Raw genomic sequence first — 220,001 nt, 5'->3', positions numbered from 1 at the left:
AATTTTAAACTCATGAATGAACACCCTGTATAACGCTGCGGCGCTTCAGCGTGCTACGCTGTTGCTGCGACAAATCCCGTGTTCATTGGCTTAAAAACGCACGCGCGGTCTTGCAAGCTTTCGCTAGCACATCTACAAAAAATGCGCCGTCACGCCGCACACAACCGAGTACATAGCGATGTATGTTGTTAAACAGTATGCGGTAGCAATGATTAAAAAAACAAAGAAAGGAAAACGAAAAAAAGAAAGGCGCAAGTAAGATCACTGCATAGTGGTCGAGAGGTGGCTCAGCGCGCCAACGCAACACATGCAGTCAACAGAGTATGACAGTGCAAGAGTTTTGCGTTTTCGCCGTGACGCGGAAGCTTGAACCCACGCCGACAAAAATAAGCCAGTGTCGCCTGCTGTTGACGATAGTTGCCGACTTAGAACATCTTTGCCCCGCCTCTCGGTTGTTAGCTCTCAACATACATTGTGTCCCCAAATCGGAGTGCGGATGCGGGCACATGCGAACCGCTCGAGCTCACTAATCAGAAAATTACCTAATAAGAAAACAAACGTAATAACAAAATCCTGGCTCGGGCCAAAATTTTGCTGGTCGCCAGCACGCAAACGCTGCGACCGCACTGTTGCATGTTGCCAGTCGCTGGTTATCTGTTTTGCCAGCCAGAGGGCGCATGCGTACGGAACCGTTGAACAGCAGGCGAGAGCCGGCGGCAATACGGCGGTTCCACAACTCTACAGCGAGGTAGTGCGGCAGGCTTCGGGTGGGAAGGGACGAACGGCAGGGAGCACATCGTCACGTGTCAGTGGCGCACGGCGGGTGGAGAACCAGCTAGCGCGAACTGGAGGACGACAATCGCAGGCGGGAGGCAAACGTGTAGAGCGAAGGGTCCTAGTGGTGGGGGACTCCAACGTAGCTAGGGTTAAGGAGGGCTTCCTTACAACAGTGAAGGCAGACGGGCGGGTGAGGGTGGATGCCCAGTCAGGGAAGTGCATGGTTGACGCAATGGCAAAAGGTCAGAAGGTGGTATCGGACAACCTGGAGCATGAACATCTGGTCGTTATCCATGCTGGTCTCAACGATGTGCTGAAGGGAAGGAGCCAGAACCTAAACGGACAGTTAGAGGTTGGGTTGCGTAAACTCAGAGAAACCTCTGCGAATGTGCATGTGACCATATGCACAATCCCAAAGGTCCGGGGCCAGGCTAGCGGGAGGGAACTGAGTGTGCTTGAGGCTAACCGGGTCATTAGGGGTCTGAGCCGACCACTTGGGTACGGCATAATGGAGGTAAACCGGGAAGTGTACGAGTCTGGCTCCCACCCTTTTGCACAGGATGGCATTCACTACAGTGGTGCCACGGGCGGGAGGGTAGGTAGTAGGATAGGGCGCCAAGCTACGGCTTTTTTGGGGGGCACCCAGAGCCCTAAGACCACCAGTGTAGACGAAGATGGACCCAGAGAGGCCCCAAGATTCAAGAAATGTAGAATCGGTAGGAGAAGAAATAGACGTAAGCACCAGGGGCAAGGTCAATCTGACATAGGGTACATTAACATGCAAGGTGGCAGGAATAGGCTGAAGTGGGAGGAGATAGACGAGCAACTAAGGCAGGAAAAGCTGATGGTATACGGGTTTGTGGAGACACATATTAGGGACATGGAGCAACCTCCCTGTAATCCTGACTATGCATGGGAATATTGCAATAGAACAGAGGGCAGCAGAAAAGGGGGTGGAATTGGTGCATTCATTCATAAAGTATGAATTGGCAAAGAGTCAAACAGGAATGCAAGGAGCATTTATGGCTAAAAGGGAAAGTTGCAGGAGAGTAGACACTCCTTGGCTTTGTATACCTGTGGACAGGAGCAAATGCCAAAGAGGAAAACAAAAAAATGCTGGAATGCATATCAAGTAACATTAATGAGCTAGGAGAAGGGTGCGAGATTATTATACTAGGAGATATGAACGCACACATAGAAGACATGGACGGGTATACAGACTCAACAGGCAACATGATGCTGGATATGTGTGAAAGGCATGACTTAGTCGTATGCATCAGTACTGAGAAGTGTCAAGGGCACATAACATGGGAGGTAGGGAGCCTGCAGTCGACGATAGACTATGCACTAATGTCACATAGGATGCACGATAGGCTAAATGTAATGAGCATAGATGAATATGGCTCCAGAAGTCTAGGTAGTGATCACAAACGTATTAAGGTGAGTTTTAGAAGGGAAATGAAAGTAGGTAGGAGGCAAGATGAACAACCAGGTGGGATATTTTACTCTGAAAAGCAGCTTGAAATAGCAACCCAGCAAATTGAGGAAGAGAGAGAGATACAACTTTAATGGTGCCAGCAATTCACGAGGGCGGACGCAGCCTCCCTCCGCCTAGCAGACGGCCGAGATCCCCTGGGTCTCAGCGGCTGCCTCGGCTAGCTGGACGGCCCAGACCTGGTCTTGCTGGTCTGAGCTGAGCAGCAGGGTCTCCCACTGCTGCCGGTTTTGAATTTTGCGGCCCTCGAAAGGAGCCGCCTTCGATCATGCCCATAGAATATGTGGCAGATCCGCCCTACATTTACATAATTTGCATTGATCGTTGTATTGCCATGGATAGAATCTGCTGCAGGCCAGTAATTTCAGAGGATACAAAAACAGAGTGGACATATGCAAATTTAACAGGGCTATTTGAGCTAGAGCTTACTAAGGTACGAGTCGGGACAAAAGGGAAAAGAAGACGTAAACCCAAGAGCTTGTGGGATGAGGAGGTTAGGAAGGCCATAGATAAACGTCAGGAAGCATCCAGGGAACACAGATATTCAAAGCAGAGGGGTGAAGGAGAAGCTGATGTAGGCAGAAAATGGAATAACTTTTTAAACTGTAGAAGGGAAGCATCCCATTTGATCAATGAGAAGATCAAAAGAAAGGGGAGCCAATGGTTGTCAGAAGTAAACAAAAAGGATATAAAAGCAGCGAAGAAATTTTGGAAACATCTCAACTCCTTGAGTAATAAGACTAGCCTAGAGCAGAGGTTTATAGTTACAGCTCAAGGTGTTCGACTAGAGGGAGATGACGCAATGGAACATATAAGAACAATGATAACAGAAAAATTTAAAGAACGAAACATAGCATGTGCTCAATCAGGTGAGGATACACTAGTCAGTGCAGTGGCTCCACTGGCACAAAGCGAGTGGGAAAGGGCAGAGAAGAGGGTTCCTAGTAGCACGTCGACAGGTCCTGATGGCATCCCAATTATGTTGATAAAGACATTGGGCCCAAAATCTAAGAAAGCATTAAGAGAGGCAGTGAGCAAAATGATAATGGACGGTAAAGTCCCCGATGGGTGGAGACTGAGCAGGATGAGCATGATATATAAGGGAAAGGGGGACAAAGCCGACATAAACAACTACCGTCCCATAACAGTGACGTCAGTGGTTTACAGGGTGGTGATGCAGATTATAAAGGACAGACTGCAGGCATGGGTGGAGAGCGAGGAGGTGCTGGGGGAACTACAAAATGGGTTCCGAAAACAAAGAAGGTTAGAAGATAATCTGTTCTCATTGACACAGCGTATTGAAATAGCAGAAAAGGAACACAGGCCCCTATGGCTTGCCTTTATGGATATCAAGGGAGCCTATGACAGTGTAATCCAAAAGGATTTGTGGGACATACTGGGCACTCTAGAGGTGGAACATGGAGTAAGAAATCTTTTAAAAGATATCTATAAAAGTAACAAGGTGCTTATAAAATGGGAAAACAAGGTATCTGGGCCTATAGAGATACAGCAGGGGCTTACGCAGGGGTGCCCTCTGTCACCTCTGTTGTTCATGCTGTATTTACAAGGATTAGAGAAAAAATGAGAGAGGAGCGGACTTGGCTTCAACCTTTCCTATTTCAAGCAAGGAGAATGGATTAAACAGTCATTACCAGGACTGATGTATGCGGATGACATTGTACTTATGGCTGACAGCAAGGAAGACTTGCAGAGATTAATGGACATCTGTGGTAAAGAGGGAGATAGCTTAGGTTTGAAGTTTAGTAAAGAAAAATCGGCAGTCATGACTTTTAATAATAATCAGGGCAGCGAGCATAGGATACAGGAACCACGAACCTCTCTTCAACGTCTATAATTGATCCAAACGTCAACGTCTTGAGGTGACGTACATATTACGTCTCGAGTACGTACTTTTTTATAAGGAAATGCATGGATGTCTAGATGTACTATCTACATGAATGTTAGACTACCACATAACGTACTATGGATGTACATAGGATATCATTCAGTCACCATAAAATCAATTGGTACACATAGCACTTGAACCATACCTCCTACGTTTCGTAGGCGTGCAGGATGTATGTATGTATGTATGAATTAATGTATGTATGTATGTATGTATGTATGCACTTATGTGGTGTGTACTGTTATTGTTTTATTGCGATAGCAATTATATGGACACTTCAACCGGATTTCTGCCGTCGGCGTCGCTGTCGCCGTGAGGTTCCGTATAGATAAAATCTTCGCCGGGCGCCGTATGCCCCAGTGGAAGCGTGCGGGGACGCGCGCTATCACGGAGAGCGAACGCACTCAATCTCCCGCGCCCAAGCAAGGAAGCGGAAAGCCAGCGCTGGAGGGAGCAGGGGGAGGGGGCACTTCTCTGCCAACAACCGCGCTCGTCGCTTGTCCGCACAGTCTCTTATCTCTCCCACGCGCAAGCAAGGAAGCGGGAAGCCAGCGCCGGAGGGAGCGGGGGGGGGGGCGCACTTCCACTCTGCCAACAACCGCGCTCGTCGCTCGACCGCACCGTCTCTTATCTCCACACGGCTCTGACATTTATGCACTGTGCATTCGCCGCTCAGTTTTATTGCGATAGCAATTATATGGACACTTCAACCGGATTTCTGCCGTCGTCGTCGCCGTCGCCGTGAGGTTCCCTATAGATAAAATCTTCGCCGCGCGCCGTTTGCCCGAGCGGAAGCGTGCGGGGACGCGCGCTATCACGGAGAGCGAACGCACTCAATCTCCCACGCGCCAGCAAGGAAGCGGGAAGCCAACGCCGGAGGGAGCGGGGGGGGGGGGGGGGCGCACTTCTACTCTGCCAACAACCGCGCTCGTCGCTCGCTCGCCCGTACCGTCTCTTATCTCCACACGGCTCTGACCTTTATGCGCCGTGCATTCGCCGCTCAGTTTTCGTTGAAGCGATATACCGCACGTACCTTCGCCCGCTGCGGCGTATGGGCTTGCTGCGAGTGTTTTGACAGTCGTTGTCTGCAGTCATTCAGTGTGATCTATTCATGTTTGTTTGTGCGCGCTCACACCACGCTTGTTCATTCAGTTAGTACTAGTCGGGCCACATTTTCCAACGCACGCTACACATGCAATGCTGCCCGGGTCGGCAGTGCAGCGCTACAGGTGTGTCCCTTCGCACGCGCTGCCCACGGGAAGCGCTTCTCATCAACACCACCGTTTCACACGCGCCTTCTCGTGGTCATCGAGTCTCTCTTCATATCGGTCTACTTACGGCGCAGCACACCTGCTTACTTAATCAGCTCATATTTACTACAATTCATATTGCTACCAAAGCCGCTCACCTTACTTCGTATGACATTGCTGTGTTGCTATCGCATTCATTGCTTCGCCCTTAGGGCGAAACTGTGACATTTTTTTATTGGGTTTTATGTTATTGTTTTTATTGCTGTTCGTCTCAGCCTTGCCTTTAAAAGCCCGGACTGATTCCTAACCTTGTGCAGTTGGCGGCAATTCTTTGCCCCAGTCTGACGCTTGTCTCTGTCCAGGGGAATGCGGTCAAGGAGCATGCGTCGTCCAGCCCGGCTCGTTCAGCGATCATCTGTCAGCGTTCAAGAGCGATAACCGCAGGACTTCGACACGGTGGTATCAAGCCCGCACAAGCAAGACAACCTCCCCATCGACTAGCCAGGGCACCAGAGGGCTGCTGTTCGTCTCAGCCTTGCCTTTAAAAGCCCGGACTGATTCCTAACCTTCTGCAGTTGGCAGGCAATTCTTTGCCACAGTCTGACACTTGTCTCTGTCCAGGTGAGCTAAGGCTCTTGATTGCACTGTTTGCTTTCTACGTGCCGCCGACTGCCATAGAGGGTTTTGTATTTTGTATATTAGGGTTGTGTATGTTCTTGTTTCTGCGCAATGCCATCGTTATCCTGTGCAGATTGCTCTGATCATATTCCTGATGACGGCCGTTTCATGTGTTGCAAAGAATGTAAAAAAAAAACATTTCATTTGGGCTCATCCTGTTCTGGAATTTCGGAATCAACGTTTATCTCGATGGGTGCGACTAAACGTGACGTATGGAAATGTCGTCATTGTCGACAAGGAAAAAGCCGGTCCGCGGCTCCAGACTCATCTGCTACAGATGAACTTGAAGCTCTGCAAAGCCAGATAGGAGCTATAAATCAAAAACTGGACAGTCTTCCCTTAGACTTGATCTAAATTCTCTGCTACCGCTTCCCGCTAAAATCGATCAACTTTTGGGATTGACGCAAACTGTCGACAAGCTCCAGTCTTCCGTGAGCGAGATACAGAATTCTATTGCATTCATGTCATCTAAATATGACGAATTTCTCGTTAGGATAGAAGCAAGTGAAAAAGAAATCAAACAGAGCAACTCGGAGGTTTTGTCTCTCACGCACAAAGTGCAGGAGCAGGAGACTGAGATCCGAGCTTTGAAGGCTGAAATGAACAAACAAGAGCAGTACAGTCGCCGTCCAAACTTAGAAATTCATGGCCTTCCTGCTACACGTGATGAGAACTTGCGCGCCTTTGCGGCAAATCTTGCCACAATGTTGAGCATCAAAGACTTCGACAGCTCAGACATTCTTGCTATCCATCGATTGCCGAGCAAAAGAGACAAAATTCCAGTCATTCTGGTTAAGTTTGCCTCTGCGTCCGTGAAGGAAACTTGGATGTCTAGTCGTCATGAACTGAAGAACTTATGCAAATCAGATAAAGATCCGCGGCTTTTTTTTTTCAACGATAACCTCACAGCGGCAAACAGGGAACTGTTTTGGCTTGCCAGGAAGAAGGGAAAGGAAAAGAATTATAAATATGTTTGGACCAAGGATGGAAACGTGTTTGCAAAGAAGGAGGAAGGTGCTTCTTTGATCCGTGTGAACCATGTGAATGATCTTGTGCGCTTAACCTAACCGTTCATAACGCCGTATCATCCAGTGCCGATATCAGTTTTCAAGGCTATCTCATGGCCCTGTGCGAAAGTTTGGTTGACTTTCAAGCATTTGATCGTCATTTTTCCTTTCAATCGGCAGTTACCATTGTTCATGTCAATATCCGCAGTTTGCGAAAGCATTGGGACACCTTTTGTTCCTACGTTGACAGCGTTTTACACAAAGTTGACGTCTTTGTTCTAACCGAAATAAGTATATCCTCAGCTGAGACTGACTTGTTCACCCTTCCGGGATTCGTTTCCTTTTGGTTCACTCGGTATGATCAGAGAGGCGGGGGGATTGCTATTTTCGTACAAGATATTTGGAGCGTCGAGCAGATAGCGACTACCTTTTCTAGCGCGGAATCTTTGGGACTGAAGATTTCAAACCAGCATAGCCATATTTCACTCTTGGCAATATATAGGCCTCCTTCAAGTAACCTGACCTCGTTTCTTAATGAGCTGGATGCTCAATTACAGAGGACGACATTAGATTCTAACATATGTTTAGAAGGTGATTTTAATATAGATATACTTAATCCCACAGTAGCCTCGGCATGTGAGTATTTGGATATCATTGCAAAATATGGCCTTGAAAGTATTATTGACATTCTTACTAGGGAAGAATTACTTCTTTATAATTTAGTTAAATCTTGCATTGATCACTTCAACATCCGTACGGACGTTGCTTCAGTTCACGGTGCTGTGTTACAGCAAAAAGTTGCTGACCATTACTTTATAGCTTGTCAGTTGCGCTTTCCTTTTCGGTCACCGTCCCATTCTAGACCGAACACTTGTCATTCTGTTATTGATAGTGCTATTTTTGATAAACTGGTCGCCTTGTTCGACTGGTCATGTCTGCTTGAAACTACCGACAGATCCGAACTATGCACGCAATTTTCGCGTTCGATGGACATTAATTACAAATCCAGTGAAAGGAAAGTTTGCGTTCGCCAACGCCGCTCGATCAGCCCTGGATGAATGGTGCGATATTATCCGCCATCAAAGAAAAAGGCCTACTATGGCAACGCTGCAGACATACACCCAGTGACAGCGTTCTACGTTCACAATTCAAAACTTCTCGAAATAAAGTAAACGCCCTCATTCGTGCGGCCAAACGTTCGCACAACCGGAACCGCTTTTATCAGTCTCGTAATAATACTAAGAAAACGTGGTCTCTGATAAATGAATTGCGGGGTTCATCTTCAAATCCGGCTAATGATATTCAGAATCAGTTTAGGTTCAGATTTACCAACAGTCGTTAACAACTTTAACCAATTTTTCGCTCAGTTTTCTGCTGTGTCTAAGCAATCGTGTCACACTGCTAGCACCACTACTTCGGTAATCGAGTCCGCTTTCTTTCCCACTATTACGGAAGAGCTTTATTCTTTACTAGGCAGCTTCGGCCGGCATCAATCACCAGGAATTGATAAAATTCGCATGTTTGATCTTTTTAGGAACTTTGGTGTTCTGAAGCATATCCTGTTAGAAATCCTAAACGAGATAATTACAAGCGGAAGCATTCCCACGCTGTTAAAAACAGCCGTAGTTCGACCCCTTCTTAATGGTGGTGATGCTGAATGTGTGCATAATTATCGCCCTATTTCCATCTTGCCTAGTTTAGCAAAAGTTCTAGAAAAACATATATTCTTAGTCATGAACAGTTTTATTTGCAAATCAGGCGGGTTTTCTGAATGTCAATACGGTTTTATTGAAAAAAGGGGCACTTAGGCTTTATTAGAAGAAATAAGTGACCATTTATTTTCTTCACTTGAAAGAAATCTTGTATCCTGTGCACTTTTTTTAGATGTCGCAAAAGCGTTCGACACGGTATGCCATGCTATATTGTTAGATAAACTCTACAATTTAGGTTTTCGTCGTCCTTTTTTTTCGGTTGCTTGGACAACTTTCTTACAGATCGTTCGCAGCTGGTTTCCATTTCAAACATTTACAGCTCCCGCGTTTTTCTGAGGACCGGTGTGCCACAAGGTTCCATATTGTCTCCCTTACTTTTTAATGTGTACGTTAAGGACATGTCCAATGTGCTATCTACTTGCAAATTATTCCAATATGCAGATGATACTGCAATTGTCGCCACACACGTGAATTTTTCAAGTGCATTCTCAATGCTTCATGACGTTGAAAAATGAATTGACTGGTTTGATATCAATGTGATTACCATTAACCATTCTAAGTCAAGGTTGGTTTGCTTCCATAGCCCTCTCAAGAGTGTCTCACTCTCTAATTCACTTTATTTGCACACGTCTCGATGTGTCAATTGTTCTTGCCCCCCAATAAATTTTTCTGATTCAGTAAAGTATTTGGGCATATGGTTTGATTCCGGTCTTCTTTTTTCTATTCTCTTATCTTACATATGCAGCAAACTCCGTAAAATCGTCTGTTTATTGTATCGTATCAGAGTGTTTTCACCTCTGTCTGTCAGGAAACTTTTGGTTCACTCGTTAGCCTACAGTGTGCTCAGATATGGAATTACAACATTTGTTCATTGTTCTCGTATTTGGCATCAACGTGTAAACAGGCTATTAAAATGTATGTTAAAAAGTGTTACTTATGACGTATGCAGCCCACAAGATGTGAACCTTTTTCAGATGCTAAAATTACCGAACCTACGATCACTTTTTGTACAGACAGTGGTACTCAAACATTTTTGGACGGATACATTTAAAGTCCCCACTGCGTATTGCCGTCCTTTACGCTATACACCGACTTTTCAGTTCCTCTCACACGTACCAGATTTGGTAGATATACTCGAGCATGTTATGTTCCGGATATATTTAATGCTCTTCCCTCTGAAATTACGTCCTGTGGATCTGTACGCGATCTTCGCAAAAACCTAAAGGAATTATACGTGGAATGATTATACGCGTCATATCTTTTATCTACGTAATTACGAAATGTGTCATCGGTTACTGCCTGTCTTTTTGACTTGTATATTATCGTCCGCAAGTATCCAAGATTTCAGTGTCGCTCTTATTTTTTTTTCTTTTTTCTCTCTTTTTTTCTAAAATAGTCAGTTTTTGTGGCTGAGTTTTGTTGCTGACTGTCGGGTTTCGCGTGACAAGCCACTGCGATGGCTTAGGCGAACCTGATTTCTCTCATTGTATTTCAAAGATTTGTTAATAAAATCATTATTATTATTATTATTATTATTATTATTATTATTATTATTATTATTATTATTATTATTATTTAACTCGCCCGAAGTTAGGGACATGAAGTTACCGATAGATTTACTCCGACGTTAGGAAGTGCTATAATATATTTTAATGCCTGAGATGTTCGAGTAATTAAGAACTATATTGAAATCTCGGGCAGGAAAAAAATGGAGGACGCTTAAGCTTGGCCGTTAAGAGTGGAAAGCGATGGAGTTATCGGGCCCCGTTCGCATCGCATTTTTCTTTATGACTAGGCTTCACTGCAACACAGAATGTGGGAAATCCAGCTTAAAAGCCCAAACCTACACCAATCCCCTTAAGGTGGGCTTCACTTTTAAACAGAAATGGATTGCTGGGAAGACGTTGTTACAGGGGCAATATAAGTCGTCTTATATTAAGATGTGAACGTCCTTGGACCTTTTTAATTATTTTATTAATTGTTTGCTATTGCCCCGACGCGCGCGCGTGTCCAAAATGCAGGCTAAATCCCAATTTGACCTTGTCGAGGATGCGAGCGACATCTGGATAGGATTTTCGCAAGTAAACTACCCGAGTGCGCCACTGTTGGTATGGTACAAATGCTGGAAAAGTAGTTTGTGTTTGCGTTTCCTCGTAACAGAATTGTTTTCTCGAACATTCAAATTACAATGCGATGCCACCATGGCTGTAGGTTGTGGTTGAGTCGTACTTTACCATTTTCTGACGGAATTTTACTGTGAGTAATTCAATTTTTGTTCACTAACACCTTGCGCCACACGGAGGACCTGCGCGGTCGGGGTGGTTCGGGATTATTTTCTCCGCCACGGACGCCGGCGCTTACGCCGACACCAACGCCACATTTTCTGCGACACGGGGCCCTTAACGCTGTCGCGTTAATTTATATGATTGACCTTCAAGGCTCATCTGCAATCCACTCCACAATGTAAGTATATTCCCCGCCCAGCCTCGTAATATTGCACACGACATTGTGTCTAAATCTCTATTATATAATTGCTGTGCTATCTTACTTTATTATTTTAATATCTCATGCACTATTTAATATGATTGTGTTGTTTATTTTGTTGCTTTTGTATAGTTTAAATAATCTCAAGAAGTGACAGTTCCCTGAAATATAAACAATATTACATAATTGCTATCTTTTTGTTTCGACGCGCTATAAATGATTGCGTCCAAAGTTCGCCTTTATCTCTTGCCTACCCCAATTCGATAATTTTTGGTTGGTGCACGTGTAGGTATAGCAATCGGTATTAGTATTGTGCTAATTGCTTATTTATTCGAAATAACTTTTTCTAGCAAATGAACGTAAAATTTCAAATTTCGCGCCTAACTCCTGAAAATTGTCCTTAACAAAATGGCGCCCACAATAATCAACAGCCTTTGGTTTATGGTAAGGGCGTGTTTTTGGGCTAGTTGGTTCTTCATCATCAAGTAATAGACAGCGCCAGAATATACACTGGACCAAACGACGAGTAACGAGACAGACACAGGGCGCACTTTAGGGCATACTTTAAAAATAAAACCTTGTGAAAGTTGCATTTTTGTATAATTATTATTACATGTTATTACATTTAATATTATAATATAATAAAGTAAATATAGTAGCAATTTTAAAGAACAATTGGCAAGAAGCAGTCTGGCGCAACGTCTCGCGTTTTCCTTCTGCCTGCTTTGGCGGCGTATTTGCGTTGCGATTGCATCATTCTTCTCGAAACCGGAGTGAAGTCGCGTGTTATTAGTTTTTTGAAGTGCTGTTTGGGCTGGGGCTGCGTGATCGTCACTGGCGTCCTCCAGAGTGCCCACCAATCAGAAAGTCGTACGAACCGCAAGCTTTGAACGTCTGTTTATCGCACCATCGATTAAGGCGGCGGCACAGAAGGCGCGATGTGAGCTCCGGTGGGAACAGCAGCCCTTTGTCTCGTAACGGTAAGTAAACTTTTGTTAGCGTAGCCAGCATGCTTTTGTGTATTGATTATGAACACTATGTTGAGAGATGTCAAGAGCAAAGTACGCCGCGAGCTTGCCGAATTGTTTGAAGCGCTTGGCCAGCCTGTCGAGGCAGGCGACAGCCTTGCGCACTGGCAGCTCAGTAAGCGTTCGCGACGGGCTAGCAGTAGCGTGCCCAAAAGTGAACCGCAAGCGAGCTACTCCGAAAGCGAGTATCCTAGCTTCAGTGCAGTAAGCGCAACGCCTGTTAGCAGTAGCGCGGCTACAGGCTATTGTTCAGGACTGATATTTTGTGGCGATGCCTTTCCGATGCTAATGCCTCTTCGCGCTTTTCTCGCTTGTTCAGTGGTCAGAGCGACGGTCCGCTCACGTTATCAACGGGATCAGCCGGCCATGAGTGGTGGATAAGACTAGTAAATAAAGCATAAGGTATCGCTACAAAATACCGGCCCAGGTTGCACAGAAAGCAGCTCAGATTGTTCAGATCGTAATGCGGAGGTTTTCGACGACTGGTGTCTCTCCGAAGCCGGTGAGGATTCAGAAGAACGGTTTTCCGATGTATTTAACGCTTACGTGCAGGAAACCGCAGAACGGGCAGGAAGCCAAAGCACTAGCAGCTAAAATTTCGCAGCTTCGCTTGCAAAGGGGGCTCTGCAATGTAACATTACCCACAGGTCCCGACACCGCTTCTCCCACTTCTAAGAGCACACGGGTGTTTCCGGAATCTTCCAAAAGATGCTAGAACTTTTCTGAAGACCTCCCGTGGGGCTGTCGAGGTATGTGTATGCGTAGCCTTAAACTAGCTTAAATTTAGTTGATAAATTTGAAGAAAATTAGAGCACGCTTCCAGTTCAAATGCACCTGCTACGTGTTTTGCATCTGCTGTTTGATAATGACAAGAGCATATGTAGGTGGAACGTGGTTGGAGTGGCAGCATGCGCATTTTGCACATTGTATACATCAGAGCAATTGGAGCACCGCCAAATTTTTTGGTGATCTTTTTTTATTGGCGGAGTTGTTGACGTGATAAAATAGTTTTGCTGTGAGAAAGTTCGAGATGTAGTAATTTGCTTACTGTGTCAATAAATAAATATGTTTGATTTTTAATGCTTTTTTCATATAATGACAAAATCTTTATTTGACATAGGTGCCGTCCAGACGGGCCATTAGACCAGTGAATTTGCTGTAGAAACAGCCATCTGGGAGTGGCTGCGTCACGCTCCTGCCAGGCACAGAACTGCCATTGCCAAGGTAATGTGTCTTCATATGTGTCGCAATTGTTTAAACATTTTTCTCATTTAAAACCAGCTATGAAAGGCACTCCTAGGATACGAAAGCAGATATGAAAAAAAACCTTTCTGCATGTTCACTGCAGCAGCAATGAGGTATTTTTTTCTAACTGAGCAACATAGCATGAGTGAGGCTCACACTCAAGCTCTCCGGTATTGAAGAGGAAGCAACTGTCATACAATTGGGTAGGTAGGTATGTAGTAAACTTCATTGATACAACGAAATATTCTGCAGTCATCTTGGCAAACTGAAATATAACGTACCTTGGCATATACACTGAAGCGATCTTTCTATGCCATCACACTAAACTCGTCTATTCCACAGCTTACTGCACGATCCTTAGCCCCCTTTAAATTGTTCCCTACGCTTCAAGTTTACGTGGAAATAATATAGTAGAAAATATAATGAGTGCAAATCTTAGCCTAAAGTATCAATATTTTTAACACATACGTAATATTAACAATGATATATGATTTTTTTTCTAAACGAAGTCTGTGTTAAAAGTTATTAGCTCTCGGCGTTTTATGTTAAACTCTGACCTTGCGTGACCATGCTTTCTGCAGGACTGTGCCACTGAACAGCCAGGACATGTGTGACATGGTCCCCTAGGCCTGCTGTACTTTCACCTATCACCCGTGGCGTCTAGCTCCAGTGTGCCGAGTTGTCCAATACTGTCAAGTGCTTTACGATGTCACCAATGTGCCAAATGCTCTAGTACTGTTATGTGCTCCGTCACTCTGCCACGCGCTCTCCATGTCTCCAGTATATAAAGTGTCCCATCGCGTCTCCATTGGCGAAGTGCATTACCAAGTCCCCAAGTGCTCCAGTACTGTGTTATGTGCTCCGCCGCTGTGCCGAGTGCTCTCCGTTTCTGCAGTATACCAAGTGCCCCATTGCGTCTCCATTTTACCAAGTGCTCCAATATTGTCAAATGCTTGACCACGTCTGGAATGTGCCATGTGCTCCACTGCTATGCCTTTGTAAATGAAATACATGTCTTAAGTTTAACCAATAGCTCTACTGCATAACTTATCCATACAGTTGGTGTTCACATAGACTTCTATGTCAGTATGTACACATATTGTAGAGCTGTGTTACTGTTCCTGTAGAGTAGATGTGGATCAACAAGTTTTTTTTTTTCGTAGAAGGCTACAGCGCGGAACCAACAAAGACAAGGAACACAGACACAGTGCTGACTTTCAACAAGAATCAGCTTTTTGAATGTCAGTGCTGTGTCTGTTCTTCGTGTGCCTCTCCTGTCTTCGTCGGTTCCGTGCCATGGCCTTCTACGATGTTCAACCAACAAGCCCAACTGGTTACTCTGCTCAAATGTTTTATTGCGATAGCAATTATATGGACACTTGAACCGGATTTCTGCCGTCGGCGTCGTCGTCGCCGTCGTCGTCGCCGTCGCCGTCGCCGTCGCCGTGGGGTTCCCTATAGATAAAATCTTCGCCTCGCGCCGTATGCCCGAGAGGAAGCGTGCGGAGACGCGCGCACGGAGAGCGAACGCACTCAATCTCCCACGCGCAAGCAAGGAAGCAGGAAGCCAGCGCCGGAGGGAGCAAGGGGGGGGCAAAGGGGGGGGGGGGGGGCGCACTTCTCTGCCAACAACCGCGCTCGTCGCTCGCTCGCACCGTCTCTTATCTCCACACGGCTCTGACCTTTAAGTGCATTCGCCGCTCAGTTTCCGTTGAAGCGATAGACCGCACGTACCTTCGCCCGCTGCGGCGTATGCTTGCTGCCAGCGTTTTGACAGTCGTTGTCTGCTGTCATTCAGTGTGACCTCTTCGTGTTTGTGCGCGCTCACACCACGCTTGTTCATTCAGTTCGTAATTGTCGGGCCACATTTTCCAACGCACGCTACACACGCAATGCTGCCCGGATCGGCAGTGCAGCGCTACAGGTGTGTCCCTTCGCACGCGCTACCCACGGGAAGCGCTTCTCATCATCACCACCGTTTCACACGCGCCTTCTCGTGGTCATCGAGTCTCTCTTCATGTCGGTCTACTTACGCCGCAGCACACCTGCTTACTTAATCAGCTCATGTTTACTACAATTCATATTGCTACCAAAGCCGCTCACCTTACTTCGTATGACATTGCTGTGTTGCTATCGCATTCATTGCTTCGCCCTTAGGGCGAAACTGTGACATTTTTTAGTCATCGATCGTGCCATCATATGCGTCAACCCCTGACATGGCGACGAGGATTCGTTAAGTATACCAACGCGGACAAGGAACTGGAAAACTTGCAAGATTCAACGCGAGCGAACAACGACGGAAATGGCAAGTGACATGGCGGCACAAACGAGCACGCAGCACTGCTGAAGCAACGACGGTGTGAGGACAAAGCTGAACGAGGTCAACGACGCGGGACCAAAGCGAATCGGAACGTCCCTGGCCTCCACGGTGTCGGCGAACGACGTCCCATTACCGAAACGAAGCACAGCGTGCAACGACCGAACAACCACCATGGCGGATCGAGACGGCGAAGCGAAGCACTCAACACTCAACGATGAGTACGGGAGTGACGAGCCACGCGGAGAGGCGCAACGAAGCAGATTTTTCCCCGAAACGCCCACGACAGCACGAAGTGTAAACGCGAACAGCACAACGGAGCTCACGATGCTCGCGACGACGATGCAAATGATGGCGCGACTGTTGGAACGACAAATGGAATCGCAAGGCAACCCAGCAAACACGGTAAACGGCAACGACGCTACACGACAGGCCAACGAAAATGCTTCAATCCAGATCACTACAATGCCCGACCTCACAGCAACTCTCCCAACGTTCTCCGGAACAGACAACGAGAGCGTAGGCGAATGGATCACTTCAGTGGAGAGCATGCGTGAGAGATGTTCGTGGAACGACATGGCTATGCTAAACGCCGGAATATCCAGACTTCGTGGACGCGTAGCAGCTTGGCATCGCACAGACGGCGTAAGCCTCAAGAGTTGGACGACTTGGGTAGCGGCACTACGAAAGGAGTTTGACAAGCAACCACTGTTTTGCGAATGGGTGGAGAACGTGAACGCACGGCGACAGAAGGAAGACGAAACCATCACCGACTACATGTATTGCCGACTGCAACGCATAAAACGCGGCAAGTACGCACGAAGTGACGACGACATCGTGGACTGGTTAATTCAGGGCGTGCGCTTGGAAAGTGCAAGGCCCGTGCTCGCGGCTTTCCACGACCTGAGGAAAGGGAGCGTGTCGGAATTCATCAACTACGCACGACAATTCGACAGGCGCATGGCTTCGACGAGAAGCGACGGCAGACACGGGAAGACATCCCCACGGAACGAGCCACAAAAAAAAAAGATACGAGAGATGATTACCAGCAAGGCAAGCCCACGAGACTTCCCGCGGACATTAGCGCTCGCTGCCTGCAACGGGGCCACCGCGCGAAGGATTGCCCGAGACCCGACACACGAACTGAGGAGGAGAAGGTAGCCGCCGCGCGACGAAAGGAAGAGCGAGCAGCACGAGAGCAGCGCACCAACCGCATCGTGACGGCGCGCTCGGAGGACAACGTAATCCTCGTACCCACGTAGAGACGCTAGCGCTATGGGACACGGGATCAACAGCGACTCTAATATCGTCAGCGTTTGCAGAACAGCATAACTTCGATGTTGTGCCAGACACGGAGTGCATACTCAAGGGACCATTCGGAGACTCAAGAGCAACACAAGGGCACATCGCCATCGAGAACGCAAGTGCAACCGTAGATGTAAAAGTGGTCAACGACTTGCCACACGATGCCGTCATAGGTACTGACTGGCGACAGTGCATCACATTTGATTACATTGAGCGATACACGAACGGAACACATACGCTTGAGTGGATAGCGAAAAACGGCTCACAAGAAGCGCCAGAAATGCAACGCGAGAAAAACGACATCCCACAACAACCGCTGCTTAAAAATCAAAACGAAGAAGATGTTACAGCAGTGTGCGGAACAGTCACCGCGAACAGTTGGCACAAGCAAGGGAGTCCCAAGCTTCCTTCACCGGAGGAAGTGCGACGTGCGATTTCACAAGTGCAACCGGCAGACTTCACCACGGATGAAACAGAAAGGATGAGGTCAGTGCTGAATGCAAACATAAATGTTTTTACAAATCCCGGCAACGAACTAGGTCTATGCACGCATGCCGAGCACACGATTGACCTCAACGACGAGAAACCAGTTCGTATGCAACCATATACGACGAGTGATGTGAACAGGAAGTTCATAAGGGAAGAAATCGAGGACTGGCTGAAAAAGGGCATCATCCGCAAGTCGAGGTCAGCATGCGCCTCACCTGTGATTGTTGTGGACCAGCCACACCATGAATCGACACCGAAAAGAATGTGCGTCGACTACCGTTTTCTGAATGCGAAAACTGTGAAACGGGCCTACCCAATGCCAAGAATCGACACACTACTCCCCAAAGTGTCAGGATCGCGACTTTTCTCGGAACTTGACGTGAAGAAAGCATTTCTCAATGTCCCAATACGCGAAAGCGACATCGAGAAAGCAGCATTTGTGACCGAAGACGGACACTATGAGCCGACACGCATGATTTTCGGCTTGTGCACAGCACCGTCAACCATGCAGAGCATCATGAACGAAGGCCTGCAACCGCTCATCGACAGCGGACACGTCATTGTGTATATGGACGATATATGCACCTTTACCAACGACACTGAGCAACACATCCGAACTGTGAACGATGTTGTGAAGACTCTGACAGACCTTAACCTACGAGTGGACTTTAGGAAGTGCACTTTTGCTGCTGACTCTATCAGCTTCCTTGGATACATAATTTCAAGAGATGGAGTTGCCACAGACCCACGACGTACGAGTGCCATAAAGAACTCCGGGCAACCACGCTCGAAAACAGAAGTGCGATCATTCTTAGGGCTGACGTCTCACTACAGGAAGTACATCAAAGATTACGCGAAGATCGTTCAGCCACTGACGAAGCTTACGAAGAAGGGTGCACTACTAACATGGACTGCCGAATGCCAAACAGCTATGGACACGCTGAAAGAGCGACTCACAGAAGCACCAATACTCGCAAACTTCGACCCAGCACTTCCGACACAAGTTCACGTCGATGCATCATATACCGCGTTTGGTGCTGTCCTTTCGCAGAAACACGCGGACGAAACGCGCATTGTGGAATACGCAAGCAAAAAGGTGCCTGACTCAGATACGCACAAGCACTCAACAGATTTGGAGGTGATTGCGGTAAACTGCGTCGTCACAGACAGATTTCACCAGTACCTCCAAGGACTGAAGCACTTCGAAATATACACTGACAACTGGGCGGTGGCGCACATCATGTCAAAGAAGAATCCGCAGAGGCGATTCGCCCGCATAGTGCTCGACCTAATGTCATACAACTTCTCGATTCGCCACACGTCAGGCAAGACAAATGTCATCGCAGATGCGCTATCACGAGTCCCAGAGAAGACGCAGAACGTCTTCGTATTGAAGGCAGAAGACAACCGACTTAACAGAGCGCAAAGAGATGATCCTACGCTTCCTCCGATCATCGATAAAGCTCTAGCAGAAACGGGGGCAACACCGTACAGGATCGTACAAGACAGACTTGTACACGTGACCACCGACGGAGAACGAGAAAAACACCGCATCGTGGTACCCGAAGGCCTAAAACAGTCTGTTCTGACGTCTTACCACGACGAGGACGGTGACGGCGATGCTTCTCGGACACTCCAAAAAATCCAGCAACGCTACTTCTGGGGTAACATGAATCGTGATGTTCAACAATACGTACGAGGCTGCCAAACGTGTCAAAGGTACAACGCTCAGACAGGAACACAAGCCGGTTCGTTAAACCCGCGCATGCCAAGGCAGGCACCGTTCAACACAATTACCATGGACCACGTCTGGCCAATTCATACCGAGGACACCAACAAGTAATTCATAACTGCAGTTGATGTCACCACGAGGTTCATCATTACGCGGGCTGTACCAGACAAGTCAGCGGAACACGTACTACGCTTCCTCGATGACGACATTTTATTCACATTCGGGACGCCGAAGACTGTGATAACGGACAATGACAGAGTGTTCACTTCACGAGCTTCAACACGTTACTTCACAGAGTGACTCCACCACAGACTGACTCTACCTTACGCACCCGAAACGAACGGTCTTGTCGAGCGCGCAAATGCAAAAATCCTCTCAGCACTCAGAAAGAACCTAAATGGCAACATGGACCACTGGAGCGAATACCTAAAGGAAACAACGTTCCAGGTGAGAACCAACCGCACGTTGGTCTGCACATGTCACCGTTTCAACTGCTGTACAATTACGTGCCCCGTCGAACCATCGACAACGAGCTGTCAGCACCTACTGAACTACAAGACCAAACAGAAGATAAACGCGAAGAAGCACGAAGTACGTTAACCGACTACTTGCACGAGCTCAAGCGAAAGTACGACGCCAAACACAAACCACCATCTTTCAACGTGGGTGATGAAGTTTGGTATCACAAAGGCACAAGACCAACAAAACTAGGGCCAATGTACGACGGACCCTACGCTATCACATCGGTGGAGAAAGAAACGTACACCATATCCAAGAAGGGGACAGAAGAAACGAGGCTCGCTACAGCCAGACAGCTAAAGCATCTCCACACGCAACCCGATTTCAACGCGACACATTCGCAAGTCACGTGCGAAAAAAATACCACGGACTCCGACGAGCCTGGTCAAGTACAAGCGCGAAGTGATACGTGCGGCAAACCACCGCTAAACTAAGGTGAACAGATGCCGTTCCGAACAGCTGACGATCATCCACGTCGAAAGAAACCGCCGCGATGGCTGGAAGACTACGTCACAGAGTATTGCGAGGACGCAATAGAGATGAAGACCCGGCCGTGTTAGCTTAAAACCCCTTGATCTTGAAAGTAGCGACACTCTCCTCCGCGCGCGCGCTTTCCTCCTCAATTCTCCTCGCCCGCCGGCTGCGCGCACTGCGCACGGCACGCTATTCCGCCTGGGCTCCCGCGGACGGGCCGCAGAATTCGATGGAGGCGCATTATTTTGGGCCAGTTGCGCGCCCCAGTGGCGTAGAATATTTTGAAAAATGGTGATAACAGCATGGAGAATGCTGAAAGCAACGTTTATGATGAGGTTGGTTTCATCTTAAAGCCGTATGAATGACACACACTGATGTAAAAGGAGCTTTGAGGCGAGTTCTATACTCCAGTTATTTTTTCTGCCACATGATACGCTGCTTGACTTTGTGCATCTGATCTAGTATTGCTTGTGGCAAATCGCTCTGTGTTTGGCAGTATATTCTTGCATGTGCGCGCATGTGCACCGCAGGTATTATATCCAGCTTGCCTTCTTATAATGAATTACTGGCGAGTGCATCGTCGATCCATGTGTTTGTCTCAATGTCAAAGTAGCTCTTGCGCTGTGGTTTCTGCATTGAATAGGACGGTTGCGCAATTTCTGTGCGATGAAGCGATGCCGGCAACCACTCATCGCCCACAATAACAGTAGCTGAGGAAAGGTATTTACAGATTATTCTTTAGGCGTCGGTCTCAATGAAGCTTAAAAAATACTCGGTATACCTATGCGAAAAGGCATTCTATATTTTTAGGCAAAAGAAACGCCTCTGGACAAGGTATTTTGATAGTTCACATTGACATACCGTTAAATTATGTAGTAGGATAGTTAAAATTGTGATTTTGATTAGCGGGGTGCCCTATTGCCGACGCATTGTATATAGATTGCGGGCAAGCATGCGGTGGCGACAGGATCTGCATAAAGTATCGTAGTTTCGTTGGCTGCGTCATTAAGCCACCGAGATCATTATTGCTGAAGTTATTAGAGGCGGGACAAGGAGCAAGCAGTAGCAATCACTTACTACTGTCAGTTCGAGATTCATGCCGCTGTCGAGGGGGCTTCCTGTGCTTCACGTCAGGTCGGTGGGAGAAAATTGTTGGAACTGCGTCAGGCTTTAGCTTTTTTTCCAAGTTCTTGTAATATGCGTGGCTCAAATTGGTCTTCAGTGCAATGTAGCTAGAACATTTATCGAAGAGTTAATCACTCAGACAGGATGAATAAAACGCCCTTTATACAAGTACAAGTGCCTAATACACTGCAGTGGTAACCATTATTGCCTATATAATATTTCCTGCATTGCTACATCATAATCATTTATTGCTCAACTTCGTAATCAAAGCGCATTGATACAATGACATCGGCTCGAGTTACATGGATGGAAAAGGTTTGCCCACAGAACAAAACCGAAGAAAGGTGATTTAACGCATTCGCTATTAAAGCAAAAATTCCCGGCCCCCGCCTAGAAGTCGATATCAACAGCAAGGGTGCGCGATCATGTGAACACCTCCTGCAAATTGCCTGTATCCGTGAGACAACCACATAATAATCCTCACCCACTCACGCATGCATGGCAGCCCAGTTCAAAGCAAATTCAAGAACTGAAAAAGATCACCAGTTGTCCTTAGCTATCGCCTAAGAGACTCGAATGCGAGTCTTGTAAAATCTACTGTAATTCACCTTAATCCACCTTCACGCACCTTATTCGACCTTAACCCACTCTAACCCTCCTTAATACACCTTGATAGAACTTCATCCACCTCAATGCACCCTAATCGTCCTTAATCCACATTATTCAGCCTTAAACCACCCTAATCCTCATTAATACACTTTAATCGATCTTAATCCATCTTAATCTTCCTTCATGCACGTTAATCGACGTTAATCCACCCTAATCCTCCTTATTATATTTTGGTCCACCCTAAACCACCCTAATCCAGCTTAATCCTTGTTAATCAACCCTATCCCTACTTATTTAACCTTAATCCCCCTTAATCAACTTTAAACACCTTAATACAATCGTTAATCAGTCATGAATTTACTTTGCTAATCATTAATAATTTATTATATACGGCTGGACATGATTTGACTCGCTTCTGGCCTTCATTAGGTCACGTTACTTTCTGTACCTCAAACGCTCACCTTCAAACATATCCAACTAAGGGTCTCGCCTTAAAATGTGGACTAGCTGGCGCTCATCACCTGCAATACCACGGGTATACTTGCCACTATTTTTTGGGGCCCTGCATTGATTGTATTTGTGGCTGACACACACATCGAAGTAAGCTGTAAATAGCTCCTCTACAAGCTGCTATTTCGATTTTAAGTAAAACAGGCTACGGATCCTAACAATCACGAAAAGTGCGATCGAGAGGCTGTATCTTCGGGTATATCTGTTCAGTGGAAAGCAGAATCTATAGTGCTCCATTTCCGATTGAATAAGAGTTGACGACGTGCGAAGTGATGGAGTCCCAGCAGAATATTCAGCATTCTGAGGAGAACCCCATTTTTATGCAACGTACAAATTGCCGCAGCAAAAACGCGAATGAGCAGGCCGGAAGAATTGAAAAAATGCAGCATTAGGGGTTGCTTTGATACGAGCAATAAGAAAGGCGCCTTACCTCGCAAACAACACTGTTCCTTGTCGGGACAAAGTTCTTCCGGCCAATGTTGTGCAGCCACTGCTTCTTGCGCTTGCCTTGCGGTATCGTAAAAACTGCATAGCCATCATCACGCTTCTTGCTGCAGTTATATGCGCAGCAGCACGGCATAGCGCCTGCTGACAGTGCTCGAAACAGCGTGCAATGTTAGCGCGCGACGTTCTCTATACGCCGAGCCAGCCGAGCTGAGGCGCAAAATAGCGCGAACGGAAAAGCAAAACACAAGCAAAACGCAAGCTCGCTCTCTATACGCCGAGCCAGCCGAGCTGAGGCGCAAAATAGCGCAAACGGAAAAGCAAAACGCAAGCTCGGCTCGTTTCCAAGCGCAACGGCAGGGAGACCAATCATCGTGCAGGAAAACGCGCCCAAGGCCGTCTGTCGCGGGAGCGACTAAATCCCCACCAGAACACACCAGTGTTGCCAGATCTCGTCTTGTGCGGTTCCCTAGATTTGCGAGGCGGAGATGTCCCTAGTGAAGTCACGCGACTGCGTGCCGCGCCAATGCCTCCTTTTAGGGGCGAAGCTCCTTATAGCGGCACCCGTTCGTCCCCGTCGTAGTAGGTAGCCACGTCTAGTTTTATGAATTGCTCAATAGATGGCGTTGTGTGTCCGTATATGTATGTATACCCATATATACATATATATGTATACGTATAGTATAACCGGAAGCCGACGTCCGCTTCCGGTTCCACTTCCGGTTCCGCTTCCGTTTCCACTTTTGGTTCCGCTTCCGGTTCCGGTTCCGGAAGCCAGCTTCCGGCTTCCGGAGAACGCTTCCGGCGTTTTATGAAAAAAAAATTCCGAAAATTGTGTCCGTATCGCGGAATCGAACCAGGGACCCCTCGCTTCTGAACGCGCGGCGCTAACCACTACGCCTCTTTTTTTTTTCCTTTATTGTCTCATGTGCAAAATTCACTCATTTATCAACAGCCCAGTTCAACGAAGTAGCACGTGAAAATCATATGTAACATTTACCAACCAGCATTATTACAATCACATCAAAATTCTCTTAATGTTGCCAAAGGTTCTAACCTTGACAACCACTCCGGGGCGCATTCATGCGCTTTCTGCACCTCCAGAAAGGCATTTATACTCTCTCGGAAGTACATTCGCGCAGGTCGTGCTAACCACTACGCCACGAAGCGCACATAGACACACGCACCACGATGGCAATAAATACCCAACATTAACGAAAGGCCGCGTTTCTAGCGCGTTTCTAACGCGTTTGTGCTAGCGCGTTACGGCCCGTGTAAGAAGCTGGTGTAAGACGCTGTGGCCTCTCCGCCTTACCTTCAACGCGTTTCGAACGCGCTGCCCAAGGCGGTGGCAAGTCAAGTTCAAGTCGAGGAGCGTTTATGAATACGGGGGGGGGGGGGGGGGTATACTCTCTCAGCAGTCATGGGATGGCTTAGTTTGTCCCCCGCAGAGAAAATAACCGAAAAAGAAAGTGGGGGAAAGCCCGCACCACCCGAAGGTATAACGGGCATAAAAACCAATAAAACATAAATGAAATGGGGTTGACGTTACCGGCAACCCAAAATAACTTTATAGAAAGCCAATTAGGAGAAAAAAAAACGGAGGCCAAGCCCACAAGGTAAAATAGGGATAATGGTGTTCTAAAGAAAAATAGACCTGACAATGAAGGAAGTCGTCTGCGGAAAGTTAGGCATACCAAGGCTCCATGAAAAGGTTAGATGCTTACGGCAGTGATCTGAGGTGTCGCAGACTTTATTAAAGACAAGAAAAAAAATGTCACAGTTTCGCCCTAAGGGCGAAGCAATGAATGCGATAGCAACACAGCAATGTCATACGAAGTAAGGTGAGCGGCTTTGGTAACAGTATGAATTGTAGTAAACATGAGCTGATTAAGTAAGCAGGTGTGCTGCGGCGTAAGTAGACCGACATGAAGAGAGACTCGATGACCACGAGAAGGCGCGTGTGAAACGATGGTGTTGATGAGAAGCGCTTCCCGTGGGCAGCGCGCGTGCGAAGGGACACACCTGTAGCGCTGCACTGCCGATCCGGGCAGCATTACATGTGTAGCGTGCGTTGGAAAATGTGACCCGACTATTACTAACTGAATGAACAAGCGTGGTGTGAGCGCGCACAAACAAACATGAAGAGATCACACTGAATGACTGCAGACAACGACTGTCAAAACGCTGGCAGCAAGCATACGCCGCTGCGGGCGAAGGTACGTGCGGTCTATCGCTTCAACAGGAACTGAGCCGCGAATGCACGGCTCATAAAGGTCAGAGCCGTGTGGAGATAAGAGACGGTGCGGCGAGCGACGAGCGCGGTTGTTGGCAGAAAAAAAGTGCGCCCCCCCCCCCCCCCCCCCGCTTCCTCCGGCGCTGGCTTCCCGCTTCCTTGCTTGCGCGCGGGAGAGATAAGAGACCGTGCGGCCGAGCGACGAGCGCGGTTGTTGGCACAGTAGAAGTGCCCCCCCCCCCCCGCTCCCTCCGGCGCTGGCTTCCCGCTTCGTTGCTTGCGCGTGGGGGATTGAGTGCGTTCGCTCTCCGTGATAGCGTGCGTCCCAGCACGCTTGCGCTCGGGCATACGGCGCGCGGTGAAGATTTTATCTATACGGAACCTCACGGCGACGGCGACGGCGACGGCTACGGCGACGGCGACGCCGACGGCAGAAATCCGGTTGAAGTGTCCATATAATTGCGCAATAAAACGAAAGAAAGAATGTGTTCGTAGTTGTAGCGATGGCTGGTGGCCGGCACACTGCAGGACTCCAAGGCACTGCAAGGACGCTGAGCCCAGAGACAAGCGCCCGACACGTGTCTAGCCGGCCTGTAGGGAAAAGCTGAATGCGGGACAATTATGCAGGGCAAACAATACATGAAAAAGCAAAGAAACGGGAGGATGAGAGGGATGAGGCATGTAGTTAGGGCCATGTAGCACGGGGAAGACCCCGCCTTGGACGGCAAACTGTGCAGATGACACATAACACACATGCAAAAATATCGTGAGAATAATGAGAGAGGCAAAGCAGATAAGGGAGGCTGTACTGAGAAGGAGAGCTTTAATGCGCATCCGGGAGGGGGTCAAGTCGGGGGGCTAGTGGAACAGACTCGACTATGGCATGTGCCAGCTGCAGGAGCAGGGCTCTGGCGCGCCGCGAGTCCAATAGCTTGGGATAGACTGCGGGAGTCACTGCAGCAACCCCGCAAATCGCCCCCAACCGGGCCGCAATGTGCGCAGTGCGCGGGCACGAAGTGAGGTAATGAGCTACCCCCTCGCATACCGCACCACATGCGCACAGGTTAGAGTCAAGCAAGTGAAAGCGGTGCAAATAAAATGGGTAATGGCCATGGCCGCTGAACAGGCGCACGAGATGCCGGCCGGGAGGAAACCAGGGCGGGATCGCGTGCACACTATTTACCCAGTGATATAGGCTTGTACCCTCCCCTTCGCGTTGCCAGTAGCCATGCCACAGGTTCTGTGAGATGGCATAAAGGCGCCCGCGAATTGTTGGTATAGACGCGGCACACGGCCGCAGCATGCCACGGGAACGCGCCGACGACGCGGCTCCGTCAGCCAGCTCATTCCCCACCACACCCCGGTGTCCCGGAACATGGTGAAGGAACACCCGCCGCCCGCCAACCTCGAGGGCCTGAAGGGCACGTTTTATGAGACGCACGCGTGCGTCTGTACCCCGCAAGCTTGCTAGAGAAGACAGAAGCGATAAGCAGTCACTGTATACATGGACTGGAGCGGCGCCACGCAAAGTCGCCGCATAATTCATGGCCTCCGAAACGGCACACGCCTCCGCAGCGTACGCACCGGTGGCGTTCAGAAGGCAAAAGCGTCGAACCTGATGAAGACGACCGGACGGGTCAAACACCACGAATGCAGCTCCGGCCGCACCGTTAGCAAATGACCCGTCCGTATAAATATGATATGCCTGTTCACGCGATAGGGACTCCGCCTGTGCGGGGGACAGGCGCGTGAATGCAGACCGGAGGCGGTCCCGTGGATGGTCCAACCAGGGGTCGCAAGGGTACTCGATTTGAGTCGGAAAAAAGGAGCTGGGGCCAAAGTAGGTCACCTGACGCAGGGTAAAGAGGGAGAATTCAGCGGCCAGGCGGTCAAGCTCCACCGTGAGAGGGGGGCAATTTGCGAGAATATGGAGCGCTGACGTGCGGGTAGTGTGGTAGGCACCCGTAATGGCAATAAGAAGTGATCTCTGTGCAGAGAGCACGCGGTTGGTGAGGTGGACACTGGGAAAAGCGGGCCACCAGACGGGCGAAGCGTATGCAACTGCAGGCAGCAGAACCTGTCTGTACAGCCGGCGAATAATGGCTGAATTTAACGTATGATGTAAGCGGAGGAAATTTAGTAAGCGGGCTGCCAATATCTCGGCTTTAGTTTTAATGTAGTCTACATGGGCAAAGAAATTAAGTTTTTCGTCAAAGACCACGCCGAGCAATTTAATTTGGTCTTTGTGCTGTAGGAAGGCCCCGTTCAAGCGGATGGACGGGCGCCTTTTTGATGTGCCAATGTGCCCGTTGTTAAAGAAGACGAAGTAAGATTTTGAAGAATTAATTTGGACCTTGTTCTGTGTTGCCCAATTACAGACCAAGGTGAGGACACCTTCTGCCACAGCCTGCAGCTGCAGTCGCGACTCGCCGGTGACTAGTATGACGGTGTCGTCCGCATATGCTTGTGCATGAACCCCGTCAGGGAAGGGGAGCTCCAGTAAAGAGGAAATTATAATATTCCAAAGTAGGGGGCTAATAGGCGAGCCCTGAGGGCTGCCTATTGTGGGTCGAGCCGACACCTCCCCCGCACAGGAGCGAAAAACAACACTACGGCCCGTAAGGAAGGACTGGAGGAGAAAGTAGACATTGGAGGGGCACTGATGTTTCCTCAAGAAGAAGAGAACGGCATCATGCCATACGCTGTCAAACGCCCCGGTAAAATCTAGAGAGATTAGCACCGCGGGGGTCCTGTTCCCCTTGAGGGCGAACAACCGTTGTCGCAAGGCGTACAGGGCCAGAGGGGCACTCCGCGCATGTGTAAAGCCGAATTGTCGGGGATGAATAAGTTTTCGAGAGTGTAAAAAGTACAAGCGGGAATTTAGAAGGCGCTCGAGAATTTTGCCGAATAAAGAATTCATAACAATCGGACGGTATGCGGAAGGTTGGTTAGGCGGACGACCGGGTTTTGGGATGAATATAATTTTGCCCGCTTTCCATCGAGAAGGGAAATGACCCAATTTCAGCGCGGCATTGAAAATTGAAAAGAAGAAATGGGGATGAAGACGGAAGAGATTTCGTATGAACATGGCGGTGAGCCCGTCCAGCCCCGGCGCAGCCCGAGGGTTGCCCAAGAACACCGCGTGCTCTATCTCAGTTGGCGTGAAAGGCAGATCGTCAGGGGCACGGGGATACGCAGCCCCGACCACGCGTCGGATACACCGGTGAAGATCGCTGTCACCAGCCGGATTATCCGTGGCGACGTGCGTTCGCAACAGCAGCGCCGCAGAACCGAGCACGGAAGAGGTGGCAGTGCCATCCACACCCTCCAGTGGCGGGAGATGCGTCGCCGGCCGCAGTTTATCAAAAGCAAGCTTGAAAGGTTGGCCAAAGAGGTGTTTGCGCGTGAGCTCGTCACAGAGTGTTTTGTCGAACGACGCCTTGGCACTTCGGATGTTGCGTTTATAAATAGCCGAGGCGCGAGCATATTGTTGCCGGAACACACCGCGAAGATCAGGGTCCCGCGTGCCCTGCATCCGTCGTCGCAAGGCACGCACCCTCGAACGTTCGACAGCCAGTTCCGGCGTCCACCAGGCATTCGCACGGGGGCCACGCGCCTTCACCGTGCGCAAGTTAGCCCTATGGAGAGCGTCGTACAAGTTGTAAAACTTGTTTACGATCATATCAAGCACTAGACCCGATGAAAATTCGCAGTGCGCGATATGAGCAAACCATACAGAACGCCGCAGGGACTCGAGGATTTGACATCGCGCAAAGTTGGTGAGGCGCTTAGTCGGTGCGCATGTCGTGCCCGAAAACGAAAAGACGAGGTACCTATGATCAGATAGCGTGTCCGCATCCGACACCGACCACATGTACCCGTTCCTCGTCAAAGGGACGGAGGCAAGCGTGACGTCTATCCACGAGTGTGCATAAGGCGTCTCAAACGTTGGGGGGGAGTCAGGGGAGTTGAGAATGCAAAGGTCGTTGGCGCACGCAAACTGAACGAGCTGTACGCCACGCGGATCGCCCGGAGGAGGTCCCCAGAGCGCATGCTTCGCGTTAAAATCGCCGGCTAGGATGACGTTGCTCGACGAGTAGCGCGAGAAGCATTGATTAAGCTCGTCCAGGATGGGGTCGATCGGCCGATGAGGCGGCGCATAAGTTGCGATGACGATAAAGGCCTGTCCCGCGCTCTCGCAGCCGACGGCCACAACGTGCTGCGACACGTAAAGCGGGAAAAGGTCGAAACCGGGAGCCCGGGCCAACAGCACCACGCGCGGGGCAACCGGGGCGTGAAAGGTGGTCAGCGAATGTGGCACGTGAGGGATACTGTCATCGCGCGTATATGGATCGGACACAATCGCGAAGGCAAAGCCCTCGCGTGTCATGTAGTCGACCAGTAGCTTGGTAGCGTCGCGAGTGTGATCCATATTCGCCTGGAGAAACTTAATGTTAGGCGCACTAGCCATGACGAAAGGATGCGCCAAGACAGTGAGAAGGCCAACGAGGAAATGGAAGCCACTCGCGACGCGACGCGCTCCATAAAGGCCCCCCCCCCCCCCCCCCCGGGCCAGTGGAGGAAACCCCCGTGTCAAACAAACCATTAAAAAGGGAGCAAACGTGCCCCGTCCGCGCGAGCCGACAGAGCGGTACGCTAATGTTAATGAACAGCACGGCACGGAACAAAGATGAAAGCACGGGCATGTTGAAGACAGCAAAAAACAGAACCAACAGTAGAAGGCAGTAGAAGGCAGGCTGGAGAGACGCGCACGGCGACCCCAGGCGCTTACGCAAAAGCGGCGAATGGATGACCCGCCTCGTTTTACCACGAGGCGCGCCCGCCGCCACGAGCGCACCGGGGTCGCCGCGCGGCCCCTCAGGGTGATTACTAGAGAGGCTATGATGATGATGATGATGATGATGATGATGATTTATTGGCATCCCCTTTGAAACGGGGTGGCGACAAATAGTCACCTAGCCTGCTTGATTTAATCAGGTATACTACACATGTTCTTTATCTAGCAATTGCCTGAAATAAACTTCAACTTCTTCTTCAACTTCTTGTATACCTTTTTCAAAAATTTAGCTTGTACCGCTGCCTATGATTTTAAGAGATCAGGTCGTACCCATCTTTTCCCTGCTTTTTTTCCACCAGTACTCTAATCGTCTCTTGCTGATCTCTACGGCTGATCCGTTTATGTTTCCTTCCACTTTAAACCCAAGCGCTTCTGGGAGTTGCACGTTACCTACGGTTCTCGCTGGGTGGATCCCGTCGCATTCCATTAGGATGTGCTGGATTCCATTAGGATGTGCATTAGGATATCCATAATCCGTACGCGCCCTCAAGCGGGCGATACGAGTAGCAAGCAGGGGGCACGATTTGTCCCCCGTCGGGTGCGGCAAACGCGGTGCACGTTCCGGCATGTGTAAATGGCTGCGTAAGACGCTGTGGCCGCTCCCCCTTACTAGAGAGCACTGCACGTTTCTAACGCGTTTGTGCTAGCGTCCCCTTAAGCGGGAGATCCGATGATTCCCTCCGGAGCTTCGCCCACTTATCATCATTCACCCCGTGGATATGCTGTGATTTTTTTTTAGGAGGCATTGGCCGCGCTCGCCTTCTTATCGCCTCCCACTCCTCGTACGTGCGTGCGCCAGATTTCAACGTGTGTGCACGCCGGAGATGAACGTGGGCGCAAGGTTTACACTTGCAGCTTATTCTGAAGAGAAATGAAACTATGTTGCATTTATTTATGAGAAATCTAAGTTAGCACGTGTTACGACAGGGTAGGTGAGCCTCAGCTAGGCGACTGGCCACGGCCGTCTGGTGTTGAGCGATCGAGCAGTGACGAGACGCTCTCTCGACTCGTTCTTGACGCCTTTTATGCGGTCCCCCCTCCCATTCTTAAAACTATTTTCTGTTACTTAGTCACTGTCGCACTCTTCAACATTCACCTGATTTTTGAACGGCGTGGCGGCGCCTAGCATTCCTATATTTGTTTCTGCGTAGACTTCAAAGCCATTCACCTACCTGCCCTCCCACCTGTTTGTTGTGGCGGTTTCTTAGCTTTCCTGGCCCAGCCCACCCGTCCTTGACATATCTTGCCGTGCCTAAATCAGCGTTCTGTAGGTCGGTCGATCTTGTCGATGCTCAACACATTTAGCAAATGTAATGCTATCTATTCCGCAAGGCCGTTGCTAAGCTTATGGTGGTGCAGTTTATTTCGCAATCAGCATGTCATCAGCACTGCATGGTTCCAGCTAGCAGGCTGACCTGAACCGATTATTGTAAAAATTTTGCACGTCTGAGAAAACTCGATCTCGGTTCCATTTTTGCCTTTGCATATTCTGCATCTCATAGCAGCACACACTGCGCGACTTATCGATTCACAAGTTCAAATAAAGTCAGCCTATAACCTGCGTTGACAAACGCGCTGACGATCTACAGGTGCATTGCAACAGTCGCCTAACTTTTTCGACCTGCCACGCGGACTTCCCGTAGCTCTAACCGGCAACAGCTTACTGGTTCAAGAAAACGGAAAGATAATGTTTCTAACGTGACTTTTTGGAATCATGAGGTTAGTGGGCGCACAGACGTGAACAGATTGCGCAATTTGAGAACATGGAAAGAGTCTGAAGCTTTACCGCGGAGCGAACTAAATTTCTGGTCAAATAAACACACACACAGGTTAATGCGACTAACCGATTCCTTATTTCGCACAATCGACCACTTACATACACAAAAAGGGTCAACAATCGTCGCCACCAAGACGATTCATCCAAATGATCGCACATGCCACACAAGACATAAGGCATCGCCGAAGATGAAGTTGTTGACAGTCTTAACAATCTACCCATGAATTCATGTGAGCGCTCGCGAAATAACGCAATCCTGCCTAAAACAAACAAACACAGAAAATATTATAAACAGAACAATGCGCATAGGCGGGTCCATCATTAATCATATGGGCAGCAGCGAAAAAATATGCACAGCGAGTTTCACTTCGCCTGTTCAACTGGTCGACTTGACTAGGGAATTTCGGCCTCCATTCTGGGTACATAAAACAGCTAGTTTTGGTGAGCAGCCCATGGTTGCCAGCATGATGTTTTCTATACCGCTAACCATGGGCGATGTTGCGGTCGGTATTTAGTCTCGCGCGTCTGTCGCGGAGGGGACTCGCAAGGGGCGAGGAGGAGGCGAGGAGGTCGCGCGCCGGCGGCAAAGTACAAAGAGTGGCGGTACTTTCCTACATCAAGGGACTTTATGTTAGCTGAGGGACTAGCGGCACCTATCGGCAAGCGGGAGAAATACCTCGTGCAACTGCCGAGCGAGGCGGAAAGGAAGAGATCACGTGACGACAAGCGTTCGAGGCGTGAAGACGCGGCCGCCGAGATGCTGATCATGTAATCTGAATGCATCGTTAATAAATCAAGTTGTTTTTAGTCATCGATCGTGCCATCATATGCGTCAACCCCTGACACCTCGCAATGACCCCGACTTTTGGCCTGCTCAAAACGCCGGAATTCTTCAATAATTGCGTCAACGATCGCACAATTTCGACACATTAATAAGTTGAACGCATCGTCTGCGATTCCCTTTAGTACGTGATCAACCTTGTCCGACTCCGTCATGTCCACGTCCATCGATATACCATAGAATGTAGGATATCTATGGTTCAGTGGACGACTGAGCACGGATGGGTAGCTCTTGCGTTGCGGTCGCCTTTCGACCCATGGGCTTCCCGAACAAGGCACTAAGTATTGTTTTAAAAGTGTCCCAACTTCCAATCTCTGCCTCATGGTTATTGAACCACACCTTTGCCGTTCCTTTGAGGTAAAACAGCACGTTCGCCAGCATCATCGTCGGGTCCCAACGATTGACCTCACTGATGCGTTCGTAATTGGCAATCCAATCTTCGACGTCGACTTCATCCGTACCGCAGAACGTTCCCGGGTCTTTAGGAAGCGTAGCGACGATCGTTGACGTTGTGATCGGCGCGGGTGCAGGCGTCGCACTGGCCGGCGCAGGCGGCGTGGTCTCGTCTGTCATAATGATGACCCTGACTCGACGACCACTGCGGAGCTCCGTTGTATAGCGCTTCTTCTGGTACCCCGCACCTCCCCCAAGTTCTCACGGGGATTCACAATTACACGGGAGAGAGAATATTTACAGGCTGCTGCTACCAGAGAATGGCTGAAAGCATCGCACGAGGCATGCCCCGTCTTCCGCTTCGCGTAGCACAGCGGTCCTTTAATGGCAGGCTCATACGCAATGCCTCGTAACATCATACACACACACACACATGGTTCGCTTTACGTATAGATGTCAACTGGAGTTGAGTATGCCCGTTTTCAAAGCGTCTCCTACTAACCGCGGCTGGCACCTGCTGCTGCTGCTGCTGCTGCTGCTACTGCTCGTGCGTTCTCGCCGAATATCTCGCACTCCGCTGCTAAACCCCTTGATCTTGAAAGTAGCGACACTCTCCTCCACGCGCGCGCTTTCCTCCTCAATTCTCCTCGCATTTCTTCCCTCCCCGGGCCAGCGCGGTGCGCACGGCACGCTGAACCCTCCATTGGCTCGCTGCAGCCGCATTAGAATCAATGCGCGCGCTTGTTTACTCGGCCATTTGAATCGTTATATGGAAATTTATCCCTTGTGAAACTGTCGTGACAAAAGAATGCTTCCGATAGAACGGCGCGACAATTCTTTTTGAAGACGCTTCGATAAAAACTAGCGGAAGCGCTCCGAAAAAAATGAGTACCAAGCAGTGGCTGAGCGGTTTGCCTCTCCGTCACCACTTGGGCTGTTCGTAACGCGTAGGTGTATTGAGCGCATATAATGTAAGCAGCATAGAATATACACGAGAACTTGTTTCATAATCGTTGCTCTTAAAGAGCTCAAAGAAAGTAACCAGGAAGACATGTGATAGTTTATTTAAAGCGAATTCGCGTGGGCCAAAAGCCTTTGTACCAATGTCACTGTGCAAAACACGAGCTGTGTTTGCGAAATACGCAATATCGAACTTAATGCACGCGCCTGTATTCCGTAACGACGAAACGAGAAATTGTATTCCATCACCCCTGAGACTATCCTAAGCCTCTAAAAAAAGATAAAAAAGAGGCTGATTGCTCACAGGGAAACTTCTAAGACTATGGTAATTGATAATCAACTTACAGCATTCAAGATGTAAAAGTTTATCAGAGTTTAGGGAAATTATGAAAAACGTGTGACTTGTACGTTATTAGCATCCGCAAATAACACATGCCTGTCATGCCAGATACGTTTAACTTCGCTAAATTTCTTGCGTCCGGCTATTTACTTCCCGACGGCTGCCAAAATATCATTGAGCGGTTGTTAATTGACTAAACTTTACTTTCGCTTAATCAACTCACGTTCATAAGCCTATATGCAGGAAAGAGGATAATTGTTTGGTTTATTTCAACTAAATAATTCTTATTCGCGCTTTTTGGCGCGATGAAAATCGCTACCAGTGTTTCATAACTAGAGACCGGATTTTAGGCAAATGCCTTTTTTGTTCCTTGTGTTCATTGCCCTACTTTGATATATGAGCATGAATTAGAGGTTAAAGGGTCCCTGAAACGGTTCGGACAAATTTCGTAGACGCGTAGGGAGCAGCTACAGTAAAACATTCGCGTCACAATTTAGGTGAAGCGTCTCATAGTAAGAGAGCTACGGACGATTACAAGTTACCCTCCTCCCTAGCCATGCATTTAGTCCTCAACTCGCTCGCCGAGTGATCGGGGCTAAGCTCCGCCTGCGCTGGCTCTACGTCATGTTGTGACGTACGTTGTCGCCTATTTCCGGTTGTCTTGGAGCCAGCGTGCGAAGGCTCGCCAACCTCTCCACTAGCCGCCCGGCCGTCGATCCCCAGCGAGAGCGATCAAGCAGCGTGCGTTGCGAGCGTTCTGTCGCAGCGCCGAGCGTGTCCAGTATTCCGGCAACCACAGGCGAGCTGGGTGTTTTGACGGATAGCCAGAGGCGTAATCTATTTGGCAGCGTCTCCTGTGCCGCAGTGCACTCTAGACGAGTCCACACAGACACGGCTCCAGCAAGGCACGGAAGTGACGTCACTTTAATAAATTAAACTAAAAACAAACGAAATATATAAAATCTTGTTGAACTTACATCGATATGAAAGAAAGTTGTCTTACACGTTAATTAATATACACATTTTGATTAAGGACATCATCGCAAAATGTTTTCAACCATACTAGTCATGGGTTCCTGTATAATAATAGTTAGCGTTCAGTATTACAAGACAGCAAAATATTATATTAGCTATTAGGTGCCTGCAGAGAAAGAAATCAATTTTATTGACCATCTTGCGCGTTGTATTCCCCGCGCGGCACCCGAGAGCCCTAGGGAACAGGCACGCTTCTCCCCCGTTTCCTCTCAGGCGCAAGTCACTTGGCGAGCGTGTGTGCAGCAGACGACAACAAGCGCTGCAAGCGTACACTACATGTCGACGTTTACACAGCCACATTCTGTGTTTACAGCACTCACCGAATGCCGCAATATAGACTTACATACAGTGTGACGGATACGTGAAACTGCAGCCCTTGCACTGTCACTCGAATGTTACCTCAAAGGGTCGGGTCCATATTGGCTAGCTGTCTACCTTAGGAAAGGCTGTCACCGCGAGTCGTTTGCGAGATCGAAGCAACCAGTGAAGCTATTCTTGTGTAGTATGATCATCCACTGGCCTCTTGACACCACGTTTGCTGCAGCGCTGTGCGTCTTATTGCCATCATAGCTGCGCAAACATTACTGACTCGGACCGGGGAGAAACCGATGCGGCAGCCACCATTGCGCACGCACTGCACCACAGCTCAGAAGCTTTATTTTCCCGCGTCCCCGGGATTAGCCGCGTCCTCGTGCGTATCGTTCAGTAAAATGAGCCGATTCTCGATAGAGTAATAGTAAACTGGGCCGATCCCGGAGATCTTGAAAAGGCATTCAAAACTGTACTGAAAGGTGACTCAGTCGTACGTGGGTCTTGTTTGGTGGTCTTGAAAGGCTAAAACGAAAACGAAGCCGCGCTTTGCCATTGGCAAATTATCAATTAAGGGAACACATTATGAGGCCAGGCAAAGAATTCACCTGGGAGGGTGGGAGCTGCAAATTTTGAACATGTTTCCTAGTAACGCACATTATAAGATTCTTTTATATGAAATGGCTGAACAAAAACAACTCAACTGCAAGTATGTTCCACAATGCCATTATCATTCTGAGCTTAAAGCTTCCTTAAATTTCTGTAATAAGTCTGCCCCTGGATCGAACTTGATCGATTATAAATACACGAGACATTAAAACACTTGCACCCTGAAACACTATAATGATCCTTTAAATTATAACAAAATCTGTCATTGCGGGCATCTTCGTACTGCATAAAAAAAATCCATTGTAATTCCTCTTCTCAAGGAAGCAAGGGATCCATCTTCGGCAGCTAGCTACATGGCTGTGGTACTTATAGCTGTCTATGCATTTCTATAAATTAAGCTACTTAATCCTTAATGAATGTGGCTTTAGGGAGGGCAAGTTGACGATCAACCACAATTGGTATACACTGAGCCCATCAGATTCTCTCTATCTACATTCCGAGATATGGAAAAAGCTTGTACGTGACACAACTTTGCGCTGTGGCATCTTGAGAGAATTACCAGAAATGGGCATCTGTGACATGCCGAGCATAGCAAAACTATGTGAGCCCATCTCACCCCGATATTATATTTTCCATCATGCACAAGGCTGAAACGCCCAACTCACTACTATTTGAATTGCAAACCTCACACGATGCCATCAAATCCATCAGTACAGCACCCAACATCACAATAGTGCAAATCATTCCTTGATCACTTACGACAAAAGACTCAATGGGCACATTAAGTTAGCACGCTCCGAACTCCAAAGGAGCACGCTCGAGTGCGCTCGAGTGCAACGCCTTCGAAGCTTAACTTAACGTCATTTTTCCGGAAGCCGTGCAGGCACGCTCTCTCGCGCACCGTTTCCAGGGTGGAGCGTGTACAGCGCACTCCGTAATTACGCACCGGAAGTCGCTTTTTAGCTGTTAAGTTTAAAAGAGCGCACTCTGCTTGCTAGAGCGCGCTCGAGCGCCTTAACTTAACGTGCCCAATTACTCACTGCAGTGAAGCACCTCAAATAAGTTACAATTAAAAATGCTACAAATCTGTCAATAAATCTACAGACCCTACAACTCCTCACATCTCATTATTGAGGTGCACTAAGTACAAGGGCATAGATGGAATTGGTTCAACCGCTTGGGCAGACCAATTGGCTCAATCACCTGCCTCATATGTGACACCTAGCTGTATTCCTTCCATTTGATCGCCATGCTCTCCACTATGCACTGAAATCTAACCTCTGACAGTACACATATATATGCGCCTTACTTCCTCGGTATGTCTGCTTCGTGCCCTGTGATCTTACATGGGCATAGGAAGTATCTCTGGCCTGGAGTGACCCTTACACCATCCATCCACTGGCCTTAGGGATCACCTAAAGTTGACTAAGAAATGTGCCCCAAGTGCTCGGCTCCTGTAGCAAAGTCAGTTGCATATAGCCAGGGGGGGGGGTCACAATGGACGCGTCCCCTCCCCGAAATGTCTGTGTATGTTTGTGGTTGGCAAAGCCCCACTCCACCCCTCCCCCACCTCCCAGTCCCCAGTCAAGTGCGTCACTTAGTAGACTAATGTTATAGTTCACTCAGATCCTTGAGGCATTTATACAATGGACCACTGTCGGAGGACCTCTTGCTGGGCGCATGGCCACAGAGTTGGCAGACGATAGAGACAATGCGTGCTATTTCACGTTTCTTAGGCGACATGGGCCTGGACTCACGCTTGTGACAACATTTATGCAATGTGTCCTTTCACCTCGTTCCTCCCATTGTCATCCCCCATTGTGACCCTCTTTCTTCCCCTCTTCCCCTTCCCTTACGTAGAGTAGCAGGCCAGATGTTCCATTTTCCGGCCAACCTCTCTACATTTTCAAATCATTAAACTACTTCTTCTTCACTCAGATCCTGAACACCGCTGCCACACTGTAGTAGAGGATATGTCGAATACTCTGATCTGTTTACATGGCCGACATGCAGACTGCCATTCACGATGCATGTTAGGACCATTGCTGACAGATCTTAGACATATCGATCCTTAAAAATAGTTTAATGACCCCTGCTAAACATTTGCCACCTTGACAGTGGCAGTGCAAAGAGTGTGACACCTCATTTCTTAAACTTCCAAGCATATGCTAGGTTTGCATTTATACGACTGCACTATCTAGAACTGAAATATAAGTATGCATGCTCAGAGTTTTTCACTGACGCCTCAAACTCACAAGCAAGAGCGTTGTTTGCAGCACTGGGACTTTCTTTTATTTCATGTGAGTCTGCTAATCTACAAACAAGCATTCTTACAACTAAAGCACTATCAGTTACTTTTGCCATAAAATCTATTATAGGCACAAGCATTCATAAAGCTCTATTACTACACACTGACTGCTTTAGCACAGTGAAAGTAGTGGAAACATACAAAAACCACAAAAACATGGTACTAAGCTAGTTGCACAAGTATCTGTGCATGGCTTAATTGTGTTTGGTGCCTGCTCGCCGAAGCTTACAATGAAATGAGCTTGCGGCACTGGCAGATTCTGAGCCCTGGAGGCCCAGGCATTCCCTTAGAATGTAGGAATTTTAGCGCTCATAGTATGCAGTGAGGTCTCCCCTTCTCTTCTGCATATTTTGATGAGGGCCCCCTTCCCCATGAAGGCTGCCCAGGTTCCACCTCTGGCCTGCGGATCAGGAAGTGGCATCCATCACCAGTAGCGCACCCAGGATCTCTGCCAGGGGGGGTTAAATTCTTGTGCTGGGGGGAGGAGGGGGGGAAGCAAGCACTTTGCATAATATGCAATTTCCTTGCTTTAGCGAGAGGAATCCAACAACAAATAAAATGCCTAATAATTATAATAATATAATGACACCAAGGATGATGACGATGTCTATTTATTCAGCGTTTTACTCAAATTAATTTAAGAGTGAATGAATAAATACAAGACAGTGATAGAGTGTCTTTGTTAATCAGGAAAATTCGACCTTAAGCCACCTCCTGAATTGTAATGACAATGTGAACAGAGCACTGAAGGTACATGTTGGACTGGTGGGGCTGGACCCGGGGGGGGGGTTACAACACCCGACCCCCCTCCCCCCGGCGGTGCACCACTGTCGATCACTTATAGAGGCCATGAAAGTGGAGCTCCTGTTTCATTCCTGGACCTAAAGCTATTCTTGTGTAGTATGATCAGAAGCTATTGGCAAGATACATGGAATATGTGAGCGGGCGAGTGGGCATGTGAGCAGCAATCGGTGCACAATGCCTCATGCGCAACTTTTCTTCGCTCCACAGATTTTGCTGATGCTGGCCCTTGCTTCACCTTCTGCGCCCATCCATATGTGCCCTACCGTAGGCGGCTGCGTTGATGCTGCCCGAGATCGGCAAGAGTTCGTCACCCCCATGTGTGGTCTGCATAACTTTCCGTCCTTCCTGGATGTGCCGCTAGACGGACACCTCATCGCTTCCAGAACGACAGCATCGGCTGATTTACCGCCCTTTCCCAGCCCCTTCAAAAGCAGCTTGCTGATGAGCGTCTCCTTCAATGGGCATGTGAGCAGCAATGGGTGCACAATGCCTCATGCGCAACTTTTCTTCGCTCCACAGGTGCGTAACATTTTGGCTCTGTATGCTAAACGGAGTGACAATCGCTCCCTTTTGCTGCTCCCATGCCCACTTGTCATACATGCTACTGTGTGTGATTGCCTCGATGTGGTGCTGTTGTTGTTGCAATGCGGTGATGTCGAGGAAAACCCGGGGCCTCCAAAGGTGCAGAAGTCACCTGAGGATGCCCCTGCCTCGTGTAGTGTTTCCGAACCCCAGTCTAATCAGATGAGCACCGTCTTATCCATGCTTAAAGACATAAAGAAGACGACAGCTGAGCTTGCTAAAGGTCAGTCCGAGTTGAAATCGGATATGAAGGTTGAGAAAACTAGCCAAAACGCAATTGAAAGCAAGCTAACCGATATTTTCCGCCGCCTTGAATCGCTTGAAAGTAAATCTGATGCACTAGACATTGTTTGCAATGATTTCGCCATAATTCAAGAGAGCGCCGAGCGGTTGGAAAAGCAGCAGGACACAATAGTCTCGCGCTTGGATGACTTGGAGGACAGATCAAGGCGTAATAACTTCATCTTTCACGGCATACCCGATTCCCGTGAATCATGGCTGCAAACTGAACAGAAAGCCCTAGATGCTCTATCGTCTGTGATGGGAAGTGCCTTACCACCAAACTCAGTTGAACGGGCGCATCGAATTGGGACTTTGTCGAACACGAAGTGTCGCCCTGTTATAATGAAACTATCGAACTTTAAAATTAAGGAGAGCTTGCTTTCGTCGCGCAGCAAGCTGAAAGGTATCAACATTTCAGTATCTGAGGACTACTCGCCTGCGACAAGACTCGCTAGGAAAAAGCTTCTCGAATTTGGTAAAAACCAGCCTGATTCCCCCTCATTTAAACTACGTTTTAACAAGCTTTTCATTGATAGGAAATGTTTCATGTATGATCCAACAAGCGACAGCGTTAAGCAGGTTAAAAGTGTTGTTCCAGATCACGCACACGTACCTGACAATCTGCGTCATCAGCCTGCTACGTAAGAACGTGCGAGGGGCAACGGTATATTTTTAACAGCACAAGCCTGAGTGCTCGTTGCTAACGCCAGAAGTGTTATTAGCAAGCGCGAAGCACTTGACTCGCTCGTCGATAGCTGTGATGCTGGTATTATTGCATTAACAGAAACGTGGCTACAACCTCAAGTGCAAGATTGTGAAATATTTGACCTGTCTCGTTTCCGTATCTTCCATTGCGATCGCACTGCTCGCCAAGGCGGAGGCGTACTACTCGCTATTTCAAAGTCCTTGCTGTGTCATCAAGTCCACATTCACTGTAACCTTGAAGTTGTGTGTGCTTGCGTTGATATTGGTCATCGTAAAATTACGATAGTTGTTTGCTACCGCTCTCCCTCCTACCCACCCACTTTTACCGCTGAGGTTCACGATGTGCTAACACACTTACTTTGCGGCATCCTTCAAACCCCATTATATTACTGGGGGATTTCAACTTCCCCAACATATGCTGGACTACTGATCCTCCGCGCTGTTCTTCATTTTCTTCACAAAGTAATTACTTTCTTGATCTCTGCTCTTTATTTTCCCTATCGCAATTAGTACTGGAACCAACAAGGATCTCCACCAGCGCTGCTAACATCCTTGACTTAATCTTATGCTCTCATCCTGACATGGTTACCAATGTTTCATGCTTACCGGGCTTAAGCTGCAATGCTGCAGTACACATGGAGCACTGGCTTCCAGACCCTTGTGTGTAAGGGCTATGGCAAGGCCCAGAGTGCTTGGTAAAAGACCACACCAGTTCAAATGTTTTTTCCCATCTCCTCATGCATTTTAGTAAACACAAACATCACTTATAGGATTGTAATTTTGTCAGTATATATCTTTTAGGCTCCTATACAGCTAGTAATTTTAGGCCTGTATACAGCCAATATTTATTATTCACAGCAATCCATATTTAATTATTGTATGTATCATGAAACATTCATGGCACTCTTTTGTCATTCCAGGCCCTTGTACTATTAAACATCAGAAATAATAACCCTGATTTATTCACAACTCTTCAAAGCTGTGAAGTTCCATGGCTAGTTGTGTGACAGCCGAAAGGTCTTTACTGAAACCATTATGTTGAATAAAGTAGAAGGAATGTTGTCAGTCAAAAGCTATGGAGAAGTATGTGAACGTAACCTAATGTTTGAATAGTTCACTAGAAGAATACGCAAGAGATTTTTGGTGATTATTAAGGCAGCCCTGAGTTTCCTTTCTTTAGTGCTCAGGTACCACACGTGCCACCTGGCACATGGAGCTGAAATCTTAGTTTTCATATTAAGTAGCATGGAGATGTTGGACAATGACAATTTTAACTTCATCAGTACATGAGACAGGTTTGTGACCAAGATTTTCAAAGAAAGAAAAAAAAATTGTCTGCATTCCGGCATGCTGAGCTGCAAACAACGTCTAAAAGTGTAAGCGTGGTACTGCCATATCAGTTTACAGCACAGATGTTAGTGATGGCTGAGGCTTTACTATTAAAATAAAGCTTTACATGTTGCCTTAGATATCATATGCACCTTATAAGTATGCAGCACTTCCCTGTGAAAATTGTTTTAAGAAAGCAAGATACCTTCCGCCCATCAATTGAAGCAAAATAAGTAGCCTCAAGGCAGCTATTGTATGCTAAAATAGCTTCACTGATCAGGGAACACACTGGTGTACCCGCACAGGTACTAATGCAGCCTATACTTTCTAATAAAGCACACCCCATAGCAGCTGACAACCCTTGCCTAACTTCTTTCTTCTCTCATCACACTGACATCACATATGAACCTAGAATATTCTTACAGTAAGAAATGAGAGCCCAAAAGTACACGCCAGCCTGCCCATAGTTTCATTGTCTTAATTTTTCTTCTTTTCTGTGCTGTTTAGAATATTTGCCAACTTTCCTAGGTAATTTAGTGTGGCAGGATCTCACAGTCTGCATAATTAGTGTCTCTCAGTTTTGCATTATGCCTTTTCTTTGTGTCAAATGGACGGGTGTGCGCAGAAAAAGGAAAAATAATTTTTAAGTTCCATATTTGTGTTAAGCTGGGCATGCAATTTAAGTATCTGGATTGAGATAAGGCAGGATTCAGTCCATTATTGCCCTCACTTCTCGGATGGTGACTTCCAGTCTAGCCCATTGCTGAGCACACAGTCACTGAAACTGTGCTTGATAGGCGATACATATGGCCAAATGACAAAAGTTGTGATTTGGTGTGTCACCTCAATGCGAGCTCCACCACTATTTGGCTCAATTCTGCATACTAAGTGCAGAATCAAGGCCGATGACGTCAAGACTGGCTTAGGCCAGTTCTAGCCTGAACCTGAATGATGTATTTCAAGGCTAAAGAGAGGTAACTTTTTTTTGTTTTTATTATGAATGACGGGTTGATTCCTAGCTCAAAGTCAATTTCAAAGACTGACCTTAGTTTGCCCTGTCTTAATTGTTAGTAACATGAATTTAGCAGGACTTTCCTATTGATAGTTGGGAACCAACAGTGTGTACATATTCAGTGAGTACAACAAGAGCATTTTGTAGCTGTTTACATTGCATATCAAGATTCTCATACGTTGGTCAGATTGTCATTGTCATCAGCTTAGATCAAAAACTCGGTGCTTGTGATGTAGCGTCCATGCAGGACGGATGATGAACAGCAAGGGGGCAAGAACAGAGCCATGAGGCACACTGTGGTTTAAAGTACAGTTAGGATCCAATATGAAAACAATCCACATGTGCAGAAATTGTTAACTCTCAGACACAAAAATATGTGTACCATTTTTGTCGCCTGCTGGGGTAGACAAAAGTCTTCCATGTTTCAAAAATTACCTAGATTATGTTCTGCATTATTGTATGCATTAGTTTTATCAATTGCTACCACCGTCCACAACTAGTAGCTGTGAGGGAAGACAAGCAGGGCACCATCTGGCTTGACAGACAGGCCATCCTCTGTGCCTAAGCACAAAGGAAAACACACTTGTCTAGAACACACTCCTGAGGGCCAAAGCAGCTACCAAAGGATAAGCTGACCGCCCGGTGGAGAGAAATCAATGGAAGCTGTAAATTTAGTCACGTAACCTCACATATACAGCCAATCTTAGATTTCATAATAGGAGTGTGCGAATATTCAAAATTTCGATTATGGATCAAATAGTCTTTGTTATTAAATTTGTATTCGATTCGAGAATTCAACATTTGAAGTTGTCGAATAGTGTATTTGTTTTCTTGAAATACTATAAGGGATAACAACAGTTCTTGAAGGAGAAGGACTGATATAAATGGAGACTCGTTGAATGATTCTGGCGCAGGAGAACGGTGGTTGTTGTGCAGATGATCCAGTTTGTGAACAAAGATATGAAGGAGGTCATTTGTGCTATATAGTTGTGTAAGCATGTCTTGCCTTGGGTAGACTTTGCATTTGATGTGTCTAATTATACAAACAATTTATTGTTTGGTCAATCTCACCATATGTTTGGATTCCTTCAAAATGATATGTGGGACTGCAGTATTGTCCTTAGCTCCTTCAATGAGCTATATACTCTACTATAGTCTACTACATGTGTTTGGGACATGCTGTTAATTTTTTTATTAGTGTCACCGTGCACCTGATATGATCGTACTTTCCCTTGTTTCTCATTTACAAGCTTATCAGTTGACCTGACATCTAGTTGTTAACGGCATTACACGCATCCAATAATGCTACCAAGCTTTTTGTTGCCGAACAGACTCTACTGCATTTTTCATTTCACAATTTTAGAAATAGGGAATATTCACTATTTGATTCGATATTCAGAGCTAAATTTTCTTGAATATTTGTATCAATTTGATAGAAAATTTCACTATTCAAGCCTGTATATTTAATATTGAAACTGCAACAGTGAAAAGCTAAGGTTTCAGTGCATGAGTGCACTGTCACTTAATATCATTGAATGCATGGGGCTTATGAACTATGTGCATAATTCATGGCCTTGCAGACGCGACGAAGGGAAAAAAGGAACCCCCGCTCTAGGTCAGCAACACCAAAACATCTCGTCCCCTTTCCCCCCCCCCCCCACCCCTCGTCAACGCATTCCCAACATCGGACAACCCAGCTGACCAGTGACGCCGAAGCCCCCCCCCCCCCCCGCCCCTTTCGTCTGTCAAGAACAGGCGCCCCGTCAAGTGTCTCCCCACCTGACGCTCTCTCCCCCTTCCTCTCCTTTCTTACTATGGATCTTTTAAAGCGGCACACCGCCACCTCCGAAGAATACCCCCTGAAGAAGGAGCCGAATTGGTTCCGAAACGTCGGGCTAGTAAATTTCCTTATGTGGTTGGAGTCAATCTCGAAGTCTTAATCAATTTTCCTAACCAGACAGGTAATTCTGTCGAAATGTATAGCTTCATAACTTCTCTGCTTATATTATAAGCAAAAAATGTGCAGTAGGACTGCTTGGAGGCAGGGAGCAGTTGGAGAGGTGGAGCTTGCTTGACATCAGCATTGGGGGCACCCAGATGATGGTGATTTGTGACATCAAGCTTGGGTATAAAACTGTTTGTGTCTTATTTTTTTCTCCGCAATGGCTCCGGCGAAGTGACAGAGGGGCGTTGCGCCAAGAAGGCTGCAGCAGAGAGAGCTCGCAGTGCTTTGCATACTTGGGAACAAAGGGAGTGACAGACCGTAAGGAATTGAGGGATATGTCTTAATTTTGACAGCTGTCTTTAGCATACATGCTATTATCTGCAAGTTGCATATATCTACTAGAGGCTCCTTGAAATTTCCCGTTTTTTTTTTGTGCAGTGCTGTGAGTTGTGTGCAGTAAGGCATAGAATATTTTCATTCGTCTCATGAATAAAATAATTTTTTATCGATTCACTATTTCTTTTTGTATTTTAACTATAGCACACTGGCTTTAGAACCCTTCAGTGCTGCAGTGAAGTGTGTAAATGTTGATATACGTAATATCGCACTGCTCAGCAATTCTTTCGTTCCAAACAGCTATGCACAGACTTTTGTGCAAAGAGAGAATGAATGTTTGCCTTCACGAACTGTGCTTGGGGTGCTGCCGATGTTTTTATTAAATTTACTAACACCTTAGCTACTTCTGCTGCAAGATTTATGGCAACGCTTGCGTAGTGTTGTGAAGCTTGACGGAGTTGTAACGACATCACATGGTCTGCCCGAAAAAGACACGTTGAAGTTGAAGTTTGAAGTTGAAGTTTATTTCTTTGTTACAGAAGGAGGAACAAGAGGTAAAGGCCATGTGGCCTGACAGAGGCTCACAAGCGCGTTCGGCAAACATATTCAAAGCAAATACAGCACAAAAAATGAGTGAGTACAATGTAGAAAATACAAAATAAACGAGATAGATTTATACAATTATTACATGAATATACATTCTATGCTTGAAAAAAAATTATTGGTATGTACTTTCACATTACAGTGCAGGTAGAAACATACATATACAGTGCATAACAAAATGTTAGTGCAATAGCATTTTATTTATAATGAATTTGAGAATGTAAGAGAAAGGTTTTTATACATTCTTTAAAATGGGCTGCAAAAATCAATTCTTTGTTCAATGATGTTTAGTAGCTTAGGTATTTGATAGTTCAGATCCTGACGTCCATAGTTTGTATGCGTAAATGGTGTACTGATTTTATTGTTTAATGGGTATAGAGGAGGAGAAATGGGTAGGCTGACAACATGGAGTCTGTTTTTTTATATGTAAGAGTAATCTATAATAGAAAACTTGATTTGCTTGGATCAATAAATGTTTGTTAAAAATATTCAGTGTGGGTAAGTCTCGCAGCTCACCATGGTAGTTTTCAAAAATTCGGACTACTCATTTTTGCAAGTTTAGTAACTTCTCATACTTTTTTGCTGTCGTTCCCCATATCAAGGTACAATAAGTTTGCTTCGAGTAACAAAGGGCATAATACATTGCTTTCTTTAGCCATAATGGTATTATATCACCAATTTTATACATACAGCCTACTACTTTACTAAGATTGTTGCTCAGCTTGTTGACATGATTGCCCCAGGCGAAATTCTCCTGAAACCATACCCCCAAAAACTTTTGCGTTGTTACTTGTTCAAGCCTCTTTGCTTGAAATATAACATTGATATTAACAGGCAATGGCTTATTTATTGGTTTAAATATGATATATATTTAGTTTTGTTGACATTCAAGTGAAGTTTGTTTATGTACAGCCATTCAGATAATAAATTCAACTAATCATTCATTTCTTTTTCTATGCATTGCAGGGAATAATTTGCAAAGAAACGATTGGGGTCATCCGCATACATTATGATATTAGGTGAGGAAGAAATGCTTGGAAGGTCATTAGAATAAAGGTTAAATAATGCAGGACCAAGTATGGATCCCTGTGGTACGCCAGTCTGTATTTTGAGAAGTGAGGAAGTCGCCTGATTAATTGAAACACACTGATAATAATGAATGAATGAATGAATGAATGAATGAATGGTTTTTATTTCTTTTCACATTGAAAAAGAGGAGACAGGACTAAAAGCTGAGGTACAGCTTGACGAGGGTCCCGCCCCCTTATACGTTTGACAGCAGAGCACTGCAGAAACATTACGAAAAATGCAACACTTGCAACAAAGTAATATTGGAAACAAAATGCACTTTCAACAAAAATAAAATCTAGTATAAAATTACACAAAGACATATATACTTATATACACATAAAATTTCGCATTTATACCTATATACACGCATGCAGATACAGACCATATGCACAAGCAATGCACACAGATCTATATACACGTATGTACAGGTGTGCTATCACGCACTCATGACTGCAATATATAAACAAAACTTTTATGACATACTAGTCTATTTGGCATAACTGACTGAATAGTCTTATTTTGTTATTGGAATTGCATAAAGAATCAAAGTCTTCCTGTGCGAGTTGATTAAGTAGAATGGGTACTGTAAGTGGTAATGATTGTTTATCGTAATTGGTCCAAGGTGTGCGGACGTGCCATTCCTCTTTATGCCTAGTATCATGGATGCTACGGTTTGCTTTTAAATCGGCCAGAAAAAACACAATAAATTTATTAGGCTTCAAATATGACCTGTAGCTCAAAAGTAAAGGATAGTTGTATAAAAGAATGCAGGCAAGATTTCAAATTTTGAGAACAGATTTGTCGTATAAAATAAACGAGGGACATTGGCAATGTATCGCACTGCTCTTTTCTGTAGCAAATGCAATTTCATAAGGTTTACCTTGCTAGTAGTGCCCCAAACGAGGTTACAGTATTGCAGAACTGACAATACTAAAGTATTATAAAGTAAAATTTTAATTTTAACAGGAAGAAAGGATTTCAATCGACCTATTGTGCCTACAGCAGATGATAGCTTTTACTTACATGTTCTACGTGATCATTCCAACTTAAATCTTTAGCGAATGTTACCCCTAAGACAGAGACCGTGTTAACAATTTCTAATTGATCCGTACCTATTTTCATGTTTATTGAACTTCATAATTTTTTGCCTCTTTTCATATAGACAACAACTTTTGTCTTGCTGGCATTTATTCGCAGACAGTTTGCATCAGCCCAATCTTTAAATTCTCTTAACGCTCTGTTCCCCTGAAGCTGTAGTTCAGTCTCTGACAGTTCAGTCTCTGACGTAGCAGTAATAAACATTGCTGTATCATCAGCATAAGAAATAAATTTTGCCCGTACTGAACTTGCTGGCATATCATTTACGAACATTATGAACAGGAGTGGTCCAAGGATGCTTCCCTGCGGAACTCCAACTCTTACAGCCCGAAGACTGGACTTTTCTCTTTCCAACTCGACATATTGTGCTCGATGCGGTAAATAAGATTCAAAGGGCTCCAAGGCGATACCACGGATACCGTAAGCTAGCAGCTTAGCGAGTAAAATTTTATGATTTACAAGATCGAATGCTTTAGAAAAATCTATGTATATTCCCATAAGTAATATTTTATCGGTGAATGCCTGTAGAATTGTTTCTTTATGAATTAAAAGAGCTGTTTCGGTGGAAAGATGCTTCCTAAAGCCATGTTGGAAATCGCCTAACAAATTATTTTTGTCAAGATACGATACTATTCTAGCGTGAATGATTTTTTCATTGCCTTTTGAAAATACTGGTAGGATCGAAATTGGACGATAATTACCCAGCAAGTTTTTGTCACCTTTTTTAAACACAGGCTGCACTCGAGCAATTTGCATGTCTTTCGGAAATTGACCAGATGATAGAATCAAGTTGTAAATGTGCATGAGTAAGGACAGGACAAATGATGTCAAGGACATGCTTTACAGGTCCAATTTGAATACCATCTGTGTCCTGGGATTTACTACTTTTAACAGAGCTTATAAAAGAGAAAACCTCAGTTAAGGAACTCCTCATCAGATCTAATGCCATACCACGTATACTGTAGTCATAAAGTTTGGACAGAAGCACAACATGATTTACACTGTCAACTCCTTACGCAGGTCCAGAAATAAACCTACCGCATATAAACGTTTTTCAATATTTTGCAGTATTTCATGTTTTATGTTTAGAAGCGCATACTCACATGATTTCTTTGAAATCCATATTTTGCCGTACTGATAATACCATATTTCCTTAAGAAACCCTCCAGCCATGAATTTAGAACAGTTTCCAAAAGTCTCGACAGAAGAGGTAGTATTGATATAGGTCGGAAATTGTTTACACTATGGTCGGCGCCACCTTTATGAATCGGGCAAACTCTGACTATTTTAAGTTTGCTAGGGAAAATTCCGGATTCAAGTATTTTATTGATAATGTGAGCGAAGACATTAGAGATGATACACATATTTTATAGGAGATGCTATGATACAGTCGACACCTGCAGCAGTGTTGCGCGTGAGTACATGAAATCATTGAGATGCATATTAGTGCAGCGCGGCAGAGAATGTTTTCACTTCACATCACGCGCAAGAGCGCTGCCTGTGCATTCATGTGATTTCATGCAGCCCTACTTTTGCCGCGGGCTTTACCGTAATGCTTGGGCAGTGCGGTGAAGTTTGACAAAATTTTAATGATGTCGCACCATATCACCGAATTTCACGCTTTGAGATTTAACCTTGAGCGGAGCGGTAGCAAATGCTTACATTTAACTTAAGCACAAGCGCACTGTGCATGCATTCGTTTCATTTCGCGATGTGTTACTTCTGTCAAGGGCTTTACCGCATTGCTTGGGTAGTGCGGTGAAGTGTGACAAATTTTTAATGATGTCGCGCGATATGACCGAATTTCATGCTTTGAGACTTAAACTTGAGCGGAGAGGTAGCAAATTGTTCCCTTCACCTTAAGAACAGGCGCACTGTGCATGCATTCATATGATTTCATGATGCCTTACTCCTGTCGAGGGCTTTACTGCAATGCTTGTGTAGGGCTGTGAAGCTTCATGAAGTTGTAATAAGATCACATGGTCTGATAGAATTTCATGCACTAAAGCGTTTATTTTGTGCAGAGAGGCAATGAAACTTCATACTGAGCTCGCAGTTTCACAGGCATATGTGATTTTCTGAGGTCAATAATAAAACTGTGCATGTTTCTTTTGATGGCAGCCTTTACAGCATGATTGGTAGTCATGCTGTGAAGCGTGCAGTGGCAGTCATCAGCCATAGCCGGCGCCTTTTCGGATGTTTTATTATGCTTCTGTAAACTGAGCCTGTACGTTCGCGTTTACGCTTCACACAAGAGTCTGGTGTGATTATCTCACAGGAAAAGCGCTTAGCAGGAATTTGCGTTGAAGAGCTGTGAACGATGACTGACCCAGAGGGAACGTTATGTACGATGGGCGATGGCACGGCGCCGCGCAGGTTGATGACCGAGCATTGGATATGCAACGTCGGCAGCGCGTTCTCAGAACTTTCGCTTCGACACTGCTTCTTGCAGAACCGGCGCGTAGTAATAAACAAATCAAATATACTAAATACAGCGGTAAAGCTGCACATAGAGCATCGCTTCTTTATGCTTCTAATGCCGAGAAAACCTGCACGACAAATAGTTATTGTTGCTCGCAAACAACGAGTGCATGGCGCTGCCACCGCAAAGTAACGACCGCAATTTACGCGCGTTGGGTGTTCGCACTGAAATTTATGCCGATGCGTGGTGTAAGTGATTTCCCTGTACTCAGTTTAGTAGGGAAACTCTATGCCCTTGCTGGCGGTTTTGCTCTTCCATAGTATGCGGCGTACCGACCCAGATCAAGCCACTGCCTCCTGCCCGCAGTGACGCCATTTCCTACAAGCTGATGCGGCAGCTTTTTTGTCTATTCTGCTTGCACAAAGTGCCCTGTCATGTAATTCCCAGTGAAAGCTGCATTAATTCACGCACTAGGCATGCTTGAGCTAGGTTTTAGCTCTAATGAAACTTCGCTTGGGCAAAGTGGCATCGTGACAGCACTACTACCATTCTTCCACTCGCGCCCTTCTATCCATTGTGAAAGTGTGACACCTGATTTAGTTCGAACACATTTTGATGAAGGAGTTTTTAATACATTGATGAATTAAGAATACCTTGCTCCACCAAGCTTGAGCAGGCTAAGATTGGTGTGCAAGTAGAGTGAGCTTATCTCATAATGCCAACATACATGACCGGTAAACGGTTATGCAGACAGGCTGGAACTAAAGAACATGGTAGTGTCACTTCTAGGTGCTTGACACATTAAGAGATAGCATGACATACTTACAGGTAGAACATTAGCATGACGTATTATGAGCATGACATGTTAACACATAACAGCTGCAAGGACCCACTAATCTTATTGGGCTGATGTTAGTTTATTACTTTGAATGCGACAGCATTATAGGTGAACTTCAACCACTTTGAAAGATCTAGCAGAAAAAGTGGCCTGATCGCAAAGACAGTGCAGTTTAGCGCAGAATCTCAAAATACTAGCTGTCAAGAGGGAAGAATGAAAGAACTGGCACGTTTTGCACGTGCCAGATGTTTCCAAGAGTATAGGCATAGCTACCGGGGGGCACTTGCCTCACTACTGTCAAAAGTGGGGGGTTTGAAGTATGCCATTTGCCCCCCCCCCCCACACACACACACACTTTTGAAAGTGGGCACTTTCGGCTGCATGCTGGAAAGTTCAACAAAACTACAGCTGAAGCTAAATTTTATTTTGCAATAGACTGGCCATGTAGATAATGCTTTTATTTGCTATATGTATACCCTGATTAGGCAGCGAGGATTGTCTTTTGTGCTTCCTTGTGATGCGCTGTAGCGGGCGAAACACGGGATTCGCCATACGCGCTCACATTGTGAAGGCCTGGAGCTGGACTGTTCTAGCCGTAACAAATTTCCGCTTGTGCTACTCGCATCATGCCGTTTTTTGAGACCACTTAACCGTATTTGAAAACACAATCCGCTTGCCATATATAATCCACGGGCGAGGGGAGAAGTCCTGATAAAGATTTATAATCAGCCGCTCGACCATACAGGACCAATGTGCCCTGGTGGACGGAGACCGGGCTGCCGCAATAGCCGCAGGGGTCCCGGAATAGGAAGCCCTCCTAGAAGTTGTACGGGGCGGGTCCTTCTGGCTGGTCCCAAACGTTCTCTTTGTACATAGCCACAATAAATGTTTTTTACTCACTCACCCCCAACGATTGGTGTACCTTGCGGCATGAAATCCTTGGTGTGCCTTATGGCAGAAAATTTTCGAAGCACAACTTCCAATTTTGTCGACTTTATTTTCAGGTCCTTTGTAAATAAGAGCTACACTATTACTTGTTTCCTGGCAGGAGCAAGAGCAGCATATATTTGATGTTCTGAAGAAATGGCCACTTTTTGGTGATGTGTACCGAAAACTTGAACCGTGGAGATTGCTTATGTGCTCGAAAAACAGTTACGGAATACTCTCTTTCCCCAATTTTTTATGCGTTATACACGTCATTTAACAGCACGGTGTTTATATTTATTCGAAGTACGAAGCATTGTTCTGAGTGACAAGCGATATATGTTCATTCTATTTAGGTTCATTACAGCCTTTGTAGAAAGTTACTCGTTGAAGTGTTTCAGGGTGTCATAGTGCCGCTAGTCTAATAGTTTCCCAGACTTCTAAAACAACTGCACAAGATACGGACTTGAAATTCCGTGAAAATAGAATTCTGAGAGCAATGAGTAGCGAAACTTTCCCTTTCTTGCTTTAAATGCAAGTGTTCCAGATAATTATTAAACCCTCAATTTTTCATGAGTTTTTGTGCATCATACGAGGGGCGTAGTTTGTTTCTCTGTTGTCCTCGGTGAGCTAACCATGCCATCTTGTTTATAGCTGGGGAAAATTAGGGGCATGTTATAGGCAATATATTGGCAATGTGTATGATGAGTGGGTTAAATTCGCCTTTTTCGATAGAATAGACTGCTACACTGTCATAATTACAACTACAAATGAGGTAAAATTGTGCAAACATAGGGGGAATAATACGCCAAGTTTATGTGCAATGGTAAATGCATGTTGATCAAGTACAGCTTTAAAAAATTGTCTGTAAGCAAGTATTAGGAAATATCACGCTGTTGTTAGGTTTCACAATGTCCTCAAGAGAATTCTGCATTTCCGATATTTTATACTTTTATGGAATAGGCAACATTTTAACTACAATGTCTCGCGGAGTTTTAACATTTCTGGCTTATTTAGAAGCGTTACGAATAGTTATTTAACCCTCATTTTTTGCCTTTAACTTTTTCATTCGTGATATACAGGGTTCGCATGGTGTCCTCATTGAACTAAAGGAGGTAGCTTCTTTCAGTTTTGTGACTTTGAAGACCAGGTAACGTTTGATCTGGAGGTAAAGTTCACAATAGATGGGTAATTGGGACTGTTGCAATGAATTACGTATGCAAGCACTCTAGAGTGCTTGTAGCAATGGCCTCTAGAGCCTATCTAACGAGTGGGGCAGAATTGAGCCCACTGCCCTGACAGAACTGTAAACGCCACCAAGACCAAATTTAGTGAAAATTGGTGGTAGGCTATGAAAACTCTCTGTGCGAGTTAAATTGGGTTGGGTCAAACAGTCTTCATAAAAAAATCTTATTCAAGCATTAGAGCATATAATATGACCGCTTTCAGCTGTTCTTCCCAATGTCCTGACGTAGCTGTTGGTTACAACAAAATTATATTTCGTGGAAAGGGGAGGGGGTTAAGGTAAGTGCTATGTGTGACAAAATTTTTACGGTCATGGTCTAGTTGCAAATAATTACTGAGCCGTCATTTTTCCGCACTATTTTTTATGCATCCTAAAACGTTCATAGTTGGTTTCAGCGATGTCCTCGGTGAACTAAACAAGACACATTGTTTATATTTGGAGAAAATAAAGAGCGCAGTATGGGCATTATGTCAGTACACTTCAGACAGGGGACTAATTATGATAGTTGCAGTAAAATACGCAAGCAAGTGATCTGGAGCTTTCTGAAGGTGTTTTACGAACAAAGAATTTATCCCGTTGACCTCGGAGGACTGTGAACTCAACTGATATCAAATCTACAGAAATTTGAGAGGGCAGGGGGCGGGGGAATGAGTAGGGAGGTAGTACACTATGATAAACGTTATGACAAAGTAATGTGTTAAGTGAATTAATGGTTTTTTAAATTTCCAAAAAGAAGTACTCCAAAGCATTACATGCAAGCCAGATATCCAACAGAAAAGTCATATACAGGCAACTTTTTAACAGTGTGATATAATTACAGGAAACTGAAATTTTCATTTCAACTGTTCGAAAGAAACAGCTTTGCTGGAAATTTGGTTGTAATTCTCCAAGGTCGCACACATCTGCTGTCCTTTCTTGTGTGAATATTGAGAGTCATTCATGTTGATTGTACTTCATTGTGTATAACCTCGATAATACTACTACCTTAACTAGCGATACATTTGTGCTATAGACCTAAACAGCAAGTACAATTTCTTGTTTAATTAGTAAAATGGTCTGTAACAAATGGGGATTTTCTTTACATGCCCTGCGGTGCTACTGGGTGGGATCAGGAACCTCTGGATGCTCACTGCCTTTTGTACCTGCATCATCTTGAGACTTTATATAGTTGCAAGAAATAAATCGAAATTTAAATATTTCAAGCTGGCCATGGTTCACCATGTATGATTTATAGATATATCTATGTCTGGTGAATCTAAAAATAACTGACAGATACATTTCCAGGCTTTTTCACTTATTGTAATAGTAATTCCAAATATATATATATAATGACAGAGAGAGAGACAGAGAGTTGCGAGATCATTTGCAGTTTGCCCCCCCCCCACCCCCCACCCCCCCACCCCCCACTCAAGAAATAATTGGTACGCCACTGTCCAAGAGTGACTTTGGCATGAGAGAAGTACGCGTGCAATTGTGGATTAATGGTTAGAACATTGGGCCACTGTGCTGGAAGACAGATTCGATCCCACCAACAGTCACACACTGCTTTATAGCATTATGGGCAGACTTCACCCACTTTAGAACTGGGTTGAGTGTACACGAGTGTGTCACAGTTTGCACGAAATCGCAAGCTTGTGAGAGGTACGAGGTATAGGAACGTCACTTTGATAAACGAGAGTGTGCAAGGTCGCACGTGCTTGCAGGTGTCGAGATGTCACAATCATCACAACCTATTGCATACTTAGACAGTTAGCAGTGCTATGTTCTAGCCTAGTTTTCTTAATTTACTGAAGCTGAATATCTGGAGAAACATTAGCACATGCAAAGAATTCTCAATACACAATTATGGGACACTCTGCAGATGACCTATTTATTGATGTGAGCTACTTGCAGTTAGGCGCAGGGGAAAAGGGATGGGTCAACTGTATAGCTTCACCACAGCATGGTAGGATGTTAAGTGGTGCAGTCAGCGGATAACTTCTTGCTCTACGTGTATGTTTAGTGTGCTTTACCAATTCTGAAACCCTAGAGAAAGAAGTGTTCAATAGCTTTCGCATGAATATTTATGAGCCTGTTCGTATTTCTTTCTTGGCGCAGAGAAAAAGCATTTCAAGCCATACGGGTTCACTTTTTGGAGGAAGCATTAAAGTACCTAGAGCAGCTACTTGTGGCCTGAAGCATCCAAACAACAGGGCGATATGAATTTCAATGTGGCAAAGTATGCTGTCAAATCCTTAGTTTTTATTGGTTACCTTAGCCTGCAGCAAAATAATAAAAAGCCATAAATTCCTAGTAGCTGAATCATGAAATGCTTAAGTTGTGCATGTTTACATGTTTTCTCCACACCACACATAATTTTTAACTTTTCCTCTAGATGTCTAATAAAACGAATGAGCTTTCACATTACTACTTATTTAATTGAAATTTTTTGCATGCTCAACAGTGTTTGTAGTGATAGTATGTAAATAAGGCGTGGAAAAGTTTATTTAGGTGCTTTGAGTGAGTGCTCAACAGCAAGTTTTAACAACTGTAGTGAAATTACCTTGGTATTATTTTTATCCCTCAAATATGTCACACCTTTTCACACCCATTTCATGTATTAAAGCAGGCTACCTTTATATAGCTGTTTTATTGAGCATACAAATTACTCTGCTACATTAAAGTAACATTTAGGTGGGCTACACTGTCATACACCATAAAAATGTGCTGTATTCTTTCACTCAAACAAAATATGAATAACTTTGAATTAATATTGAGGCCATTTTCAGGTAACATTTCAATGCCCTTTTCTAGATGTTCACTGAACATCTGCGTAAAATGCACAAGTCTTGCAACACAATGTCTCTGGGATACTCAGAATACGTTCTAGAAAAATAAAGAAACAAGTATAGTGCATACAAAAATGTGATCTGGATCATTGAAACGTGTTATAATTCTTTAACTATGCTCAGCGTAGGTACAGGAGCCCAATACTTGATCACCCACACAAGAGTAAAAGCATATGTGAAAGACAGTCCAACAATAAATGTGTGTTGTGCATTTAACACGAGTTCATTGCAAAAGAGCATAATCTGGACTTGAGCGTTGAATTCGAGTGCTGCCCTTTAGCATGAATTTTTTTATGCTGTTGTCTCTGTCTACTTGTGTTAATGGCCAATAAAAATTGTAGGCAAAGCTATACCTTGCCTCAAATATGATAGTGATAAGCACCCGATCAAAGAGTAGTAGTATATAAAAAGGCTAACCGAGGACCTAGCACATAACTCAGTTAGGGCAAAAAACAAACAGTTATGTGGAGGCTAGTTGGTTATGGAACACAGAGGCCAAGTTGTGCTGCATAGCTGATACAAAATACTCCCAAGTAAAAACGCTAAAGCACACAAGATGGTGCATAATCATCTTGTGTGTTTCGTATGAACTATGCAGTGCAACTTGGCTTCCATGCAAAAGACACACAGTACAAAAAAAAAAAAAGTCCAGTGTATATCTTTTTGTTGTGCTGTGTGCTTTTCGTGTATTCTTTTGCACTCACTATATCAAAGGGAAGCAATGCTCCCAATTTCATAGCAGGTAAATATCGTGCACCTGCAAAAAAAAATGTAGAAAAAAGCTATATATAAGTAATATGCTGCATTGGCCTGTCACATATACAATGCCAGCTTTGCAGGAAAAGTAAACATTTATAACCAAACTTTTATTGGCAGAACCATTACAGCAAACTATACAAGTTTGATTTTTCATCTTAGACAAAATAGCGTACAATTCACATAGAGGTACACGCGTTCCTGATGACTTGATGGTAGTGAATGCATGCAGGTGGTACATCTAGGGGACCTGTACAAAAGAGGAAAAAAAGCACAAGTGAAGTACAAAGGATTAAAAAGAATCTGCAAATTGCACTCAAATATGAATATGTCACTGTGACAATCTGCTGTGTAGCATTTTTTTTAGCCTGTGGGTCCGCGGGCACACGTGCCTGTCTTGCATGAAGCTGCTTAGCACGGCTTCACGACATGACTTTTCTCTATCCGCCACCCGAGAATGCGCTCTGTAGCGGTCAGGCTCCGCCGAGAGACTTGTGGCAACAGGAAGGTAATGTGGGCAATGCAAGTGCAGATTTTGTTTGCTAAAGCTGTATCAGACCAATGGAAAGCAAATTTTGTAACATACTTGAATATCCAAAATACTTGTGGCTACTTAGAAGCAGAATAATCAGGTTTTCAAATTCAATAATACAAAGTGAACCTGCCCACATAAACAAGTTCCACAATAAACAAGTTCCCGAGGGATTGTCGACGCGAGCTGGCGGTGTCAAGAACAATGAGACACTGGGGGTGACGCTCTTTAGATGCTGAAGTCTGCCCATGCCAAATCAAATAACCGATCAAAAATATGTTGGGAACTTGTTCCTTGCAGTTGAGCCGTAACAATCCTGATGCCGCAGGCAACCATAAAACAGTTAAACAACTACTAATGGAACTATATTAGTGCATTGTTAATGAACAAATAACCCTCTTAACAGCATTGAAGTGTACAAATAAATTGTAAATTGCCACCGGGGTTAGGTTATATTAGGTTAGTTTGGGTAGAGTTGACTAGAACTAGTTCTGGCTGCCTTCTCGATGAAATGGTGCCCTTCTTTGAAAGTAGAGTAGAATAGAACTCGCTCTGCTTCCTTCACAATGAATGTGGCAATTCTTGGCCAGAAACAAGTTGACTAGAACTAGCTCTGCTACCTTCACATGAAATGTTGCCCTTCTTTGCCAGTAGAGTTGACTAGAATGACTAGAATTTAAAACTGAATAGAACAATAAAAAAAAAATTTCACATCACTTTGTTGTGCCAGTGTTTACTGGTAGCTTGTGGATTCACTGAAACCTGATTAGAACAAGCAGGCCTATGCACTAAAAATAGTTCACTGTATTAGGTAACTCTTTAAATCCAACCCATCTCTAACAAAATGAAAAACTTTTGTATTGTGTTCGTTCTACACGAATTTTTCGTCTTCAGTGAAAAAATTAAGCCAAAGATATCTGCTTTTTTGTAAACGGAACTACGCATAGTAGACAGCAATTTTTACTTGTGCCTTGAACAGCTTGCCAGTCGCTAAAAATTGCGACTCAATTGGATCTTGCTTATAGTACACTGCTGGAATGCTTCTGAGTATTCTTGCATTTAGGCTAAAAAAAAAAGCCCCTTTTATGAGCAAGTATCTGACATGAGTATCAGTCAGCAAGTTATGCGTGTGTGATATAGAGGAGAATTCAGTTTATGCTGGTCTGGTTTGTTATGTTCGGGTTTCACTGTACCAAGAGAAGAATGCTATGTACTATGAGTATGGATCTTTTCCTTGGCAGTAGCCAAACATGACTTAGAGCACACAATTACTTTGTTATCCCATTTATCCGCTAAAGGGCCAAGGCATGCTCTGTGAAATCCTCTTCAACAATATGCACATAAAATGTCCAGTACTACTCCAGCATATAGCGGTTGCCTGCACACACAATGCAACTTGTAAATGCAATCTTTTGGCCGCACACGAACAGTGAGAGAGCTTGTGAGTGGAAAATCTTCCATGTTGCCTTTTTTTATGCATTTCAGCAAATGTCTGCGCAGCATACTCTGATTAAGGTTTAAATTTTCTGGACGCCTATCTGATGCTACATAATACATATTTGCAATTGCAAACAAGCCACAGTCACGTGTGTTGCGCTGGTTTTGTGCCCCTTTAGTGCGAATGGTCAGCGTTGGAGACTGCAATTTTAGCATATGACAGATTTGCCTGACGGCATCGGAAGGAGTATCTTGGTCAATCGAGTCAGATACAAACACTGTGTTTTCATTAGTGTCAACATTGCTTACTGTAAGCCAGTGATCGGGGTTTCGGGCATGCAAGATTTGAATAAAAGGGCTTTTTACTTGAGCACATTGTAAACGCTGACCAAGAAGCACATCTTGAAAGCCATCCCAATGAGGAAATTTTTCATGAATAGTACTGATCCCATGGACGGTACTGATTCTGCCCCCGAGGAAGAATGGCAGAAAAAGCTACATGCACCATGGAATTCCTTTCAATAATCCCCTGAGCGAGCTGGCGATACTTGTCGATGCACACGCTGACACTGTTATCAGTGTTGTTAGTGCCAACGTGCACGATGCCAATATCAAAACCAGCTAGCTTGTCAGCAATCATTGACAGCAAGTACTCAATCTTTATTCCTCTATGCGCGGCAACACTGACTGACAAACGACGATCCGCGATAGGAAATACTGGTCCAAGTATTTCACCATCGAGTCGCCGGCAACCAAACACGTGTCATTTCGCAAGCAGTACAATCTAAAATAACACCGAGAAAAAGAAAAGAAGATGAAACTGCGAGAAAATAAATCTGAGCTTTTTTCACACACGAAAGAAGGCTACCTTCAAGGCAGCAGTATATATATTGCCAAATCCGAGAAATCCGCGCTAGGGATGAACGAAGCAAGCGGTCGCGAACAAGAGCAGCAAGATCGGTAGATACGCGACAAATACAATCAAAATACTTATTAGAAAAGATTAATATAACGCTAGCAAATATAAAATAACGCTGCAATGCGGCTTTAGCACACATAAAACAAAGCAAGCGGTCGCGAACAGCAGCAACAAGAACGGCAGATACGAGACAAAAATAATCAAAATACAAACAAAATACTTATTAGAAAAGATTAATATAACGCCAGTAAATATAAAATAACGCTCAAATGCAGCTTTCGCGCATATAAAAGGATGATGTTAAAGGCTTGCGAGGATGCAGCAGAACCAGGCCTTGGGACCAGCACCAGTGGCAGCAGAAAAGCACGACCCGCAAGCGCAGCTGACGGGATGCGTACTGAATCAACTGAATGCCACGTGCGAATAACATAAAATCAAACTACGCGCCCTCAAAAAACCGGAAATACGCGTGCGTGTGACGTTGTATTTTAGTGACGTCACTTCCGTGCGTTGCTGGAGCCGTGTCTGTGTGGATTCGTCTAGAGTGCACTGCGGCACAGCAGTCACTGGCAATTTTGTTTCGCATGGTAGGCACTCCGCCGCCGAGCCGCCGCCCGTGTCACGCCTACCACAGCAGCCGCTGGGTTTCGCGGGTGGTTGTGCGGTTCCATGTGTGAGGTCTTTATTCTATGATCTTACAACGAAGGAAATGCAGTAGGTCGCCGTGCTGAGTTGCGTCGAAATACGCAAGAGGCTAAAGTTTTCATAGGTTTCCTGTTGATGAAAACCGTTGCAAGCAATGGGCCGCCACTGTAAAAAGCGAAAGTTGGATTCTCATACCAGATCATCCATTGCGCTAAACATTTCGTAACCGTTAAGCTTCTCTTTTATTTTGAGTGGCGTGCATGAGCCAACCGATGATCTTAGGATCGTTATTAGCGTGTTATTACAATTTCTTGCTGCACTGTGGGAAAGATAGATTAGGATTAGCCTCGAATGTAGATCGAGCTAGCGAGCAGATGCCCCACAAAGCACGTCACATTCAAATTTATTTTCATCTCAAAGAATTGTGCCACTTGCAGTGTAGATATCCTATCACACGTTCACATACGCAGGCAGCACAGTCATAGATGCGTTATAATTGCAGTGTGAATGTCATAAACGCGCCTAAACGTGTCAATTAAATTTCAAGCGCAAAATAACATGTACAGGGTTAGTGCAGAGTTGGAGGGATCGGACGGCCGTGGCCTACAGCTCAGACTGCGCGGTCTTACACAGCCGGCGTCGCTGTCGGTACCAACGTTACTAGGTTGAGACGGTACCTCGTCAGTCCCATCACCGAGGCGATCGCTTCTGGCGCCGCTCACGGTGACGTAGAAATCGGCTACTGCTTGTCTTTAACATGAAATAGTTCTTAATAAAACAAAACTATCTCGAACTTGCGCGTGTTTCGTAAAGCAGTGCCCAGTACTAAACCACTGGTGCGATCGAGATCAACGATCCGACGGCATTTCGTCTCGCGGACGGAAACCTAAGCACCGGCCGTCTCGGCAAGGCGGCACGACTGGCTTGCAAGTATACTACGTTTCGTTTGCTAATCGCACCAAAGACACCGTTTGCCATTCGCACCAATTCATTTAAGCCCACGTTAATCGTGTTGTGAAACACTATGATGAGCTGCAGGCCAGATCGCAAGCGCTGTCGTCCGTCACTGCGGCGGTCAGCGACCTAGGCCTACCGTCTCGTTCGGCCGTATTCCGATGGAGGCAAAATGCAAGAACGTTTCCCTGGGTGCACGTTAAAGAAACTCACGTAGTCGAAATTGATCCGGCGCCCCCACTACCGTTTGCTTCATAATGAAATCGTGGTTTTAGCACCGTCTCCACCCCCATCCGATTCAAAAAAAAAAAAAAAAAAAAAAGCGCCATCCTCGCGTGCAAGCGGGGGCGGCGGACGTGGGCGGAGCCTACGCAACGTGGCTATAGGGGTTAAAATATATCGACGGTGCCTACCACTGTTTACAAACATGGTGTGGTCTATAAGCGATACGTGTATACTACATGGAGTGCTATGGGAAAATTAACGGGAGTCTGAAGAGACCACACTATATCCGGTCCTGCACTATAAGCGGTTACGTTATAAGTGGTCTATACTGTAGTAGTGTAGATGACTATCATCTGTATGTCTGTGCATGACCCTCCATCCCAAAATGAGAATGCAAGTCATTAAAGGGCCCCTAAACCACCTCAGATATTTTTTGAACATTGCAAGTAAACAGGCGCATCGAGTTCAGAATGCCGTCACGATCAACGATGCCAAACGCTGCAGTGCTACGCGCCATGGGCGCGCCACAAAACCAAAAAAACAATGCCGTCCTCCTCCCCTCGCCTTTCCGGTAACCCCAGCGGTCGTCATGATGTCAGCAGGGGGAATCTGGTGATGTCAACGGCGGAAACGATGTCCATTGGTCGAACAAGAACGTATGACTTCCGGTTTGTCTGCTCGCAGGTACGCGCGCTCCCTGCTCGTCCTCGCCGTGTTGCTCGTTTGTGCGCTTGCGCATAGGCAATTACGGCCCGCAACGCAAGTGCCAAATCGCTCGTTTTCCAACACAGTCATGCGTAGTGGTCTCATTAGCTGCGCGAACAGAGTGCGACAGTGTTGGCCTTTCCAGACGTGCGCGCAACACAGGGCACGCCGTTTGCCATTCGCGGGCCACCGTTCGACAGCGGTTTTGCTCGCGAGCGACGAGATTTCCTTGCCGTACGTAGAGAGGATGAGACCGGGACTCATTTGTGCGGCAGCCTCACCGCCGCTGATCGCTCGACGGCGCCGATATCGTCGCTAGGCCTTTTCCGGTTCCCTTAAAGCTAAAGCGGACGGCGCTTCGAAATGAATTACCGACGCTCACAAGCCGTAATATTTTACGATGCGAGCACAGCCGAGCCAGTCGTCACCCGTCGGTAGCCGTGCACTCAGCTGCAGCCGATGTTTTCGTTGCCGGTGGCAGAGGCGCGCAGCTTCGCCATCGTCAATTGGCCCGTTGATTGTGCAGCGGGCGGGGCGCCGGCTGAACTGTCGTCTACTTTGGACACCTCTCGCGCGGCAGACTGGAGGCTTTATCGTCGTCCGCATATGTGCCGCTAGCATGGCTAGCGTGGACGTGCCTTAAGCGGAAGTAGGCAGTGTTTTCAGAGGCGCGTTGGCGATGACGTATGTCACGTGACATTTGGAGCAGCAATCGGTGAGGAGGAGAGACCAGCCGTAGCGAAGGAAAGAGCGAAATGAGCGAGGGCCGTTTTTTGATCATCAAACGCGTGTAACTCCGCTATTACGGCACCATTTCAAAAAATTCTCGCGGCTACGTGTTCGTTGTAGACTCGTGCACAACTGCAACACCACAACTAAATTTAGACCTCTGGGTGGTTTAGGGGCCCTTTAAGATCAATTTACTATAACAGAACGCTTATTAAACATACAGGCAGAATTTTACATTCCTCATTTCGACTAAGGCCGATCGAACAAGCAAGATATTGCGGGCGGTAAATGCTGAGGCTATCACAGTTGTCTCATAAGCGGGACCGAGCGAGATTTCCGCTTCTTACAAAACAATGAACACCAGCACGTACATCAACCAACGTTACATGGACAATTAGAAGGCCAACAAAAAACAGAGGAGAGAAAAACCAGGCCGCAGTGGGCAAATTGCAGCTGTTAGTATTTACAGTTTCGAACAGACTGTTTAGACCCACATAGTCGGAAAAATCATACAAGCAACACAGCGAATTGGGCGAGTTAGTAGGCTAACATGGTTAACATTCTTGGCGTATATGCGCAGCGCGACACCGACATGTTCTTCATTCTTTGTCCCACATCTGTGTTGTGCAGCACATATAGGCCAGAATCTTACAAGTGAACAACCTCTCATGTCAGGCGTGCGCATTTCAGCGTTAACAGGGGTGTGCCTCGATATAAATGCTGCTTTATGAGTAAACAAGACGAACTCACCTCGCATATCCTGGTCTCTTTGGGAGCCGTTCGGTCTCAGTCCATACGTAGTAACCATATCAGCCGCCGGTGCACGTCTGTCTGTCCGCACGGCACTGCATAAAAAGCTTTGCCGCCTTCCGTGCGGTTTGTGCAGTTGGGTGCGCTGCACCCCATCATACTGGAATCATCATCATCAGCCTACATTTTATGTCCACTGCAGGACGAAGGCCTCTCCCTGCGATCTCCAATTACCCCTGTCTTGCGATAGCATATTTCAACTTGCGCCTGCAAATTTCCTAACTTATCACCCCATCTGGTTTTCTGCCGACCTCAACTGCGCTTCCCTTCACTTGGTATTCATTCTGTAACCCTAATGGTCCATCTGTTATCCATCCTACGCATTACATGGCCTGCCCAGCTCCATTTCTTCTGCTTAATGCGAACTAGAATATCGGCTATCCCCGTTTGTTCTGTGATCCACACCACTCTCTTCCTGTCTCCTAACGTTAGTCCGAAGATATTTTGTTCCATTGCTCTTTGTGCGGTCCTTAACTTGTTCTCGAGCTTCTTTGTTAACCTCAAAGTTTCTGCCCCATATGTTAGCACCGGTACAATGCAATGATTGTATACTTTTCTTTTCAACGACAGTGGTAAGCTCCCAGTCAGGATTTGGCAATGCCTGCCGTATGCACTCAGACCCAATTTTATTCTTCTGTGAATTTCTTTCTCATGATCAGGGTCCCCTGTGAGTAATTGACCTAGATAAACGTACTCCTTTACAGATTCTAGAGGCTGACTGGCGATCCTGAATTCTTGTTCCCTTACCAGGCTATTGAACATTATCTTTGTCTTCTGCATATGCACCTTCAACCCAATTCTTACACTTTCTCGATTAAGGTCCTCAATCATTTGCTGTAATTCGTCTCCATTGTTGTTGAATAGGACAACGTCATCTGCAAACCAAAGGTTGCTGAGATATTCGCCTAATTGTCGGAGTCATGAGGGAGGTAGTGGCCGAATACTGCACCAGGGAGGCCAATTCCTGTTCTGGTGAGGGAGTGACTTTGATGAAGCTTAGTGGGCCTTCCTAGTTTGGTTGCACCTGAACCAGTATAGCCCCACTAGCTGTCGGCAATATATTTTTTCTTGCCGGTGTCAGGCACCACTCCATGCCTGAAAATGTGGTGGACTGGAGTAGGATTCGAACTTACGGCCTGCAGATTTAAAGCCGGGTATTCGACCTCTGCTCCAAACCACCACCTTGTACTTGAATACAAGTGCCAATATAATGTGTTTCGTAGCACTTCACCAAGGTCCTTGACTTAATATCGTCGAATACCGTACGTACCTCAACCAGAGTCGCGGAATGAAATGCACGCCGCACGCTCGATGATCCCTTGATTGCAATGACGATGGCACCGACGGAAACACGTCGAGTCGCCGTCGTGCCCATAAAGTTGGCTACGCAGGGGCGCAGTTGAACATTTGACGTCATTTTGCGCCACGTGATGGCGCTCAGCGAATAGCGGTTCGAGCAGTGCCGGAAAAGTCATGCGCAACTCTGCTCCCATAGGGAGCATATATAGTAAGTCTACATTGCATTCGCAAGCACCGCCATTACGTGGCTCCGTATTCAAGGTGACATCGGCATCAAGCGCCCGGCGCCGCTGCGCCCACTACCCCTATTCTAGTACACTGTACCTTTGGGCCCTTAAGGAGAAATGAAATTTACTGATGGCATCACCGGGTCAGGCGCCGCCGAAAACACTTGGTTCACCTTCCGAACCCTGCACTCAACGTAGGAAATGACGCTGCACTTCATCATGGCCCTCTCCTGGACCCGACTGGTTGTTCACGAGAGTGGAGACCGTGGCTGTTCCTATCGTAATACTTGCCACGCTGAAAGACACTTAAACCACAAACGATGTTAACGAGGCGGCACAGGAATGAGATGAGCCCACAGTGCGTGTGAAAGGGGCGTTTATTGTCGTCAGGTTGTGAGTGCAGCCATGAGGTGCTCCATCTTGGAAAGGAACGAGCGTCCCTGCATGCGTGCCAGGCAGACTTCGCGGAAGGCACCACTCAGGTTGTGCCACTTGCGGTCGCGCACCAACGTCGACGGATAGAAGTCTTGCTGCTGGGGTGAGCATGACACGCACACCTCGGCACCGGACTGGGGACCGCACCGCACGGATATCATCCTGCAAATCAGCATCGCTTTCTCTGTAGTGTGAAACATGCTTTTTTTATTCTGGGGTTTTACATGCCGAAGCCACGATTTTGAAGTAGATCGTATAGTGGCCAATTCGGTATTAATTTCAACCACATTGGGTGCTTTAATGCGCACCGAATGCACGGTACACGGGCGTTCTTCTATTTCTCCGACATAGAAATGCGGCCGCCGTGGACAGTATTTGTACAAAACATGTTAACCTGCTCAGTAGGACCAAACACGGAGTGCCCAGGATGACGCTGGGGCATCAAGTGGTTAATTCCTAACAACCCAGGTCGCATGACTGAATTGACGGTGAAGTACGGGAACACATCACTCATGATACCTTCCAAGCTGGTTTTGTGGCACACGCGCCATAATTTTTCGAATGTAATGAAAAAAACCTGTGTATTGACCTGTCTGTAATAGGAGCAAATATTATGCGTGCTTTGTAATTTAAAAATGCTTTAAAGTTTAAATTTATTTTGGAGTTCGCAATAGCGGTTAATGAAGTTCAGTGCGAGGAGACATGGCCGACGTTCAAAGCTGTTCGCGGCTGGTCATTCAGCGCTGTGTGCTGTGCCCTTTCTGTCCGTGTCATTCTGTCGGCGCTAAAAAAAAATTAGAAGATGGCCTAGCAACAAGCCCATACCCATAGCTACCCGCATTGCATATGCAGTGTTCGGAATTCGGTTGCAGCAAAGTCGTCGTGTTGGAGCAGTGAGGTCCTCGCGCTACCTGTGCTTAGCGTCAGCTCCTGAAGAAACGATGTGTGTATATTGCTCGTAATTGCCCATAAGCGGTGCCTGCTAATAGCATACTTTGGAACCAAATGCAGCAGCAAGCACCAACTCGAAAGCTCACGTCTGCCCCTGAAGGAAGCCACAAGTTATCTGTGTGTGATCACTGAACCTGGAATGGTATTTGGGTTGTGAACCTCAATGTTAGCACCAACCTGGTTCGTCCATCGTGGCACGTATGCTGTAATTAAGTGTTGACGATTGGTCAAGTTCATTCTCAGACTGGTACAGCGCAACAAGAAGCCAGCCAAAAGAAGGGACAGAGCGCTGCTTTTTTTATACTTGTCCCATGACTATCCATGCCTGCTAACAGTGATCTGATGTCGCGTAGAAGTAGCTTGACTGGAATGCAGTACGTGAGAGAACGCGCACGACACACGTTGAAGGCTATTAAGTTAACAATTAAAGATACATTTCTAGAAGAAGGTAGGAGGGAGCCCGATGTACAAGAAATGAAGTCCGCTAGTGTTCAGGATTAGGTGAGTTGGTATTTCATTCTCAAACTGGTACAGTGCAACAATAAAAGAAAGAAACAGCCAAGCCGGCCCAAACAGAAGGAACAGGCTCTGTTCCTTCTTTTGGCCGGCTCGGCTGTTTCTTCGTTTTCTTGTTGCGCTGTACCAGTTTGAGTAGGTATAGAAGTCCTCTCTGAACATTCTGAAAGTCGTAAAACCCGACACCACAATTTTTAGGAGCTGCAGTCACTTGTGTACGTAGCATCATAGCATTCTAACAGACACGGGCGTCGTCTACTTTCTGATCCTGTGTCTCGTGCTGTTAGGATACTGTGAATCTGTACCTAGAAGCTTAATGCTGTAGTACATAGTGCGGCGGCGTATCACCATGACAAGCATTAAATATACTGTTAGGAGTACATGGAGTTTTTTAATAGCTAAATAAAGTGCTGGAATTTTTGTACTCATAGTGGCAAGCGTAAAGAAGGAAGCTATCGGCCAATCTCGCTGACCGGCGTGTGCTTCTACCTGCTGCGGCTCATTATCTTAAAGTGAGGATGAAAACCCCAGATTACCAATAACCTATGCTAAAACAAGTTCCTTCACTAGAAATTAAAGAAAGCATCCCAATTTGTTAAGTTAGTCATGTACTTAACCTGCATTAGATCAATGTCTGTGCATGCTGAAAGGAGCCGTTTCAAACTAAATTAATCGAACAAAGTAAGCAAGTGCAAGGAAAGCCTTAAGGTACCAGCTAATTTGGTATTCCTGAACAGACTGCATTGACCCAATGCTCAAAACAGGGGAGACTGATTCCTTTTCTTGCTGTTGAAAGGCTGCTTGAATGTCAACAGCATACTACATATTGTTCTGAGGGAAAGTGTTAAGCATCGATATCTCTAAGCTTTCATATATCATAAGAAGCCAACAAACAATAACACCAAGGACAACATAGGGGAAATTACTTGTACTTATTAATTGAATTAAAGAAATGATAAATAATGGAAATGAAAATGGATGAAAAAAACAACTATCTGCAGGTGGGGAACGAACCCACGTCTTCGCATTACACGTGCGATGCTCTCACCATTGAGCTACCGCGGAGCTGTTTTCCCATCCACTTTCTGGGGTATTTATGTTTTACAACTACAGTAAAAGCTCGATGATACGATCACGGCTAATACGAATTTCAGGATGATACAAATATTTCTGTGGTCCCGGCCTAGCCCCATTACTTTGCATCGTGCTAGAGAACGGTTGTTACGAATCGATTTTCAGCCTGTGTCGGTTGATACAAATAAACGCCGCCCCACCGACGGCCGCGAAAGAGAACAGCGCGCAGTCACGCGCTTTCTCTCCTCTTTTGGTGCGGAGGCGCGGCGCCGGACAGCGCGGACTCCGCGACTGGGCGCGAAGAGTTTGAAGCGGTGGCGCTTCAAGCTTTTTACGTACATGTGCCTGAGTGAGTTCACCTCTGACTCTTTAATTTAGCTACAGTCGAATCTCGTTAATTCGAACACGCTTATTTCGAACATACCGCGCACCAACAATGCTCTTAGCAGCGCGCCAAATAACGCGGCGGCGCCTCCGACCGGCATTGCTCCGACACCGCCGTAGAGCAAAAGCTCAGGAGACCCCTCAATGCCGCGCGCGAAGGAACGGGGGAAAAAAAAAGAACCCGCGGCGGAAATTTCCCCCTCTCTCAAATTGCAAGGTCGCCGTTTCTGCATCGCGCCGGAACAAGCGTGTACGTGCCGACTAGAGTGTTCTAGACAACCGTATTCTAGCACACACTAGTGCCGACGTCTCAGCCACGCGGATAAAATGGCAGTGAACCCTTCTCCTCTATTTACTAGTCACACGTTGACCTTGGACGCTGCGGCAGCAACGCAAAGGGAAGCAGCGGCGAAGGCACAGTTGGGCCAACGAAACTGCCACGCCCGCAAACGCTCGCTTCCCGATAACGGCAGAAAACGAAACTTCAGGGGGCGGCTAAAATAAGCTGGCGCCAGCACGGCGGCGGGCGCGCACATCTCCGTGCGCACGGAGTCGAAGGTGAGAGAGCTACGAGGGAGTTGAGAGGGAGGGCGAGGGGAGCCACCGAAGCGGCAGAGTTGACGCGGCCAAATCCGCTTCCCTGGCGCGCCCTCCTCCCTCACCTTCGACGGTCTCCGCGCGCACCCGTGTGCCGGCGCCGCCCGCTCGCTCCCTGAAGCTTCGTTTTCTGTCGTTATCGGGAAGCGACCGTTAGCCCGCGTGGGCAGTTTCGTGGCCCGCGCTTGCTATGCGCTTGCGTGCCGCGATATTTCACGACTCGCACCGTTCATGCATCGTGCTATGGTGCACGAATACTTCAAAAATACGTCCTTTTAATTCGAACAAATTTTCGGGCCCCTTCGAGTTCGAATTATCGAGATTCGACAGTAGTTTTAATTGTGTTTCGATGATACAAATTTCGGCTAATACGAATAATTTTCGTGACCCCGTGAGATTCGTATCATCGAGCTTTTACTGTATAACTAACCCTGGGAGTGTTAGCCAGCGCCACCACTCCTAATGGCTCCGTGATGCTCTCACCATTGAGCTACGCGGAGCCATTCTGAGTGCTGGCTAACACTCGCAGGGTTAGTTATAGTTTTAAAACATAAATACCCCAGAAAGTGGATGGGAAAACGGCTTCACGGTAGCTGAATGGTGAGAGCATCGCACGTGTAATGCGAAGACATGGGTTCGTTCCCCACCTGCGGACAGTTGTTTTTTTATCCATTTTCATTTCCATTATTTATCATTTCTTTAATTCAATTATTAAGTACAAATAATTTCCCCTATGTTGTCCTTGGTGTTATTGTTTGTTGGCTTCTTATGATATGCTTATTAAAAATCGGACCCCTCGGTTCCCTTTCTTCTCGTAAGCTTTCATATGTGTTTTCTTCACGAACAATGGAATAAAACTGTGTACCTTTACTAATTTCATAATCCAAATATCGTTAATTTTTTAGGACCCCACATTAAAACTTTAACAAACAGACAATGAAGGTGTGGCTAAGTACAAGTACACACTGAACACGCTTGAGCGGTTGAGTGGCCGGCTGCGGAATGCGACAGCATCTGTAGCTGCTACCTCGCGGTAACTGCTAGGTTCCACGTATGTTTCTCCTATAGCCCATGGACCCGGCAAGTGGCATGATCATGCTTGGTCTCATGGCAGTGTTGGCCTGTGCTTTCTTTTTTTCTTCTTTTTTTTGCAATAGATCGCAGCCAAGTGGGCCAAAGTGTGATTCCGTCTGTACATGTATTTAGCATTCGTTCTTCTTCTTGCTGGAGTTTTATGTGCCACAACCAATTATGATTATGAGGCACACCGTAGTGGAGGGCTCCGGATTAATTTTTGACCACCTGGGGTTCTTTAACATGCACTACAACGCAAACACACAGCCGTTTTTGCATTTCGATGGAGGCAAAATGCGGCTGCCGCGGCCGGGATTCGATCCCGCGATCTCGTGCTCTGCAGCGCAACGCCTTAGCTGATTGAGCCACTGTGGCGGGTATTTAGCATTCGTGTGCATCTTATTATACGCGCGAGTTTGTATCATGTTCTGAATGTTGTACTTGCAGTGATGTAAGCGTTCTTATATATATATATATATATATATATATTGTGAGCATTATATTACCCCTTCATCTTCTTCATCTGTATATACTCATCATCATGGCCAGCGCCATTCGCTTCAGCGCGCGGCCTGCTTAATAAACCGTCGAGGTTGAACAGCTGTCTCGCAAGTGGTGGAGAGTGCTCTCGATCCCTTGGTCCTCTCCGACTTCGAGTTTCCCTGGAGCTTCGTTCCGGTCGCCGCTTGCCCCGCCTTTCCGCCACCATGCCCCAAGAGGATCCACCAGGAGCCCCCAGCTGGACTGGCTGGACAATTATGACCGAGTGAGTGAGTCTAACCGGTGGGATGATTCTCACAAGCTTCGGAGCGTCGCATTCTACCTCACTGACGTTGCCAGGACTTGGTTTCTTAACCATGAGCGCTCCTTCCCTGACTGGGCGGCTTTCAGACACCAGCTTCGGCAAATTTTCGGCGCCCCCAACGTCCGCTCTGAGGTAGCCAAGAAAAAGCTTGATGCACGCATGCAACTTCCCGGGGAAACATACACCTCTTATATCGAGGACGTCCTCGCCCTTTGTCGCCGGGTTGACGCAGCCATGACTGAATCAGATCGTGTTCGTCATATCCTCAAGGGCATTGCCCACGTCGCGTTCAACGCACTGGCCATCAAGAATCCAAATACCGTTAACGATGTTATCGCCACTTGCCAGCATCTGGACGCCCTGCAGGCCATCCGTTTACAACCTGTCGCCTGTGACACGCCTCCTTCCTCCGATGCGGACCTGCGTGTCCTGATTCGGACTCTCATACGCGAGGAGCTCCAAGTGTACGGCCTGCGCAGTCCTCCCGCTCTTCAGCCGCAACCTTCGGTTCCTGGCCTGCGCGACATCATCAACGAGGAGCTGTCCTCCATGACCTGCACTGTGGGCTGTGTCCCTCCTTCGCCGGCGCCCTCGTATGCTCAGGTTGCGGCTATGCCACCAGCGTTCGTTCAGACAACGCCTCCTGCTCCTGCTACTCCCAACCATCTGGCGACTCTGGCACCTCGTGCACCTGCCACAGCATATTACCCTACCCGCCCTTCGCCCCGCCCCATTTGTTATTACTGCGGTATTCGCGGGCACATATCGCGCTTTTGTCGCAGACGACAACAGGACGAACGCCGTGGTTACGATGTTTACGAGCGAGACCCATTGCTTCTCCCAAGTGCCTACCAGCGCCGGCTTTCCCAACGCTCACTTACTCCGCCTCCAAATCCCGAAGAGCCTCGCAACTACCGTCAAGGGCGCCGCCGCTCGCCTTCCCCTCTCCGACGCTCGACATCACCTCTGCTACCGGCCTCCCGCACTCCTGACTACCGATCGGAAAACTAGATGGTGCAGTTTTTGGAGGGAAAGCTGCATGGCCCGCACAGACTACAATTCCTCCAGTGTGCCCGGCCAATACTTTATTAGTGTGTGTAGAAGGTGTACCCGTTCCTGCATTGATTGATACGGGCGCAGCTATTTCTGTTATTCACGCTGACTTGTGCTCTCGTCTACGCAAGGTTACTACACCTTACAATGGAGCTATTCTACATGGCGCAAATAATGTTGTGATTCGGCCATCGGCGCAATGCACAGTTCGAGTTTCGATTGACGGGATTCGCCACCATATTCAGTTCGCAGTGTTGACTTCCTGTGCTCACATGCTTATACTAGGGTGGGACTTTCTCTCTTCCGCGTCCGCTTTTATTTCGTGCCGTCAACGCCTCGTTAACTTGACCGAGACCGACAATTCCGACGACGTGCCCGACCCGCGCCTTCGCTTACGAACTGCTGACGATTGTATGGTGCCTCCTGGCCGCGAACAACTTCTTGTAGTTAACTCTGACATCGCCGATGGTGACGTTTTAGTTGTACCATCAGCTCGTTGCCTATCCAAAGGGATTGCTCTGGCACCTAGCCTTGTTCGCTTCACCAACGGTACGGCCACTTTGGCTGTACTCAACACAACCCCTGAGCCAGTACTTCTTCCTAAAGGCGCTGTTGTCATTTGCGTCTTGGACACTCAGCCTGTCTGTGTACTTACCTCGACTACTGCTGTTTCACGGGCACCTACCGCTATAGAGCCAGCCCCTGCTTCTGTTCTCGCTAGTGCAATCAGCACTGATCTAACGCCACAGCAGACGGAAGAGTTACTGGCGTTGTTATTCAAGCATAAAGACTCCTTCGACGTGCACTCTCCTCTTCTGGGACAGACTTCTGCAACGGCTCATCGCATACACACGGATGGAACTTCCATCGTGCGCCGGCGGCCATATCGTGTTTCTTCCGCCGAACGCCAGATCATCGATACCCAGGTTGCCGACATGCTGAAACGAAGCATCATCCGCCCTTCCTCAAGCCCTTGGTCGTCACCTGTCGTTTTGGTGCGTAAGAAAGACGGCTCAGTGCGATTTTGCGTAGACTACCGTGCCTTGAACAAAATCACCCGCAAAGATGTATATCCACTTCCCCGAATCGATGATGCGTTAGATTCATTACAAGGCGCGGAGTATTTCACCAGCCTTGATCTACGCTCCGGATACTGGCAGATCCCCATGCACGAAGAAGACAAGGAAAAAACTGCCTTTGCCACTCCCGATGGACTTTACGAATTTAACGTAATGCCTTTCGGCCTGTGTAATGCTCCCGCCACATTTGAGCGGCTGATTGACACCGTACTACGGGGCCTAAAGTGGAAGACTTGCTTATGCTACCTTGACGACATCGTCATATTTTCGTCGACCTTCCATCAGCACTTGCAGCGCCTCGACGAAGTCTTGACATGCCTCTCTGCTGCTGGCCTTCAGCTGAATACAAAAAAAGTGCCACTTCGCCAGCAAAACCATTAAAGTACTCGGACACCTTGTCAGCAAGGAGGGCATTCGACCTGACCCCGATAAGATTACCGCTGTCCTGCGCTTCCCCAGGCCTCAACGCGCCAAAGACTTGCGTAGCTTCCTTGGCCTAGCCTCGTATTTCCGGCGCTTCATACGTAACTTTGCCACCATTGCGGCGCCGCTCCATCAACTACTTCCTTCTGGAGCTCCCTATGTATGGTCGGACGAGTGCCAAACTGCTTTTGACGCCCTCAAGCGTGCCCTCACGTCCGAACCTGTGCTTTGTCATTTTGACAACACCGCACCCACTCTTCTACATACTGACGCCAGCGGCCATGGTATCGGCGCTGTTCTTCTGCAACGTCAGCAAACTTCCGAAGAACGTGTGGTCGCATACGCAAGTCGCACGCTAACACCTGCAGAGAAAAATTATACGATTACCGAGCAAGAGTGTCTTGCCGTTGTTTGGTCCGTCCAAAAATTCCGGCCTTATCTGCACGGCCGCCACTTTACGGTCGTTACTGATCACCACGCCTTGTGCTGGTTGGCGACGGTAAAAAATTTAACGGGCCGTCTCGGCCGTTGGATACTTCGTTTACAAGAATACGACTTCGACGTCACCTACAAGTCTGGAAAGAAACACCAGGATGCCGATGCTCTCTCTCGTTGTCCCCTACCACCGTCTTCAAACACTGCCTGCTTACCACCTTCCGTGAGCAACCCGCCGGACGTCTCTCCTGCATTTCCTTCACTCGCAGCTCTCGACCGGCTCCCACCTAGCCATTCTCATACGTTTGCAACTTGCCAACGTAGTGACCCCTACTGCCACTCCGTTATGGAACGTATTCGGGGATCCTCTCGCACACCTAACGCTCGACTCCGTCGGCAGTTGAAGAACCACAAGATTCAAAATTCGGTGCTATACCGGTACGTGTTTCATCCCGAAGGACACCGTTGGGTCCCTGTAGTTCCCCGATCACTTCGGACCCAGATACTGGAGACCTTTCATGACGATCCCACTGCCGGTCACTTTGGTTTTCATAAAACCTATGAGCGAATTCGCAGCCGCTTCTCTTGGCCTGGACTTGCAACAAGCGTAGCAAAATACGTGGCTTCCTGTTCGATCTGCCAACACCGCAAACGACTGACCTCACCTCCGGCTGGACTGCTACAACCTGTCCCGTGTCCTGAAGCTCCTTTCGCAGTAGTTGGTATCGACTTGTATGGTCCACTACCCTTATCGGCTGGCGGTAAACGATGGATTGTCACAGCTGTAGACCACTTGACACGGTACGCTGAAACAGCCGCACTACCTTCCGGTTCCGCAGCGGAGGTTGCATCCTTTTCTTGGAAACCATCTTTTTACGACACGGAGCCCCACGTATTCTTTTGAGTGACCGCGGCAGGACCTTTCTGTCTAAACTTCTCGACGATGTTCTCCGTGCGTCCAATACCATCCATAAAACGACTTCCAGCTACCACCCTCAAACTAATGGCCTCACAGAGCGCTTTCATCGTACGCTGTCCGACATGATTTCAATGTACATCAACCCTGATCACACCAATTGGGATGTTATTCTCCCATTCGTCACCTTCGCTTACAACACGGCCGTCCAACGCACAACGGGGTACTCGCCCTTTTTCCTTGTGTATGGTCGTCAACCAATCACTGTCCTCGACGTCTCTTTCTTTGACGTCCCCGTGCCATCGTACAATTCAACGTGTGAGCAATTTGTTTCGCGAATTACCCAGTGTCGCCAACACGCCCGCCTCAACACCGACGCCAGTCAACAAGACCGCAAAACTCGCTATGATGCATCCCACCGTGTCGTTTCCTTCCAGCCTGGAGACGAAGTGTTGCTGTGGACTCCAGTTCGCGTTCCTGGTTTATGCGAGAAATTTCAGTCCCGTTTTGTCGGGCCTTACAGAGTTCAGGAACAGACTTCGCCAGTTAACTATCGTGTCGCGCCCGTTGTTACGCCTTCGGACGGCCGCTGCCGTACCACAGAGATTGTGCATGTTTCACGTTTAAAGCCTTTCATGCGGCGTTCGCCGCCATAGCCAGCGGCCAGGTTGGCCGCTTCCATGCGCGGGGGTAATTGTGTGAGCATTATATTACCCCTTCATCTTCTTCATCTGTATATACTCATCATCATGGCCAGCGCCATTCGCTTCAGCGCGCGGCCTGCTTAATAAACCGTCGAGGTTGAACAGCTGTCTCGCAATATATATATATATATATATTAAAAGTATGCTTTTAAGGGTAAATGCACTCGTCGTTTATATGAATGCGCAGAAACAGGCAACGGCCAAACAGGGCGAAGGCGAGCACCACCAACAACAAACATCTTCTTCGTCTTCTGCTAGCGTCCGTATTTGTCACTACAATCACTCCCAGGCAAAAAAGGAGCCATCCTGGCGACCTATGGAACAGGCAGCACAGGTGGGTCATAGTGCGGCTTCAGTCGGTCGATATGAACAGTTTTGCGTCCGCGACACCATTGGTTCGAAGATGGGTGAATAGGCTCAATGACGTAGTTGACCGGGAACGTCTGTTGTAGAAGCCGGTAAGGGCCATGATACTTTGAGCTCAACTTTGTGAAAAGGCCAGGAGTAGAGGAAGGAATGCGGAGCCATACTAGCGTTCCAGGTGAATATGAAGGAAAAGACAAGCTTGCGTCATGATTATGTTTCTGCCTGGCCTGATCTTGCGCGGTGAGTGAGTGGGTGAGCTGACGACATTCTTCGGCATAAATGGCGGCTTCGCATAGAGTAGTAGATTTTGAAGCATTGGGGCGATACAAAATAATCGTGTCTATAAATGAGGAAGGTTCACGACCATAAAGAAGAAAGAAGGGAGAGAATCCCGTGGTAGACTGAGTGGCGCTATTGCAAGCATACGTAACAAAGGGAAGGATGTGGTCCCAGTTAGTGTGGTCAGCGGAAACGTACATGGCGAGCATGTCGCCGAGAGTACGATTAAAGCGCTCAGTCATACCATTAGCTTGCAGATGATATGCGCTTGTAGTTTTATAGACAATGTTGCATTCGTGGAGGAGGGCTTCTACAGCTTCGGATAGGAATGAATGACCACGGTTACTCAGTAGCTCGCAAGGCGTACCGTGTCGAAGAACAAGGTTGCGAAGGATGACCAAGCCAGCTTCCCGTGCTGTGGCCACCGGAAGCGCTGAAGTTTTGGCGTAGCCCGTGAGATGGTCCACGACGACAATAACCCAGCGGTTGTCATCTGGGGTGTACGGTAGAGGGCAATGCCGATACGGTCGAAAGGCCGGGAGGGATAAGGCAATGGTTGGAGCGGCCCTGTAATCTTGTGAAGTGGGCTCTTGCTGCGTTGGCACTTGGAGCACAAGTGAACGTACTGCCGAACGAAGCGGTACATTCGCGCCAGTAGTATCGAAGCCGGAGGTGTGTATACGTCTTTAGTACACCGACATGGGCGAATTGCGGATCCACATGAAAAGAGGCACAGATGTCGGAATGTAAATGGCAAGGAATCACTAGCAACCATTTACGGCCATCAAATAGGTAGTTGCGGCGGTACAGAAGCCCATCGCGAATGGCAAAGTGACGAGCAGTGCGCCGAAGCGAGCGGTCGTAGGTGCGTGGCGACAGCTGAGATAAATGCTCCAGCAGAGAGGCTATCCAAGGATCCCGGTGTTGCTCAGCTGGCATGTCTACGTATGTAAGAGACGAAGAATCGTAACTGGAGACAGACGCAGCACCATACTCATCGGGCAGTGGTGAGCGCGAAAGAGCGTCGGCATCCGAATGCTTACGGCCTGACCGGTAGACAACACGGATGCCATAGTACTGTAGACGAAGCGCCCAAGGCGACCAGAGGGGTCCTTTAACGACGACAACCAGCACAGGGCATGGTGATCAGTAACGATGTCAAATGGACGGCCATATAGGTAAGGTTGAAATTTAGCGATTTCCCAAATGATTGCAAGGCATTCTTTCTCGGTGACTGAATAGTTAGTTTCTGCTTTGGTGAAAGTGCGGCTGGTGTAAGAGATGATGTACTCTTCGAAGCCAGACTTACGCTGGGCAAGAATAACGCCGAGGCCTACTCCACTAGCGTCCGTGTGGATTTCTGTGGGAGCGTCCGGGTCAAAGTGGCATAAAATAGGTGGTGATATCAAAAGATGGCGTAATGTGGCGAACACGTGTTCGCAAGCAGTAGATCACGCCGAGATGCCTTGGCTGTTGGCAAGCAGCTGCGTTAAAGGGTCCCTGAAACGGTCCAGACAAATTTTGTAGACGCGTAGGGTGCAGCTACAGTAAAACATTCGCATCACAATTTAAGTGAAGCGTCTCATATTAAGAGAGCTACGGACAATTACAAGTTACCCTCCTCCCTAGCCATGCATTTCCTCCTCAACTCGCTCGCCGAGTGATCGGGGATAAGCTCCACCTGCGCTGGCTCTACGTCATGTTGTGACGTACGTTGTCGTCTATTTCCGGTTGTCTTGGAGCCAGCGCGCGAAGGCTCGCCAAACCTCCATGCTCGTCAACCTCTCCGCTAGCCGCCCGGCCGTTGATCCCCAGCGAGAGCGATCAAGCAGCGTGCGTTGTGAGCGTCCTGTCGCAGCGCCGAGCGTGTCCGGTATTCCGGTAACCACAGGAGGGCTGGGTGTTTTGTCGGATATCCAGATGCGTAAACTAAAGGCTCGCCATACCGCTGTGATGAAGGAGCTTCGTAGACGTACGTGAGCAGCCTGATTGGCATGCACGGTCCAGCCATCTGGTGGCGCAGAGCTCAAACAGCCAAATACAGATCTAATATTCCTGTAACCAAGTGTAAAACAATTGAAACATATAAAAAGACGTGTTTAAGATTACGCTCCTGCCAAAAATTTTAGCCAGCAGCAAAGTAGAAAAAACTTGGTTACTGCCATATTAGCTGTGTGTTTGGTTGAGCTTTGTGCCGCCAGGTGGCTGCACTGTGCAAGCAGTTCACGTTTGCCCCTCCGTTCATCACGTAAAACGTGGTAAAACGGCCAGTACACTTGCGCTTGCGTTCACCTGAATACCGGACAAGCTAAATTCTATTGTGGCAATGCTTCGACGTGATGTGACGGCCGCAGACGCGTAGATGCTGGAGCCGTTTCGATACTGTCAGTCCGATGCGCTGTAGCCACTGCGCTCGTCTGCTGCCTTGCAGCGGGGCATGATGTTGCAGCTTGACATGTCGCCGATCGCTTTGCAGCCCACAACGCAAGGGCGAACCATGGTGCTTACGAAAAGAAAGAACAAGACCAACACTGACCGCGCAGCTCTCGTCAACACGGAGCACGTTGTAACACAAGCAGACGACACTTGCTGTGGGCCGGAAGTGCTTTTTGTGTAGTGATACATGTCCTTGTGCATTCTCTTTCTGTTACTTTCTTTTTATAGAAACAAATTAACTAACATCTAAACTATTACAAACAACATTTGTTCACCATAATGTTGGAAAAATTATCGATGACGTGCCCTGGGCAGCCAATCGGATAGCTGGACCAGTGACGTATTCTGGGCAAAACACGTCACCTGGGCAAAAAATCAGCCGCTTGGCGTGCTGCAATCGGCAGTGATGTACATTTTTAAAACCTTATAATAAATTACACGCTTTACGTGGAGTGCTTAGATGCGTCAATTAATGATCAGAAGGACCTACTCTAACGACTCAGTACATTTGTACACAATCGTCAAAATCGTTTCAGGGTCTTTTTAAGGGGCCGATTATGGACGCGAAATTATGCACAAATCGGCAAAAGTAAGAACACATGCCGATAAAGCTACGGAGTTCTTTCAGCTAGACGGCCTGGGGAACTCGGCGACGGCGCAAAGCTTTGCAATCCAGCGTCTGAAAGGCAAGTCAGGACGCTTGAGAGGCGCTTCAAATGGGAGGCGAAGTCCTTCAAAAAGACTACGATGTCGTCCAGGTAACAAAGACACATGTGCCATTTGAGGTCTCTAAGAATGTTGTCCATGAGACGTTCAAAGGCGGCAGGTGCATTACAAAGGCCGAACGGCATCACGTTAAACTCGTATAAACCGTCTGGGGTTACAAACGCAGTCTTGGGACGGTCAGTTTCATTCATAGGGACCTGCCAGTACCCAGATCGAAGGTCCAAAGAGGAGAAGAACTCTGCTCCTTGCAAGCAGTCAAGAGCGTTGTCGATTCTGGGCAGCGGATAAACATCTTTTCATGTTATCTTGTTAAGACGCCTATAATCAACGCAAAATCTAACACTACCGTCCTTTTTCTTCACCAGCACAACTGGGGAGGCCCAAGGGCTGTGTGAGGGCTGTATTATGCCACGATGAAGCATGTCGTTGACTTGTTCGTGAGAAACTCGGTATGGACGCTGGCACAGAGGTGCATGGGTACCAGTGTCAATGTGGTGAACGATGGCGGATGTGCGGCCCAAGGAAGATTGCATATGATCGAACGACATCCAAAAGGGGGCGAGCAGATCCAAGAGTTGGGTACCCTGCGCAGGCGGGAGATTGCAATCAACTGAAGGAAGGAATGCCTCTAAGGAGGATGAATCGGCGGTGGTAGCAGGAGTAATGTTGTCGACGGGAAGACCTATCGTGTTGTCAGGCAGTTGAGTAGAGTATGCGGAATCAATATTCTCAAGCAGACCTATACATTCACCACGGAATAACGTGGCTGTGGAAGAACAGATTCGTCACATAAATGGACGCTGCAAGAGTTTTCGACTGTGAGAACAGCAAAAGGGAGGAGGAAGTTTTTTCGAGAGCTGAAGGCTTCGGAGGGCGCAAACAGGGCGGTGGAAGAGGGAGCATAGCCGCAAGAAAGCGGTACAAAAACAGAAGACAATTGAGGGATGTCAGTGTCCGCGGCGAGGACCACTCGAGAAGGAGGTGGCTCTTCAGGTGCGGGGTCACACATTGGCGACAACTCAAGTTCGGCACGCGCACAGTCAACAATGGCATGGTTAGTAGCGAGAAAGTCCCAACCCAAAATAACGTTGTGAGAACATGGTGAAAAAACTTCGACTACATACAAAATGTCCTGGATCACAAGCGAGCTGTGCATGCCACTGAAGGTTGAATGTGGTGCATGGTTGCGGTACGCAGGGGGACATTGGAAAGCGATATTGTTATCTTTTTTTAAACTTGCAGCACAGTTCTCCACTAAGAACAGACACAGCGGCTCCAGTATCGAGGAGTGCTTGCACAGAACACCTATTCACGGTTATTTCGTTCGCAGGTAGAAATCGAGGCCTTGAAGTTGTCGACACGAGCGCAGTTCTTGCCTCTGGAACTGCGATGTCTAGTTTTCCATTTGGACTGGTGGGGGGCGACGGACCATTGGGGAAAGTGAACGGCGACGTGGTGAGGGCGACCGATGTGTGTCGTAGCCACATCGATTCGGTGAGTAGGTGTCCATCGTTGAGTGGGAGGAGATCGGGTGCAGTGGCTCAGAACGAAAGTAGCCTTGATTGTCTTTGCCCGCACTAGGATGGAAGTCACAATGACAGCAGAAAAGTGCGACATGGCCAGGTAGACAACAGAAGTAGCAAATAGGTCTGTTGTCCAGGGTGCGCCAAGGATTAGAGGACGGCGGTGCAGGACGGCGAAAAGGTGGCGGGTTCGGGTGGACAAGCGCACGCGTAGCGTAGAAGGCATTTGCTGGTCGACCAGGATCCGGGCTGAGTGGCATTGCTGGTGACTGTCTGTGTGCGACTTCAGCGTAGGTCAGAGGAGCGGAAACAGGCGGATGCTGGAAGGTGGTTGGTAGCGTCTCAGAAATTTGCTCCTCTATGGCCTGTCGTAGCGTCGGAGCAAGCCTCTGCACTGAGGCCGGGACACAAGGAACAAGGGACAATTGCCATGCCACTTCTTCTCGAACAAACTGCTGGACCTGCTGCATTAACATTGTGGTGTCAGTAAAAACGGCGCCTACAGTTAAATGCCGAGGCCGAGTCAGAGCTTGGGAGTCATGTAGAAATGCGCTGTTTCCGCAACTCGTCGTAGCTCTGACAGTGCTGAGCCACATCTGTGACAGTTAGGGGATTTTTGGCAATGAGCATTTGGAAAGTGTCGTTCTTGATCCCCTTCATGATGTGTCTGATTTTATCAGCTGCGAACATAGCAGGGTTGATGCGACGGCAGAGGTCTACAATATCCTCAATGTAGGATGTGAAGTTCTCGCCGGATTGTTGTAAGTGTAGTTGAAATTAAGTGTAGTTGAAATTGGAATGTAGAAAATAATGAAGAAAAGGGAAATGAAAGTGGACGAAAAGATAACTTGTCGCCGGCGGGAGCCTAACCAGCAACCTCCGCATTATGCGTTCGTTGCACTACCAATTGTGCTATGGCGCTTAATTTTCCCGATGCTTTCCTTGGCTTCGTTGTCTGTTGGCTTTATGTGGTTATGACTAATAAAATCGAGCCCCTCGGTTCCCATTCTTTTTTCGTATTTTATTACGAGGGTCTCGAATCTGGCAGTCTTGATGTCATTAGGTAGCATGCGAGGGTTTATTAGCCACGTGCCTGCTCTACCAAGGTCACGTGTATCGTGACACCATCGGGCTAAAAAGGATGTTCATCCGCCCACCATGGTTCTGAGTGGCGTTGGCTAACACTCCTAGGGCTAGATCTAGTAAACATAAATACCCAAGCTAGTGGACAAGTTGATGGCCGTTGCCGTAGCACAATTGGTAATGCAACACACGCGTAATGCGGAGGTTGCGGGTTCGGCTCCCGCCGGCGACAAGTTATCTTTTCGTCCACTTTCATTTCCCTTTTCTTCATTATTTTCTACATTCCAATTTCAACTATACTTAATTTTCCCAATGCTTTCCTTGGCTTCGTTGTCTGTTGGCTTTATGTGGTATATCTTTGTGTATATCTGTATATTTGTATCTGTATATCTGTATCTGTATATTTATTTGGTATATCTTGTGGTATATCTTTATGTGGTATATCTTTGTATATCTTAGAAGTCATGTGATACTTATTTTATATATGCAGTAATAACAAGATATGGTTATGAGTTTATCCAGTTTTACATGTAAATGCAATCTCATTAGCAACTTTGTCGCTGTCTATTGATATGTATACACACTTTATTAGCTGTAGACATGCAAGAACCATCCACCCTAGTAAGGATGCCATCTTATGCAGGAAGGGATGCAACCAGCTCACTTCACTGCACGATTTCAATTTGCTTTTGTTAAATGTGTTATGTGCTTTTAAAAAAAAAAACGTGTTTGTCTGTTTTCCACATTGTTGCATGTGTTTGACAGAAGGTAGAGAGAGAAAAGCAAGGAAAGTAAGGAATGCTTACACCGAAGTAGTTTTTTAGAATATGGCCTGTCATGTTACTAGCAGCAAAACAAAAATTCAATCCACTGAAGTAAGTGCAATATACAATTACCTTTCAAAGTGAGAGTTACTACAGGTGTAGTAAGGACACAAAGTCTGCAACACACTGAAGGTTTATTGGTTTCCGTGCAAGAAAAATTATACATCAGGAAAAAGAGATATAACTGTTTAAATGATATTTATCGAGCATTAAGGCCTCAAAGTAAAATTGACGATGCTGTTTATTCCTAGTGAACGTGTTAAACATGCTACTGTAGAAAATTCAATATGATATATAGTTTACAGGTACGCTTTGCATGCTTGACAAGCAATCGCCTCTCGCAGCAGAAGTAATAGAACCTAGAAATGAGATAATTCACGGGGAAAATGCGTGTGAAAGCCGACATGAACAGACTGCAATTAAACAGTCGCGTGTATAGCGCGACGTTGAAATGTCGGATACTAGTCCTATCATGTCATATCCCCTCGCCACAGCATTTGAGGTATAGTCACATATTCATTAAATTGTTCTATCCGTAAAAGCATACCACGATATAACTGTGCCGTTTTTGTATATTGAGAGTAGCTTGTACGGAACAAACCAGAAAATTGAGATGACATCCAAAGGCTGTGTGTTTTCATGAGAGGACACTTCGTAGTATTTACAACTAGCAGAGCAGGGAAATAACCGAAAGACATGCAAAGTGTGTACTATCAGCACGCGAAGCCAACGTAAAATGAAAACGTCGCTTGATAAGTTACGTAGTGCGTAAAAAAAACGAATAGAAATCACAGAACCGAATCTGACCTACGAGGTTTTATCTGTCTTGTTCGCGTGTCGGCCCTGATGGTACGTAATGCTTGCGCAATCCACGGCTCCACTCAATTACTGTACAGGGCTTGTTGAGCGACAGATGCAATTTCCCAAAACAGACCGTGAAATAACTCTCGCAGCTCTTGGCGCAATTTCGACGAAAAATTGCTGCAATCGGTGTGACTTGTGACCGGTTGGTTGCCGTCGCAGATGGGGGGGGGGTCGACGCCTGCGACGGAGATTGCACTTCCGGTGTGATGAAAATTGCATTATGTGAAACAGGTGTACGTCGTAAACTCTAGTTAGGCCTAGCGCCGCAAATTTTACAGCGGTGGGCAACGCTCTTGGATATGCTGCGGTTTCACAGTTCCCTATGTGCGCCCGTTGGTCGAGCAGCCGCCATTGCTGAGACTAAGCGCGGAGCTGCTGACGCGTTTTATAGCGCAACTCTTAAGTGCCCGTTTCTGCATAAGCGTCGTAACCGAGCAAACGAGCACAGTAAACGATGAAAGCAAATGGGGAGCGAAGTGGGGGTTGAAAGATGCAAGGAAGAAAGTGGGGAGGAGGCTATGGCAAAAGCGTGAGAAGAAAAGCATAGTACAGCAATGATGGCTATGAGATGGCACCAGAGTAGTGCACGTTGTCTGGGAAGTCTGTCGACGGTGGCTGCTGTGAATCGCGCCCACGAGTCACCCACGCGCTGGCTCTCGCAATCTCCAGATTAATGAGGCAGTCGCGCCACACATGCCCCGTTTGCACATGTCGCACGAGACAGACTATCCGCGCCAGCCAATATACCGCGAAATGAAAACATGTCTAGAGCTGCGCTCAAATTTCGCATTAGGGAGTATCGTAATCGTCGGTGAATTTTTCTTCGAAATCTATCTTTACAGTACGTGCCACCTGGCCTTTCTCTGCTGTCGTTACGCTAAATCAGCATAGACGCCAACGGAAGCTGCACTTCTGCAAACCTCTATATTGGCGCACTTCCCTTTGACATCTTCAGCATACATGTTCCTTCTCCCTATGTTTTACCACAACCTGACACAGAGGGTGCCAGTGCGAGAGGGGGTTAGGTAGATGTGGTTTTAGCAGCCAATGAATAAAGACACATTCTTTTATGTACTGTTATATTACCACGTTGATTTACTGTAAATATCTATTTGGAGGTTATGCTCAAGCTCATGTTTATGACTGGGCGAAGCATATGCAGATCGGGCCTAGGTGGCAAGTACTGTAAAGATCACCTTCCTTTTAATGCAAAAGCATTATATATGCCCCATTTCGCGATAATCCGGCGGCGGAGGCCGCCTCCATGCGATTGTACCAAAAATTGCCGACGTACCAAAAATTGTGGACGGCGCAAGGAATAAAGACGTGTCAAAAATGCTCGGATTGACGTCAAAATTCTCAGAGAGGTTCTTTTAAACAAAGTAAATCAATGGCTTTGAAAAGAAAATCTGGTAAATTTCTGTCTGGGTGGGAAACGAACCCGGGCCTCTGGGATGCGAGCCGAGTACGCTTCCCCGGCGCCATGGCGGCTCCACGGTTCTGGATGACTAAAGATGTGTCTAGTGCACGCGTCATTGGGAACGTGACGGCCCAGCCAATGGGGAGGAGGTGGCGCCGCTGAGCGGTCCTTGCAAATTGCACCTCTTGCAACAAGGGAGCAGACGTGCCTTGTGGAAGTGCCTTCTCAGCGCAACACGAGCAGCGTGCCAAAGCGTAAAGTTCTTTTAATGCTGTCTCGTTAAACTCCCACGTCGCAGAAATTGTGGCGTCGCCATCGTTGTACGTTACAGAAAAATCATCCTGAACCACACAGGCCCTTCGGGTGGTGCAAAGGCATTACTGAACTAATTGAATTCCTCAAAGTAAAATGCATCAGAAAATTCGTAAAGAACGACTTATGCACAACCAAAGATATGATTGCGTCCCATTGTAATGTCAATATACCAGAAAACATAATCCTGTTAGGCAGAAACTCAAACACAAACCTCTCTTCCGGCTGCCGTTTGAAGTCTGTCTTAGAGGGAGGGGCACGCCCTGCTCGGTTCCTGCTTGGGAAACAGTCAGGGATGTAATTAAGGAAAATTCAGCAGTGGGCTAGTTCGTACGACAGGGTACATCAGTCCTGGGACCTTCTGTTACACCATTTGTCCATTACCAATGTAGGATAAATCAAACCCCAATTGCTGTTTTCCAGTAATCTTTCTATGCCTTTTACATAAAGCATGAACAACAATGGAGACAGAGGACATCCTTGCTTCAATCCTTGGCGAATTCCCACCATGTCATTACCTTTTTCACCTTCCCATACAACTTGTACTCGGTGATAATAGGGTAGGCGGAGGCGAGCAAGTCCAGATTAGCGCGCTTCTGGGGAAACCGATTAAGGAAGTGATAGTGAAAGCCAAGCAACACAGGGGGTGATGATTTATTGCCATCCCCTTTGAAACGAGGCAGTGACAATTTGTCACCTAGGCTGCTTGAGTTACTCAAGAGAAATGCTATGTGCTTTTCTTCTAGCATTCTTGTATACATCTCTTTAATCTTCTCCATCTACCTTGTACCGCTGCCTATGCCTCTTATGGATCCGGTCGTATCGATCTCTTCCCTGCTTTTTTCCACGAATACTCTAAACGTCTTTGCTTATCTCAACGGCTGACCCAGTTTATACTTAAGTCTACTTTAAATCCAAGCGCTTCTGGAAGTTGCACGTTACGTACTGTTCTCGCTGTGCGAATCCCTTCGCATTCCATTGGGATGTGCTGAGTGGTCTGCGGATTTTGCTGTAGCATACACATGCCTCATCTGATTGCGAATATTTGCTCCGGTATTTTCTGGTCCTTAGGCAACCAGCTCGAGCTTCAAATAGCAAGGCACTTCCCTTCGTGTTATCTTAGATTTTCCATCTTAAATTTCTTTCTTCTTATTCTTGTAAATCTCCATTGTGCTTTTTGTTTCCATTCTCTGCATCCAATTCACGGTCTATATTTCTCTCACTTTTTTTCTGATGACTCCCTGGTTGTCTACTTACAGTTTCGATTATCCTGTACTTGGTTGCCAACTTCCTTGACCTCTTCCTCCATTCTGTGTCCACGCTTTTCATGTAGAGATACTTGCGCACTTTAGCCGCCCATGTATTTTCATCCATGTTCCCGAGTCTTTCTTCAAAACTAATTTTGCTGTGCACTTCTCCGACTTCAAAATACTTCTTAGCCAAGAATCAGCCAGCGAACACCCCGCGGAGGCCACGGTACTATATACGTTACGTAGCAGACCGCAGCTACATGCAGCTATAGTGCGTATGCGCAGCATTTAATTTGCGAACGGCAGGGCTTGCGTGTGTGCTCTCGCCCATATGCGCCAGTCTGGCCATACTACGTGGTGCCGACCGGCTTTGTCCTGCACCAGCTTGACCGATGAACAGTAGCCACATCCAACTCGCGCATTTTGCAGTACTATCAGTAGTTGAATACGAAGCAAAGTCTGCCAAGGCAGGAGCGGCCAAGAGTGAGCGGGCATCGGCAACGTGTATGCGGTCTGACCTTAAAGGACAACTGCAACGAAATTTCACTTGTGCTAAATTGCCTATAAATGCTTAGCAAATACTATCAATGTATCTTGGCAATGCTGCGGGGCTGGTAATTGTCTTATTTTATTATTAACAGCCTTTAGAAAACGCCCTAAGCAGACAACGCGTGCACCTAGCGGCAAAGCGGGTAGCAATGCGGAAATGGCAAACGTTGAAGAACCGTAAATGACTGCTGATCTCTCAGTTGTGCCTAGTCGGACAAGGCATGTAGCTCGCTCAACATGCGCAAGTTGATGGGTGTCTCTCTTGGCGTGCTTTCTCATTGCGGACGTGATTTGAACTGTTGCAAGAACGCCGACGGGTTGCATGGCCGTCGAGTGCTCGAACACAAGTGATGGCTGTGCAGTATGCAACGCTGAGTCTAGAGGGAGACCCGAATACATCTTTCCTGTCCCAGCTTTCAGAGTGCAAGCGCGCACTGCAGCGCAAGTGCGATGTGGACCAGCCAACATGCGCAAAGCATGTAAACTGCAGTTGACAAAGCTGCACAAGCTACATTTCAACAGCACATTCACATCCCCATGCAAGATTTGCTAGGCAAACGCTTTCTTGGGATGACTATAAGTATTATAATCTGCAATGGCACACAAAAACCAAAGGTAACTTAAGTTGTATTTAGGGTTATATTATCGAGCGATCATTTCTGGTAGTGCATCATCTTTGAGACATTTCGTGCGTCTACATCAAACGCGTCGAAGTAGACGAATGGAAGCCCTCCTGATGCAGCGCTAGAAGCGCTGTCAGCAGGAACCACATGCTGCATTTGTCATGAAGGAGAACTCGACGCAGCGGGCATGGTGTAAATGCAGCAGCAAGCCATGCAGGAATGCGATGCCACCAGAGCCAAATGGGCGAAAAAATTATCACGGTCGGAGCCCGGCCTGTATGGCCACGAGTTAACACGCACTTAGCACCGAGCCCCCAGCCGTGTTAGAGGGTAGACCTCTCTTTCCCTACCATGCTGACCCTCAGATGCTTATCATCCTTAGTACACATGGCAGGAGTTGTCCTGATCGGTCGACGAGTCTGGCATTTACAGCATGCCAGGCAGCGGCCAGTGAAGTCGGATGCGTCATGCCAGAGACACTAAGATCGCTGAAATTTTACCCTGCGCTTTAAGCGTGACCCATAGCAGCATGGCGATCAGCTGCTGCCACAGTGAAAGCGCGGAAGTGCACAGCGAGCAAGGGCTTTGTTGCTTCTCAAAGGCGCAAACACGCTCGCTTCCAAGGAGGTTATATGCTCGCATCAGTGAAGCCGAACTGTATTGTATAGGGCAGCATGCTGCTGTTCAGCACGCGATGCACCCTGTTCCAGTGGCTCCAGCGTGCAATAAGACATGTTCTATTCTCGTGCCAGCTACACTAGACTGTAGAGCGTCGAATTTTCGCTGACATAGCGGTAAAGCTGTGCCACGTGTGGATCACACCCGCGTCAAGCAGGACTATATCCACGCCTTTAGCTTCGCCACCCTAATGTGCTCTTCTACGAGCGGAGGAAGAACGCACAGAGGCTCTGCTTGTTGAACGGAGATGATTTAGAAAACCGGCTTGACTTGCAAAATACTTCACATTAAAACACCATCACTAGCGCGTTACAGTGTTGGCACAGAAAAAGAAGCTTGCAAAGTATACTAACTCTGTGGCTAGCAGACATGCGGGACATCTTCGCTGATATACGGGAATGGTATACAAGCAAGGGACTGGAGTGCTGGTTCTCTACAGTCTCCAAAGCACGTCACTTCCGGCAGCTGGTAATGGCGGCGTCTTTTCAGTTTCGTTATGAAAACAACGCTTCTGCGAGCGTTTTGTGAAGCACCCACTTGCATTTCAAGCGTAAACATTTCCAGAGAGGCTGCTGTACTTCTAAATTATCTGAAACAGGAATTTTTTATGCTGTCCAGAATTTCGTTGCAGGTTTTGGCCTTTAAGTTTTGCATGGTTTGAGGCTAGTTGAGTGTTCAAAACTAGCTGAAACTAGCGAGGCCCCAACGACTCCCGACTCCCACATCCAATGTGGCCAAAGCTTAATTCCTACTCGGGCAGCCGCAGCCGAGCTCGAGCAAACGATAGTCAGCTTCATCTGGAAGTACGTAATTATTATCCAAATTCGAAAGCAAATTTTCACTTACTTCAGCCTATTTATTAAACTTCGTTAATAAATATACACAGTAACAGTAGGAAGAGCGCACTGATCCAAATACCCTTCTTGATTGATGTCAGTTATGGCCAATGGAAGCCGCGTATGGGAATCTGTTATATCACGAAATAAAGCGCCCAGAAAAGAGTTTCTGTTGAAAGAGAGCATTTCAGAGGACAGATGACTTGGTGCTTTGCCTGCAAGCACCACGCGCCGTGCCCGACTGCAAAACTTGGCTGAGATATTCACAGCAACGTATACTATCCGTGGACTAAGTTTTCTCACCAAGCTCGAGGGGTGGTTCAGGACCCCTGTAATGCGTAGCCAGCATTTGTTGGCTAGGTGTTACCGGGGTAATTTTCTGCTCCATTCCATTCGTTTTGCTGTTTGTGTCCCAAAAAATCCGTAGCGCCATCTAGGCTTGAATAGGTGAATTTCTGTGAATACATTAACTTCCTTACGCCCCCTACTTGTGGGCACACAAACCTGCGATGCGATATTTTGTCCAAAATATGCCAGGTGACACTACCGCCTGAAAACTAAACCATAGGCTGTAATTACTAGAGGGAACTCTGGAGCTAGTGTTTGGGAATAATGTTTTTTTTTAGTAAACTTGTCTTTCTAGCTTAAAACGGCTTTGAAGGCTCATCGTTTTAAACAGGCACTGTGTCATAAATAATTAAACACCATTAAAGTTGTCCGAATGCAGGATTCGAACATGCGACGTTTAGTACAGAAGCCCGATATTAGAGCTATATTTTTTGGCTCGTGCAGATGAGTGTAGTGCCTGGCAGAGGCAATGAACGTCTAAGACTGTGCTGCACTTGGTTCACTGGGCTGTAGTTCGGCGCACGCACGAACGCTTCGCGCGTGCGCCGGCCCGCGTCGCAAGACGTCTCGCGTGGCTCGGAGCAGGACACCGGTATGGACGAACACGGATCGTTCGAACGCGCCACCGTTTGCGTGACGTACACGTGAACGACTAGGCGATGGTGTCACAGCATGGGGCGAACATATTCACTCGCTATCGGGTCGCGGTGAGTCGGACTTCCTTGATTTGACGGCGCCCATGTGAATGCTCTATTGGTTGTAATTCGGCTAGCATGTATTAGTGTATGAAAGGTGCAATAAATGCCCTTTTGATTGTTTGCACTACTGTGTGTAGTTCCTATGTCCCAAGAGCATGTGTGAGACCCCACAAACTGCAGCTACATATTGTTACATATTGTTACGGTACCAGAGCAAATGACCGGAACGCATATAGCGCATAGTGGGGGAATGACAATGTCCTCAGAAACACAACGGGCACCTTCTTGACGTGGCGAGTTCTCCATGAGTCCTGTCATAACCTCGTGTTGCACCGAAAGCTCCCCACTTCGACAGTCAACGGTTGCACTACACTCCTGCAAGAAATCGTTGCCTAAAATAACATTGTGCATGGATCGAGGAATAACAGCGAATTCAGTGGTAAATACTTTGCCACACAAACACACATCTGCAGTACAAACACCGACCGGGCACAACGTGTCAGCAGTAACACTACAAAAAGTGGAAATATTGTTCTAAGAAAACATCACTTTTTGTCCCAGTAGGGCTTAAATTTACGCTCATCACGGAAATTGTTGCCCCAGTATCCACAAGAGCCATTGTAGGTATATCGTCAACAAGCACGTGAACTTTGTTTTTCAGCATGAAAACTGGCGGAGGAATGTTGGTTGGCAGCGAACGAACGATATCCAGCGACCTCACCCCCATCAGCCGCACGACCTAGTTTTCCGGTGGTGGGGATAGCAGGTGACGCCGCGGCGATGGAGAATGCGGAGCACGTGGAGCAGGCAGTGGCGTTAAGCTGCTATCGGAGGTGGTGACGGGTCCGAAACGCTACCTTGACGAAGTCACGATTAGCTGGCGGGCGTGGAGGCCATGACGTGGAAATGGGGCGGTGATTTGACTGGTACGTCGCTCGTGAAGGTTCTTCTCGGAAAGGTCGGCGGCGGTCGGAACAACCTGGCGATGTGGTCAGGGAACCGCAACTATAGCACACATGAAGGTCGAAATTCACGGTGCTGCCAAAGCCTTCATTTCCGCCGTGAGCATGGGGTATTGTTATGACTGTCGTATTCTCTGTACCCTGAATAAGTGGTACGGTACCACTGCGCCGGATAAGAGTGCGGCGCTGCTGCCGTTGTTGAAGCGAGGCCGGTTTTGGGCCAGAGGAAGCACGCTATATAATGGTCCACGTTCGCTGCATTAATAGAAGGTTGCACGACGCAGGTGGTAGTCCGGGCTGTTGCCTCGAGAGTCGCCGCTACAAACCGGCTGATTTCGTGGCACCAGAGGAGTACTTCCCGGACTATCTGTCGTATCGCGCCAACAGATCGGATTGGTGTGCTTGCGTCGCAGGCCAATGTCGGCCATTAGCCAAACGGCCAAATTTCGGTGCCACGCAACGCATCTTCAGTGCTTCAAGCGTACGGACTGTTGGATTACCGTCGGCCACAGATGTCAGGTGTTCTTTGGCTATCAAGAACTGATATACATCTTCAGCTATGCTTTTAAGAAGATGCCCACCTTATCTCATCGGAATACTAGAATCCACGAGTCTACATAGCTTGAGGACTTTTTCTATGTACATAGTAATGTCTCGCCAGAGAGTTGGGCCCTTCGGGAACAGAGTATGTTCAGTCGCTTCCTTGTCGTTGCGGATTACCCAAAGCACTTTTTCATTCTTGGACAAACACATCCCAGGTTAAGCGTGTTCTATCGTGGTTGCGTTACCACCTGAGAGCAGTATCGTGAGCGAGGAGTACAACATTTGACAGCTGAGCGATGGAGTCCCAGCCGTTAGGTTGGCTCACCGTCGGTCTGCTTCAACCACTCGTCCACGTCCCGCCAGTCCTGCTTGGTGGCTCTTGTACGTTTGCACAGAGCCCGTCGGCCTCGGAGCTCAGTTACTAAGGATGCCTGCTTGACGATTCGTGGTGGGAGTCCGCCAGTCAAAGACTGCGACAAGGTTCAGGTGGTATCGATTCCGTTTGGATGCTTGATACCCAGCACCCTCCACCTAGGGTTGTAATATCGATCAACGATTAATCGATTATCGATTAAAAGTATCCTGCAAAACGATTAATCGTTTTCGAGAGTTTGACAGGAGTGGCGCGAAGTTTTAAAATCGTACTGGAATGAGGAGCACGAGCAGGGTGACTATGCGGCTGTGGTAGAGCGACTGTTGACTGTTTTTCCCAGTCCAGATGATGCTGAGCTGAACTTCCCCTTTCTTTACCCACACCGCACATGCCACCTGAAGCCGGAGGCTGAAATTCCCTCGCAATTCAGGAAGACTCTAGCAAACCAGTCGTTGATGCCGTGCCACTCCCAGCCACTAAAGACGTGGCACAGAATGTGCGCCGGTTTGGAGCACGTATTTGAGATAACGATGAAGTTCATCGATTCCAGCAAATCTGCAGCAAATCCTAACACTTCCACGAGCGTCTATTCTCGCATGCTGGTTGTGTGGCCATTCAAAGAAGGTGTTGGTTTCACCCGAACATCTCAGCCAATTGACATTCCTTCTCTCTGTAGAAAAGAGCACGTGGCTTAAAATCTTAAACCATGGTTTTTGGGGTGATGGTGGTGTTGCAGGAGGGTGGTTAGCCTGGCATACATAGCTGGGAATTGTCACGCCCGAGCCTCAATGAGTTGAGATGAGGGGTGTGTCACCAGGCCTCGATGAGCCACGTGTCTCACGGGAAGGCAATAAGCACTCGTTGCACTCTTTCCTGATTATCGCGGGCCCTCCGGGGAAAACGACGTCTTCAAAGGTCCTGTGCGGAGGACCACTTTTTTGCAGGCTGTCGACCATCACGTTTCTTTCTGTGTCGAACTGTGGGCATAGCCAAATGAAATGTTCAATGTCGCTGATATCACCACAGAAGACATAGAGCGGGGAAGCGCAACGTCCAGTCTTAATTGAATGACCAAGCCAGGGTGTGTATGCGGAGTCGGTTCTGATACGGTAAAACAGCGTCGCTTCCTCGCGAGTAAGTCCATGGATCACAAAGTTTGGTGCGGAGTCTTGTGGATCGCCTTAAAGTGATTACGGATTGCCTCCTTAGAGTCCTGAGAAATGCTTGGCGCTCTCACTTTCGGGCTACATGTCAGCGCTAGGCGTGCAAGAGTGTCAGCTTTTTGTTTCCTTCATTACTACGTGGGGTGGGATCCAAAGGAATTTTACGTTAAATTCCCTGCTCATTAGATCTTTGATCAGTACTAGAGATTACCTTGTAAGCTTCTCTATAATCGTTGTAATGATGACTTTGAGTCCGTCAGCACCACAATATCTCATGCAAGACCGCGGTAATTGCGGCGCTTTGTACTGTTGTAGACGAAATTACGCGATCCAGGCGGCCAGACCATGATACATCAAGGGAGGGTATGCAGAGTGCCGCTGCGCAGCTATATGTTTGTGCACACACCGACGCATCTGTGCACGCTTGTAGGTGGCTTTGATACACTGTGCTCAAGTGGTCCAGTACGAGGAACTTAGCTTCGGCAGTTGGAATGGCGCGTTAACGCCGGTAGCCGAGGTACATTGAGGCTGCAGGTAACGTCCGAAAAAGACCATGGCGGGTCGAGACGACTCCGTTTAGGCCATTTCAATCCTGAAAATCGGAAGGTGTTCAGCGCCGCGTGGAAACGGTTCTTGCTCCGCCGGAGAAGCCACGGGAGAAGCGCCGTGCCTTCGGGGGACTCCCTGAGCCTTAATAGCTGCATTAACAAGGCCTGAGATGCCAAGAGGCAGAGTGGAAGAGATTCTGCTTCATTATAACCTTCCTGTTTGAAGCTTGCCGAGGAACTCCCATCGCTAAGCGAAGTCCCTTTCTATATACTGCCTCCAAGCACTCGAATTGACTTGGTGATGGTTATATATGAGCGGCAATTCATAGAGGATGCGGCTTGTTGTCAGTGCAGCGTTCAGTGCAAGCATGGACATTGGATTGTTTCCCCAACGTACACCTGCCAAGCGACGAAGTGCGTTGTCCATTTGCACTGATGCAGCCACAAAACTTTCAACCACGCATCGCTACAGTATCTTGCTGTCTATGGTGACGCCCAGGGAAAAAACACTACTTGCACGACAAATTGCATGGCCTCTGATATCCAGCGTCAGACGTGTTCACTTCCACCCTCACTCCAGTAATACATTTCCCCTGTGCATATTGCAACTCCTTGCATACTATAGTTGGATTTCACCTTTTACTTCTGCAATTTTTCTTATTTCTTGTTTAACTGTATTGAACAGGAATTGACTAGTGCTATTTATCTTGTTTAATGCTGCTTTAAGTGCCATTTAATAATATAATGTTTATATATTCAAAGGCCACTAGTGCCACCTCTATTTAGTTTTTAACAAATTAAACATTAAACTTTATACACTTGTATGTCTAACTTGGTTCCACCTCTCAAACATTAAATTAGAGTTCTAGAAAAGTATATAACTGTGTTTCAACCTTTTTAACGTGCCTAGCAAAAATTTAGATTAATCGATGAAAAACCCTGCATCGAAAGCGATTAATCGATTAAAGCTAAAATGATGAACAATTAATCTTTAATTGAATAAAAAAATTTATCGACCATCCCTACCTCCACCACTCAGTTACGGGATGTGTAGAAGGTGTTTATTTCAGGGAGCCGCAGGGCAAGTGGGTGCCAATACTGCACGTCATCTTTCTCTTCCTTGATGCTCGCCTAATGTTGTTGCTGCGGATGCTGCTGCTCCACTACCTTTTACGCAGTGTAACAATATGTTGCAAATACTGCGTGCACCATCCGCGAGTAAGATAATTTTGTCATATTGGAGGATTAGGTCACCTTCCGCTGCCACCGTCCGTGTAACGGTCAGGCCAGTATTTCGCTAGTACCCTCTAACTTCGTTGCCAGTCCCTGCAGCTATGCTGCCGCAGCGAACCTTCACTATCGCCACCACATCAGCACTGAGCATGTGCCATGAACGCACAGGGTATGTGCTGCTTCAAAGAACCTCTCGCAACTTGGATCACTGAGTATGTGCAACTGAGTGCGTGGCAAGCGAGGGAACAATTCTCACCGTTTGCAGACATCGGTGTGCCACACTTCTCGTCTCGGAGGCCATGCACGGCGGTGCCACTAGACGGCGCAGCGTGTCCAGAAAGAAGCGCAAGAGGGGAGCCCGGTTGTCGCATGATGCGTTTCTCAGCGTTCACACGCACCAGCATGCCATGCATTTCAGAGGCCACGCGCAGGCTTCGTGGCAGCGGCACTAGATGGTGCCGAGCATTCTTAGGTAGGCATGAAAGAGGAATCCTGCTGCCGTACACCACCTCAAACCTAACTCGTTTCGACGGGGGATATACGTTGTGTTGCAATATTGATTCAATGCTAAATGCATTACCCTCGATAGTGATCGTGAGATGGGCTCCGCCGATGTTTTTCACATTAAAAATTTCACCGACGCTTAGGATACTCCCCAATGCATATTTCTGAGTGCAGCTGTTTAGTTTTGAATTCGCGATATATTGTGGCAAAGAATTTGATCCTCAACAACGGGGTGCGCTTGGCGGCAGCGCTGAGCCTCTCTGCAGGCAGCCCGTTTAGCAGCAGCTGTGGACGAGACATTTCCACCGGTTGTGTTGCTCATTGTTCCGAAAGAAAGCGTGAACGCGTGGCTTGCGCATTCTCTAGCGGCAGCGCGGCGCAGTAGCGCAAGCCCAGTGAGTCCGAAGCCCGCGCCAGCACTTTGTTTACGCGCCGGCCTGGTGGCCACTCTGCTTTCCTTCTCACTCTTTGGCCTCTCGCTTTCTGGCCCCATGGTTCTGCGGTACCCTCCTCGCTGCTTTCCTCCTCAGCCTCTCGCTCTCGCTGTTTTTTTCATTGCCAGCTTTGCTCCGTGTTCGCTTTCATATTCGCTAGGCTCATTTGCTCGGTTATGCCGGGAAGGCAGACGCTTGCAGTAGGAACGTTGCCAAAGAGCTGTGCTCGAAAAGAAAGCTGATATTCACGCAAGCATACAGAAATATGAAACGAAATCTTGTAGCATCCAATTCGTTACTCACTTGTCTCCGGTAGGTGATGCCATGAGGATAGAGGCTGGCATTTCCCAATGCCTCCAAGGGGCCCACACCCACGTTATTGCATGTGGAGAGCACTTTCCAACCCACAAACTTGGCGAGGGTCTGCACGGAGCTCACCTGGTGCTGAGCCACCTGGACACAGTTCAAGCCACAACACATGCATATAAAATGAATTGCTACAAATATGATATGTCCAGTTCATCATGCTCACAACTTGCACCCACTTCAGCAATTACACATGACAGCCCATTTATGACAGGTGCCCATCTTGATGCATTTACTCCACCATCTTTTATTTAATCAAATTGACACGTACACTTATTTATGTTTCTCAGGTGACCGCTTTTCACCGGCTAACAAATGTTTAAACGTTTAGCACAGGACACCGCATGTATCGAAAGTTTCTCGAATGTTATCGATGGCTCTATGCGTTGTCTGTTGTCCTTGAACCATGTGCAATTTGATTATATGCACGACAGGAATTGTGTAGTACTTCTGGAAGACACGTGGGCACCAGTGATTACACTAGAACCTTGGAAGCTTGACCTGCAGATTAGATGATCGAAGATCGCCAACTGTGTTAGCCGCTATCCTTGAGCTTTGAATGTCACTTGCTTTAAGGAGCACAAGTTCACCCAATAAAGAGTTAGTTTCATCATTCACAGTTTTGATACTGTGTCCTTGACCATCACTACAACGTGACAATATACCCATAGTCGCCCAAAGCTCATTATAGTAGAAGATTAAAGGGAAAATGAGACATCCACCCAAATGTAGCAATTGCTACAAAGGAAACCCATACGGGTTCCTCGAAAGAAAGCCTCGCAGTTGAAGAAAAATTCGTCCTGGTCCGGGACTCGAACCCGGGACCACCGCCTATCCGGGGCAGCCGCTCTACCATCTGGGTGGATGTCTCATTTTCCCTTTAATTACTTATCTCCACCTAGCGGATTTCTGCTGAACTATACATCATATAGTAGAAGAGTAAGCGGACCTTGAAACTATTTTGATGATTGTTTACAAACGTACTGAGTTGGTAGGGTAGGTCTTTCTGATCACTGAGAGACAGATTTAAGTGCTCTGCATAAAGCGTGTGATTTATTACAGTCGAATCCCCCTACAACGAACACCACTCAACGAAATTTCTGCCACAACGAAGATTTTCCGATTCCCTTCAGCTGTCCATAGAAAGTAATACATAAAAGTCTCTTCCTAAAGAAGTTGTTTCATTTGGTATTTCTGCTTCAACTAACTTTTCAAGAACGAAACTGGACATAACTGAAATTGGAACTACCGAGTAGTCAAATTAGAAGGCCCTTCCAAAACTGTGACGATCGTACGTCCGCTTGAACGAGGTTTTGGGAATGAAATTAAATTCAAAGTACTGATTTGAGCCACTGCATTCCATAGCCACGTGTGGTCATCACGCGCCTGCACGAGACTGCATGGGATCACCACAATCGCCACAATTTTCTCCGTTGTGCGTGTCTGGTCAAAATGGCTACACCAATGAAGAAGCATAAATTTCTCTCCCGAACAGTAGAAGACACATATGATCGCCGAGACAGAAAGCGTAAGGAAAAAATTTCGCAGTTTCACCCAGAAGACGAAGCATCGATTGCGATAGCAGATTAGTAGACAGCTATACAAACTAAGAATAGTAGTGTTATGGGCCATAGAAACTTGTAAACATTTGCTTACCAGCTAAATTACCAAGCACGGTGTCACGCACGCACAGGTAAACATGAACACATCTTGCTCGATGACCGCGGAAACTCGGTGTTAATACACTGGAGTGAGGAGTCACGGCAGCAGCAGTGAGCGAATTGACCTCCGTGCCATCTCTCGCTTAAATGCGAACTAAACGTCAAAATGCACAGCCCACACGACTCTACCGGCACTAGTTGCACTTTGCCCACATCACAGATCGCTTTGAAGATGAGGCCTGTGCATGCGCGCACTTTGTGCACATCGCAGTTTGCTTTCAAGATACGGTGGCCGCACCGCAGCCGTTGTTTTCAACATGATGCCAATGTCTCGTTGTTGTGGAAAATGACAACCTGCAAGACACACTGACTCCGGTGACTGCTTTGAAAGTAATGGATCCTTTTGACCTCATCTTAAAAGTTATGAGAGCCCACGACAATGACATTGCGATGGCTCTTTTAATGAACTGTGAGGCTCGCATAATGCTTTTGCTTACCATAAAGCGTAAAAAATCCAGGCTGACCGACTTCGGGATATAAAACTTTCGGTAAGCGCAAGCTTTCCAAACTTGCTGACTTTGCCATAAATGCAGTGAAATTGTGATAATTCAAGCCGCTTCATTGAGACGATGCATGTGCCGCAAAATGAGTACAGTTAAACCTGGATATAATGAAATTGACAAATTCCCAAAAAACTTCGTTATAAACAGGATTTGGTTATAGCAGGTTCAGCACGAAAATTCAAAAAAGAAACGCCTACCGTATTTACTCGATTCTAACGTGCCCTCGATTGTAACGTGCACCCGTTTTCCGTTTTCGTCGAAGCACTCATCCTTGGAATGTCACACCAGGTACTGGATGCGTGGACGCGTGCCGTTTCGCACAAGCGCGAGGCATCGAAAACCAAGAGTGAGCATCACGATGACGTAGCATCGTATAGTGTTACAACAGAACCCCACTGTAACGTTCCCGGGTGCTGCGTTTTCCCAGCTGTTACGTCGTTTTCGGCCGGTCCCGGCACAGCTCTATAGAACCCAATGCATTGGTAACCCCGCTGTTGCGTCGCAACTGTGGGACCGTTCCCGCATCGTACGTTGCGAACTTCCACCCCGCGCCGGCCCGAGTGGCCATTTTGACTTTTCATGTCGCTTGGCTTGGTGGCTTGACGATGGTACAGTGTACTGTAACGATGGCATTGGCCGCCCAAAGTGCCGGGGGCGACAACTATGACGTATTTTCTGTTTCTGCCAGCAAAAGTATGGCCCTTGAGATCCGTATTTGCTATCTAAAGATGGTGTCTATGACGCGTTGTGGCCCTAATATTGGTTTCGGCTCATCGATGTTCTGTATAAAGTCCAAGGGCGATAACACAGTCGCCGCGCACCGTATGCTGTATGTGCGAGTGACGTGCGAGGGGAGCCGACGACCGATCGATGACTGGTCGATCGAAAGTGCTCCGCACTGGATCGTACCGGAAGTATGCGCACAGGCGTCACAAAATCGCCATCCCCCAGCGATCGGAAGTGACCTATGCTTCTTATCCTATTTCCGCCGAATCCGCGCCTCGGCAGCGGAGCAAGTGAGAGCGATCCGGCGCGGAGCGAGTTCATCCGAAATGACCAGTGGAAAGCGCGAACCCGCTCCAGCTCGACCAGTGAAATTTGGATTCGCAGCCGTGGAGCAAAAAATCCTGCTCCAGATCGACCAGTGAAAAATGCCATAAATCTCGCGCGCGACGAAAGAAAAGCAGGGAGGAAGCGCGCCTTCTTCCGTTGCACTCGAGGCGCGAGGGAGGGGGGGGGGGGTAGCCGGCGGTGTTGTACTGTCACGGCCGCTGGATTAAAAATAATAATATAAATAAAAGCGGCCGTGGTACTGTACTCTGGCATCAAATGCGTACTGCGCGGCTGCGTGCGGTCGCGCGGGCCGTATCTTGAAAGCGATCTGCATTGGGGCAGAGTCTAGGCAGTGTAGGTGCGCTGGGGCTCGTAGCTTTGTGCGTGCTGTGTGTTCTCGGCGCTCAGTTTGCGTTGAAGCGAGAGACAACAGCACGAAGGTCACTTCGCTCGCTTCTGCAGCGGCGCTTCCACACGCCGCCAGCGTTTGACAGTGCGTGTGCGCGCTCACCGAGTGTGATGTGTCACAGCGTCTGCCAGCACGTCGGCAACATCAACTGGAAAAGGAGAGTACCGGCTTGACGGGCTAGGCCAGCTGCAGCAAGCAGCAGGATCAGGTTTGAATGAAGGGAGGGGAAAGGTCACGCCCGCGGCGGCAAGAACGCCGGGCCGAGGGATGCAGGCCCGCCTCGCACACGTGTGCTCGCTTCGCATTCCGTCGCGGCAGAGGAGGTGCTTCCGGATGCTGCTCGCGCAAAAATGACAAAATTTGGGGCGAAATCTCTAGGTTGTCGGCGTGGAAATTCGTTATATCGAGGGGTCTCCCGCTGCCACTTCATTACGTAGAGGTCTCAAATACATGTGCTTCTATGGAGCAACGGCGGGGAATAGAAAAACTTCGTTATATCCAGGAATTCATTATATGGAGGTTCGTTATAAGCAGGTTTAACTGTATTTCGCGATCGGCCGGGCACGCGCGCTAGGTTAGGTGCCGGCCGCAATGTACGAAAAATGCTGTAACAGCAGCGCGAAATGCATTCTTTCGTGAAGTTGAGAATTTATTGACCACCTTTGGTAGGTCTTGTTAAATATTAGAGAGAGAGGACGATGACGGGGACTGGCACACTGAGCGCAAGCGGCTCGCTCGGAACCTGACGCGGCTGGAATGATTCGAACGAGATACGTCAAGTAACAGATCCATACCAGTGGCATCACTGTCCGGGAACACAAAACCCGGTTCATCTGCTGATGCGTGGGCTTTCGCTTACAAACCTTCGAAATAGCCAGCTGTGGTGGAAAGGACCTAACTGGCTTCTATGTGTGGGAATTAGTTGGCCAACGAAATCTGACGTTCAAGATTCTAAACCAGAAGACGAACAAGTTGCTTCCGAGTTACAAACAAACGTTCCTGTACTGGTGAGCGTGATAAGAGAACCACTTTTCAGTGCCGAAAGATTTAGTTCTTGGTTACGAATGGCACGAGTGACAGCATGGGTAAAACGCTTCGTGCGCAACTGTCGATCGCCAACGTCGCATACAGAAGGACCACTTACAGCTACTGAAGTTCAAGAAGCTGAGAACATCTGGTTCAAGCAAATGCAGACAGATACCTATGCCAAAGAGAGAGCCCAACTTGAAGTGGGACAAGACGTCGACAAGATGTCTATAAGAAACCTGCATCCCTTTATCGACGAAAAGGGCGTCATGAGGATTGGAACGCACCTTCAGAACGCCGATGTCACATACAATGAAAAGACGCCTGCGTTGCTGCCGTGCAACCACCCGGTCACGCGACTCGTCATTTTGCAAGCGCACTGAACTGTGCTCCATGGCGGTGGCGGTGACGCCTTAAATGAACTTCGCACATGGTTCTGGGTGCGCAGAGTGCGACAAGCAGTGAAGAGAGTGCTTCGAAAATGTGTGATTTGTGCTCGGTTCGGACTCAAGGCTGCGAGTGCACCGGCAACCCCTCTTCAAATTGATCGTGTGGGCAATTCACGCCCTTTTGAAGTTATGGGAGTTGACTTTGTAGGGCCAGTTTGCCAGTTTTTGTGAAAGACTGCAGTGGCGTTAAAGTGTATATAGTGCTCTTGTGCAGCAGTTAGAGCAGCAGTCGTCTGCAGCAGTTAGAGCAATTCACCTTGAGCATGTGGTTGGACTCACTACAAACGCTTTCCTCATGGCCTTCAAAAGATATTGTGCAAGACGTGGAACAGCGTGAATAGTATACTCGGACAACGCTACTACATTTAAGAAAGCTGCACGTGAGCTAGTTTCCATGTGCAGTGGTGATCCAGCCAGTTTAAGAATTGGAGCAATTTTTGGAGCAGGAAAAAAGCTGTTTTGTAGCAATTTAGGAGCAGCCACATTAGCATATTGTAGAAGTTCTGTAGGACAAAATTTTGCGTTTTGGGTCAGTTGGAGCAGGAGAAAAGCAAGTGCATGGCATTTGGTGCAGCTTATTACTACACAAGTGTTAAGTACTTCTTTAGAGCAAATAGACACAAGCAAGACAGACTGACACAGCCATTTAGCTCGCGTGCCCAGAGCAGAAAATGTTGCAAACAGACTTTATCTGCCTATGTAAGTAGCACTGTAGACTTCTCAGAATAGTTTTATGAAATTAGACATAATACAAAAGCGACTAGAAAGGCAGAAAAACAATTTTGCGCAACAACAATGCCTAGCCACGAGCCCGAGGAGTCGACGCTCAATGTGCTTAGTTGCGCAGTCCCAAGTGCCTATACGCGAAATGCCTAGCTGCGGGCTCGAGGAGTCGACGCTTGATGTGCTTAATCGCGCAGTCCCAAGTATCGATGCGCGAAATGCCTAGCCACGGGCCCGAGGAATCGACGCTCGATGTGCTCAGTCGCGCAATCCCGTAAGTCATTTGGGATTCGCTGTTTTGCTTCAATTTCTTCTGCCGGCGGCATGTAACTGTGTAACCATTTATAACGATGCACTAGAGTTTGGCCTTCTTGGGTCAGTTTCAGGCGCTCAATTTGATTTGCCTTGTGGGCTTCCTGTAGTTCTTCCCACATATTATGGAGCCCTAGTTTATTTAGGCGGACCGTTGAAGCTTTATCAGAAACTCCAATGGCGATCTTGGTTTCTTTTCTGATGATAGTTTAGTTTCACGTCTCAGCCTTTTTTAGGTCGAGATAGGGTGCACCAAACGTTATTCGACTGGTTACGAACGCCTGCATGATTCGAAGCATGTCTTGTTCTTTGAGGCCATGCCACCTGTTGGCAAACCGTCGATTGCGGTGCCTCACTTGCCTGAGTGAGGCCTGCAGTTTGGGAACCGGTCTTTACGACTGACGAGGCCAAGAACACATAGCAACTCCACTTTCAGTATGTCTACCTTACTTAGTGTGATACTGGGGTGGGGTTGCACGTGCGCTGTTGGTCTGCCTCGTGTTCTTGCTTTGAGAACCAGCAACTCAGACTTTTCGGGAGCACACTACAAGCTGCACGCTCTGAGCTAGCTTTCAGTTCAATCGACTGCTGCTTGCAGTAAGTCTTGCTGCTTGCCAGTCGAATCGACCAGAGGGTGATGTCATCTACGTATATGGCATGGTCTAAGCCATTTATATCGCGGAGCTCTCTGGGTAGCCACATCATGGCCATATTGAAAAGCAGGGGCGAGACGGCTGAGCCTTGCGCTCATTTGGTGCCCCAAATTTCTCTGTGCGGAAATTGCCCACTCCTCTGGTTGCTGTTCTGTTTGTCAGAAAATTCTTCACATAGTGAAAAGCTCTTTTGCGCAGTCAGTGCGTTGCAGATTTTGAAGGATGACTTCATGTCACACGCTGTCAAAAGCCTCCTTAGCACTGAGCGCCAAGATAGAATACTTGTTGTGTTTGTTGAAGTAGTCTATTAGATCTTCCTTCAGGTGAAGGAATACGTCTTGGGTGGACAGATGTTGTTGAAAGCCGAACATGGTGTCCAGAATATATGCATTGTCTTCTAGGTACGAGGTGAGAAAGACGGGGCGGAGATTCTCTATTGCCAGCGGCTTGCTTGGTTTGGGAATCATCGTGATTTCTGCATGTTTCGACGCCGCTGGGATCTCACCCTTGTCCCAGCATTCATTCATGAAAACAAGCAAGTTTTCATTGCTCTGTTGTCAAGGTTGCACAGGATCTTGTTGGCAATTCGATCCTTTCCTGAGGAGGTGCTTCTGTTTAACTTTGCCAGGGTTGCCACATTAACAATTTACCTATTTTCCAATACACAAATTTCCCTTGATGGACTGAACAGTACACAGTGGAACGCCGATTATACGACTTTAAGGGGACCATAATAGAAAAACTAAAAATATAGGCAGTGACACTCAGTCTTCCTAAAAGAACTGGCATAGACCGCCTGAATAAGCCCGCGGCCCCAACCTGCACTGCTCCAAGGAAGGTAAATTTAATTATTAAAAAATTGCCCAATTTATTTGATTGTAATGAGAATTTTTCATAATTTTCGTTGCTTCAACTCAACCGTTGCGTTTTATTTGAATAACGGCAAAATTGACGCATGATAAAACAAATATTCTAAATCCCGCGATTTTTAGCATTACGCTGGCAACCTGTAATTTTACGTCTCAATCCAATCCATAGACAAGTGGACTGAAGTCAGAACTTGTTTTTGGTTGGAATCGACGCTGTTTTTGCTGTTCTTGTGACTGGTTACGATGCTGCTATGCCCTACAGTTTTTTGCAGTTCAACTACGGAGCTGAACTACAAAAAAATGTTCAGAAAAAAATGCGGCTTATACACTGGAAAGTATGGCAATATAAATTATAAATAGTAAAGGGCCTAGAACTGAACCTTGTGGGGCACCTGAGAGCACAGGTGTTGCAGGAGACTCAAAACCATTAGCGGACACAAGCTGAGTACACCAGGATCAATCTTAGACCGAATGCGCTGCTTCGCAGTTCAACTGGTTAACGCCCGCTTTGAGAGACGAGCAATTTTGATGGCCGAGGAGCTGTGAAAGTACGCCGTGCCCCGGTGTCTTGATGTCAACGAGTCGGCGATTTGTGGATCGTGGGACCAGCGGCAGGCCTGCTTTAAATGAGAGGCCAGTAGGAAAGGCTCTGTAGAACTTGAAGTGGCGCGGTACTCACCCCAAATGAAATGGTTGTGCGGTCTTTTCAGAAGTACTTGAATCTCAAACAAGCTCGGCGGCACGGAAGATGACTTGATTTCCGGTGATCACTTTTGGAGATAGTTTCGCTTTCCTGAGACTTGGCTTGTCCTGGCACCGAACCCCTCGGAAGTATACTGCCGGCAGCTCTCTTGGTGCTGATAGCGAGCTTAGGAAGGCACCAGAAACACTTGTCGGGGACGCTTTCTGTGTCAAGTCACGTGAAATTTCACGGAAGTGGAACTATCTACGAAAGTGATCGCCCGATAATACAACCCAAAGAAAGCTCCGTCTCCTTTCCTCTTCAGACGACAATGATAGTGAACAGAACTAGTTTCCGAATTTTGATTCCTTGAATAAAGGTACCATTTCTTTTTCCATTCATCTCGCGTTTCATTCACAGTTTTATTTTACTTTTGTTTTGCGTGACTGGAAAGTCGCCCCTCGCATGACATTCGGGTAAATATGGTAATTCGCACCCGTTATTAGCCGGCTGCAATGTGCTCATGTGCCAGCCTGCGTGTTCTTAGGGCTTTCTTTTTTTTGGATGGTAACAGGGAATTGTACGAGGCGGGGTCGGCATAAAATTGAGTCGTATAATCGAGGTCTTTAATACATTATTTCATGGGGGTTTTGCCAGCACCAAACCAATTCGTCGTAAAATTTGGGTCGTCGCATGAACGGGGACGTATAATCGAGGTTCCCTTTGATGTGCTCCAGGAATTCAGTTGATTATTAACAAACAAAAGATTTGTCGTCGCATGGTAGTGATGGCATTAATGCGAAGTTTCTTATAAACACCAAGTACTACTCTTTTATTATATCAAAGTGCGTATTCTCACAATTACTCCTTTACAGCTTGCTTCCTGAAGACTGGCTGATAGGCAAAGTGACTCCTGTTCATAAGTTCACCTCATCTTCTGATCCAAATCATTATCACCTCGTATCTCTCATGTCTATACCATGTGAAATCATGAAGAATATCATATTTTCTCCTGGTCACCCCCTTCTCTAGATACCAATTTTTTCACACCCGCACAGCATTGTTTCCGCTGGTTCTTTTAGTGTGAAACTCAAGTTATTATTAGCCCTCTCTACCAATCTTGACATCTCTCTTGATTCCGTATCATTAACTGATTGCATCTTTCCTGTTTCTGCCACACCTTTGGTAAAGTGACTCACTCTCTTCTACATTAAAAATTAGGCGTCCTTAAGATTAATCCTGGTGCACTCAGCTTGTGTCCGCTAATGGTTTTGAGTCTCCTGCAACACCTGTGCTCTCAGGTGCCCCACAAGGTTCAGTTCTAGGCCCTTTACTATTTATAATTTATATTACCGTACTTTCCAGTGTATAAGCCGCATTTTTTTCTGATTTTTTTGACGGTGCGTTTTTAATTATAGACTTATGTATTTTTTTCTGGAAAAACTGCTGTCAAAATCGGATTGGATGCCATGGCACGCGAAGCGTGCTCGGTTGACCTCCTCTGGCAGTTGCTATGGGTTGTGTGCGCGCTATGGAGGTACCGGGCTCTTCTCGTCATTGAGTTGCCGAGCACCGTGCGAGAAGGACGGAGCAGCAACGTAAGTCGCGGTAGGCCGACCACGAGTAGACCATCCTTGTTGAGTATTTGGCTCACCGTCACGCGCTTTGACTAGCACATACAGCATACGGAACACCGCGGCAACCACGACGGCAGAAATGCGCCTGGAGTGTCCATATCATTGCTGTCCCAATTATATAGGAATGGCACCCATACTCTTGCGCGTGACCAGCATTCACGAAGTGAAACATCACTGCAATTTTTTTCAATCGGTCACCGAATGAGCAGGTGCGTCTTATACACCGGTGTGACTTAAATATATTTAAAAAAAACTTTTTCAGTCTTAAGGGGGTTGCAACTTATACAATGGTGCGACTGACCTTCCCACAAATTATTTCTTCCATAGTAGGTCTTTATTGGGATGATTGTGTCATTTACTGCAAAATAACAACCCATAATGACATTGTTTACCTTCAGACTGATCTTAATAACATTTTTAACTAGTGTTAAACATGTAATTAAACGAGTCCATGTGTAAATCAATGCGCATCTCCCGTGATGCACCAAGAACCGTACACTACTTACTGGGCAACATGGTTTTTGATAGAGTATCATCACATAAATATCTAGGAATACACATAACCTCTGATTTAAAGCGGAAGTTACACGTACAATCAGTCATCGCAAAAGCTAATCACAGTCTTGGCTATATTCAAAGAAATATTTACCTTGCTCCTGTGGCATTAAAAGAACTATTTTACACAAGCAATATCCGGCCACATTTGGAATATGCCTCATCTGTATGGGCGCCTAGTAATATGAGTCTTGTCAATCAGCTTGAAGCTGTATACGATCACTCAGTTAAATTTATTCATCATACAACTGTACAGCAAATTTAATGAGCATGAAGTCCTCTCTTACCTTCCTGTTGCTAATTAACCACAGCAAGAAATCAGGTCTCACTCTGATCCATACAGTATATGACCACAACTGAAACCTTCGCTCTTTTATTGTAGCTCCACCGTAATTCATATCACGTCGCTTTGTACAGTACACAAGGACGGAAATGAAGATGACAGGAAACGCGCGGACTCGCAACTGAGAAGTTTATTGAAATGAACACATATTTAATACAAGATCATGTCGCGTGCACTCCAAGAATGTTATGCAAGAACAAGCGTGGTGCTGTAATGAGGAGCATGCTCATAAGGCCCAGATGTCAACATTAGGCGCACAACATTATGCGTGCAACATTAAGCAAACTACAGTATGCGCGCAACATCATTATGTGGGATGTATGAGCATGTTTCCAATTGCAGCACCACGATGGTTCTTGTGTAACATTCTTGGAGTCCACGCGATGTGATCACGTATAAAATTTGTGTTCATTTCAATAAATTTCTCAGTTGCGAGTCAGCGCCCGTCATGTCTCTGTTTCCGTCCTTGAGTTTTGCGCTGCACATAAGATGAAGCTTAACCAACGTGCCGAAATGTCAGCTCTTAAACTTGATCATGCTTTTTGTTTCTCACTGCAAAATTGCAACTTTCTTTTAAATTCTAAAACTTGCAAACAGTGGAACCAGTTGCCACATAGTATTGCGAGTATCACAGATAAATGCCATTTTTAACACTAACCTCATTGCATCTGATTAACTTAAGGTAACCTTACACTTGTATTATTGCTAGAATTATTAGTGTTACACTTCTATTACTATTATGTTTATTATTGTGTTATTGCAGTAATATCACAAATAACGTTGCAGCACATTTGTATTATAATTGTTTTTCTGTATCTTGCACTGCAATTTTATACTAAAACTGCTTTGTGCCGTATTTATATTTATGGACATTTGTGTATGTTTGTGGCTGACATGCCCGCCTCCTCTATAATGCTGAAAGGCCCTGAAGGTAAAAATAAATTAAATAAATTGCAAAAAAAATGTAATGAAAATTTGAGTCCAGTTAATTCAATTTTTTGGTAAATTAGATCCCGACCGAAAGTCTCGACTGGCGCTCATGCTTTCTTACGGCCCCAAAGTTCCGTTATTTCGAGCCTAAAATTGGCCTTTACCGGGTAACCTGAACTCAACCATTCAGTGTGCACTTGACCCCAGTGGTGTTGACCCCAATACCACCATCTTTAGTGACAGCGTCTGTCTCACTGGGGCTCAGGGGACAGTGAATGTGTCAAACATGTCACCTCCCACCGAAAACGGCTATTTTCAGCCTGCCCTAGAAGATTTTTCAAGCAATAACAGTAGCTCAAAATGTGTGATTACGATATTTACCTGATTCTAATACGCACATTTTTTTTCAGGAGAACTGGGCGAAAATTGCCTGCGCGGTGCAGTTGGATACGAAACCAATATCGCCTTCAAGGCGTTCGTATGCTTTACCACATAACAGATATGTCTGCGGCAAAGCTGACTTGAGGAAGCCGGCCACCATTATGCAATACATATTAGGCCCTTGCCTACGATTCTTGCCCAAAAATCTGGGGCACATTATATTTCTATTTTGTTTGGGAGGCTTAGTGCCATTTCTGTGTTAGTTTTCTACTTTGGACACATAAAGAAAAGGGCGCGCGTTGATTAAAGGGCGTGCCAGAATCGGGCAAATACTGCCAAATAAATCAGCAGTTTATTTTCGCAATTTATTTTTTAGTTTTTTTTACGTCGTGTTATTCAACCCACCGAATAATTCGATCAATTTCGTTGGTAACATCAGGGTCAAATTAACGGTGAAAATTGCCTGCGCGGTTCAATTGGATACGAAACCAATGTCGCCAATATTTTCTTCAAAGCTTGTGAAAAGTGAGAGGTGGTACTTATACAACGGTCCAGAAAGTATGTCATTCAACCCAAGGGGACTTATACTGATCTGACAAATGCAAGTCCACTTGTTGAAACCACACTGGCTCCCCACGTCCCTTGTTCGACGATTGTTTAGATTCACTAGCTTGTTCAATATGTTCTTTGAAGCCGAGGTTTTGACAAAAACTTGCCCGCTTAGGATTTATCATAGTCAACGGTTAAAATTAACGGGGTCCACAAACACAAAAGACAAGATGTTTCAACTCAAATATGGGAGCTTTGTACAAGATTGCAATTGAAGCTTCATGAAACTACTATACGTTTTTGTATAGTTAAGGCTGGTTTTATTGAAATGTTGTACTTCTTCCTATGGCTTAAGTTGTAGCCTACGCCTGTCACGTTTCAATTTCTGTACTGCCTGCTACCATATGGTTCTTCAAGCTAACAATCTTCATAGTGGCGTTTACAGCATTCAAGAGTGAAATAAGTACATCAAAGCAGCTTGACCTTACATAAACGAGGAATACTGTTAAGCTTTACTTAACAGGGCTAATTCGTGATCTATGATGTTCGTGAAGCAGCAAAAGACATTTGCACAAACATGAATGATGAAGATATACAAAGGCGCTGAGTATGTCCACATCATTAACGTTTGTGTGAACGTCCTTTTTTTTTTTTCCAAGTACGCTGCTTCATCAAAAACTGTGAAGCTGTACTAGCAAATTCTGGCATAGCAGAGCAGCCACTGTGTGACGTGGCTTGCTAGGCCAGAAACTGATGCACAAACGAAGGTGATACCAACCTGATGTCCCCGCACCAGCTTGGCAGGATGTTATGGATATCGACAGTTTTTTGTCACATGGATTTGACTGCTCATTGTCAAAGGAAGAGTTCTAAAGATACGAACAACTCAACCCAGTATGTCCAAATAAATTTTCCAGTGGTAAAGTTGCTCAAAAACAAGAGAAGTACTTAAAAAGTTGCAGTTTCGAGCGAAAGGCGAACCATCAATGGTGATAGCAAATTTACTAGTAGAGTATACGGAGTAAGGATAGAAGTTTTATGGGCTGCATAAACTTGGACACATTCGCTTACTAACTGAATTAACAAGCACGGTGTCAGCGCGCTCAAGCAAACATGAATAGCTCACACTCGATGACCGCAGACAAGCACTATCAAAACGCTGGCGTGAGCAAGCACGGCAGAAGCGGTGACCAAAGGTTCCGGGGTCTATCGCGTCAAGGACACATTCGCTTACTAACTGAATTAACAAGCACAGTGTCAGCGCGCTCAAGCAAACATGAATAGCTCACACTCGATGACCGCAGACAAGCACTATCAAAAACGCTGGCGTGAGCAAGCACGGCAGAAGCAGTGACCAAAGGTTCGTGTGGTCTATCGCTTCAACGGAAACTGAGCGGAGAAAGCACAGCGCATACAAAGGTCAGAGCCACGTGGAGATCGCTTTAAGATATGGTGCTGTGACAGCCTCAGCCGCGCAAAGTACAAGTACACAATTCCTGCAGAGCAGAAGCCGTACACCCTCCCTCCCACACTGCCTTTTCGCTTTCCTCCTTTCGCATGGGCGATTGAGTCACCAGTTACCCTTGCGCCAGGTCGCAAGATACGCATTTACTGCCGCAGCTCCCTCCCTCCCTCCCCCAAGGCCTTTCGCACGACCGGAGAGGTCGTGTTCGCTTTCCGCTGTGCGTTCACTCTCTGTGAAAGTGCGCGTCCCTCTCGTGCTTTTACTTGTACATACAGCATACGGCACGCAGCGATGAGTTTATCAAACCGTTGGAATTTATACGGAACCTCACGGCGATGACGACAGCAGGAATGTGCTTGGAGTGTCCATGTAATTGCTATCGCAATAAAGAGATGCAGTTTCGCCTGAAATGCGAAAGCGAATTAGTAGACAGCTAAATGAAGTAAGGATAGTAGTTTATCGGCCGTATAAACAGGTAAACATTTCCTTACTAATTAAATTCAAGCAAGCACGCACGTAACGCTGCGAGTGCGGAGCGAGCGAACGTGCCTCACATCGGCTCCGGCAATTTTCGTCCGGTTTACCAAAAATTCCAAGGGACCCCGTGAAATTTTGCCTCTACTAGATGGAGAACATCACCCGGCGCCCAAAGATACCACTCTGGACCAGGTGGGCCAATTTTTGGGGCTTTTAGGCCCATTTTTGCCTTCACCACTTCACTCAGCTGGGCCTAACGCCCCGGAGTCGGTCGCCATCGTTCTCCGCGCCGCTATGGCGGCCTCTGCTTGGCTGGTGTACGATCCCGAGATGATGGCATGGTCAGAAATCGTCGCAGAAGCCCCTTCTTCGCTTGAAACTTCCACTCCGATGGAGTATATAGTGGATGAAGGCCTTTTCTCCTTGGTGGCACTTCGTAAACGCCAGCAATGCCCGAACACCTCGGTGGTCAACAAACTCTCTGTGAGTGCCGGTGTATCTGTGCCTCCGAATACTGCAAGGTCCCCCTCAGCTCTCGCAAGCAGCGGGATCAAAGAAATGGCGGCCTACCGCTATGCCTCGACTCCGCAAAGAAGATTTCATGATCGTCATCAAGCCCAGAGTGACGATCTCTCTGAAGATGGCCCTGCAGAACGGTGAGCTTGGTGCTTGCTCTCCGCCTATGTAAATCCCTCTTCGGTGGACATTCTTAGTGTCTGGCCCATCTGGGACCAGAATATCGTCATTGCCACCACTCAAGACGTCAATGCGGCAAACGCGCTCGCTCGTGAATTTACACTCAATGTTTCCAAAGGCCCCATCCCGGTGGTCAGACACGCCGAAGTCAATGGTGAAGCCTGCAGGGGGATTATTACGGTCCTTCAGCAGGAAACTTCTACACCCTGAAATCTAAAGTCCAGTGCCCCGGAGGAGAGATAGCCTCATCCGCAAGCTGGGGAAGTCGACGATTGCCCTTGCTCACCTTCGTGGGATACAGAGTACTGCGTTATGTCACTTTAACAGTGGGTGACTGGTGCGCGAATATAAGGGACTTTCCCGCGGGTTTCCGATGGGGCACCATCGGTCACCGTCCGGACTTATGCCAGAATCCTCAAGACAATTGCTGCGGACACTGCGGCGAAATGGTCGTAGTCCTCGAAGACGGCAACATGGTGCCCCACGAGTGCACTCCTTCCTGCATCGTGTGCGGTGGCGGTCATCTTACGGGCTCGCAAGACTGCAAAGCCAAGTTCTGACGGCCGCAACAATCGGGAAACCCAACCGGTCAACGAACCCAACCTCGGCCTGCAGTGCCCTCGGGTCCTGTAACCACTCCAAAAGTTCCTACGCCTAGCAACAAGATGACGAAAGGCACAACCGGACTAGCGGCACCGGCGGGCACCTTGCCTGGACATGCCCCCATGTCTCCTCGGTCAACTAACCCGAAAGCGTCACAGGATCCAGACGCCCCTACATTCCAAGACGGGGAGGATTTCCCGGCTCTCGAGGGCCCTCTATCTGGCACACCAAAGAATATGTCTCAGCCCAAGGTAGGCAGCCCAGACGGGCCTCCTCCGCCTCCCCTACCTCCTCCCCCTCTTAATTCTGACGTTGCGAACCTCCGCTGTGAGCTCGAGACTCTCCGGGCACAAAATGCTCAACTTAACGCCAACATTCCTGCGCTAGAACGGCTCGGTCCTCCCCACCCTTGCAAAGGTAGCTCCGAAACCGATGAAGCGGTGTCGGCGGACCCGACACCCTCTAGCTCTTTCGTGCGTTTCACCGCCCTCAAAAATGCCCTTGCCGAATTAATGACTCAGATGTAAAATTTTGACCAATCCAAGACAGCCTTCTCAAGGCACTCACAGCGATGGTTACGCCAACATTAAGACGTGGCAAGAGTCAAACCCCGGCTTTTCCGCCTAACGGGGCCCCTTAAAGACGCGAACCGCCCATCAAAATTCACCCGACCCATCGATCTAACCGAACTCTCAGGGGAGCCGCAATTGCTTTCGCTGCAGGTGATGGAACCTGGGCCAGCTCTCCAAGGCAATCTCCCTTAAAATCAACATGGCTGCGTCCCCTCCCAACCAACTCCTAGAGGGCGGCGCCCCTGCAAAGCTCTCTCCTTGTACAGTGGAACTGTCCGGGTTTCAAAGACTGGACGAAACGCACCCACTTAAGGGCGTACATTGACAATCTCGAACACCCCACCACAGTCCTTGTGCTGCAAGAAACCGGGGCTGCAGTTAAGCTCCCGGGCTATAACGCTTTTCAGCGAGACCCGTCCACCTGTCTCTTAGTCAATAAAGGCTACACAGCACAAGAGATTGATTTCGACCTAAATCTGGAATATTCGTTCCTGATGGTGTCTGTCCTCCCTCTGTGGCGACAGATAGCCCCGTACACTAATATATACTGCCCTCCATAAACGTCAATTTCTCTAACATCTTTACCGCAGTGCTAAGGATCGCGGGTCACGATCCCTGATGATAGTGGGCGATTTTAATGCCCTCTCTCCCATGTGGGGCTATCGCAAAGAAGAGCCACGTGGTCGTAAGTTGGCGGGACTTATCTACGCGGGGCATCACTCTTCTAACTGACCCAGTCAACCCAACACGTGTAGGGAATTCCGTCACTCGGGACCCCTGCCCCGACTTTACCCTCACGAAACACATCCGACACGCAGATTGCATCAACACTGAGGACACCCTCGGTAGCGACCACTGCATACTGAACATTTGCACTCGCACCCTTGCGCAAGCCAAACTTCCCGACTAGAATGCTTTCCGCCAGGCCCTCCCAGTAACTTTTTTCTTGGAACAAGACTACTCCAATTAGCACACGCACTCACACGAAAGCAGATACAGCTTACAGAATGTGCACCGCACGTGGATAACCACCTGATGCACCTATGGGAAGCTCGCCGCAGCCTATCCAAATGATGGCGGCGACAGAAACACAATCGTAAACTCCGCGCTCGTATCTCTGACCTTACTCAGCAAGCAGCCGAGTACACTGCCCAGCTCGCTGACACTAACTGGGTAGATAATTGTAACAGCGCAGCAAGACAGATGTCGAGCCGCAACACTTGGCGGCTCTTCAGGAGTCTCATAGACCCTACACAAACACGATTGGAAACCCAGAAACACCTCAATCGCGCACTACCCGCGAGGGATGGATTATTTGTATGCAGGCTGTGATAATCCGGAAATGGATAAGCCTTTCCAGCTTCACGACCTTCGCACGGCTTTTGCACAAATGAGCAGAGGGGCGGCGCCCGGGAGGGATAAGGTAACAGTCAAACTATTGGCAAACCTTCCAGATCGGGCGTACAAAACCCTACTCGGATACATCAACGCCATTTGGACGGGGGCACTTCGTTGCCAGCCGGTTGGAAGACATCATTGGTAACCTTTATCCCGAAAGCGGGGAAATCCGTAACATAGACAACCTTCGGCCCATCTCCCTCACTTCACGTGTAGGGAAACTTGTGGAAACGATGTTTCGTGACCGCCTCTCGGAATATCTCGAGAGCAAGAACACCTTCACCTACCATGTTCAGCTTCCGACCTCATAAGTCGGCACAAGACGTCCTTTTACAGCTTCATCACGAGATCCTCGAACCCACAGAACACCAACACAATGACAAGATAGTCCTGGCACTCGATCTCAAGGGTGCCTTTGATAATGTTAAGCACGCCGTCATACTAAAGCATCTGACTGAGACCAACTGCGGCGCTTGTACATTCAACTATATCAAATACTTCTTAATGGACCACTTGGCCTATATACACAGACAAGAGACTGAGTACGACCCGTTTGGGATGGGAACATGGGGACAACACCACAAGGGGCTGTGTTGTCCCCGCTTCTCTTTAACATTGCCATGACACACCTCCTGGCACAGCTGGTGGGTGTTGATGGTGTTCAGCAAGCGCTGTACGCCGACATCACCATCTAGGCCACTACGGGAAACATAGGAGAGATGGAGGAATGCCGGCAAGCAGCGGCGAGCATAGTAGAACTATGCCACGTACTGCGGCCTCCAACGCTCCCTGTCCAAGTCTCAATTTGCACATATTCGACCTTCCCCGAAATGCAAAATCTCAGTTCAGCTTTCTCGCCAGTGACCCATCCGAGAAGTGGAGGAGATTCGAATACTCGGTCTCTTCATTAATCAACATCGCAAGGCAGACACAACTCTTGCCAAACTCCGCAATGTCGGCGACCAGATGGGCCGGATGGTTCGCCACGTTTCCAACAAGCGAGGAGGGTTGCGGAGTAAGGATGCGGTGCAGCTCGCACATGCCTTCGTAACTAGTAGAGTACTGTACTAAACTCCATACCTATGCTTATGGAAACATGACGAAGATTGCTTGGAGGTTGTACTTCGCAAAATGCTCAAGAGAGCCTTCGACCTCCCAATCTCTACTTCCAACGCGCGTCTTCACGCGTTGGGCGTGGTGAACACCTATTGGGAACTTCGCGAGGCGCATCTCGTTAACCATACACACGTCTCACCCAGACACGTCCGGTAGCCGCCTTTTCGACCGGTTATATATTAAACATGACCACCATACGATAGAAGGGGTTTGAGTGCCTGAACTGTGGAGACGCACCCTCTATGTTCAACCCCTTCCAACAAAGGTGAAGAAGGAGGACCATAATGACCAGCACCAGGCACAGGCGCATGCCCTGCACTGCCACTATGGATCTAAGAAACACGTCTTCTACGTCGATATTGCAGGCCCCAACCACTCCAGGGGGGGATGGTACACAGCTGCCATCATACACGAGGAAACCAGTGGACGGCCTCTCGTTCAAAGCACCCAGCTCAACGCATGCGGAGGAGGTGGCGATCGCCATCGCAGCCTACTGTCCCGACTCTAAATTTATCCTCAGAGACTCCCATGGAGCCTGTTGTAACTTTTAATTCGGATGGATCACTCCTCTCGCTGACAAAATTCTTCGCGCAGTATCTCGACTGCGATCCAACCCATCGCTCAATCATATGGGTCCCCGGCCACCAAGGCATGCCAGGTAATGAAGCCGCCCATGAGGCAGCCCGCGCACTCACTTACCGGGCATCCAGGCATCACATGGGACGACCTTGACCCAGACCACAGCTCTCCTTTCTTTTAAAGAGATTACTGAGCACTATCGTGCCGAACACCGGTGTTACCCGGTTCCTATGAAGGGACTGAGTAAAGCTGGCGAACTACTAACACTCCTTAGGCTCTTCAAAAACACCCTGCTGTGCCCGGTGGTTCTCAAGCACTTTGATCCTTCTTTTGACGGCTGCTGCTCATTCTGTTAGGAGGTGGCCGACACCTCCCCACAGAATGAGCGAGACGAGTGATCCATCCGAATTAAAAGTTACAACAGGCTTCGCGGGTCTGTGAGGATGAATTTAGAGTCGGGATGGGAGGCTGCGATGGCGATCGCCACCTCCTCCGCATGCATTAAGCTGGGTGCTTTGAATGAGAGGCCGTCCACTTGTCTTTCCTCGTGTATGATTGCATGGTTTGAGCATGCAGGCAAAATCCTTCTCTCCCCCCATCACCCTTTCCCCTACCCGAGAGGACTAGGAGGCGGCCCTGCTCGGCTGGCAGGAACTATCGGTCCTACATGCCCTAGTTCAGCGGACCTGCGCAGCGGTCAAGATCAACGGGTTCCCGGAATGAGGGGACTTCGCCTAGTATTGCAAGGGGCGCGACCCACTAGAGGCCTTTCGCCAAGCACCTCTCTGTATATATAGCCCAATAAATGCTTTTCACCACCACCACAAGCAAACATGTGCACATCTCCCTCATGACCGCGCACACTGTCAAAACGCTGCAGTGAGGAAGCACGGCAACAGCAGCGAGCGAATTAACCTTCGAGCTGCCTCACGCTTCAACGCGAATAAAGCGGCGAGAACACAGCGTACACGAAGCTATCAGTACTCGGCAGACTCTGTCTCCATCGCAGATCGCTTTCAAGATAATGGCGGCACAGCCGCCCCATCCGCAGCTGCCACCGAAGTAGAACCCCCCTCCTTCCCTTTCCCCCCAGGTGCCTTGCACACGACGGAAGACGCCGTGCTTCCTGCTCGCTTTCCTCGCTTGCGGGCAAGTTTGAGCCACCATTGCTGACTCACCCTCGCACGCTTTCACTCGCACAAACAGCATAGGGCGCACGGCAACAATGTTATTGTTCTTGGACTTTATTTGGAGCATCACGGCGATGACGATGCTGACGGCCATGGCAGAAATGCACCTGGAGTGTCCATATAATTGGCAACAAAATCTGTTACCTTTAACTGACATACTGGCAATGTGCAAAATTTAAAGAAAAATAAAACTGTGCCCTTAATTTCTTTGAGAAACAATAAACCTCTCCCTGTGATTTTTCAGAAGTGAATGTGAATACAATTGATGAAGTGAAACAGTGTAATAATGCCTGCACTCAAATTAAGCAGACAAAGCATAAGTTTGTTATTTATTTTCTTTTATTGTCACACTCCAGTTGTTGCCGTATAACTTTTAACAAACTGTTATCACTCTACAATATGCAGTCAACTACCAATTTTTCATACATGCCAGACAATTTGGACACCTTCCAGGCACCGCCACATCGTACCCCTCCCATAGAGCTAATATTGACATTCAAAATTTTGGATGCTGATACCTTTCGCTGCCTCAGTTTTTGGACTTTTTGCAGTAACCACAAGTCTGAAACAGCATTAATCAATGCCACCACTGCCACCATTTTGATTATCTTGCAGCCTCGTACCAGCGCTCTCACAAGCCGATCTGCTGGCAGCCGTGGCCATCGCAGTCACCGCAGCCATTTGTGTTTGGCCACATGCTGTTATGGTGCATGGTCGTTTGTGATCCCTAAGGAGTAAAAAAATTCCCACGATGTCTGTGCTTTTGATTTTGTATCTGAATTTATTTCACCCACTCTCTTCTGGAATGCCTGAAAGGCACTAAAAGTAAATAAATGAAATTAAGTGAAATGACCCACACTGACCTGTGCCATGAGGAGGAAGCGCAGCTCCTGAGGTTCATACGAGAGCTGGATGACACGGCCGTCACGGCACACAGCTCGCAGTCGCTGCTCTTCCACATGGATCACCAGTGGAGTCCTGCAGAATCAGCATGGGTGCACTCAATTATGAGGAACAGCATTCATTCATTTTTATGTACTACTTACTTCACACTGCAGCCTTACAAGGGCTACAGCAGGAGTGTGTACCATGGAGAACTAACAAAGAATGGTACAGCAGCGAACATCGACACGAATGTTACAGTTAAACCTTGATAAAACAAACTTCAGCATAACGAAGTATTTAACCTTTTTATAACTTCTCTTCTATAGAACGCCATGTATTTAGAACCTGAATCGAGTCAAACCTCGATATAAGGAACCTCAGTCTAACAAAATTCGAGATGTAACAAATTATTTTAGTTTCCCGATCTTAGTTCATTGAAAACAGTGTATCCTTTTTCGTGGTTTAATGAAGTAGTTTCGTGAGACGGTTTCAAATTAGCAAAGTTTTCGGCCATTTCAAGCATGCACTTGGTGCCTTTATGGCTAGTAAATTTAGCAATAAACTACAAAAATGTCGGCCAAGGCCAAAGTTATTTTAAGCGTTCTTCCGCATGAAAAGTTTCAGCAGCAAAAACGCCGTCAAAGCGTGCGTGCGCCAGGACGCGGTAGGGAGGTAACGCCGCTGCATCATTTGTCGCATTGGTAAATTGCGTAGGCAGGGCACGCAGAAGCTCGCAGCGCTCGGAGAAACACGAGAGCTGATGATTCCTTCTGCACAAGGGGGATGGGAAGAGAATGAACGCGCGGTAACGTGATCAAGTGCGCGCTAGGGGAGGGGGCAGAAAGGCGCGCTCATCTGCCTTCTCTGCTCGCGCACGACCATGCATAGGCCACGCGCCGTATCTTGCGAGGCAATCTCTCTGTGGCAGGTGCAAATGCCGAGCCGAAACTGTTCGTGCCTTGGTACCCATTGGGTTCCCGCGCGTCTGGTGTTGGTAGCTGCGTAATCCCAAGTTTACGACACACAGTGCGAAGTGTTCGCTCGCATTGCGACAGCGAGATTGTGGTCATCAAATGAGATCTGTTAATGTTTGCCTGAATGCGCACGACACCGATAAAACTAGAAACCTTACTTCATGTAGTTCTGACTTTTATTCTTTTTGTTCGCTCAGGACGAATACCTGTATCTTTTTACACTTTTGTTTTGAATTTGTAGGCGCCGGCTACAGGCACAAAGTGCGGTTTACAGTGCCAAGCGACACTAAGCAAGCAAATCTTGAACGCCGTGAGCCACGTAGATGCATTGCTCTCGGCACGATCTGCACCGCATGCGCTGGCGCACACAACCTCGCTATTATGACCCAACCTTCTTGAGATTTGTTTATAAGTGCTTACTAACAAGATAATAACCACCAGGAATGCTCTGGGAATTTTTTACCGCTGAAACTTGAAAACCTCGAATTAACGAAATTCGCGATTTAACGAAGTTCTTCGCTGCAAATACAACTTCGTTATGAGGTTCGACTTGTAACGAATAGTGTTTATACAGTAAAACCTCGTTAATTAGACCCCCGTTAATTCAGAAAATCTGATAATTTGGACTCATCCTCTGATCCCAGCAGGCATATGGGTTATTCAATGCAATCAAACTCTCGTTAATTCGGACGTATTTGGCCGCACATCGGTTAATTCGCACAACTTTCAGAGCTCGGCAAGTGAGGAGCACCGAAAATGTGCAACGCAAAAGAGCAAAAATGGCGCTACATCCAACCGAAACGAAGCGGTGGAGTCCGCATGGTCCGCATCGCCATAGTCATCAGCGGAAATTCCATGTGAATGTTTCTTATGCCGGAACTAGGGATGTGCGAATATTCGGTGTTGTCGAATATTCGATCGAATAATTCTACATTCGTTATTTGCTTGAATTCAAATTGAAGGATTTGATATGTTCGAATTATTCGGCGCTCCCGAAGAGGCAGCCAGAAGGCACGGACGGCCGTTACACATCTCGGAGGCTATGCTTCACGTCATGGCTGCCATAGATTGTGGGCTCTCACACGTGCTCTTGGGACAAAGGAACGACAACACAGTTGTCACATGTAAGAGGTCGCCAGCGGTATACGAAAAAGAGGACGAAGTTCGCGGAGCGTGAACCGAGCTGTGATCGTGGAAGAAACAGCACGGTTCGAGTATTATCGACGTGGCTCTTGAGCTGGAAGGTCGCCTCGTCAGCCATGCTCTGACGACGGGAGAGCGGAGGACCCAGCCACGAAGTCGTGAAGACTGGCAAGGCCCAGGTGTAGCTGTAGTCCTCGGAGACGTCCGGACGAAGCTCCTGGGACGGGCCACTGCTGCTCACGGTGGTTCCGGTCTTCTTTCGAGAATTCCTCTTCCTCAGCCAAGCCCGTTCAACCGATATCACCAGGGCACCGGGCCGACACGCAGATCGTCGGAGGGCGAGGAACACTTCATTATGCAGTGACACGTGAACGAGATCGACGTGGACTCTACAAGGACTTCAAACCGACGTAAGAATCCGCACTTCCCTGATTACGACGCAGTTAGGCCGAATCCAGGGTGGCCAGACTCTGACGAGTCAGCGTTAGGACTGACTGAGAAACTTTAAGGCGGAGTTAGGCACCGAAACTGAGATAGTTCTGTTTAAGTAGTTTGTAGTTAATCTGAGTTTGTTGTTTGAGTTCGGGGACTTTGTTGAATTATAATTTTAGTTTAGTGTGCCGCATGCTTTTATCGTCCTTCTACTTATTAAATCCTCGTTTGCTGTGCTGCCAGTCGTGTCTCTCCTCCATCGAGAGTGGCGCATGTACGCAACTCTCCGGCTCCCAAGAAGAAGGTGACAACAGTAGTGCAAACAATCAAAAGGGCATTTATAGCACCTTTCATACACTAATACATGCTAGCCGAATTAGTACGCATAGAACATTCACATGGGCGTGCGACAAATCAAGGAAGTCCGACTCACCGCGACCGGATAGTGAGCGAATATGTTCGTCCCACGCTATGACACCATCACCTAGTCGTTCACGTGTACGGTCACGTGAACGGTGGTGCGTTCGAACGATCCGTGTTCGTCCATACCGGTGCCCTAGCCACGCGAGACGGTCTTGCGAAGCGTGGATCGGCGCACGCGTAGGACGTCATGCTCACCGATCCCAACCCGAAAAGGCGCTTCGCCTTCGACCTTTTTCTCCCAAGTCACCCCGCCGTTTGGTGGCGTTAGCATCGCAACCCTCGCACCATCTCTCACAATGCGCTGCAACCATTACGATCGCTGCCGACGCTTAGCCACGCGGAGAAGCCAGACTACAGGAAACGCGAGCTATGTGGGGAAAACAACATCAGGGACGCGGGAAAGTCACGCATCCCCACATCAACCTTAAATCACTACACATATTCCGGTGAACAAGTCACACGGTCTATCAAAGCGCGCGTCGCGAACAAAAGTTAGTACATGCGACAGTGGCCGCGCCGTGGAATGGTCCACACATTATCCACAACATGCGAGCCGACATTTTCTCTGGGGTTCACTGCTGGCGTCCGTTGGTCACAGCACCACCTCTGCAAATTTGACGGTACGACTCCAGCCCAGGACTCCAGAAACGGCGATGCAGAAGTCAGCACGAGCAAGCGTCGCTCGCGCCGACGCGCCCTGCTGGCGAGAGCCGCAGTAGCCGTTGGTGACTGCCGGCTCTTTTCCCAGCCGCTGAGGGTTGCAAGCCGGACATAGGCGGCCGCCGAAGTCGCTGCGCCGAACTGGCCACAGGCATGTCCATCCCCTGGGGTAGCTTGATTGTAGTCCGGGGCAGCAGCACTGACGATGTGCAGGTGACAGCAAACCAGGGTGACTCCGCTCACGCTACGTACACTCAACGCACTCAACAAACACTAAAGTAGTGCAAGGGAGAGGAATTTGGCATAAGCATCGCCCACGTGGTACGATGTTCAATTCGGCTAGCAATTTCGGGCGGCATTTAAGATGTAAGCTCACGTGACCAAAGCTTGCTTTCTTGAGTCGAACGAGTAATTTCTATTTGTGAGGCTAACTGAATGAGGGAAGCAAAGTGCAACATCTCAACACCACGGTCCACCAGGTTGTGTCCCTCCACGTGCGACAGGTGGCTTCGTAAAGCCTTAGGCCTAATGCGTCCCTACCTTGACAACAACTGGCACCCCAAAAAAAAAAGAAAAAACCAAAATGGGCACAAACAGGCAGCTGCGAGATGTTAGCTCTGTGAGGTGGTCCTACCCCGCTCGGTGCACACAGCATCTGAGTTGATGGCGCCCACCGTCCCAGATGGTGTCGGAGCGCTCGGTGCCAGGCCACAATACCAGTCAGCCTGTAGCGGCACCCGTGGCCCGAGCCGCGACTTCCGAAGTCAAAGAGATAGAAGAAGCTATTTACATAAGACTTTTGGACCACCCACGAGGCTTCCGTACTCACTCCTTTCAGGCTTGCCAATGCTCCGCGGGCGGTAGGCCTCGCTCTCCCAGAATGCAGACCATGTGGCTCTCGTACCGACAAGTGTACTTCACAACAAAACATTTGCGAAAAGGCTTAGCGAAAAGGCTTAGTTTAAACGTTCAAACACGCTACAGCCATCGTCGCCTCACTCAAGAAAGCACGGCGCCGACACTAGCGATCAAAATCCACGTTTAGACTACGCTTCGGTTGAAACAAAAGTTTTCTCGAACCGAGCAAAACTGTCAAAATTATCGTCCGATGCCCCAAGAGCCCCACGTTGGGCGCCAGATGTGGGGTCTCACACGTGCTCTTGGGACAAAGGAATGACAACACAGTAATGCAAACAATCAAAAGGGCATTTACTGCACCTTTCTTACACTAAAATGTTCGCCCCATGCTATGACACCATCGCCTAGTTGTTCACGTGTACGGCCACGCGAACGGTGGCGCATTCGAGTGATCCGTGTTCGTCCATACCGGTGCCCTAGCCACGCGAGACGGTCTCGCGAAGCGTGGATCAGTGCACGCGTGGGTCGTCCGCATGGCTCACCGATCCCAACCCGAAGAGGAAGCGCCTTCGACCTTTTTCTCACAAGTCACCCCTATTGTTTAGTGGCATTAGCATCGCAACACTCGCGCCATCTCTCACAATGCGCAGCAACCATTACGACCGCCGCCGACCGCTTAGCCATGCGGAGAAGCGGGACTACAGGAGACGCGTGAAAGTCACGCATCCCCCCAACATCAACCATAAATCTCGAAGGATATACGTCTTTGCATTAAAGAGCTGGCAATGTGCGACACAAAAGAGCAGAAACGTGCTAGCGTACAACCGAAACTAAGTGGTGGAGTCCGTATCGCCATGGGTCATCAGCAGAAATTGTACGTTTAGTCGTACGTGAATGACAGCAACGATGGAACGCTTCGTGCCTATTTGCGCCTTTATTGCATTTACCGCTGCGCATAACGCGTTTGGCCGCGGGATTTCATAGTCACCATCCATGATCACGTCGATAGCTGCCCGCGGTTTCTTCCGCAGCGGTTACGGCAAAAAGTAGTTTCGTTTTGACTCAATATGCACGTCGGCCGCATGCCTAAAAAGCTGTGTAGTGGCCATCCATGATCGCATAGATGGCGACGCGATTTCGTCTGCAGTTGTTGCAGCGAATGGTAGTTTCGTTCTGACTCTGTGCGTGCGTCGGCCACGTGCCTTAAGCCCCGCAAAATCGCCGTTCATAATCGCGTCGATAGCAGCCGCAGTTGCGACAAACAGTTTCGGTTTGACTCGGTGCAAAGCTGTCGAGGATGAGAGCACCAGCTACAATCGCGATGGACGTGCGATCTGTTGGCGGTAAAAGCCCCGCAAAGTCGCCGTTCATAATCGCGTCGATAGCAGCCGCAGTTGCGACAAACAGTTTCGGTTTGACTCGGTGCAAAGCTGTCGAGGATGAAGAGCACCAGCTACATCGCGATGGACGTGCGATCTGTTGGCGGTCAGCTTACTGGCGAAAAATAGTCGGGATGTGCACGCAGTAGTGCAAAGCGTGTCGCAAATGATGGCGCGCGCTGCGGCCGTGCTGCGAAGGAAGTCGCGAGGCCTCGATCACTGCAGCAAAAGCCAATCAGTCACGAGATGACGAGAATTGCAGCTTCCGCACTGCTTTTGTGCAAAATAGCAAAAAAGATTAGCTCATCCATTACACTAATACAATCGTGCTGAAGTAGTAAGCATTTGCTCATTGTTTTCTGGATACCCTGATAATTCGGCATTCGGTAAATTTGGACATTCTTTTTTCGGTCCCGTGAAATTCAAATTAACTGTTTTACTGTAACATGTGATATATACTAATCGAACTAATCGATTTGAAATTATTCGACCAAATCACTATTCACTTAGAATTCGCTTCGAACCTCAAATTTACCATTCGCCCATCCCTAGCCGAAACACTTCGTGCCTAATTGTGCCCTTTAAAGCCTTTAGTGTTGTGTTTACCGACGTGGCATAACACCCCGTTGGCGGAGGCTTTCATAATTGCGTAGTCACCATCCATGATCGCGTCAATAGCGGCCCGCGGTTTCTTCCGCAGTGTGTTGCAGCAAAACGTAGTTTCGTTCTGACTTGGTGCGTGGGTCTCCTACGTGCCTTCAGCACCGCAAGGTTGCCATTCTTATAATTGCGTCACAGCGGCCACGGTATCGTGCGCAATTGTTGCGGGAAACAATAGTTTCATTTTGACTCGCTGGAAAGCTGTCGAGGATGAAGAGCACCGGCTAGATCGCGATGGACGTACGATCTGTTGGCGATCAGCTCAATGGCGAAAAATAATTGGGATGTGCACGCGGTAGTGAAAAGCGCGTGCCGGAAATGAAGGCGGGCACCGCGGCCGTGCTGCAAAGGAAGTCACAGCGGCCGTCGATCGGCGCTTCGAGGGCCAATGAAGTCACGAGATGACAAAACTTGCAGCTTCCACACTGCTTTGTGCAATATAGCAACAGGATTTTCTCGTTTATTCACTATATAGAAGTGTGTTTGACGTAGTAAGCACTTGCTTATTGTTTTCTGTATACCCTCGATAATTCAACATTTAGTTAATTCGGATATTTTTTTTTGTCCCGCGAAATCCGAATTAACGAGGTTTTACTGTACACGATTTCAATATAAGAATATCTTGCTGCAGCTGCGAAAGAATACTCAGACAATAAATGGAAACTTCTATGGACACAGATGGTCAAATTACAAGGGGCTGCTTGCGAATATACCTCTCAATTGCATTTGCAAGACTGGTTACTGGCCATTGAAGTCGACGAAAGGGATCGAGAGAAGACTGCGTTTATCACGCAGGACGACCTTTTCGAATTTAAGGTCATGCCATTTGGACTTGGCTGTGCGCCTGCAACGTTCCAGCGCATAATGGACAAAATCTTGGCAGTACTGAAGGTGGCAGACTTGTCTCGTCTACTTGGGATTACGTTGTAGTCTTGTCACAAATTTCAACGATCACCTGAGGCGGCTTCAGACAGTGCCAGAGGCGATCAAGTCATTGGGACTCATCCTGACGTGGAAAAATGCCGTTTCGTTGCAAAGACTTCTGTTCCTAAACTATGTTATCAGCAAGTCTGGAGTCCATCCTGACCCGCAGAAGACAGCTGCCATTGCTAAGTTTTCGTGGCTCGTCGACAAGAAGGCAGTTCATAGTTTACTTGGCCTGTGTGCCTATTACAGGCACTTGGTCTGAGACTTTGACCCCTTTCACGAAATTTGACGTTCACTTTGAATGGAAAACAAGGCAGGTCAACGCATTTGAGGAGTTGAAACGATAGCTGCAGTCACCACTGGTACACTCACACTTCGATGAAGATGCCGAAACGGAAGTCCACACCGACGCACGTAGCACAGGCCTCGTGCCGGTGCTAGTTCAAGGAAGGACGGAGTTGGCAAGGTAATAGCTTACACTAGTGATTACTGACGAATTATTCTATGACAGAAAAAGAGTGCCTGTGTTACATTATGGCAGGCACTTCAATGTGGTAAGCGACCACAGTATGTTATCTTGGCTGGCAAACTTAAAGGATCCTTCAGGTCGCCTAGCATGAAGGAGTCTCAAACTCCAGGAATTTGACATCATCATGGTCTATATATATTATAATTCGTCCCGCACTGACTACAGCCTTAAAGTTGGGGTGCCATTGTGCCGCACAAACCGGTACAGTGACTCATTCATCCCTAGGAGAAGCACGGACTGGAATCTCCTTTTCCGCATCTGTCGCACTCAATCACCGACTCTACCAACTTCAAGACAGCTGTTCAGATGCTTTTTGTTAATATTTTTTGTTTGTATTTTTAATGCATTACTTTTGTTTCTGACTCCACTCCTTTCTGTAACGCCTTCGGGCCTTCAAAGTACGTGAAATAAATAAATAAATATAAGTACAGACGGAAGCATTCTGATGCTGACTGCCTGTTGTGCGCCCCTATTGACCTGCCACCACAAGGCGAACTGGACGAGGTCGCCTTCCTAGGAACAATAACCCGCAGTTGGCTTCACCCAACAGCAACCACTAGACCCGGAGTTACGAAAAGACTTGTGGAATACTTGGAAGGCAAGACCGACTTTGTACCTAAGGTATTTTAGCATGGACTGTCTTCATTTTTCTTGTACAATGACGTCCTCATAAAGAACTGTTTGCCAGTCTATGCCTTGTGAGATGCGCAACTCTCACGTGTCCCCTGATGTTTTCCCCGCATAGCTCGCGTCTCCTGTAATCTGGCTTCTCCGCGTGGCTAAGCACTGGCAGCTGTCGTGGTGGTTGCGGCGCATTGCGAGAGATGGCGCGAGTGTCGCGATGCTAACGCCACGAACGGCGGGGTGACTTGGGAGTAAGGCGCTCTTCTTTGGGTTGGGATCGGTGAGCGATGCAGACGTCTCGCACGTGCGCCGGTCCACGCTTTGCGAGACCGTCTCGTGTGGCTAGGAGCAGGGCACCGGTATGGACGAACACAGATCGTTCGAACACGCCACCGTTCGCGTGACCGTACATGTGAACTTACACAATGTACACAACGTGATGGTGTTACAGCGGGGCGAACATATTCGCTCGCTATCCGGTTGCAGTGAGTTGGACTTCCTTGATTGGTCGCGCGCCCATGTGAATGTTCTATGCATAGTAATTCGGCTAGCGTGCATTAGTGTATGAAAGGCGCAATAAATGCCCTTTTGATTGTTTACACTACTGTGTTGTCGTTCCTTTGTCCCGAGAACCCGAGTGCGACCCCACATCTGGCTGCCCACGTGGACCTCTTGGGGCATCGGACGATAATTTTAAGTTTTGCTCGGTTCGAGACAACCTTTGTTTCAACCGAAGCGTAGTTCTAGCTTGGATTTTGATCGCTAGTGTCGGCGCCGAGCTTTCTTGGGCGAGGCGACGGTGGCTGTAGCGTGTTTGAACTTTTCAACATGCTAAGCTTTTTCGCGAGTGTTTTGTTGTGAACTATACTCGTCGGTACGAGAGCCACGTGGTCTGCATCCTAGGAGAGCGAAGCCTAGCGGCCGCGGAGCATTGGCAAGCCTGAAAGGAGTGAGTACGGAAGCCTCGTGGGTGGTCTAAATGTCTTATGTAAATAGCTTCTTCTATCTCTTTGACTTCGGAAGTCGCGGCTCGGGCCACGGGTGCCGCTACAGGCTGACTGGTATTGTGGCCTGGCACCGGGCGCTCCGACACCATCTGGGACGGCGGGCGCCATCAACTCGGATGCTGTGTGCACCAGGCGGGGTAGGACCACCTCACATAGCTAACGTCTCCTCGCGGCTGCCTGTTCTTGTGCCCATTTTGGGTTTTTTTTTGGGTGCCAGTTGTTGTCAAGGTAGGGACGCATTAGGCCTAAGGCTTTACGAAGCCACCTGTCGCACGTGGAGGGACACAACCTGGTGGACCGTGGTGTTGAGATGTTGCACTTTGCTTCCCTCATTCAGTTAGCCTCGCACAAATAGAAATTACTCGTTCGACTCAAGAAAGCAAGCTTTGGTCACGTGAGCTTACATCTTAAATGCCGCCCGAAATATTGCTAGCCGAATTGAACATCGTACCACATGGGCGATGCTTATGCCGAATTCCTCTCCCTTGCACTACTTTAGTGTTTGTCGAGTGCGTTGAGTGTACGTAGTGTGAGCAGTCACCCCTGGTTTGCTGTCACCTGCACATCGTCAGCGCTGCTGCCCCGGACTACAATCGAGGTACCCCAGGCGATGCAGATGCCTGTGGCCAGTTCGGCGCAATGATTTCGGCGGCCGCCTGTGTCCGACGAGGGTAGAAAAAGAGCCGGCAGTCACCAATGGCTACAGTGGCTCTCGCCGGCAGAGCGCGTCGGCGCAAGCGACGCTTGCTCGTGCCGACTCCTGCGTAGCCGTTTCCGAGTCCTGGGCTGGAGTCAGTTTTTTTTTTTCAGTTTATTTGGACATACATAGATCGTACAGTATGTCCATGAGGCGTGGCAAAAGGAGGCAACAATGCCTCCTGACAGGGCCTTCACCTCGGTATACACATCGTGACAGCAGATCGGCATGACAGAATACTGCACTACATTGAGAAATCAAGGGAATCAGTGAAAATTCAACAATGCATACTGTTTTACATATGGCAAATTATCCTATGATTTATCATTCTACATTGATTACATCATTCTAATTCCCAGACAGAATGGTGTAGAAAATCGTTCAAATTGCACTTGCTCAAGACAAAAGAAAGGTACAATTCTAACAAAAGAGGCAGGAGAAGAAAGCATCAATTTCATTCTTTTCTTAAATTGAGAAAGGGTTTTGCAATCCTGTATGCAGTTTATCATTAAAGGATATGTGTTACAGAGTTTAAACTATTTGGTTGTCTATTATCTGAGTACCATAATTTGTGCATGACTTCGACCAAACCATAGATACAGTGCGCAAGTTATGGGTGAGGTTCCTGTTTAAGTACTTAGTGGAGAAGGATGTAAAATCATGCTTAATGTTATGAAAAATAAGTACAGCTAATGAGAAATCGTAAAGTTGATAGTACGGCAGTACGTCAACTGCGTCGTACAGGGATTTTTTGGCAATAGGTGCGGAACGGAATACCGCCTTCAACGCCCTAAACTGAAGCGAGAAAGGCGGTCTGAATCAGATTTGTTACATGTGCCCCAATCTAGCTGACAGTACATAAATAGGAGTGAACTATGGAAAAATAAATCTGCTTTGTCAAACGCAGAGGTAAAAGATATTTTACTCGTTGCAACAAACCAATAAATCTAGATGCTTTCAGACGAACCTGATCAACGTGATCCGTCCATGTTAAGTCATACTTGAAACACACGCCCAGGAAGCGGCAAGAATTATGGCAATAGATTGGTATTAGAGATCTGTAGTTGGGACATGATGATTCAAGGGCTTGTTTTTCGGCGGAAAATAATATATTGTGTTTTCTTTATATTTAAGTCAAGTTCGTTGCTATTTAGCCAGATCTGTAGCTGACTCAGCCACTGATTTGCATGTTGTTCAGTGAGGCTAGATTTGGATCAGAAAGAAGACATTAGTGTCATCCGTGTAAAGGATAATATCAGGTGTCCGGGAATGTTAACGAGATCATTGGTATGTAAAATAAATAACAAGGGCCCAAGAATAGATCCTTGTGGCACACCGTACCTAATTATTCCTATATCTGACAGAAATTGATTCATACTAGTGTATTGTTTTCTTCCTGTCAGATAACTGTCTACCAGCTCATGTGCTATTCCTCTGATACCATATTTTCAAAATTTTTCATCAGACTTTCATGTTTAATAGAATCGAAGGCTTTTCGAAAATAAAAAGAATGCCTAGTGTGTACAGTTTCTGTTCAACAGCTTTCCAAAATACGGTCCTTTATGAATAGCAGTGCTGTCTCTGTTGATTTTCCAGCCTGAAATCCATATTGTTGTTTGCATATTATATTTTGAGCATTTAAAAATTTGTTTAAACCTCGTGTATATTATGCGTTCGGGTGTTTTAGAAAAGAGCAGCAAAACAGAAATAGGTCTGTAATTATTCAGATAATTTTTCCTCCTCCTTTAAATATTAAGGTTACACGTGCAACTTTCATTTTATCAGGGAATACACCGGTTTCTAATATGCGATTAAAATATGTACTAGAGGATCTAAGAGAAATGGAAGTACGGCCTTGATAGGACGCGCACTAATATCGTCATTTCCTGGTGAGCACCCATCCTTCATGCCTTTACAACACTACAACTTCTTCCTCCAATGTAGGTATAAGAAACAGTGAATTACTATTAGTGGAAGTAACATATGAATCGACAGGCGTTAAACACTTGGGTCATTCGTGAGTAATTTGGCGAGCCTGCATAGGAAATGTTCGTTAAACTTGTTTGCAAGTGGTACACCTGAAAATTTTTACCGTCGATGTAAAAATCCGTCGGATGCGTGCTTTGCCACCTTTTATGATGCTGTTAGCTGTTGCCACAATAATTTAGGACTGTTCATGAGTGTGGAAAACTTGTTGTCGTAGTAAGCTGATTTTGCTTTAAGATCTGAGTTAAATTGTTACGGAATTTTTTAAACTCTGTGAAATGAACCGGATCTTTCGTTTTTATGACGAGCAAACAGCCAATTTTTCCTGTTTATACGTCTGTATAATACTGGAGTAATCCACTCTTTTCTTATCCTCCTGTGCTTTTTTATAGACACGAGTGGAAAAGCACTGTTATAGTGGTGAAGCACTTTCTCTAAAAAATGTCATATGCCTTAGACGGGTTACTTTCACTATATATATCATCCCAGACTACGTCAGCCATCAGTGAATGGAACTGCGCAATGTTATTTTCATTGATCATTCGTCGAAGGAATTTAGTTCTATCCATTTTTTCACCAAGAAAAAGAATGCAAAAGCAGGAAGGTGATCACTTAAGCTCGTCAAAATTGCACCGGATGTTATTTTATTTGAAGGTAAATTGGTAAAGCATAAGTCTATGAGCATTTTGGAGTGTTGACTGATTCGTGTCGGCTGTGTCTACAATATTTTCACACCCATATGATAACATCAACTCGAGCAGGTGCACCTGGCTAGCATTGTTTCTTAATAAATCAATATTCATGTCACCAAATATAAGTCGTGCCATATCGTGCCAGTCGTGCCATATCAGTTGTGCCATATATAAATATAGTCGTGCCATCGGATCTGCAGAGGTGGTGCTGTGACCAACGGACACTAGCGGTGAACCCCAGAGACAATGTCGGCTCGCATGTTGTGGATAACGTGTGGACATTTCCTCGGCGCAGCCACTGTCGCACGTACTAACTTCTGTTCGCGACGTGCGCGTTGATAGATCTTGTGACATGTTTCGCCGGAGTATTTGTAGTGATTTAAGGTTGGGGGGATGTGGGGATGCGCCGACTCTCACGCGTCCCCTGATGTTTTCCCCGCATAGCTCGCGTCTCCTGTAATCCAGCTTCTCCACCTGGCTAAGCGCCGGCAGCAGTCATGGTGGTTGCTGCGCATTGCGAGAGATGGCGCGAGTGTCGCGATGCTAACGCCACGAACGGCGGGGTGACTTGGGAGCAAAAGGTGGAAGGCGCTTCCTCTTTCGGGTTGGGATCGGTGGGCGATGCAGACGTCCCGCGCGTGTGCCGATCCACGCTTCGCGAGACCGTCTCGCGTGGCTAGGAGCAGGGCACCGGTATGGACGAACACGGATCGTTTGAACACACCACCATTCGCGTGACCGTACACGTAAACGACTACGTGATGGTGTCACAGCATGGGGCGAACATATTCGCTCGCTATCCGATCGTGGTGAGTCTGACTTCCTTGATTTGTCGCGCGCCCATGTGAATGTTCTATGCATAGTAATTCGGCTAGCGTGCATTAGTGTATGAAAGGCGCAATAAATGCCCTTTTGATTGTTTACACTACTGTGTTGTCACTCCTTTGTCCTGAGAGCCCCAGTGAGACCCCACAGCCTTCAGCTCTGCGGCCCGTGGTTCTACATGCCCTTCATGAACATCTGACTGGTGGGCAGCTTGGATTTTCCCATACCCTTGCAAGGCATCAGGAAAAGTATTACTGGCAGTGCCTGGCCACCGATGTCGCCGTTATGTCAAGACATGCTGAGACTGTCAGCGACGCAAGGCATCGCCAACAAGACTAGCGGGATTCCTACAGCCGGTCGAGCCTCTTTGCCGACCGTTCCAGCAGATCGGAATGGACTTACATAGACCTTTTCCGACGTCAACATCCGGAAATAAGTGGAGCGTTGTGGCGACGGACTACCTTACCTGCTACGCTGAAACAAAAGCCTTGCCAAAAGGTAGTGCAGCCGAAGTGTCGAAATTCATCTAGCACATCCTGCTACGATATGGTGTCCCAGAAGTCCTCACCACCGACAGAGGAATGGCCTTCCCTCCAGAGGTTATGCAAGCCATTCTGCAATACAGCCAGACAAGCCAAAGAAGGACAACTGCCTACCACCCGCACACGAATGGTCTTACGAAGCGGCTGAACAAGACCCTCGCCGACATGTTAGCAATATACGCCTGCATTGAGCAGAAGTGGGATGCCGTCCTTCCATACGTAACCTTCGCTAACAACACGGCAGTGCAAGAAACAACTTGGATCATGCCATGCAAGCTGATTTATGGAAGAACCCGACAACAACTCTCGACGCCATGCTGCCACACGTCACCGACGAAGAGAATCTCGACCTTCCTGCCGATCTGCAGCGCGCCGAAGAAGCCCAACAGCTCGCCCGCCTGCACATCAAGAACCAGCAGAGGACCGACAGCCAGCATTATAATCTTTGACGACGGTACGCAGAGTACCAGCCCGACGACCGTGTTGGGTCTGGACCCCGATACGCCGACGAGGACTTAGCGACAAACTTTAACAATGCTATTTCGGACCCTACAAGATCATCCGGCATATTGGCGCACAGGACTATGAGGTCGTGCCAGAAGGCATTTCCCAATCACAGTGGCAAAGCTCACCACCTGATATAGTCCATGCTGGGCACCTTAAGCCCTTCTACCAGCACTAACAAACTCTGGGACTCTGTTTCTTTATTTCTTTACATGTGTTTTAGTTTCTTGCTCTCGTGTTTGTAGCATCAGGACGATGCTTTTTAAAAGGTGGGCATTGACACGTGTACTTATTTATCCTTTTCTCAGGGACTGCTTTTCACCCGCTAACAACTTTATTATCGCTAAGAGTGGACGCGCCTGCATGATCTGGAAGTTACTCGAAGGTTATCGATGATCATATGTTGTCACTGAACCTTGCGTAATCTGATTTTAAGCGCGACGCGAATTGTGTAGTATTTCGTGGAAGGCGCACCAGCAAATACGCTTGAACCTTCAACGAGCCATGTATAAAAGTCGACTCGCTTGACCGGCAGATCAAAATTTCAACCATCGCCGACTTTGCTCACCGCTATCGTTGTGCTTGAGTGTTAGTTCTTTTGCTGGACACAAGTTTGTCCAATAAAGAGAAATTTGTAACTCACAATTTTGACACTGCATCGTTCTTCCCTGCCATTACAACGTGACAATATGCACACAAGGGCCTAGCAGGAATGCCGGTGTTTGTATGTGCAACGGTTGCAGATGATATTGTGCAGGCTCTGCTGCAGAGAGTGCAGTGTGGTGGCATTGTTTTTGCAGCCTAACACACTGCGCGAGACCTGTCACACGTGCACTGCACAAGCACCATGACAGCACGATGAGTGAGTGAGCACGATTGTGAGTTACACCTATGTGCCTCGAGTGTCTGCATATCACAATGAAGAGACAATAAATTCAAAGACACACATCATTACTGCTCACTCTATTAGTGACTCAGAGGTGGTGGCACCATTGCCGCATTAGTACGAATATGCAATCCACGGCAGGCATGTATTAGCGATTTGGACCAATTTTCAGGTAATAGAGTTTTAGCACTCCATATTTATTCATTTAGCATACTTCCAAGGCCCGAAGGCATTACAAGAAGGAGTGGTAATAAAAAAAAGTTTGCACAGTAAAAAAATACAGTTATAGCAAGCAAAGAAAACATTACCAAATGGCTTCATGAATGGCAGAGTTGAAGCTGTCGGTGTCAGTGATGGCGGCGATGAAAGCGGGAAAGGTGGTTTCAATCTTCGCTAGTCTTCAGAATCTAGTAATTGCTCGTATCTTGGAAGTTATTTGTGGCATGTTAAGGGTTAGCCGAGATGGCTGGTGGCTTCATGCACACGGTCTTCCCGCGTACCTAGTGTTGGACATCGCGTAATCTAATGGCATCTTCGGCTGACAGCACTCATGCCGATTTCAGTGCACTCAAACGTTCGTCTCAGCGTAATGCAGATGGTGGCCACGTTCAGCTCCGAAAATGCCCTAAGTTTCAGCGACGTGTTGAAGCGAGCAGCAGCACAAAGTGCTCCCTCCCCAATTGACAGCACCCTTCAATATGCCGGCAACTGAAAGCAGGCGCTCACGGTCATCGAGTGAAATATGTTTATCTGTGTGTGTGTGACACCATGCTTGTTTACATGTAGGCAAATGTTTACGGGAATTTACGTGGCCTATAATACTATGAACCTCATTTTGTGTGATTGTCTAACACCTTGCTATAGCTAACAATGCCTTGCGTTTCAGGCGAAACTTCTTTTATGATTTTTTAGGTCACAAAATAATTTGAGTCTCACTTTCAGAACTGTTGCGGAGAACATTGTTCATGTGGATGGCAGCTAATAAGCAATAATTCGTGGCCCCAGAGCTTTCATGATTTGCCCAAGCACTTCATGGATTTATGAGGAAACCACTCATTCTACGCGGTTTTATATCATTCATCAAAATACCACATCAAAGGCCTTTGCCACACTACAAAGTAGACCTTCCTAAGTAGTACTTCACAAAATTTAAGCAGTGATGTGTTTGTTTCTAATGTAACCAAATCAGTCTTGGAGCTTCTGCAATGAAACCCCACTGTGTTGACCGAAATTGTACATTGAATTGCTATGTTTGCAGTTAAGCATGGCCATTGGGCACCCTTTATTTCTATTTTATTTTGCTTCACACAATGTTAAAGCTGCTTTATGTTAGTCCTGCTTTGCCATAAGTCCAGCGACCGACTCACCGACACATGGTCTCATATCCCTGCGAAAGGACGTTGATTTTGACGGAGTTGTGCGTGGGCTGGAAAGGCAGGCCCAATGAGCCACGACCAAGGGGTCCTTCACCTCGGACGCAAACTGGTCAATCACGTACATGGTCCTACAATGATAACACACACACTTTTGTAAGCAAGATTGCCTTTGGCAAAACCTTTCTGCTTTTCAAAGCACAAGTATGGCATAATTGCTAGACACATTTGTGATGACATAAAATTAAGCCAGACAAAAAAAAAGCTGTCTTCCTGTCATCAAAGTCTGTGACCTCTTCAGAAGAACTTGAATTTGGCCTAGTTGGTGTTTACTGCATTTCATGTTGACCGCTAATAAAATACGAAGACAGAGAAAGAAAAAAAGTCACAGGACTGCCCGGCACACGCAGCACAGTCACAGCGTAAGCTGGTGGAGCGGCTCAAAAGTAGCTCCAATTTGGGCACCATGCACAACAGGGTCTTTGCGGCAGTCTGTTCACCTCGTTTTGACAAGAACGATCTGAGCGTCGACGGCGAGCTGCGGCTTGCTTGTAATGCTCTCTGCACAGCAGTCTGCTGAGCCCGATCAAGCCTTACAACTGCAACTTACATGTCGGGCACGCTGCGTTTGCAGGCATCTTAAACTAGGTGGCGCCACCATGCTGGCGGAGGTTGGGGATTGCGTTTTCTTTTTTTTTTGATTGCGCGCCTCGTGTGAATGGCATCTCGCCGTCTACGCCTGCGCACAATGCGATTGCAGGCGCCTTAACTAGATGGCTATACTGGTGGAGGCTCGGATCGTCTGCGCCTGCTTTAAAGGGAACTTTTCCGATGCCCGATAGCATGCGCTTGCGTGGCTCAGTGGTAGAGTATCTGGCTCCCACGCAGCGGGCGTGGGTTCGATCCCGGCTGGAACCGGTACTTTTTTTGCATTTCCAGCGATAGCGGTTACATTCGCCGGATATCGCGAACCGAAACAGCTATTGGAATGAGCTCATAACAGCTTACGCTATAAACACAAAATGACGACACAGGCAGTAACTTTCAACTGAAGATTACCGCCCGTGTCATCGTTTTGTGTTTTTCTTTCTCTGTCTTTGTCTTTGACAGGGGTGGAAGCACGCTCCAACATTCTGGAGCAGGGCTGGGAGCAGCAAATTGATTGTTTTGGAGCAGCTTTCGAGCAGCAAATATACTGTTTTGGAGCAGCACCGGAGCAACAAACTTGTAGTTTTGTAGCAGACAAAGTGAGTTTTGGAGGGGGTCACCCTCCTAAGAACATTTAAATCAGCAAACTTTTGCTTTCAACAAATACGAATGCTAATACAGAAAACTGTTTGTGCCAAGGTGAAATTTCGGTGGAACAATATATGCTCTTCTTGCAAAGCAACTTAAAAAAGATATCTGATCAATCTGCAACAGTAGGCACCTGTAACAACAGTAAAAGTCCTAGTAACAATCAAGACGAAAGCACGACACAACAGCAATAAAAATCTATCTATGTATGAGCATAAGAGGCTTGAAATACATAGCAAAAACCAGCACTTCCAAATGAGCATAAAGGAACAAGTACAAAGCAGCTCTAAAAGTAGCGCAAGTAAATCACATGGGATGTAAAGCTAGTTTGTACCTTATCAACAAATAAGCGGGAAAAAAAAAGAACACTGCCACACAACTGCAGCAGAACTGATAGTTGGGCGAGTTGGTACGAATTCATAGTGAAATCTTTTTGCGCACACAGTTGACACGGACACAGTGAAGGGGAGACACACGAGCGCTCGTGTGTCTCCCTTCACTGTGTCCGTGTCAACTGTGTGCGCAAAAAGATTTCACTATGAACTGCCACACAACACTAATCCACAGTGCTTTGTCTGTCACACTTTATATATCCGCTATGTGTCAGTCTAAAGAACAGTCTTACTTAAAATGTATTCGCTAAACAAGACAAATATGCCTCTGAGTGAATATAAGGCATCTGATTAACAACAGAAATACTGCAAGTAGAAAATTGTACTTTCACGTACAAGGCACTACAAGCACCCAATAAAATAAAATGCGAAAATATGATATGGGCAAGCACAGCTGGCTACCGAGTCCCACGATCATTGTGGCACAAAACTGCACCCACATTTAAAACATCACAGCTCACAGCACAACATCACAAAAAAAAAAAAAAAAAAAAAAAACGGTATGCAATAGAGTCTATGTTCGATTTTTCGGACTCCCTAGAGCCCGTAAAATCGTCCGAAAAATCGGGCAGTCCCAAACATTGAATGTGTGCCTTTTACTGCTGCTAAGGGCTCAAATCGCCACAGGCACGTCGGAAAAAGTTCCGAAGGCCTGCCAATACACTTATGAGGCTATATCAGTGCTCGTACTGCGACAGGAGACAGCGGGTGCAAGTGTGTGTAATTAAGGAATGCATACTGTGTCCCGTGACAATTGCTCCTTCCACTCTTGTTAAGCTTCACCGCAACACTTCGTGTATGCTTCACTGCGTAACACTGCTCTATCGAGACGAAGCAGAGTTTTGTGTATCGGCATTATACAACGCGCCGTGCTTTTTGAGCTTAAGCCAATCGTGAGAATTACAAAGGCGGAGTGGATGCCATTGCCGACAGCGGCGAATTATTTCAATGAAGAACACGGCACCGAGCGGCGAGAAGCTTGGCAGCTAATGTCGAAGCAGCTAGGCCTACGTTGCCGCGGTGGTGGCTACGGTTGCCAGCAGATCTGTGTGCGAGAGCGCCGGTTCGAGGCGGCGAGATAATCAAAATGGCGGTGGCTTTGATTGAAGTCATAGAGTTAACCAGGGTTCGTACAGGTTTCTAAGGCAAAAATTCAAGATATTCCAGGACTTTCCAAGACCTGTCACAGGTTTTTCAAGGTCTCAAAGCGGCATCCAAAACATTTCCAAAAATGACTAGTGTTATTGCACTTACAATACATAAATGTATATCACAATTATAATAAAAATGTCTAGGCCTTGATAACTTCTCAATATCACAACACAAAATGAACACTTACAACAGCGGCTGAGATTTCTCCACTATAGGCCTGGGTAAAGTTCACCAAAAATATTCGAAACATTCAGCATAGGGCTAATGCACTAAAATAAAAAGAAATAAATGTATATCCCCATGATGTTAATAATGTCTAGCCTTGATCACTTTGCAAATTCACAACAATACCAAAAAAAAAAAGTTCACAAAACACAATTAATGCTCCCAACAGCTACACTGACTTCTCCAGTATTAACTGGGCAAGTTTACCGAACATTTCCAAACCATTCAGTGTAGTCTTCCTACACATCCATTATATTATAAGAAATAGATGTATATGGCAATTTTGTAAAACATGCCTTGTCTTGATCATTTCTCAAGTCTGCAATATTAAAAGTTGACACAACGAACACTCACAGCAGCTGCTCAGGCTTCTGCAGCATTAACTGGGTTGGTTCATCAAACATTTCCAAAACATTCAGCATACCACATTTTCCGGTGTATAAGACGCGGTTTTCTTAATTTTTCGTCGGTGCTTCTTATAGAACGGTGCGACCTATGTAGATTTTTTTTTTGCGGAAAAAACTGCCGTCAAAATCGCATCCGATGTTATGGCCACACGAAGTGCGCTGCTTGACTTATTTGCTACAAGTTCTATGCGCGCTATCGATGGTGCCGGGTTCTCGTGATCAAGTTCCTGAGCGCCGTGAGAGAAGGATGGTGCAGCAACGCAAGTGGCGGTAGGCCGACCGCAAAGTCGCTGCATCTGCAGATCGCTGTCAAGATACGGCGCGTGCCACTGTGCAAACTACGCAGTTGCTCCGAGAGTACAGGCAGCCCCCTCCCCCCCTCCCTCCTGGGCTGCCTTCCCGCTTCCTCCCTTGTGCGCGATTTGGCTCACCGTCGCACATTTTCACTCGCACATCCAGCATACGGCGCACAAGGACGATGTTATCGCCCTTGGAACGGAACATCGCGGCAACCACGACGGCAGAAATGAGCCTGGAGTGGAAATATATGGCATCCATGCATACGCTTGCGCGTGACCCACGTTCACGGAGCGACACGTCACTATAAGTTTTTTAAATCACTTACCGAAAGAACAGGTGGGTCTTATACACCCGTGCGACTTATAAACGTTTGTTATTGTTTTTTTCGGAAAAACTGCCATTCTGAGGGGGGTGCGTCTAATACAAAGGTGCGACTTATAGAACAGAAAATACGGTAATGTTATTGCACTTATATTATCATAAATATTATAACAAACCTCCACCCAAAGGCGCTGAGCATCAGTGGCAAAGTTGTTCCACTATAGCTCTCTTTAGCTTCACTAGCTTCACTTCGCGCGCACGAATGAAAGTGAGACAAGGCGGACCGACGGACGAGGAGTGAAACGAACGATAGGGTGAGGAAAGCAGCGTAAACACTGCCAACCGAGCCAGCACCGAAGTGCAGCACAGGTCTCTCGCTCTGTTCGAGGTTTGACGTGGTGAACCCTTTTATTTTTTCCACGCAGTTCTGCAAAATGGAACCATGCGTGCTCGCGCCGGCGTATTGTTTCTGAAATGGGGAGTTCGACGCCGATCTACCACACAAAGGGGGTCGCATTGTCCACATCGGAGTGCATTGCTCACGAAATTCAAGGATTTTCAAGGAACGAAAAAAATTCCAGGGCTTTCAAGGGCCTTGAAAACGCAGTTTTCAATTTCAAGGGTTTTCAAGGACCTGTACGCACCCTGGAACTTAATATGACTAACTCTGGAGAGCTCCCATAGCGCCCATGCATTGAAACCGGGAACCGCAAGGGTGCTGCCATGTTCCTATGCAGGCGCGCAAGTGCATACGACGAGATGCGATTCAGACAAGGCGCGCAATCAACACGATCCCTAGCCTCCGTCAGTATGGTAGTTCCATCTAGTTAAGGCGCCTGCAAATGCAGCCTTTTAGACGCCATAAATTTCACATCACAATTTTCTAAATAGCCATCCGATATTTCTGAAAAATAGTCGGAATGAACTTTAAACGTTCTCCGTGCCTACGTGCTACATACAAGTGCTTGCAATTTTGAATACTTTTTTAAATATTGACACGTATACATGTTTATCTTTCACCGGTGGCCGCTTTCCACCGGCTAACAAATGTTAAATGTTATCGCTCGGCGCAGGACGCGCCTGTATCGGAACTTTCTAGAACGTTATCGATGCTTCTTTTCGTTGCCTGTTTTCACCGACGCGTAAGTTATCTGATTGTGTGACCGACGCGAATTGTTTAGAACTTTCTGGAAGACACGCGGGCATCAGGGATTAATCTGGAACCTTCGATGACTCAGGTATAAAAGCCGACGCGTCTCGCCGCTGATCAGATTTCGACGACCGCCGACTGTGTTCGCCGCTTTCGTTGTGCTTCGAGTGTAGCTTGCTTTTGTACAAGGGCACAGGTTCGCCCAATAAAGAATTAGTCTCGTCATACACAGTTTTACGACTGTTTACTTCAGCGTCACTACTACGTGACATCTGGTGGAGGTGCTAGTGCGTTCATGCAGCGAACGCCCCCGTAAAGCCGCGATCCAAGCCCGAAACCGGAGGATAACGCCAACGTCGCCAAGGACCAGCGAGCTAGCCGTAGGCAGCAAGGACTTCTGCAGGAGTACGGACTTCTTCCCGAGAAGACCACAGCTACCAAGAGGACAAAAGTCACGACCTCGGCAGCATCTACCATGACAGCCCCTGCGCCAACATCTGCAATCGTGATGCAACAACCCAGGGAGCTGCCGACTTTCCGCGGATCGCCATGTGAGGACCCCGAAAGCTGGCTGGAGGCATACGACCGGGTCGCTACGTTCAACAAGTGGGACTGCGACGACAAGCTGCGACGTGTTTACTTCTCGCTTGAAGACGGCGCCAGAACCTGGTTCGAGAATAGGGAGCGTGCACTAACAACCTGGGACCTGTTCCGAGCCGCATTCCTGGACACCTTCACGAGCGCCGTCCGTAACGAAAGAGCTGCAGCCTTGTTGGAAAAACCGTGTACAGCTCCCGAATGAGAGCATCGGTATGTACACTGAAGAAATGACTCGATTATTCCGGCACACCGACCCCCGCTATGCCAGAAGACAAGAAAGTTCGCTTGCTCAGGCGGGGAGTTAAGCAGGAGCTATTCGCCGGACTGGTGCGGAATCCACCAACGACAGTCCAAGACTTTCTCTCGGAGGCTACGGCGATCGAGAAAGCACTGGACATGTGCAACCGGCAATACAATCGCCGTTCGACGCCACAGTACGCCGAAGTCCAAGGACTCTCCCACGACCTACGAGACACCATCAGGGCGATAGTACGCGAAGAGCTGCAGAAGTTGCTAACCGTCGTCGCAGCCTCAAGTTGCTTCCATCGCCGATATCGTGTGGGAGGAAATCCAGCAATCGTTAGGGCTTCCCGAATCGCCGCAACCCGAGCCGGAAGCGCTGACCTACGCCGCCGTCGCCCGTTGTCAAGGCCCCCCTCCGCGCTCGAGCCAGGGCCCCGTAACGCTGCAGTTCCGTCGTGCACCGCCGCCGCCGCCAGCACGCCCGCCCGTCGCCCAGCGCAGTTACTAAAGGAAGACGGACATTTGGCGCGCACCCCGACCACCGCCCGCTCTGCTATCACTGCGGGAAGCCGGCCATGTCTACCGCCGATGCCCATATACCGCAAGATGGGCCTACAAGGGTTCGCCGTCAACGCGCCGCGTCCAGTGCGGGGTGAACGACCGTATACATGTATACAATTGACACGTATACATGTTTATCTTTCACCAATGGCCGCTTTCCACCGGCTAACAAATGTTAAATGTTATCGCTCGGCGCAGGACGCGCCTGTATCGGAAGTTTCTAGAACGTTATCGATGCTTCTTTTCGTTGCCTGTTTTCACCGACGCTTATGTTATCTGATTGTGTGACCGACGCGAATTGTCTAGAACTTTCTGGAAGACCGCGGCATCAGGGATTAATCTGGAACCTTCCATGACTCAGGTATAAAAGCCGACGCGTCTCGCCGCTGATCAGATTTCGACGACTGCCGACTGTGTTCGCCGCTTTCGTTGTGCTTCGAGTGTAGCTTGCTTTTGTGGGCACAGGTTCGCCCAATAAAGAATTAGTTTCGTCATACACAGTTTTACGACTGTTTACTTCAGCGTCAACTACTACGTGACATCTGGGTGGAAAGCGGCCACCGGTGAAAGATAAACATGTATACGTGTCAATATTCTTTGTTTTTGCAGTTTAGGCTGATGCAATAACAATTTCTATTTCCGAAAAAGATTGGATGTTGCCGCACTGAGCATCCACAGAGGCTTGGAAAGCTTGCCAACAGCAAGAGGAGCTGAACGGCGGGACCATTTTAGCTGTATGTATGTCGGGAGATGGTCACTTCCGTGTGTTTCTATGTGTCATATGTAAGAGGCCGCCTGCGGCGCGAAAAAGAAGAAGAGCACGTGAAGCACGGTGTTCGGAACGGCACGAACTCTCGAGGCGCGTGAGCCGAGCGTGAGCGCGCGAGGCGCACGAACCGAGGCATAGTCGAGGGATGAACGGCGCTGTCGGTGGATTATCGACGTGGCTCCGGGCCAGAAAGGTCGCATCGCCAGCTCCGCTCTGGCGACAGGAGACTTGGGGGTCTGGCTGAGTCCGTGACGTTGGCCGTCCAAGGTGTGGCCGTCGACCTCGGCAAGTTCGAGCGAGGCTCCTGGACTGGCTGCAGCCTATCACGGCAGGACCGGGCACCCCAGAGAGGATCCCCCTTCTGCAGCAGACCGGCACGTTCGATTCTCCGCGGAACGCCACGTCGGCACTCATGAAGAAGTTGCGACACATCCCGACGCTAGGCCTATTCAGGTGGGCCTGAGCAACGCCGAGCGCCGTCACTGAAGACTTACTGACGAGCTCATCACCGACGAAGTACCGGCGAGCTTCCCACCGATAAAGAGACGACACACCGACGGCAAGGCAAAGGCAGCTATAGCATCAACGAGAACACCAACTGCTGGAGAAAATGGGCCAACGAGCTTCAGACTCGGACAAACGTGCAACGACGAGCGCAGCAAGGTGACTCTTATTCGTAGCGTCTCAGAGATAGGTCAGGGTTGCCTACTTTGAAGAATTAGCCGCCACGGACGAGCGTAGGCGCAAAGTAGAACTTGTTTTGTATATTAGGCTTTAGTTTGTATCTTTATTAGTATTTTTTCCCGCAGTGTGCTTGGGTGTGCTTGATTTTTAGCTTTAGTTTTGATGTTGCGTGTTATTAAAAAATCTGTTTGCTGTGTCGCCATCCGTCTTCCTTCTCCATCTCTTCTAACACCCGCACCCCCCCGAGATCGGTGCCAAAAAACATCACACTATGTTCACACACCAACACGTAGTAGACAAAAGGCATCTCGAGACGAAAGAAATGTCCAGACAGCTAGGGTAGCATGCGCCACAAGAATGGGGGACCCATCGTTGATTGACCCGAGGCCTTGATTCAGCACGAAATCAGCCATGTCCCTACCGTGGGCGTCATCGTTGCAGAGCCCCACATAGGATGGTGGGCAATAAAGTCCCCTTCTAATCTGTGCGGTCCTGGGCAAGCTTGGAGCACGGACAAGAGATGAGAACAGTCTATGCGGCTTCTGGGGGGGATGTAACCACGATGACAGAGATTAAATGCCACTCATGTTATAAAGTCGGATGCATATATTCATTAGAGGTGTGAATAGCCACATCATGTCTCAGATAGGCTAAATTGTGACTCACACAAATGATCACTTCGCTTGCACTTTGGTCGTCACAAGACCACATTGTCACGTATCTGGATACTCGAAAAGAAGACCCATGTTCGGCTCGCATATAACAATAACTGAAAATTTATGTTTCCGGTTTGTTGTATGCGAGTTGTTTTTTCCCACCAGAAAAAAAAAAAAAAACCCTCTCATATAACTCACCCAAAAACCCCCTGCAGCCAGTTGTTTTTTCATCATTTTCCTTTTCATTAATTTATCATTTTCTTATTTCAATTTGTGAGTACAAGTAATTTTCCCTATGTTGTCCTTGGTGTCACTGTTTGGGGGCTTCTGATGATATGATTAATAAATATCGGGCCCCTCGGTTCCTTTTCTTCTCGTTCATTACATAACAAGGGCTCGAATCCGGCAACATTGATGCCTTCGGGTAGCATATGGGGGTTGATTGACCAGTTGCATTGACCCAAAAGATTACTACTCATGACACCTGCGGCAGAAAGGGTGTTCCACATCCACCGCCTAGGTTTGTGAGTAGTGGCGCTGGCTAACACTCCCAGGATTAATTCTAGTTGTAAGACAGAAATACCCCAGAAAGTGGATGGGAAAACGGCTTCGCGGTAGCTGAATGGTGAGAACATTGCACTTGTAATGCGAAGACGTGGGTTCGTTCCCCACCTGTGGCCAGTTGTTTTTTCATCCATTTTCATTTTCATTAATTTATCATTTTTTAAATTTAATTAGTAAGTACAGGTAATTCCCCTATGTTGTCCTTGGTGTCACTGTTTGTTGGCTTCTTATGGTATCTTTTGTCTATATTTTTTACGCGCAGTGCTACACTTCTTAATAGAAATCTCATTATCGCGTTGGAAAACATTCAAACTTTAAAAGCGCGTGGTATAGGGAACACAGTTTTCTACACGTTAACCCTTTTACTGGTCCTCGGTGTGGAAGGATTTTCATGCCTAATGTAAAACTTTAAGTGAAAATGAAACGAATGACAGATGGTTTGGTTGCGCCAACCATGGAATATTGTGCGAAAACAGAATTTTTTTGACCAAATTAGCAATTTTCATGCACCAAGTTGAGCATTGCTAGGCTGTTGTTTGACCGGTTGCTAATTAAATGCTTTCCAGTCGTGATGTCGTTGTTAAACTGTTGTTTTTTGCACACATGATATGCATAGCCATGCACACTGGGTTGCATAATGCATACAGGATTACTCGGTGGACACAGGAGGATTGCAGACTTGCACACAGACCGTATTGTGGTCCGTATAGAAAATGGCCATGGCTTTGATTTCTCTGACGAGATTAGCATCTTGGAAGACGAGATCTGTGCAACTCTTTCACTGCCTTGTAACTGTAGCATTGTCTCTGTGTTGAAACTTGATGTGCTTAACGCTTTTGAGAACCACGTACAACGTAATGCCCCCTACGCACGTGGGTGTCATTGATCACAAGGCGTAAGGGAGGAGTGACTAAGTGGTGTGGCACACGTACACATTTTATAGTGAGCGTGGTAGATTTGCATGACGTCACACGAAGTTACGCGCGCCAGTGTTGTCCGAGGGAGTGGAGGCAGAGCTGGCTGTTCCACGGGCGTAGAAGAAGATGTGCCTGCGAAACGCGCACCTCACTGCGCGCTTTGCGCAAACACGTGGGGCTGTATGAAGAGGCTTCAAACAGGCAGAGGCGAAATACAGGTTGGTAGGCTAGTAGTGCTTTCGCACTAAAATACTACGGGACCCGTTTTGCGACCGTTTGGTCCTGTTTTGTGACTGTCAACGGTAATGCATTAGCATTGAATCAATATAACAACACAAGGTATTGTCATTGTCCAAACGAGTTATGTATGAGGCGTGTACTGCAGCGGGACCCCTCTCTTGCGCTTCCCTGAGAACACTCGGCACCATCTAGCACCGCTGCTGTGAAGCCTGCACATGGCCTCTGAAATGCATGGCATGCTGGTGCGTGCGAACGCTGAGAAACGCGTCATGCAGCAACCGGGCTTCTTTCTCTCGCGCTTCTTTCTGGACACACTGCGTCATCTAGTGGTACCACCGCAAAGTGTGCGCATGGCCTCCGAGATGAGAAGCTGATGTGTGCTAACACTGAGAATTGTTCCCTCACTTGTCGCACACTCAGTGGCCATACTCGTGACCCAAGTTGGCAAGACCTTTATTCAAGAGCGGCTCATACCAGTGCATTCCTGGCACAGTTTGGTAAAGCGTTGACATGAAAGGCGTTTATTGAAAAGCAGCACATGCCCATGCATTTGTGGCGGAGCCTGCAAATGCGTCGGGTTGCTGTCCTTGAGGACCTCTTGGGATGTGGGCTCCATTCCTCTCAGCATTTGAGAAATTTAAGGCATCTTTTTAATCACTGTAGGGTGACACTGGCACATACCTAGTTACCCAAGTTAGCATCAAATACGTTCATTGGAGAGTGGCACACACCTACATACCCAGTAACCCAATTTGGCATCAGAGAGGTTCAGTAAAAACCAGCACAGATCAAGTGGCACATACCCAGTGCTCCAAGTCGGCGTCAAAGACTTTCTTTGAATGATACCTACCCAGGCGTGAAAGAGCTTCGTTCAAGAGAGGCATGTATATACGCATTGGCACATCCTCAGTGACCCAAGTTGATCCAATGGTTGGTTTTGAAAACTGTTACCCGAGTACGGCAGCCCGATGTGCTAACCATTCGACCACGGACTACTCAGTGACCCAGGTAGGCGGGAAAACGGTTAGATACTGTAGCGCCCTCCTTTGGGTGGCACGTGGAACGCGGATAACGCGTACCTGCATGAGAATAAAATAAAGATGGCGCCTGGCCGTGGCATGTGAAGCCACAGCTGGCCGTTCTATTCTGGCGGCGATTTGGGTCAGCCGTCTCCTTCCTTCGCTCCCGAGGCATAAGCCTACAAGTGGTGACCTAGGACGAACACAATGGCCGATCCTCCTGCAGCCCCCCCTGAACGGGACTCACGTCCGCAGGACGTCTCATCGGTGCAACTACGCCTTCCACTCTTCTGGACCCAGAACCTGCAAGTTTGGTTTCACCAGATCGAGGCACAAATCTGCCTCTACTGCATCACCTCGGAAACGACGCGCTACTATGACGTTGCCTCAGTCCTTCCTCCTGATGTTGCCAGCGAGCTCTCAGACGTCCTCTCCACCCCCAAGGGCACTACACCATATCAGCACCTCAAGACCAAGGTGCTGGAGAGATTCGTGCTGTCAGAACGCACCTGCCTCCAGTAGCTCCTTACCGGAAGGGTCTTGGCAACCGACGCCCCTCCCAACTGCTGTGCCGGATGTGACAGCTTCATGGGGAACGTAACATCCACACCCACTCGGCGCTGCTTCGCGAGCTTTTCCTCCAATGGCTTTCCCCACCCATCCGCCTCGTCATTGCGGTGGTCGGCGACGTCGCCCTCGCCCGCCTGGCAGAACTCGCCGATTAGGTTCATAAGGCGACCTCCCCATCCGTCACCGCTGTCTCACCGTCAAGAGACCCGGCGCTTTTGCGCCTTGAGGCTCACATTGACGAGTTCGCCACCTCAGTCGCCACACTCTGGAGTCCCGTCCAGGAGACCCGTTCGCCTTGTCTCGGTCATCGCGCTCTTTCACGCACACGTGAAGCTCAGAGTCCCAGCCCTCCACCTCTCTGCTAGTATCACTGGCGTTTCCGACACCAAGCCACGAAGTGCGCACCTCTCTGTTCGTGGCCGGAAAACACCCGCTGGCATCGCTGACGGTGGCGTGTGGTCTCGCTTTTCGTCCCAGCCGCTTTTTTTATGGTAACCGACAAGTTCTCCGGCGCCCGGTTCCTTATAGACATGAGCGCAGAAATCAGTGTGGTTCTCCCGACTCTAAGGTTGATCGTTCCAGGGCAGTCACTTCATGCTGATAACGCCTCGTCTATAGCGACGTATGGACTCTGATCTCTCACCCTCGACTTCGGCCTTCGCCATACTTTTCGGTGGGTCTTCGTCATCACAGACGTGGTTCACCTGATCATCAGTTTGAACTTACTCTCATAATTCGACTTAGATGTCAGCATGCAGTGGCGCAGCCTCACACACGGTTTGACTCGTCTCTCCATCTCTGGAGTCCTGTCCGACCTTGCACCCATGGGCATCCGCACGCTGATACCTTCCTCTCCGTTCAAAAAAACTTGGCAAATTTTCCAGAGTTAACAAAGCCATGCAAGCTCACTCAGCTGCCTAAACATACAGTGACACACCAAATCATCACCCGTGGCCCACTAGCAGCCACTCGACCACGCCGCTTGTTTGGGGACCATCTAGCTATCACCAAACGGGAGTTTGACCACATGCTGCAGCTCGGCATTAGGCTCGTCGTCCAGCGCGTGGGCTTCTCCGCTGCATCTAGTGCCCAAGCGTGATCCCCGTGACCGGCGTCCGTCTGGAGACTATCGAGCGTTCAACGCCAAGACTGTCCACAACAGCTATTCACTGCCTCACATCCAAGATTTTATATCGCGTCTCGACGGCTGCACCTTTTTTAGCAAAGTGAACCTGGTTAAGGCGTACCACCAAATTCCCATCGAGCCCGCTGGCATAGTGCTCCCGCTGACGGGTTTTTCTTACATGGAAGGAGCTGTAGAATTTTCTGAATTATTGGATAGTCATCAAAAAAACAAACTTCAATTAGAAAAATATTTAAAATTTTGTGGAATTTGAGAGCCGGCAGCCAAAGATACAGTTCCATGCTGTGTTGACAATGTCGTCACATCAGCAGCGAAGCTTTTGCGTCCACTTCGCTGCCACGGCTCATAGTGTTGCCCGCAATGGGACGATGCTATCACGGAAGAGAGCATGCAAAGGGGAGTGAACGCTTTGTCTGCCTGTCGCTTCAACACGTCTCCGAAACTAGAGATTACGTGACCTCTATCACTAAATGTGCGAGAAGACAGCGCACATGAAGCCATGGCCATCTGGGCTTTTCACCCACTGCAGACTAAGGGAGCATATGCGCTCAGCTGGGCTGACAGTCATGCGTAGCTACGCCCAGGCTAGAAGAGGTGTAGGTGGCTCACCTGCCGCCCACACCTGGCACGCGCCCATTCTCGTTAATGCGCACTGCCCCCTCAGCCTTCTCTTGCGCCCACAGCATACGGCGTGATAGGACTTAGACTTTATACAGAACATGACGGCGAGAGTGTATTGTTGCTATGCTGCTCCGCTTCGACGGCCTGCTATCTGTCGCATGGAACACGATTTCAGAGGTGTTTGCAAGCAGCTGCGTGTAATTGAACCATGTGACCATCTGCGCCAGCTGCAGTTTTCATTTAGTATTGCCTTGGTATTCCATTGCTGCAGCAGTGAAATTTCACAATATTGAAAGTGTATAAACACACTTTGTTATACTGAGATTCGTTATTCTGAGGTTTAACTGTATATCAAACCCTAACGCATGCGTATGTCAAATGACAGCTTATCCACACGTGGACAAAGGTAAGATTATGAAACTCAAATTTATCTGCTATTGCACATTACATGCCTCAGGAATCTACCTCCATGTAAAACACCTTGTATGTATAAACGCCTCGACAGTTGGCTAAATACACTGACATGGCACAGTGGCGAAAAATACATTCCACAAATGCACATTTTGATGCGTTTTTTTCATCTGCCCATTTGCTGTTTTGTTTTCGGGATGGTAACAACAAAACCTACAATATCCAGTAAATCAAAGTATATTTTAGCCAGATGCAATCGGTGTTAGTAGATGCAGCAAGTGCTAGATAGCCGCAACATTGCCCAACAAAGATGTTCCATTTAGTATTAGCGGCGAGAAGTTGAACTGGCGCCCTCTCCCGAGTGACGTCACGGCCAAGATGCTGCTCGCTCCGGCGCGCTCGTTCGCTTCGTGCATGCTCGGTGTATGGGGCGCTCTTACGTATTCGGCGGCTCGACGCCGAGAGCGGCAGGACCCGGCCCAAGGAACAGACGACCTACGCAGTGCCAGGAAGACAATCACGTTTATTCTTCAGCGACGCGTTTTTGTGCGCTACGTAGCCAATCGGGGTGTGGCAAAATAAAAAGAAAAGATATTGCAGCAATCTTATCTGCAGCCAACGTAGAGTGCGACCAGCACAGCGAATGTTACAGCGCGCTAACTGTACTTCCTGAATGATGTTTTGGCTGCTTTCAGCTGTCACGCCTAAAGTACAGTCTCTTTTTCAAAACTGCATGAATTGTAAAAATTTGCTGCTTCGATATCGAAGCTATATAGAGTTGCAGGGCTTACTGCTTTTGCAACTCAGAGGTGCGCCGTGTCTGGTCATAAATTCTGTAAAGAGAAGGTATGAAATTTCAGTATGGAAAATATTAATAGTGCGATGCTTCGCTCCAAGCTTAATATTCCTTTAGTACTTAGTTATGACAGACATTTCATTTTACACGGAACAGCAATATTGGTTTTTGGTGTCAACTTTATATATAAATCAGTTGTTAGAGTAGGATACTGCTTATTGCTCTGTTGAGTTGTTCTACTCAAAGCCACAAATTTTCACAATTCATGCAGTTTTGCATGTGTTAAGAAAAAAATGTGCTACTACTTTCACCTTTCTCCGAAACAGCCACCCAGAAAAGCGTTCTACATCGCTGTTAACACGACTGCGCTTCATGTCTGTTAGGCAATCACATGAAAGAAAAGGTTCGTGGTTAAGATCCAAGAGCCAAGCCATTACTTGCCATGCAATGTTTAATGTGGCCTCAAGCAGGCTTTGTCGACAATGGGGTAGACACCTCCCGCAGTGGAAGCAACAACAATCATTATGAGGTTATGACGAGGCGCGCATTGTTCGCGAAACCCTTCTGCTCCTACAACTTCGAATGGAAATCATGAAGAAGTAATTTACACCACCAATTGGAATGCCTATAACATACTCGACGCACCAGAGTGCAGCTTCGTAAGCAACATCGTCACGCAACTACGTCTGCATGATGATGTCCCGAAACACAATGGTGCTTTATTATACGAACTGAAACTATTCACTGCGTCAGCCCATAAAAGACCCCCTCGTATACCAGCCTCATAAACAAGACACTATATATGCAAGCCTCATATGAATTCACTTGATTTTTGACCTCCTTCTGTGAATGCTGATATTTTCTATCTGTCCCATTCCACTAAAGAACGATGCTTCAGCTTCTTGCTGGCTGCAGCCATATGGTCTAAAAGGCATATTTCGCCCAAAAAGTTGTGCCGAGCAGCTGTGTCAGTTTTGCCAAGCAGATCGGTCAGAACAGTTCCCCAAGCAACAAGAAGCGTTACATTGTTGAACTGAGTAGAGCATGTAGCACTGAAAAGAGAATAAATATTGGTCCATCGCTTTTTGTGTGCGGCAAACAGTTTAAAGCCCCAATTAGCTTTACTCAAATTGATCACCGCTTAACCCTTTAAGACCCAGTGATTCCAAATGGAATCATCAATTTTGTAGCTCAGTGGGCAACCCCAGGTTTAAAAAAAAAAGGTTGTTCTTACGCTTGTGGGGATTGAGGGTTGCGCCGGCATGATCGCGTGCGCTTCGCCTGCTCTGCCATCCCTCGCCATCGTCCCCGCTGGCCTCCTTCTCCGCCCGCGCCGCCTAACCGGTTCCCGCGGTGGCGCTGCGCACGCGGCGGTTGGCGGGGGCGGAGCGCTGACGTCACGACGCGGCGGTTGTCGGCTGCTGGCGGGAAAGCGTGGACTTCTCTCCGGGACCAGCGCACGGTACGTTCATGCTTTCCTCTCGTCCGCCGACACCTTTGTGACTGGGACTGGAGCTCGCGCACGGTGCCTTTGCCCTGCGGGGAGCCCGTACTTTGTGCTGATCCTTTCCCGACGCTAAGCCGACGAGCGGTGCCATTAGTGCTCGCGCGAGGTCGTACCCCGCCGAGCCGCACTTGCCGAAAGCCTAAGCCGAAGGAAATTGCCCGTGCTCTCGCGAGTTGACCCATTGGTTATCGCCAGAGCAAGTAGCATAGCCGCCGGGACTTTTCCTGGCGGCGTGTCCCAGCTTGAGCCTGTGCTCTCGCCGCGACGTGCTATAGGCGCCTGTTATTGTATTTTCGCCCTGGTGCGGGACCCCTTTGGCTCCCCGCCGCGCGGGCGTTTGTGCAGTGCTGGTGCCGACGGTTTCAGTAAACGGATTCCGTCAACTCAGGGCTTTACTGTGTTTTTTGCGTGCGTCGCTCGGTAGCCCCTTGCGGCCTCTGAGCTCGCGCGCGAGCGGTGCTGGAGGCGACGGCTGCGGCCCTGTGGCTCGCTAAGCTCGAACCCGCGGTGGTTGGTCTCCTGTGAGACACCAAGAGCCCACACGCTACAACTCATATTTACCCTTGCTCTCATATGCTGGCAAGCTGGTATGGAAATGCTGCCACCTCTGAACAAAAAAATAAAAGAATCGCTTGCACTGTTCCCGCCATTCGCTGAGATCCCCTCTTCTTTTCACCATGCAGTACGACAATAATTTTATTTTTGTCTCTAACATTTGGACTTTGACCATTAGGTGTTATGCTATCCCTTCACAGTAAATTTATCGGCAAAAAGTATTTGCGGGTACCGGAGAACTTTGCGAATCTTGATGATTCCACATGGAATCATTGGGACGTAGCGGCCCTGAGTACTCACGCGATACATTTTCGATTGATGTTACCTCACTGGCTAAATCGCGTGTTTTCGCACTCAACGGCGTTTTCATGCCGTACTTGACCATGTTTTGGGCGTGTGTTACCTGATGGATCATTATCGCGTCTGGAGCCTGTATTGTTGGTGGAGCTTTGCTCTGCTTTTTGATTTTATGTTGTTGATATGAGCTTATGCCATGTAGATAAACTTTTTTTGGGAAATCCCTCCGTAATACGGAAAGGTTTTCTTTTGGAACAGATGGCGACAATCAGCACATGCGAGTTTTATGGGAAAAAGAAAAGTCCGAAGCTTGTGCTGATCCCTCGAGGTGACATTCATTCGTCCGATGAAAAAGAAGTTATCGCGCAAACTAGAAAAAAATAAAGAATGTGCTCTTACTCCCGCATTCGGTGCGAGAAGTGTGGTACACACCTCTGCCTCAACAAAGAAAGAATTGCTTCAAAGAGTTTCATCAAAACTAGACTTTTCATGTATTGCTTGAAACGACGCATTTCAAGTCCACCAAGTTCCACTGATTCCATTTGGAATCATTAAAAAGTTTTGATTGAAAGTGTGCGCACAGATTAAAAATTGTTTTTACCTATCACGATCATGCACATCTCAAATTGTAAAGACCAATTTTTTACATTGAACAGAATAATTTGGGCCTGAAAGGGTTAAAATTAACTGGTTAAGAAATAACTGCTTAATTTTGAAAAGCAGTTCAAAAAGCAAACAGTACTGGCAGAACCTATACTGATGTGTTGTTTAGTCCTCGTGTTTACTGCCCAACGTTTCTGTGAATAAATGCGAAAATTCGATATTTTGCCAATGAACAGCGTTGTGAGCAACAAGATTTAGCTGGTTATAATCAAGGTAAATGTTGTAGAAGTCATATATAGCCAGCGTTTGTTACATGATTGTTGTACCACGGCAAGTATGGTCGCTTAACCAGATTGTTCTATCCTAAGTTCTCGCGTTTATGCTTTTATTATCCATGTGAGCTACTGTTGCAGGTTGTAGAACTGCGCATAAAAAACCCACACCACTCTGGACTGACCTCTGTTGGTCGGCACTGTAACGCTGCCTTTGAGAAATGCATTGTTGTCTAGAAAGTAAGCTTTTCCAATAAATTTTGACAAACGAAGATGTCATCAAAATATATTTCAGAGTACTGTCATAAGTGCGCCAGCATAGGGAACGAGAGCAAACAAACGGAAACGTTGCAAAAAGCGCCCGACGCAGCCCGAACTGTAGCAGACGACAGGCGCAAATCCTTGCCATGACGTCATGCGAGCAGCGCTCGCAGTGCCGCTTTTGTTCGTTCTCGGGGCTAATAGATCATTGTCGTTGCCACGTTCATCAGCGCCACATGAATAGACATCATGTGCCTACAAGATTTCCTTAGTGTCTGATGACACCTTATCTTTTTCATGTCCTTAACTAGAGGTCGTAGCTTGTCATGTTGACCGCTGATAAATGCAGGAGTGGAAGTGCTGCGCCATTTGTGCCACGCAGCGCCAATCAACTGTATCTGTGCCAGCCTGCTCCAAAACGTATTATTGCGCCGAAACTGCAGTGCCTCCGGGTCCGACATGCCCAATAATTCGGACCGATTCGCGGCATCACCACGTACCCTATACAGTCAATGTATAAGAACGTCTCAAATTTCGGACGGAAGAACCCTTCGCCGCCCGATTTTGGACTTTGTGCCATGACCGCAGGTCCGAAACGGCTTCAATCATAGAGTTACCTCTAGAGTTAGTATACTACTAACTCTAGAGGAAAAGCGGGGCGAAAAAAGCGGGAACCGCGTAGGTGCCGCCATGTTGCTACAAGTAATTTTTGTAGCACAAAAAATATTCAAAATATTGTCACGTAGTAGTGACGCTGAAGTAAACAGTCGTAAAGCTGTGTATGACGAAACTAATTCTTTATTGGGCGATCCTGTGCCCACAAAAGCAAGCTACACTCGAAGCACAACTAAAGCGGCGAACACAGTCGGCGGTCGTCGAAATCTGATCAGCGGCGAGACGCGTCGGCTTTTATACCTGAGTCATCGAAGGTTCCAGATTAATCCCTGATGCCCGCGTGTCTTCCAGAAAGTTCTAGACAATTCGCGTTGGTCACACAATCAGATAACATAAGCGTCGGTGAAAACAGGCAACGAAAAGAAGCATCGATAAGGTTCTAGAAACTTCCGATACAGGCGCGTCCTGCGCCGAGCGATAACATTTAACATTTGTTAGCCGGTGGAAAGCGGCCACCAGTGAAAGATAAACATGTATACGTGTCATTATCAATGGTTCTTTCCGTTGCCTGTTTTCACCGACGCTTATGTTATCCGATTGTATGACCGACGTGAATTCTCAAGAACTTTCTGGAAGACCCGCGGGCATCAGGGATTAATCTGGAACCTTCAATGACTCAGGTATAAAAGCTGACGCGTTTCGCCGCTGATCAGATTTTCGACGATCGCCGACTGTGTTCGCCGCTATCGTTGTGCTTTGAGTGTAGCTTGCTTTTGTGGGCACAGGTTCGTCCAATAAACAACCAGTTTTGTCATACACAGTTTTACGACTGCTTTCTTTACCGTCACTACTACGTGATAATATCAATGTGACCAGACTCGGATCGCAGATTGACACGCAGTACGAATACCTCCGCGCAATCCGTCGTGACGCCGAACGAAAGTACAAGAGGACGAAGTCACCATCAGACTTATCTACTTCTCGCCGAGCCCGACGACATGTACTTTGGCACCTCAACAAACTCGATAAGCAATGCTGGAGGACATTTTGTGGTTTGCTGGACCCAAAAAAGCTTCTGTATAGAATATGGCAGATCGTACGGAGCCTTCAGGCACCCACGCAACAACTGTATCCTTTTCGAGCCGTGGCACTAAAGCAAGGTCGGAGTCAAGTGGAAGTGGCTGAAGATTATTGCCAATTACTTGTAGGTACATCCACCTCACCGGCATCATGTGACGATCGCCTCGATCTGCCGTTCACTATGCATGAGCTGGATGCTGTGCTTTCTGCATCCTGACGCTCGTCCGCCTCAGGGCCTGATGGCATCACCTACTCTGCTCTGTGTCATCTCAGCCAGGAAGCGCGGAAAATCCTTCTGTCATTCTACAATCATACGTGGGACACGGGGACAGTTCTGGACAACTGGAAGTGCAGTCATATAGTTTCTCTTTTGAAACCAGGAAAGTGCCCATATGAACTTTCGTCGTATAGGCTATCGCTCTAGCCAGCTACCTCGGCAAAGTAATGGAATGCATGGTGCTGACAAGATTGGAATGGCTCTTGGAGAAAAATGCCACCTTGCCAGACTTTAGGAATGGATTCCGCAGAGGACAGTCATTTATAGACGGTGTTATCGACCTCGTTTCATACGTTGAACAGTAAAAGCAACGTCTGTGATTAGTGGGTGTAATTTTTTGGACATAAAAGGCGCTTACAATAACCACATGAAAATATTTATCCTATTGTCCCGGCCTGGAGCATGGTCCTGCTCCATAAAAAAAAAGTATTATGCAGAATTGTGTGAACGAGATTGCCCTGTATGCGTTGCGGGAACGCTGACGTGAATTGTGGCATGGGAGCCAGCTGTGGACGAGGAAGTTGACGGACGCGCTAGCTGCGGCTGGGCGTTCTTGGGCGCGGCCGGCCGTGACTGGAGCTGTGGCCGTGGACCGCGGGACCGAGGCGTTTTTTCCCACAGCATATAGTACAACCATTTCTTTCCTCTAATACTTTTTATGCACCCCACTCCCATTTCTAATACAGTCAGGTGTGCCACTTGAAACTTCAAGCACTGGCATCTGGTAATGCTGACAAAAAAATAAAGCTCACCGTAACCGCAGGGCCACATGCTGTGTCTGGGCAATAATCTTCTCCAGAATGGCTTCACTGAAAAGAGAATAAATACCATTGAATAAGGAACACAGCACTTCTGGGTCTAACGGCGCATTCCCAAGCGGTTGTGTGACTGAATGTGACTGGGAACTAAGGAACGACTCCGGGCAACCTATGATCACACCGGCTTCAGTTTATTTCCTTTAAGGGGACACTAAAGGCAATTATATTAAGTCAACCTAAAGTGATAAATTAATGGTCGAGAACTCCTGAGGCCTCAATATTACAGTGAACAGAGCTTTCATGACTGAGAATGGAGAAAAATGCAGGACACGATTTGAGACTCTCCGGGATATTCAGGTACTAGCCCGATGACGTATGCACTTCCCATTATAATTCTGTCCCTAGTACTCAACCACTGGTAATAAATAGATCATTGAATTGCATTATAATAGGGAAGAAAGTGCCGTATTTATTCAAATCTAGGCCGATAGCTTTTTCAAATAATCATATATGTTAAACTCCAGGGTAGGCTTTTTTCGAGGACTTTGAAAAACGCGGCAGTTTTTAACTGAAACTGATAAATGGTGCATAGTTAGTGCCATCTAGAAAAGTTCGTATCGCAGCCGCTACTAGCCACGTCAGCAGCCAACTGAAGTACACGAGCGATGTCGCCATTTCGACCAGTGTCATATCGGTATGGTGTAGCACCAGCGCAGCGTGGCATTATTGTAATGGCACCAAACAGGCGATACCCCTATAGTGCCACTTTCTAACAAACAGTTGTGCTAGCCGTAGAGGCATCGTCAAACGTTCAAGCCGGACGGGACGTCGGCATCAATAACAAAAACGTTCCTCGTTGGAGGGGGCAATGGTGTAGAATCAGCGTGCGGCATGGCGTTATCGTAAAGGCACCAGACAGGCGACGCCACTACAGTGTCGCTTTCTAACGACCAGTTGTGCTAGCCGTAGAGGCAACGGCAAACGTTTAAACCGGGCAGGACTTTGGCATCGATATGAAAAATGTTCATCGTTGGAGGGGGCAATGGTGTAGAATCAGCGTGCGGCATGCCGTTTTCGTAAAGGCACCAAACAGGCAACACCACTACAGTGTCGCTTTCTAACAAACAGTTGTGCTAGCCGTAGAGGCAACGGCAAACGTTTAAACCGGGCAGGACTTTGGCATCGATATGAAAAATGTTCATCGTTGGAGGGGGCAATGGTATAGAATCAGCGTGCGGCATGGAGTTATCGTAAAGGCACCAAACAGGCAACGCCACTACAGTGTCGCTTTCTAACGAACAGTTGTGCTAGCCGTGGAGGCAACGGCAAACGTTTAAACCGGGCAGGACTTTGGCATCGATATGAAAAACGTTCATCGTTGGAGGTGCTCTTGGTGTTGAATCAGTGTGCGGCATGGCGTTATCGTAAAGGCACCAAACAGGCAACGCCACTAGTGTCGCTTTCTAACGAACAGTTGTGCTAGCCGTAGAGGCAACGGCAAACGTTTAAACCGGGCAGGACTTTGGCATCGATATGAAAAACGTTCATCGTTGGAGGTGCTCTTGGTGTTGAATCAGTGTGCGGCATGGCGTTATCGTAAAGGCACCAAACAGGCAACGCCACTACAGTGTCGCTTTCTAACGAACAGTTGTGCTAGCGGTAGAGGCAACGGCAAACGTTTAAACCGGGCAGGACTTTGGCATCGATATGAAAAACATTCATCGTTGGAGGTGCTTTTGGTGTTGAATCAGTGTGCGGCATGGCGTTATCGTAAAGGCACCAAACAGGCAACGCCACTACAGTGTCGCTTTCTAACAAACAGTTGTGCTAGCCGTAGAGGCATCGTCAAACGTTCAAGCCGGACGGGACGTCGGCATCAATAACAAAAACGTTCCTCGTTGGAGGGGGCAATGGTGTAGAATCAGCGTGCGGCATGGCGTTATCGTAAAGGCACCAGACAGGCGACGCCACTACAGTGTCGCTTTCTAACGACCAGTTGTGCTAGCCGTAGAGGCAACGGCAAACGTTTAAACCGGGCAGGACTTTGGCATCGATATGAAAAATGTTCATTGTTGGAGGGGGCAATGGTGTAGAATCAGCGTGCGGCATGCCGTTATCGTAAAGGCACCAAACAGGCAACACCACTACAGTGTCGCTTTCTAACAAACAGTTGTGCTAGCCGTAGAGGCAACGGCAAACGTTTAAACCGGGCAGGACTTTGGCATCGATATGAAAAATGTTCATCGTTGGAGGGGGCAATGGTGTAGAATCAGCGTGCGGCATGGAGTTATCGTAAAGGCACCAAACAGGCAACGCCACTACAGTGTCGCTTTCTAACGAACAGTTGTGCTAGCCGTAGAGGCAACGGCAAACGTTTAAACCGGGCAGGACTTTGGCATCGATATGAAAAACGTTCATCGTTGGAGGTGCTCTTGGTGTTGAATCAGTGTGCGGCATGGCGTTATCGTAAAGGCACCAAACAGGCAACGCCACTACAGTGTCGCTTTCTAATGAACAGTTGTGCTAGCGGTAGAGGCAACGGCAAACATTTAAACCGGGCAGGACTTTGGCATCGATATGAAAAACATTCATCGTTGGAGGTGCTTTTGGTGTAGAATCAGTGTGCGGCATGGCGTTATCGTAAAGGCACCAAACAGGCGACGCCAATACAGTGTCGCTTTCTAACGAACAGTTGTGCTAGCGGTAGAGGCAACGGCAAACGTTTAAACCGGGCAGGACTTTGGCATCGATATGAAAAATGTTCATCGTTGGAGGGGGCAATGGTGTAGAATCACTGTGCGGCATGGCGTTATCGTAAAGGCACCAAACAGGCGACGCCAATACAGTGTCGCTTTCTAACGAACAGTTGTGCTAGCGGTAGAGGCAACGGCAAACGTTTAAACCGGGCAGGACTTTGGCATCGATATGAAAAATGTTCATCGTTGGAGAGGGCAATGGTGTAGAATCAGTGTGCGGCATGGCGTTATCGTAAAGGCACCAAACAGGCGATGCCACTACAGTGTCGCTTTCTAACGAACAGTTGTGCTAGAGGTAGAGGCAACGGCAAACGTTTAAACCGGGCAGGACTTTGGCATCGATATGAAAAATGTTCATCGTTGGAGGGGGCAATGGTGTAGAATCAGTGTGCGGCATGGCGTTATCGTAAAGGCACCAAACAGGCGACGCCAATACAGTGTCGCTTTCTAACGAACAGTTGTGCTAGCGGTAGAGGCAACGGCAAACGTTTAAACCGGGCAGGACTTTGGCATCGATATGAAAAATGTTCATCGTTGGAGAGGGCAATGGTAGAATCAGTGTGCGGCATGGCGTTATCGTAAAGGCACCAAACAGGCGATGCCACTACAGTGTCGCTTTCTAACGAACAGTTGTGCTAGAGGTAGAGGCAACGGCAAACGTTTAAACCGGGCAGGACTTTGGCATCGATATGAAAAATGTTCATCGTTGGAGGGGGCAATGGTGTAGAATCACTGTGCGGCATGGCGTTATCGTAAAGGCACCAAACAGGCGACGCCAATACAGTGTCGCTTTCTAACGAACAGTTGTGCTAGCGGTAGAGGCAACGGCAAACGTTTAAACCGGGCAGGACTTTGGCATCGATATGAAAAATGTTCATCGTTGGAGAGGGCAATGGTGTAGAATCAGTGTGCGGCATGGCGTTATCGTAAAGGCACCAAACAGGCGATGCCACTACAGTGTCGCTTTCTAACGAACAGTTGTGCTAGAGGTAGAGGCAACGGCAAACGTTTAAACCGGGCAGGACTTTGGCATCGATATGAAAAATGTTCATCGTTGGAGGGGGCAATGGTGTAGAATCAGTGTGCGGCATGGCGTTATCGTAAAGGCACCAAACAGGCGACGCCAATACAGTGTCGCTTTCTAACGAACAGTTGTGCTAGCGGTAGAGGCAACGGCAAACGTTTAAACCGGGCAGGACTTTGGCATCAATATGAAAAATGTTCATCGTTGGAGGGGGCAATGGTGTAGAATCAGTGTGCGGCATGGCGTTATCGTAAAGGCACCAAACAGGCAACGCCACTACAGTGTCGCTTTCTAACGAACACTTGTGCTAGTGGTAGAGGCAACGGCAAACGTTTAAACCGGGCAGGACTTTGGCATAGATATGAAAAACGTTCATCGTTGGAGGTGCTAGACAGTTTTAGTTTAGCGTGGTTACCGGAATAGCGGGCGTACCGGAATAGCGGGATCGAAATGCGCATGCGCAGAACGCTAAACGAGCGATACCGTTTACCGTGCGCAAGCTATTTCTCAGAGTTAACGTTACCGTGTTAGCGTGTTTACGTAGTGTACGTAAAACATGGCGGTGGTCCCGGCCGCCCGCTTCGAACTGAATTTGGAGTTGCTGTTGAATAATTCACTCCGTTGGTAGGAAATGACTGCGTAAATAGCTTTTGCGCACCTTCAGGCAGGATCGACAATATGTTTTTATGGATAATTTAGCAGAGTTTTCGAGATCGCTTCTCGTTTTGAACGCGCCTAAGCCTAACGAACGAAATTTTCTTCGAGACGTGAGCGCCACCTGTCGATAAAGTCGGGAGATAGGCGCGACGACGGCATATGACCTGTGAGATGGGAGGATTTCGGAGGCTATGGTAGACAGCTTGTACTGCTTGTCTGTTTCGTTGCAGATCGACGGACATGTGAAGTACAAATACAACGCGCTCCTGGCTTCCATTGCGCTGCCTCTCGCACTTTCCGGACGCACACACACATAGACTTAGGTGCCCTATGTATGCGAAATTCAAAGCGTAATGGAATAGTGTCCCGCACGTAAACTACGCTATCACGCTATACTAAAACTCTCTTTCTGCAAAGTTCATTTGCGGAACGGTAACGCTATTTCCCGTAACCCCGCTATTACGCTAACGCTAAACTAAAACTGTCTGCTTTTTGCGTGCACCGCAAGGAGGATGCCATTTACCCAAGAACTTTGATCGTGCGCTCCTTCAAAAAGTGCAGCATCTCTAATGCGCTTGATGGAACTGAATACAGTAAAATCTCGGTGATACGAATCTCGCGGGGTCGCGTGAAATATTCGTATCATCCGAAATTCGTATCATCAAACCATACCGAATATCAAGAAAAATGAATTTATTTTTACCGGAAAAGATTTCTAATAGTGCAACCCCATTGATACCTTTCTCGCTGCTGCATTTTCCCGGCTGCTACGTCGCGTTTTCGCGGTCCAAACCTAAATCCCATTGACTTCCATGTATAGTCAAATCTCGATAATTCTAACTCGCAGGGGCCCAAAAATTTGTTCGAATTTAAAGGACTTATTTTGAAATATCATGCACCATAGCACGATGTACGAACGGTGCGATTCGTGAAATATCGCGGCGCGCAAGCACATATCTAGCGAGGGCCACGAAACTGCCCGTGTCGGCCAACGCTCGCTTCGCGATAACGGCAGAAAACGAAACTTCAGGGAGCGGGCGGCAAAGGCACGGCGAGACAGAGAGATTGTGGTTGTGAAGAGGAAGAGGCGTCACGACGATGGCTGCGCGGGGACCGCCGCAGGTGAGGGAATTGGCGGCAGTGAAGCGGATTTGGCCTGGGCAACTGTTGCTTCGGTGGCTCCCCTCGCCCTCTCTCTCAACACCCTCGTAGCCCCCTTACCTTCGACTGTCGCCGTGCGCGTGCGCCGCTCCCTCCGGCCGGACGCGAACTTAGCCCGCTCCGTGAAGTTTCGTTTTCTGCCGTGGAAGCGAGCGTTGGCCGGACTGGGCATCCGCCCTTGCTTCCCTCTGCGCTGCAGCCGCAGTGTTGGCTGAGACGTCGGCACGTACACGCGTGTTCCGGCGCCACGCAGAAACGGTGACCTTGTCGTGAAGCCGTGTTTTTTTTTCTTTCTCCGTGCGGCGTCTTTTATTTTTATTCTCCACGCGGCGTTGAGGGGTCTCGCCTAAGCTTTTGCCGGTCGGAGGCGCCGCCACGTGATTGGCGTGCTGCTGAGAGCATTGTCGGTGCGTGGTATGTTTGAATTAACAATCGCAAATGCTTTCGCGTTCAAATTACCGGGAGATCCCCGTGATACTTCGCCAATCTATAATGTACCTGCATGTTACGTTGCGTTTGAATGTGGCGGTCACGTAAATTTAGCGGTGCAGCCAGCTTGTACATTGCAACAAGCGACCGATGTGTTGCAACAAGCGACCGGCACGTTGCAGATACGACGCACCTGTGCGGGTGCCGTATCCCTGAAATCGATCTGCGACGTGCGCAAAGTGCGTGCCCACACGGACCTTATCGTCAAAACGATCTGCGATGTTGACAAAGTGCGCCTAGTGCCAGTAGCTTCGTATGCGCTGTGCCTTCGACGTTTAGTTCGCGTCGAAGCGAGAGACTGCGCAAAAGTCAATTCGCTTGCTGCTGATGGTGCGCTTCCGTTGCTTCACCTTTCGGGCGAAACTGCGGCTTTTCTTTTTTTTTTTTTCTCGGTCGCTTGAAAAAACGTATCAACGGGACATTTTCTTCTGCCCAAATCGTCAACGATCGCTTTCCGAAAGGCGTATGAGTGCGCGCACCTGATCTTGGGAATTTTTCGCACACCACTGAACGCCTGAGCACGTCGAGTGCAGGGAGCGTTTTGACCGCCGGGCTGCGCCTCGGTCATCGTTGCAGCAGCGGTCCTCGTCTACTTTCTCGCTAAGCATAGGCTAGGCTGTGATGTTCCTGTTGGCTCGACGTAGGCACCAATGAGAGATCGCACAGCCACGTGACGTAGTCGGTTGCGTGGCGACTACGGATCCTGCCCAGATCCCGCAGTGCTGGCTTGTCTGTGCCGGTCGCCCGCTGGCTCGGCCGCCGCCGCTGTTGCTCACGCGTTCGTATGATCCGCAGCGGCGCGGCAACACGTTCGGAACAGCGATTTTTTTCGTATTGTGAGCAATGTATTTTGGCCGGGGAATGTTACGAATTCGTATCACACCAAAATTCGTATCAGCCGGGTTCGTATCACCGAGGTTTTACTGTATAGTGCACTGTTTGAAAATGGCAGTGATACGGAAGATAGCGACAAGGCTGGCAGCGATGATGACATAGCATGAGCTCGGCATGTTCATATTCAATAAATGCTGTTTTCAATTTGTGAACCCTGTCCTCACTCTTTTTGTTTGGCCTATATTCGAGGCACGTTTCTTTTTTCTGACTTCGGACTGTGGGGGGGGGGGGGGGTTTGGCTTAGAATAGGAGTTGGCCTAGATTCGAGTAAATGCGGTGTATTGCTTACTTCTGTTCCATTCTTAGAGAAAAGAGCTCATTTACATTACCCTCGACGACGACGTAGGCGGTCGAGAGGTTTAATTTCAACTTGACATAGCGCCGTCCGTGCTTTCGCATTTCAGTAGTTTCTGTACAACGTAGTGCTGCGCTGGTTTTGCTAGCTCGTGAAACACACAAACTGCAAGTAGCAGAGAATGGCACACCAACATCGCGAGCCCTCAGCAGCATGTCCCGCTCTTCGCAGCTTAAATCGCTGAAATTGAGTGCAGCAGCATCGCTAGCCAATGCGTCGTTGTTAGGGTCATCAACGAGGTTTATTGCGACGGGCATTGAAGATTGTGTTTGCTGTTCGGCAGGTGCTTTCCTTTCCACTTTGGCTCGGTCTTGCCTCGGTTTCTGGCCGGGTTTTTGTTCTGCACAAAGAACCATAGTGCCGGCTGTCGGGCACCATTTTACTCACGAACAGCAGTAAACTTGGTGATGGCGAATGCAATGTCTCTGCTCCGGGGCGGGCAATTTGAACTGTACTACAGTAAAGGTACGCCCTGTCATTCTGCCTGCGCTATAGCAAAGTAGAAGATGCCATACCAACAAGCCCATGAAGCTACCCTCATCGCCTTACTAAATCAGGCACGCACAGGCAAACATTAAGGCATCTCACTAGATGACCACAGATACTTGCTGTCAGAACACCGACGTGATGGAGCAGCAGGTGGCGAGCAGTGCTGCTACTTCTCGCTTTAATGCGAACTAGGAGTGGCAGAACACAGCACGCACCAAGCCATCTTGGGTACCGCACTCTTTGCACCAACCCCAGATCACCTCCAAGAAAGGATGTACGCAGCCGCTCTCAGCCGCACAGCTGTGGCCGCAGTAGAAGAAGAGAAGTGTGCTAAACCTGCCCCCCCCCCCCTCCCTTGCGCACGCCAGATCAAGTCACCATCCTTCTTGGCTCACCCTCACACACTTTGCCTTGCACCTACGGCCTAGGATGCGTGACCACAATTGTATCGCACTTGGGACTTTATTGTGGAACCTAACACGGTGACGCTGCAAATGTGCCTAGAATGTCCATATAATTCTTATCACAATACGCAATGAAGCCACTTCGCGTTGCAAGCACTAGAGTACCCGCTGCATCTGGCAGCACTCCTACAGCCCATGCCTTGGTGGCACCACCGTGTGGCGTCCCTTCCAGAGGCCTCAGCGCCACCGCTCCCTGATCCCATTACCCTTATCTAGCTCACTACAGACCACTTTATCGGTGAGAAGGAACGCAGCTTTGAAGCAGTGCGCTGCACTGCTCTCCTCCTCACACTAGATTGCCATTTCTCCCAGCGGCAACTTGGAACAGTGGAGGTGGTATTGCGAATTAGTGCGATTCTAATGTGTTCCGTCTGTGATTGCTGCAATGTCAAATGACTTCAAATGAATAAGTTCGGCTGCAAAAATAACTTTCGGAAGCGAATGTGAAGAGCATCTTCAGCCGCTGCGACTCCATCAACTTCCGTTCCTGCGGTCAGCTTTGGATTGCCAGCATAATGACACGTGTACTTGTTTATCTTTCAGCAGTGACCGCATTTCACCGGTTAACAAATGTTGAAATGGTATCACTCAGCGCAGGGCGCACCTGCATGTATCGGAAGTTTCTCGAACGTTATCGATGCTTCTATCCGTTGTCTGCTGTCACCGACACTTATGTAATCTGATTGCATGAGCGACACGAATTGTCTAGTACTTTCTGGAAGACACGCGGGCACGAGGGATTACTCTGGAACCTTCGATGACTCACATATAAAAGCTGACGTGTTTCGCCGCTGATCAGATTTCGACGATCGCCGACTGTGTTCGCTGCTATCGTTGTGCTTCGAGTGCAACTTGCTTTTGTGGGTACAGGTTGCCCACTAAATGCCCATTTCTTCATTCACAGTTTTGCGACTGTTTTCTTCACCATGACTACTACGTGACAATAAACAGAAAGCACTTGATGGCATTAGCTTTGTAGAGTGTACTTTGTTTCCAGTGAGAGCAGGGCAATGAACTTGGCACCTATGACCAAACTGGGGATATGACGACGCTGTGTATTCGAGTCGGTGAACTAGTGCTAATGGACGAGTCAACTATTTCTTAGGGCACGCACATTAAGTTATTCTGTTCAAATGTTTTCCAATATATCAATGCTGGTGACCTACTTTCTGGTTGAAGTTGTCTGGGGACGTATTATGAAACAGTACGTGGCGAAAGAAGAAAATGAAGGTGTGTTCTTTTTCGTTCTGTAACTAAAGCCACGCATACCAAGTGCCAACCTCCCCTAGTTCAGATGGGATCTCCCATGCTTCCAAATATCGCCAGCAAGCTGTCTGGCCGACGCCACACATCATGCGCTGTTTAACTTCAGAAAATAAAGTTGCTGCTGCAGAGAGTTGTGGTTCGTTCTTTCAGCTCTCTTGAATCAGCGAGGTGCCCTTGCAGACGCCCCACTCGAACCTTAGAGCGCACATATACTTTCAAAGTGTCGTGTGCGTCTGGTTGACCGCGGCATTCGTAGCCACTGTCACCACGTCTTTTTTATTGAGTAACTCCATGTTGGAAGCTTTTTCCGGTCAATTTATGTTAGTTATTGATTTTGCAAAGCTTGATGCAGTGTCCCAGGTAAACAACGCTTACAAAATTGTACTGCAAAAATTTAGGAGCTCAACAAGCTAGCAAAATTTGTTTTCTCAGAGCTTAGCTAGTTACCTGGATGGGTGTATGCTGTTGCAGCCCACCGCATGCCCATGGGGACACCTCTGATGTTGTCACGTGAGTGATACCTTTAGAGTTCAAGGCCAGACATACAATAACACACGTTGCACGCAGTTACGTAGCGACAATGTTCAGACTTGACTTGCCTCCTATTTCGATCGCGGGCTGAGCTGCGGCCATGCCTCTAGGCCCGTCGCCATTCATATGCGGCTATACTAAAGCTGAAAGCTTAGTAAGGACACGCTAAGAAGTTTCCCAAATGTTAAAACTTGCTGAGACCTCTCAGGAAAATGTGAAACTTTCTACTCATCAACAGCACATTAGCTTTGCACCTCCACACTCCACCGCGCTCCCACATACAGTATAGACCACTTATAATGTAACCGCTTATAGTGCAGGCCGGATATAGTGCGGTCTTTCAGACTCCCTTTAATTTTCCCATAGCACTCCATGTATACCGTATCGCTTATAGTGCAGTTGCGGGAAACGGAAATACCGGTTACAGTGCGGCTGTCTGGGAGTACGGAAGTCAGCGGAGACGGCGAACGCTCCCCTCAAATTGGCGCCCCAAGGAGTGCTCGAGGAAGAAAGAGAAACGAAGTGGAGGAAAGGCATGTGGTGCGAACGAACAGCCAGTGAGACTGAAACCAGAATCTTGAGTGCGAGTCATGAAATATCACAGCGCGCATAGCGAGCGAGGGCCACGAAACTGCCAATGCCGGCCAACGAAACTTCAGGGAGCGGGCGGCGCCGGCACGGCACGGCGAAGGGCGCACGCGGAGACCGTGGAATGTGAGGGAGGAGGGCGGCAGGGAAGCAGACTTCACATCGGCAACTCCGCCGCTTCGGTGGCTCCCCTCGCCCTCCCTCGTAGCTCCCTCACTTTGGACTGTCACCGTGCGTGCCCGCTGCCGTGCACGCGCTGCCACTCCAGCCGGCCCGGCCAGCTCCTCGCAGTTTCATTTTCTGCCGTTATCGGGAAGTGGGCGTTTGCCGGCGTGAGCAGCTTCGTTGGCCAGCCTGGGACAGCGCCGCTGCTTCCCTCTGCGCTGTAGCCGCAGCGTGCAAGGTCAACAAGTGACTAGAAAGTACAGGAAACATAAAGGAGAAAGAAGGGTTCACTACAATTTTTTACGCGTGGCTACGGTAGCGTGGCTGAGACGTCGGCATGTACACACATGTTCCGGCGCAATGCAGAATCGGCGACCTCGCCATTTGAGAGAGGGTGAAATTTCCGCCGCATTTTTTTTCTTTTTCTTTTGTTTTGTTCGCGCGCAACATTGCGGGGTCTTTTCTAAGCTTTTACTCTATGGCGGTGCCGGAGCAATGCCGGTCGGAGTGCCACCACGTGATTTGGTTCGAATTAACGAGATTCGGCTGTACATTGAATGCAAACATTCTAGCTGCATTCTATGACTGTCGCATACCGTGGCGGCTCGGTGCACATGTCTTGCACATGTGCGGGCCTTGAAAATTGTTGCTTTGGTTATAGTGCGGTACCGCTTATAGTGCGGATATTCGCAACTCCGGCGACTTACGTTATAAGTGGTCTACACTGTACCAGCAAGGCACCGGACGATAGACGGCACTGTAATCGCAAAAATGGCAGTGCTCTCACAAAAACCGTCTGTAACGAGAAACGATTTTGTCACCATCTACTGATGGCAATGACGATAATGCTGGCTATACTGGCTCATTGCGAATCCCGCAAACCTGGTTTTGGTTTCGTATCTGAATGCACCGTGCTGGTAAATTTGCAACTAATTTCATTGGCAAGAAAGGAGGCGTGGATTAGGATTTGTTAATTACTGTAATCAATCATTGTGAGCCACTGTATTTGCCCTCAAATTTTCCAATGGCAATCCAAATACAGTGGAACCTCGATGATCTCTCATGGGTCACGAAATATTCGTATTAGCCGAAATTCGTATCATCGAAACACAATTAAAACTAGCTAAATTAAAGAGTCTGAGTGAACTCACTCAGGCACATGTACGTAAAAAGCATTTACAGCATAGATCACTTATAACATAACCGTTTATAGTGAAGACTGGCTACACTGTGGCCTTTTCCGACTCCCGTTTACCCTCCCATAGAACTCCATGTATACACATACCGCTTACAGTGCAGCCGCGTGAACGAAATACCGTTATAAGCGGCTTCCGCTAAATATCGCCGACAAGGGCGGTAGCGAGCACTTCTCACAAGGTGCCCCACTGATGGAGAGGAGATCAACGAGGGGATGCGGAGGAGGAGCATGAGACGTGGAGCATGAATCCAAGGCGGTAAAATCGTCGCTGCGCGCCGTATGTGCCAGTAAATGCGCGCAGGGGATGCGCACCTTCACGAGAGCAAACGCACAGCAGAGAAACGCGACTTCCGTGGCACGAGAGGCCGTGGGGGTAAGAGAGGGGGCGTGGCACGCTGTGCTACGTCACCAAATGTGTATCTTATCTTGCAACCGAGCGCAAGGGTAACTGGCGACGCAATCTCCCACGCGAAAGGAGCAAAGCGGGAAGATGCAGGAGGGAGGGAGAGAGGGAGTGGGGGGGGGGGCTTTTACTCTGTCAACAAATGCGTTCTACTTTGCGCCTGTGCTGCCACGCCTGTGCCACCGCACGAGCCTTCGCTTGCTGCGGCGGCCCGCGTGGGGAAAGCGGCCGCCGCAGCGAGCGCAGAGACAAAAAGAAAAGCGCAAACAACAAAAGCGCCGCCGCTTCAAGCTCTTCGCGCCCAGTCGCGGCTTCCGCGCTGTCCGACGCCGCGCCTCCGCACCAAAAGAGAAAGGGAAAACGCGCGTGACTACTCGCTGTTCTCTTTCGCGGCCGTCGGTGGGGCGGCGTTTATTCTATCAACCGACGCGGGTCGAAAATCGATTTGTAACAACTGTTCTCTAGCACGCTGCAAAGTAATGGGGCTCAGCCGGGACCTCACAAAAATTCGTATCATCCAGAAATTCGTATTAGCCGTGATCGTATCATCGAGATTCCATTGTATAGGTGCTTTTCGCCAGGGGATGGCGTGTGTCGGACATATTCACAGTCCCCTAAGTTTCGCCAAGACAGGTCACCATTGAGGTCAGCATTGCAGTCATGTTGTGTGTCCTGACAGGTGAAGTTCCAATGATTCGTCGAAGGCCAAGCTTAAGATCGAAATCACGAAACATTGGGCCCATAGAAATGTATCGCATTGGCTGGGACCTTAAGACAGGATCGAATTAACCAAAAATTTGAATTCTTGGGAGTCTACTGCACTGGAAGTCGTCAAAGAGTGCCCACCTGTGAAGGGAGTCACGGAGGCTTGTCGGTCGTGTGCGTGTGGCCCCGCCAGGTGACGCTTGCGAGGCACCCCTACGGGGCCCGATGCTGGTCGGGGTGCCCCCTGGTGCAGGAATGCATAGTGGTATTCGCGCAACAGCTGATGCAGGGAGTGCTCCAACACGTGCTTGTGGTCCAGGCGCGAGGGTGGCAAGGCAGGCTGGCGGTCCTGCATTCACATATTGCCTGGCAGTCCACATACGGTCTCCCCACTTTGAGCATGGTTCACTTTCCGTGCCATAGACAAGCTGGGTTCGTGCTGCATTTCTGGTAAAAATGAAACAACCAAGGACCATCACGGTAATTTTCATTTTCTAGCAATGCCATGGGCATGCTGGTTTCGTCTCAGTGCGTTGATCTGGTCGATGGCAGCACACAATCTGTGGGCAAAGAGGAGCGAGTTTATTCTGGCAGAGGAAGCAGTACAACACTTCATTGAAGAAAAAAATTCTCAATGGGTGGAGCCCCTAGGCAAGGGCCCCACTGGCTTCCGTGCGCCGTCTTGCTTGTCGGATGATGGCCCTTTGGACCTCTTCCTGTGAGCTGGACTGCGCCGCCTCCCATTGTATATGCTCCGTAATTTCTGTGTTTGTCTTTTCTGTATATGCCGTGCATGCCCATGATATGTGGTCTAAGGTAGGTGTGGCCCTGCACCATGGCATGTGTCCGTATATCTTTCGGATGAATTTTATGGAGAATGTGCAGGTTGTTATATGTATAGGTTGCAGCTTTCTCCATATAACCTGTTCTTCCTTACTGAGATTCTTATCTGGGGTGGTAGTTTCATTCTATTTCTTGTGTGATAGTTTAAAATTGCAGAGTATTCTGGTCAATCGGGATCAGGTCGTCAGAGGCGTCCTGTGAGCACCCGTGGTGTGCAGCATGCGCATGAGCTACTCTGTCAGCCTCTTCGTTTCCCCTGCTTCCCTCATGACTGGGCACCCATAAAAGGTGAAATCTGGCTCGGGGTTTTATATCTCGTATAATCCTATAGGCTGCGGTGCATACGCGTCCCTGAGGTAGTTTTGCATACCGCTTGAGAGTCTGATAGGATGGTTATTTCTTGTTGGTTTGGTTACGTCGCTTCGATAGCAAGGCTATTGAAATTTCTTCTGCTTCCACGATAGTGGCGTTGTGAGTGGAGGCGCTAGTGATTTCTCTGCCTAAGTAGCCAGTGACAGCAGCTACCGCTCTTTTCTGCATGCCTGGGTATCTTGCCGTGTCCACGAAGCGGGAGTTTGGTTTGTCTCCGTGCGTTTTCTCAATGTATGCAGCTCTGGCTTCTCTTCTGCCTGCATGCAGAGTTGGGTTCATATTTCTGGGTATGGGGCCACTTTGGTGCTGGTTCTGATTCTTGTGGGATGGTTTAGCTTGGTCGTGTTTTTCTAGGAGCGCTGATACTCGAGTCTGCCAAGGCGTTTACTACCCGTGGTCGTTTGTGTGAGTCTGTTTCTTTGAGTTATCAGTTGAGCTTCTGCCAGTTCCTCGAATGTATTATGAATCCCGAGAGAATGAGTTTTTTCGGTTGAGGCGCATTGCGGAATTTGTAGGGCGATCTTGTATGCTTTCCTTAGCACGAATTGATCGCATCTTTCTCTGTTTTTGTTAGATGGTAATACGGCAAGCTGTAAATGAAGCGGCTAACCACCAGACTTCTTATTAGGCGAAGGGTGCCTGATTCCTTCATCCCCGTCCTTTTCGTGGCTACCGGCTTTATCATTCTTGCGACTTGTTTGCCGTCTTGAGGTTAAGCCCGTGTTGGCAGTGATTTGATTGTAGCCACATGCGTAGTACCCGGATTGTGGTCTTCTCAGGTACTGCATCATTTGCAAGTATGATTTCCAGTTTAAGGGCAGGGTCCGTCGGGATGTTACGATTCCCTTTGCCTCTCGAGACCGTATAACTCTGATTTCTCTGACACGCATTGCAGCCCTCTTGCTCGCATGTATGTCTCGATTACACAGGCAGCTACTTGTAATCGTTCTTCTTATCACGTAGCGACCCAGTGACACACCCGACTGTAATGTCATCTGTGTATAGGCGTGCTGGATACTCGGGATGGCTTGTAGTTTCCTTGCAAGGCCTATCATCGCCAAGTTAAATAGCGTTGGCAAGATCACTGTGCCCGGGGGTGTGCCCTTGTTGGGTGCCTTGAAGGTCTTAATTTATAGTGCGCCAAATTTAATCTCAGCGGTACGTTGGTTTAAAAAGCTGCGAACATAGTTGTGTATCTACTCTCCCGCAATTTGTTTCAGCCAGGCTATCGAGTATTCCTTGGTGGCTTAGGTTATCAAAAGCTCCCTTTATGTCGATGGCCATGACGTGTTCGCTTGATCTTGGTATATTTGTCAGGACTTCATCCTTCAACCGTAGGAGGATATCTTGAGTTGAGAGCTTGGGTCTGAATCCAAACATAGTGTCTGGAATGATTTCATTGTCCTCTAAGCAGTTTTGTAATCTAGAGCTGACTATTCTTTCAAATAATTTCCCCAAACAGGAAGTTAGGAGATTGGTCTAAGGTTATTAATTGCCAATTTCTTGCCAGGCTTGGGAATTAAAACTATTTGAGCCTGCTTCCACTGCCCTGGAATGTACCCTGTTGCCAATGTTCATTTATAAATGTAGTGTAGCCTGTAAAGCCTCATCGCTTAGGTTTCTAATCATGGGGTTAATTTCGGTCTTTGCCTGCCGCTGTGTTTCGGCGGCTGTATTTCGGCAGGCAAAATGCCTGCATTTGATGAATTTTGTATGCGTTTACATGCTTGCATATTTATGTATACCACCCTGCTATAATCTGATTTTAGATCGCAGTATCTATAAATAAAAAATAAATATAATTTTAAAAATTTCGCTATGGCAGCTAACTTCTTCGATGGAGAGGGTTCATCGAGTTCAGGGTGAGGGGGTCCCCCCCCATATTTGGTCTCGCAGGGTGGAGGAGATGGGTCTGTTCTGAAGCACTTGTTATATAATCTTCTTTGAGTTCTTGTTCCGTCCCTGGGTACGTATGGATTAGCTGTTCCACCGCTTTACAGCCCTTGTTCTTGGTTTTGGTTGGTTCCATAATTGCTCTCAGTATGCACCAAGTTTTTGCGGTACTCAGTGTGTCATTAAGGGAGTCACAGAAGCATTCCCAATTGGACGTAGCTAGTTGCATTGCGTACTCTTCCGCTTTGCCGGTGATTTCTGCAATGCGTACTTTTAGCTTCCGGTTCTGTTTTGTTGCTTCAGTCTTTTCATGAGTCCTCTGCGTGCCTCCCAGAGATGCAGTAAGTGAGGGTCTATCTCAGGTATCTCACATGAGCGGGCTAGTTCTTTTGTGACTTTATCCTTTGTGGTCTTAAACTTTGACACCATTACTTAAATCATCGATTGTGGTGCTTTCTTGGCTTTGCATCCGGCATATTTCACCCAGTCGGTAATTTTGGATATTCCTATGTGTCGTTTGAGGCGTTGGCACTTACGGAACCCGCAACGTGTCGGACACGCACGAGCGGACCCAACAAGAACTTCGAAACGGTCTGTAAGAACCCGCACTTCTATACTGCGACGCAGTTAGGCCGGGGCCAGGGTGGCCAGACTTTGAAGAGTCAGGGCTAGAACTGACTTAGAGACGTTAAGACGGAGCTAGGCTCCGAAACTGAGATAGATTTTTCCAGTAGTTTGTACTTATTATGAATTTGGTGTTTGAGTTCGAGTGAACATTTTTGGGTGAATATGGTTGTAGTTTTGTGTGCCGTGTGCTTTTGCCGTCCTTGTACATATTAAATCCTTGTTTGCTGTGCTGCCAGTCGTGTCTCTCCTCCATAGAGAGTAGTGCATGTACGCAACTCTCCGCCTCCCAAGTAGAAGGTGACAAAATATTGGCGAGCCTGCCAGGATTGATACGGCCCAGTCACCGATACTCACCGATGTGCTTTTCGAAAAGTACACCTAAGCACTTAACTGTAGGTACTCGTTCAATATATAAATTTTTAAACCTCAATACAACTCTTATCAATTTATGATTCTTGGGCCGATAAATAAAACAATAACCAAATGCTTTACTACGTCGACATGGTTTTATTTACTGAATGAATCAGCAAATCCTGTTTCTATTTGCACAGAAGCAATGCGGAAGCTGCAATTCTCCTATCTTGTGACTGATTAGCACTTGCAGCGGCGAAGACCTCGGAACTTCCTTCATAGCGGTTTCGCGACTTCATCCAAGACATGCTTTTCACTACCGCGTGCACATCCAGATTATTTTTTTCACCAGTGAGCAGGTCGTCAACAGATTGTCCATCCCTATTTAGCCAATGCTCTTCATCCTCAACAGCTTCCGCCGTGTATTGACACTGTGCCCAGAGTCAAAACGATACTGCTGTTTGCCACAACCAGTGCAGCCGAAACTGCAGTCACTATCATGCAATCATGGATGGCGACTACGCAATTATGAAGGCACGCGGAACGCAGTCCTTATGCACTGCAGTAAATGGAAGAATAAAGGCTACAAAGGCACAGTTAAGCACAAAGTGTTCCTGTCATTCACGTGCAATTCCGCTGATAACCACGGCAATGTTGACTCCGCTGCATTGTTTCAGTTGGATGCTAGCACGCTTTTGCTAGTTTGCATCACGCATTTGCGGCGCTCTGCACTTGCTGAGCTCCAAGATCCACCTGAATTAAACTGTGTGCGGCCAATATGCCTAATTAACGAGAGTTTTTTCCCGTTAATAATGCACACCTGCTGGGACCAGAATTCTTCAATTTTCAATTTTTTTGCAGCGCTGTGTGCTTGTCGCTCTCTCGTGTCCGCGTCTTTTTGCGCTGTGTTTTTTTCCAATTCCTTCTAACAAGGTTTTACTGTACCTGTAGTGTTCGGTGGCAGAGACCGATGCACAGCTGGACACCGGGGAACAGGGCGGTGGTTATCTGGTTGCCGACCACCAGGTTGGGGATGGACGGCTGCAGCTGGGACTGCTCCCGCGCCAGCTGAGCAAGAGCTCCCTGCAGAAGAGCACATTCTGCGCAGCCTCCAGACGCTGCTGCCAGTGGGTCTCGGGGCTGGGAAAAGGCGTTCTGCGGCAGGTTGATGCTCAGCTGACCACTTGCTATCGTCTCGTATCTGCACAGGAGGTCACACACAACACGGCTCACCACTCGCTTGCGTTTTTGCACAGGCAACCACAGTGGTTCTCTTGGTTTATTTTTTATCATCAAAGCTCTCTCAACAATGGCAGGAGAAAAATTGGCAATCTTTAACAGAATCTCAGGAGACCAGGGAAAAAAAGTTCATTCACCAGGAGTTCCACTTACTGGACATTGACCTCAAGGGATGCTCTTTTGAAAGGGGCAGGCACTTCATTGCCAACAAAAGATAACATGGGTAGCAGCTCAGATTACAAAGCTTTATTTCAGTTTCCACGTGCATGCAGCCACTGACTAGAACTAGCAGCACAACTTATCATACAAAAAGAAGAAAACAGTCAGTTAGCAAAAAAACAAATAGCCATTTTATTGAAGTAATCACTATCGAAGTCGTCGATTATTTTAATCTTAGTCTCCAATGAGACCACACTGCACGGGTGTTTCTGTGCCACCATCAGGTTAAACGCTAAGCAAACTCGCAGTTCAACAACATTTCCAACCAATGAAAACACAGCAAGCGATGACCATGGTAGAGCTATGCTAAACACGGCACCAACAAAAACAAGCAAAAGCCGCCTTGATGAGAACGTGGAGAACTGGAAAATAGGAACGAGAATGAAAGGCAGGAAGGCGCAAACAGTGCTGCATATCGCAACGCTCCCGAGAGCTCAGTTTCGTTTTCGGTAATACTTCTTTAGTTCCGTTACCCAGAGTTGAAAAAAGATATGGTTGATACCTTTGGTAGAACCGAAAGTGAACACTCTTCACAGGAAGGTGTTGCATGTTTGCTTCGTGAACTCATGGCTCGCTGCAGCGAAAAGCGCACGATTTGCGGGTCGACAACTATGTTGCAGTTTGCTTGGTGCGTGTTCTCCTCTTGGCGAGCGGCGTCCTGCTGCCGAATCGCTTCGGCGAAGGTACAAGCACTTTGGTCCAGCTGCGTAGTGTCTTGGGGAGCCAGTTGAGTTGCGACGCACTCAGCTTCAGGAATGCAAGTGGCAGAGTTCGCAGCGTGTGCCACGAATGCACAAAGGTGTTCTGCTTCACGCTGGTGTGTCTCTCGCTGTACCAAAGCGCGATTCTCCCGTCGACGTCGTACCTTTCTCAGCCGCTTAGCGCAGCAGTTTTCTTAGCTGGTGCCATCGCAAGCGAAGCAGTAGGTGCTGATGCATGTTGAAGCTACACTCTGCAGGCGACGAGACGTCACAGGCTAATCCGACACGAAAGACAAACCATGTGCAGAGACTGCGTCGTCACCTCAGAAGGAAGTCTACACCATGCTACACCGCGCTGGAGCCTCCGCTGCGCTGTGAATACCGTAGTGCTCACTGTTGGCGCTCGTTAGTGTCATGATGCAGTACTTCCCTTCACCGCTCCTAGATGGCGTGCCGTAGCGGTCGAGAGAGCATATTTTACGCATTCACGCCACTGTCACAGCTGTTACAAGAAGTTGATGGGAGACCCAGGCATAAAACACTTGTGTGTTAAAATGTGGTTCCGTGTACATTTTTTTTTTTTTGCATTGCCGTAAAACCAACCAACTACAGTGGAACCTCGATTACACGTCCCCCGGTTATGCGACGACTTGCATTTATCATGAATTGGTTTAGTCCCAGCAAAACCCCATAGAATAACATATTAATAAGCTTGATTATACGACGCAATTTTACGCCGACCCACCTCCTACGACTTTCTGGTACCATCTGAAAAAGAAAAAAAAGTTTCTTAAATCCAAGTAGACCCAGGCTGCCACGTAAGCACACTGCAGGTGGCTGATAACGGGTGTGCAATACCGTATTTACCCAAATGTAATGTGACCGCGATTGTAATGCGAGGGGCAACTTTCCAGTCACGCGAAATAAAGAAAATTAATTGCTAATGAAACGCGAGATGAATGGAAAAAGAAATGGTACCTTTATTCAAGGAATTGCAATTTGAAAACATCCTCACTCATCATGGTCGTCTGAAGAGGAGTCGGAGCTTTCCTTGGGCGGTTTTCTCGGGCGATCACTTTCGCGAAATTTGGCATGACTCGGCACTGAAAGCATCCCTGACAAGTGTTCCTGGCGCTGTCCTAAGCTTTCAATCAGCACCAAGAGAGGTGTCGGCAGTATACTTATAGGGTGCCAGGATGAGCCGAGTCTCGTGAAAGCGAAACTATCTCCGAAAGTGATCGCCTGACAATTGTCATCTTCCGTGCCGTCCAGCTTGTTTGACATTTAAGTATCCCTTAAAAGAGCGCACAATCATTTCATTCGGGGTCAGTCCCAGGCCACTTCTGTTGCACAGAGCTTTGACGAATGGCCTCGCATTTAAAGTGCGCCTGCCGCTTGTCCCGCCATCCGCAAATCGTCGACATCGAGACACCGAGCCGCGGCAGACTTTCCTAGCTCCTCGGCCACCAAAATTGCTCGTCTCTCGAAGCAAAGTCATATCGAATGCGCTTCGTCGCCATAGCGTTGCGAATGAACAGAGTCGAACACAAAAGGCCGTAGGGTACAGCAGCATTGTAACCAGTCACAAGCACTGCAAAAACGGCATCAATTCCAACCAAAAACAAGTGCTGACTTTGGTTGACTTGTCTATGGATTAGATCGGGATGTAAAGTTACAGGTTGCCAACCGAATGCTAAAAATCGGGGGATTTAGAATATTTGTATTAAAATAATAAATTTTGCCGTTATTCGTATGTATTGCGAGGGTCGCATTCAAGCAACGAAAATTGTGAAAGAAAAAACTCGCGTTACAATCGAAATTATGCATTAATTTTTTAATAATTTATTTTACGTTCCTTAGAGGCAGTGCAGGTTCGCTCCGCAGGCTTATTCAGGCAGTCTGTACCTGTGTTTTGGGGCAAGACTAAGCGTCAATGCCGACATTCTTCGTTTTTCGATTATACGATGGTTTAGCACGGTCCCCTCAAAGTCGTATTATCGAGGTTCCACCGTATAAGGCTCTTGTTATGTTTAAGCGACAATTCCGTTTAAGCGATTTCAATTTGCCAAGATTTTACTGTACATCAGCATGTTAAAGGAGAGCTGTGGCTGCACGCAACACTAGAAAATATCCTTTCCTTCACATGTTGTTGCCCCTTCGGAATTAAAGAGCCATCCTCTGTGGAACGCACGCTGTGGAAGAATAGAAACAATAACAGGGTGTAGTAATGCAAACACAAAAGGGCACCTATTACACCTCCTCACATAAGAAGGCCAGCAGCTGAACTAGTACGCATAACAAATACAGTAAAAGCTCGTTAATTCAGAAAATTGGTTAATTCAGACATGTCCTTTGGTCCTGGCAGGCATACGCATTATTTATTGCAATGAAACTCCCGTTAATTCGGACGTATTTGGCCTCACATCGATTAATTCGGACAACTCTCGGAGCTCGGCGAGCGCCGCAAATGTGCGACACAAACATAGGCGTATCTACCGGGGGGCAGGGGGGCACTTGCCCCCCCACTGTCAAAAGTGGGGGGGCAATGCATGCCATTTGCCCCCCCACTTTCGAGAGCGGGCACTTTCGGCTACACACTAGAAAGTCCAACAAAACTACAGCTGAAGCTAATTTTATTTCTTAATAGAGTCACCACGTTCATAATGCTTTTCTTTACTACTGATCCCCGGTTTGGGCAGCAAGCATTGTGCCTCCTCGTGACGCGCTGTAGCGGGCGACGCGCGAGATTCGCCATTCATGCTTGCATTGCGCAGAAGTCCTGGCGCTGGACAGTTCCCGCAGTTACAAATTACCGCCTAAGCATACTTGAAAAAACAAAACAATCGGCTTGATATATTTAACCTTCGGGCGAGGGGAGAGGTCCGGATAATCAGCGGCGCCCACGATGGGTGTGCCTTACTGCATGAAATGGTTGGATTATCAAATGCTGGAACTATTGAATCTCCGTCCAGAGATAGACTACGTAGCGTTGCAGTATAAATATAAATCTTATCACCATCAAAATTTAATCCAACCACTTACAGGTGTAACTGCCGAATTTCTTTGTGTAATCATGACTTATCGTATATTTATTTATTTATTCATTCATTTATTCATGATACCTCAAAGGTCTCAGAACGGGACATTACATGAGGGGTGGGCACGTAGAAAAATGGCGGGACTGGTTAGGAGACGTGACTTGAAGGATGGTCTTCAATATCAGTTTTGAAACGGGAAATGTCGGTGATGAGGGCGATCTCAGTAGGAAGGGTGTTCCATTCTCGGGCTGAGTGCAGAAAAAATAACGCTGATGCGTGGTGGAATGGGCGCGTGGTAGATACACAGCTAGAATTGGGATGCGTATGGCGGGAGAAATGAGCGCTGGAATGATGATTTGGTTACCTGTGGGCAGCGAATGAAAGAACCTAAAAATAAAAACAGACAAGCACTTTTGCGGCGGGAGGTGAACGAGAGAAGACACAACCGGGATTTTAAGGCTGAGACACTTGTATTATAGGAGTAGTCAGAGAGAATGAACCTGGCAGCATGATTCTGACCGATTAAAGGGAATTAATCATATTAACCTGGTGGTTGTCATAGATAGCACTGACATATTCTAGTTTAGAACGGATTAGCGTTTTATATGCAAGTTCATTTATTCATGATACCTCAAAGGTCCCAGAACGGGACATTACATAAAGGTCTGCGAGGTTGTATGTTCGTGAAAGTGACCTCGGTCGAACGTGCAGAGCCATTTCAGTGCCAATAGAACACTTAACTGAATTTTTTCTAAAGGCTTTTGTCACTACTGCTTTTATCGATTTCATTTTCAGGCCGTTTCTGAATAAGAGCTACCCTACAACTTGTTTCCCGGCAGGAGCAAGAAGAGCAGATATTTTATATTTTGAAGAAATCAAGACCACTTTATTGTGACGTGTTCCGAAAATTTGAATTGAGGTGGTTGCTTACGTACTCGAAAACCGCTACTGAATACTCGCTTTCCCCCAGTTTTTGCTTTATACACGGCATTTAGTTGTTGATCCCGGTATCCTCAGTAAACTATGCGGGACATGGTGTTAATATTTATTCGAAGTACGAAACAATATCCTGAGTGACGAGCGATAAATGTTTTTTCTGTGTAGGTTCATTGCAAGCCTTTGTAGAAACTTAAATATTGACGTGTGCTAGGGTGCTATACCGCCGCTTTCCCCGACTCCTAAACCAATTGCATGAGATATGGACTTGAAATTCCATGAAAATATGGAGAATTTTAAGCGCAGTGCGTTGCGAAAATCACTTTCCTGGTTTAAATGCAACTGTTGCAGATAATTACTAAACCATTGTTTTCCCATTTGTTCCTGTGCACCACACGGGATGCGTATAGGTTGCTTCTCCGGTGTCCTCGGTGAGCTAAACAAGGCATCTTGTTTATATCTGGGGATAATGAAATTTTGTGACAAAGTAAGATGTGTATTCATGAATTACTGTCTTTTTAAAGTTTCAAGCCAGAAGTGCTTCAAAGCATATTACACTGGGACAAGGTTTGAAACGGAACACTAATATACGGGTAACTTTTGAAAGTATGTGATGTAATTACAGGAAACTGAAACATTTAGTGCAACTATTCGAAAGAAAAAACAGCTTCACTTAAATCGGGTTGTAATTCAACAAGTTCGCACACCTCTGTCGTCTTTTTCTTTTTAGTATTGATAGTAATTTATGTTGATTGTACTTTGTTCTGTATAACCTCGACAGTACTATTACCTTAACTAGCGATACATTTATGCTGTAGACTTAAACACCAAGTAAAATTCTTTAATTAGTAAAATTGACTTCAACAAATATGCATTTTTTGTGAGCTGCGCTGCTGCTACTGGGTTGGATCAGGGACCTCTGGGCACTCGAGCCATTTGTCCCTGCATCACATATAGATTTTATAGCGACAAGAAATAACGGCGAATTCAAATAATTTTTCGGGCCTCGATGGTTCACCATGTGTTATTGAGATATAGGTCTATTGTTACAAATAAAAATACCTGACAGATGCATTTCCAGGCTTTTTCACTTATTTTAATAGGAATTCAATATACATACACACACACACACACATATATATATATATATATATATGGAGAGAGAGAGCGAGAGTCAGATCTGCGGTTTACCCCCCCACTCGAGAAATAGTTGGTACGCCCCTGGACACAAACGAGCTATAATGGCGTTAACGTCCACCGAAACGAAGCGACGGAGTTCGCATCACCATAGCCATCAGTGGAAATCATACGGGAATGACAGACACGCCAGAACTCTTCAAGCCTATTTGAGCCTTTAAAGCTTTTATTCTTGCGTTTGCAGGTGCGCATAGCACCGCCTTGGCCACGTGCCTTCAAAACTGCATAGTCGCCATCCGTGATCGCATTGATAGCGGCCGTGGTTTTATTTGTAGCAGTTGCGGCAAAAAGTAGTTTCTTTTGACTCGGTACGCGCATAGGCCGCGTGCCTTGAGCGGATGCGCGACTCTCATGCGTTCCCTGATGTTGTTTTCCCCGCATGGCTCCCGTCCCCTGTAATCCGGCTTCCGCGTAGCTTTATGGCGGCGGAGTTGCAGCGTATTACGAGATGGCGCTAGTGTTGCACTGCTAACGCCACCTGACGGCAGGGGGTTACGCGGGCGAAAAAGGGAGAAGGCTGTTCCTCTTCGGGTTGGGATCGGTGAGCGATGCGGACGTCCCATGCCTGCGCTGATCCACGCTTCGTGAGACCGCCTCGCGTGGCTAGGAGCACGGCACCGGTATGGACGAACACAGATCGTTCGAACACGCCACCGTTCCCGTGACCGTACACGTGAACGGACTAGGCGATGGTGTCATAGCATGGGGCGAACGTATTCGCTCGCTATCCGGTCGCGGTGAGTCGGACTTCCTTGATTTGTCGCGCGCCTATGTGAATGTTCTACAGTTGAGCCCGACTATATCGAACCCGTTTAAATCAAATTATCCCGTATATCGAACAATTTCTAACACGGTAAATTTACATTGAGAATATATAGCAAAAGTTACTGTTACATCGAACGAAAATAGCAACGACAACCGATATATCAAACTCCATGTGCCTCAAAAGTGCCCCAGCCAGTTGGCTTTCCCTTGCGGTGGCGGGGAAAACTGCCGGTGCCACCCTAGAAAAAGTGGTTTAGACCTGGCTGTGCAAGGGCGAACACCCCCCTGCAAAAAATAATCCTGGCCTGCTCGCAGCGCTTACAGCCAATCAGAGGCCGTCATGCTTTCTCCAAGGCGCGGAGGCGGTACAAGTGAGCGCCATTTTTTTCTTTCTTTATGCTTGTGTGCCTGCTGCTCCCTCTTTTCCTCGAGTCCTCATTCAGCGTGGTCCGTGCTGGTGGTGTTGCCTGTTGGCGCTCTGTGAACTTTCTTGGTGCGCTGTCGTCATGGCTTGTGCAAAGAGGCAGAATTTGCCGTTCACCGCGAAGCTCGAAATCATAAATCGAGTCGAGCGCGGTGAGAAGAAGTCCGACATCGCCGCCGCGTACAAGATTCCAAGGAGCACTTGGAATGAAGCACCGAAGTGATTAGTGCACTTGCGTTGGTCCGGCGCTATTGCGTGAATATAGAAGGTTGCGGCCTCAGCTTCTCTGACTCGTTGGACAACGTGGAGGCGTGCGTGCTGTTGCAGGCAGCGCAGTCGTTGAAACAGAAGAAAATCCAGGACTATTTGTTCCAAAGTAGGGCACACAAGTAAGCCACCATATTAATAAAGTACTTTTCTTATTGGTATGCGCCTTTGCGTCATCAAATCCTATAGCGGGCCTATATCGAATTATGCCATATATCGAACTAATAAACGTTTTTTGGCGAGTTCGATATACCCGGGTTCAACTGCATATGTAGTAATTCGGCTAGCATGCATTAGTGTATGAAAGGTGCAATAAATGCCCTTTTGACTGTTTGCACTACTGTGTTGTCGTTCCTTTGACCCAAGAGCACGTGTGAGACCCCACAGCCTTCATAACAGAGTAGTCGTCATCCATGATCGCGCCGATAACGACTGTGGTTTCGTCCGCAGTTGCAGCAAATGGTAGTTTCGTTTTGACTTGGTGCGTGCTTCGGCAGCGCACCTTCAGAACCACAAGGTCGCCGTGCATGATCGCGTTGACAGCGGCTGCGGTTGCGGCAAACAATAGTTTAGTTTTTACTCAGTGCAAAGTTGTCGACGATGAAAAGCACCATCGACGTCACGATAGGCGGCGACCCGGTGACATTTTAGAAAACATAATCAGGATGTGCGCGCGCTAGTGAAAAGCGCATCTCAGATGAAGACGCACACCCCAACCGCGCTGTGAAGAAAGTCGCGAGACCCTCGCCGCTGCGAACTCTAATTAGTCACGAGATGACGAGAATTGCAGCTTCCGCATTGCGTTTGTGCAAAATAGAAACCGAATTTGCTGTTTCATACTGTAAATAAGAGCGCGTTGACGTAGTAAGCATTTGTTTATTGTTTTCTTGATACCCTCGATAATTGACATTCGGTTAATTCGGACATTTTTTTTGGTCCCATGAAATCGAATTAATGAGCTTTTACTGTATCACACGCTGAGGAATATGGAGCCCACCGCCCAAGGACAACAAGCAAATAATGTGCCGGACAGTGATGCCCAAGTCATTTAGTGTAGTGTAGTAACACAAACGGAGGCACATTCAAGTCATCCGGAAGCTCTTGACGAGCCCACTGTGCGTGACGCCATTTCAGAGCCAAGAGCATCACAGCGCTCACGCCACTTCTCGTCGTACCATAAAACCCCTTTAATTACTTCTCTCCACCTAACGGGTTTCTGCTGAACTATTACGTCTGGGGATATATATACAGTAGAACCTCGCTGATACGTTCCCGCCTAATACAATTACCCAGCCCATACGTTCGCAATTGCAAAAAATAAACGTAACCCCATAGAGGAATGTGTTAATACGTTCCGGTTAATACGTTCCCGGAAAATACGATTATTTGGCAGCAACGTTAAGCATTGCGGCAAACTGCGGTCGTATGATACGTTCTGCTGCGAAAAATTTTCGTTCAGGTGTGCAAAAGGCCACTCTCATGTGCTTGTGAAGCGCTAAGTGGCAGACGGCTGCCGCGTGGCTTATCTGCAGTGATCAATTCCCCCCCCCCCCCACCTCCGCGACTTCTCTGCATTGCTTGTTCGCACGAAGTGACGAAGCGCGGCAGCAGCGGTGAGCGAATTGACCTTTGTGCTACCTCGCCCCTCGCTTCAACGCGAACTACTAAGCGGCGAAAACAGGCGGACACTGCGCGCGCAGCGCTACGACTCGCCGAGATTGTAGCAGAGGTGGTGGGGGATGAGGCGCCTGAAGACGGCGGCGAGAACGAAGGCTTGCGCCCACCGGCTACCTTCGCCAAAGCCCTTGCTGGCCTGGAAGCCTTACAAAGCTTCTTTCTCACGAAAGACAATGAAAATGCGGTCAAGGATCTGCAATGTGTGCAAAAGGAGTTGTTCCTGTCCAAGGGTGTGACGCACCAGCAGAAAATACAGCCGAATCTCGATAATTCGAACTCGAAGGGGCCTGAAAATTTGTTCGAATTAAAAGGACTTACTTTGATGTATTTGTGCACCGTAGCGCTACGTACGAACGATGCAAGCAGTGAAATATTGCTTGCTTGCCAGCCTTTATTAAGAACAAAAAAGAGAGGTGGAACCCTTAGGGGGCTTCGCAATGGGTGGAGTCCCTATTCCGGGACCCCATTGGTACCAGGCGCCAGCTTAGCCCCCCGAACCAAGGCCTTTTGGGCCTTAAGGTCTGAGCAACCACGCAGGGCCGCCTCTCACTCCTCTCGGGCTGGGTTAGGGTTGGAGAAAAAAGCTGAGTTGAGCTGGCAAGCCCAAACCATTGTGGTAAGTGTCAGCCACCTCCCCACAGTATTGACACTTGCCAGTGAAGGAAGAATCAAAATGTTTTAAGATTGCCGGGCACAATAAAGTGTTAGTGAAAAGTCGGACCAAGATGCATTCATCAGCCTTGCCCAGCCCCTTTGCAGGAGTTGGGTATTGGCGGTGCCTGTCCTTGTAATAGGTCGTGATGTCTTTGAAAATAAGAAGACAGCCGCCTTCGGGTTCCAGGTACTCAGGCTCTAAGTGGGACGCCTGGTTGATGAGTGCTTGGGCCGCCGTGTTCGCGGCTTCATTCTTTATTAGGCCCTTGTGGCCCGGAGTCAGGCTAGGCAACGGGGGGTAGGGTCGATTCCCCCATTGCTATAGTTCTGCAATATTCGTTCCGCCAGCGGGGTGACCCAACCAGCTTCATAATTTCGACAAGCCCCGCGCGAGTCGGTTATGATATATTGAGATCGGGGATCAGAGGCAGCTAGGGTGATAGCTAGTTCTTCAGCTTGCGTTGAGCACGGGGCTTTGAAAGTGAGCCCATCTACTTGCTTTTCCTTGTGGATGACCGCTGCCGTATACCCCCCCCCCCCCCCCCCCCCGACATGGACCGGCCACATCCACGTAGAAAACTCCATGTTTGTTGCCAAAGTGAGGTTGCAAGGCGTCGCTCTCGCCTGGCGACGACCACTATGGTCTTCCCTATCCATCTTTGTGGGGAGGGGTCGAACTCTGACGGTGCGGCGCGTCTTCAGAGCTTGGGCACTCGGAACCGCTCCTGAATATGAAAGTCATGTTTCAAGTGGAGCCGGTCAAGCAAATGCCGTCCCGACTTTGTTTGAGCTAGACGTGTATATTGGTTGATGAGGTGGGCTTCTTTCAGCTCCTGAAAGGTGTTCACCACTCCCAAAGCAAGAAGTCTCACGTGAGAAGTTGTGACAGGGAGTTCAAGGGCCCTCTTCATCACTTTAAGGAGGATAACCTCGACTTTGTCTTCATCATGCTTCCGCAGATGGAGATAGGGTACCGAATATAGAATTCGGTTGGTTACGAATGCATGAGCTAGCCGCACAGCGTCCTTGCTTCGTAATCCCCCTCTCTTGTTGGAAACACGTCGGACCATTCGGCCCACTTGGTCCCCAACCTTCCGGAGCTTTTCTAATGTTGTTGTCGCCGGCCCTCGCTCAATCGTAGCTGCCTTTTGATCAGTTCGTGTGCCTCGAGCGCTCGCACCGTTCGGACGCTCCACGAACTTCTTCGTCCTCTTCTCTCGCCAGGAGCGACCTCTTACATGTGACATGTGATGTGTTTTTGTCACTGATCTCGGGGGCGTGCGGGTGTTAATAGAGATGGGATTGGAAGACGCATGGCAACACAGCAAGCATATTTTTAATCACACTCAGATTCAAAACTCAAACTAAAAATAAAGCTCACAAACTAACACACACTAAACTAAAACACAATAAACAAATAAATGTTCACCAAAACACAACCTAGTGAATCCATAAACATGCCCTTGATTTCCTCTACGTTAGTCCTGGGCGTTTCTCGCACGAGAGTCTGGCAACTCTGGCCTACTGCTATCTCCATACAAGAATAAATATCTCTCACTCAGTTCGTCGCTGTTGCTCATATTTTCCCGGCGGCAATCTCGATGAGCCTTTCTCTCTGTCGTTGCTCTCTCCGGCCCTCGCTCAATCGTAGCTGCCTTGTGATCGGTCCATCAACTTGAAGTCCAGCTTGGTAGAAGCCCGTAACCCGGTCGCTGGCGCTGACGTGGCTGAGAAGTTCGACGAGTTAGGCCTCACGACTGGTTCTTTCGGGGCGTCGCTGATGCCGTAGATACCGACGACTCGCGGTTCCGTTGACCTGGCCGAGTGCGTGGCTGGAGCTCCGGTAGCCGCCGCTGACGTGTCACTTGCCTAATGAAGTGTTCTTCGCCCTACATCGATCTGCGTGGCGGCCTGGTGCCCTGGTGATTATCGGTTGAACGGGCTTGGCCGAGGAAGAGGGATTCTCGAGAAGAAGACCGGAACCACCGTGAGCAGCAGCGGCCAGTCCCAGGAGCTTCGCCCGGACGTCTCCGAGGACTACAGCTAAACCTGGGCCTTGCCAGCCTCACGACTTCGTGGCTGGGTCATAAGCTCTCCCGTCGTCATAACACGGCTGACGAGGCGACCTTCCAGCTCAAGAGCCACGTCGATAAAGCTGTTCCGTCGTTTCTCCTTCACGGATTACACCTCGGTTCGCGTGCCTCGAGCGCTCGCGCCGTTCGGACGCTCCGCGAACTTTTTCGTCCTCTTCTCTCGCCAAGAGCGGCCTCTTACATGTGACAGTCGACTCTTCTTTGATTGTGAATAAAGAGTCCGAGAATTCGGATCTCCTTGGCCTCGTGTCCTTGCGTGATGCAAGGACACGAGGCCAAGGAGATCCGTGCCAAGGTGCACAAATTCTGATTTGTTTGGTGCACACTGGAGGCCGCAGCACTCTTCGTAGTGATCCACTACGTGAGTTGCTGCTTGCAAGCATTCCTCCATGTGTCCTGTATTTCCCTCTGAAATATCGCGGCGCGCAAGCAGATAGCAAGCGAGGGCCACAAAAATGCCCACGCCGCCCAACGCTCGCATCCCGACAGCGCCTCTTCCTCTTCACAACCACAATTTCTCTCGCATCCCGATAATGGCAGCGAACAAAACTTCAAGGAGCGGGCGGCGCCGACACGGTGACGCGCGCGTGCGGAGACCATTGAAGGTGAGAGAGGAGGGCGGCAGGGAAGCGCATTTGACCTCGGCAACCCCGTCACTTCGGTGGCTCCCCTCACCCTCCCTCTCAGCTCTCTCGTAGCTCCCTCACCTTCAATTGTCTCCATGTGCGCCCGCCGGCCCGGCGCCTCCTCGAAGTTTCGTTTTCTGACGTCGAAGCGAGCATTAGCCGGTGTGGGCAGTTTCGTTGGCCGGACTAGGCCTTGTGGGAACCCTCGGGTCCCCTAACCGCCGCACGGGCAGCGAACGTCGCGTCAAGCGCATGCGTGCCAGGGAGAGTTGGGAGAGGGGAAACTTTCCCTCCGCGGGCGGCGCGCGGGAATCGCAAGCGCTATCAGCGCCACCGGGTGGGTCACGTGAGATCCCGCTGATATCGCCCGGGTCTCTTTGGTCTCCAGCAAGCGGCGACGGCGGAAGTCTCCGCCGCCGCTCCCGTATTCCCGCACGTGGTTAGTCAACCACGTTCTTGCCGCGGCAAACGCCGCGGCCCCCCCGTATTCCCCAGTTGGTAAGTCGGAAGCCCTTCTTTACCTAGTGTATTATTCTCTTCGAGGGAACCCTCAGCGATGTCAACTATAGCTAGCTGGCCTGCTCGAAGTGTTAGTTGCAGTCGTAATAAATGCTTTCCGAGTGTACACGTGGTTGTCGTCTTTTGTTTCCTCGAGCTTGTACCGGACCGCGGTTGATGCGCAGGCATGCGCCAACCGCGGGGCTCGGTGTGTCGAGGCAGAGGGCCGTTGGCATCCCCCCATATCCCGACAGCCTTCACATTGCTTCCCTCTGCGCCGCAGCCGCAGCGTTGGCTGAGACGTCGGCACGTACACGCGTGTTCCGGCATGACGCAGAAACGGCGGCCTTACCATTTGAGAAAAGAAATATTTTTTTTCTTTTTTAATTCTCCACGCGGCGTTGAGGGGTCTCTCCTAAGCTTTTGCTTTATGGCGGTGTCAGGGCAATGCCAGTCGGAGGCGCCGCCACGTGATTTAGTGTGCTGCTGAGAGCATTGTCGGTGCGCGGTTATGTTCCAATGAACCGTCGCAAATGCTTTCGCGTTCGAATTACCGAGCGTTCTCGCCCATTGGAATGCACTTGACGGGACCACAACGTCAGTTCGAATTAACTAGATTCAAATGTAACTATGTTGTGCAAGAAATAAATGCTTTGTGCCCTTGCACCTCAATATGGGCTTGTCAGCTTCAATTTTTACTGGATTCGCATTGTACATTTTCCCGGATCGTACGTTTATTTTTTACGTATTTTTTTAGAACGTATGAACAAGGTTCTACTGTATATATATATATATATATATATATATACATACACACACACAGGTAGAATGCATGGCTCTTTAATACAGGGCAGAGCAATACCAATGATCGATGGCAGCATCCCATCATCTTCAACTTCCCCTCATGTCTTTCCACAGCAGCAAAAAACAAAAACTACTACGTAACATTAACTCCCAGTGGCAGAAGCACCGTTTTGATGCATTTTAGTGTGTTGAATCAGCGTTCAAATAATAAGGCTTCAGTCGGGAAACGTGCATGATGTCAGTCACTGGTGGATCCGAAGAAGACTTGGGAGTCAACGGCGAGATCTTAGTTTGGTCACTTGGCGCAGGACCCACTAAGGCCCGATGTAGTGCGGCAGCAGTGTCTGGCACAGGCCGATGCGACGCGAAGGCAGCCAGAGCAGGAGGGGACCCAGGACTGAAGCTAAGATCCCAATGTGACGGTCATAAAGGAGCTTTTGGGTCGTCTTAGGAGAAGTGGTGCTGCAGGAAGCAGCCGCCCAGAAAGGAAAAGGAACTGCAGATGTTTTACAAAAGCAATATTGCTGCGATGGGGAAAAAAAAAAAAAAAAAAAGTCCTCCCGACTCGCAAAGTGGCTCATCCTTACTTGTACTGTTCATCTAAAATGTGGGCACATACCTCATCTGACTTCAGCTCGGAAGGAAGCCTCAAGTAGATCACGGGCGATGCAATGTGTCATGGCCGCACGAACAATGGCATCGTGAGTGTATAAAGTAGTGGAGTTGGCATTGGGAGGGAGAAAAGAGTCCAGAGTCAGGAGCGGGTCGCTGCCATTGAGCAGATAAAAGAGAGAGCAGCTAGTAACATAATGGCATGACGAATTGTAAGCAAATGCCACAAACGCCAAAGTGCAGTCCCAATCCCTGTGGTCATCAGAGACGTACATGAAGAGCATGTTTATGAGTGTGCAGTTGAAGTGCTCAGTAAGTCCATTTGTCTGGGGCGGGTAAGCCGTGTGAATTTGTGAGATGTTGAGCGAAAGCGGATAAGGTCGTCGACAACTTTTGAAAGAGAGCAACGGCCCCGATCAGTGAGTAGCTGGTGAGGAGCGCCAGGGTGCAGGATCACTTCGACAAGAAGGAAATCCGCAATACCAGTTGAACAGCTAGTTGGAAGGGCTCATGTATTGGCACAACGCAGTGGGTGCGCACGCTCCACCCGCTGCAGCGTGTGCCTCCATAATATCTAGTTCACTTGCAGAACCCTCAGTTTACTTTTTGCTGATTGGCGCCTTAGCTAGGGAGCGCCGCACCGCTCAGCTCTATCAACAGTATTCTAGTACACTCTAAATGCAGCCGCCCTGGCCATTCCTACAGCAGTGACAACAGCCGGGAGTGGCCGGCGTGCGCCTCCCGTCATGCAGGAGGCGACTCAGCGGAATGCGAACGGCAGCACTATTTTTCTGAGAACAAATCCGCTCGCTGTTCGTGGCTGTGATGAAATAATTCGGCACGCATGTCTGTGTGCAGTCAGGCGGTAACGAACGTCAGAGACGCACGAACGGATGTAAACGAACATTTATCTAACATGATAGGACTGAAACAAGACAAGCACTAAACACAGAATACAGAGCAAAAGCCCTTAAAACAAACACGTCTACACGAAGTCCTAAGTGCAGCGTTCAAGGAAAAAGCAAGTACGTCTCACAGCTTCAGTCCTGATGGTCTTGTCGATCGGCGGTAGATCGTCTGAGCTGTCGTGATGATTCCCGCTGGAGACGAACCAAGGCACAATGACCCTCGTGGGAGGCGAGCCAAGGCAGGATGAGGCACTGGTCATCAGATGAGGCACTGGTCATCAGATGAGGCAGGCGACAGCCCACGACTGCATTACGGTGGCCAGAGCACTCGAACAGGTGTTGGGCGGGTGGCTTCCACCACCACAACTTCATGTGCCACCTCGAGCAAGAGGCGGCCTCAAAGCAAAGGCCTCGGTTAGGCCTCACCTCGGACACAGCCTGAAGCTACTGCAACAGGCGGCTACGAGCAGGCAAAAGCCAGGCCTGCTCCAAACGGCATCACACCAGGCACCGACAGGCCGGCGCATTGTCCTCAGGGCCGCCTCAGGTACCGCAGCAGGAGCTCCCGGAACAGCGCGCTGGTCCTGCGTCTTCCAAGTCACGAGACCCCTCTGCCCGTTCGGCACCCGCCTGTCTTCTTCCTTTCCTGTTGCTTCTTTTTTGAACGCTGGGAAGCGCGCAAGCTGTCCCTGGCTCGCCTTCTTCGATTCATTCTTCATGCACAAATCTTGAGAGTTCTCACACCCCATGCACATACACAACACTGATAAGGTCACTGCACTAGTGGCTACTGCCGGAGCACACAAGCCTGAAGCCCTTCTGACAGAGAATGGTGCGATTGCAGTCTATTTTCTGTGTTTGGCGCAGTTTGGCACAGAAATTTGGGGTTTTATCAAAATGGCGCATGGCAGAGTAGTCAACCCTTGAAAGTTCAGGAAGAGGAGTCACGCACAATTGCTGGTAACTGTGACCACGGTGCTGGGAAGGGCTATTGGTCATGTCAGGAGAACGTCATAGAGCAGGGATATTACGCATTGGCCATCACGAGAGGTTGGAAAGGAGAAATGGGGATGTAGGTTGCAGCATCAGGTTGCAGCCGGACAAATTCAACGCACCGAAGTCAGGACTGGTCTGCGGCAGTGTCGGCAGACTACTCGGGCAGCTCAGGGCGGAAGAGACCGGTTGAACAATCAATTAGTGCAGAATGGACTGTCAAGAAGTCTATTCGAAGAATAAATTTGTGAGGGCACTCAGCAAGTACAGTGAAGCGAACAGATGTTGGGGCACCAGCAATGGTTAAGCGGGTGGTACACATTCCCATCACGGCTGTGGTGCTGCTGTTGGCTACTCAGACGGCAGGTGACTCAGCAGGTGTCAGAACTTCCCGGAGATGACTACGAAGATCTGAGCGTATAACTGACACTTGAGCTCCGGTATCAATGAGAGCTCTAACAGGCACACCGTCAACAAAAACTTCGATTAGGTTCAGCCTGGAAATAAGGGTCAATAGAGGTTTTGCAGTCTGGCTCGTCAATGCAGCCTCACTTCCGCAGCTGCATTGTTTAGTTTCCCGAGCCAGAATAAGGTGGCGACAGTCGAGATGGAGGCGAACGGGACTGGCGACGTTGCGGTGAAAGCGAGCGGCTGGCAGTGTTCCTCCATCTAGTAAGGTCGCGATTGTAGGGCTCAGCGAGAGGGGACAGTGGATGACGTTGACGTTCGAAGCTGCGGTCAGCATATGATCGAGGCAAAGAGGACCAGCGGCTGTAGTAGTGGCAAGAGATGTGGCCAACCCGAGAGCACACAAAACAAATAGGTCTGTCATCTGGTGTTTGCCACTCAGCTGGCTTCCTGTAACATTTGGTTGAATTTGGTCTGGGTGCAACAGTAGCAGCAATGACAGGTGCAGTAGGGACAGAACGCTGGCCAATGGTTGGAAGAATGTTCATATTTGCCATCTCTTGGCGGACGACGGCTTGAATGAGCGAGATGGTTAAGCTGTCGTGTGCCTGTGGACCGTGAGTGAGCGGAGCCATGGCCTCTAGCTTGCAACAGATGGTGTGCGTCAAACTCAGTGATGCTGGCTGTTGATGTAGCATTGGTAGGTCGTCACAGGAGGAGGTGGCAGCCGTATTGGGAAGCCAATGGAAGCACTGTGCAATACGTTTGCTTTTAGCTTGCTCGAAGCACCGGCACTCCAGTGTGATGGACTCAACCATTGCACAGCTCTTGCAAAGAAGCAGGTTGAATGCATCGCTCGCGATGCCCTTTAATATGTGGCCGACTTTATCTGCCTTGATTTCCTTATTATTCTTTTTTATTATTATTCGCTTTTTGACAAAGAGCCAGAATGTCCAGAATGTGCGAAACGTACAATTCCATGGACGTTTGGGCACGAGCTCTTTCTTGCCTGCTAACTGGCGTCCAACAGGCTTTCCGAAAAGATTGCCCAGCTTCTCTTCGCATGTGTCCCAAGTCATAAGGTCGGATTCGTGCGTCTCAAACCATACCTTCGCGGTTCCTTGCAAGAAAAATATAACGCTCGCCAGCATAATAAGTGTAGCCTCCCACCAGTTGTGTTTGCTGACGCGTTCGTAGCATGCCAACCATTCTTTGTCATCAACCTCATCGGTGCCGGTAAAGGTTCCCCGGTGAAGAGGGTAGGAGAGGACAACTTGCAATATTTTACAATGCCAGTAGCACAGAAAACTCCTTTACAGAACTTTGCTAAGCGTTATGGCTCAGCCCATACTTGAAGCTTTGCGACTGCCTGCCATGTGGCCTGCTGTGTCGTGCATTGTTGCAATGCTGCGAAGTGCAACTTTGACTGCGCAGTGCAGACAGTTTAGAATGTGTTCTAATTCATCTCAGTGTTGTCCACCTACATGTGAGCTTAAGCCATTTTGTTCAATAGGCGCACAGATGAACTTGGCAGGCATGCTCACTGCAATTCTCGGCTTGTCACCTGCCGATCCAAACGCCACTCCTATGGCCCTCGGTGATGCATGGTATCTCGGGTCCGATCAGTGATGACCCACTTGATGGGTGGCACACAACTCACGACAGTTTGCCACCCGCCATCACACAGCACAGTGGCAAAGGTGCTGCTGCTTTGCTGAGTGTTGCTGACCAAAGTTATAGTTTGGTGCTGAGATGATGTAGATATATTCGCAATGGCTGTGTGGCTCTCAAAAGGCCGACAAACCCGGTCGTCAATGAACTTAGAAGAGTGTGGGTGTAGGCCAGTTGGTGATTGATGATTTGGGAAGTTACCGCAAAAAACACATGGGACGAAGAAAGAGACAACATGAAGCGTTACTGACAACTACAGTGGAATCTCGATGATACGAATCTCACGGGGTCATGAAAAATATTCGTATTAGCCGAAATTCGTATCATCGAAACACAATTAAAACTAACCAAATTATGGGGGGATGAGGGGATCAGATCGCGAAAATCGCGAAAAAAATTGATTTTTGAAAACCACACGTTTCAGTATCTGCAACGCCTAATCTACGCTGTATCAAAATGGTTTGGCTGAAAACGCACTAAAAGTGGCTGAAAAAGATTTATTCGTCAGTGCGCAGGGCGAGAAAACAGCTTTAAATCGCGCCAGATCACCGCAATTCACAGAGACATATCTCGTATTTCCCGCCACCGAGCGCCGCCACGTTGGTATCGTTCGAAAGCTCAAAGTTTCGCCGTTCCGCTTCTCAATTCGTCCGTCGTCGCCATCTTGTAACAAACGCGCAAACTCAAAAGAAGCGCGGGTCTGCGATAGGTAGTCGCACAGGCCCTCCGATGAAAGCGGGCCTCCGATTGGCTGCCGTGCTGAAAGGCGTCTGTCCATTGGTTGCTGCTGTGGCAGGGGGAAGATGGCAACCGCAGTTGTCTGCTTCGTAAACCACGCCGGCGTCTTCACTTGACACGCAGAATTCGGATTACTGAGAGCTCCCAGGTTAGTGATGGATCTTCGCTCGTTGGAGAAGAAATTTCGGACGAAGCACGCCTTCGGAATAAGGAAGCGCAAGCCTCCTACGGCAAGAAAAATACGGCGATTAGCCGGAGAAGCGGAGGAGCACCCGACTGAACGTGCCACGCTACCTTGCATCGTGGATTATGTGCCGTGCTATCTTGCACCGTGTGACTCCAGCAGCGAAACCGACAATCGCCCTGTGTCATCGGCACCGATAACGCAGTCGACGGAAGATGCGCGAACGGAGGCTCCTCCGCCTCGGCGTACCGCCGCGCAAATCAGCAAAGATCGTATCTCGGTCGACATAGCTCGCTGCGACTAGGCAAAATGGCGCAAACGCAAAGAACGCGGCCCGAAGCACAGCAGCCACTCCGTCCGATGGGCGGCCGCCGAAAAGGAGGAAAAGCGCAAAAGCAACAAAAGCGCCACCGATTCAAACTCTTCGCGCCCAGTCGCGGCCTCTGTGCTGTCTGGCGTCGCGTCCGCACCTCTGAACCAAAAGAGAAAGGGAGAAAGCACGTGACTGCGCGCTGTTCTCTTTTGCGGCCGTCGGTGGGGCGGCGTTTATTCGTATCAACCAACGCGGGTCGAAAATCGATTCGTAACAACCGTACTCTAGCACGTTGCAAAGTAATGGGGCTCGGCCGGGACTACGGAAAAATTCGTATCATCTGGAAATTCGGATTAGCCGTGATCGTATCATCGAGATTCCACTGTATTGATTTTATGAAACGAACGCCAAGCTTATATTGATCACACACAAGTATGCACCCGAAAAGCAACGAGAAAACAAATAAACACAGAGTGACATTTCATTTATTTCATTTTTATTTTCTTAAAGACCCCCGCGTTTCAGGGGAATTATATAAGGGGTGGGGTTAACATTGGAATTTATCACACGTTATTCTTGATGACAGGTGCGATGTAATTTTATATAGAAATGCTGATGGGCAGGTGATGGCTGCGATTTCATCTGGATGGTCGTTCGAGTGACTTGCTGTTTGGAGGAAAAATGATTTGGAAAAGGTAGTCGTATGGGCAAGTTGGCGTGAGACTTTAAACGGATTACGGGTGCGTTGAGATATGCACGGTAGAGGTGCGCAGATGCAAGGTTCTTCTTGAGCTGGGAATAATAAAATTTCTGAAATAGACGCAGGCTAGGAATACCTTCGCGACCTTCAATGGGGATCCGACACAAATGCTAAAATAAACGCTGACAGACTACTGAGGCAGCGAACACGTGTGTATCACATGGAAAGAAGCAAAAGTTCTTTCAGAGTAACAGCAACTGACGGCGAACTAACACAACCACCATCCTTAAAGCGTCACAATCTCTCTTTCCAGTTGGCCATTTTTTCTGCCAATAATCTCTGTGTCTGATGACATAGGAAAGCAGCCCATGCAGCTATGGCAATGAATAGCCAAGTTCGACCCTCCAGTTCAACCCTCCAGCTCCAGTTCGATCCCAGGGAACGCTCATGCTCACGCAAGCGAATGTTAATGCACGTGCAGGTTTGTCCGAAGTAGTACCCGCCTCACTTAAGTTAAATCTTATATATTACACGTGTCGTGCAAGGCACAGGGGATTTGTATGCTTCATTTCACAGGAGGCCATGCTGCAAAACTTCATAAGTTCACAAAGTGCTGAAAAGCCATCATCAATCCTATATTTACCAGAAATCTTTTTTAAGATCAAGGGAAACCTTATGTATGTAGGGAAGTACTGCAAAATTCATCCTACTAGCCTGTTCATTAGAAATTCATGGTTCTTTGTCCTTTTTCTGAAGCTTAACAAGCAGCGATTCAGCAACTGAAAGCAAAACAGAGCTCGTAAAACCCACCTTTTCTAGACGCCCCACTTGAAGTTGAAAACTGGAAAGCTGCTTGTGGTGACATGATTTTAAAAGCGCTGCTCTGAAACATGATGAAGCTACACCCCGTTTTATAAACAGACAACAACCGCTTCATGTTTCTTTTTTCATCGCATGTGTTTTTTGCGGTAACTTTCCAAATTGTCAATGAAAGCGAGAGTACGGAGGACAACATGAATGGCACAAACTTTCTTCATGGCCACCATTTTTCCAATAAAATGGGCGCGGGTCATGTTCAAAAAACTAAGCAAGATGCTGGGCAATGTTCAAATTTCAGTTGCCTTAATACATTAGTTTATTAGATAAAGTAGCATGCGCCAGGAATCTCTGAGTAACTGACAAGGTTAAAAAATTGGTCAGCAACTGTAAATGAATTCTTTCTCTTTAGCTTTTCTTAGCTATGAGCATGGTATAAAATAAGTACTCTTTAGGTGAGGACACTCGTGAGGTGCAGTCGACCGCATAAAGTAGGAACGGTGCGCGTCCATCGGTCCCGTAACGGCAGCAGATATCTATCGGCGAGACAACGCAACTTCAGTTAGAACGCAGGTGAGAGTTTGCTTGCACGGACAAGGAACGCACGGACAACACAAGCAACCAGAGAACAGCGTCTGCACACAGCGTTACAGTGCAGTATCGGCTGCATCGAAGCGATGCCTTTCAACATGGTTACCTACCTTTACACGTCACACAATCATTTCAAATTTCCCACGAAGCGCTGGTTGCTATACCAACTGGAGATAAAACCTTTTCTGTCTTGAAGTTGCGCCGTACCACCGATAGGTAGCTGCTGCCATCAGTGGATCGACGGGCATGCAATGTTACTTTATCTGGTCGATCATGCCTCGCAAGCAAGCTGAGGACTGTCCCCACTTAAAGAGTATATACAGTATAGACCACTTATAACGTAACCGCTTATAGTGCAGGACCGGATATAATATGCTTTTTCAGATTCCAATTAATTTTCCAATATGACTCTGTATACACGTATCGCTTATAGTGCAGTTGCAGGAGACGAAATACCGGTTACAGTGCAGCTGCCTGGAAGTTTGGCAGTCAACCGAGATGGCAAACGCTCCCCTCAAGCTGTAGATATATTCCGATGTCAAGCGCACATGCGCATCGAGCTCAGCAACGTTACGGTGGCGAACAACCGTCGTCTATACTCCAGCGACACGACACAACCGGCATGTCTGGCGCCGTCGGGCGGCATTCCAACGTTGCTGGCACGTGAATAGCTCCGTTCCTATTTATCGCCCGCCGAGCCGGGCCGGCCACGTATCCCAGCATTCTTCTCGCGGAGCAGGCCGAATGATCCAATGGCGGGAGCACACGAAAGCCAGTCCGCCGCCGCAGCTCCAAGCAAGGTGTGAAGCATGCACAAGCAAACATGTACACATCTCACTTGATGTGTACCCAAAAAATAATCGACCGCTGCATACAGAGTACATCGCTTTCCGCGGGACTCAGCCCTTGTTCACCGCGGCAGTTAAAAAGTTGTCGCAGTTTCACCTGAAAGGCGAAGCATCAATTGCGATAGCAAATTTGTAGAGAGCTATACGGAGTAATGATATTAGCTTTATCAGCTGTATAAACTTGGACATGCAGCAGCACCGGCAACACGCAGAACTGTTGTCGACGCCGTCGGCGTTTTGCCCGCGTTCGCTCAAAATGCGTGCGGCATTGGTGACTGTTGCCGGAGCCTCTGATATAAATAGGCACTTGGTGCCGCAGCTAAACGTCGCCTCCCTTCCCTCCCCCCCCTCCCCCATGGCCTCTCGCGCGTCGGAAGAAGGCGCGTTTGCTCTACATATATGGTGATTGTAAAGGAGGAAAGAGATGCCTACTTCTGCAGCCCTTAAGCGGGCAAGGCGCAGAACGCACGTTTGTTCTCCGCCGTGCGTTCACTCCCCGTGAAAGCGCGCGCTCCTCGCGCCCTTTCACTCACACATACAGCGTTCGACGCACGGCGACGATTTCATCTCCATTGACGTCATACGAAACCTCACGGCGACGGCGACGGCGACGCCGACGGCAGAAATCTGATTTTGAGTGTCCATATAATTGCTATCGCAATAAAACTCCCGCGTCTCCGCTTCGAATACATCGTGGAGCAACACTGGCCTTTCTCACTGCCGCGTGTAGCTTGTGGGGATTGAGGGTTGCGCCGGCATGATTGCGCGGGCTTCGCCTGCTCTGCCATCCCTCGCCATCGTTCCCGCTGGCCTTATTCCCCGCCCGCGCCGCGTAACCGGTTCCCGCGGTGGCGCTGCGCACGCGGCGGTTGGCGGTGAGCTGACGTCACGCGGCCGCGCGTTTCGGCTGCTAGCGGCGGAGCGTGGCTCGGAACTTATCTCCGGGACCAGCGCACGGTACGTTCATGCTTTCCTCTCGTCCGCCGGCACCTTTGTGACTACAGTTAAACCTGGATATAACGAAATTGACAAATTCCCGAAAAACTTCGTTATAAAGAGGATTTTGTTATATGCAGGTTCGGCATGAAAATTCGAAAAATAAACGTTTACCGTATTTACTCGATTCTAACGCGCCCTCAATTGTAACGCGCACCCGTTTTCCGTTTTCGTCGAAGCACTCATCCTCGGAATGTCACCCCAGGTACCGGATGCGTGGACGCGTGTCGTTTCGCACAAGCGCGAGGCATCGGAAACGAAGAGCGGGCGTCACGATGGCGTCGTAGCGTCGTATAGTGTTACAGTAGAACCTCGCTGTTACGTTCCCGGGGGCTGCGTTTCCCCGGCTGTTACGTCGTTTTCGACCGGTCCCGGCACAGCTCCCATAGAACTCAATGCATTGGTAACCCCGCTGTTGCGTCGCAACTGTGGGACCGTTCCCGCATCATATGTTGCGAACTGCCACCCCGCGCCGGCCCGAGCGGCCATTTTGACTTTTGATGTCACTTGGCTTGGTGGCTTGACGATGGCATTGGCCGCCCAAAGTGCCAGGGGCGACAACTATGACGTATTTTCGGTTTCCGCCAGCAAAAGTATGGCCCTTGAGATCCGTATTTGCTATATAAAGAGGGTGTCCATGACGCGTTGTGGCCCTAAAATTGGTTTTGGCTCATAGATATTCCATATACAGTAAAAGCTCGTTAATTTGCACCTCGTTAATTCGAATTTTCGAATAATTCGAACTAAGTGGCACAGTCCGGCCATGCTCCATAGAGCCCCATGTATTGAAAAGCTCGTTATTTCGAATGCTAATCCGGCCCGCCACGGATAATTCGAACTGCGCGCCGCCGTAGCCAGCTCGCAGTCTCTGCTGTTAAGCGACAGATGGCGCGACATACACTATCATCATCGCGTGTTTTTAGGGGGCAGCACTTGCGTTTATTCGCAAATGCTCTGCCGCATCGTCATGGACAGCGGGATACGCAGTGCGTTCGGTGGCAACCCCGAAATCGGCCATTCTCTCCGTCGCCAGTGCAATCGCAACGTCTAACTTCTAAGCCTCTCTTTTGTTCTGTACGCGTCCGTCGCAGACCGACACTGCTCGCGTGCCGCTATGTCGTCGCGTGGAAAATACCGTGCCAAACGTTGAAGGAAAAAGTGGAAATTCTGCGGGAAGTGGATGCAGGGAAGCAGAGTAAGAATGAAATTGCCAAAAAGCACGATATACCGAGAAGCACGCTGTCGACCTACATCCGCAATAAGAAGACTATTGAGGACTCATACGCGGCTGAAACTTTCGCCAAGGATCGGAAGAGAATTCGTACAGCAAAGCACCCGGACCTGGAGGCAGCGTTGCTCGCATGGATTAAGGAAAAACGGAGCCAGGATATCCCATTGAGTGGCTCCATCATTGTAGCGAAGGCGGCTGATTTCGCGCTACGTCTGAACGTCTCCGACTTCGCCGCTTCGGACGGGTGGTTTCACCGCTTCAGGGACAGACACGACCTCGTTTTCCGCAGTGTGTGCGGCGAAGCCAAAGCCGTAGACGCGGAAACCTGCACCGTGTGGCGGAATGGTGCGCTACTAGACCACCTGAACAGGTACGCACCATCCGATATTTTTAATGCCGACGAGACCGCCTTGTTTTTTAAACTCTTGCCGGACAAAACGATCACCTACAAGGGGGACGTGTGCGCAGGCGGCAAACGTTGCAAAGAGCGGGTGACGGTGTTGCTCGGGGCCAATATGACTGGAACCGAGAAGCTCCCCCTATTTGTGATAGGGAAGTCGCAAAAGCCTCGATGTTTCAAGAACATTCGCACGCTGCCGGCCGACTATGCAGCAAATAAGAAGGCCTGGATGACGGGCGAGCTTTTCAAGCAGTGGCTGAGGAAACTCGACCGAAAATTTGAGCTCGGCAAGAGGCAGATTCTCCTCCTCGTCGACAACTGCTCGGCGCACAAGGTGGAAGTCGAGTTGAGAGCCATTGAGCTGGTTTTTCTTCCGGCTAACACCACTGCGGCTCTTCAGCCTATGGATCAGGGCGTTATAAAAGTTTTGAAAAGCTTTTATAGACGCCACGTTCTCGAGAAGTTGCTCCTGTGCTCCGATAATGAGAAGAGCTACACCGTCACTCTGCTCACAGCCCTGCACATGCTTGTGCGTGCCTGGAATCAGGTAACCACAGAAACAATTGCGAATTGTTTCCGGCACTGTGGTTTCGGAGCCCTTAATGCAGACGCAAATGAAGTTGAAGAGGACGTCTGCGCTCCGGTTCATGTACGGGAGGTGCTCGGCGATGTGGACTTCGGCGACTACGTGAATGTCGACAGCTGCGCGGCGGTGTGCGGTACCGTGACCGATGATGAAATCATCGCCCAAGTCGTCGGCAAAGACGAAAACCCAGCCGTGGACGATGACGACGCGAATGATGAAGATGATGATGATGATGTTGGTGAAACACCGGTACGACCTTCGTTGGCACAGGTGATGGACGGACTAAATCACACCCGGCTTTTCTTCAGTTTCGAAGAAGACGAAGACGATGCTTTCCGGCTCATTCGAGCTCTGGAAGATAAAGCAGCAGCAATCGCTTTCAGAGGCAAAAAGCAGAAAACCATTACGGACTTTTTTTGCAAATAAATGTACCTAGAGGTGCTCTACCTTGTTTTTGTCATCAGATGTGGCTTTCTTTAATCACTTTCGTTAGTTCGAATTTCGGTTAATTCGAACTCGTTAAGTGTCCCCGTGAAATTCGAATTAACGAGCTTTTACTGTATAAGGGTAAGGCCACGGTAGCGGCAAAAAACGCGCGCGTCATGCAGCGAGCGGCAAGTTGCCGCGCGTCAGCGCCTTGCCGCGAGGCCACCGTGGCACGCGCGTCTCGCCGCGCGGCAGCGCGATAAGATCTCCCGCGCTCTCCGAACGGGCGAGCAACACCGCGAGCGCTCGTTGTTTCATGCGAGAGACGACGATCGTCGATTGAAAACCCGGCGCAGACCGGCGGCGTTCCGGTTGTGATGGCTCCGTGACGTCACCCTCGTCACTCTTGACTGGTTCTTCATCTCGCGGCATGCGGCATTTGTCGCAGAAATCGAACCCATTTTGCGCGGCACGCCGCAAGACCCCCGATTCCTGCCGCTTATGCCGCGCGCGGCATGACGCGTTGCCGCGCGTTTCTGACGTGCGTTTTTGCTGCGTGTTTTTGCCGGTAGCGTGGCCGTACCCTAAAGTCTAAGGGCGATAACGCAGTCGCCGCGTGCCCTATGCTTTATGTGCGAGTGAAAACGTGCGAGGGGAGCCGACGAACATCTCGCGCGCCCAAGAAAAGCAGGGAGGAAGCGCGCCTTCTTCCGTTGCGCTCGAGGCACCGGCGAGTGAGCGAGGGGGGAGGGATAGCGGGGCGGCGCACGGTCACGCAGGCCGTATCGTGAAAGCGATCTGCGTTGGGGCAGAGTCTAGCAGTGTAGGTGCGTCGGCGGCTCGTAGCTTTCTGCGTGCTGTGTGTTCTCGGCGCTCAGTTTGCATTGAAGCGATAAACAGCACGAAGGTCACTTCGCTCGCTTCTCCAGCGGCGCTTCCACACGCCGCCAGCGTTTTACAGCGCGTGTCCGCGCTCATCGAGTCTGATGTGCCACAGCGTGTACCAGTGCGTCAGCAACATCAGCTGGAAAAGGAGGGAGTGCCGGCTTGGCGGGCTAGGCCAGCTGCAGCAAGCGGCAGGACCAGATTTCAATGAAGGGAGGGGGAAAGGTCACGCCCGCGGCGGCAAGATCGCCGAAGGATATTGCCCGTGCTCTCGCGAGTTGACGCATTGGTTATCGCCAGAGCAAGTAGCATAGCCGCCGGGACTTTTCCTAGCGGCGTGTCCCAGCTTGAGCCTGTGCTCTCGCCGCGACGTGCTATAGGCGCCTGTTGTATTTTCGCCCTGGTGTGGGACCCCTTTGGCTCCCCTCCGTGCGGGAGTTTGTGCAGTGCTGGTGCCGACGGTTTCAGTAAACGGTTTCCGTCAACTCAGCTTTACTGTGTTTTTGCGTGCGTCGCTCGGTAGCCCTTTGCGGCCTCTGAGCTCGCGCGCGAGCGGTGCTGCAGGCGACGGGTGACGCGGCCCTGTGGCTCGCTAAGCTCGAACCCGCGGTGGTTGGTCTCCTGTGAGACACCAAGAACCGACAAGCTCTGCACCTGCACACAAGCAGCAGCACAGTATATGCACTTGCTTGAGTTTGCGAGTTGCGCCACGCGCGACAGTGCGAGAGATTAGTGCATTCACTTCTGCGCTGCGCAAGCAGGCACAGCTGGGTGTGGCCTCCGAGATCTCCCCGGCACAATCTTCAAGGTCACGTGCAAGCCTGTTGCGTGCTACGCGAGGTGGTGCAAGATTAGTGCGCTCACTTCTCCCTCTCCCTGCGGCCCGCTATGCGGGCTGGCAGCTGGGTGTGCCCTCCGAGATCGCATTGGAATCGGTGAAATCTCAGCCAAGCCAAGCCAAGCCCAAATGGTTTCCAGCAGAACATATGGACACGGACAGAAAGGGGCGATGACACACGCTGGACTAGCAATTGAATGTTTATTCTTGTTTTCTGCTGGAAACCATTTGTGCTATGTGCAACCAATGAGCTCAGGCAAACACTATTCTCAAGCCAAGCCGGTGCGGCGAAGTTGGCTTGCCTCCTCGATCGCAGAGCGGAGCGCTGTGATGTGTGCCTCGTGCTGCTCGACCGCCACGAGCCAAATGGAAAGCGTAAACAAAAGACCATCACAATGGAACAGAAGGCAGCTATCTAAGGGCTGTCGTGTCAGGTGCTAAGTTGCATGTCACACACGTTAAAGATTATTTTGTTGTTTTATTCAAATCAATCTTTATTTTCCAGTAAAAGAAACAAACTGGATGGTCATTTTGGGCTAAAAGCTACAATAATAGCTTGACTGGGCCCAAAAGATATTCAAAATTCAATGCATGTGTGGCCGTGTAGCATTTCACGGGCTCCCAAAGCCGTCTTTTTATTTCCAAGTTAACAACTGTGCACCCTATTGGGATTATATTGGAGTACAGTGCAGTCCACTTACTACATATAACGATATATCGGTTATAATGATGAGTCGGCTTAAGAGTATCAACTTATGCATTAGGGCTATGATAAAAAAACACATACATAACGATACTTTATTCACTGCATGTCGGATATAACAACCAAAATTTTGCCTTCTGGATGGCGTTTTCCATGCAGAATAATCATGAAATTTGCATTGCTAAGTTCGCTCCAAGAGGGGGCAAAAAATTTGTCTATGTGAGTTTGCATCTGTTGTCATTATTAGGCAGCTTGTACTGCCTGTGTGCAAACTGCGAAAGCCACGAAGGGTATCGTGAGTTGACGCAGCGAGCCACAAGATGGCGCCAGCCGCTTCACGACCGCGTCGCCCCCGATCGTGCTCCACTATGCTATGCTATGAAACTATACTCTACGCTTGAAGAGAGAGAGACGAAAAAAGAAAAAGAACAAGCGGTGCTCGTCCTTTCTACAATCTCAGCGAGCGTGGAAGCAGCCCCGAAGCAGCGGACAGCCCAGCAGTTAGTAGAAGATGGTGCTGACAAAGCGCAAAGCTGTTTCGCTTGAGAGGAAGCTGCAAATTTTCCAAGACTCAAAGAAGTACAAGCCCGCACAGGTGCGCCGGGATCATGATGGCTGTAACCAGGGACGGCATCAGGGCACCAGGGCAACCAGGGAGGATCAACGGAAAAGGTGAGCTTTGTGCGCCAGGGTGAAACCCCCCATGATAGTGAAACCAACGCAGTGTAAGCCGCTAACATTACCGAGCTCTGGGAACGCTTTGCTACTAACGATGAAACAGGTAGTGCTTCAACAGAGGAGTTTCTGAGTGCAGATAGTGCGGCATCGTTCTGCGAAGAGATCTCCAATGGGGCAATGGTTGTCGCGACAGACAGCGGCATTGTGCTACGGAGGCGACAGCAACGACAGCGACGACGAGATTGACAATGGCCCGTCTATGACAACGACCCCGATCAAGTTGCTCACTTCTTTCATGCAAGCTAAATTATTGCCTCATCAACAATAAGAAAGTAAGGGATATTCGAAATTATACCGTGGGAAAGATTGAGGAAACCATAAAATATGAACGCAGCATAAAATCAGTGAGAAGAAAACTTGGCATAGGAGAAGGCATATGCACTGACAGATGAGCAGGGTAATATCACCAGCAATTTCGATGACATAGTAAAAGCAGCGGAAGAATTCTATACTGACCTGTACAGTTCCCAGAGCAGCCAAGCTACGTTCATTCAAAGTAGTGACAAACAGGATATAGAGGCTCCTTCTATAACTAGCAATGAAGTTAGACAGGCCTGGCAAGACATGACTCGGGGAAAAGCTGCTGGAGAAGATGGAATAACAGTCGATTTATTAAAAGACAGAGGAGATATCATGCTTGAAAAGCTTGCGGCCTTTATACGCAATGCCTCATGACTTCAAGTGTACCAGAGAACTGGAAGAACGCCAACATTATACTAATCCATAAGAAGGGAGACGTTAAAGAATTGAAGAATTCGGGTTGATGCACAGAATGGTTAATTTAGGGGCTCTCAATATAGTGATTTTTCAGAACAATGAACAATTTGCCGCAGTCCCCTGAAGTTATTTACATCGAGATTTCACTGTACTGAAATTTCAACCAAAGCGAATATCAAACAGCGTAGCGATTTTTCAGAACAATGAACAATTTGCTGCAGTCCCCTGAAGTTATTTACATAGAGATTTCACTGTATTAAAATTTAAACCAAAGCGAATATCAAACAGCATAACATTCAATTCAGAAATACAATTAAACCTGCTTATAACGAACCTCCATATAACGAATTCCTAGATATAAGGAAGTTTTTCTATTCCCCGCCATTACTCTATAGAAGCACATGTATTTGAGACCTCTATGTAACAAAGTGGCAGTGGGAGACCCCCTCGAAATAACGAATTTTCCCCCCCGACCACCTAGAGATTTCGCGCCAAATTTTGTCATTTTTGTGCGAGCAGCAATTGGAAGCACCTTTTCCGCCACGACGGAATGCGAAGCGGCGGCGTCGCGCTTGACCCGCTCGAATTCACGGCAACTGCGAGGCGAGAGCGAGCGTGCGCGAGGCGGGCCTGCATTCCTCGACCCGGCGATCTTCCCACTGCGGGCGTGACCTTTCCCCCTCCTTCATTCAAACCTGATCCCGCCGTTCAGGAGTACGCCCCTAAATTTGCGCTACTATATCGCCATTGGCATTTCAATATGGCCGCCTCCTACGCACTTCGAGCCTAGCTCCCGTAGCTTCGACCATGTGCTTGACCGTGTGACCACGTACGTGTGCTTAGGCACTAGTCTACCAATTTAGTTAAACAGCAAATGTTTACAAGCTTATACGGCGGATAAAACTACTATCCTTCTGCTAATTTGCTGTCGCAATCGATGCTCTGCCTTTCGGGCGAAACTGGGACTTCTTTGTTCATCGCAACTTTAGTGTATGGCGAGTAAATCTTGAGCGATAGTTGTATGTCTGCATGAAAGCATAAGGTGCATGGTACTGTAAACAATTTTTTTTCCTCTCTTTTGGTCACGAAAAACGGGTGCGCGTTACAATCGAGGGCGCGTTAGAATTGAGTAAATACGGTAAGCGTTTCTTTTCGTATTTTCGTGCCGAACCTGCATATAACGAAATCCTCCTTATAAAAAAGTTTTTCGGGAATTTGTCAATTTTGTTATACCCAGGTTTAACTGTATAGAAAAGCCTAAAAAATGTATCTGGCAGGCAGAGCTGCCAGTGTGTGCCTCAATGTTCCACAGGCAGCTAAACACTAGGCAGCCGAGTGGACTGTGCCACTCCCGTTCTCGCAAAGCCAGCATTAATGCCGGGAACCATGCAAGCTACTGTGCTCTGCAAACAGCACAACTGAGCCTTGGGAGATCGGCAGAAAGTTTGTTGGTCCACTTGCGTGCTTAAAGTAGGACATTTTTCTTTTTTTCTTTGTTTCTTAAGTTTCCACACACAAAGTGCCAAAATGAGTCAGTAATAATTTTTCCTGGGCTTCTTTTTTCTTTTTTCCCCGATCACAGCTAGCTGACGTCCAGTTACAAAGACACATATCAAAACTTTTGCTCAAAGCTCTCAACTGACAATTTTGGAACAGGCTAGCTGGTTTCTCCCGAACTAATCAGATCGGGAGGACAGGACGCGCGTGATAGATCCCCGTCTCTGAGTGTGCGTACCTTTCTGGATGGTGACCTGGATGTAGGAGATGCCCTCCAGCTCCGAAGGCAGCGTCACCTGCAGGGAGCTGCCAGCCCGGGGTTCACTGCTTTTGGACACCTCGAAGGTGCCGCTCTGCCAGAACCGGGATCCCGCTGCAATCGCATCAGCAGAACAAAGTCATGTGACACTAAAATTAAGACTTCTTTTTCCCTTGAAGCCTTCCAAGAGAGATGAAAACTAATAATCCTAACTTCCATGCGACATTAACAAACAATGTTCAAGCATAATTTACTCACGAGATTCCTTTTCATTCTTTGCAATATATTAGCTAATAACTAGAAAGCTAGTTATCTGTTACGCACTGCTACATGCTACTTTTGCTATTTACCACTAACTAAAATTGTATAATTACTAAAAATTTTCATCTTACTCATTGTACTCTGTCTGCGCATCCTGCTTAACCCACTCCCTTCCGTATTTACCCAAATCTAATGCATACCTTTTTTTTAGAGAGAATAGGTCCGAAAATTGCCTGCACATTTTAATCGAATATGACACCAAAACCGCATTTGCAGCGTTGGCAACAGCCTACTATCAAAGCTATCAGACGCAGCGTCATCGCCATCACAAAATGGCCACAGAACATGTTTTCGTGAAATTTGCCATGAGTTCATTTTATGCTCGACTACAATTTAGAGCAGTATTCTCGGTCAATAAGCTTCAGAGATACCGTACTTATGCAAGCATAATGTGACTCCAAAAATAACACGAGGGCAGAGTTTGTGCCCCTAAGAAAAAAAAAAAGTTACAATGCGAGCTTGGGGGGCAGTCATAGTTGAGGGGGCAAAAAAAGGAGGGCAAGGAAACTTACTATTTACTAAAAAAAGTTCACGTTATAGCAGTGTCAATACCGTACTTTCACTTTCACAAGATTTCGTGCGACTCTGTACCTCATGCACGGGTGCCAGCTAGCCATCTGCACGCAGTTGCCAGGAACAGCTGCAGACCTTTACAAGTCCGATGCAGTCTCTCACTAAAGTGATAGCAGTATCAATAGATGTGACCTCAATAATACGACCCTTGTGTGCATGGTAACTGTAACCAATGAAGCGCTATTGGCGTTTTCTCTTTTGTGAAGGTAAATTCTGCACGTGTCACTTTTTCTGACCGTAAACGTGGGGTCTACTAAAGCTATGGTTTTCTAAATCGGCAGCATGTTACATTAAGCTGCACGTTCATTTTGTTACTTTAAACCCGTGAAAACTGGGTGCACGCTACATTCAAAGGGGCGCGAGAATCGAGTAAATATGTAAGTGCCTTTGGGCCCTGAGGGTACAAATAAATGGGTAAACAAATTGATAAATAAATAAAAAATTTACACTCACATTCTGCACTTCCCACAAGAACCACCCTGGCAAATCCTTTCTCTGATTTAAAAATTACAAGATGAATCAGTTCAACCCTTATTGCGCATCACCTGGAGATAGTGGCACTGCAGTCACTGAGTATTGCCAAAAATGAAATACAGTGGAACAAATTCATACTGATTCCAGATACATTGAAACCTCGCTACTACAAACGCGTCATTAACAAACTTTTCAGAAATCCCATACCGACTGCTTTTCGCTTCATCGTAAAAATATTGCTGTACTAAAAACTTCAGAATACCAAAATTTTCGAAATAATGATTTTTTATTACAAATACCTACAGCGCCCGAGTTGGGCATTATCGTAGGGGGGTTAATTACAAACATAAAGGTCATATATTGAACTTCAAGAAAAACAGCATCATATCATTTATGGTACTACAAATATAATAATCGTAATTACAGAGAAAGACAACACATCGAATAAAAAAAAAACATCCGATTATAAAATTTGTTACACAATGCATGAAAACGGCACACTGGAAATATTGTCTACAACAGATTCATGTAAAGTTCTCTATGGCAGATGAAAAATTGGGTGCAGACAATATCTCATCCGGGAGCAAATTCCATTCCGCAATTGTTCGCGGAAAGAATGAAAATTTAAATACATTAATACGACCTTGGTAGGCCCTTATTTTCTTGGAATTGTCGCGTCTCTTAGACTGATAATGAGGTGGTTTTAAATATATGTTCTTATCGATTCCTGTGTTACCGCTGTTAATGTTGTGTAAAAGCTTTAACCTGATTATTTTTCTGCGTGTGGACTGTGGGTTATTCAGTTTCCGTGTGAGGTTAACAATGCCTCAGTACTAAATATAATATTCCAAAATCAGGGGATTCTTAAACTTCCCTGTATCTTTCACGGCAGCCAGAACAGTGTAGGCTAGCAGACGACAAGGTGCATGAGTTCAGGAAACCTGAGACGGCACAGGAGGAGACTAACGCAGGAGGGGACTTTTTTCTCCACTGCGGAGGTGACAACGCATTAGGTTTTGCAAGCGCATGCTCCGCTCGGTTAAGTGTCGCCTAGCAACAGCGGCACACCTCTTTCGCGATTCTTTCAGCAGCTATGCCAGCTACGCACACGGAAAGATGTAACCTCCGTGCTTGTGAGGATGTCACACGGTTGCACTTTCCAGACGGTGTTGTTTGCATGCACTTGCACTTTGGAATAGTTCAGGTGTCCACCTCAAGTGAGACAGCTAGTGTCCACGGCAAAAGAAAGCATTGCGCTTGGGGAGGCGACACGGAGCTTTCTCTTCGTCGGCAGTTTTCTTGGCACCAGCATCTCTTTTGCCTGCGCCGTGGTGCATGGTGGCAAAATCTATGGAAAATAGCAACAGCGCGGGCCGAGAGCCAACAGCGACGCTTTTGTGGCTAGTTCATATGGTGACAACTAATGAACTGATGGGTTGATGGGTGGAATGGTTAATTTTGTGTCTTTCACTATGATCACCTTTTAAAATAACTGTAATGAAGCGGACGCGCCTCATGTTTCCGATAGCAGCTCAGAGATGACAACAACGACCCGTGTTGTGATTTGCAAGAGAGCTCGGGCTGTTCGCTGCTGTTTATCTGCTGCTTCTCACCTTTAATTAAACATCACTACATTTGATGAAGATTGCTGGGTATCCCTAAAGTCACCCTGGAGCTCCGCAATCGTACGTTGCCCACCGACACCATGATTGACGCGACCTACGCACCGACTGTACCAACGGCTGCCCCTGTAACTTGCGCCGGCATTGTCTGTCAGCGCGACCCAGCCATCTTTAGTGGGACAGGAGAGCATGACGTTGAAGACTGGCTGTCCTCCTGTGAACGTGTAAGCGCTTACAATTAGTGGGACGACCAGTCTAAACTGACTTACATCATGTTTTACCTTGCTGACGTCGCCAACTTTTGCTTTAAGAATCACGAATCTAACATGTTGAGTTGGTCCGCATTGTGAGTTCTTGGTGTCTCACAGGAGACCAACCACCACGGGTTCGAGCTTAGCGAGCCACAGGGCCGCGTCAGCCATCGCCTCCAGCACCGCTCGCACACGGGCTCAGATGCCACAAGGGGCTACCGAGCGACGCACACAAAAACACAATAAAGCCCCGAGTTGACGGAAACCATTTATTGATTCCGTCCGCACCAGCACTGCACAAATGCCCGCACGGCGGGGAATCAAAGGGGTCCCGCACCAGGGCGAAAGTACAATAACAGGCGCCTATAGCACGTCGCTGCGAGAACACAGGCTCAAGCTGGGACACGCCGCCAGGAAAAGTCCCGGCGGCTATGCTACTTGCTCTGGCGATAACCAATGGGTGAACTTGCGAGAGCACGGGCAATATCCTTCGGCTTAGGCTTTCGGCAAGTGCGGCTCGGCGGGGTACGACCTCGCGCGAGCACTAATGGCACTGCTCGTCGGCTTAGCGTCGGGAAAAGGATCAGCACAAAGTACGCGCTCCCCGCACGGGCAAAGGCACCATGCGCGAGCTCCAGTCCTAGTCACAAAGGTGTCGGCGGACGAGAGGAAAGCATGAACGTACCGTGCGCTGGTTCCGGAGAGAAGTCCCAGGCACGCTCCGCCGCTAGCAGCCGAAAAACCGGCCGCCTCGTGACATCAGCGCCCCGCCCTCAGCGCAACCGCCGCGTGCGCAGCGCCACCACGGGAACCGGTTACGCGGAGGATGGGGAAAACCGGGGGACGGTAGAACAGGTGTTAGCCCGCGCAATGACGCTGGCACAGGCACAAGGGGCTACCGAGCGACGCACACAAAAACACAATAAAGCCCTGAGTTGACGGAAACCATTTATTGATTCCGTCCGCACCAGCACTGCACAAATGCCTGCACGGCGGGGAATCAAAGGGGTCCCGCACCAGGGCGAAAATACAATAACAGGCGCCTATAGCACGTTGCTGCGAGAGCACAGGCTCAAGCTGGGACACGCCGCCAGGAAAAGTCCCGGCGGCTATGCTACTTGCTCTGGCGATAACCAATGGGTCAACTCGCGAGAGCACGGGCAATATCCTTCGGCTTAGGCTTTCGGCAAGTGCGGCTCGGCGGGGTACGACCTCGCGCGAGCACTAATGGCACTGCTCGTCGGCTTAGCGTCGGGAAAAGGATCAGCACAAAGTACGCGCTCCCCGCACGGGCAAAGGCACCATGCGCGAGCTCCAGTCCTAGTCACAAAGGTGTCGGCGGACGAGAGGAAAGCATGAACGTACCGTGCGCTGGTTCCGGAGAGAAGTCCCAGGCACGCTCCGCCGCTAGCAGCCGAAAAACCGGCCGCCTCGTGACATCAGCGCCCCGCCCTCAGCGCAACCGCCGCGTGCGCAGCGCCACCACGGGAACCGGTTACGCGGAGGATGGGGAAAACCGGGGGACGGTAGAACAGGTGTTAGCCCGTGCAATGACGCCGGCGCAACCCTCAATCCCCACAGCTTCTATCCGTTGTCATCGACACTTATGTAATCTGATTGTAGGAGCGACGCGAATTGTCTAGTACTTTCTGGAAGCTACGCGGGCACCAGGGATTACTCTGCAACCTTCAATGACTCATGTATAAAAGCCGACGCGCTTCGCCGCTGATGAGATTTCGACGATCGCCGACTGTGTTCGCCGCTATCATTGTGCTTCGAGTGCAGCTTGCTTTTGTGGGCACAGGTTCGCCTTATAAAGAATCAGCTTCGTCATACACAGTTTTACGACTGTTTTCTTTACTGTCACTACTACGTGACAATATGGTAAATACAGTAAACCCCGACTGATACGTTTTTCACAGGACCATAAAAAAAACGTAAGAGCCGATAAACACAAGAGCCGAGACACATGAAAAATTCAGAAATGAGAGTAGTGGTGAACTGCACGAAATTTTATTTTCATTTTTACATGTGAAAAGAAGTTGTAGTTTCGCCAAAAAGACGAAGCATCGATTTCGATAGCAAATTAGTAGACACCTATACAAATCAAGGATAGTGGTTTCAGCATCCGTATAAACTTGTAAACATTTGCTTATTAACTATACAGTAGCCGACTGATTTTCCGGACTTAGTGGGGACTGAAAAACAGTCCGAAAAATTGAACAGTCTGAAAAACCGAACAGTCCGAAAAACTCGCCCAACTCCCCCCCCCCCCCCCCGAGTAAAAAAAATTATGAGGCTTAGAACGGCTTAAGAAAAGTGTCGCAGTTTCGCCCAAAAGGCGAAGCATCGATTGCAATAGCAAATTAATAGACAGCTATACGAAGTAAGGATGTTAGTTTTATCGGCCGTGTAAAGTTGTAATTGTAAATATGCGCTTACTAACTAAATAAGCATAGTGTCACGCGCGCACAGGTTACATGAACACATCTCACTCGATGACCGCGGAAACTCGTTAAAACGCTGGAGTAAGCAGCGAGTAAGAAGCAGCGGGCAAATTCAACTTCGCGCTGTCTGTTCTCTCGCTTCAACGCGAACATGGAAAAAAAAAAGAAGGAAACAGAGCATACGAAGCTACTGGCGCTTGGTGCACGCCCTTTGTACCCATCGCATATCACTTTGAAAATGAGTCCCCCGCGGGCGCACACTTCGGCCACATAGCAGATCGCTTTCAAGATACGGTGCCTGCACGGCAGCTCCGTCAGCAGCAGCCGCAAGAGCTGAACGCAGCTACTAAGTGGTTCATTTGAGAAAGGAAAGGTTGGTGCTATCTTCTGCAGCCCTTGAGGGAGCATGGCTCAGCGCCAATGAACGCAGCTCCCCACAGTCTCCGTCGCCTTCTCCCTCGCCGTGCCCCACGAGCGAACAAAGTCCGTGCGCTTCCGGCCGCCTTCCTCTCTCCCGCGTGCGTTGCCGGCTCACCCTCGCAAGCTTTCACCCGCACACAGTGTATGGCGCAACCGAAACTATATAAAAAAAAAAGACGCATTCCGCTTAAGTGATGATGACGATAGTGCTGAGCTGACCTGAAAAAAAAAAGTGAGTGGAGTGAGCGATTTAGTCCGAAAAATCGAACATTGGCACCTAGATTCGTCCGAAAAATCGGTCGCGAAAATGCATTAGCGCTATGGGAACCCTAACGGTACATCTATGAAGTCCGGAATATCTAACAAGTCCGAATTTTTGGAGTCCGAAAAATCCGTTGGCTACTGTATTAACAAGCATGTTGTCGGTGCGCACGGCAAATATGAACAAATCCCACTCGATGAGTGCAGACACTCGTTACTGCGAGGAAGCACGGCAGCAGGAGCGAGCGATGTAACCTTCGTGCTGTCTATTGCTTCAATGCAAACTGAGCGCTGAGAACACACAGCACGCACTAAACTACGAGCTGCCGATGCAGAGAGATTGTGGTTGTGAAGAGGAAGAGGAAAATCGCACCTCTTCCTCTTCACAACCACAATCTCAAGCGTAACTTTGATGACGCAGTATACATTTATTTGAAAGCACGCTAGCAGGAAGTTCCTGCACACATTTATTTACCATTTCCTGCATTTCAGGAAGTCAACTGCCTGCGTGTTCACTTGGCCCTATGGATTGCAACAAGACAACACAGTCAAAACAGAGGTCTCAGCGAAACTCATTGTGGGCGTACCCCACACATCTTGGTGTACCATGTTTGTGAAAAGGTCTACAGCTCACAAGGTGTCGAGGTGGTGCTCTAACGAGTTCTTCGTGCATATGGCAAATACGCGCAGGACACGCATTATTCCCACAACTTTGGGTGACCTCCAACCTACATTGGGTGGACTCATTCTCGAGGAGACGAGAGCGCAAGCGCATGTGCTACACTACGCCAAAGGCTACAAGGCGCTCTCCAGGAGAAAATGGAGCGAGCTCTGATCCAAGTTAGGCAGAAGTTGCGGATGAAGACGTCACCGAGACACTGGCCGCCACAGTCCTTTACAAAGAAAGCACGGAAAAAAAGGCTTCAAGTGGCAAAGCGTCGGTGATGGCAGTAAAAACTGCAACCTCCCGAAAGCACAAAAACCAGGCACACAACCTAAGTTCTCCTGCATTTGTTGCACCTGCACCAATGCAGGCACGTGGCAGTGAAATAGCAGTACTAATCGGCAGCTTTTGATGCCCTTTCGAAACCTCCTCCCCATGCCAGCCAGCCACACAATTTCCAAGTTGCCAGCAAACGCAAGGCAGCACAAGATCGTGCCACGCGCACAGCCACCACATCTATGCGTTGCCCCAGAGATGCCCGTGGCGCAGTAAAATGGACTTACGGGCCGGCGCCCAGGAATGCAGTGGCCGCTCGACCTAAAAACGTTTTTCTCGTCCAAAACAAAAATTACTCCAATTAAACTTTCAGAAACAAATCTCTTTTGTACACCCTTCTAAATGAATGCAAGCATGCATTTTTACTTGGACCGTGTCACGAATCTACATGTGCCTGAACAAGAGGCATTTCGCACATTTTTCAATGTTTGCACCTTTCCCACTTCGAGACTACTCGGCCCATCGACTTGTGTGACACTTTTGTGAAACACTTTTGTGACACACTTTTGTGACGACAACGAAGTGTCTCTTGGCGGAGTGTTGTTTTTATACCTCTGGCTATTTTTGTGAAATCTCCAGTGTATCGATCAGGCGTCGCGCCTTGTTCGGTGGCGATGGACGTGGACCGCCTAGGGTGTCTGCCGGATCCGGCGGCGTCAGCGACGGCCGCCTCCAAGAAGCGGATTGGGCTCCAGACTGACAGCGACAGCGAAGGCACCCACATCTACTAGCTCAGCAGCGAGGACCCTTCCGACGACGAAGGCTTCGAACTTGTGCGGAGCCGCAAGGCGAAGAGAAGGAACACCAGGTCCTCTTCGTCCTCCAGTACGCAAACTGTTGAGCTTATGCGGAACTCCAACGCCAACACCATTCTGTTTATGCCTGTGATACCCAGCGGTAACATGAAGCGGCTTAACAGGCAATCTGTCTCGATGCTGCTGGAGACCGTGGTGCCAAATGAAATCACGGACATTAGAGTGAACACCCGCAAAAATGTACTGGCAGTTGATGTTCTGCATGCGGGTGCTCTTGGCGCCCTACGCAAACAGATCTTGGTGGCATGCAGGTGCGCTCTCACATACCACTGGGCTCTGATGTTATCACCGGTGTAATATATGATGTAGACTTGGCCATTCTCAGCAACGACTTGCCAATTCTCGTTAAAGCAGCGAGTGATCATGACGTCATTGTTAATGTCTACCGCCTGGGCAACTCACGTTGCGTGAAGATTGTTTTCAAGGGCGACTGCCTCCCGTCTTACATTAAGGTTGGCCACTTTCGGCACCCTGTCCGGCCTTTCATTCCAAAGCCTCTACAGTGCCGCAAATGCATGAAGATCGGACACGTGAGCAGCATCTGTGAGAATGAAACAGTGTGCCCCTGATGCGCTGAAGCGCACGCCGCGGATAAATGTGCCGCCACTGTCATGAAATGTCCAAACTGCCACGGATCTCATGAGGCCTCACCTAAAGACTGCCCCAAGATTAAAAAGGAAATGTATCTTAAAAGACTTGGCAAGAGATCATTCGTCTCATCGAGAAGCCGCCGCTAAAATCAGGAAGCGACGCTCCCGTCTCCGACGTTCAAGAAACGCTTCTGCGTCGGTGATGTGTATGCCATGTCCCCAGTCACCTCCTCCGCTGCCACCCCGGCCATTGACATCAGAAAGGCCTACAAAGGACAAGGGCACTGGGATGGGAAGAATACGGACACCGAAGCCTGGCCTGCCTTGCCAAAATGGCAACCACCAGCAGAATCGCTGCACGCAGATGGAAGTCGACCATCCCGGGCTTCTCCTGCCAGTGAATTGACTGAACAAGATCGGCAAGTGGTTATAATGGTGCGATCACTAATGAATACGATTTGCATGCCACTGAACAAGCTGCAGACACCAACAGCTGAAAGCGCATTGCAAATGCGCTTTCAAATGCATTGCAAATGCGAAACAATTACAGCCTACAGTCTTTAACACATAATATACCGACTGTACTAAACAAATATAGGCACACAGCTACGCTGAACAAGGATGGTTTGCGTGACTACTTTCTTTCTTTATAGCGACGTACCGATCAGTATATTGCATTCAAGTGTAAAATGTCATTGTTTATGCATACCTGTGATGTGTAATGCTTGTTGTGTATGAAACCTTTCATGAAAGTGTTGTGTATAAAGCCTTCTGTGTATATGTCATGTGAGTACTACTGCCATGTAGGGGACCCTGGGCCTCCGTCAAGCTGCTACGACAGCTTTTTGCCCAGGTGTCCCTCCAGTACCTTTTGTTTCTGGTAAATAAAATTGGTTGATTGAAATACTGGATGCACTGAATCCAGTACTTGCAAGCCTCCTATAAGCACCGTGGCTCACCCACTACTTTCTTTTCGCACTGAAGTTAGAAGTGCGACGATTTTTCAATGGAATGCCAGAGGCTTGAAGTCCTGCATCTCGGATTTGCGCCAATTTGTCTTGAAGAATCGGTTCCCTATACTGTTATTTGTGAACCGAACTTATCAAAGCCCTACAGACTATCTGGTTACGAAGCGTTTGCTTCTTCCACATGCGAGGAACGGAGCAACGTTCTCATTTACATCCGCACGGACTTGAACTATGTTTCGCATGCTGTTCAGCCTCATGACTACAACCAATACGTATGCCTCCGCGTCAAAAAGAACAAAATGGCCTTTACTCTTATTGGTTGTTACATCACCCCATCAAGGCAGTTTGACCCTGAAAGACTGAAATACATATTAAACTGATGGCCGCTGGGTCTTCACAAAGGGGACTTCAATGCGCACCACTTCCTTTGGGGAAGCACCAAGATAAACTCCAGGGGAAGGAATGTTGTGTCGCTGGCCTCTGATTATGACCTCTGCATCATGAACGATGGTAGCCCGGCATATCTGCGGGGTCCTACGTATAGCAGCTGCCTGCATTTGACTTTGTGTCACGGAACTTCACATCACACGTTAAATGGTTTTTGCAACGTCGAGACTCATGGGAGTGATCACATTCCCACCTACTTAACGATTACTGGACTCACTCGGTCTTTCTCTCGTGGTATCTTGAAGAGCACTGACTGGACTATGTTTACGTCGCTTATGGAAGAAGCAAGGGGGGGAGATTTCGCCGGCGACATCGCCAACACCATCGCAGAAGCACTTAATGTTTCCAAGTGTTCATCATCATTGTCATCAAGCCGAACGGATTTCGACATTTAACTTGAAAGACTTTGTGCGATTCGACGGCGTGCAGAACGACGATACAGACGCACGAAATCAATTTATGATCTGAGAGACGCACGTCGCATTCAGAAGAAAATTCAGCGTCACATCGACAAACTAAAGAGGTGAGCGATGGAAGACATTCTGCGAGTCACTGGACCCTCGCAAGCCGCTTTCACATATCTGGAGGACAGTACGTGGTCTTCGTTCATCCCCACAACGACACCCATTGGCAGATTGGCCCTCCATCTTGGCCAAACAGAGCTTGGTGTGGCGGAGGAATTCTTTGCGAGAGTCACTGGCGAGCCTGTCAACATCAATGTTGATGTAGTGACCTCCACCGGCTAAGGTACCGGAAATGGACGTGTCCTTTACCATGGAAGAACTCGAAGCTGCCTTGGCAGTCTCTAACGATCATCCTCTCCAGGCCCTGACGGCGTCACTATCTTTCCTGGCACACCTTGGACAAGGAGCGCATCTGAACAGCTTCAACAACTCATGGCATAGAGGTACAGTTTCCGGCAATGGAAGTTAAGTCGGCTGGTACATTACTAAAGCGGGGAAATCTCCGTTGGGCTGGCGGCATATCGCCCTATTGCTCTTGCAGCTGCATCGGCAAGGTTATGAAAGGAGGTCCTTGCACGTCTAGAATGGTATCTTGAGAGTTACAATATCTACCCCGCTTCTATGGCAGGCTTTCGTCAGGGTCATTCTTCAATTGACAGCATCATTGACCTCACAACGTTTGTGCAGCAGGAGAAAAGCCGTAAGCGCATATCAGTTGAGCTCTTTCTCGACGTGAAAAGCGCGTATGACAACGTGCACATGATGCCATCGTCACCTCCCTGGAGACTATTGGAATTGGTGGCCGCATGCTTCGTTGGTTCCGGCTACAACACTCGGCGGTAGTTTTTGTGCAAACGGAAGATGGTCCCACAGCTGTACATTACACATACTGCGGTGTGCCTCAGCGAAGAGTATTGAGTCCGACATTGTTCAATGTGACACATTGGACTAGCTGAGTTTTACCTAAGACAATCTGCCTCTCGATATACACAGATGACATCTGCCTTTGGACTTCTGCAGTTACTCGGCTTCAGGTGCGCGCGCGTTTTCAACGGGCGCAACCTGACATCAGCATATCTTCAAGCACAAGGCTTGACTGTATCAACCGAGAAATGTGCATTGGTTGCATTCACACGAAAACTTATGACACCATACCCAGTCTCTATTAATGGGCACACTATTGCTACGGAAAGACCCATCGATTTTTAGGTGTAATAATCACCGACTATTTCCTGGAGCCTCATTGCACGTACCTCAAGAAAAAACTGTCGTCGATTGCCAGGTACTGAGATTCATGCGGGGAAAACAGGGGAACATCTGTTGCGCACTTGTAGGACTT

At 48.0% G+C, this 220,001-nt stretch overlaps 3 protein-coding genes and 1 non-coding gene across 4 annotated transcripts; all 4 read right to left on the bottom strand.

The window, feature by feature from the left end:
• Positions 1-28,536: 28,536 nt before the first annotated feature.
• LOC119434865 (uncharacterized) lies at positions 28,537-29,774 on the bottom strand (the record flags this gene model as incomplete). The annotated part of the gene is made up of 1 exon (XM_037701912.1): positions 28,537-29,774. A coding segment is annotated over exon 1 (1,238 nt), but the record flags the coding sequence as incomplete, so codon positions are not given.
• Positions 29,775-66,396: 36,622 nt separating this feature from the next.
• On the bottom strand, positions 66,397-175,883 carry LOC119434866 (mediator of RNA polymerase II transcription subunit 17-like). The gene is given in 9 exon segments (XM_049659623.1): positions 66,397-66,632; positions 97,360-97,391; positions 97,393-97,509; positions 119,177-119,291; positions 136,314-136,365; positions 136,368-136,450; positions 157,577-157,633; positions 170,869-171,076; positions 175,759-175,883. Coding segments are annotated over 6 exon segments (606 nt in total). The 5' UTR covers positions 136,447-136,450; positions 157,577-157,633; positions 170,869-171,076; positions 175,759-175,883; the 3' UTR covers positions 66,397-66,421.
• Trnat-ugu (transfer RNA threonine (anticodon UGU)) lies at positions 68,931-69,002 on the bottom strand. Its single transcript has one exon. It is a non-coding gene; the product is annotated as a tRNA-Thr (tRNA).
• Positions 157,573-208,123, bottom strand: LOC119434867 (mediator of RNA polymerase II transcription subunit 17-like; the record flags this gene model as incomplete). Its single annotated transcript, XM_049659624.1, has 6 exons — positions 157,573-157,633; positions 165,234-165,258; positions 170,869-171,076; positions 175,759-176,014; positions 201,627-201,897; positions 207,989-208,123. Coding segments are annotated over 6 exons (956 nt in total), but the record flags the coding sequence as incomplete, so codon positions are not given.
• Between the last annotated feature and the right edge of the window lie 11,878 nt (positions 208,124-220,001).

Source organism: Dermacentor silvarum, unplaced genomic scaffold, assembly GCF_013339745.2.
Source record: "Dermacentor silvarum isolate Dsil-2018 unplaced genomic scaffold, BIME_Dsil_1.4 Seq296, whole genome shotgun sequence".
Taxonomy (NCBI): domain Eukaryota; kingdom Metazoa; phylum Arthropoda; class Arachnida; order Ixodida; family Ixodidae; genus Dermacentor; species Dermacentor silvarum.
This window is presented reverse-complemented; position numbering and strand designations above follow the sequence as displayed.